Genomic DNA, 247,637 nt, shown 5'->3' with positions numbered 1-247,637 from the left:
AAATAAAAAAAGATAAATATTTAGGAACAGAAATAGTATAAAAAAAGACAAATATATTTTATGCTTTAAAAAAAATTAAAGTAAGCAATTTTATATATTTTTTAATCAAAACTATATTAAATTGATCCTAAAATTTAGGATATATTTTTATATATTTTGTATACTTATATATATATATATTAATATGAAGTATTGATTTTTATCAACATTTCGTTAATTATAATTTTATATAAATGAATTTTGCCTTGTCGTTCAAGTGATTTATTGTATTGTGTGCAGACTGCCACATCAATTTTGTTCTTGCAAGGAATGTGACACTCTAACCACTAACACTAAATATGACTTCTGCGTTCTAATAGAAAACTGCCATTAGGTTAAAATTCAACTATAAACTAGATTTCAAATCATATCATTTTACGAATTGTAATCCATGAAAAAGAAAAAGAATAAAATTTATGATGTCGTTTGAAATGATGAAATAAAGAATCTATGGATTTTCAAAATCTGTGATTTTGCATATTAAGATATAGTCTTAATGATAAATACATATATGACATGACAATAAATCCGAGTTCGAATCTATTATCCAAAACTAAAAAAAAATATTCATTGTGAAATCAGTGAGATTTCACATTTATATCATTGGTTCAAAAGTATAATTTATAGATTTGAAAGTATTTTTGAAATAAATGAAAACAATAGAATTCAGAAAATTCCACCACTTCTCTTTTCCAAAACGATAGGTTTAAGATTAAAAAAAAAAAAAAATATTAGAGTCTATTAATTTCACGGATTGTAGTTTATTTTTTCTCGGCCAAACAAAAGAATCTTATAAATCCATACAATTACTTAAAGTGAAGTTTATTATATATTCTATCGTTCAAATTTCATCAATTCAAATTACCTCTATATTTATAATTCAAAAATTACTTAAAATGAAGTTAATTTACATAAAAATATAAAAAATATATATAAGAAGGATTTTTTTTTTTTTTTTTTTTTTAAGAAAAGCATATGATTGATAGGTAGGAAAAATTACCAAATATATATAATTAAGCAGGTAAGTTAATTTTTTGTTTGTTTATTTGGTTTTTAAGTGAATCCTCTCACTTTTTCTCACAAAAGGTGCTATAATATATTAATTTGACCAATGCATCAACTTAATTTTGATAATTAATTACATAGATTTAACTATATTGAGTTAATAATATAATAATTAATTAATTAATTAAAATTATTTGAATTTATATGTTCCCTTTGCTTTCTTTATAATTTTTTCAAGTGAAAGCAATAAGTTAGTTTTGAGAGCTTTTTCTCTTTTGTGGTAAATAATATCTTTTCTTGCTTTCTTCAGAATTTTGTCCAAAGAAAGCAACTTGCTTTTGAGAATGAATTTTCAAGCAACAACAAAAACAAAGAGAGGTAGAACATATATAATAACAAGAGGACACAGAAGAACACAGTCTTGGATTATTATTAGCATTTGAAAAAGAAAAAAAATGAGAAACATGGGAAGTATGGGAAGTAGTGGAAGGCTATCAATGGATGAGAATAGTAATAATGAAGAAGAAGAGGCTTCAAGGTTTGCCATTTCCACATTTCAAGCCAGAGAAGAAGAGATTGAGAGGAAGAAAATGGAGGTTAGAGAGAAAGTTGAACTTCAATTAGGTCGTGCTGAAGAAGAAACAAGACGATTGACTCAAATTTGGGAAGTAAGTAATTCAATAATTAATGGAAATAGCAAATTTTACATTTTTCCAATTTTTATTTGATAAATTTGTACTTCTTATTTTTTATGTTAACAATTCCGAACTTATTACACAAAAAAATGTTTAAAATGAGAGATTATTAGGATTTGAATTCTTAACACCTCTGTTTAAGCAGTGAGCAATGCTCGATTTCTGACTGAAAATTAAACCAAATCAACTCATTTTGATCGGATTCAGATAATTGTTTTAAAATTTTGATTACTGATTGGTTTGGATATAGAAAACCGTTTAGTTTTTTATTTTGGTTCGGTTACTACATATAACTAACTAAATTTATTTTTAAACTCAAAATAACTAGTTTGATTTGAAATGCACATTCAATATTCAAAACAAATTGATTTAATTAGGTTCGAATCAATTTTTATAACATTAAGTTCTATTTCGATAGAACAAAACCGAGTTAATTCGGTTGAGTTCAATTAACCTAATGCTCACCCTAGCTGTATTGTGCAATAAATCTAAATTATTGGATTAATAGGGTATTAAATAATAAGAAAATCTAACTCGATTAGTGTGATTTTTATGATTAGGAGCTTGAAGTGATGTGCGATCCAATGAGAAAAGAAGTTGCAATGGTACGAAAAAAGATTGATTTGGCTAATCGAGAGTTGAAACCATTAGGACAGAGCTGCCAGAAAAAGGTGAGCTATGCATGTTTTTTGGAACTCAGAATAATTTTTATTTTTATATAAATATAATTAATCTTATGTTTATGTTTGATGATAGGAGAAAGAATATAAAGAAGCACTGGAAGCTTTCAATGAAAAGAACAAAGAGAAAACTCAGCTAGTTACTACATTAATGGAGGTATGTATGTATGTAATTACAAATGCTTTGTATTTTCTTAATTTTCTCTGTAAAGAAAGAAAGAAAGAAAGCTTCATTTGCATTTTCACTATTTGTTTGATCAGCTGCTGACTGAAAGTGAAAGAATGAGGATGAAGAAACTGGAGGAACTCAGCAAGAATGTAGAATCCATCTCTTAAGTTTCATTTTCACTATTCTTGTAGTTTTCTTTTCTCCATTATTAAGAATTTCTTGTATTCTTGCTATTAGGCTTCTGATGTATTAATATTAAGCATTGTTGTGCACTTTTGCTTTATAAGCATAATAATAAAGCTGTGCTTGAACTTTTTAACTCAAACGTTAATTTCATGATTTTTTTAAGGCCCAATGACTAACATTGGGCTAGTCCTCTTCTTTGAATAACATTCGTTAAATTAATGATAATCTTTGTGGTAGAGAAGATTCGAATTTGAGACCTTTCGCTTTTTATGTCTTCTACGAGAACTAAAAAGACCAATTAAATCACACATGATTGGCTTCCATAGACCCATTTGCTAGGGCCATAATTATACTAATAAATAAATTAAATTATAGTAAGCTCAAGTGATAAACTTGAGTACAACTAACCACTTTTGTAAGGTGAAGAGTTTAACGTGCAGAAAACATTTGTACGGGAGGAATTACAAATCCGGAAATAAAATCAGTTTTGCAATAAAAAAGATGTATAAAATATTTATGTTAGAAAAAATTTAATTAATAAATAAATAGACGAAAATATCCTTAACGGATTTCTTTATACATAATTAACTATTCTTTTTCCATTGAAGATTCTTTCTATATTTTCAACTTCTTTATTTTTATTAAAATAAAACCTTTAAACTTTTTTCTTTTTTTTTTTGTTAAAATTAGGCCCTATTGTTAGGGACTTAAATTGCCATTTATTTTCAGTCAATTTACTTAAACTAAATAAAAGTTCAAGGGCTCAATGTCCACAAATAAAAATTTAAGAGCTTAATGAATAAAAATCGATAATGAGAAAAAAAAAGAAAAAAGATAAATTCAGTTGCTTAAGTTAGAGATGACCACAATTCGATTTTAAACTAAAATTGAATTGAAATCAAACCGGTCACAACCAGCACTAAATCGCAGTCAATGGCTTCTAAATCAAAACCATACTAAATCGAAACCCCAACTTATTTTTTGTTTTATTATAGTTTTTTAACTGAATTTTAAAATTTTTTATTAAATTGGTTTGGTGTTTTTCAATAGTAATATTTATTATTATTATTTATTCAAACTACAAACCTTTAAAAAAAAATTAAGCTTGAAAAAAATTATCTAAGTTTGGTTCTAAACCAGAATAAAACTGAAACTAGAGATTCCAAATCCGTCTTAAAAAGCATCAAAAAGCGGTTCCTTTTTGTGGTTCCACTTTTCTTATGATTGGAACCGGCAGGTTTAATACCAAAACCAGTGGTTCTGGGAATCGTGTTCACTCCTAGCTTAAGTATGCATTTTGCCAAAAATAATAACAAAGTTGCCCTGAGGCAGCTGAATATTTCTCACCTTGAGGCAATCTAGATACATAAGTAGTGTTGTCTTTCAAACACAATGCCATTACAGCATTGACAAATGTACATCTGAATACTGAAATAGTGAAAATAGTCAATAGAGGCTGTACTAAACAATGACTAAATAAAAACAGATCCGAAATGGTACATGTAAAAATCAAAGCATCCCCTTGTCAATATGCATCAGAATCTGTTTAAGGAAGATTTACGAAAAGGTCACTCTGATCAGATGCAAAGTTGCAAACTCAAATGGCAATTTTGCTCATATAAAAGGAGACTGCCAAATTGTTCATCAATCAGATGGCAGCTGTTTGTACTCTTCCAGGAGCTTCGGGATGTCATCCATTCGTAGCTGAAACTCAATCTCGACATGTTAGAGGTGAAACCAATTGATTTAAAAAAGCATGCTGAAAGTGAATGAAGCGTTAAGATAACAAGTTGATGAGAGCAAAGTTGCAATATTCAGACATAGCTCAGAAAGGGCCTCATGGTTCTTGAAGTCCGAACTTACCATTATTGCGACATAAACAAAAAAGAGAGGAACTTTTTCTACTATCAACACCATTCAAGAGAGAGAGAGAGAGATTTTCCAGTACTAACATCATCTAGAGGATACTATTTTAATTGTCCTAAACTTTTATCGACAAACATATTTGATCAATTGTAGGCACACATACCCTTCCCTCATAATGTCTAGAACAAAGATGGCAGGTAAAAAGTAATTCACTTTTCGCTATAAGGTTATGTTTCGTATACCGTAATGTAATGGCATATGATAACATCATCTTACTTTCCATCATACCATACCAAACACAGCCTAAGAGAATAGAGAAGATTCAGATTTTTTAACCTCAAAACTTATATAGCAGCTTTTAAATGTAAGGTATGTCCGAATCTTTCAAAATTTTCCATTATAGCTAAAAGAAACAAACAAGAATACCTGAGAAGCATTTTTCATGTGATAAAACTGATAAGCATATTTCCCAGGAAAACCAGATTCCATTGAATGCAAATCAGCTCCGCCTTTTGCTCTGTTTAACAGTCCACACAAACCCAAACAAAGGAGGATCATGACAATAATAAAAGATAATTGAACAAGATTATCTTAAAAATGAATGACTCAACTAGGAGAAACATGTTTCTAAACTGATATAATACCAAATTGATCCTGATTATCACATTTAATGCTCTCAGGATTACCAAAAGAAAGAACTATTGCATTTCTGCAAAATCACTCTAGTTTTTTGTTTTCAAGGTCGTAACCTCAGTCTAAAATCCATACTTCAGCTCCATGGAATTTCAGCATTACCTTTTCAAGCAGTCAGCATCATAAAATAAAACTAGGTCGTCTTCTATACCTCAGATCATCTCATTAAAAAGCTGTCAATTGTCACAAACACTATGCTGTTTTGTTCATGGGAACTGCAAGATTTCATTAAGTTTCAAATCAAATGAAAACTTAATGTACTGCTCCGTTCTCTATGAGATATCCAAGTATCAACAAGGAAGTCCTTTGATGTGTATTTTTCTTCAATGATCAAAGAACTCCACAATTTCATTCAGATCAAGAAAAACAGAAAAGATAGAAATTTGAGCATGATGGAGCCCCAAGATAATCTGGGTCTGACAGTAGCTGGCATCCAAAAATGAAGTTGGCGCTAATCCTAGAAACAACTACTGCTTTTGCGGTTATAAATTGCAACGAGTGAGTTTTCCTTACAAATGATAGCGAGCAATTAGTCGTTGATAGTCGCGAAGCAAGGGTCCAAGCTCCTTTAATTGTATAGAACTGGGTGTAGACTTCCTCCAGTGATCACGAAGTGCCAGAGTTTTCTTTTTTTTTTTTTTTTTAATTTTAACCACAGAGATTATAGTCAGTAAAGTATACACAACAAAAGATACATCATTAAGAAAAGCAAAATTGGATGACTGTGCAAAACCTGTTCATTGCTAGAGACTCTATCACCCATAAATCCTGAAGCAAGCTCAAGAAGTTCTGCATCCTCGAACTCATCTACAATTTGAAGCCCAGAACTTGAGAGTGAAACTGAAATTTCTGATCTCTTTTGTAATTCAGCAATAGCAGATTCCTCCCTTTGGCTTTCCTGGGAAAGAGATGCTGTGTCATTCAAATATCTTATAGGAAAAAGCCAAAAAGGTAAATTACTGTGATCGATATACAATATAACAAAAAATCTGAAGTATCCATTAAAAAGAATCAAACGCTTAAACAAAATTTTCTATGTTCACAACATCGCATGACTCGTCCCATTTGATGGAATTTGCATGCGGAAGGTTATTTGATAAAATGTATTTTCCCACATAAAAGATAGCACGAAGTTCAATCAAGGTACACTCTCTTCCAGTATATGCATCATAGTTTTGGCAAAAAATTGATATAAAAATATGTTTGTCAAAATACGGACCAATGTCAGTTTTATTAAGCACAAGGAGATAGTAGAGAGCTCCTTGACCAATTGGGTAGTTAGAAATGGTGTTGAGAGGACTGAAGTTGCCTTGATACCTTAAATGCAGATTGGACACCTTCCTTGGCCATGCCCAAATCCTTACTTTGAGGAAGAATTTCCTGTGGAGATGCAGCCAACCGCTTTGTAATAGGGTCTCCTAGAAAACAGCAAAATGTGGAAACAACATACAGCATGTTAATTAACACATGAAAGATCTGACTTGGCATTCTGCAACAGAAGAATCGATGCAGTATGCTTTTATGCAAATCTGAAATCTGATAGATAACTGGAAATCTCATTTTGAGTCTGTTTACTGACATAAGTGAAAGGTGGTCCAGTTAATGAGGCTTCCTGCATTAAAGCCCTGAGATCAGATGCAAATATATTTATACATGTTTGTCTCAGTGGTTTGAAACCGCGGACTTCATTTCACAACGAAAGCCTTAGCATTAAACCAAGACTTATTCTTAGTTGAATAATGGAATTTGGAAGAAACAATCAGATTTCAAAAGGGATGAATAATTGGAACATCCCTTTTTTTTACCATAGTTTTGGGCTTTTTAGATACACAATAACAACTTGCAACTTCTCTAGCTGAATGATAAGTTGGAATTGGAAAATTTTGTCGAGTAAAGTGGCACGACAAACTTTGTGTAAGATAATTCATTAATTTGAGTAATTCCCAAGTGGAAAAAACCACTCAAAGATAAGCAAAATCTAGTACCTTCTGGAACCAACCACCATAGATCACCAAATGTCAACTTCCCATCAAAACCACCAAATAAAAGATATCGTGAACCAATACAGGTCATTGTGTGGTATGCTCGAGCAGGAGGGGGATCACCGCTGGTAGGTAATCGTTTCCACTGTGCGGACACTTTAAAAATTAAACCAATTGTTAGGATAAGAAAACTCAAATTGGAAAAAAAGTTTTATAATGTGTTGGAAGATGGTTATAATCTAGTAGTGCAACCAGCATACTGGTGCTATTTAACAGTATCTGCCAGCAGTAGCATGCAAGTCCTTTCAATAGATGCTACAAAGATTGACCCCCTTGATATTTTAAACTGTCTTTTATGTTTTTAGTGAATAGAAATGACAAAAAAGTTGAAGCTAGATACTCTAAAGCATAGGAAAATTGTTTAGCTCTTATATATTTATTTATATTTACATTTATATGCAGCCTTTGCTTTATTGTAGTTAAACTGCATTCCAATTCCACATCATACTTGCAGCAGAGAGCAGAAATCACTGATGGTGTCTTAAGTAATAAGATAATTCAGGAAGACTACATTGAGCCCCCTAAAGCATAACAAGGATTCAGGTAGTCCTTTTTCTCTAATATTCTTAATGAGACTATATTAATCTATTTGTTCTTTCAACCCAACAGCAAATCAAGCATGCAGTCATTCAGAGATATATGGATAATTGATTTGAACGGCATTCACTTGTTATCCTGAGATGTGAAAAAAGGAAAAATAATATACCATAGTAAAAATAAAACTTATCTTAAAGGTCCAAAATACTTGGCTAATATATAAAAGAATATTATTACTGGATCAAAATATTTGTTTTAAAAAATGTGAATGAATTATGAATTATAGTAGCCATTATTTCAGCATGCAATACGAAGAAAATTCCTAAAGAGACAAAGAGCGAATGGAAACTTGATAACTAGGATGTGAAAGCTGAATTAACTTTTAGAAGTAAATGTATATTGATAGTGTTCAGCTGCCCTCTTCCCTTCTTATTTTGGTGGAAACCATCTTCCTTTATATGGCTTTAAACTTCGAGTGAAATTAAATTACAGTATTGATTTAGCAAGGGCAGGGTCATACAGAAAATTATCAACATAACCTTTCCATAATGATAAAGGCATCATTTCCTAAACACATTAGTTAAGTGATCCAATAAGTGATTTGAGAAGTAAATACCCCTGTCTAAAACAGTGCAGTCATTGTAATAAATGTCATATCGACTCAACCAGCCACCAGTGGCATGCCCACCAAACAGCAAGAGCTGAAAAAATAGAAACTCTTGTAGTCAGCAGCACTACTTATTATCAACAAGAAAATGGGGTCACTGACCCCCCAAAAAAATGAAAGATGTTAATACAAATATTAACTATGGCCAATTCTTCTCTTTATATCAATCATATACACCTAGTTCCACATTGCTGCCAAGGCACCTCGAATGCTGTCGTGGAGTATATATATATATATAATATATAGAAAGGGATCGATACATAGCACGAGAGAGGGAGTGGAAATATTTCTTTCATTTCCTTTTGAAAATTGTTTTTAAAGCTAAACAGGTGCTTTAATAATGATTATTAATATTATAATTATAACAAAATAAAATGTCATAAAACGCAGTTAATGTCAACTCTAAATGCTTTGGCACTTGCCTCTTTTGGCCATTGATAGCAATACTGAAGGAGGTGATACTGTGGGAAAAAGGACAAAAATTACAGCAACAATGGATATTACTATTAACAAGCATCATTATTAAGTATTGATTCACAGATAACTGAAATTCTCTTATCAGAAAGTAACTGTCATGCTTAGAAGGAATCTAGTCCTGGGAAAGCATATTTTTGAAGCTTGTATAAGTATAGGTTTTAAATCAAAAAACTTCTCCTTTAAGTTTAGGTTTTAAATCCACCAAATTCTCTTCCTTCTCCTATGAGAATCAGGACATCCAAATAAGAGCAGCAGAAATGCTTCCTGAATTATTCTAGGCACAAACAGTTGTCACATAGTAACAACATATCAGTATACTGAGGCAGAAGTGTAACTATTTTCAGGAAAAAAATAATAATAAAGGAAAATAATTGAGGAGCCAGAGATGTCATTACATAGTGCCCTCCAGATGTTACAGTGTGGCCACAACGAGGAGAAGGAGCTTGACCAGGAAGCTTCAACTGGGTCCATCCAGGTGTTTCATTCTCTTCCTTCCACAACAAAGAGAAAACACAAACTCAACTTAGTTTAAGTTAAGAAGCACTCGCTATGATTGTACTTTTAAGATCTTCAACAAGTATACACACATGAAAAGAAAAATATAATCAACACATCCACTCATATTAAGGATTGTTATTCATTTGAAATATTTAATACTATTTCCCAAAAATAGAAGGGATCACTAATGTTCATGGAATTCCATTCCCAGAGCTATGCATGAAAAAAGACCAGTGGCTTATTGTGATATTCATTAAAAGATGTCCATTCAGTAATCACCATCACAATAATGGATGCCTAATTTTGATGGTCAAACACGTGAACAGCAGGCATGCACCTCAGTATCTAGTAAAATTAATAATAGTGGATCTCCAATCATTTTGAACTGCAAATCTTTGTTGTTTAACCAGCACTTCAATTTCTGTAAGTCCATCAATTAGTTAATATCTTATTATTACATTCTAAAACTAAAGATGGGATTACTCTAGGCTATCAAATATATAATTCCAGATGCATATTACACCTCATAAGAAAATAAACAGCATCACCAAATAGCATAATTCAGCACGAAAAAAGATATTCCTGATGTTTTGCCAGTGAGCCACTCCAGTGTCAAGTAGTCCAAGAAAAAAAATGCTACAGGAAAAACATTGTAATGGTTCTCTTAACTAATTCTTTTCTCTTTAAGTATTCTTGTAATCTATTCATGTGACAATACGCCATCCAACAGATATATGCCCTACTACCTACTTGTGCTGTGACTATTCACACAAAAGCAATTGACTTCAATTGACCAAACACAGCAACACGGAGCCATTCGATTTTAAAAGGACATAAAATCCAAACTTAACCCGGATTTAATTCAAACTAATTGGGTCTGACCACATTAGTGCCATCCTTTATTCTGCCTTATCTGGGGCATATTTCATATTAGTGGTTTAGGAATGAAATGATATCCAATCTAACAGCTCCAACCAATCATTCAAGGGATGGTCAAAATCAACCAATATCAACAGATTTTCCATTTATTAAATCATACCATCTTCATCATTGGGAATCTACTCTGACGTGCCTACTATGGAAAAGACAACAATGTATCTCTCGAACATGTCATGCATCCACCGTAGTATAATGGAAATAACACAACAAATAATTTGATCAGAGAGAGAAGAAGATTTGTAAAGCATACTGAAAAACAAAGCTATAATGTGCATCCAACACTAGAAGCCATATTTTATAACTGGAAGCATAGAACATATCAAAATCATTAAGCAATGATGCTGAAAGGGATTGACCATCAACCTTCTTCAATAAGACCCTTCAGAGCCCACAAATCAGCCATGATTGGCCCACCACCACCTGCCAAAGTTCAGAAAATAATTCTGCTAGTTAAGCATTGCTTAAAGTGCAAACTCTCAGATATTACTCAAATGGTAAATGAATAGAAACATTATTAAGCTATACAGTCGGCAACACCAACATCAAGTTGACACCAAATAAAGTAATTGTATTGTTAATTTTGTCAGTTTTGTGGAGATAGCTACATGCAAAATGACTAACTTGAATGCTAATCCTCATATAAATGTATGATAATTCTCCTTTTATTGTTAACCAAATACATATAACACAGGACATATCTGGACAGAGAAAGAAAAAACAAAAAATAATGCAATTAATGATCACACACCATCATGGTAGATCTCTCTTATTACGTGTTTGTTTATATCAACCTCTACGTGCACATTAGTTCTCTCATATTGTGTTTTGTATTATGACCTATGCTTGTCAGTATTTGATAAGGGAATAGCTCAAGAGACGATAATCCAGCAAAATGCCAGTATTTTCAGCAGATGCAATAAGCGATTAGTAATTCAAAGTAATTTGGGATGAACTGCAATAGATCTATTTTGGCACCACAGATGAGAGTTAGACTACTAAGAAAGAATTCGGGGACAAAATTGTAGTTCCTATGTGTAAAACTTCTGGACTATACCTCTACCACCATAGACAAGCAACCGTCTCTCAACCATGGTTGCTGTATGGCCACATCTAGGTGGAGGCAGTACTCCAGTAACTGACAGCTCTGTCCACTCAAGGGATACTGTTCAAAGAAATACAACCTGTTACTGATGCAACTATCACTTGAATAAAAAAAAAAAAAATTCTGAAAATAAGAAGTCCCTTCAGATAACATGGCCAAAAAAAATGTAAAAATGGGTTACTTGTGTCCAAGACATAAACATCTGACAGCCACTTCTTGCCATCCCACCCACCATACCTGCATTAAAATAAATGTCCATGACTAAATTATACTGGATTAAACTCTGGGTATGATAGTAATATGAACAATGTAATTAGAATAAAACCCACATAACAATTTTCCGGTTTCCAATTGATGAGGCTGCAGCAAAATCCCTTGGTGAAGGCAAATCACCGAAGCTGGTTAGCTCTGACCATTGCCATATATCTGAAGCATACATATTCTCATTTAGTCCCCAACAAGTTTGGGAAAAAGAAGTTTAATTGAGCATTCTGGAAATATATTCAACTTTATTTTCCGAGTACATAGGTGTAGACATGCACATAACACACACAGACTGATAAATACAAAGACACCTCTATACATGCACATGGAGGAATTAGTGGAAAGAGAGAGGCAGAAAACGAGTGTGTGAGAGAGCGAGAGGATGGGGCAATTATTAATAAAAGAACCAAAAATATTGAAGAAATATGTCTTACCAGTATCCAGAACCCAAAAGTCACCCATCCTGCAGATCCAACTCAATCATAAAAAAAATGTCTACAGAGATTTTGTAATAGTAGAGCATTAATACATGAGATTTTCCAAACCTTTTGCTGCTGGACCTTCCACCAAAGATGAACATGTGACAATCAATTGAAACAGCAACATGAAATGCTCGTGGGCTGGGGCCCACTTGTCCATCAGAGCCACTTCCACTGCAGTCTGGCTGAAACCACAACCTATTCTCTGGAACAACAGCAAACCTATTATTGAGAATTTATAGACAAATTTTGGATGCTAGCAGTTGTGTTCTCTATCTTTCTTCACACACACACAACCCCAAATATCTTGGGAAAATATTGTGTCTGAGCAGTTTGCTTTCCTGATCCCTATACATATACAATATATCTAAATCTAATTACCTAAGTGTGCATTTGCATATTAGCACAACCTCTAATATGATTCCCTCTAGATTTTTAAGATAACATATCCAATTAATCCAGCTATATGTAACAAGTTTCATTCGACCTAAATATGTCGCATCTATTTTTTATTTTCAATGCAATCCATTTCACAATAGCAACTGTCTAGTTTTTCCTATAAGTTGCAACTGGTGTTGCACTGCAATTGTGAAGAAACAAGCATATCAGATATTAGCAGCAGAAGCAGTTGTCACAAAGATCTTGTTTTACCTTCTATACTATATTTACATTCTTAAACAAGACAATGCTGCATTTATATTTTCAACAACTTCATATGCATTTTTTGTTAGCATTTTAGACATGGCTAACAAAATCTATAGATTTTTAAAAATTGGTAGCATTTACATAAACCAAATAACTTTATTTACCAAATTGATTATTTAATAGAACAGGAAATAAAGCACTAAACTTTTCACAATTCAACACTCACTCACCAATCAAAGAATTTCCTTAAATTACTGAATCATCAATTATGCATTGCTTTGCACCCTCAAAGTACACAATCAATGAATTCAATTACTTGAATTAAGAATTTCTATCCAGTATCAACTCAACAATCACAAAGGCATAAAATAAAACAAAGAAAACTAAAAAACAATACCCATATCATATACTACAATGTCGCTTAGAAATTTCTTGTCGATCAGGCCACCGAAGAAGACCACCTTGGACTTTCCGACAACAACGGCGGTGTGACCACTGCCAAATCAAACAAAACCCAAATAAATAAACAATTAAATGAATATATAAATATATACATATGCATAAATATATAACCTGCGAGGTCGGGGAGGAGTTCCGCTGAAATCAGCGGGAGAAGCTTGAACCCAGTAATGCATATTTCTGACGTCTCGAATCGCAATTGGCTCTGTTAAGAGTTGCGGTTTTCTTTTTCTAAAGTGAAGAAGCTTTCTCTGTGGACTTGACCGTTAAGTAGAGACTTACAGGGCAGAGGAAGGAAGGAGAACGATCGAGTTCGATTTGTTTGAATCAACTCGAGTTGAGTTAACTCTGCTCTGAACTCGACTTGAGTTGAAGTCCAAATCGATAGGAGCCAAATAGATGATTATTGATTTTGGTTTTTAGTTTACGGTCTGGCAGTTACAATTGACAACGGACTATTTATTTATTCAATTAAAATAGGAAAAAAATATATTGAACCATAATTAAATTAATACACAAAAATTTTTTTTATTTTCAAAAATTAATTATGAGATTTTTAATTTATAATTTCATTAATATGTTGGTTCTTTCGTCTTAACTTCTTTTAACTGTCAAATAATTGAGAATTTGATATTTAAATTATAATCAAGCTAAGTATAAGATCATTAATTTATATCCATTAATACTTTAGTTATTCCCTTATAATTTCCGTTAATATTCCGGTTCTCTTTTTGGATAAAAGAACTAAGGTGTTAGTAAAATCATAATTCACAGATCTCATAATTAGTTTTTAATAATTAATTTTCTTATATATTAATTTGACTATAATTCAGAGACCGATTTTGCATTAAAAAACATATCCAAACCCAATCTCATTTATAAATAAGATACCAAACTCAATTCAGATCCGAACTCATTCTAAATTTAATCACCATTATCTATTTATATTAAAACTCATTTAACACTAAACTGTTATTTTATTTTTTATATTTCTTGGAATTAAAAATAAGTAAAAATTACGATCTCTATATTGATTTGATAAAAAAAATTAAATATCTATGATATTATTAGAGTACTAATCAAAAGATAGTAGGTATTGAGTACCAAATTCTTGAATCCGATATACAAATAAATAAAAAAAATATCTGAACACGTCTCAAACTTGTTTATCGATAATCTGAAATTGTCTCATTGATGGTAAAGTCAAGTTCCTCAAATAAACTAAATCATTTGTCAACCTTAATCGACTGTAATGAGACAATTCTTTTTGTTCTAATAATTTTTTTTCCCTACTAACAATGATCGAGGAATGAGAGAAAGGAAACATAATAATTGCCATAGTCCAATAAAGATACTATGGTACTGAACAGTTAAAAAAGAAAAAAAAAATTATACCCATTAAAAAAGTTGGAACAAAGATTCATATTTCTAACTCAAATAGGTAGCTCAGTAGCAAAGGACACTTGTAGAATTGATCATCCACGATGCAAACTCCCGTTGGGCAACCCCTTTGCCTCCGAGAGCGAGCGAAAATTAATCATGTTTATCGTCGGCCGCTAAAACGAACACAAGCCTGAAAACTTCGTGCAAGTATAAAAAAAATTCATATTTCTAAATTCTGATTAAGGTAAGATCAGTATAGAAATTAACTAATCATGCTAATTTATGACTTTTCAATTGGATTACATTGTTTTTTTATAACCTCATTTATTAGCTATCAATTGATGAAATTGTGATTATCTTAGTTAATTTCAGATTCAAAATCGAGCAACAGATTTTGAACAGCCCTGTCCTAATACCTGGTTTCCATTCTCAATTACATATCATTTCACTTGTTTTATGAATGATAAATTGTTAAAGCTGCCTAATTTGCACTTGCTGTTGTGTTTTTGTTCCAAGACAAGTAGTTTGGATCTCCCAAAGGCCTGCACATTGCAAAAAAGAAAAATATATTTCAAATATTAAAAATTACTATTGTGATTAGCTTTTTATATTAATACATCATTTCTGTTTAAAGATGCGAAATATGCAATGTGTTTCCTAACTCAAATTATACCATGCCTAAGTCATAAATTTAACTCTCAATTTTGATCGATTTTCCTTTTCGCCCTCTGATTTCTGTTGGGTTAGTCATAACCTGCACTTTCACGGTCATAACTATGTCCATTGTCAAAATAAAATGTGAAAGTGTAGAATTATGATTGAACCCCATACAGTTATTTCATTTTGAATATCATATAGTTATTTCATTTTGAATAGGAATATAGTTATTATTGAAATGTATGAAAATGCATAGTCATGGTAGATTCTCCATAAATTCAGGTAACTACGAGAATAAGAGTCGAAAGTGTCAAATTTATGCACTGGGCCATTATGCCTGTGAGTCGACAGTTCTTCTCAGCATCTTCAATATCAAATGAGAAATAGTCTCAAAGATTAGTGACCCTCGGTTTCGTTTAATTTAAATACATATGTACTAAAAGGAAGCATTTTTTTTCTTCTATAAAACCATCTTCTGAAACACAAATAGCAATACCTGCATATAGAAAAACTAAAAAAAAGAAAAGAAGACTTGGAACCATCACTTACCTTGGCTTGAAAACGTAAATAAGTATGAAGCCTATTGCAAGGAGCAAGTTTAATCCACCAATACACAGATATGCAATGCCAAGAAAATCATTTTTTCCTCCAATCCAAGTAGTTGTCGAAAGGACTAGCGTCTTTTTGCCCCCATAACCATAAGAATTATAGTTATTTTGTATTTGCACTTCAATTTCATCATTTGCTTGAAGGTCTGCTTCTATCTTTCCATACAGTTTTCGAAAAGTGGGCAATGCTGCCGTACGCATCCAAACTATAAGATCTTCTTGTTCACTTAACTGTTTAATGCAAAACCAACATATCAAAATAAAAGAAAACCAAATCCCAATTCCATATGTTCTAATTTAGGTTCCAGCTAATTACAGCATGACTTGGAACCTTCTTTTTTTTCCTCGGCTGAAATGGTTGGAACCAACCAGTTTCAACTCCAAATTTCAGAACCAGGACCAGCTAGAAACCAGCCAGTTCCGGTCAAGACCAATACGAGGCCATGCCTAATTCTAAAGAATGTAAATAGATATTTACCGGTATGCTTGAATTCAAGGTTCCACCTCCGATTAAGTCACCAGTCTGAAAATTTTTAGGATAGACATCAGAACCAAATTTATGTTCTTTGTCACTTTTCCAGGCAATGTCTTTTTTATTAACATCCAAGGCCTTGTTTGCAACTTTAAATACATATGTATCATTAAATAAACTCCAAGCAACAAGGCCACAAGGCACTATTGGCTTCCCATTCTCTATATCTTCAGGGCTACATGCGCTCACTACATTTTCGCTATTCTTGCTTTGCAATTGTTTGTCACTTCTGCTCCTTACATATCTGGAACCAACATCAAAACAAGTTCACAAACAAGATTCAACTGTTATAAGCTCGTTTTTATATAAAAATGATTGACACGATCGCTCTTATCAAAAACATCCTTAAAATAACCAAAGAATGTACAGGATTTGGTTATTATAAGCTCGACTTTATATAAAACGAGCATGTAAGAGCTAATAAGGTTAAACTTACAGTATCTTCAACTGAATGTATATTGCACTTACCGGCGATGATTTTGGTAGAAATTATCAAGTTGATAATATATATAAACAGGATTTTTCATTTGCTTGGGCACCTGAAAAATGCAAATTAATTTAAAATATTTACTATTATACCTGAAATTAATTAGTAATAATGAAAAAAAATGAGGAATATTAGACTAACAGTTAATTTTCTAGTACAAGTTTTGTCTGCTTTGCTGTTCTGAATATATTCAAGTGGGGTATTGCTAAAACTACCAGGAACGCAGTCTTTGTCATAGCGATCAACAATCTCCACCACCTGTATGCATATATATTAATTAATATTAAGGAAATAAAATATGCATATTAATTAATTAATTAATTATTAACATAATTAAGCAATTGTTAAGAGAATTTAGAAATCAGATTACACTTTGGGAAGCAAACAAGGAGGCAAGGCCGAGAGGGAGGAACACAACACCAAAAATGGTGAAAGATGCAATCACCTGAAAAACTCGAAACGACATTAGTCTCGTACCTTTTTTATACTCGTAGGGAAATAAAATAACAATAATAATAATAAATTTTTAGAAATTTGAGTATAATAAATAATACCAATCCTGGAGTTAGAATGGGTTTGCAGGCAGAAAGCTCTTGTTGTGTAAATCTTGAATCTGCAAGCAATAATTACGAAAAACTTGTTTTTCTTATTAATTAACAAATAAAATAAGTAAATAGAAAAAGAATTAACATTGAAAATTATAAGAAAAAGAAAGAAAGAACCTGACATTTGGGTTTCTCAGAGTTTTTCTTGGCGGAAGAAGTTGATGGATCATCTACTCCGTCGGAGCTCTTTGCTCCTCTCATTCTAATATCAATCGCAACAGTGTCTGGCATCAATAGAGATTATATATAATTTTAAAAAAATATATGTAATGATATATGATTAAATGAAAATAATTTCTGGGTAAATCTGCTTAAAAGAGAAGATCATCCAGATGTGATTCATCCTTTCTTTCATTATAATTGGCTTCTGATTTTCCATTTTAGTTATTACCTTTTTTATGATTTTTTTTTTTTTTTTGAGAATAATTACCTTTTTATGATTTTGTTTTGTTTGGTAGAGTAGAAAATGGTTGAAAATGGACAAATGTCATTTAGAAGGAAGAGGAAAGCAAGAGGAAAATATGAATCATTAACTAAAATGGTTATTTTAGTTATGAAATTGGTAATATAGGAGGATAATTTGTTTTCTCTTTTTAGGAAAAAAATATTATTTGGTTTGTAACTGTTTATTAGTTTGGAGGCAGCTTTTATTTTTATTATTGGATAAAATTAGAAAATAGAAAAATACCTCCATCCATAAAAAAGTTTTCATAACCGTTAGATTTAACTAATTTTTATATAAACCATTGGATTTTATTGTAATAAAAATACTTGCTACTTGTAAGTTAGATTAATATTAACAACGAAGTTAGGTCAACAATATATTAACAACATCATTATTTTTATTTTATTTTTATTATTAAATGCAAAATTAATTTTATGATAAGAAAGTTTTAAATTCAATATTCTAAAAGAGTATTAAAAAAAAAAAAAACACATTGATTACATGAGCTTAATTAACTATTTTGTAACTTAGACTCTCACTTAACATACTATTAGGTACATAGATAATTTATTTTATGATTTTCTTTCTTTATTTGAATTATTTTTTTTTAACTTTTCCTTTACTTTGATTTCTAACATCATAACATATTTCAACAACTAGATAATGCGATTAAAATTATTAAAAATAAATTTAATTTAAAAAATTAATAAAATAAATAACTTATAGAGAAAAAAAGATTTGTATGAATTAAAATAAATGACGTTGCCAAGAAACTATTAAAAATCATGATATGTAACTTTTTTTTCCTAAGTACATAAAAGCTAATAGGTCACAGTAGGCAGGAGCAGTGTGCAAATAATACACCAAAGAACTCGCTGAAACAAAAATATAGCTAATATTGCACACCAGACGAGGCGCAAGGACCCCGTGATCAGCCTTTTCCCAATTTAAATCATGATTGGAAATTAAGCGCAAGAAAAACTATAACATAGTTGGAACTGAAAGAAGAATCCAATTCCGTAAAATTGATCATTATAATTCCTTTACAAATGGATGCTTCAAAAGCTGAGTAGCAGTGGGACGATCTTTGGGATCAACTTGCAGGCATTGTAGGATGAAGTCCTTTGAATCAGCACTGAGATTTTCAGGAATTGGAGGCAGCATTCCTTTCGCAATTGTAAACATTGCTTGTTGGGACTCCAAATCAGGGTATGGACGGTGACGAGTTAACATCTCCAACACAGTGCAGCCAAGGCTCCATATATCAGCTTGAACGCCATATCCTTTTTTTGAATCAATAACCTCAGGAGCCATCCACCAAGGAGTCCCCCAGCTTGACTTAATAAGAGTGCTGGATTCTATTACCCTTGCCAATCCAAAATCTGCAAGTTTTACCCATCCACAAACATCGACCAATATATTGGCACATTTAATGTCCCTGTGAATTATGTGTTGCCCATGGAGATAACTTACACCGTGCAAAATCTGTCTTGTGTAAGCTGAGACTTGGGAATCTTTAAGTTCATACTTCTGATAGAGCTTCTCAAGGGAGCCTTTACTAAGCTCAAGAAAAATGTAGAGGGTTGAGTCGATCCTTTGGGCATTGTAGTATTGGACTATATTGTCATGCCTTAATCGACTTAGTAAAGCAATCTCCTTCTCAACTTTTGTAAGGGAGCCTTCACTTAAAAACTGAATTTCCTTCATGGCAAAAAAGAATCCATCAGCAGCAAATCCTTCATATACTGATCCAAATGATCCACGTCCTAGAAGAGGACCCTTCTGTGAACTTTCAATATTAAGTTTCTCTATAGGCATCTGCGTTTATATATCACTTCAGTATCAGTTCCTTAAGAAAAAAAATACAATTCCTATTCATATTCAGAAAAGTCTTGTTTGGCATTTGAAACAGAATAAGATAAGCAATCAAATGGAGTTCAATGTAGTCAACCACAGAATTCCTTGTTTGAATCAATCTTCAAGCAATTTCTGGAAGTAAGTAATAAAATAAAAGAAATGTAATCATCAGTATAATGCAATAAGGTATAGAGTGAAATTATAGTAAGAAATGTTTAGTGTCATAAATAAAAATATTACAAGAATACAATGACCGTGCTTTTAGTTTTTTTAATAGAGTACATAAGGAACAATGAACCAATCATGGTGCGCATTGGCATTAGCAGTAGCATTGTAGAAAATAATGCCAGCTGTGGCAAAATAAGAGTAATATTAACATTGGCATTTGTAGTGGTCTGTTGGAAGTATCATGCAATGGTCATTATATGGCAGAAATATAGCAGTGAAGATAGCATCTTTCATGGCAATGATGCCAGCAATTGAAATAGCAGTGGTGACGACAACAGTGGAAGTGGGGATAGGGCTCATGGTAAAAAGGTCTAAGAGCAAGTAATACTGAAGAATAAATTACTAGTCATTTATGTAAAGTTGGTGTATAATAGTAAAATATTACCTAAGGCAGCTTATGGTTGAATGTGATGCAACCATGTTACATTTGGTTTTCTTTTCTTATACAAAAGTACGAGATTTCCAACATTTTATTAAGTTGCACCAAACTTAGCCTAAGTTTCATATGTGAAATTGATCAAGTATGATAAAGATTAACTACAATGGACTTGGAAGGTAATTTTTCTTAAGTTTATTATACTAGAATTTTGCCTTTCGAACTTCTAAAAGAATTTACTTTTTGCTGTTATGTTTCATTTATATAGACATATACCGAAATACAACAATTAAAAAAAAGAATCACATAGAGGGATAGATGTCCTCATTTTAACTTTCCTTTGTAAAGAACAAATATGAACACTGTGATAATAGCCCTTCAATTATCTTTAGTCAAATTTCCGAAATAATTTGATTATTGTAATGCCACTCATCATTTTGTTTCCTATCTAATCACCATTATAACACAAATGTAAGGGCATGATGCTGCAATCATTCATGACATATCGCAACTTAGAATGGAAACTACATAATACAATTGAAAATGTAAATTTGTAGTTACTCACCCAGTTGAGGATCATTTGCCTTGCAATTGAAGGCTGTGGAAGCATCTGCTCTAGGTGGGCTTGGTGCAGCTCTAAATCAAAAGCGTCTTGGACCTGCTCATCAGATTCCCCATCCTCCTCCACCTTATCAGATTCCAGGTCCTCCTTGTGGGCTTGGTGCAGCTCTACGTCATAAGAGGACAGATCCTCCTCCGCCTCATAAGAGGACAGGCTCTCCTCCGCCCCATAAGAGGACAGGCTCTTCTCCACCTCATAAGAGGACAGGCTCTTCTCTGTCTCAAAAGACAACAGGCTCTCCGCCTCATCAGAGGACAAGCTCTCCTCCGCCTCATCATAACTGTAAACCTCCTTCAAGTCATCAAATTCCAAATCTTCATCCATCTCATCACATTCCTGTACCTGCTCAATCTCGTAGCATTCAAAGAAGTAATGGTACATTTGTTCAGTAATAACTGGGTACTGGCATTGTAGTAGCATACTAACCTACAGTCTATTTTCTGAAAATCAAGAGAGTCAAAACCCTATTTTTTGAAACCCCAGCCAAAACCAAGAGAAGTCAAACATGCTATCCTGACAAATCAAAACCCTAGCATTGCCATAATGGTTTAACTTCTAACTTGCATACCTATGAGCAATAAACAAAAAAATACAGGGCATCCTCCCTAAAACAAGCGAACAAGAAAAACTCAATAACAAGTCAGGAAGAGACCCAAATGCAAAGAAAAAGCACTAGCAAGGGGGAAGAACATGTCTAAATTCAAAAGTCTGCACTCTATATATAAGACAACAACATAATCAAGTCAGACATCAAAGAAAATGAAGAGCAAGCAAATACATAAACTCAATATGTACCGTGATGCTCTTTGAACATTTTTCTCAAGACTAAGCCAGAGTCTCAAAGGCTGTTTTCCCTATAAATTTAGGCAAATTTCAACATTATTCTCTGACATATATGACCTTTTCCAAATGCACTTTTTTAAGACTAAACAACAAGAACTAATACATTATAATATGTTGCTGAGACCTTCTCTCTCTTTTCAGTTATGTATTGCTTTTATATTTTCCAATTAGATATACAAATTAATGAGAATACATTTTCAGAATACAAAAAGGAATGAGAAAGTCCATTCTTAGAATATTTCAAACCTTAATGTTGCTCTCTTTTCAGATATGTGTTGTTTTACTATTTTTCTATTAGAATATACAAACAAATGAGAATACATTTTCAGAATATAAAAAGGAATATGGAAGTCCATTCTTAGAAATTTTCAAACCTTAATGTTGCTTCTTCTCTCCCAACAAATGACTCAGCAAAAATTCTATCCATGTCATCTTCCCCTCCATAGAAATCCCATTTCAGAAATGCATTACTCAGAATTTTAGAATTAAAAATGTTTTCTTTTTCGTAAAGTCAACTAGCATTCAGTAGATATAGCCTATTAAAAACTTATGCAGAACATATTTTATAGCAAATTGCAATTATATTATTACTAATGTTATATATAAGAAACAAATTGAACAATAAAAGGAAATATCATAGTAAAGCTACAACGAATAAATTTCAGCTTAAAATTTCTCCCGCATTATAAATTTAAACAACTAAAAAATCAAATCAATCAAATATAAAGCAAAAATTGAAGCTGAAAAAGGAAAATAATCCCAATTCATCGTTAAGAAGGAGTTGGCGGTTGTTATGGTCAAAGAAGAGTTTGGATTGGAGGAAATTGAGCTTATCGTGAGAACATAAGCAGCCAATTGTTAACAGGTTTTAGAGCTAAGGCTCTGGTTAGCCCTTTGTTCACTCCTGTTACCATTACTGTATTACCGTCGGATTTTGCTCCCCCGCCTCCCGCTGCTGTTTCAACCACCACCGCAAACGACGCCGCTGCCGTCTTCGCCATCGTCTCCACTGCAGACTAACTGTGAAATGTGAATGAAAGTAGTTGCGCGCGTTGCGGTTTGGGGATCTTAGTTCAAGCTTTAAACGTGGCCCAATAGCAAAATATCCTAAAACTTGAGAATTCTCATTTTTTATTATTTTTTCTATACTTTAAAATAAAACTTAAACAGTAATTACACCATACTTATTAAACTGGAATTCACCCGGAAGATCCTTCCAGAGAACCAACCGCCTCAAAATCGAATCGGTCTTATTTTTAAATTATTTAAGTGAACCGGATTAAATTGATTGACCGGATAAATCCGATTGACTCGAAATGATTTTTTTTTTATATTTTTTATTATATTATAATTATTTAATTAATATATATTATTAATATTTTAACAATCCACTAATTAAACTATTGATCGACCGGTTAAATCAATGATTTATCCACTCAATTCCTTTATTGGAGCGACTTAATCTAATAACAATGTGTTACACCCGTAATTAAAATTAGAAGAAAATATAATGCAATAATAACAATATATAAAATTTACGGGATTGGATTAATCAATTTATAATTTTTTAATATTTTTATTAAAAATTTAATATATGTGAATATATATTTTTAAATGGTATATTATAAATTTTTAGAAATTATATTATATTTCATTGTATTTTTCAATTCATAATTAATTTAAAAATATTAAAAGTACTAATAAACGTGGCCCAACAGCAAAATATCCTAAAATTTGAGACTTGTTATTTCTTATTATTTTTACTATACTTTAAAATAAATCTTAAACATATTACGCCATAGTTATTACACTCGATCCAACGGGTCAATCCAAAGAACCAATTAGTCTCAAAAATGAATCGATTTTATTGTAAAACTATTTGAGGAAGTAAACCGAATTAAATTAGTTGATTTACACAGGCTAGATAACTTAACCCAGTTATGTTGATATTTTTAATAATTTTTATTATATTAGAATTATTTAATTAATTATTAATATTTTTATGATCTACTAATTGAACCGTAGATCCATTGATTAAATCAATGATTCATCTGTCTAATTCTTTAGCTGGATCAATATTTGGGCTAGATTTAATAACACTATACTACACTCATGATTAAAATTAGAAGAAGAAAATAGAATGCAATAATAAGAATATATAAAATTTGTAGTATTTGATTAATTAATTTATAATGTTTAACCTTTTATGAAAAATCTAATATACGTGACTATATATCCTTAAATGTTAGATTATAAATTTTTAAAATTATATTATATTTCACTATATTTTTCAATTCATAATTAATTTAAAAAATATGAATATTTCACTTTACAAGGATTTAGTTTTTTTTTTTAGAGGATAATTTAATTTTTGTGCGTGAGCAAATTTTAGTTATTAAATAGCACCTACAAATATTTGTAAATTAAATATTTCAATTTTCACAGTAAATGTAATTTTTTTACTTTAATTTGATATGTAGCATATCTCTATTTTTTAAAATATTTATGTAAATTAATTTTAATTTATAAAATAATGTAAAATCTTCAAATAAACAAGAAACAAATATGGAAAACTTTTTTTAAGAATTTCAAAATTTGATATGGAAAAAAATTATATTTTTCTCAAATATATAATGTCATTAAATATTTAATATAATACATGATATTTTAAAAGGAAAAACATTATAAATTTGTTTTTCTACTGATCACAATTAATAAGTTTTTAGATTTTAAGTTCAAATACTCTATAATAATAGATTTCAAGTTCAAATACTCTATAATCAATAAGTTTTTATGAATTTGTAAGTATATTCAAATAAAAAGTTATCGTAGCTGTAATTTAGCCTCTAATACCATTCCAAATATTTGTCTAATCAAATTATCATTTTAGGTTTCGAATTTTTAAATTCATTTTCTTATCCGGTAAATTTTATTGAAAATATAAATGAAAATCTTGGCAATTACTAACTATACCTTGGTCAAAAGGCTAAACCATTACACAATTTGCTATTTCACAATATTTTAGATTATAAAATGACAGATGTTAGCATTCTAACACAATTTAGCACAATTGTATGAGAAAATAAATTTGTTTTATATTTTCAGATAATCTTTTTATCAACATAATATCTATAAAACATATATTATCTTTAGCATTTAATATACTAATATAAAAAAATTTTAAATTCATTTGATCGAGTCAGTTGTATAATCAATGGTAAATTTCAAAATTTTAAAATATTCAAAAGTCAGTTTAATTTTAAATTTTGAGCAAATTATAAACAAAATATTATTAATTTTAGATTAAAATTATAAATTAAGATAAAATCAATAAAGTTAAAAATTAAGAATAAAATCACAAAATGTAAAATTGTTTTGGACCTTTTGATTTTATCATTTATTAATTAATTGAATCATTAGTTTGATAATTTGATAGTTTATCAAATTCATAAATTAGAAAATCTAATGAAGTCTTTTGAAATTTAAGGACAAAATTTTTAAATCTAAATAAATCACTTATTTATCAATAAAACTTAAAAAAAAAAAATAAAAAGTTCATAATAAGAATAAAACTGTAATACGCAAAAATGTTTTGGTGTCTTTTGTAAATTCAACAAGAATATAATAATATCAGACAAGGATGTCCCAGAGACTGGATGCCGATGGGCCATCTCCATGGTTGTTCAGATGGTCTCAAAAAAGGAGAAGCTTCCTTTTCTCATTCCCAAAAGACCCAAAAGATCTATCATCTTTCTCATTATTCAGTGAAGTAAAAAAGTCCCCATTTTCTGTTCAATTCAATGGTGCAGTTCTCTTTCTCTGAATAAGGTAGGCCCCGTTTATTCTTCTCCTTTGCTTTTCATTTCTTGTATTACATATCTTTTTGTGTAAATCACACTAATGGTTTTTTTTTTTTTTTTTTTTTTTTTTTTTTTAAATTTTGTATAGCTCTTTGTTTGGTACTCTTAAATGTTTTTAATTTGAGGTTAATTCTATATCTCCTTTCTGTTATAGGAACTGGCTTTCCAACTTCGACCTTTCTTGTGTGTCTTTTGGTTTTAGTTGTATCTTCCAAAAATATGAATAATTCTGATCAAGAGAAGCAAGATCAGAGGTAAAAACCCATCTTGGTATTCCTTTTCTTGTTTGGTATTTGTGTAGTCGGGTTTGGTTTTGAATGTTTTTAGTAGTTTTGGCTCGTGGGTTTGTTTTATTTGCTTTTTTCTTCTTTTAAACTTATTTTGTTGTTTTTAGGGATTCTATGTTTGGTGAGTGTTTGAAATGATATTTGGCTGCTTCTGCTTTATTTCTGAATAAGTTTGTGGATAATTTAAGAGCAACTTTGAGAAATGTTCATTTATGGTATACTTACAGGGGCATAGTTTTAGATTATTAGCTTATATATGATTTGATTGCTGAGAGAAGTGTAGAATCGTAAAATGGAGTTAACTCTAGCTTTTTAGATTTTTTTAGTCAATTGTACGGTAAGTCAACCAAGCCTCATTCTTCTACTTGGCTCAATTGTGAGGAAAGCATTTTTCACTTTTTGCAGTACAATGGCAACTGACTTTTTATGTTTTTTCAACTGAAGTGAAAATTATAGTATGTACATGATCCATCACTAATATCTCATAGATCATCTCCCAAATGATAACTTGGAATTGATAGTTGTGAAATTTGTTAACTGGGACTTTGTATGAATTTGCTTCTTAGAAGCTAGTCAATTCAGTAGTTCGCTCCTCTTACTAAATGTATATAGTTCTTTGCATTTATTTATTTATTAGAATCTGTGTCACCAGCACTGGTTGCTGAAAGCTTTTCTTGGTCCTAATTTCCGATGGAGCTTGGGAGGAATGTCTATAATATTTGGTACATAAAGTTTATGAAAGCCCTCAGAAATATTTCTTGTTGAAAAAAAAAAAAGTGAGGGCTAGATGTTTTAGCATTGTAGTCACATAGAAAGTTTTAAGACTGAATAGGTTTCAGTTGAAATTGAAGGAGGATTGGTATACACTTAAATTGATTTTTATGATTTATCGTAGATTTTTCATTTTCAGGACTAATTCTGGCATGGAAGATTCCACTGCAATGACTATTGAATTCCTTCGAGCACGGCTGTTGTCTGAAAGGTCTGTGTCAAAAAGTGCAAGACAAAGAGCTGATGAACTGGCACAAAGGGTACGCTCTATTATGGATTTTAAACAAGGAGTTTATATCTATGTTTAAACAAATGTCTGTCTCCTCCTTTCTTGTACTGCTATAATGTTGTTTTTTAAATCTGAATCAGGTAGCAGAGTTGGAGGAACAACTAAGGTATGTGTCTCTTCAAAGAATGAAGGCTGAGAAGGCAACAGCAGATGTTCTTGCTATTCTGGAGGGTAACGGGATTAGTGACATTTCTGAGACGTTTGATTCGAGCTCTGATCAAGATATTCCACGTGAATCCAAATTGGGTAATATGTCCTGCAAAGAAGAAGAGGATTCAGTCAATTCGAAAGTGAGAAACAATGAGTCAGAAGAACTTTCAGGTTCTGATTTTGATTTTTCTTCTGCACCTGGTAGAAGCTTGTCTTGGAAAGGTCGCAAGGATAGCCCATGTTCTCTTGAGAAATACAAGGATCCATCTGTGAGAAGACGGAGTAGTTTTGCATCTGTTGGTTCTTCTCCAAAACGCCGCACAGGCAAGTCATGCCGCCAAATAAGACGCAAAGAACCTAGGTTTGTTCATCTTACCTTGTCCACTTCATGTTTAATTTAACCAATACTTGAACCACACTGTTTTTTTTTTTTGTTATTTTCCTATGCATTTTCAATCCAAGGAAAGTATCTAATAATAGGATGCTACTCCTGTATTCTATCATTGTAATCTGTACATTTATCTGCATTTTAAAATTTATGCTACAGCCTTCAATGTGAGACAGCCTTAACTTGCCACTTTTGGAGGTTTCTTTAATGCTTACCTTATATGATCCTAACATTTATATTTGACATGCATTTATATGACCATAACATTTAACACTTCTTGGAAGTCAAATCGTGCATCCAATACCATCTTCTCCAATAAAAGAATGAAAAAATGAAACTTGTAATAGTTATAGAGTTAGATTTCCAATTTTTGGGGAGGGAAAACAAACCTTTTTTTTTTTATCATGTGAGACCATATTCTATTGCTACCTCCGTTACCACAAGAATTGAAAGCTTTTTTTTTTTTTAAATTTTTTCCAGATATGTAGCTGAGGATTTCAAAGCCAGCCCAGTCAAGGTTGATACTCTTGAAGATGAAGTCGTCACTCCTTCAGAAGAATTTTTAAATGGTTCTGATGTTAAGCGTGGGAGCTTGGAAAGTGTTGTTAAAAGGGGCGAACAAATATTTCATGGCGGTTGCTTCAGAAGCAAACGAAATGCAAGTAGTAATGATCTTGATTATAATGTGTATGGAGGAGACAGAGAGATGGAAAAAGCCCTTGAACATCAGGCACAACTGATTGGCCAATATGAAGCAATGGAAAAGGCTCAAAGAGAATGGGAAGAAAAATTCAGAGAAAATAACAGTAGTACGCCGGTATGGTTGATAAAACCTGATAACATGGAAACCATTAAATTTTTCGCAGAGAAAAAGTTGACAGCATACTGCATGTACACATGTTGAAGTAGTGTTTTCTTTTCCTTTTTTCAAACCATTTTTCTTCTAACCTTGAGATCAAATATGAATTATGGTTTCACTGATTAAGATGCATTGCAGGAATTTACTTAAAAAAAAAAAAATGAAAAACAGACGTGCATGCATGGATAATGGGGGCTTGAGGGAAGCAATTGAGATTCATTTTTTTCCAATTTCTTTCCTTTTTGTCATAGTTATTTCTTTGGATTCCTCCTTTGATGGAAGATTAAATGCCTATAAACTTCCAATGCCTTTTGGCTTTTTTTTTTTTTCTCTTTCTGTCTTTTCTTTTTTATTTATAAGTTTAGATAAATTCTCTATGGTTGCTTTTAAGTTTCTAACTCCTTGCACATCACTATAGGCTTCAGAAATTCTTGGATGTTCATATTGACATGAACTCCAGTGATTCATTGTGAACTCCTCATAATTTCGAATACCTTAATTTGAGCTTTATAACAAATCCATCTTGCCATCAACTACTTAGGAATTTGTTTTGTCAGATCACATATAGCTTTGGCAAGTCAACATATGTGCCCAAATGTAGTGAGTTGCATAAATGTGCGACTGACTACCTGACAGTCTTAAGTTTCTGCTGTTCCTTCCTATCCCTTCTCTCTCTATCTCCGTGTGTGTGTATCTCTCTCTCAAACATATACAGGCGGAAATTGCACTTTGTGTTTATTACTTAGAGATCTTTATTAAGTAATTATACTTTTCCTAATTACCATAAAACAATGTCATCCAATTTGAAATCCTGGATTACACAAGCATAGGCTGTATTGTTTAGAGCACACAATTGGCAATATTGACACTCCATTCTCATTCTTATTTCTCAAGAAAAAGGTGAAAAAAGCCCATTTTGCAGTGTCAAAAGAATATCTAGTATGGAATCTGAAACTTTGTTATCACAGTGAATCTTATATATATTTGAAGAAATTATCTCAGTGAATTTTAAATAAACTAATCTTGCTAAATACCCCCTTCTGTCCTAGCCAAGTTGTGAGAAACATTGGGAGTGCATCCATGTAGTTTGGTTGTGGTTGACAAGTTCAGAGAGTTAATACTTAAAGTTAGATGTAGCTTGAAATCTCAATTACCATCTTTTCGATATGCATTATCCTAGCATAAGGTTTTGTTTGCGAACTTGAAATCTAGGAAAAGGGATGCATGGAAAAGTGTTTGCATATTGCATAATGCGTATCAAAAGATGGTAATTTTTAAAGTTAGATGTAGAATGCATGGATGGGTGTATGATGCATGATTGAAAATGGTGAGGGGAATTTTCATAGAAAAGTTGGTGGATGGCGCCAAAGGTGGCTGGAGCATCCTTTTTGTGGCACCTAGCTGTGGTGGCACTATCAAGGGCTCAAGAGTGTAATACTTCAGGTAGACTGCCTTCCAAGCCCTTATCAGGAAAATCCAAAAAGAATCTGTACTTCCTAACGGTGATCTTTAATTGGAAATTGAAGGTCATTATGCCCTGATGATTGAGTTGAAACTTGAAAGTGAAGCTATAGGAAGAGCAATATGTCAGTGATTCACTGTCCGATAGGCTATAAGTACTAGCTAAGATAATTGTGTATTGAGTGTTAGTATGCTCTCTATAGTTTAATAATGAGTCTACTCCCGTGGCAATCAATAGACTCAAGTCAGTCCAGTAGGAGCAGTTTGAGGGCAAAAGCTAAGTGCCAGGGTTCATCATTTGATAGGTTCCTTAGAGGAGTAAGAAGGGATGCATGCAGGGGTGGATCTATGTGTTACAAGCAGAGCAATAACCCACCTTTTGTTTGGATTTTTTTTTCCTTTAGCAAAAGGAAGGTTCGAACCTAGGCCAACTGTAATTATTTTTATTGTTCCTTTAAACGTCTTGCCGCCTTTAAATATGCGTTTAATCTTCCTTTAACAAATTTTTATATTAGTTTGCCCCCTTTATAAATCCTATCTCCACCCCTGTATGCATTGATAGGAACCATTCCAAGTATAAGGTGCATTGGCTGTGATCAACAGTCTGATAAGGATCATAACAGATGATTCTTGCCAAGGAATTGGCCGGGACAACTATCTTTCTATTCTGTTGTCATAACTTGCCAACATTACTTAAAAGGTCTATTCACGCTAGACCTCTCTTAGGTTGAGATCATTTTTATTTGTTCATTAAAAAATGAAAAGTGTCTTGTGTTTTCCTTTCAGTGTTTGAAAATAAAAGCATTTCAATATGACATGTTTGTTCTAAATAACGCTTTAGGAATCATTTGAAATATCTCAAGAACCTAAATAAATGAGAAACATTAGCACAAGGCAGTAGCATGTGCTAGTACATGCTAAGTTGGACAGAAAAAGAGTGAAGATTGTTAGCGCATGTGCTGATTTTTGCATGAAACTGGTGAAAGAAAGAAGATTGTTACATTTCCAGATCTAAGAGGGTAATTCCAAGTCTGTATGTAGATTTCAGTATAAGAAATAGAATTAACGGTTTTGGACAACAACTGAACCTTAATGCCACTTGGAATATATCTCTATGTGTATGCATGTGTGTGTGCTTATGCATATGCTTGTGATCGTAAAACAGTAAGAAGAGTAGATGGGTGCCCCTGTTCTTGTGGATGTAAATCCTTTTTTTTTTTTTTTTTGTTGTAAAGGCTTGGCATGTTTATTCATTATCCAAAATATAGACCAAATTGCATGGTAGATACTTGTCTAAAGGCATTAATCTCCTGTTATCCGTCTTGTTGCATAATGAATGTGGCACTTGGGACATAATTGAGGCCTGGATGCATGAGGTGCTTGTGTTTATTGGCATAAGCATCACTTTAAAAGTAAAAGTTATTCTGAAATGGTACGAACAAGGAATAATCATCATTTTCTTTACATATATTGGTCAATGCTAAATTTCACTTGTTTTTACTTATTAGGAAGCATACAACTTTGTAGATTGACCCTGTACAAAATAATAGTTTATAACCTTATTTCTCATATGAGATCTTGTCCTATTATATCCTAATGTTCTCATGTTTTGGATCATAATTATTCAGGATTCATGTGATCCTGGGAACCGGTCAGATATCACTGAGGAAAGATATGAGGTCAAGGCACCAGCCACATACCCTGCCGTGACAATTGCCTCCCAAACTCATGTGGTGAGCTCAGAAGTTGAAGATTTGTCCAATATTCGGCCTAATGGCTTCTTACCATCCTCACATGTTGATGTGGAAAGAGAAAGCAGTAACACGGCTGTTTCCAAATCCTCAAGTCAAGACTTTGCTTTCCCAATGGCCAAGGGAAAGCAAAATCAAGAGAGCACTGGCAACAACTATCTTGCACCATCACATGTCCCTGATCATGATTCAGTTTCAAATGGTTCACACAATTCCCCTGGGAGCCAAACTGTGCCTGGCATTCCATCAAATCTAAATAACGGATTCAGCGGTAGAAAAACTTCTGGAAACCAAAATGAACTTTATGCATTGGTGCCACACAAAGCATCTGATGGATTGGGTGGCGTGCTGGAGGCACTTAAAGAAGCAAAGCAGTCACTACAACAGAGGATTGACAAATTGCCATTAGCAGCCACATCTGTTGGAAAATCTGTTGAAGCCTCTTTTCCCTCTCCTGGAGATAAAGTGCAGATTCCTGTTGGATGTATTGGACTTTTCAGATTACCTACTGATTTTTCAGTTGAAGCTAATGCACGAGCTGACGTCCTGAATTCAAGTGCTCAATTAAGTTTGGGAAACTATTATCCAGATGCACGTGTTACAGCAGCTGCCAGTAATCAATTTATCTCAAGCCCATACTTCGAGAGTCGATCTAACATGTCAACTGAGGATCAATTTCTTGCCAGCCAATATGTTAGGAGTGGCTCAAGAATCCCCACACAGAAGCCTTATTTTGATCCTTACTTGGATACAGGTTTACCGTCTTCAAGTAGATACACTTATCCCAGTTATCCCATCAATACCTCCTATCCTGACTTGATGCCTCGGATGCCCACAAGAGAAGCATTCTCACCATCACTTCCAGGTAGAATTGCTGGCATGCCTTCTGCAAATCAATTCCCTTTCATTGATGATAATATTAAACCAAACATGTATAGATAATAGCTTATCATTTTCTGTAGGTTTTCTGAAGTTATTAGGTTTACCGGGGTTTCAGAAATAGTGATTTTGTATTGTAACAGTAGATGTCCTGACCCTTGATATATGTATGTAGTTGTATCATTTTTATGGGGTGAATTTTTTGTTGGGAGATGAGATTCGTAAAGAGATTGATCATACCTGAGTTTCGTTTTCTCATCAATGCGTCTTGTTTCTTCCATATATTCATAAAGAAACACACTATTATAGCCATGAAGGATGTTTTTCTTTCCTCCAGTATATCGTGCTCATGTGGCTGTAGATATTGAGTTCTGAGGACAGTCATTACTTCATTTCTCAGCAAAATGATGAAAATAGAACTCTGAAATGTTTTGAGATTGTTATGTTATTGCTTGACATTCGTTCTATTTGAAGTTTCTTTGTTACAGAACCCAGGTGAAGAAGCTATTCCCATGAGGATTATGCATGTGGGTTCTGATCTATTTGGACGTATATGATTATATCCTAAATGGTCAAATGCATAGATTTATCCACGACGTTTATCGCCCGATTTGTCTCGTGACACCCGTAAGTTTTCTGCCAAAATGAAATAATTTTGTGAGGGCTTAATCACGATCCTGCGCTTTTACATTTTATCTTAACGAGAGACATAATTATTACTGAGATGTGAAAGTGTATGATCGTAATAGGCCTCTACAAACTGGAGGTGTTTCAGAGCAAATCGCATAAATATGAGGCAAATTTATGCATTAGACTTATCCTAAACCAAAACGTGTATGATGCTTGAAAAGATCTAGACAACCCACAAGTCAAGCACATAATGTTTGCTTTTTTTTTTTTAAAATAATTCTAGTACTATTAAATTAGAGCTTTAAGATATCTACGGATTATGATTTAATCGACAACACAAGCTGAGTATATGAGAAGAGTTCTCGGGTTTGACCATTAAACACGCTTGCAGGGAGAGGCGAACAGCCATAATTGTGACTAAGCTCCGAGCCGGATTTAATCAGTCTCTAATAATAGGGTTCGGATACCGATGATTTAAAAAAAAAAAATCAAAGCTTTAAGATAAGAGTTTACAGAATCAAAACGTATTGGTTTAAAATTTTAATTAAAATAGTTTAGGGTTGAATGATGGTTATACACTGAATTTGCCCCTTTTCCAATAATGATTGGACCGAATACTGGTCTCATTGCTGATAAAAATAAGTAAATAAAGACTTGTAGCTTTCCCTAATACAACATTAAGGAAACTTCTCTCTCTTGAAATGTCATTTGCTTGTTAATGACCAATTCTTCAAGGAATAGAAAAATGATCCTAAGAGATAAGATTTGCTACATCTTGATATGGGTATATTCATACATCAAGTTAATAATTCAGCAACGCGTAGGTGAATCAAAATGACTAGGTCTTATAAAGGAAGCAGATTCCCTGGTTTTTTTTTTTTTTGACCCTTGAACAAGTTTACCTACCTTCTCTATATAAATCTTAATATAATTGACCAAAATACAGCAATTTTCCATTTGTCTCACTTCATTGCACAATCAAGAATCATAAATCAGCAAACCAAAAAGAAGGCTCAAAATCGGGAAATCAAGATCACAATCAACAAATCAAGAAGAAAGAGTTAAAGAATCAGAAACCAAGAAGGAAAAAAAAAATTTCAAGAATCAAGAGAACAAGAAGCAGGAATTCAAGAATAATGTCCAAGAAGAATCTTGAATATATCCACTCTCATATTCCGGAAGGATATCCAAGAATCGATAAAACATATGATGATATAACATTGTTGAAACATGGAAATCGAGGAAAAGAAGAAGCAAAGTCATCGGTTGATGAAAGATTAGTGATGTTGCTAGAGTTTTTCAGACAACTATATATTCGAAAAAGGGAAGTGTTCAAGAAAATATTTCCAGAGTCTCAGGATGAGTTTATGGAGATGTTGAAGAAGTTTGATTTTAAGTTTTCCTTTGAAAGGTCAGAAAGCACAACTTTGAAAAGAAGCTCGAGTGTTGGCTCCAAAAGAACACGTTCTGTTAATGTTGATGGAGATGAATTGCCTTTGAGACTTGAAAGGTTTAAGGTTCGCACAGTAGTTACCGGCGGTGGTGCCCCTGGTGGTGATCAGGGGGAAACCAACTCTGGTGGCGGTGCCGGTGGTGGTGCTTCCAAATCAAAATAAATCAAGGTTAAAAACCGAAGGATTTATTAATTAGCTAAGCCTATTGATGTTTAGTGATATTAACTTTCAAGTCCCTATTTTTTTTTTAAATCAAATTATTTTGTTAAAAGAAATTACTTCATTGTTTTTTTTTTTTTTTTTTTTTTTTTTTTTGAGTGAGACTTGATTGCTAATATTGTTAAGAGGTTTTATTAATTTATTATTAGAAAATGAAAAACAAAACAATTTTTTTTTTCAAATGGAGAATTTTCTTTTTGTTGTTTAATTTGTTATCTCATTCAATATAAATAACAACATTTTATGTTTGAATCTCATATTAATGTGAAAGGGAATGTTTTAATCCATGGAATGTAAAATCCGTAGATATTGAAATTAATAGAATTTTTACACTCCATGATTTAGTTAAAAAATATAATCCATAAATTTGAAAGATATTTTTGGAATAAAATTAATTAATTGAAATTATTTTATCATAAAAAAATAATGGAATTATAAAGTCTCACCTTCAAAGTGACTTTCTTCGTAAAAATGCATCATTCATTAATGTACTGATGTTCAAAACATATTAAGAAAAAAAAAAAGAAAATTATAATAAACCAGAGAATTATTTATCTTGAAAAAAAAAATTTATAAACCATCAAAATAAGGTATTCTTGTCATGTTCAATTAAAGTTTTCTCGGTAAAGTTAGCAACATAAGTGCGCTATGGACCGATCTAGGTTGAAGGTTTATTCTTACAAATTGAGCACTTCCACCTTAAACAAATACTTGAAAACAAAAGGAAAAATTAATAAACTCTTTGATATATTTATTTGGATTTTAACATTTAATAAAATATAATTAACAAATAAATCAATTCAAATAAAATAATATAATATTCACTTTGAATAAATAATTAAATGGATAAATTATTTATAATAATGCGTTATTAAATAGGAGTATATTAAAAAAAAAATATATTGTTATTCTTAGAAGTATACCCCATAGTTTATAATAAACTGAAACAAAAAGCAAAAGATCAAGATAGTTTATTTCCTGTTTGGTAACAATTTGTAGTTAAATTTTTATGAAACGTTAAATATTTTAATTTTTAATGTTTAGTTTTTAATTAAAATTTTAATATAGTCGTCGTTTTTTTCCTTGAATTCAACTAATTATACAATTAATATTATTTTTTGTCATTTTAATTTAAATAACTAAACATCTATTCTCACTGAACAGGTTAATTTAAATTGTTATAAAGCTAAAACTAAAACAACTAATATTGCTGACCAAACACTAATTTATTTGAACTAATTGCTAGGATTATTTATACTTTTCTTGTACTTTATATAATTTTTGAGTGAATTCCGTTTTAGAAATTCAAAGATACAAATACGGAAAAGATAATTAAGAAAAAGAACATTTCCATTTATTTGTTTTTATGTGATTATTAAAATACTTTTTAATTTATAATTTTACATTTTAAAAAAACTAAAGTTTTAATATAAAAGAAATTTATTAAACAAAATACATGTATTATAATTTTTATTGGTTAAGTATTTTAGATATTGATTTATTAGAATAGTTTAATAAACTATACAAATTTTATACTAATAATTATAATTAATAAGTTTTTAAAATTATTAAGTGTGTTTTATATATAATATTTGTGGAATGTCGATATTATTATTAATAATTTCCGCCTCCGCCGGTTTCCCGCTGTTGCCTCTCCACTCACGGAGGCTGCAAGACTAAGGACTGTTTCTCTCGCCATTGGTTAGTGTCGCTCTGCTTCCGTACATTCAAGCTCCCCTGTAATCAGGTTAGTTTCTCTCAGTTTGTTCAAAACTTGATCCTGCTTTCGAATTCTTAATTCAGTTTAAATATCGAGTTGCTTTTGCTTTCCACTGTATCGTCGACTTCTGATTCAATCTTCTTGGTCTTTTAGGTTTACTATTATGTTGAGAAGTTTAGGATTTGTGGAGGCCAGTGCGGTGAGTTACAATTTTCAAAAGACAAAAGTTAGCCCCTTTTAGTTCCAAGTCAAGGCACCTTAACAACACAATAAGCCGAGTGGTAAGAACTAATTTCTTCATTAACTTTCCATTTTTTAACTAATCATTTGCCTTTACTTCATTCTATTATGTTGCCTTGCGAACATTCTGTTTATTTAACTTTAATCAACTATCAGAAAGCAGCTGCATACGCAATTATCCTTTGTTAATGGCAATTGAATTAAGAATACTTTTTGCTTTTTTTTTTTCATAGCTGATTGCATGATTGATTAATTAATTACATATATGTGAACTAATGCCATATCTTATTGCTTTGAAATTTGAGTTGATTATGTTGTTTTGAGGGATTAGTTTAGTTGAGCATAGCTTTTCAATAGAAAGAAGATAATGTTTTAGAACTGAGATTGCTTTCTTAAATTTTCTTAAAGGTTTCAATTGAAGTGCTTAATAAAAGTGAAATCTTTACAACATTAGGAACAATTCTATGCTCAATTTGTTGAAGGTGATAACTTCCTTCAGTATTGTTTGGGATTTGTTAGACCATGAAAGTACGAAATGTTTTAAAATTTTAAAATTAAATATGAGTTACATTCTCTATTCCTGCCCATGAGTTGTATATTGGCAGCCAATGATGAATTAGAGTTGATTAAAAATCTAAATAGATTTATGATTTTTGTAGTTAACCTATCCCACACGATATAATCAGTATCAGACTAAATGTGATATTACTACCAATCTCATTTGCAAGGTAGATTCATCACCTGGTATGGCACATGGGAATCTCCTGCAAATTAGCTTTCATGACTAAAAATGGATGAGTTCTTACATTTTTTTGACTTATTTGAAATTTAGCTTATAAATTCAACATAATACAAGTACTTAGAGGAAAATATAGATACTAATAATACTAAGATAATCAAACTTTGAACTCTTCATTATATTCAAAACAGGAAGTTGAATCTGAGATCGTTAAGTGAAATTGTTTACTACTCTGGCAATGTCAGTTTTTCTGTTCTTTAGTTCACCATTTTTCATCAATCTGCCATAATTGACATCAAGAAATTCACAGCGGCAACATACAATATTGATTAACCAGCATTGTTGCACCCAGTGTGTAGGTACATGCTTTCACTCCTTCACCCAATTGGCAGGTATGTGCTCTCTTCATTTTCTTTTTCCTCTTTCTTGGCTATACTCATCTTGACGTGTCTGAGCCTTAGTACCTATATGAGAATCAAGCTCTTTATTGCTATACTGAACATTGCTCTGTGATACCATGATTTCTTCAAACATTTACTTGCTAAGTACCCCCTTCTCCTAAGTTCATATATATGCCAATATTGTCTTGCAAATGGGTCACAAATTTATAGACTTGACCAAGAATATCAATTTTTTTCATCAGTTTAACATCACTTTGAGAACTTTAAAATAAATGCTTTTAGCAAGCACCTTTTGCTTGTAATATTTTTACTGTATTAGGGCCATAAATCCTTATCCTATCTTTTTTATGCTTGAACTTGCTAATTGTTCAATGGGTATCTGATCGTGTGAGCTTCAATAATTATGTTGCTACTTAGATTGGTGCAGACCTGCAAAGGACAAAATGTTCTCAAACTTTTTCCATCACTTCAAGCCCATTGCCTATGCTTTTCGTCGGCCAAAGATTCTTGGGAAGTTACATCTGATGGTTTTGAAAGTGAGAAGAAAGATGTTGATTTGGATCTTCTTTTCCGATCATGCAACAAACTTCCCCATGTTAAGTGTCTTCACACCCTTCTTGTGGTGTCAGGGAGAGTTGAAAATATATTCATCTCTGCAAAACTCGTTAATCTTTATGCCTATCTTGGTGAATTGTCATTATCCTATCGCACCTTTGATCAGATTTCAAAGAAAAATGTCTACACCTGGAATTCCATGATATCTGCTTATGTTCGCCATGGCCTTTTCCAAGAAGCTTTGTGTTGTTTCTATCAGTTCTTTTGGACATCTGGTCTTCAGCCTGATTTTTACACTTTTCCTCCTGTAATTAAAGCTTGCCGAACTCTACTGGATGGGAAGAAGGTACATTGCTCAATCCTAAAGATGGGCTTTGAGTGGGATGTTTTTGTAGCTTCCTCCTTGATACATATGTATTCACGGTTTGGGTTGGTAGGTGCTGCTCGAGAATTGTTTGATGAAATGCCAATTCGTGATAGTGGTTCATGGAATGCAATGATTTCTGGGTATTGTCAGAATGGGAATCCTGCAGAGGCATTAGATGTTGCAGGTGAGATGAGATTGGAAGGGGTAGCTGTGGATCCTGTTACAGTTGCAAGTATTCTTCCTGTTTGTGCACAACTAAGTGACATTTTAAGTGGGAAGTTGATCCATTTGTTGGTTATAAAATGTGGATTAGAATGTGAGCTGTTTGTGTCTAATGCATTGATTAACATGTATGCCAAATTTGGTTGCTTGGGGCAAGCACAGAAACTTTTTGATCAAATGGTCACAAGAGATACTGTGTCATGGAACTCAATAATTGCTGCGTATGAGCAAAATCATGATGTGGTTACTGCACGTTTATTCTTTGACAAGATGCAGAAGGCTGCAGCCAGACCTGATATATTGACCCTTGTTAGTTTGGCTTCAATTGTTGCTCAATTGAATGATCACCGAAACAGCAGGTCTATCCATGGATTTATCACAAGGGCAGGCTGGCTTTTTGAAGATAATGTCATTGGTAATGCAGTTATTGACATGTATGCTAAATTGGGTGTTACAGATTCTGCCCGTAAAGTCTTTGAAAGACTTCCCATTAAAGATGTGATTTCATGGAACACTTTAATCACTGGTTATGCTCAAAATGGTCTTGCAAGTGAGGCAGTTGAAGTATATCACATGATGGAAGAATGCAAAGAGATAATTCCAAACCAAGGGACTTGGGTTAGTATTCTACCGGCCTATTCTCATTTAGGAGCCTTGCAACAAGGCATGAAAATTCATGGGCGGGTTATTAAAAATTCTCTATACTTGGATGTTTTTGTTGGAACCTGCCTCGTTGACATGTATGGAAAATGTGGAAAATTAGATGATGCAATGTCATTATTCTACGAAGTGCCTAGAAAAGATTCAATCCCCTGGAATACCATAATATCTTGTCATGGGGTTCACGGGCATGGTGAGAAAGCTCTCGAACTCTTTAGGGAAATGATAGCTGAGGGGGTAACACCTGATCATGTAACATTTGTATCTTTGTTATCAGCTTGCAGCCATTCAGGTCTGGTTAGTGATGGTCAACAATGCTTTCACATGATGCAGGAAATATATGGGATTAAGCCTGATGTGAAGCACTATGGCTGCATGGTCGATTTATATGGTAGGGCCGGTTATCTAGATAAGGCATATGAGTTTATAAAAAATATGCCGATTCAGCCTGATGCTTCAATGTGGGGTGCTCTTATTAGTGCTTGCCGAATTCATGGGAATATGGAGTTGGGACAATATGCTTCAGATCAGTTGTTTGAAGTTGATTCAGAGAATGTTGGCTACTATGTTCTATTGTCAAACATTTATGCTACTGTAGGGAAATGGGAGGGAGCAAATAAGGTGAGATCATTGGCTAGGGGCAGGGGATTGAGGAAGACTCCTGGGTGGAGCTCTATTGAAATGAACAATATGGTTGATGTCTTCTATACTGGAAATAAAACTCATCCAAAATACGAGGAGATACATAGAGAGTTGAGGGATTTAACTGAAAAAATGAAGACTCTCGGTTATGTTCCAGACTTCAGCTTTGTGTTGCAAGATGTTGAGGATGATGAGAAGGAGCAAATTCTCATGGGCCATAGTGAAAGATTGGCTATAGCATTCGGAATCATCAGCACCCCTCCTAAAAGTACTATTAGAATCTTCAAAAATTTACGAGTTTGTGGTGATTGCCATACTACAACTAAATTTATAGCTAGAATTACAGAGAGGGAGATTATAGTTAGAGATTCAAACCGTTTCCATCATTTCAAGAATGGAATTTGCTCTTGTGGAGACTACTGGTGATATAGATTATGATCTAATTATTTAAAGATGTGAAACTTGGCGAATGAATTTCATTTAAGTTCTGCTTTTATAATGACGTCTGCATCTTGAGGGTGCCGCAGTACAGACTGAGCCTCTCCAAAAGGAATAATCACTGGAAAGGTACCCATTTTTAACATTTGAAAGGCAAATTCTGTTTTACCGGTTTACAGAACTAGTATAAACCTCTAACCTTCAGTGAATTGATAAATTTTTTATTGTGCCAGTAGTTGAAATTTTTGTTGTTGCATTTTGGTGTATGCATATTCTATTATATTTTTGTAAGCCTTTCATAAAGAGAAAACAAAATATAGATCTTTTTTCTTCTTTTTATTCTACTGACTTTAAACAGCAAAGCACAGAGACAGAGACTTCCTTCAGCTACTAATTAACAACTGGCTTCCAGCTCTGCAAGAATATCACCGGGGCCATTTGCTTATCTGGATCAAGATACCAACCACATTAGTCCCAGAAGACATGTCAACCTGATGTGGCAGGAGAAAAGAAAACCATTATTTTGAGCTTAAGTTTTCATTAATCTTTGCAATGACCAACCTCCTGTTTCTCCTGTTAACCCAGCTAGCTGGTCATATTCATATACCAGAAATCAAGATTTAGGCACAACTTGCTGCCCCGGTTGCCTGCATTGTACAGGCTATTATAAGGAAGATGCCTTGTTCATTACCCTATTTGTTCACATAAGATAGCTGAAAACTAGCTTGAACTGTTGGCATATGATCCTCTTGTTGCTCCAGTTTGATGATTGGAACTATTTTGAAATCATTGCTGATTCTTGAAAATTAAGGATTCAATTTTTTTTAAACGAAACTATTAAAATTGTATACGCGAGACATTCTTAAGTTTATTCATTTTGTTTCATTCTTATATAAGTAATCCAAGAAACATTTCATTAAAATATATTAATATTTTCTAAAAAAATTATTTAGATCTTAATTTTACTTTCTAATTAGTTTTTGTTTCTTGGACTTGCATCCTCTTTTAGCCTATTGTTATTCAAATAAGAAAAAACATCACTAAACAAAGAGTTTGACAAGCGAATAGCATCTCTACACAAATTTTACTTATAAAATCAGGATGGATTCATCGCTTACCTACATATCAGGTGCATAAAATACGTAGTTGGTAAATAGAATTTTATTTTAAATTAATTCTCAAATCTAATATTTTAGATTTTAATGTATAAAAATGTATTTTCAAGGAATGCACTATGTACACGTATAGTATGTTTGAAGTTTATTCGTTAGCAAAAAAGAATAGTATAAAACTTATTCCCGCAAAATACTAATTTGAGCAAAATTTTACTTAAGTATCATATATTTCAAGGAATTAAAATTCAAATAAATCCTATAAAATCATATGGGATGATTTAAATGAATTTGGTAAAATCAATAAAAAGTTATTTGTTTGAAACATATATCTCATCTTACCAAATCTAGCTTACATTGTTAGTAATCATTATTATGAAACATTAATACATTTTTTCATATTTCACAAATAAATAAAATAAAATAAAATAAAATCTCTGAGTTTCAAATATTATTATTAAATTAAATTCTATTTATTCTAAATAAATTATATTTTTTAGATCCATTACACAAAACAGGGAGTAAATTTCAAAATAATAATAAGAATTAAGGTTGAGCAAAGTTGAGTAAAAATTGAACAAATTGATTGAATAAATGTACTTGATTTAGTCTTTTATATAATGGATCTATTTTAATTTTTTATAGAAAGAATCTAAGTTTTTTCAGTAATTTTTATTAAATCCAAAAATCAGTTTAAATTTAATTAAAAAATAACTAAAACCAATCAAACCAAAGTACACATTGAATCAATTCAATAAAACTTGGTTTATTATACACTATTCAATTTGTTTAGATTTATTTCTTAAAAAACTTCTATTTATTTAGCAAGTGAGACCATAAATGAATCATGACCGATTTTCAATTCATGTGCAACAACTCACGAGCAGTTTAGCTCATTTATAATTTTATGGGTCAGTATTTTTTCTATTCATTAGGAAGTCTAACGGGTCGAAATAATCTCAACTCATTGAATTGGTGAAAACTCATGTTCGAAAGAACTCAAATTCGAAACCTCTCATCTCTCACACATGAATGAGAGGACCAATCAGACCATATCTAGTTGTCATGTGTTAGTACTAATTTAATTTAATTGGATCAAACTAATTAAATTATCAGCCCGTACAAAAATGTATTTTGAATTCTTTTTCCATCCAAAGAAAAAATTTAAAACCCACAAAAATAAAAATAGCAATATATATGTAAGGTAATACAGCACAGCATTAGCAATTACCAAGTTTTAATAATTAAAAAAAAAAAAGAATGGACCCCACCACACCAACCCCACCTAAAACCTATTTTAACGAGGTCCCTACCTTTTTCATAATCAAATACTCAGCTTACGATTTGCCAACGGATCAAAGTGTTCAAAACCGCTTCAAATACAAATTCCCTCCAGAGTCCCGCCTCCTAAAAACCACTGCTTTATAAACACCACAGCCTCAATTTTCAACTAAGGCGGCGGTTTCCAATGTCGAATTCCCATCCGCCGGACCTGCCTCCAAAATCGAAACTCCGGCAGCTTTCCGAGCAGCGGTGGTCATGTTCACTGGATATTGAGAAGGATACAAACAACCACAACCACGTCTCAATTTCAGACCAAATTGATGGTGTTCCAATCTCCAATTCCCAACTGCAGCCACCACAGCTGCGGTTCCGGCGGCTCTTCAAGCAGCGGTCGTGGTCGCCAGACACCGAGAAGGAGGAGGTGTGGCTTCGGCGAAAATCCAATTCCCGTATGTGCAACAAGGGTAGTCTTACAGACGAAGATCTTGAGGAGCTAAAAGCGAGCTTTGAATTAGGATTCGGATTCAAACCTGACTCGCCTGATTTGGATCCAAAATTGTCTGATGCTTTACCTGCTTTGAGGTTTTATTGTGCTGTTAATAAGGAGTATACTAATAGTTTATTGAGATCGTCGTCTTCCTCCTCAATTTTGTCTGACAGTGATAGTTCAAGTACTTGTAGCTCCTCCATTCTTGATTCAGGTATGATTTCAAGAGTTTTTAGCCGTTGGATTGGATTATTGGAAAAAAAAAAATTTTTTTGATAGAACCGGTGTTATTTGTTTTTGATAGGTGATGATTCGGAGACGGTGAAGATGAAATTGAAACAGTGGGCTCGAGTCGTTGCTTATTCAGTGCGGCAGGTTTCAGGGAAACCCAATTAATTCTTTAAGGATTTGAAATGTTTTTTTTGATAAAATTTAAGGATTTGAAATTTAGAGTAATATGTAATGTAATTTAATTTTTTTATTAATTGTTAATATAAATTATCTATATTGTTAGTCATCTTTTTCAGTATATTATTTATTTATTTATAAATTTTTTATTAATTGTTAATATAAGTTATCTATATTGTTAGTCATATTTTTTCAGTGTATTTATTCTCCCATCTCTTTCTATTCTTCGTCTTCCTCTTCCTCCTCTCTTTTTTCATCGTCAACTCTCTTGTCTACAATTCTTAATCATAACCATCACTCTTAATTATGAAATTTTATAATAAGATTTAATAACCTAATTACAAATGGAAGAGAGAGATTGAATTGAAGTGGGAGAGTAAAAGAAGCAAAAATGGAGGTATCTTGGGTAGTGTAGCAATTACAGATTGGATGCGACTGGACAGGATCAAACAGAAGCCAAGTACCCTCCCTCCTTCCCTTTCCTTCCCTTCCCTTCCCTTCCCTTCGCTGCCAAAAAGAGAAGAAAATGGATACCGAAAATAAACAACACTACTTATCACTGTTGCCTCTATCAGCACTCATCTCTCTCTTTGATCTTGGATTTCTCCAGTAATTTTTTATTGTGGAGAAAGAGAATCGAGCTGCGATATATCAAAAGCTGTATGTTAATCCCATTCTCTGTTTATTTGTATTATTTTCGCGTGTCTGTTCGTATATCAAATGTCACTCTTTTGTTTTGCATATTTTATGTCATATTCATTCATCCATAGTACAACTTCTTTCATTTTAGCTTGCTTATATTGTAAAGCAGCATCAGGAAAATCTAGACATTTGAATTCTTCAGCTTTGTTAGTATAAAGGAGCCAAATCTAAAGTCTTTTTGCTAGAAAAAAATTCACTAGTGGATTTGTAATAGTTTTTTGTCCATGGCAAGTTTGGTATATCTCCTTTAACAAAAGCATTTTTGGAGGCAGCAAGAATAACTTGCGGGTTCTTTTCTTATGTATCAAATCTGCATTTTTATTTACAGTTACATAATGTGTGTGCGCGGGGAAATGAATGGGGCAAATTGAGATTGTGGAAAAATGTGCCGAATTAATAAAAATATTATTTAAGATTTTAATTTTTTTGGTTAAAAATAAAGGTAATTTGATTTTAATTGTTCACATTAGTTTTCTATGTAAATTTAAATCTTATTGGATAAAATAAGATATTATATTATATAATATATAAAGTATATATTAAATATGGTAAGAATATAATACCCTGAATTTTTATTTTCAAAACTTTTGAATTTTTAATAAATCAAAAATCTGAATTTGTGATGGTATGGGCCATAAGTATCAAGTAATTTCAATCTGGGCCTAAATTGTGAGTTGGTCTCAAGCCCAAAATATATTATCGGAATTACCGGATTGAGAACCTTTAGATATTTTCAAGAATGAATATGGAGCCTTAACTATTAATGTATTTTAAATATGTAAATGTGAATGTGGTTACTATATGACTTAATTATCTTAAAAATCGAATATCATGATTATTAATATTAATATTGAGTAAATCGAAGAAATGTTATAAAATCTAATTAAATTAGTAAAAAATAAATCAAACCGGATCTGTAAACCAGATAAAAATCCTGCAAACCTAATAAAAATCGAGCTAAATCGTTGTGTTGGACCAAACCGGCTCGAATCGAACCGGAATGGCCCAGAACTCTCTACACCCATCTTCTCCTCTCTTTTTCTCTCTTCCTCTCTTCTTCTTCGCGCAAGCAAGGAGTAGCGCCGCTCCTCCTCCCTCTCCTCGTTTCGGGCCACCGCTCAACGAAAGCTAGGTGGCGGTCGGCTCGTCTGGTGCTGGTGGTCATGTCTCCAGCCTCCTCTCGCGCGAAAGGAGCTTCAATGGGAGCGAAACGGAGTTGTTCTCCTTGACAGCTCGTGCTCACCAAACTCCAGCGATCCACGCCATTTCCAGCTGCTTCAAGGCGAGGGACATGCTTTGATCGACTCCTCTCTTCCCAACGAGTCTCTTTCTTCCATCAGTTTCGGCGACAAAGCTTGCTTGAGGAAAACGCCATGAAAGGAGGTGGCGAAGCCACTGTCAGGGCCATTTCCGGCGAAACAAGGCTTAACCAGTCCAAATTGATCACGAATCCGGAGTCCCCATGAGATTTCGAGTATTTTGTTATATATGTTGTAAAATTCTGGGCAAAAGTTGCTTTTCCGGCCACCGTGAACGGCGGCGACGGCAGCGGTCCGGCGACCGGCCAACGATTCTCCGGCCAGGCACCAAAAGGCGAAATCTTCCTTTTCTCGTGTAGGCTGTGGATTCGTCATCCGATTTTTGATCGGTACACTCTAAGATTCAATTCGCCATTTTCGAATAAATCCCAAAATAATGAATTAATGAATTAATTGAATATTTAAGTAAATTAAATAGAGCATTGTTAAATCTAATGCATGAATATCAGTTACAAGTTTTAAGAAAAATAAATAGGAGGTATTATAATTTATGGTGTGGACAGGTAATTAATGATATTATGGAAATATGCTTGTTGGTTAATATAAAGGAAAATTTAATTGGTATTATTATTATTTTTAGTATTAGTATTATTATTATTATTAATATTATCCTCGTGCTAAAATACTACGTAATGAATAGTATCAGCATTAATATCATTATTCTTAATGATTATTATTATTAATAGAATTAGAAAATTTAGTTAAAAGGTATAAATTAAAATAAATAAATACATAAGAAAACTATATTTATAGATAACTATACAGTTTAGTTTGATATGTGAGTAAAGCGACTAGTAATCAAAACTAATAATTAAGGGAAGATACATTTCTCGAATAGACCTCTTATATAGAATTTTCTTATTTCTTTAGATGTTTATAAAGTCCCGAAAGGTGAAGACAAATGCTGGAAGCGTACAATAATAAAGATAGTCCTTTCAAGGACAACAAAAAACTGTGAGTAGTGTTAGATAACTAGTATCATCCGCCTGCATTCATGCATTCACGGCTAAATGTTATCATGCATTATTTTGTTGAATTATCATACTGTGATGCACTATTTGTTGATATTAAAAATTGTTTGATTATTTGTGTTGTGACTATACTGTGCTTTGTTTGTGCGGAATTGGGATGAAGTGAGTCACCATGGGTTTGTGAGACCATTACCGTTATATGGATCCTGATTCTGATTACTGTTACCGTTATATACTGTTACTGTTATATGGATCCTGATTATGATTACCGTTAGCCGGGTAAATGGGAGATCGGCGCCCCCGTGTGCACCTACCGTTGCCGTTACCGTTAAACACAGAGTAGCCTCTTTGGGCGCACCTGATAATCTAGATTTGATCGTAGTCCGCAGGGTGGCCTTTTGTTGTGAGCGCCTGATGATCTAGATTTGATGGAGACGACCGGGTTGCCTCCTGTTGGTATAAAAAAAAAAAGAGACTGGAAAAACAATGAGAGGACTGGTCATGTGAGGATTAGACTGGTCGGCCAGAATGGGGGATTGGCTCCCTGGTGCATATGTGAGTGGATGAGCCATGTAGGAGGACGGCTCATCGGGTTTCAGTGACTCCACTGACTAATTTCCACGTGATATGATTATATGAAGGTGATAATAATTGTGATTGCTGTTGTATTGCCATTTGTGACAAACTGTATAATCATATAATTAATCGGTGACCAAATAAAAAAAAATATTTTAGCATCTGTGTGATTGTGTGGGGTGAGAGGGTTATCTAACCCTACTCATTGAGTTTAGCGCTCACCCCTGCCTACTATTTTTTTTAGGTAATAGAAAAAAAGAAAAGCCCTATGGAGTTGACGCATTATTGATAGAAGATTGATATTAATTGAAATATCATTGTAAATGTAAATGCAGGGTTCCACAATTGTATTCCAAATGAATTGTAAATGAATAAATAGAGTAACAGATACACACTATATAGACTGTACTTTGGATATATTTGTGAAATAAGTTATTGGGCCTGAATCCACAATTGTGAATAGAATGCGAGTCTTAAGTAATACAGGCTTACTACGGGCTTCGGGGGGCTTTAAGCCCACCCAGATTCTAGTGCCGGTCCGGCCCATGGAAACGGGTCGTGACATATACCGACTATAGATATTTTACTATCAAATAATTATTGCTTGATTTCTATTTTTTTTTTTTTTTTAAAAAAAATTGATTGACTGATTTTTTTATTCTTTTTAAGAGTTTGTATTCTAAACTCATAAAATGAGAATTACAAAAGAAAAAGCTTAGTGTGGGTCCTTTCCAAGTTTTGCAACACATTAATTGCCTTTCATCTCCATCAAAAGGTAAAATGAAAAAGGAAATACAAAGCATTAAGTAGCCCACAAATGGAATTCCATTGGCATATTTTTTTCCACATGAATAATTTTATATGAACAACCACCGAACTTCATGGAACAAAACAACCTTTACTTTTTATTAAATTAAATTTTTTGAAAATTCTAGTTTAAAAATTTAACATTAAATTTAGAGTTATGAAATTTAGTAAAAGAAATGTAATAAAAAGACAAAATGAGTCATTAAAATGTCTTCTTTTTCCTATAGCAAATTTTCAGAAGGTCCATCATTGCTTCATTTTCCTCCTCCGCTTATTATTATTATTATTTTTTTAGAAGATTATTATTAATCTTGTAATGCACAATATTAATTATTCAAATATTGACAACTTAATCTTTTTTTTTAAAAAAAAATGAAAAAGACATATACCATGATTTTTAAATTATTGATCGTTAAAATACAATGAATGATACAATAGCGAAAAGAAAAATTAGATTTTTTAGTTTTTGTGTTGAATATGTTAAATTAAAGAAGATTAAGAAAGAAAGAGGAAAGAATTATGAGAAGAATCGGATGATATTATTAACTTGACACAGCATAGCTATTTATATAGCTTTACAGAACTGAAATGCAGAAAATTAGTTAACAGAAACACCAAAAATCAGGAAGATGTTAACAAACAAAACAAATCAAGTATCCCAAACAAATAGGGATTTATTTGACTGAAATAAAGACTAACAATTCCTCCCTTAAACTGAATGCTTTAAGCAATCAGTTTATAATTGATTCCTTTGAACATATGCCCAATAAAGCTCGCAACTTCAAAAAGGCATCCAGTTTGAGAGCCTTGGTCATGATATCAGCCAGTCGTTCTTGTGAAGCACAGTACACCAATTCAACAGTGTCAGCTTTAGTAGCTCTCGCAGAAAATGAAACCGAACATCTATATGCTTGCTTCGTCCATGCATAACTGGATTTTTTGAAAGCTTAATGGCAGAATTATTGTCGCAACGAATCATAACTGACTTGTCTTGCTTAGGATCCAGCTTCTTCAAAATTCTTATCAACCATGCAGCTTGGCATGCACATGAAGCAGCTGAAATAAATTCCGCCTCTGTAGTGGATAAACTAACTACTGACTGTTTTTTCGAACACCAAGACACTGCTCCTGAGCTAAAAGAAAAACATAGCCTGAAGTGCTCTTCCTATCCTCCAAATCTCCGGCATAATCACTGTCTGCATAAGCAACCAGCTCATTATCTCCTCCCTTCTTGTAGAAAATCCCCAAATCTGTAGTTCCCTTCAGATATCTAAGCACCCTTTTTGCAGCCTGTAAATGAAGTTGAGTGGGACTATCCATGTATCTACTTATAAGACTTACAGCAAACATCATATCCGGCCGAATTGCGGTGAGATACAGAAGACTACCTGTAACGCCCCATTTTTCTGTGTCTGAAATAGTAAGTTACCGGTCTGTGAATAGTACCATCGGTCCGGAAGTCGATATTATTTTGGTCCGAAAAAAATTATTATGTATGTTTAATATTTTCTTTAATATTTTCTTTAATTCTTGATACCATAAATCCTTTACTTAAGACATTTTATCATCATAAATACTTTGGTTCTTTCAAATAAACTTAGAACTAAGAACATAAATAATTTAATTCTTTCAAATCATAAATTCATTACTTGAACATTATACCAATACATATACTCTTTATTTTTCATACCATGTACTGAAATATCATGCTTTGAAAATTCATTTGATAACATAATCAATAATTTCCAAAGTAAGGTTTACTAAAATAATATGATCTCATTCGTTTCATTGTATTACAGATATTTTCCATAGGGCTCGCATACACTTAGGAGAAAGAGAAGCAGATAAGTTTTCATAACTTATTCATAATGGCCTTAGGTCGCCAACCTTTTCATAACATATAGAGCGTGTCCGCCCTAACAGAACAGAAGACACCCACGTGTCTAGCATATGATCATAGCTTCTTATCAGAATGGCATCAAATGCCGAGCATGCTCATCAGACAGAATAAAAACCAACAGCATCTCCCTTGTCCTCACCATTTGCTTTCATTTTATTAGCAATGGTAAGAGTTCGGGCAATAAATTCATTCACAGTTTCTCCAGTCTTCATGTGAAGAAGTTCAAACTCTTTTCGAAGAGCTTGCAGCTGTGCACGCTTAACACGAGTTGTTCCGTGATATTTCTGCTTCAGAGAGTCTCATATGTCTTTTGCTGTATCCTTTTTGAGGATTGTCTCCAGGACTGACCGATCCAATGCTTGAAACAGAAAATTCTTCGCTTTCAAGTCTTTCAATTTCTGATCTTCAAAGCTTTTCTTTTGCGCGTCTGTCAAAGATACTCCTTCTGCTGCTACAGGTACTCCATCTTTTACCAAGTGCTAATACTCTTTTGAGCGCAAGAAATTTTCCATGAGCATCGCACAATGATCATAATGCCCATCAAATTTGGGTATTGCTGGTTGAACAAAAGAAGATTCAGTTGTCATATTTGAATCACAAAAAAGAAGAAAGACACTTATAGAAGACTGCTACTTCTAACCTCCTAAGGGCTCTGATACCAAATGTTAAATTAAAGAAGATTAAGAAAGAAAGAGGAAAGAATTATGAGAAGAATCTGATGATATTATTAACTTGATACAGCATAGCTATTTATATAGCTTTACAGAACTGAAATGCAGAAAATTAATTAACAGAAACACCAAAAATCTGGAAGATGTTAACAAACAAAACAAATCAAGTATCCCAAACAGATAGGGATTTATTTGACTGAAATAAAGACTAACAAAATAATTGTTGATTTTTCAGAGGGACTTATATTTAAAAATATGGATGATATGGATTATATTACATTTCATTACACTATAGTTAAAATAATCTACAAATAAAAAAAAAATTCAGTTGTTTATATTTATTGTGTCATTCGTATTCTAGGCATATTATAATTTTCATATACTTTTTTTTATTAGTAAATTTTCAGTTTTATTTATAAAAAAAAACCGCAATTACTTAGATTTGAGAGTCCTTATTCCCTTTTAAATTTTAGAAAGGAAGTAATTAAAAAGGGGTAAGAAAGGAATTATCAAATGCATTGTTACCTAAGAAGTAACGGTGAAGAAGGTGTACGTGGACAAATCACATCTTTGTAGACATGGCCATATTACGGTTCCGGGAACCGGAACCGTCGGTTCGAACCGGTCCGGAACCGATAAGAACCGGAACCGGGCCGAACCGAAACCGGAACCGGAAAATTCCGGTTCGGTTCCGGTTCCAGAAAATTAGGAACCAGAACCGGCGGTTCCAGAGAACCGGTCGGAACCGGACTGGAATCGCCGGTTCTCCAGCCGGTTCGAACCGGCGGTTCTAGCCGCTCTCCACAACTGCGAAGGCCATGTTTGACCCGCTGAGCTCTGCAACGCGAGCTTGCAACTCTTGTGAGGCCTCAATCATGCAGGCCCTGCTAAAAGAGTGACTTGCTAGAATACAGCTGTCACCAACATCCCATGCACATATATATACACTATAATATTTGTGTGTTTTTGAAGGTAATGTTATATTATTTTATATTTATTAATATATTATTATTATTAAGAAACTGTCAGTTTTGTGTTTTTTTTTTTTTAATTTAAGTTCAAGCCTTTTTTTTTTTTTAAATTATGTTAAAACTTTTTTAAACAAAAAATAAATTCAGTTGAAGAATTTTTTTTTTAAAAATAATTATGTTCAAGTCTTTAAAAAAATAAATTTAATTGAAGTATTTTTTAATTTTTAGGTGTATTTTTTTTACAAATAACATTCACAAATTTATTAAATTTTTTAAACCGGTCTTCAAAATTTAAAATTTAAAATTATGCGATTCGCCGGAAAACCGATCGGAACCGTCGGTTCCGTAACCGGAACCGGAACCGGACCTTTTCGGTTCGGTTCCGGTTCCAGTTTTTCTGGAACCGGAACCGCCGGTTCCGGAACCGTGGCCAAGCCTACATCTTTGTGAATGCAATCCGAAGGAAAAACAATCACTATCCAGAAATTAATTTGAATGACAAATGATATTAAGAAGTTCAACAGAAATATTCTGATTAGGGTAAATCTAACGTGGCCTTGACGGTGACGTATTGTGATGCGACCCCACCAATCATATTTGTAAGTTTTTGGCCCAACCAAGAATTCAAACTATGTTTTTTAATCTTTTTTATTTTTTTATTTATTATTTTAAATAATAACTGCTTAATTTCAATGATTTATTTACACAAATTGCCATTTTCTTATTTGTTAAAAGTAACGATCGTCAATCATTTCAAAATCACTTCAGTAATTACGACCTCAGCTGGACACCTCATTCTTAGTTTTCTTTGAATGAGATGTGTTCTTTTTTTATTAATTTTCTACAGTAAAATAAATTTATTTTAGTAAAAACTATGTATCTTAATAATTTAAAAAAAAAAAAGGATTTTAATTAATTAATTAGTCCTAATAAATAAGCAATTAAAAAACGACCATCAATCATTTCAAAATCACTTCATTGATTAAGACCTGAGCTGGACACTTTGTGAATCGTGATTAAACTCTCTACCATTTACTAATAAATAAGCAATTTTAAAAAATTACATGATATGGAAATATGAAATTCCACTTTTTGATATGCAATTACTCTTTTCTCATTTTATTTATTTATTTTTAATTTTTTGATGGAGGAGAACATCAAAAAAAAAAAAAAATCAGTTAATTTGCTTCAATTGCAGTAAAATTTATGTCACTAGATAGCCAACACACTCGTTTGGTCATTATAATAAGTGGGGTCTCTTTCTTCTTCTTTTTTGATAAAAAAAAAAAAAAAAAAAAAAAAACAAATCATGATATTTAAATTTCAGCCAGAATTAAAAAGAAAACAAAAGGTTGGAACAAAGCATGAATAATTTTATATGACCAAGTCCAACCGCCGAACTTATGGAACAAAGCATTAATTAGCCCACAAGTAAAAGAAATGTAATAAAAAGACAAAATTTCTCTGTATATAGCCGATACAATCACCCCATATTCTCATCACAAACCCTTCCCTTGTTTTCTTCTGCTCTTAACTATCGAGAAGCAACAATGCGTTCATCAACTACAAAACTGCTCACCCTCAATGCCATTAAAATGTCAATCTTGATCTTGCTCCTCATTTTTATCTTCAACTCTAATCAGATGGTAACTGGGAGAACTCTGCATCACAGTAATAAGCAAACACTTGCTGCTAATGAGAAGAAGGTGGTGGCCGTTCCAGACAAAGCAACACCACAAAATTCTGCGCCCAACCCATGCACTTATCTTCCTGTAACAGATCCTAAAAATTGTGGAAAGCATTAGAATCTTAATTACAGCAAGTCATCAACTTCACATGAATATTCTGCGGGTACTTGTATAATTATTGTTATTAGATTATGTTTTATTTTGAGAAGTTATTTCAAATAAAATCTCATGTTCTATATATTTTATGAAAGTTCAACAAAATTCCAATAATAATAGACCTCACGCCCAAGCATGAATATATGGAGCCTGAAGTTTATAGGCAAACACATTTGCAGGCGGTGGTCGGTGCAGCATATAAAAAGAGGGGCCAATTGACCCCTCTTTTTTTTTTTTTTTTTTTTTTTTTAATAAATATATGCATATTTGTCTAAATTAATACTTATTCTTATCTCCAAATCTCATCTGACTAAGACTTGTAAAACTAGAACCTAGCTATGTTCCTCCTCCTCTAACACCAGGGCTTAAGTGCAATACAACAGAAAACAATGCTTCAAATAATCTATGGTATGGTTTTTAATATATATTTCTTTTTATTTATATCAAAGTGGTGTTTAGTACCACAAAATAAAACTAAATACTTTTTTTTTTTTCTAATGTTGAATAATATATGTATTAAAAATTGTCATTTATCAATTGTCACTTCAAATAAATTTAATTATTAGGTATTGGAAATTTTAATTTTAAGTACCCAAATGTGTTGAAAATCTACTTAAGATAGTTACGTATCTTAATTTTTTGCTTTGAAAGTGAGATGAAAAGTTTAAAATGCTATTGTCAAAAAACTTTTCGTATCTTCAACCACCAAGAAAAGTCCTCGTACTTTCCTTTTCTAATGATGGTTTGTGATCTTATCCTAACGAAATGATGCTTATTGTGTTAATAATGACTTTGGTTTTCCTTTATTTATTAAGAATACTAATAAAAAAATATAAAAATTTTAACACTTAATTGAAATGTGAAATAGTTAAAATCTCAGTCGTAAGTGTTTTTATGACCCAACAATGTATTTAGGTTCAATTTTTTTTTTAGTTTAATTTCAATTAAACTGATGAAATAGAAAATTAGACTTTTATTTTTTATAAAAATTAAACTAAAATATAATTAATAGGAGATTAAATTGAAATATTTTGATTTGATTCTGTTTGATTTAGTTAATTTGATAACCGAAGTAACTTATCTTAAATAATATATTAGTTAGTTAGTTTTGCATCTCTCTTTCTCTGCCAAGTAACATAGTTTTAGCAATTTCAATTCAGTTGGGTGAAATCAAATTTTTTGTATAAAAAATTAAAATTAAAGTAATTGAAAATTATAAAATTGATTAATCAAATTGAATCGAAAATTTGAAAAATTAAAGTTGACTCATCGTTTAAAGAGAGATTATTCGTAATGTAGCTTAGAATAATATTTCTATAATTTATCTTCCAATAAATCAAAAAGGAAAAAGATTAATATAAAAATTTTAAATCCTTCTAAAATTTAAAAGAGAAATTGCCTAGTAATTTAAGTATGATTGCCAAAGTGATTATAAATTGTTTTAGTCAGTATTTAACATTTAGTCTATAAATAAATATTTTTAATTAAATATAGTAAATATAAATGTTAGAACAATAATTTAAAATTCAATACTTAACTCTTAAAAATAATTCAAATAATAATGTAAAAATGTACATCATCGGAAGAATTTTAAATAAATACTATCTCAATTCTAAGCCTGAAAACGCATGCACAAATTAAAAAAAAAAACTCTTAATTAATGTTGGTCTAATTGATATGAGAACTCTGAGATTTCAGATTCGAGACTTCTCTGTCACAAGAGTTTTTTGTAATTTAGTGAGCAAAGGAGAATTATTTTATTGTTTAGTCTATTATATTCTTTTGGCCCAGGTGCTAGTTTGGTTGGCTTTTCACTTCTGTGGAGAATAGGAGATTTCGAATTTAAGTTCTCTCGACTACAGTTTTTTATCTATTTTGTGATTCAATTTCGGCCCATAAAGACCTCAAATGAATTAAAAATAATAATAAAAAAACTCTTAAAAATTGTAAAGTTTATAATTCAAATATTTAATTATTTGATTGCTAATATATTTAGTTATTGACTACTAAATACCAAATCCTTGCATTAAAAAATAATGTTGGATGTTAAAATAAAAAAAAAAAAAGTTTTATAAAACACAGCCCATTTGGATCCCTCGTAGTCTATATAGTCAAAAGTTCATAACACAAAAACACTGCATTTAACTCCCTTTAATCACCCTTAAATCTCGCATCTTAATCACTCCGTCCCTTCCCTAGATTTCCTCATTTGTTTCTCTCTCCTCTGTCCAAACAAAATGAGCTCTTACTCTTCTTCTTTCACTCTTTGCCTCTGCTACTGCTTTCCTAATCGTCCCCATGATCACCACTAGCTTCAATCTCTACATCACAATTTTCTTCCTCTTTCTTGCATTGTTTTCTTTATGGGTTTCTTAAAAAATGAAACACCTAAACACCTAATTTGCACATGCAAATGCTGTTTATATTCTTTTCTTCAAAACCCATTTGAGAATGACGGATTTTTGTTTGTTTTAAGCTTTTTATAGTCCTGGTAATTGTATAAGTTGATAAAAATTGACTTATAGGACTGGACAGAGTTCTTGAATTTGTGGGGTCTTTTATGTTTGCTGTTTGTATAGTTATAGTAGCAGTGGTAGTGGAAACATATAGAGGAGAAAAATGATAGGGTCAGGGATAAATTTGGTGATGACTGTTATAGGATTTGCTGTTAGTACTATGTTTATAGTATTTGTGTGCAACCGTTTAATTTGCGCTCGGATTCAGTTAAACGCATCAAGACGCTCATTTCCTATTACTTCCAGATCTGATCTTAGCATTGTAAGCCTTTCGTTCCCATTCAATGCTTAATTCATTTTGCTTTTCTCTCTTTTCTGTTTTTTTTTCTTTTAAATTTTAAATTTTTGTCCTTTCTTTCTTCTGGGTTTGTGTGGCTTACATATTCAAGTAACTGTTTTTGTATGCCATAACTTACACTTTACAGGTCTATGTATGGTAATTGAAATTGGGTTCTTAGGATTTTCGATTTTCTGTTTATTTGGGTGGAATTCTGAATTGAGTAATTATTTGGGTAGACTGGGCTTGGATTTTGCTTCTAAAGTTATTGTGGTACTTCTTTTAATTGATTTTTTTTTTCTGAAGTCATTATGCTTCTTATTTTATTCTCTCTAACAGCTTTGGAAATGAAATAGGAAGGAAAATAGACATCTCAGCTTCCAAGATTCCCATTCCTTATTATTTCCAGATAAAGTATAATTTAGTAATTTTAAAATTTATTTTCTTATTTTCTAAAATTAGATTCCTAGATTAAATTCCTATTGTTCAAATATAAAATTATTGTAAAACAAACAGCAAGATAGAATCTATTCCAGCAATTATATTCTGTTCCATTTTTAGAGCAAACCAAGTAGAATTTTTCGTTTATTTTCAGTTATTAGTTTCATATAGTATTTGGTTTCAAATTTGGAATTCTATTATTTACTGCCATATAAAGCTATCTAGAACATGCTAAATGATGAAATTTCCCAGACTTAAACATCGTTTTTCCAAAAAATTTTTAAATGTATTGAAATTAGAAGCTTGACTAGTGTTCTCAACATCTGTGCTACAGCTGGAACGAGGATCACATGGCCTTGAGCCTGTAATTGTTGCAAACTTTCCAACGAAGAAGTACAATGATGAACTTTTCTTGGCATCAGAAGATGCACAGTATGTTCTTTTTCACCCAGTTTATATTTCTGTTTGATGCTTTAGACTCTGGATCATATGCTGTGAACTTCACGGACAGATTTAGGTTCTCTTGATATTCTTATAAATGCCCAAAATTTGCGATGTCTCTTACAAATTGATGCTTTTTGCCTTTTTGTTTCTTTTGGTGATGTCTATTGATAAGGGATTGTTTTGAACTGAACAACAGAGATAGTAAGTATTTCATTTTTGAAATATTGTGCATTTTTCAAACAGGCATTAGCTTAAGTTGTCAGTGTTTCGTATGCTCACACCCAGGTAATGGTGTTGGATACATGTGCATCTTACAGGTTAGTTACAATTTTATCATGTCAAGTTCTTTTTGGTTGGTGTTTAGAACACTAAAATTGTGCCATCTAAGTGGTACCCTTGTTTGATGTTTCGAACTTGAAATGTTATCTTAATATAGCACATTTGTATTTGGTAACTGGCAATGTATATATTGCAGCTGAATTTGACCTGTTCTTTTGGTCAAATATCCCATTGATCTTGTGCAAGAAAATATGAATTAATTATACTGTTGAGGCCATGTCTACTAATTCAGGATGCCTTAGAAAGGATTTATACTGGTCTCGTTGCTTCTATATTTTGTTTTCTTTATTCGTGATATTAAAAAGACAACCTATAAAACTGCTTGCCAAAAGCATCTGAAATTGGATAACCATGACAGATAACATAAGAGTTCTCTAACAAAATATGTCCTTGTTGTATTTATGTTTATATCATGTGTAAAGATTACAATAGAGCCTGCAAGCAAAACTTGAGGTTTGAAGTGTGCCTATAAATTACTGTCTGAACATGATGAACACACATTTGAAATTGCTTGGTACCTAGCACATGGATTGAATTATTGGCATTTTATTATAATAAGAATTAGTTCCCTTCAGATTATTTAGACTGAAATTGCTAGAGTTTTTCAGACAACTATATATTCGAAAAAGGGAAGTGTTCAAGAAAATATTTCCAGAGTCACGTGATGAGTTTATGGAGATGTCGAATAAATTTGGTTTTAAGTTTTCCTTTGAAAGGTCAGAAAGCACAACTTTGAAAAGAAGCTCGAGTGTTGGCTCGAAAAGAACACGTTCTGTTAATGTAGATGGAGATGAATTGCCTTTGAGACTTGAAAGGTTTAAGGTTCGCACAGTAGTTACCGGCGGTGGTGCCCCTGGTGGTGATAAGGGTGATTCCAAGTCTGGTGGCGGCGCCGGTGGTGGTGCTTCCAAATCAAAATAAAACATGGTTAAAAACCGAAGGATTTATTAATTAGCCAAACTCATTGATGTTTAGTGATATTAACTTTCAAGTTGCTAATTTTTTGTTTTAAATCAAATTATTTTGTTAAAAGAAATGACTTCATTGTTTGTTTTTTTTTTTTTTGAGTGGGACTTGATTGCTAATATTGTTAAGAGGTTTTAGTAATTTATTATTAGAAAATGAAAAAAAAAACAATTTATTTTTTTCAAATGGAGAATTTTCTTTTTGTTGTTTAATTTGTTATCTCATTCAATATAAATAACAACATTTTATGTTTGAATCTCATATTAATGTGAAGGGGAATGTTTTAATCCATGGAATGTAATATCCGTAGATATTGAAATTAATAGAATTTTTACACTCCATGATTTAGTTAAAAAATATAATCCATAAATTTGAAAGATATTTTTGGAATAAAATTAATTGATTGAAATTATTTTATCATAAAAAAATAATGGAATTATAAAGTCTCCCCTTCAAGGTGACTTTCTTCGTAAAAATGCATTTTTTATTAATGTACCGATATTCAAAACATACTAAAAAAAGAAAAAAAAATTATAATAAACCAGAGAATTATTTATCATGAGAAAAATTAATTTATAAACTATTAAAATAAGGTACTCTTGTCAGTTGAATTAAAAGTTTTCTCGGTAAAGTTATCGACGGTAAAATTAGCGACGTAAGTGGGCTATGGATAGGTCTAGGTTGAAAGTTTATTCTTACAAATTGAATACTTCCATCTCAAACAAATACTTAAAACAAAAAGAACGATAAATAAACTCTTTGATATATTTATTTGGATTTTAAGGTTCAATAAAATATAATAAACAAACAAATCAATCCAAATAAATCTTCGATCAAATATAATATAAAATTCACTTTGAATAAATAATTAAATGGATAAACTATTTATAATAATGCGTTATTAAATAGGAGTATATATATAAAAAAAAATTTATATTGTTATTCTTAGAAGAATAGCCTATAATTTACAATAAACTGAAATAAAAAGCAGAAGATCGAGATAGTTTATGCCCTGTTCGGTAACGTTTTTGAGCTAGCTTTTTATGAAATTTTAAATATTCTAACTTCTAACGTTTAGTTTTTAATTAAAATTTTTAATTATTATAGTCATTTTTTTTTTGAATTTAGGTAATTATACAATTAATATTATTTTTTATCATTTTAAGTTAAACAACTAAACATACATCTATTCTTACCGAACGCTTCTAATTTAAATCGTTACAAAGCTAAAAACCAAAACAGCCAATATTACCGGCCAGACACTAATTTGTTTGAACTAATTGCTAGGATTTTTTATACTTTTCTTGCACTTTATATAATTTTTGAGTGAATTCCGGTTTAGAAATTCAAAGATACAAATACGGAACAGATAATTAAGAAAAGAACATTTTCATTTATTTCTTTTTATGTGATTATTAAAATACTTTTTAATTTAGAATTTTACATTTTAAAAAAACTAAAGTTTTAATATAAAAGGAATTTATTAAACAAAATACATGCATTATAATTTTTATTGGTTAAGTATTTTAGATATTGATTTATTAGAATAGTTTAATAACCCCTAAAAAATTTATACTAATAATTATAATTAATAAGTTTTTAAAATTATGAAGTGTATTTTTATATATAAATATTTGTGGAACGTCGATATTATTACTCATAATTTCCGCCTCCGCCGGTTTCCCGCTGTTGCCTCTCCAATCACCGAGGCTGCAAGACTAAGGACTGTTTATCTCGCCATTGGTTTATGTTTCACTCTGCTTCCGTACATTCAAGCTCCCCTGTAATCAGGATTAATTTCTCTCAGTTTGTTCAAAACTTGATCCTGCTTTCGAATTCTTATTTCAGTTTAAATATCGAGTTGCTTTTGCTTTCCTCTGTCTCGTCGACTTCTGATTCAATCTTCTCGGTCTTGTAGGTTTACTATTATGTTGAGAAGTTTAGGATTTGTGGAGGCCAGTGCGGTGAGTTGCAATTTTCAAAAGACAAAAGTTAGACCCTTTTAGTTCCAAGTCAAGGCATCTTAACAACACAATAAGCCGAGTGGTAAGAACTAATTTTTTCATTAACTTTCCATTTTTTAACTAATCATTTGCCTTTACTTCATTTTATTATGTTGCCTTGCGAACATTCTGTTTATTGAACTTTAATCAACTATCAGAAAGCAGCTGCATACGCAATTATCCTTTGTTAATGGCAATTGAATTAAGAATACTTTTTGCTTTTTTTTTTTTCGTAGCTGATTGCATGATTGATTAATTAATTACATATATGTGAACTAATGCCATATCTTATTGCTTTGAAATTTGAGTTGATTATGTTGTTTTGAGGGATTAGTTCAGTTGAGCATAGCTTTTCAATAGAAAGAAGATTATGTTTTAGAACAGAGATTCCTTTCTTAAATTTTCTTAAAGGTTTCAATTGAAGTGCTTAATAAAAGTGAAATCTTTACAACATTAGGAACAATTCTATGCTCAATTTGTTGAAGGTGATAACTTCCTTTAGTATTGTTTGGAATTTGTTAGACCATGAAAGCACGAAATGTTTTAAAATTTTAAAATTAAATATGAGTTACATTCTCTATTCCTGCCCATGAGTTGTATATTGGCAGCCAATGATGAATTAGAGTTGATTAAAAATCTTAATAGATTTATGATTTTTGTAGTTAACCTATCCCACACGATATAATCAGTATCAGACTAAATGTGATATTACTACCAATCTTGTTTGCAAGGTAGATTCATCACCTGGTATGGCATATGGGAATCTCCTGCAAATTAGCTTTCATGACTAAAAATGGATGAGTTCTTACATTTTTTTGACTCATTTGACATTTAGCTTATAAATTCAACATAATGCAAGTACTTAAGAGAAAAATATGGATACTAATAATAATAAGATAATCAAACTTTGAACTCTTCATTATATTCAAAACAGGAAGTTAAATCTGAGATCGTTAAGTGAAATTGTTTACTACTCTGGCAATGTCAGTTTTTCTGTTCTTTAGTTCACTATTTTTCATAAACCTGTCATAATTGACATCAAGAAATTCACAGTGGCAACATACAATATCGATTAACCAGCATTGTTGTACCCAGTGTGTAGGTACATGCTTTCACTCCTTCACCCAATTGGCAGGTATGTGCTCTCTTCATTTTCTTTTTCCTCTTTCTTGGCTATACTCATCTTGACGTGTCTGAGCCTTAGAGAATCAAGTTCTTTTTTGCTATACTGAACATTGCTCTTTGATACCCTGATTTCTTCAAACATTTACTTGCTAAGTACCCCCTTCTCCTAAGTTCATATATATGCCAATATTATCTTGCAAATGGGTCACAAATTTATAGACTTGACCAAGAATATCAATTTTTTCATCAGTTTAATAAATGCTTTTAGCAAGCACCTTTTGCTTGTAATATTTTTACTGTATTAGTGCCATGAATCCTTTTCCTATCTTTTGTTGTTCAATGGGTATCTGATCGTGTGACCTTCAATAATTATTTTGCTACTTAGATTGGTGCAGACCTGCAAAGGACAAAATGTTCTCAAACTTTTTCCATCACTTCAAGCTTTTCTTCAGCCAAAGATTCTTGGGAAGTTACATCTGCTGGTTTTGAAAGTGAGAAGAAATATGTTGATTTGGATCTTCTTTTCCGATCATGCAACAAAATTCCCCATGTTAAGTGTCTTCACACTCTTCTCGTGGTGTCAGGGAGAGTTGAAAATATATTCATCTCTGCAAAACTCGTTAATCTTTAAGCCTATCTTGGTGAATTGTCATTATCCTATCGCACCTTCGATCAGATTCCAAAGAAAAATGTCTACACCTGGAATTCTATGACATCTGCTTATGTTCGCCGTGGCCTTTTCCAAGAAGCTTTGTGTTGTTTCTATCAGTTCTTGTTGACATCTGGTCTTCAGCCTGATTTTTACACTTTTCCTCCTGTAATTAAAGCTTGCCGAACTTCTTTCACTTTAGCTTGCTTATATTGTAGAGCAGCATTAGGAAAATCTAGACATTTGAATTCTTCAGCTTTGTTAGTATAAAGGAGCCAAATGTAAAGTCTTTTTGCTAGAAAAAATTCACTAGTGGATTTGTAATAGTTTTTTTGTCCATGCCAAGTTTGGTATATCTCCTTTAACAAAAGCATTTTTGGAGGCAGCAATAGTCTGGGCTAAATCCAAGTGTAAAGTAAACGGAGGGAAGCAGTTTTGTTTTCCTTTTAACTTGTGTAAATATTGCATAGCCCAGCCTAAATTGGGCCTGGTCTTATCCAAATTGGGCCATGAAAACCGCAGTTACATAAAGTATGTGTGCGGGGAAATGAATGGGGCAAATTGAGATTGTCGAAAAATGTGCCGAATTAGGATTTTAATTTTATTGGTTAAAAATAAAGATAATTTGATTTTAATTATTCATATTAATTTTCAATGTAAATTTAAATCTTATTGGATAAAATAAGATATTATATTATATAATATATAAAGTATATATTAAATATGGTAAGAATATAATATTTTTAAAAAAATTTTAATTTTATTGGTTAAACAATACATTTTTATTATCCATTTGTTTATTTTGTTTTGTTTATTTTAATTTTATTTTGTTTATTATCTATTTGCTGATCTCTTGTGTTGTGAAATTTAATATTAATTGTGTCGTCTTATGTTAGAAGGAATGACCATTGTTTGACAAACAAAAAATGTTTGTTATTGCATTGAATATTTCAACAATTCCATTTATTTATAATTATATATGCTAAATTATAAAATTGAAAAAAATAATTTAAACATTCCTAAGAGGTTTCCTAATTATTAAGTTTTAACATGTTAAATTTATGAATGCTTCATCGCATAAAAATGAAAAATTTCATAAAAGTTACCTTCAACATAATTTGCCTTGATTTGAGAAATCTGAATTCATCCCTAAAATTTTAGAGGACTTCTTTTTTTAGAAAAAGAATTACAATATCAAATTTATATATATAAAAAAAAAGAAAATTGAATGGGTTATTGAGCAAATCTGAATCATATAATTCAAAACATAATCATTTTGAAAACATTTTCTTACGTGATATTTTATTCTCATTTTATATTATATTGTTTATTTAACATATTTTTATTTTGAATATATTTATTTATTGTATTGCTTTTACACTTTTAAATAACTTATTTTGAAAATTAATTCATTTTTAGTTGATTTGTGTTTTATTTCCTTAATTCGTCTACACCCAATGGAACAATGATAAGAAAATAAATTTTTCAATATGAATATTGCATTAGTGACAGAATTGTTCTTCATAATGAAAAATTTATTGGTAAAAAAATTACATATTTTTAGTGTTTTTTAAACTAATGCAACAATAAAAATTTATAATTTCAATTGACAAAATATGGAAGCTAATATTGATTTTTCATATCTTAGTAATATAAATAATCTATGATATTATATTATACATAAAAAACTAAATTAAATAAATTTAAATTATTATAAAAAAAATTTACATTGCTTAATAAGTAATTTTATTTAAAAAAAAAAAGTGAATTGTCAAATTATAATAATGTTTATAAATTTATTCTTTTATTAACAAGTCATCAAGGCCTTTTGATTTACACTAAATTACCTTAACTTAAGTAGTCTTCGAAAAGTCCATTTATTTTTTCCGCATTAGCTTTTAAAGATATACCGACCAATCATATCCAGAAATTAATTTTTAATGACAAATGATATTAAGAAGTTCAACGGAAATATTATGATTAGTGTAAATATAATGTGGCCTTGACGGTGACGTATTGTGATGCCACCCCACCAATCATATCTTTAAGCTTTTGGCCCAACCAAGAATTCAAACTATGTTTTTAATTTCAATGATTTATTTTCACAAATTGCCATTTTCTTATTTGTTAAAGGTAACGATCGTCAATCATTTCAAAATCACTTCAGTAATTAAGACCTCAGCTGGACACCTGATTCTTAGTTTTCTTTGAATGAGATGTGTTCTTTTTTTATCAATTTTCTACAGTAAAATAAATTTATTTTAGTAAAAACTATGTATCTTAATAATTTAAAAAAAAAGGATTTTAATTAATTAATTAGTCACTTGTGAATTGTGATTAAACTCTCTACCATTTACTAATAAATAAGCAATTTTAAAAAATTACATGATATGGAAATATGAAATTCAATTTAATTCCTAATCCACATATATATATATATATATATATATATATATATATATATATATATATATATATATATATATATATATATATATATATGAAAATCAGTCAAGAAAAAGCCTAGTGTGGGTCCTTTCCATGTTTTGCAACACGTTAAGGGAAAATTATTATTTCGTCCCTGATATTTGTCATAATTATTGAAGTTGTCACGCCCCGACTCTAATCATCAGAGGAATTGTCCGCTTTGGATCAAGTCAAATCCCCTATACAAGATTGGCAAGACCCGCACGGTTTTGTCCCGCAGGTGAAATGAGAAACTTCCCAGAAGATCTGTGACATCTTGACCCGGCAAAGCAATCCTAAAAGGGTGGGTAGAGTGAAGCTCCTGGCTAGCTTCTAGGATGGCAAGCTAGCTAAGATAGTGGAATGCGGGACACAGGAATGAATCGAATCATATATCGAAAATGGGGAAACTAATCATTAGAGGTGCTTTTTGATGAAATGGCTGGAGAGTTGGAAGAATTCTAGGGTTAAGCGTGCTCGCTTAACGGAAATTTTAGGATGGGTGACCTCCTGGGAAGTTTTTCATTTTACCTGAGGGACAAAATCGTGCGGGTCTTGCCAATCTTGTATGGGGGATTTGGCTTGATCCAAAGCGGACAATTCCTCTAGTGATTAAAGTCGGGGCGTGACATAAGTAGTCCCCGAAATTTATACATATATTTATAATACCCCTGAGGTTTGCTACCGTCATATTAATTGGTCCTTCCGTCAAACCGTTAATTTTGAGAGGAAAAGACGAAATTATCCTTTGAAAAAATAATTATTTCGTCCCTGAGATTTGCCATAATTATTAAGTAGTCCCCGACATTTATACAAATATTTATAACGTCCCTAAGGTTTACTTCCGTCATATTAATTGGTCCTTCCATAAAAAAAAAAAAAAAAAAAAAAAAACACTTTTTCTGTGAATTTTGAGTGGAAAAGACGAAATTATCTTTTACAAGTTTTCATTGACATTATTACTAATATCTTTCCTCTAAAATACCTAAAACTCACATTTTGACCATCTTCCTCAACCCAACGCGGTCTTCATTGCCACCACTGTGTCAATGAAAACTATTATTTCCATAATCAGATCACCACCAAAAACTTTTTAAGTGTGACAAAGTTTTTTCATAAAAAGAATGTGTAAGTGAAAAAAATAGTTTGCGAGGAAATTAAGATCGTAATAAAAACTTTTTATCACGTTTTATAAATAGTGGCAAATATTTTTATCAAACCTTCTAGAGTGCAACAATTTTTTCGTACTAAAAATATTTAAGTAATAAAAATAATTTATCAAGAAATTAAAATCATGATGAAATTTTTTTATCACATTTTGAAAATGCGAGAAGTGCAGTGACAAAATTTTAATCATTCATTTTTAGAATCAAACTTTTTAGGTTTCTTAAAATGACAAAAAAATATTTTCGTCAACAATTAAAAAAGAGTGACAATAATTATTTTATAACAAATTTGTTTAGGTAATAATTAATAAATTTAATTTATTCACATATATATATATATATATATATATATATATATAATCATTTCACATTTAACAAATAAGTACAAATTTTGTACAAAAGTTATCATCATGGCTGTTGACACACAATAATAAAGTTATCGTCATGGACTTTGCGGTAGGTCGGGGTACTACGTGGCCAGGAGGTTGTTGAGGGGGAGGATGTGTAATATCCTCAATTTTGTAATTCTTTCTATTTTAGCTTTTTCGATGAATTCGGTTATCCGAATAAAAGGAAAACTTAAAATAATGGGAAACACTATAGATTGAGGATATTAATATTAATTAAATGAAACATTAATTGATCTTTACAAATCCATGTGAAAGCTTAAAGGAAATCAAAAATGAGTTGAAAAATGAATGACTTCTCGGTAAAGCACGATTTTACCTGAAAAGCCTGAAAAACGGTAATTTCCGTACGATTTTTACCAAGTGGAGTTTAGAATATTAAATACACTTGGTTTATACCTAATAGGACTAAAGTAAAATGATTAAAAAGATTAGAGTGCCAAAGGATGAAGGGAAAACAAAAGGGAGGATTATAGTGCAATTTGCATTTAAAGGACATGGAAGGAATTTTTAATAAAGTTTATTATATAATTTTATTGAAGAAGAGGAAAGAACCACGACACTTCACTCATTGTTGCAGGCCAAACCATTCAAGAAGAGAGGAGGAGGGTTTTGAGTCAAAACCAAGCAAAAAGAAGGTGAAAATCAAAGAATTTTCAAGTAATTCTTAAGAAAATGTTAGTTATTTTCACTTCCTCCTTCATTTCTATGGATTACTTTTTGAATTCCATGAACTTTGAAGTGAGGTGCTTGTTTGTGTAATCTGATTTGGTGAAGATGAAGTGATGAGAAGTGATTTAAGGTGATTTAAGATGATTGAAAGTAGTTATGCATGAATTCAAAGTCTAAGTTGCATAAGTCACCAAGATGGATGATTTTGAGTTTGGTTTTGATATTCTATGAACTATGGACTCTGCTATATCTTATATTATGATGTTATTTCAGTACTAGAAGAGTTGGATTGCATGAATTTGTGCTGGAAGTGAGTTGAGAATGCTTAAATAAACTTATCATTGTTGGACATGTTACAGTTATGCTGCCTGACATTCAGCTTCTGTTATTGACCTATTTGACTAAGCAAATGAACTCCAAAATTTATGAAATTTGATATGGAGATAGGCTGAGATGTTGGGTAGGTCGTGTTAAAATTTAAAGGCCATTGGATAAAAGGAAATGGAGTTATAAGTAAATCACTGCAGGCTGCTCAGCATGAGAAAAACTGAACTTCAGATTCATGTAAATTATGATTGTATGAATTTGAAAATTTATAGTCTATTAAAGTAATTAATTTCTATTATGTATCTAAGATTTGAACAGGACTCCAATATGTAATTAAATCATCCATGGACTTATGGGTTATGGAACCATTTTATTTTATGTTTTTTTTTTTATAATATGTTTAAGAAATTATATTGAGATTAATATCTACCAAAAGAAGTTATATATATTTAATAACTAAATTATTTTGCTACAAGATATAAAAATGAAGGAATTAAAAGGATTAAGTCCCTTGTAGTATACTTAGTAAGCATTTATAAGAATTAAGTGCTTATTAATTATATTACGGGCGACATGCCATGTCTTACAGTAGGGTAAGGTGTGACAGGATGCATGAGGTAGTAGGTGGATGGTGAGGTAGGATGTGGGGTTTAGATGCTTCCCCTAAAGATAAAGATTTTATGTGGAGGGCTCTAAAGAATGTGTTGCCTACGAAGGAGAGATTAAGGAAGAGAGGGGTGGAGGTTGACATTGGGTGTCCTTGGTGTGGGGAGGAAGAGGATATTAATCATGTAGTAGTGTTATGTAGTAAGGCTAAGGGAGTTTGGAGGCAAGGGGGGTATGAAGTAGGTGATATAAATATTTCTTTTACTAACTGCTTTTTGCAGGTACTTGCTAATGGTGATAAACTAAATTCCCAAAAGTTTTTGGTGTATGCTAGATATATTTGGATGACAAGAAATAATGCTCTTTGGAACAATATAAGAGACACATGCTACACTATATTCTTGAAGGCAAAAGAATACATGATTAGTTGGGAACATACAAAGTCGGCGCTAAGGAGCACGGCTAGTGCATCCTCAAATACAAGTTGACAGAGGCTTGCAATATTTCCACCCGGACGTCTTAGCAACAGTGGAGACCAATCATGGCAAGCTTTTGTTGATGGTTCTATTTTTGAGCAAGAAGGCATGCAGGGCTTTGGAGCGGTGATAGAGTCAGAGGAAGGCATTTTTATTCGAGCAGTTTCAGGCCACTTTACAGGAGGTACGGACCCTTTTATTGCGGAGGCTCTAGCTTTTCACAGTTTTTTATTATTTCTCAAGCAAAATTATGTTGAGCGTGGAGATAGTATTTTCATGGACTCGCAGGTTTTATTTTTTGCTTTGAGCTCCTCTATTTTATTCAAATCGGATGTGAGGAGTATTATTTCTGATTGTAAGAACTTATTTTTAGAACTCCCTTTGGTTTCGTGTAAATAGATTCATAAGAAAGCGAACTTAAAGGCTCATACCCTATCTCGAGCTTCTATTTACTTTGTTCATCTACATATTTGGAATTATATTCCTCATTGTTTATTCAAACTTTATAATAACGAACGAAAAGCTAAGAGTTTTAGTCTTTAAAAAAAAAAAAAAAAAACTGAAAAGTCTCGCACTTTCCTTTTCTAATGATGGTTTGTGATCTTATCCTAAAGAAAATGATGCTTATAAAATTTGGTACAAAAGTTATCATCATGGCTGTGGACACACAATAATATAGCATAAGGCCGGTTTTAGGATATTAAGAGATTTTTAAAATTAAGTTATCCTTGTCACTCTCAAGGAAGTGGGTGGGAATGGACTTTAACTATAACCTAGAACCTGGCTATGTTCCTCCTTTAACAACAGGGCTTAAGCACAATACAACACGAGAATGCTTAAAATAATCTATGGGTTTTCATATATATTTCTTTTTATATCAAAGTGGTGTTTAGTACCACAAAATAAAACTAAATAATTTTTTTTTTCTAATGTTGAATAATATATGTATTAAAAATTGTAATTTATCAATTATCACTTCAAATAAATTTAATTATTAGGTATTGAAAATTTTAATTTTAAGTACCTATATGTGTTGACAATCTACTTAAGATAGTTACATATTTTCCAAGCTGAAAAATAAATATTTAATAATAATAAAGTTTCAATTCATAAATGGGTCAAGTAATTTAATTTAGAAGAGAAATTTCAATAGTGTATGTATATATGGTTTTGTAATAAAATGAATTTTTATTTTTAATTTGTTTAAGTATATTAGCGTTGTGATATTATATACATAGTAATATAATAAAAAAAATCATATAGATTAGTTGTATTTATTACCTAAAAAATAATCAGTTTTAATTAATAATGTTTTTTATGTATTAGAATATTTTATATAATAATAATACATATAAGATTATGATTTGATTTAATTTAGTCCTATAAATAATTGACAATCCTATATATATATAAAATTGAATATAAAAAATATTCTCTTGAAATTTTATTTTCAAAATATCTTCTTTTTTTTTTTTTATAAAAACACAATATCACTTGTGAATGACATTAGCATATGAGCCAACTTGATTTAAAATATACAACTATAATTTAAATTTAACTTGAAATCACTTTATGAGTTGACTAGAGCTATTTTTAGTAGCATTTAACTGTACAATCTTAAAATGAATGTATTGCTTATGATTGCTATCTCTTGGTTTCATCAATAATTCTTTTTATTTATTTATTATGTTCAGATGAATAATAAGAACCGATAGTTGAATTACTGAAAACGGACCGTAAAAACGGACACAGGGCCTGAACACATTCGTGGAGCTATCAGAAAAAAAATAGTTCAATTACTAAAAATATAATATCAATATGCATGAAATCTATCAATCGTTGGATCACGTGCACATGGGAACTCATGTGCACACAATAATTTCTGTTCCCATATTCATTTAGAAGGTGTTTAGGTGTGGCTGGGCATGGTTTCATTTTGAACCAAAATCAAACTGGATACTAGAAATGGTTTGAATCAGACCAGTTAGAACCAGTTGAGAAAGATTCCTAGATTTTGAATTGGTTCCAGAAAATTTCGGCTTGAAAAACCATTGAGCCATAATTGACTAGAAAACCTAACCGGTAGAATCTGCTGGATTTTGGGAGGACCAGCTGGACTGGTTGGAGTTGAAACCGAAATTAAAATCGGAAGAACCAATTCGTTTCGAACTGGTGGATGGGCCTAATAATAATGCATGTGTTCGTGTAATTGTTAGTCATCTTTGATAATGGAACCCTGCAAGGTTTATTAACTGCTCAAAACAGTTTGAACACGTGGAAGCATCTAATGGACAAAGTACATGTGTTTCTTTCTTTCAAAAAAGAGTTGAACTACATAACTCTCTCTCTCCCCTCATTAAAATTAAGAAAATCATTCAACAATCTCAATTCTATATATATATAAATTACTTCTATTTGCTTTACCCATCTACGTATCTGGAATTATATTCCTCAATTGTTTATTCAAGATTTATGATAATGAATGAAAAACTATGAGTTTTACTCTTTCAAAAAAAAAAAAAAACTGAAAAATCTCGTATTTTCCTTTTCTAAGGATGGTTTGTGATCTTATCCTAAAGAAAATGATGCTTATTGTCTTAATAATGACTTTGGTTTTCCTTTATTTATTAAGAATATTAATAAAAAAAATATAAAAATTTTAACACTTAATTGAGATGTGAAATAGTTGAAATTCCAGTGGTAAGTGCGTTTACGATCTAACAATGGATTCATGTTCAAATCTTTTTTTTTTTTTTTTTAGTTTAGTTTCAATTAAACTGATGAAATAGAAAATTGAACTTTTATTTTTTATAAAAATTAAATTAAAATATAATTAATAGGAGATCAAACTAAAATATTTTGATTTGATTCGGTTGGATTTAGTTAATTTGGTAATCTAGAAATTTCAATGAATTATTAAATATTTATTGGTTGAATTTGCTTACCGATGTAACTTACCATAAATAATATATTAGTTAGTTTGTTTTGCATCTTTCTTTCTCTGCCAAGTAACATAGTTTTAGCAATTTCAATTCAGTTGGGTGAAATCAAATTTTTTGTATAAAAAATTAAAATTAAAGTAATTAAAAATTATAAAATTGATTAATCAAATTGAATCGAAAAGTTGAAAAATTAAAGTTGACTCATCGTTTAAAGGGAGATTTTTCATTATGTAGCTTAGAATAATATTTCTATAATTTATCTTCCAATAAATCAAAAAGGAAAAAACTAATATAAGAAATATAAATCCTTGTAAAATTTAAAAGAGAAATTGTCTAGTAATCTAAGTATGAGTGCCAAAGTGATTATAAATTGTTTTAGTCAGTATTTAACATTTAGTCTGTCAATAAATATTTTTAATTAAATATAGTAAATAAAAAGGTTAGAACAATAACTTAAAATTAAATACTTAACTCTTAAAAATAATTCAATAATAATGTAAAAATGTACATCATCGAAAGAATTTGAAATAAATACTATCTCAATTCTAAGCATGAAAACACATGCACAAATTTAAAAAAAAAAAAAAACTCATAATTAATGTTGGTCTAATTTATATTGGAACTCTGAGATTTCAGATTCGAGATTTCTCCGTTACAAGAGTTTTTCATAATTTGGTGAGCAAAGGTGAAAAGTATTTTGTTGTTTAGCCTACCATATTCTTTTGGCCCAGGTGGTAATTTGGTTGGCCTTTTTATTTATATGGAGAATAAAAAATCTCGAATTTTAATAATCTCGTAGATGTGTTCACCTGTTTCGTAAGCCAATTTCAACCTATAAGAGGTAAAAGATGGAGGACGAATAAGCAAGAGATTTGAAAGTGTTGATTTCGATTTGAAAGAGGCACCTTGATAAATGAGAGGCCATGAAGAAATATTTGACTGTTTTAGATTGTGGATTCGCCCAACTTGTATGGGGCCCTAATAAATAGAACTCACTCTCTAGGGTTTGTTGGAATGGGACGCGCGAGTCTTTTTTTTTTTTTTTTTTTTTTGTTAAAAAAGGTAACAAATGAGCATATTATATTTTCAGCCCAAATTCAAGGGGCATTTTGTCAAAAAAGTTCGAATGGTGACCTAATTTTGTTTTTGAAATTTAATCCAATTGTCCACTCCCAGCTTCATGTAGTTCATTCTGTTGACATATTTATAATTTTAAATAATAAGTTAAGAAACGCCGCCGCTTGCGGTGCAGCAGCCATACTTCATTCTGAACTCCTACTCTATCTTCTTTTTTTTTTATATATATATATATATAGTGGACTACTATTTTGTTGCATGATGTACACAAAATTAAAAATAAAATTATAAAAAACAAAAATTCATTTTTTAGGTAAACCAATAGTACTAATCATTTGCATTGAACATTATACACAAAATTAATTAATGCGAACAAAATATTGTAATGATCAAGTGCAAGTCATAAATTATATGGAGGCATGGTCCTTCCTTGTCCATACATTCCAACCCATTTATGTATGGGGTGAAAATTCCATATCACAAATTATAATACAGTCTTTGAAATCCTCCCTAACATGTTAGCATGTGCCACTGTATCCAATATTAAATTAAATAACATTAAGTAAACATTATTTTATTATTAAAATAATATATTACAGATAATTTTTATTAGTATTAAATTTTTATTTAAAAAAATATATAAATCTTATTTAATATTTTAATTTTATTGGTTAAAATAAAGGTAATTAATTTTAATTGTTCATATTAATTTTCTATGTAAATTTAAATCTTATTGGATAAAATAAGATATTATATTATATAATATATAAAGTATATATTAAATATGGTAAGAATATAATATTTTATTTAAAAATTTTAATTTTATTGGTTAAAAAATAAAGATAATATATTTTTATTGGTTATATTAACTTTCTATTTAAATTTAAATTTTATTGGATAAACTAAAGAATTATATTATATATTAAATAACGTATCTATTAAATATAATAAAAATATAATATTTTAAAAAAATTTAATCTTATTTTGTAATGTAATTTAATTTTGATTGGTTATATTATACTATTTAAGGTACATATTAAATGTGGTTAAAATATAATATATTTAATTATTATTTTTAATAAAATTTTAATTTGATTGATTATAATTATTTGTGTGATTTATTTTGCAAAGAATAAACATAATTTATTATTATTTATCAAGGAATATATATAAGATTTATTTTTCAATATGAATATTGCATTAGTAACAAAATTGTTCTTCATAATGAAAAATTTATTGGTAAAAAAATTACATATTTTTAGTGTTTAAACTAATGCAACAATAAAAATTTATAATTTCAATTGACAAAATATGGAAGCTAATATTGATTTTTCATATCTTAGTAATATAAATAATCTATGATATTATATTATACATAAAAAATTAAATTAATTAAATTTAAATTATTATAAAAAAATTTACATTGCTTAAGTCGTCAAGACCTTTTGATTTACACTAAATTACCTTAACTTAAGTAGCCTACGAGGAGTCCATTTATTCTTTAACTTAAGATTTACACTGAAGATGGAGGATGAATAAGCAAGAGATTTATTCTTTAACTTAAGTAGGACTCACTCTCTTGGGTTTGTTGGAATGGGACGCGCCCTCCCAAGGAAGAAAGAAAATGTGCATTTTGTGCCTTTTTTGCCCAAGTGATGGGTCTTTTTTTTTTTGGTAAAAAATGGGTATATTATATTTTCAGCCCGAATTCAAGGGGCATTTTGGAACTTCTTTCATTTATTTAAGATGACCAAACTCTTTCATCTAGATCAACTTGCGTTGGGACGAATACATCATTTAATTCATGAATTTTGACAAATAAAATTTTGTGACACTTTGAACTATAAAATCGATTTTGTGGCATTCTGAACTTCATTTTTTGTAATAATTTCACACATTCTTATATTAAAAATAGTAAATTTTAAGGTTTTTTACTTTTATATGTAAAATATTGATTTGATATGTGGTTAATATAACTTTTGCAACAATAATTTTACATGTTTTAAGTTTTCAATAAGTGTTTAATCGATGTAATTTTATTAGTTAAAATATTCAATAGGTCAAAATAAAAGTTGAGGGCGCCATAAAATTTTGTTGTGAAAAGTATATGGGTGAATTTATGTATTCGGTCACTTGCATTGGTATTATCTCCGGTTACATAATGTGTGTGTGAGGAAATGAATAGGGCAAATTGAGATTGTCGAAAAATGTGCCGAATTAATAAAAATATTATTTAATATTTTAATTTTATTGGTTAAAAATAAAGGTAATTAATTTTAATTGTTCATATTAATTTTCTATATAAATTTAAATCTTATTGGATAAAATAAGATATTATATTATATAATAAATAAAGTATATATTAAATATGGTAAGAATATAATATTTTTTAAAAAATTTTAATTTTATTGGTTAAAAAATAAAGATAATATATTTTTATTGGTTATATTAACTTTCTATTTAAATTTAAATTTTATTGGATAAAATAAAGAATTATATTATATATTAAATAACGTATATATTAAATATAATAAAAATATAATATTTTTAAAAAATTTAATCTTATTTTTTAATGTAATTTAATTTTGATTGGTTATATTATACTATTTAAGGTACATGTTAAATGTGATAAAAATATAATATATTTAATTATTATTTTTAATAAAATTTTAATTTGATTGGTTATAATTATTTGTGTAATTTATTTTGCAAAGAATAAACATAATTTATTATTATTTATCAAGGAATATATATAAGATTTGTTTATTTGACATGAAATGAAAATAAAACTCATTAGAAACATATATAATATATAAAAATATGGTATAACATATTATACTAACAAACCATATAACACGTCGAAAGGAATTTTTTTTTTCTCAAAAAAAGCAATTATAAAATTAACTATATACTCATAGACTTTAGCAAAAAGTAAAAAAGAAAAAATCAAAATTATAAACATAATATAAATTCAAAACATAAATTAAGTCAAATTAATCCTCTTGAAAACATTTTCTTACGTGATATTTTATTCTCATATTATATTATATTATTTATTTAACATATTTTATTTTCAATATTTATTTATTGTATTGCTTTTACACTTTTAAATAACTTATTTTGAAAATTAATTCATTTTTAGTTGATTTGTGTTTTATTTCCTTAATTCGTCTACACCCAATGGAACAATGATAAGAAAATAAAATTTTCAATATATATTGCATTAGTAACAGAATTGTTCTTCATAATGAAAAATTTATTGGTACAAAAATTACATATTTTTAGTGTTTTTTAAACTAATGCAGCAATAAAAATTTATAATTTCAATTGACAAAATATGGAAGCTAATATTGATTTCTCATATCTTAGTAATATAAATAATCTATGATATTATATTATACATAAAAAAAATTACATTGCTTAATAAATAATTTTATTTTTTAAAAAAACTTAATTTTCAAATTATAATAATGTTTACAAATTTATTCTTTTCTTAACAAATCATCAAGGCCTTTTGATTTACACTAAATTATCTTAACTTAAGTAGCCTTCGAGGAGTACATTTATTCTTTCCGCATTAGCTTTTAATGGTATACCGACCGTAGGTATTTTACTATCAAATAATTATTGCTTGATTTCTATTTTTTTTTTTAAAAAAAAAAAAATTGATTGACTGATTTTTTTATTCTTTTTAAGAGTTTGTATTCTAAACTCAGAAAATGAGAATTACAAAAGAAAAAGCTTAGTGTGGGTCCTTTCCAAGTTTTGCAACACTTAATTGCCATTCATCTCCATCAAAAGGAAAAAAGAAATAGAAAGCATTAAGTGGCATTCCATTAGCATTCCATTCCATTGGCATTCCATTGAAATAGAACAAAACAACTTCTACTTTTATTAAATTAAATTTTTGAAAATTCCAGTTTAAAAATTTAGAGTTATGAAATTTAGTAAAAGAAATGTAATAAAAAGACAAAATGAGTCATTAAAATGTCTTTCTTTTTTATATCTTCTTTTTACCTCTATATAGCCGATACAATCACCCTATACTCTCATCACAAACCCTTCCATTGTTTTCCTCTGCTCTTAACTATCGAGAAGCAACAATGCGTTCATCAACTACAAAACTGCTCAGCCTCAATGCCATTAAAATGTCAATCTTGATCTTGCTCCTCATTTTTATCCTCAACTCTAATCACATGGTAACTGCGACAACTCTGCATCACAGTAATAAGCAAACACTTGCTGCTAATGAGAAGAAGGCGGTGGCCGTTCCAGACAAAGCAACGCCACAAAATTCTGCACCCAACCCATGCACTTACCTTCCTGTAACAGATCCTAAAAAGTGTGGAAAGCATTAGAATCTTAATTACAGCAAGTCATCAACTTCACATGGATATTCTGCGGGTACTTGAATAATTATTGTTATTAGATTATGTTTTATTTTGAGAAGTTATTCAAATAAAATCTCGTGTTGTATATATTTTATAAAAGTTCAACAAAATTCCAACAATAATGGACCTCAGGCCCAAGCATGAATATATGGAGCCTGAAGTTTGTAGGCAAACACATTTGCAGGCGGTGGTGGGTGCAGCATATAAAAAGAGGGGCCAATTGAAGTTTATAGGCCCAAGCATGAATCTATGGATTGATTCTGTTGGATTAGTTAATTTGGTAACCGATGTAACTTAGCATAAATAATGTATTAGTTAGTTTGTTTTGCATCTCTCTTTCTCTGCCAAGTAACATAGTTTTAGCAATTTCAATTCAGTTGGGTGAAATCAAATTTTTTGTATAAAAAATTAAAATTAAAGTAATTGAAAATTATAAAATTGATTACCTGTCCAAACAAAATGAGCTCTTACTCTTCTTCTTTCACTCTTTGCCTCTGCTACTGCTTTCCTAATCGTCCCCATGATCACCACTAGCTTCAATCTCTACATCACAATTTTCTTCCTCTTTCTTGCATTGTTTTCTTTATGGGTTTCTTAAAAAATGAAACACCTAAACACCTAATTTGCACATGCAAATGCTGTTTATATTCTTTTCTTCAAAACCCATCTGAGAATGACGGATTTTTGTTTGTTTTAAGCTTTTTATAGTCCTGGTAATTGTATAAGTTGATAAAAATTGACTTATAGGACTGGACAGAGTTCTTGAATTTGTGGGGTCTTTTATGTTTGCTGTTTGTATAGTTATAGTAGCAGTGGCAGTGGAAACATATAGAGGAGAAAAATGATAGGGTCAGGGATAAATTTGGTGATGACTGTTATAGGATTTGCTGTTAGTACTATGTTTATAGTATTTGTGTGCACCCGTTTAATTTGTGCTCGGATTCAGTTAAACGCATCAAGACGCTCATTTCCTATTACTTCCAGATCTGATCTTAGCATTGTAAGCATTTCTTTCCCATTCAATGCTCAATTCATTTTGCTTTTCTCTCTTTTCTGGTTTTTTTTTTTTTTAAATTTTAAATTTTTCTCCTTTCTTTCTCCTGGGTTCGTGTGGCTTACATATTCAAGTAACTGTTTTTGTATGCCATAACTTACACTTTACAGTTCTATGTATGGTAATTGAAATTGGGTTCTTAGGATTTTCGATTTTCTGTTTATTTGTGTGGAATTCTGAATTGAGTAATTATTTGGGTAGACTGGGCTTGGATTTTGCTTCTAAAGTTATTATGGTACTTCTTTTAATTGAATTTTTTTTTTTCTGAAGTCATTATGCTTCTTATTTTATTCTCTCTAACAGCTTTGGAAATGAAATAGGAAGGAAAATAGACATCTGATCTTCCAAGATTCCCATTCCTTATTATTTCCAGATAAAGTATAATTTAGTAATCTTAAAATTTATTTTCTTATTTTCTAAAATTAGATTCCTAGATTAAATTCCTATTGTTCAAATATAAAATTATTGTAAAACAAACAGCAAGATAGAATCTATTCCAGCAATTATATTCTGTTCCATTTTTAGAGCAAACCAAGTAGAATTTTTCGTTTATTTTCAGTTATTAGTTTCATATAGTATTTGGTTTCAAATTTGGAATTCTATTGTTTACTGCCATATAAAGCTATCTTGAACATGCTAAATGATGAAATTTCCCAGACTTAAACATCGTTTTTCCAAAAAATTTTTAAATGTATTGAAATTAGAAGCTTAACTAGTGTTCTCAACATCTGTGCTACAGCTGGAACGAGGATCACATGGGCTTGAGCCTGTGATTGTTGCAAACTTTCCAACTAAGAAGTACAATGATGAACTTTTCTTGGCATCAGAAGATGCACAGTATGTTCTTTTTCACCCAGTTTATATTTCTGTTTGATGCTTTATAATCTGGATCATATGCTGTGAACTTCGTGGACAGATTTGGGTTCTCTTGAAATTCTTATAAATGCCCAAAATTTGCGATGTCTCTTACAAGTTGATGCTTTTTGCCTTTTTGTTTCTTTTGGTGATGTCTATTGATAAGGGATTGTTTTGAACTGAACAACAGAGATAGTAACTATTTCATTTTTGAAATATTGTGCATTTTTCAAACAAGCATTAGCTTAAGTTGCCAGTGTTTCGTATGCTCACACCCAGGTAATGGTGTTGGATGCATGTGCATCTTACAGGTTAGTTCCAATTTTATCATGTCAAGTTCTTTTTGGTTGGTGTTTAGAACGCTAAAATGAGAGGTACCTTGATAAATGAGAGGCCACGAAGAAATATTTGACTGTTTTAGATTGTGGATTCGCCCAACTTGTATTTGGGCCCTAATAGATAGAACTCACTCTCTTGGGTTTGTTAGGAATGGGACGCGCCCTGACCAAGGAAGAAAATGTGCATTTTGAACCTTTTAAGATGACCAAACTCTTTCATCTGGATCAACTTGCGTTGGCACGAATTCATCATTTAATCCATTAACTTTGACGAATAAAACTTTATAACACCTTAAACTATAAAATTGACTTTGTAGTACTCGAAAACTTCACTTTTTGTACTAATTTCACATATTTTTATATTAAAAACAGTAAATTTTAATGTTTTTAACTTTTATATATAAAATATTGATTTGATAAGTAATTAATACAACTTTTGGAAAAATAATTTTTCTTGCTTTTAAGTTTTCAATAAGTGTTTAATCGATGTAATTTTATAAGTTAAAGTGTTTAACGGATCAAAATAATAGTCGAGAATACTATAAAATTTTTTTTGTGAAAAATACACGAGGAATTTAAATATTCAATCACTTGCATTGGTATTATCTACAGTTACATAATGTGTGTGTGTGTGTGGAGAAATGAATGGGGCAAATTGAGATTGTCGAAAAATGTGCTGAATTAATAAAAATTTTATTTAGGATTTTAATTTTATTGGTTAAAAATAAAGGTAATTTGATTTTAATTGCTCATATTAATTTTCTATATAAATTTAAATTTTATGGATAGAATAAGATATTACATTATATAATATATAAGTATGTATTAAATATGGTAAGAGTATAATATTTTTAAAAAATTTTGATTTTATTGGTTAAAAAATAAAGATAATATATTTTATTGGTTAGATTAACTATCTATTTAAATTTAAATTTTATTGGATAGACTAAAGAATTATATTACATATTAAATAATTTATATATTAAATATAATAAAAATATAATATTTTTAAAAGTTTCAATTTTATTTTATAATGTAATTTAATTTTGATTGGTTATATTATACTATTTAAGGTACATATTAAATATGAAAAAAATATAATATATTTAATTAATATTATTATTAATAAAAATTTAATTTGATCGGTTATAATTATTTGTGTAATTTATTTTGTAAAGAATAAACATAATTTATTATTATTATTTATCAAGGATTATACATAAGATTTATTTATTTAATATGAAACGAAAATAAAACTCACTAGAAATATATATAATGTATAAAATTATGTCATAACATATTATACTAGCAAACCATATAACACGTTGAAAGAAATCTTTTTCTCAAAAAAAGCAATTATAAAATTAATTTTATACTCATATACTTTAACAAAAATTAAAAAAGAAAAAAACAATATCGTAATACAATATAAATTCAAAACATAAAGTAAGTCAAATTAATCCTGGTTTTGAAAAAATTTTCTTGCGTGATATTTTATTCTCATTTTATATTATATTATTTATTTAACATATTTTATTTTCAATATTTATTTACTTTATTGCTTTTACACTTTTAAGTAACTTATTTTGAAAATTAATTCTTTTTTAGTTGATTTGTGTTTTATTTCCTTAATTCTTCTACACCCTAATGAAACAATGATAAGAAAATACATTTCTCACTTTGAATATTGCATTAGTAACAGAACTGTTCTTCATAATGAAAAATTCATTGGTACAAAATTACATATTTTTAGTGTTTTTTAAACTAAATGCAATAATAAAAATTTATAATTTCAATTACAAAATATGGAAGCTAATATTGATTTCTCATATGTTAGTAATATAAATAATCTATGATATTATATTATACACAAGAAAAAATTAAATTAATTAAATTTAAATTATTATAAAAAAATTTACATTGCTTAATAAATAATTGTGTTTTAAAAAAAACATAGTTGTCAAATCATAATAATGTTTATAAATTTATTCTTTCGTTAACAAGTCATCGAGGCGTTTTGATTTACGTCAAAGTGCCATAACTTTTTTTTTCTTTTATTTTTAACTCAAATAGCCTTCGTGAGCTTTTAAAGATATACGACCATAGGTATTTAACTATCAAATAATTATTGATTGATTTCTTTTTTTTTTTTTTAAAATTTGATTGATTGATTGTTTTTTTTTTATCCTTTTTAAGAGTTTGTATTCCAAACTCATAAAATCAGAATTAAAAAAAAACTTAACGTTCATCCTTTCTAAATTTGTATTCTAAACATTAACTTAACATCTAATAGTTAATTCAAACACTAAATATTACAAAAAAAATAGCGTGTAATATTTTGACCGATTTAAAAAGTTGTTATCCAACATATACATAACATTAATATTTCTTTCACTAAAAAAAATAAGGACATGATGATTTGTCACTCTCATGGCAGTGGGTGGGCAGTGGACTTTGCTTTGCTTTGCTTTCAACTACCACCAACACATTTTATTTTACAATAAAATAAACTCAAGCATTAGCACTTTATGTTGTTTAATATTCTGATATAAACTCTTAAGTCTTAACAAAATAAATTAATCTTATCTCCAAATCTCATCTGACTAAGACTTGTAAAAATAGAACCTAGCTATGTTCCTCCTTCCTCTAACACCAGGGCTTAAGTGCAATACAACAGAAAACAATGCTTAAAATAATCTATGGTATGGGTTTTAATATATATTTCTTTTTATTTATATCAAAGTGATGTTTAGTACCACAAAATAAAAATAAATAATATTTTTTTTCTAATGTTGAATAATATATGTATTAAAAATTGTAATTTATCAGTTATCACTTCAAATAAATTTAATTATTAGGTATTGAAAATTTTAATTTTAAGTACCCAAATGTGTTGACAATATACTTAAGATAGTTACATATTTTCCAAGCTAAAAAATAAATATTTAATAATAATAGAGTTTCAATTCATAAATGGGTCAAGTAATTTAATTAGAAGATAAATTTCAATATATGGTTTTGTAATAAAATGAATTTTTATTATTAATTTGTTTAAGTATATTAGCGTTGTGATATTATATACATAGTAACATAATAAAAAAAAAATCATATAGATTAGTTGTATTTATTACCTAAAAAATTATAAGTTTTAATTAATAATGTTTTTTATGTATTAGAATATTTTATATAATAATAATATATATAAGATTATGATTTAATTTAATTTAATCCTATAATTAATTGACAATCCTCTATATATATATATAATTGAATATAAAAAATATTCTCCTGAAATTTTATTTTCAAAATATCTATTTTTTTTTTGTAAAAACATGGTATCACTTGGGACTGACATTAGCATATGAGCCAACTTGATTTAAAATCTACAATTATAATTTAAATTTAACTTGAAATCACTTTATGAGTTGACTAGGGATTTATTGTAGCTATTTTTAGTAGCGTTTAGATGTTAGCTATTTTAATAGTTTTTCATAAAACGTAAAATCTAAACATTACATGAATTCACCTTTTATAATACGGTATCTTAACCTCTAAAGTTAGTTTAAATGCTTTGTCATCGAACACTATAAAAAATTACATTTAACCGATTAAAACATTAAAAGCTACTTAAAAAAAACTTTTAGTAATCCGTTTGCAATTTAAAGCAATTTAACTAGAATCCATTTAAAAAAAAAAAAAAAAAGAAAGAATATGACTAAGAACTATTCAAACACGAAATATCATGAGCCTAAAGTGATCTGATCCGAACTTGACCCATCCATAGGCCACTTGTCCAAAAATAAAGAAAATGATTCAATTGTGAAATTGAGAATCTGCTTTTTTGCTAGTGAGATATTATTATGTTTGGAACTTGAGAGACAAATTAAGATATTTTGAGCCATTTCTCAACTCGTGATTTTGATTTATTCATAGTAAAAGGGTAAACAAAATATCTCAAACTATTATTTTCCATTTTAATTTTTTGCTTTGAAAGTGAGATGGAGAGTTTAAAATGCTATTGTCAAAAAACTTTTCATATCTTCAACCACCAAGCAAATAATACTTTACTCGAATTCAAGTTTGAAAAACCAAGCTCAAAACCGATTTGGATTTGAAAAGTTAAGCTCAAGTTCAGATAGTTACAAAAAATCATTTACATGCTCGAATTAGAGTTCGAGCTTAACTGATCAAGCTTATCGAAAGGTTTATTTTTTAAAATTAAGTTTCAAGCAGCTCATGATCGATTTATCTTGTTTATCTTTATGTTTTTAAGTGAAATTTAAAATATCTGAGACTTATATATAATATCGAAAATAACTTCATATGTGCCAAAACAATAATAAAAATAACCCTTTTATCAAATAATTAAAATAAGGGTAATTATATCTAGAAATTAGCATATTGCATCTTTGAGGCTATTAAAAAACTTGTTTAAAATATTAGAGTCTCTCAAACAAAAATTTTGTAAAATCTTTTAGAGATCATAATTTTTTTTTTCAATGAAGTAATAATTTACAATAATATGTATATTTAAAATTTTTACTTACTTCCTGCCACTTGACCACTTGCTAGGTAAGACAGCGAAAGGCAAAAAATGGATTGAAAAAAAATATAAAAATGACTGATTCTTCCCTTAAAAAAAGGAAAAGTCTCATACTTTCATTTTCTAATGATGGTTTGTGATCTTATCCTAAAGAAAATGATGCTTATTGTCTTAATAATGACTTTGGTTTTCCTTTATTTATTAAGAATATTAATAAAAAAATATAAAAATTTTAACACTTAATTGAAACGTGAAATAGTTAAAATTTCAGTGGTAGGTGCGTTTTATAACCTGATAATAGATCTATGTTTGAATCTCTCTCCTATAGTTTAATTTCAATTAAATTGATGAAATAGAAAATTGAACTTTATTTTTTATAAAAATTAAATTAAAATATAATTAATAGGAGATCAAATTGAAATATTTTGATTTTGATTCGATTCGATTTAATTAATTTGGTAACCGAACTGTGGAAACTTCAATGAATTATTAAATATTTATTGGTTGAATTTGGTAACCGATGTAACTTAGCATAAATAATATATTAGTTAGTTAGTTTTGCATCTCTCTTTCTCTGCCAAGTAACATAGTTTTAGCAAATTTCAATTCAGTTGGGTGAAATCAAATTTTTTGTATAAAAAATTAAAATTAAAGTAATTGAAAATTATAAAATTGATTAATCAAATTGAATCGAAAATTTGAAAAATTAAATTTAATCGGCTCGGTTTTATATTTTAATTAAAATTGATATATGCACATCCCTCTCAATGATAATTTTTTTTTATTTCTATAATTTATCTTCCAATAAATCAAAAAGGAAAAAATTAATATAAGAAATATAAATCCTTGTAAAATTTAAAAGAGAAATTGTCTAGTAATTTAAGTATGAGTGCCAAAGTGATTATAAATTGTTTTAGTCAGTATTTCACATTTAGTCTATAAATAAATATTTTTAATTAAATACAGTAAATATAAAGGTTAGAACAACAATTTAAAATTCAATACTTAACTCTTAAAAATAATTCAATAATAATGTAAAAATGTACATCATCGGAAGAATTTTAACTAAATACTATCTCAATTCTAAGCATGAAAACACATTCACAAATTTAAAAAAAAAAAAAAATCCTAATTAATGTTGGTCTAATTTATATGGGAACTTTGAGATTTCATATTCAAGACTTCTCTGTCACGAGAGTTTTTTATAATTTGGTGAGCAAAAGAGAAAATTATTTTGTTGTTTAGCTTTCAATATTCTTTTGGTCCAGGTACTAGTTTGGTTGATCTTCTCATTTATGTGGAGAGTATGGAATTTCGAGTTTGAATCCTCTCAACCACAGTTGTTTTCACCCGTTTCGCAAGCCAAATTTGGCCCAGGCCTCCAATGAATTAAAAAAAAAAAAACTCTTAAAAATTGTAAAGTTTATAATTAAAATATTCAATTTATTTGATTGCTAATATATTTAGTTATTGATTACTAAATACCAAATGCTTGCATTAAAAAATAATGTTGGATGTTATAAAAAAAAAAAAAAATTTTTAAAAAACACGACCCATTTGGATCCCTCATAGTGAGGGCATTCGCATCAGTCTATATAGTCAAAAGTTCAAAACACAAAAACACTGCATTTAACTCCCTTTAATCACCCTTAAATCTCGCATCTTAATCACTCCGTCCCTTCCCTAGATTTCCTCATCCATTTCTCTCTCCTCTGTCCAAACAAAATGAGCTCTTACTCTTCTTCTTTCACTCTTTGCCTCTGCTACTGCTTTCCTAATCGTCCCCATGATCACCACTAGCTTCAATCTCTACATCACAATTTTCTTCCTCTTTCTTGCATTGTTTTCTTTATGGGTTTCTTAAAAAATGAAACACCTAAACACCTAATTTGCACATGCAAATGCTGTTTATATTCTTTTCTTCAAAACCCATTTGAGAATAACGGATTTTTGTTTGTTTTAAGCTTTTTATAGTCCTGGTAATTATATAAGTTGATAAAAATTGAATTATAGGACTGGACAAAGTTCTTGAATTTGTGGGGTCTTTTATGTTTACTGTTTGTATAGTTATAGTACCAGTGGCAGTGGAAACATATAGAGGAGAAAAATGATAGGGTCAGGGATAAATTTGGTGATGACTGTTATAGGATTTGCTGTTAGTACTATGTTTATAGTATTTGTGTGCACCCGTTTAATTTGCGCTCGGATTCAGTTAAACGCATCAAGACGCTCATTTCCTATTACATCCAGATCTGATCTTAGCATTGTAAGCGTTTCTTTCCCATTCAATGCACAATTCACTTTGCTTTTCTCTCTTTTCTGTTTTTTTTTTTTTCTTTAAATTTTAAAATTTTCTCCTTTCTTTCTTCGGGGTTCGTGTGACTTACACATATTCAAGTAACTGTTTTTGTATGCCATAACTTACACTTTACAGTTCTATGTATGGTAATTGAAATTGGGTTCTTAGGATTTTCGATTTTCTGTTTATTTGGGTGGAATTCTGAATCGAGTAATTATTTGGGTAGACTCGGCTTGGATTTTGATTCTAAAGTTATTATGGTACTTCTTTTAATTGAATTTTTTTTTCTGAAGTCATTATGCTTCTTATTTTATTCTCTCAAACAGCTTTGGAAATGAAATAGGAAGGATAATAGACATCTCATCTTCCAAGATTCCCATTCCTTATTTTTTCCAGATAAAGTATAATTTAGTAATCTTAAAATTTATTTTCTTATTTTCTAAAATTAGATTCCTAGATTAAATTCCTATTGTTCAAATATAAAATTATTGTAAAACAAACAGCAAGATAGAATCTATTCCAGCAATTATATTCTGTTCCATTTTTAGAGCAAACCAAGTAGAATTTTTTGTTTATTTTCAGTTATTAGTTTCATATAGTATTTGGTTTCAAATTTGGAAATCTATTATTAACTGCCATATAAAGCTATCTAGAACATGCTAAATGATGAAATTTCCCAGACTTAAACATCGTTTTTCCAACAAAATTTTAAATGTATTTGAAATTAGAAGCTTAACTAGTGTTCTCAACATCTGTGCTACAGCTGGAACGAGGATCACATGGGCTTGAGCCTGTAATTGTTGCAAACTTTCCAACGAAGAAGTACAATGATGAACTTTTCTTGGCATCAGAAGATGCACAGTATGTTCTTTTTCACCCAGTTTATATTTCTGTTTGATGCTTTATACTCTGGATCATATGCTGTGAACTTTGTGGACAGATTTGGGTTCTCTTGATATTCTTATAAATGCCCAAAATTTGCAATGTCTCTTACAAGTTGATGCTTTTTGCCTTTTTGTTTCTTTTGGTGATGTCTATTGATAAGGGATTGTTTTTAACTGAACAACAAAGATATTAACTATTTCATTTTTGAAATATTGTGCATTTTTCAAGCAAGCATTAGCTTAAGTTGTCAGTGTTTTGTATGCTCACACCCAGGTAACGGTGTTGGATACATGTGCATCTTACAGGTTAGTTGCAATTTTATCATGTCAAGTTCTTTTTGGTTGGTGTTTAGAACACTAAAATTGTGCCATCTAAGTGGCACCCCTTGTTTGATGTTTCTAACTTGAAATGTTATCTTAATATTGTACATTTGTATTTGGCAACTGGCAATCTATATATTGCAGCTGAATTTGACCTTTTCTTTTGGTCAAATATCCCATTGATCTTGTGCAAGAAAATATGAATTAATTGTACTGTTCTGGGGCTATGTCTACTAATTCAGAATGCCTTAGAAAGGATTTATACTGATTTTGTTTTCTTTATTCGTGATATTAAAAAGACAACCTATAAAACTGCTTCCCAAAAAGCATCTGAAATTGGATAACCATAACAGATAACATAAGAGTTCTCTAACAAGATATGTCCTTGTTGTATTTATGTTTATATTATGTGTAATGATTACAATAGAGCCTGCAAGCAAAACTTGAGGTTTGAAGTGTGCCTATAAATTACTGTCTGAACATGATGAACACACCTTTGAAATTGATTGGTACCTAGCACATGGATTGAATTATTGGCATTTTATTATAATAAAGAATTAGTTCCCTTAGATTATTTAGACTGAAATTACTTATTGTAAGTTTCATCAAAGAACTGCATCCTGCTAAAATTTGCTATGCTTACTTCAAGTCATTGATATTGTAAAATCTCTGTTAGCAACAAACTTGTTGGAAATGCTTTGCATTTATATTATTTTGCAATTTCTCAAATTCTTGCTATAAAGCAGTGAGTTACTGCATACGTGGCAGATGCACAGTTTGCCTTGCTGAATACCACTGTGAGGACAACTTGCGGATTCTCCCCTATTGTGGGCACTCCTTCCATGTTACTTGCATAGACATTTGGTTACAGCAGCATTCCACTTGTCCTATTTGTCGAATATCATTGCGTGAAATTCCCGAGAAAAAGCATATGATGCAACCCTTGTTCAGCTCAGCTATTCGTGCTCCGTATGGCACAGAGTCCTTTGATGCCCACTCGTACAACTGCTTGTTGACGGCACATGGGCTTTCGTCAAGAACCCATGATAACCTAGTCAATGACTCCATTCAAGAGAGTCATTGTGTGTCCGAGGGCCATGAAGCCGAAGCTGGAGAAAATTTATCCTCCATAACAGAGGGTAATGAGATCATAAAAAGCTCGGGAAACAAGCATGTAGAGAGCCCCTCCAACCCATAAATCTTCAGGCGTCAAAGTCAAAACCGAAATCTGGAGCCTGCATTCATTGTCACTTTCAAATTTACAGAGTTCAAATACTCATATTATGAAGTTCAAAAGGTTGGTACTGAAATATTTCCATGAAGTTTATTTCTCTTCACTGTAAATATTACATATGTGATTTAATTTTTACTCTTTGCCTTGCAACAGTAGCTGGTTTGTGGGCAGTTTTGTTAGTTAGTTTCGGTTGTAAAACTAGAATCATTTCTAAAATGTTTGAATGAGGTAATAATTCTTTCTGCTCTCTTTCTTTCCATGTGCACTATCCAATCAACATCAACAGTTGGATTGCATAATCTTTTTTCTTTTTCTTTTAATGGGTTCCTGAAATGATGCAACTGAGGTAGTGGGGTTGGAAATGTGATGTGCTGTATATTATAGATCTCTGGTTTCTGTTGTATTATAGCGAATGTGTAGATTCCTTATAAAGGCCAAAATTTCAGATTCCACTGTGGTTGGGCTGATCTTGCTTTTGAGTGGAGGTACACTCCTTTGGCCTTTTTTGTCCTCTCACGTATCATTATTCTATTCCTAATACAAATGTTAGAGTTTAACAATAGAAATTTATTGGTGTTGAGTACGGATTTATTTGGCTTAATCATTAAAAAAAAGCCTTAACTTTTGAGATGTTTTTCACATTTGGCCAATTCTCTTCATTTTGTCAATTAATATCATGAATTTATTTTTTATTGTCAATTCTAGCCTTCGTAAAAAATTTCGATTGGGTGCAATCAAGTGATGCATATTCAGGAGCAAAAAAAACCTACTGACCGTCGAGTTCATTAGTTGGAAAGTCATACTAGTCGAGTTCATTAGTTGGAAAGTCATACTAGATTCTTTCAAGCTTGGTAGGAGTTGAAGGAAATTGTCAACTTAAAGATTCTAAAAATAATGATGGACGGTCATGTGGATATAAGTTGACATGTTTATGGGTCAATTAAAAGTCAATAAGCGATAAATTAATGGACTCTGGGCAACAAATTAACGGATTCTGGACAAAAGCTATAATTGACATAGAAAAATAAGAAGTAATGGATAAAATTAAAAATATTGACCCAATCTATTAAGAATGTCAAAGTTTGGACTTTTTTATGATTTATTTTATAAAGCTTTGTTTTTTCGATTCATAGCATTTGTTTTTTGCTAAAAAATGTTAGATGAGGCATCATCATAGTTTTTCTTTTTTATTTCTTTTATTATTTGCTAATTTCATTTTCTTTTAATTTAGATATTAATTAAGTTGAAATTAATTATATGAATTAATTTTTTTAATTAACTAAATTAATAATGTTTATATTTCAAATAGTGAAATTTTTTATTTTTTTGATAATTATGAGATTAATAATTAAAATCTCAAGATTGTTTTCCCAATGCTCCAGAAATTTAGGTTTTCAAATTTCCATTGTTTTTTTTCTCTATTTCTATTCACTTTGAGAAAATCAGATAATAAGTCAAAAGTATTTTCTTTATCTCAACTATGTATTATTAAATAAATTATAAAATTTCTAACAACATTGAAATTCAATTATTAAATAAATAAGGAAGACTTTGGCATCCAAATGAATAATGTTATTTGAATTTCTAAAAATAATAATAATAAAGTTGCACATTCCATGCAGCGTGGATATAATATAGAAAAACTCAGAAAATATTTTAGTTTCCTTCTATAGTCATGAAACGTAAAATATAATATCAGAATAATTAAAAACATATTGTACCAACTAAAATAACTTAATTTAATTTTCATATATTATTCAATTTTTATTAAAAAATTCTTCTAATAATCATTGAAGAATAGAATACATCACATGGCTTAAAGAAAAGATAGAAGTGTTGCTTAGATTAGATATTTTGGATAAAGGGAGGAGATCATCATTTATCATTCTTTTTAGTGATATTTATCTGAAGGAAATCATTACTCTTTTGAGAACAAAGCTTTTCTCAATTTTCAACTTTCCATTATATGATACTTCTTTGTCTAATATTAAAAAAAAAAAAAAAAAAAAAAAAAAATCCAAAGATTTTTATTTGATAAGTCGTAATGAATGTAATGTTATCAAATGAATCTTTATAACCAGTTTAGTCAGTCACAATGAAATATAATCAAATACATATTTCATATTTTAAAATAAAAAGAATAAATTAATTTTTCCTTTATTCACTTATATTTCAGCTCTCTCCCTCTGAATCTAAATCATTATAATTTTTATTTTTATATCAAATATAACAGTTTTGATAATAAAAGGAAAATTTATTTTTCATTTGGATTAATATAAAACTACTTAATATGTTAGTGTAATTAAAAATACCACACTAAATTACTTCCATATTAAAAAAAAAAAAAAAAAGGGTTGAATGGACTATAAAACAGTTGACCATTTTTGTGAAAAAAATGAGGATGAAAGTGATTTTTTGGCAAAAAAAAAATAATAAATTTGAAAAAAAAAAAATCCACAGTAGTATGAGCCTTGCATGATGCTATGAAAAGAAATAGATAAACCGAGGACAAGCAAGATTTTGCAAATACAACATAAGGAAAAAGCACTTGGCTGTCAAGGTAAAGAGATAACAATAGAAAGTTATAATTATTATTTGGAACATTAGTAATGTAGTGCAAAAGACATTCTATTTGGATGCTACATTTGGAATCAACAGTCTCAATCCTATATTCCCTTTAACATGATGTGAATGCAAGAATTTGTTCCCTAAAATGGAATCTATAAGGTGATGTAATAAATAATCAATAGCTAAAACATGCTCATTGGTTGGATAGCTGCAAAACTGTGATAACTGCAACACTTACTTTGCACTCAGTAGAGTCTTCTAGTGCGGTTTTGGAACATAACCATCGACAGCAAAATTCCGTGTTGCAGAAGGAATAGCTAAGCGGATTCCATCAAGTTCAGGTTTCGCGATTACCTGACAACCCAATCGAGAACTGCAAAACCCAAAAACAAAATCAATCTCGGTTTTTAACCCAAAAGAAATCCTTTGTTGTGTGTTTATGCTCAAGGAACTCACGTTTCGGTGAGACCAAAGGCCAAATCCAACATGTCATTCTCCTCGTCAGTTGGGTCTTCTAATTTATTGTAGTATTCCAAATCCTATCATAAGATTCATGTAGTTAAATCCCTTCTTTAAGTTTAACATTATAATGGAATCACTGCATAAGGAGACTTTTAGTTGCATACCATAACGATCACATGACATGTTGAACAAGCAAGCGAGGCTTCACATGCTCCTGATGACATCAAAACTATCATATTAAAACTAAAAGGAAATTGCCATTGTAGAAATTTACAATCTATTTTCTGCTTTTATAATTGATGAAGACAAAAGGAACTAGGGGAGATGAATCGCTGTTGCAAATTAAAGAAAACAGAATATTCCATGACTATGATAACTATCCATGAGTGGCCAAACTGCAATCACTGGACTTCAGTAAAAGCATTGCCATCCAATAAAACTTGCTTACAGATAATACAAGTTATAATCAACTCAGCGGTGGACAATAATAAACTAAAGCTGCAACATATAGTTCTTGCCTTCAAGTTCTATATCATTTTCATGAGCAGCTTCTAACATAGACATTCCTATTGGAACCTTGATGTGCTTTTCCTCTCCATCCTTATCCACAAAGGTTACAGATATCCTGCAAATATCGCCTAAATGAGAAGAAATAACGGCAAGATCTACTTGCAGATCTAAAAATAAAAAGATGATTGTTGTGGCTTGTTTCACCAAGGATGATGGTTAGTTCTATTCTTCAATTGCAAACGAGTGCAAACAATTAAATGTTTATCCATATTGCCATGACATAAGAATTATGTAGAATAGACATGAGACTCCATGATGGAAAAAATAATGGAAGAATGAATTCACTAATACTTGAAAGAACTAACATCACCAATTTAGCAAGTAGCTGCATATTCTTCTGCACATGATGACTTCACTTTGGAAGTCTAAATGCTATATGCCACAGTTGAATATGCAGATCCTAATTGTCCACTTAATTTAACTCTCCAGTACTTTGGAAACCAAGTAATAAGTCATAAATTATGAATTTGATGAGTTTCTTTGACTATATAATACAGACATGTCTCTGAAAATTAAGAGAGGCATCTAGCTTTGACTTTAGATAGGTCATGGAAACTCCTCAAAATGTAGAAACAGAAAACATGACTGTAAATGTTTGTTTCCAAAACTGCTATATTAATTCTACCCGAGTCAAGATTAAATATATTCAATCGCAGAATAGCAGTAAATCATAATAAATTTATATATTTTCTTATAATTCTTAAGTCTATTATTGGGAGAAGATAAATAGTTCAATCTCATACAACAAAAGTGTTCAGTGTATGATGATGCATCAAATCCCAATTAAATACAAAATACAACTGCGAATACAACAATACGCTAGAAGTTAATTATCTATAATTTACAACCAAGCAAATTATTTCAGACAAAATAAGACAATGCAGAACTATTATTTGTAGTTCATCCAGCAAGCCAGCCTAAAAGTTCTTGGAGAATGATTGATCTTATTCGAGGTAGTAGAGAGAATGATTGACCTTATTCGAGGTAGTAGAGACTCACCAGCCAAGTGAATGAGAAACATATGAGCAATCAGTGGATTCTTGGTGAGTCCAGGAGAATCTTTGGAAATTACTATTCTAAGTCCTCAGAATTTACTTAAGACAGTATCTAATGATATCAGAGTTTCTGTTGTCATCTGAGTTTTCCTTCCAAAAATTATAGAAGTATAAGCTCATGCATTCACCATATTTACCACGATGTCGGGACAGAATAACCAAATTTCAGTGAACACTAACCAACGAGATTACTGCTCACGAGGATATAGGTTCTCTCAAAATCTAACTTAGACTTTAAAAGAATATAGCTACTTAAACTTTTTAATGATATTTATGTCATTCTGAAAGGGTGTCATTATTAGCTTTTCACCCTTGAGATATAGAAAGGCATACATTTATCTAGCATCATAAAATGCCACATGTTATCAATTCAAAAGAGCTTACTTTTCCTCGCTTTCATCCACAATATCAGTACTAGAAGTTGTCGTAGAAAACAGATGATGCTTCTGAATTAAGGTACCTTGGAACACCTTAGTCACTGGATGCAATTCAAACTGTTCCCAAAGCAAGAACCAATTAATATATATAAATTAGAACAATGGGGCAAATAGAAATTTATTTTCAGATAAAAATAGGTCTTCTAACTATAAACCACTCAAGATTCCTAACCAGATTTATAATGCATGATTTCATATGTTTAATCAAGTGATCCTAGTTTATGCAGATGCCAGGATCCTGCCTCAGGTGGTGAAATGGTGGAGCAAAGTTCAAAGGCCTAGTGTTCTTCAAATCTCATCAAGCAACCATGGGCTTAAAATTCATATCAAGTCTACAGCATTTACAATAATGAGAACTCATACATCTTCTCTAAATACCGCTTTTCTTCAATATTTTATTTATGCATCTCTTCAGTTTAATTTTTGCAATACCGGCAAACTTACTTTTTCTAACTAGGTTCCCAGCTCAACGGATGCCTTTCAGTCCCATGTCCAACGATTCATAGACTCAGAATTTTTCTAATAAATTGCAAACATAATGCTGAACTGCCACATGTTTCAGAAAGAAATTTAGAGAAATAGTTACTCAGTTTGCATAGGTATTTAATTACCAGGGATATTTTTGGTTTTTGACTTTGCAAGAGAAGGGGTTCATTTTACAATACCTACCTAAGTATTTTTATAGCTCTTCTAGCACCAAGTTGTTTAGATTATTGAAATATGAAGTTGAGTTTAGAAATTGTTTCCTTCAGTTTGTTTTCATTTTCCGGTCCCTTTCTAACCATATTTGCACATTAAAATGTCAACACAAATGGGTAAATTATCAAATCTAACCGGTTCCTTGCTGAAGATAATTGCTGGAAAACCACTTTTCTCGTGATGTATATTCTATTCAATATTTATCACCATAAATTAACTAATCGACTATTACACCAAATAGGCAATATGACAAAAAGATGATTACACCAATCCCCTGGAGCTCAAACAGTATTTGGAGGTAAGGGTTGTTGCAGGTAATCAAGACAAATCCTCAACAGATCTAACATTAAGCTTTTGCATGGAATCTTTCTCAGGTTAGGCATTTAACAGCCAATCATTCATGTATCACAAGAAACAAGCATCCAGGTGAACCACTATAAATTTCTTCAACAAAAAGAAATAGCTATGACAGCTAATATCAAACTAATTTTTTTTGGGAACTGATATCTATCTGATCTGAAAAACTAGATATCAATAATACTGATCATAGTTATCTAAATATTACTCACTAACTTGTATGAGTTGCCATACAACCAACTTACAGATGAAGCAGGACAAAGGAAATGATAGAGCGCCAACAGTCTGTTCATTGAGAAAAAAAAGAAACAATAAATGCAGATTCTATAGCACATACCTGAGGTCGCCAATATTGACTATAAGTTGCTTCTACAAATCCTGTTCTACACAAGGATGTACACATACCTGTGCAAAAATGATGCAATTTGACAATGTCAGTTAGAGAAATTATGAATTTTTCTGCTATATTGTTTCTTTAATTGAGCTTCCTTCTGAATGAGTGAATATATCAGATATACATATTCCTAAACTATCCAACAGCTACAGCTTCCAAATTATAAACCCAGATGGGAAATGTGAAAAATACCTCTAGAGAGATGTTTAACTATCCCAACTCCAATTCTTGAGATTCTAGAAAGTAACATGGCTGTACCACCTCAATGACTCCTATATTCCAGAAAAAACAAAGGGAATTACAGAAAGCGCATATTACATCTTGAAAATAGCAATCAAAGTTCAACGACAAAAAAATATATAAAAAAAGAAAAAAAAAACACAAATCTCCTGAACTAATGAACAAACTGTGAGAACTAGAAAACAGCCAAAAGCACATTGAGGATGGATTAATAACATTCCAGTTTATAAAACCAAATGTCCTAAAAATTACAAAACATTAAAAAAGAAAAAAGCAAAAAGGGGAATAAAACCCAAAAGCTAGTTCAAATTAGTAATGTTTGACGCAACCAAAGATGGATCAGAAATGAGAATTCAATAAAGAAAAAGAATAGCTCAAGGATAAACCTTTTATTATTGTTCAGATTCATTAAATCATCATTATAAGGTTTTGAAGAGGTTTCTTTATATGAATGTGTCAAAGTTTCAAATTTGAGCAGAAACCAATGAAGCATCGAATCTCATTGGGAAAGGCAAATATTAACATCAAAACCTTCTCCATGATACACATCAAAAGTTTCCTTTTTTATTAAGGCAACATCCTCGAGCTGGGGACGATCTAACCAAAGTCATGAAACAGTACTTCTATGAATGATAGAGCAAAAGATTGGCTAAATAGAGTTGATTTCCTAATTACTCGTACCACAGAGATCATTCACTACTTATAATTTCAAATTAGATAACTCAATACTATGTAAGATCATTAGGGTTCAGCTATGGAGAGGTCATAATCAAAGCATTCTTCATTTTATCTTCAACATAACATTATTTTGCATTACAACTTCAAAACCTATTCTTTAATGTTACAATGAATATACCAAACCCAGCAAATTCATAACCACAATAACAGAATCATAAAACAGAAATGTTGCAAGAAACCCTTTTCAAGTTTCAACCAAGACTAATAAAATCAAAACAAATGGATAAACCTCTTTACAAAATCTCAAAAATCAATGTGATTACAAAACTAAGGGAAAAGGATAAAGACACTATGATGTTTAACAGAAAGAAGAACAAGAAATTGCACCTGTTCTGGGTGAAGCAGTTGCCCAAACCAAAGAGAACAGCCAAAAACTAAAATGCCACCTGATTTAGGAAATTAGGTTAACGAAAAGGATGAAGCCCAGCTTGCTGATGGTGAACGCGTTTCCGTTTCGTTTCTTTTCTTTCGTCGCCTGCAGGGACTTATTTTGTTTTTTCTTTTCTTTTGTCGTTCGGCTTCATTTGGGTGCTGTAATTATTATTCGGGTGGGTTTGGTAAATTGTAGGGGTTAAATTGAGTAATTTGCAACTATTAATGGAGCAAGAAAAGGCAATGCAAAAGTTTTAGGAGTGAAATTAAAATAAATAAAAAAAAGAAGGCACAAGATTAGTGTTATAAATTATAATATAAAATTTAGAAATAACTACTTGAAATAAATTAAATATAATTTCACTTTAAAATTAGGTGGCTAACAACCTTTATTTTATTTTATTTTTTCAAAAAGACTTATAAAGTAAATTAAGATTTATTTTTTATTTTTAAATTCAAATTTTAAATTGAATTTATATATACTGTTATAATAAACATACAAAAATAAAATATTTCAAAATATATTCGAATAAAGTTAGATATTTCGACCAAAAAAATAACATTTATCCTTTATTTTACAAAAATTGCATAATTATTTTTTTAATTAATTATAATATGATGTCATAAACCAATTTTAATTAATTGTAATTGCTTTTCAATTTTTTCACATACAGCGAAAGCCTTACAGTTGTATGAAGAAAAAAAAAAAAAAAAAAAAAGAAATTCACTCTTAGAAAGGTTTTTCTAAATGTCACTTTGGGCGCTAGTGTAGAAGTATGGTACTGATCAAGAATAAAATCTACCATATAATTTCTTATCAAGACAGATACTTCCTTAATAAAATAGTAATATATAAACTTCACTTTTTTAATTATAGAATAAAATCAAACCTAATTAAATAACAATGCAATTTAATTATTTAAAAGGATATTAAATTATTTAAGGTCATGTTCGGCAATTTTAGCTGTTTTAATAATTGTTATATGTTTTACTAACGGTTAACTGTTTATAGAGCGATTTAGAATTAAAGTGTTCGGTAAAATAACTGTTCGATTACCTATGTAATATAAAACGACAAAAAACATTAAAGTGAAGAACAAAATAAAGATAAATAATGAGTATATGAATCATAAAAAATTTATAAAACACTCAACGTTAATAAAGATAACGTTTCATGAAATACTACTTTAAATTCTAAACGTAATGATAGATATTATATCACCGAATGCTATAATTAATTAAAATAATATTTTAATCCAATTAAAATACAACATACTACCCGAAACACGGCTGCCAAACAGTGTCTAAGAAGACTCAGGAAGCACAAGTTTGTTTGTGATCCTATTAAGAAGTTGATAATTTATAATTGGAAAAGATGATCATAACCACACTAAATAATTGAAAACTAAATATGGATGCTGAAAGTTTAATAGCTGTCTTGGTAGGTGTGGATGGTCCAATTTTAGCTTAACTATCTTAATTATTGTGTATAGAATAGGGCAAGCAAAGGTCTATACATTTCCAAGACAACTAAAGTCCTCATCAAGGAGATAGAAATTTTATTACACCTAAAGTCATTGAGCAAAGGACTATATATTTCTACGTATATATTTAATTTTGAAAAGGACTTTAGCTGCATGCTAACTATTTGATAGATACTCCAAGCCACTCAACCATATAATAGACTTTTGATTATCATTGAATGCTATAGCATCAACTATATATATATATAATATAAGTAGCATAGAGATTTTTTTTTTTTGTCAAATTTTCTCAATCACTGTTTTCACCGCTATAACGAGCTATATAACGAGTTTATGAGAGAGTTATTCCATATTGTATAACTGATAAAAAGACTAAGTAAACGGTCGATTAGATGCAAATGGTTAAAAACCATGGTTATAAAATATAAATTGAAAATTTTTTAAACAATTCGGACCAAAATTTACATTTGAATTGCACGAACTAAATTCAACAAGTTAATTTGGTATGTTTTTGTCGGTTTTTGCTATTTCAGTTTGGTTTTAAACCCAATCGATAAATTTTTGTGTAATCGACTCGAATCGAACAATAAATTCGATTCAAACTCAACCTTTTTTGGACACCTGACCGAATTGAACCAAAATAAATCGGTTCAATTTTCAATTCGGTCTATAGTTTTGCTCACCCTTAACTGATAGTATTATTCCAATTTATTAAATCTCCTAATAAATAAATTTTATATATACGACAAAAAGGTAAATTACAAATTACAGTAACATTCATTTAAAATGTTTTATTTTCATTCCAAAAGAGTATCATTATCAATAATAGAAAACAATTCACATTATATGGCATATATAGAAAATTATTTGTGTTACCATAATTGACCTTTCAAGCATTTTTAAGTCCTGGGCTTGATCTTAGCTCTAAGATTATTCTTCATAACCACAGTAAATTCCAATTTACCAGTGAAATCAATCTTTTCATCTGGTGGATAAGCACTCCATTCAAATTCTTGAACCATTCTTGCAATCATTAAATGTAAATGCACCGTTGCTAACCCTAAACCAGGGCATATTCTTCTTCCTACACCAAACGGTGTCATTTTGACACCGGTGACTCCGGTTATATCTGCCTGCTCTTTTCCTGAAGAAAATCGATCCGGATTGAATTTTTCAGGGTTAGACCAAATTCTTGGATCCTCCCCTATAGCAGTAGAAAAAATCTCTACATTTGCATCAATTGGAATATCATACCCTCCTAAAGTTGTAGCTTCAGTGACTGCATGAGTTAATAAAAAAAATGTTGGAGGGTGTTTACGTAATAATTCTTTTACTACTGCTTGTAGATACTCCATTTTCTCTACATCTGTCTCAGTAACCTTTTTATCCCCCACTACTTCTTTTATTTCATTGTACAACTTATTTTGAACATCAGGATTGTCAATAAGTTGTGCAATGCCCCATTCCACCGCAGTAGCCGTCGTGTCGGTCCCGCCATTGAGGAACTCCGAGCAAAGGGTCACCAGTTCTTGGTCCGACGGTGAGGATTTTCTCCCTTCGATTTTTAGGCCAAAAAGGGTATCTAAATATGAGAAAGAAATTGCTTTTGGATCTGATTTAGGGTTTTCTAAAGCTTTTCGACGTTTTTGGATCAATGGAACCATGAATTCAACTTGTTCTTTTCTAACTTGGGATACCCTTTTTCTTTGTTTAGAGAAAAAAGGGCTTAAAATGGGAAGAAAATCATCAATTCTTGGATCAAGAACAATCAAGACTGATTTCATTATTTGATCCATCTTGATAATTGTTTCTTCATCCATTTCAAGACCAAAACACATAGCTAAAAGAATACAAAAAACAGCAAACCTTGCATTTCTTAGCACCCAAACAACTCCGTTATTACTTTCTGCTTCATTTCTAAGCCGATCGATAAATTTATCCATCGCATCATCTCTTACATGGCGAAACTCCTTAATCCTACTTGAACTAAGCATATTTTGCACCATATTCCGCCTTAAAGACCGCCATACAGGGCCGTAAAGGGCGGCGTTGACGGTGAACTTGTTACAGCTAAAAATAGCTCTTGTAGGGTTTTCACGTGGCCTAGTAGCGAAAAGAGGACCTCTTTCGATAAGTGCTTCATGTACTAATTTAGCATCACTTAGAATTATAAGCGTTCTTGTTCCCATCTTTAAAGTAAAGATCGGACCATATTTTGGAAGTAACTCTTCTATATACTGAAAAAAGGGTTTACCTGAACGAGCAACTTGAAAAAGATTGCCAACAATAGGCCAACCGGTTGGCCCTGGAGGAAGATTTAGATTCTTGGATTTAGATTTGCAATAAAACAAGAAAGCAAAGCAAGAAATGAAAAAAGCAAGAATGGTAAAGAAAAGGCTGTTGTAAGAGGAAAGAGAAAAGGTAGAAGAGATAACAGCCATTGTTTTGTTTTTGTGTGAGAAAGGAAAGAGAAGGTGTTTGATGGAGTAGATGATGAATGTAGAATGGGTATAAGAATGGGAAGAGCATGAAATTGTAGGTGGAGGTTTTAATTAATAAATAATCATGATGGTCTCTTACTGCCTATTTTATTACACTAATACTCAAAGGAAAAAGAAGTCTGATGCCAAAAATTGAATACTCAAAGGAAAATTGCTAAAAGCCAATTAACATTAGTTTAATGATATTAAAATCATTTTTAAGGTTGAGAGCTTTGGTATGCTTTTGGGTTAAATTGTAGTTAGATATTGAAGAGTATATTATGAAACATTTGAAGAAATAAAATTGAATGAAATGTTAATATAAAACGACCGAAAGTCATATTTGGAATGGTTAACTGCTAATTTTACCTAACAAGATCAAATTACTGAGTTTTTTTTTTTTTTATTTTCAGAAAAAAAAAAGTATATAGTGCCAAATATTACCAATAAATCAAAGGCAATATATATAAAAAGGAACTGAAATAACAAAAAAAAGTAGGATAAGGTAGCTTTCATGTGATGAGGTGTTAGTATGGTTATGTTTAATGCTTGCAACTACTCACATGTGAAACTGAAGGAAAAGCGTACTTAATATCAAAAAGATGAGCACTTGAAAATTTGGGTAGAAGAGAAGAAACAAATCAAGTTACGTTGGAAAGTTTTTGTGGTTCACAAATTACTGGAGAAAAAGAAAACTAAACTCTCTCCCATATGCATGTGCTGTGCTTCTCTATCTGTCTCCCCCGTTCCCTCTCCCTCTGCCTCTGTATATGTACGTAGTCAATAGAGCCTGCAGGTGTATTCATCAATACTCGTAAATCATACAAACCGATTCAAAATTGTAAATCATTAAAACCGTACTTATAGGTTCAGTTGGTTTAAATATCCTTCATAATTCGATTTGATTCGATTTAAATTTTTTATATGACTATTGATTTGGTTTCTACAAATCCTCCAGATCAATTCATGAAGACCCTTGCCAAACAGTGTTTTTATCCTCTTTGATGATTATTTGAAACAAGAAATTTTTATACAATCCATAGATTATTCAGAATTCTATATCTAAAATCCCTCAAACCAAACATAACTATAATCACTTTGAGTCCAACTTAAATAGTCTCGTTAGCAGGTAAAGATGGGTCCATTTAAGAAAAATTGATGTGCTAAAATTTAATTCAATTAAAAGAAATAAATTGGATTATTCCAACTTAATTTTACTTTTTAACCATCTTTATTTATTTTAAAAATAACTACTTTGAGAGACCATATATAAATTATAATAATAATAATATTTATATAATAAATCCAGTCTAATAAAATTAATACTCTTGATTATGAAGTTAAAAGTAACATGATTTTTAATAATGTCAACATGTACCGGTTTGCTTGACAGTTGGCATTTCAAGTCGGTATATTTGACGGCCGACGAGCATTTGATTCGGTTTAAATCAAATTATTAATTTAAATTTAACAAATTGATAATTTTTATGATATAAATTAATACGTAGAACTGATATCGAATTGATTTGAATCAATTCGAACTGATATAAAATTTTTTTCTGCTAGAAATGAAATAGAACCAATTTTGTAAAATTTAGAATTAATGAAATTTAATTATATCTAACTTTATTTATGGATTGGAGAGGACACCCTAAGTAAGAATTGCAATCAACAAAATGTTGTAACATTAATTAGACCTGCCATGTGTGAGTGGCTAGTAAAATTATTGAGATGATGGATGTTTGAATTGATATTATTTTGTATGTTGGCTAGAGAATAGATTATATAAATTTTTAAAAATAAATATAAATTAAAATCAATCAACAGTATAATAGGTTTTTCGAGGCTAAAAAATTATATAAATTTTATTTTAAAAATAAAAATATGAAATTGCATATCGAAAATTATAATAACAATTATATATGTTGATGGGATATCAAAATTAATAACTCAATTAGAAGCACCCTCTACTAAATAGGCTTGCACATGCAGCTATTACATGGGTGGTTTTGGGCCCTGGCCCAACTGTGGATTTTCACACTATTTAGTACCACATCGAAAATTTTTTTTTGTATATATATATATATGTATATATACACGCACTCTCAAATTTGGTTATGATTGTAATTTTTTCTTTTTTATGGGGAAAATATATTGATTTGTCTTTAAGTTGTAGCTCTAATAAATTATTTGATATCTAATTCGAAATACGTTATTTTAATAGTTAAAAGATGAAATAAATAATAATTGAATGGTAATTATAAGTATTTTACATTTAAAATAATAGCTAATTGGGGTGATCATATGGTCGGTTTGATTGAACATCAAACTAACTGAGATCTAAAAGGATAAATTAAATTTCTAAAATTAAACTAAAGCTATCGTGAGAATCAATTTGGATTGAACTGAAACCGGCTTGGTTTGATCTGTTTTTTCGATGTCTCGAAAATATGCGACACCTGAAAGATCACGATTAATCCAAGTTAAATTTTTAACTGTCTAAAAAAACTCATATAATTAAAAAAAACTTGAAGTCGAGATCTCCCTTTCATTACATTAGAGAAAATATCAATTAATTCATTTTTGAAGAGAAAAATAATTTTATATTAAGCCCACAACATAATATTTTATTTAACTCATATGATTGTCTCTAGCATTATATATCTACCACTTCTTCTCACATAGCTAGCAATGATATAAATACAAATATAAATCACCATCACAGTAAATTAAACTCTCTAGAAAGTAAACAAACTTTGAACTTGTCAAGAAAAATACAAATAAATTGAAATTTTTGGTCCATACTTGAAATAAAAATCTGTTCTAGCGATAATTAATTAATGTCTGTCTGACAAAATTAACTGTTTTTATAATTATTAATTGTTTTAATAGCTTGTAACTGTTTAAGTAATTTTTCAGAAAACGCTAAAAGTTAAATGTTACATAAAAACGTTATCTTATCTTCTAAAAACTAAATCAAATGCTATATTATCAAATACTATAAAAAATAACATTTAGCGTTTTGACCAATCAAAACGTTAAAAATTATTTAAAAAATTATCATCCAACATATATTTTAATATACCATATTAAAAAGATTTGGTATAGATTTGATTTTTACCCTTACCTATATACCTTGTACAAGATGCAGGCATATACAAGGTATAGATATGATAATTAATCGCTTCAGATTTTACCTTTCCCTTCTTGGCTCCGTACAGGGTAAAAATGTTTTATCACAAGACAAAACCTGCAAAACTACTTTGTCGAACAAAAATTAATAGTCTCCAAAGAGAAAGAAAGAGGGAGATACTACAATTCCAATTCATTATTACCTAAAGATAATATTAAAAAGATTACTACTAAATTCATAGCTTATTTCATGAGATTTCGGACTTTAAATTTTGGCAATCTGATCATTCTTTTCAATGCTTCCATGTGATAATAATGATAATTTTTCTTTATTTTCAATCATAATATGATGCTCTACAAATAATATTAATATTTCTAATTATATTAAGCCAATACGAATATTTAAAATCAGTTAAAAAGAAAATTTTAAATGAGAGTACCTAATACTCAAAATGAAAAAAAAAAATGAAAAATAGAACTAGATAAAAACTAATTAATTGCATCAAATACATAATTATGTTTTGAACCAAGGTACAAGTACATATATATCCCTCTATTAATCACATTGTACCCCTTAACCAATATAACCATGAAAGGGCATTTTATGACCATAATAAAAACTTCTCAGTAGTCAGTTTTTTCTAATTACACCAAATAAATAAACAAACCAATTAATCTCCACCCCCAATTGTCACACACTGCAATATATAAATAATTTTACCTTCTCAACAAGTTAAATCTACACTACACACCTAATTATTATAGAGGCAATATATATAACTTCGACTCACCGAAATCATCTCCAGAACTGTAAGATTGCTTGCAAGTTCGAACTCTAATCAGAATAGTTATTGAAGTTGCTGATTCTTCTTGCCCCACAAGTGCTCTCCTGAAAGCAGCTGATGCTTCCATGCATTTGGCTATTAACCACATAAGAACTTGATGAAGGTAAGTTCAAGCTTTCAAGTTTATCTATTTCTTGACCATTATTATTATAAGGATCAAGTTGCTGAAAATAATTGTTGGGTCTCAAATCTTCTTTTCTCTTCTTATTACACTCTGCTGTTGTCATGTTGAAGTAGATGTTCATGTTCTCCCATTTCTCTTTAATCTCTTCCACATCCCTATCGTACCCCAGACTGCCCATTTTTGATGCTATTTCTTCCCATAAAAATTCTTCTGAATACCCACTACTACTTTCTTGAAATCTTGCTTCCATGGCTGTTCTTATTTGTATTAAACTACAAATCTCTGGGTCACTCCATCTTCCAAAATTGATCTCATCAATATCAATCTTTTTTGCATTTCTTTGGTCTTTGTTTTTGTAATGGGTTTGAGTTACTCTTACTATTTGCTCAACTGATGATGAAAGTCCAAGTCGTTCACAATTATCTGCATATTTCTTCAATTCTTCCATTAAAGCAACATCTCTAGCTTCAATACGAGCCCTTTCTTTAGCCCAATATTCATGTATTTGATCTAAACGCGCCATTTCTTGCTTAGCCCATTCTTCTTCTCTACAAATTCTTTCTTTCTCTCTATCTTCAATAGTCTTCAGCATTCTTTCCATCCAAGCTTCTTGTTTTTCCAACAACTTCCCCATTTGTAAGTCTACAAAATCTTTAACTTTCCCTTTCCAACCCTTCTTTAACCGGCCTTTTGGTTTTCCAATCTTTCGGTTCATCATATCATAAGCAATCGCAGAAAGATCATCGTCATTGTTGTCTGAAGATGAAGTTTCGAATTCAGATGTGTTGGATAAGCTTAGGCTTTCACTGTTCTTGTTTTCTTGAAACGATAAGGATCGTTCTTTATTTTCTGGGTTAATGGGTGTTGGATAAAGAAAAGAAGTTCTATTAGTGTCATTAACCAAATGGGTTTCTGATGAAGAAGCTAACTGATTACTTGTTTCTCCATAAAGAGCTTCAAGTTGGCGAAAGAACCTATAATGCTTCCCATCCTGTCTTCCTGCTTTACCTTCCTTTGTTTTCTTGTAGTATTTGTATAAATTCTCAAATTTTTCTCTACATTTCTTGCCACTTCTTTGATAACCATGTTCCTCAGCCATGATCCTGTGTTAAAACAAAACATGCATAATTATTAATTAATATAAGAATTTAGTAAAATAAGATGACTCAGTAGGGTAATAATTTAATAAATATAAGTTGACAAGCTAGCCAACATTCCATAATAATAACTGATTTATTAATATTATATATTATAATTCTAATGTTGCTTTTCTTGATTAAAATATTCAAAAACATGATTGATCATTAGCTCTTCTGAGAATCATTGTTTCTTTTAATTATTAGTCTTGATTAATTAAGTCAATAATGTCCAGGTGAGAGGTGATTATATACATTAAGAGATACACAATTATATAAATTGGAATATAATTTCATCATCCAAAACCAGTAAAAGAGTTCTAATAGAAAGCTATATATGGGATTTTCCATGTTCGTACAACAAGAGCAATAAATCATCACAAGAAGCAAGGAAAAGGAAATCACCTGAATCACTCAGTTATGTTAACTCAATTGTGTTGCTTTAGCATTATCAAGAATCAAATTCAACAAAAAAAACTGATACAAAGATTGCAGCTTTAAAGAAAATTTGAAATTGCTAGAAGCTGGGAGGAAACCCAAAAACCCATTTATATGTTTTGTACAGTTAACAAAACAAAAATTAGGGTTTCCTAATCTATCAGAACCAAAATGCAAGAAAAACAATAAAACAAAGAAAAAACACAAATGGGTATATAAATATATATGTTAGTGCAATTTATTTTCAAAAAAAATAATAAAAAAGTTAGTATACCTAGAAACCTCATCCCATAAAGGACCTTTTTGATTAGCTTCTTTGAATCTTGAATCAAGCCTAGATCTGATCTCAAGAAGAGTAAGAGTCTCTTGTCTTGGCCATCTACTATTATTTCCCACATCATTTCCATTATTAATCCACCCATTCTCCATTTCCACTCCAAAAAATGTACTATTACTACTAGTAGTAGTAGCGTTGTTAAAATAATGGTCTTGACCAAGCTTGACCAAGCCACTATTAGCAGAAACCATAACTTCAGCTGCCATAATGGAGTCATGAAAGTGATGATGATTGTGAGTCTGTTGAGGTGCAAGATTTCTACTTGTTTGAACAAAGAATGGCTCTGTAACTTGTGGGAGACCAGAAAAATGAGTTCTTCCGGTAGCCAGAAGTTGCCGGAGATCCGGCAGGCCGTACTGGTGGTCACCCATATATTGTAAGTAGGTATTGAAAGCAAAGAAATGGAAGGAAGAAAGAGAGGAGGAGAGAGTCAAGATTGTCTTTTTCAGAGGAGAAAGATTATATCTATGGGACAAATATGGAACTTTATTCCAAAGGAGACAGGATCCGAGTCTACCGCAACTTTCATCACTCTTTCATCAATACTTCAATTCAATTCTCTTGTCTCTCTCTCTCTCTCAAAGAAAGAGAGTGAGAGAGACAGAGAGAGAGAGAGAAAGGGCACAAACCACATACGTAATATAAGGTCCAATAAGAGAGAGACAAATACATGAAGATGATAATCCAATGCTCTCTTGTACAGTTACTGAATTTTTTTTTTCTTTTTTAACCTTTTTAGTTTTGACTAACTCGTTGTTTTCCTTTTTCCTCCTTGACTTGAGATTACTGCGCCTGGTTTAACCGTTTGTGATAGCTGGTATTTAGTAATTTGGCTGACATTTAATTGATAAATAAATGTTTATATTAAAATAATTGTGATAATATAAAAAGATGTAATTATTTTCGTAAAATATATATGCCAGCTGAATATGTTTAGTTCAACTATTTGTGATGATCGATGGAGAGTAAGTTGATTATTGATAATTAATTGTTTTAGTAATTATTAATTATTTTATTAACGTTTAATCAAATGTTTAAGTGAATAATATTTCATTATTTACCATTTCAATATCTAAACGCGGAAAATATGAAGAATGTAGTTAGGATCTATTTGTAATATTAACTGTTATAATGAATGTTAATTATTTTAATAGTTATAAGTTGATTTATTAGTGATTAATTAGTTATTTATACAGCGATTTAAAGCGAAAGTATTCAGTTTTTTGACTAAATGTTATTTTAAAAGTTATTATCGAATAGAGTATTGTTATCGATTACTATTTAAATATAAAATAACTATAAATAGTAGAACTATTTTTATAAGTTATCATTTATTATATATATATATATATATATTTTTTTTAAAGCATGTTATATAGATAAAAAAATTTTAATAATGTTTAATTTAAATAAGTATAAATAAAACGATCATATAAAAACATTAATACAAAAAAAAATATTAATGATTTCTTTATACGATGAACATAGTATAAGTATAATATATAAATGCAAAATCATCTAGCAACTTATAGATGAATCAAAAACATTCTGATTATATTTTCCTATAATAATATTATAAAAATTATATTTTCCTCTAATAATATTATAAAAATTATATTTTCCTATAATAATATTATCTAATGAAATGAAATTCTGACTGAATCGTATTTTTATTAATAAGATTAATCTTATTATTGAATGTTAAGTATTAACTATTTTATTTTCTACAGATAAAAACATTAGATGTCGATCGCACAATGCATCCTTACTAAAAGTTTTTGAGGATCATGTTTTAAATGCAAATTATAATGTGATTGCACAAATACATAAATTAATGAATTATATAAAAATATATATTCGATATATAAATATACATACAAAGTAAATGAAGAAATGTTAAAAATAAATAAATAAACCGTAAAAATTAAATAAATATTTTATTAAATGACAGTGAAACGTGTCTAATAGGAATTTTTTGAAAATTATTCCTAATTTATCTTTTTTTTTCAATATATGGTCAAAATATTTTTATTTCAACAGCAACTTTTATTTTAATTTGTTTAAGATGGGATCATGAACCTGAGCTAGATGGATTCAAAATCCGGATCTAAGTAAGTCATTCTTACCGATGTAAACTTATTGTCAAATGGTCGGGAGCTTATTAGGTTTTTTTTTTTTAAATGTAATAATAATAAAATCTTTATTATATCTGTTAAAAAAAGAAAAAAAATTATTATCAAATAAAGGTAAATCTCACTCTCACCATGTAAATATGTCAAATCTGATATTATTTAAATAACCCAAAACCAATCTAGTTTGAAGTAGGAAAGGTCTCTTCAAAAAAAAAAAAAAAAAAGTAGGAAAGGAATGAAAGGAATGGACGACCTGTTCTATTTCTGATTGCTTAGGACAGACGTTATATATATAATATGTATTATACCGTTGCGTGAGTGAAGTGAGCGTAGGCAGGAATGGATATAGCTGCAGCTACTCTTGTTTTCTCATTTTTATAGTTTTTGTTCTTATAAACATGTAATATATTTTCTTTTTGCAACTATATAGCCACCTTTCATACATCAATCCATAAGAATTTAATAAATTCATTCATATAAATAAGCAATTTGTTCGTTAAATCTATCTTTTTATTTATTTATTTAGTTGCTTTTTTCTTAAATTATCCGATATTCAAAATATAAATAATTTTATAATATAAATGAACGCAACTAGTGTATCTTCTTAGTAAAGGATTTCTTCGCCAAATAATTTGATAAGTCAATGATTTTATTTATATTTCAGATACGGTTAACTAACATGTTAATATATGTTGAACGAAATGGTAGTTATTGCGATTTTCATATCACAAACAAAAAAAGAAAATAAATTTAGAAAATTGGATAAAAAAAGTTTATATTTTTTATTTGACACAGTTATTGCTCTCTTCTGAATATTTACAGGAACTTTATAGACAGAATTAAAATTCCAGACCTGTAATTAATGGGTTTTAACGGTAACATACATTTAAGTTTTACAAACAGTGTAAAACACTTTTCTTTATATGTTCTTTTCCCTCTGTTTTACCTAACCATAAGTAAAAAACAAAAGAACACATACATGTAAAGACTGAAGACTGAAGTGTCTGTTTTCACTTTTTCACTAGTACAATAATTTTAATTATTCTTCTTATTTTAACAGTTTCACCACATTTAATAAATCAGTTTTTAACTAACCAAATATAATTTATTACACTGGTTCAATCATATGAACCAAATTTATTGCATTTGTAAATAAATTTTTATGTTTTGGATTTATAAATAAATTTCATAATGTTTTATAAAGTGTTTAGTCTTTTGTTGGTTGAAATTATAATTGCCTTCTTTTATAAATATTTTATTTTTTACTTTTTACTGTTGGTGATATGATGAGTAATGATGGATTAGAAGGCGTTGAGTATTATAAAATTTCAGTTAAAAATTAATCAATTTTAAAATTGAAATAATTGTTAAATTTATATTTCCTTTGTTTTAAAAATATTTTTCACTTTTTTTAAGTTTTAAAAAATACATGTCTATATCTACAAAATAAAAAATATATATTAAAAATTAATCTTTCCATTTTACCTGTTATTAATTATTCAACGTGAAAGTAGAAATTATATATGGCGCAAAAAAAAAAACAAACACATATAGATATAAAAAAAATTACAAAAATGTGATTTCATATAGCATTTGTTATATTTTAAATAATAATTAAAAAAAATCTTCCATCCAATGTTCATAATCTAGGCTATTAGCTTAAAGAAAAAGGAGAATTGTGGAAAAAAAAAAAAAAAAAAAAAAGAGATTAATAAGCTAATTTTGACTTGAGGAAGAAACCAGCAAACGACAAAGGATTTGTAGTTTTATCTTGAGGCAAAATTAACTATTATTTAAGGAGTTACCAAACACCAAAATTTGAAAAAGAGAAAAGAAATACTCAGAAAAAAAAAACTTTCTCCATTTCAAAATATAAATTTAAGTTTTTTTTTACAGAGGTTAAGGGATGAACTAATTTTTCTAAATTATATAAAAAAAATCAAGAGTAATTAATTTGATCAAATTATTTTTTATATTAAAATTTATAGTAACTTGTGAAAATAATTATTATATCTCAAATTATTTATATTTAGAACAGATGGATTAGGTGGATAAAGTGAATTTTATAAATCCATCAGATTTCAAACAATTGCTGTTTTGACGAGCAGTCTATAAATTTAATATGTATTATTGAGAGATGATTTTCGAGATGGGATGAGAAAACACACATTTGAAGGCTCAGGGGCTTCATTTCTATTAATTCCTAGAATTGAAGAAATCAAGAATATAAATCATATGTAGTGAAATTTTACTATGTGTTTTTAACTTAGAAAATTATAATAGCAAGTGAATTAATAATATCTCATGAGCAAATCTTAAAAGCTATGGCCAATAAGAATGTGAGATTGTAATTTGACTTGTGTGTTGATAATTATAATATATAATTAAAATAATGATTAAAGTTAATTGAAAATGATTTAGCTAAGTGGGGAGAGAGAGAGAGAGAGAGAGAGAGAGAGTCTACAAAGGGAAGGTGGGGTTTGTCTTTGCCTAAAAGGGCATGTGGGTCCCCATATTACAGCTGTAAATCACTGCGTATCACATGAAACGGACAAGAAATCGTACGGTGCAAAGATGAGTGGGGATAGGGGCCCAGAGTTGGAAAATGGACGGTGTGATGTGATTGGGGATTATGATTCTCCGAGAGAAGAAAAAAGGGGCCCCCCTTTTGCAATGCATCATTAGATAATATCTGTTTCCTTTTTGTCCCCTTCGGTTTTCCGGTATTTCATCGGACGGCTCATGTTGATTTGAAAATTACATGAGAACATCATGCTAATTTTGGGATGACAAGTTATATTCATTTTGTAAGAATAGATCCAAATTGGACTGGATAAGACCTCTAATCGTACGAACGAGAGACAAACAGCAGTCCACCGGAGCATATGAGCCGTTGAACATAGTTACTACTACTTACCACTACTACTTACCACTATCTACCAATTCTATGTATACATGATCCGAGAAATGACAATCAAACTGACCGCATAGCGCAGTGGATTAGCGCGTTTGACTTCGGATCAAAAGGTCGTGGGTTCGACTCCCACTGTGGTCGATTATGTAATTTTATTATATTTTAATTTTCTTTTTTTAATTATTTTTAAAAGTATTTACTTTATATTTTTAAATTAATTGTGATATGTGATATAAAGCATTGTTTTTATTTTTATTTTTACTAAATGTAGTGTTTACAATAAATTTATATTTACTTCATTTTACAAGAAAATGAAATTTATAAAAAAAATGTTTGTAAATCAATTATATATATATATATATATATATATATATAAAGGAGAGCAATAGATCCTTCTTTTTTTCTCTATTCCCTTTGGAAAGTCTTTCACAACGAGGAGAAGATAGAATCTACTAGGATATCAATGCATTTTTTTAGATTGATCTCTCTTAAAATTTTTAAATAAAATTTTATTTTATTTTATTATATATTAGCTATAAAAAAATTGCTTGTTGAAGCCACAAATGCATATAATTACACACAGCGCAGTCGATTAGCGTTTTTGACTCACTGTGGTCGGTTTTTTGAATATATTATTTTAGCACCTTTTTAATTTTTTTATTTATTTTTAAAAGTATTTACTTTATCATTTTAAATTAATTATGGTATTTTAAACTAATTGTGATGTGTGATTCACACTTTATTTTTACTAAATATAGTGTTTACAATAAATTTATATTCACATCATTTTACAAGCAAATGAATTTATAAAAAAAAAAACTGTTTGTAATGGAATTTTATGTAATTGATAGAATTCATTATATATTAATGGATGGCCAAATATATAGATTGTCCCTTGAAATTTAATAAATTAACCCTATGCCACTTTTAATTTTACAGAGATCAATTATGCACCTGAAATAAAAAATTTTGCACCAAGTAAACACCTTCTATACATTCCCACACTGATACATGTGTGTATTACAAAGAAGCTGAATAGGATAAGTAAATGAAAATGGAAACTAATTTCATTTACACCTCAGTAATTTTAAAAATAAAAAATAACCCACCAAACTCCATCCAAAAGCACCTGTGTGTGTATTTTTTTCATTTACACCTCAGCAATTTTAAAAATAAAAAATAATCCACCAAACTCCATCCAGAAGCACTTGTGTGTGTTTTTATTTACACCTCAACAATTTTGAAAATAAAAAATAACCCACCGAACGCCATCCAAAAGCATCTCTCTCTCTCTGTGTATATGGTGTGTGTGCGCGTGTGAAAACAACAATCCTATTAAGCAAAAACAAAGCATCTCCATTTATAATACAAAATAGAGAGAAATAACGATGACATTCGAAAATCCTACTTGTTCTTGATGTCAGCGGCCATGGCTCGACATTCGTAGCGTTTTTTGCACCCGTCTCCATGAATGGAATGCCTATTTCATCTGCAAATGCCTTTTGAAACACTGATGAATAGTAAGAATCAATTTTTAAAAGTTGAAATAAAACCAAAATAGAAAAACCAATTATCACCATATATCTATTCACGTTTGAAAATAATGAATAAATACTAAATAACCCCAAAACAGCATATTTTTGGTATTTGGAAACAAGTTAAAAAATGATTGCAATTAACATATGGTTTGAAATTGAAAAATAAAAAATAAAAATCTTCAAAAAAAAAAAAAAAAAAAAAAGAGAATAGATAATAGAACATGGGATAAAAGTAAAAGTAACCCTTAGAGCATGAAATTGAAAAAAAAATAAAAATCTTTCAAATTCAATAACCCTTAAAGATTTGGCTAAGAAAATTGCACACGGCAAAAGAAATATGATTTGGGGAGAAAAAAAAAAAAAACTCATTAGAGCATGATACAAGAGTGCAAGATTGTGAACTACCAGTAGTGCAACGTAGCAAGAAACAGAGTGATAAGTTTAAGTTGCAGCAAGTACCAATCACAGAATTATATAAACAATAAAGATGATAAAATTGAGGGTGAGAGAGTAAAAGAAAGGAAGAGAAAGGTGAATCAGAAGAACAGTGTTTAGCCGTAAAAGAATGAGAAAATATAAAAGACCTGAAATGCCTACAAGTTGATATGAGATTCAAGAATCATTTTAGGGGCAATAAAGACGATACATGATCAAGTAGCTCTTCCAGTAGTCTGCTCTATATCCTAAGATTCATCTCCGGCGATCGAGTAGCTCATCCAATTGTTGGAGATTGAAGACTATTTGAAATCAAAGCATGGTCTATTTGAAAACCCAAAAACGATTTTATATGGAACCAGGGGAATCACGACGTTGATCACATCTGCAGGTCCAGCTTCTCGGTGGTTCAGGAGAGGCGATGTGCCCAACAGGCGAGTATTCAGCGGCGTCAGGCCTTGCCTGTTGCAATGCGCCATTGTCCTTCGTGGGGTGTTGTTCAGTCCTCTGGATAGCAATGTTTTATCGATGGTGCAACCTTCCTTTCGATGCGTAGGGTTTGGTGTCATTTTTGAAGATGAGAAGGGTGCTTTCGCCATAAGCTTTTCTGGTTTTTTTGTTTCATTTTCAGATCCTCTTGTGGTAGAAGCAATGGCGTTAAGAAAGTGCTCGTTATGGCTTCAAGAGCATATGCATACTCCAGGGATAATTTTACGGATTGTCAAGCTGTTCTTTTTGCTTTAAATTCTTCTATTCAGGATATTTCAGAATTTAGTTTAATTATTGATAATTGTAGGTCCTTATTAGCATCTAGATTGGATTGATGGGAAGTAACACAAAATAACTTCACAACAAAAACTTTCCCACTTGAATGAATCTATTAGGAGTAACAATGAGTAATAAATTCAAGTAACACAAGCTGTCCCAAATCATACACAATTAAAAATAACATTTACCACACGAACACAAATGTTTTTACGTGAAAAACTCCTCCGGTGTGAAGGATAAAAACCACTCCTCCGGTCCAAGAAAATAAAGTTCACTATCACAAATATTGTCTTACAAATTACAGCAAGCTACAACCACAAAAAATGTAACTATATCACAAACAAATGTGTAGCAACACAATGGAGTGATCACAGAACACAACTGTTGTTCTCAATACATTTAAAAATGTTCTACTCATCCAAAAATTAAACTGATCAGCCAGAATCAAGAAGAATTGATGTTAGGAACATGCTCACTAAAAATCAGCTCAATCCGACAAAGAATGACTGCTGAAACGCTGAAGAAGATGAAGCTATGCAGAGTTGGAAGCAGAACAGGACAACTTCGGTTTCAGAGCCAGAACTCAATCTCTGAACCACCAAATCAAAATCCCTGCGATGAGAATCAAGAATAGAGAGTAAAGAACAACATATCCAAAAATCACAAAGATCTAACGGTTGGAACTCCGGGAATCTCCAGAACACGATGGATGGTGCTGGATGGGGCTGTGCAGAAAAAACCCTCTCCTCTCCTCTTCTTTTCTATTTTTCTCACACAGTTTTAGATGATTGTGTCGATCACATAGCAGCCAAAAAATATGATAGATATGGCTGTTAGTTGAGGGGCAAACTTGTAAAACAATGATTAATTTAATGGACTTCAAAATATGGGTTTTTACCACATAGGAAGGTAACCCAAATCCAACATGGATGTGATTGTTAGATGGATAAGGAGGCAAGCCAATGTAGGTGCTCATACACTAGCTAGAGCATCTTACACCTATGCTCGCTTCTAAGAGTCGATCCCACACTATTTATTACCCTTTTATTCTTAATACAAGAGTGGCTTTTTTGCTTCAAACAAAAGTAGAGAGCCGGATGGTTTGAAGGTTTTGATTGTGAAACATGTGTACAAATTATAAAATATTACAAAGAAAAATCAAAACTAAATCTTTTTTATTTTTAAAGTTTTCCATGTGTAAATAAAATTGGGTCTCATTTCCATTGACTTATCCTACCCATTTGCTTTACAACACACAAGCCATTGTCAGAACGGAAAGGTGTCAGCTTAGTGCAAAATTTTTTACTTCAGCATCATAATTGATTTTAGAAAAGTTGGGGATATGGTAAGGTTAATTTGTTAAAATTTAGGAGATAATGTATGTATTTTGACCATTATTGAATGGATCTATATTATAAAGAGGAAATTTAATTGATCTCTCTTTTTCTCTCAATTCTCTTCGATGTGAATTTATTTTTTTCCGATCTCTTTTAAAATTTAAAATAAACTCTCTTACTATATTTTATTATATGTTGGCTATGAAATAATTTCTTTCTTTGATCGCCAATGTGTATAATTATAAATATAACTTTACTAATCTATACTAAAAAATTCGTCAGTTTTAATAGTTTGTAATTCTTGAAACTTAGAATTTATTTAGAAATTTTGATAATTTTAGCAGAATTCCATCTAAATCTAATAAAATTTGTAAAATAAAAAATATAAAATTTCAAAATTTGTCTTATATCAAAAATAAAAATTATATTTGTAAATGAATTTCGTAAATTTTTATAGAATTTATTTATATAAAATAAAATCTTAAGTTTTTTTAATATATATATATATATATATATATAAAAGAAGTTTTATTTTTATTCAAACAATTAACAAAAGATATAAAACTAGCACTTTTAATTAACCAAGAAAGAACTCAATGAGCTGTTCCGGCGAGTTAGAAACTCGAATTTTCCCTATTCGAAAGAACAGACTATTGGCATTAATATCCCAAAACAAAAAATGTTAGGGTTCAAATTTCTCTCACCGCCACCGCTGCCGTCAATCGCTTCACTTCCAACACCTAATCTCGCTTTCATTTCCTTTCTTCCTCGAACCCATTTCAAAATCCCTAAAACGCAGTCAAGATTTCTCTTCTTTGCCCAAACCAACAACAATTCCCCAGAACCAAAGCTGCAAGAAAAAGAAAAGCTTAATGGGTTTACTGATAACGGCGGCGGAGGAAGCAACGGTGGCGGCGATGATCCGAAGAAAGATCGAAGTCCATTGCTTAATATCAAATGGGTTGAGCTTCTATTGGACCCAGATCCTGATAACATCATAGCCGTTGGATTGACTGGGTTGCTGACATGGGCAAGCGTTCAAGTGCTCTGGCAATTGTTTATTGTTTCTGTATCCATTCTTGTTGCTGCTCTAAAATACTCTTTTATTGCTGCTTTGCTTCTTTTCATTCTCATTACACTTCTTTAGAATAATCTAATCTCTTGTTTTGATTGATTGGTGCAAATTTTGTAATTTCGTTATTTATAATTCTAGCTGTTATTATAAAAAACAAATTCATACAAATTTATTTTATTTGCAAATGAATTTATTTTAAATGTATTACAGTAATTTGGTTCAACTATAACTAATTCCATATAATAGAAATTTAAGTAAACGATCATTTATACTTATAAAAAAGATATTTTGATACATTATAATACCTTAGTCTTTAAAGGAATATTTGCTGTAAACTAGCGTAAAAAGGAAAGGTAAGATTGTTGTTCACTGGAAATTAGCGTGCCTAAAAAAATTTGGTGGAAGAAAATATTCTGACTTGATGTAAATGTACAGGGCTAAAATTGAGATTGTACTACTAACATCCTCGTTGGTATTTCTATTTTACCATGGAGACAAATAGTATAGTAGAAATGTTAATTAGCTATTAAAAATTACTGTATCATAAATTTTACATAAATGGAAGAAGTAACCCTTCCAAGGCATAATCAAAATTGCTAGTTGATTTTGTTTCTTTGGCAAAGTTGTAGAAGCCATTACATCTAAAGGTAAAGCCAAAAACCAAACTGAGGAGCATTATACATTTATACTAGTAGAAACCCTTGCAAAATTGAACAAAATGTCACTAACATAAGCTTCGCAAAAGTATTTTGATTTTCTAAATTCTGAATCTCCTGGATCGGCAACATACTCTCCATGAAGTCTTCTCTATTTCTTGTTAATTACCCTGAGGAAAAGAAGTCTGCTAAGCATCTCTTATTTTCTCATGTACAGAGGAGAAAAAAGTAATTGCACAACTAATATAAAACTACCATGAATATTATCTGGGAAAGCTCCAGATGCTTAATCTTGATCAAATTTGATCCTTTTAGGAGCAGGCTGCATATCACCCACCTGCAAAACCACAAAAAATGGGAAATACATTTTGATTACTCATAAGACACAGAACAAAAGTCAAGGCAAATGCAAATCACAATTTCTTTTATGATACAATGAGCGAATAAAACAAATTGGCCTGAAACTGAATGAACACACACCAAATCACAAACACATATAAACCATTTAAACAATGCAGTGATATCAACTATCAAGAACAGATAGAATTACTGTAGTTATTGGAGTATCAGGCTAAATAATACAAAATGATTACAAATAATTTCAAGTGATCTTCATGGGGTTAGGAATGCCCCAAAAGGACACTGCAATTTTGTTGTATCAGTCCCAAAGGTGCACCCGTTTCTTATGCAACCACCCCATATTTTTGCAATTCAATGAACTTGTGAATTTTACAACTACATTGGTTCTAGATCCTGATTGCAGTAACATGTACGTGAAACCCAACTTACATAGTTGCATTTATTCCTCCTATAACTAGCATTTTTTTACTCATGCTTGAGTATTAAGTTGACAAAAACATAAAGAGAATTCTTACAATTTGTGGGCACTCGTAATCAAGACCAGCAGCCTCTATCCTCTTTTTCCGCTTCTGATCTCGCTTCATAATCTTCTCTACCAACTTCTTGTGCTCATCAAGTGTTCTATCCTGAGCAGCCATATAGCAGAATGGAATATTTATCAAGTTAAAAAAAATAAAATAAAATAAAACAAAGAAAGTCTTGTTCTCCCTAATCTGCCAGAATTATCGCTTATAAACAACATTTGGTACCTTGTTCTGCCTTTTCTGTTCAATTTGAACTCGGGCCAATGGTTTGTACCGATAATTAAAACCTTTCCACCTATGTAGAAGAGGAGGGGGAGACAGGAGAAAAATAATGGTAAGCGATCTATAGAGAATGTCGGAACCACAATGGTTAAGCTATAGGGGTGGCAAATCAAGTTAGTGGTCTTATTTGTGTCGCATTGAGGTATACCCATAACACAAATAGGATCAGCACAAACAGTATATGGTAAATTTAATGTGTTAAAAATCTAAACAAGAACATGATCCACTCATTAACAGGTAACATGACACTACAAATAATACCTTTAACATTCATTACCAAACAAGCCTCAAAGATTTGTTTAATATCCTTCCATAACATTTTTCTTTTTACTTCTAAAAAATGGATATTATTCTCCTTTTATAGAGGAGAGAACACTCTACTTATTTACTTAAAATCAATGTGGGATTTCATCACTTTCTCTATTAAGTGTGTAATTAATGGTTTAATGGTTTAATGGGTCAACTTGCAACATCATGACACGACATAATTATTTTCATATCAACTCAGGTCGACAAGATGACATAAACACATTAAACCTAAACCAATCCTGCTAATTTCATTGTGGGTTAGGGTTACATTATCATGTTGTGTTCAATATTGCCACCCATGGTAAGCAAACTATGAAGTGTGATCAAAATGAATTACATCTGCTTTAGTTTCTATTTAGATTTAATGATTTCCATGTAATTACATAACCTCGAAAGTTTATATTAAGCATTTCACTAAACCACATTGGACATTTTAAAGATCTTTCACCTTGATGTATCAAGAATTTAACAATGAAAAACACATTACTATTAAGCCCAAAAACTTATTGAAGTAAAAAAAAAATATCATTCTAAGCAGCCCCTCCTTTTGTTTGTTAAGGAGCAGAACAATATTGGGCTAAACATCAACAAGAATTGTTTTGAACACTTCGGTATGTAAAAATAAAGAAATTGATGTCACACGGAACATAAAATACTCACAATTGTGGATGAACATGCTCTGAAGGGATAAGATGGACTTGCAGAAGATGCTCAAACAACAAATAATTATGCATACAATCAGCAACAACTTCTGCCACCTGCAATTAGCAAAAAGTTATAGTGAGATGAAACGAAAAATGACATACTGTGATTTGATATCAAAGTCCACAACATTGAATTGTACCTCAGGATCCTGAAATTCGATGAATCCGTAATGCTTTGACTTTCCGGTCTGCGAAACAAAATAAAAAATTTGATACAACAATTAATACCTTCAAAAGACATTGAAAACACAATTGGCTTCATAAAGAACAAACAGCAGTATTTTTAGCATATTATTATAAGAATCCTTCATGCTATCAAGTGGGGATTGATCTAATTAGATAATGAGAGACCTAGGTCTGTCAGCTAAGAATCAATTTTTCCTACTTTGAAATATTCTGGTTATATAGGAGCCTTGTATATTTTGTAATAGTTGACAAGGTCATCACCATACTAAATGGTCAATATCTAAGTAGCCAGATTTTAAAAGGATCCATTATTGTTTCCAAGAAACAAAAGTAAATTTATTAGTTGAAATCCATATATACATTACAAATAGACTTGTAATGTATATAAAACCCAGAAAAAGCAAGGAAACATGATAAAATTCTTAATATGCAAGCCATATACTGACTGCATTAGGCCCTTATATGTAACAATGCATCACAGTGCAAAGGTAATTCTCGAGGAAAATGCATGAAGCTCCACTGCAATGCAAAGTAGCCTCATCAACAATTAGCCCATAAGAGGGAATATAATATGAATAAAGATGATGATGGTGATAATGAATTTTTGGTAGGATCTTAATATCAAGCGATAATTTCTCGGTTCTCATAAGTAGTGTAACGCAGTTATATTTGTACAGCTGTTATGTGATATTAGCTCTGTCTTTTGCAGTATTATGATGAGATTACAACTAAATTATTTTAACTTCTTTGTTCATGATTATAGTCTGCAATTTCTAACCAAAAAGTATACAAGTCCAGGAAAAAGTTGATGTATCACTCTCTTTTTGATTACAACAATACAACCATTTCATTTTCTGAGACCCAAAGATTCATCAACCAAACAAGAAAAGACCCAGGACATGCATTAGGAAACCCCGAAAATTCTACGAACCTCCATCTAATAGCACCCACGAAAACAACAAGCAATTATATATATGCAATTGTATATTCTAGGTGTCTGTGTAGTTATGCAATTTTTTACATACAAATTCAAAACCATTGATACAAGTTCATGAGACGAACCTTTTTATTTCTTGCAATTCTCAATCTCTTGATTGTGCCAAATTGGGAAAAATAAGCTGAAGCACAAAACTAATCAGTTCAACCAAAGAACACAATAAAGGCAACAACTTTATAAGCACTAATCTTTCTAACATTATATATATATGAATGTCCAAAAGCATACCTTGCATTTCTTTCTCATAGAAACCATGTGGAATCCGACCAATATACAAAACAGTAGCAGTATTTTTCTGCTCCTTTTGTTCTGGTATCTTGCGTCCAGCTCCACCTTCTAAGGGCTGAAAAACAAAAATAAATAAAAAGAAACAGCTAAATTAAACAAATAAAAAAATAAAACAAAAAGGAAATTTAAATGCAAAATCTAACAAAAACCTACCAAGAAATCAGCTGTATCTTTTCCTTTAGATAATTTAGACGCAGAAGCTTTCTGTAAGTTCTTCTTCAGCACTTTCTTTGCCTTTGCCCCCATCTCTCTATGTTAATACATATAGCAGCATTCGGTTACCGAGAAAATAATGTAACAGAAACTATAATATGAAATTTAAGTTTTTTCTTTTACTAGTTACCTAAAAACAGGAAGGGAAGCAAAGACCTGAGAACCTGTAGATAACTGAGTCGTACTGATTGGCTGCCGAGAAACCGAAAAGAAAGAATAAAAGAGGAAATCAGAGAACGTTTGCTTAGGATTTTAGGGTTTGGAATAAAAACCGAAAACCCTCACAAAGAGGCGTGGGCTGAGATTGTGGACTGGGTTTTACTTTAGTATTTGGGCTGAGTATAGAGCAGACAGTTTCGCTTTATGGTCTTAGTGGATTTGGGCCCCCTTAATTCAATTTTATTTCTTTTTAAAGTTGACCTTTTAGATAGATTTTTAATAGCAACTTGGATCCATTTTCAACTGAGTCATTGAATGCAAATGGGCAATATGTTTCAACTGAAAGAAAATTAAATCACTAGTCCTCTTTATTATCAAATAAAAAATGGTTAAATTGACCATTTGATAAAAAATTCCTATTAAAGTTGATCCAAAAATTTAATTTTTCATGTATGGTACGTCTCCAATAAATTTCGAAGCAAATTAAGCATTATTCCTTTTTTCCATAAAAATACCCTCTAGGTATAATTTATTCTCATCTAGATAAAATCTAGTTGTAAGCAGATGAATTATTTTTTGAATTTTAAACTCTTGTTATAATAATATAATATAATATACTTCAACTCTTCACTTGCATTAACATTTTTAATCACTCAAATCAAAATTTGTGATTTTTTATTACCTAAAGGTCTGGAGTTTGAACATCAAGTATGATGTCCTTTTAACACTTGTGAGGGAGCGCTTTTCTCCCCTTTGTAAGTCTGCCTAGCGCGGATCCGGATTAGTCAGGCCAATGAGCTTCGAACTCGGGTGGTTAAAAAAAAAAAAACCATAATCAGGCCTGCCTTTGTTGAATTGTTATTGAAGCAAGCTAATTAAATGGTTAAACGTCCTAGTAATCAACATCATTCAAAAATCAAAACTTACCTGCCTTTGTTGAATTGTGAAATGGATGTCTTAATTAGCTGATTAAAATCCAAAACTGATGTTTTAAGTTTTAACTCAAACGTTGAGTTCCTACTAAAACAATAAAAGGAACTTGAACAATACACTTGTTGAAACTATATACAGAAAGTAGCTGTACCTCTCCATTTCTTGGTTCAGAAGTATTGCAGTGAATCAAAAGAATGACACAACACATCGAACAAGTATTATGGTTATTTCAGTTTAAACAGTGAGGCGCAAATAGCTTTCCAATAGATAAACCTTTTCAATTAGAAATGCAATAGAGCCTAAACAAGAGGATAAAGATTGCAGCATGTCAATCACAAAGCATAATGACATGTAATAAATAATAGATAGATATCCCTTTTACAAAAGGTCTTGTTTATTTATCCATAAGTAGCAATTCAAGCAATTGATTACATTTACATTTAGCAAATGATGTCTGCAAAACGAGGAGTTCGTTGGGACAAGATTAGTCTCGTTGATGAAAAAGAGTATGGAGACATCACTGTGCAATGAACCATGCACAATATGCACTGCTGATTTTGAGGATACAAAGAAAAATCAAGCCAAGTAAACAACTATTGATCATCCTAAATTGATAAAGCATCCCATTATATAACATTAACACTTGGAGATCTAAATTCTGAAATAACGATCAATGGTTGCATCTAAGAAGTTCCTCCATCATCGATTATTTTCTTCAAAAACAGACAATGGACTAGACAATGTAAGGTACAACATTGTTCAGACTGGATTACTGAAACTAAGGGATACGAATGTTAAATTTGGACGTTTGTAGCAGCATTTGGATCGCAGCTAAGGGCATAAGACAAAATAAGAGCATCAGAGGAAACTAGGAGATTCAGAAGAACAAGGAGAAAAAGGGAAATAAGCAAAGGTTTGAACTTTGGAAGTGAAATGCAAGGTACCGAGTAAGTGAGCAAATATGTAGGAATCGCTTGAGGGTAAGAAAGGAACATAGAACCCAAAAGGACTTAGTTTCTAAATTTTTTCTGTTAATCAATATTGAAAGCATGGAATTGCAGAACTATACTGCATGTGGCTTAGCTAACATTTTGCAGAGCCACAAGCATAACACAAAACAGACCCAAGTATAATTCTTCCCCTCAAAAAGTTGCATAACAAGCTCCACTAATTAGCACAAAGCCATCTATCAATACCTTTAGTTCATAATGTAAACACTAAAAACAACAATAAGCAAGTATCAACAAAATTTGCACAAGTAAAGAAATAAAACTAGCACTAGATTTAAGCTAGCATCAACTAATTTCTAAATTCATTCAAAGCAAGCAAATTTCTAATTAGAAAAAACAATAGAGTTTCAATAATACAAGTTAACATCAAAGCTAGTACCCTACTCAGTAAAACATTATATAGTATCTCAAACTTTTAAAAGCTGCATTTTGTTCGAAAATGCAATAGCAATCCAATCAGGCTGGGAAGCTGACCATTGCAACTGATTGATTTCAGAAGTTGCAGAGTACATAGACATGGGATCAATCCCATTAGGCCCAGCCACAGTAGGCAAGTCCCAAATGAGTGCCTGTGCATCATCCCCAACAGAGCAAATATGCCGACAGCTCTGTGGAGCCCAAGCAATAGCATTAACACTCGCTCTATGCCTTTCTAACTCTGCAACAGGCATAGTTGGTGATCTAATATCCAAGATCACAACTTTATTACTATCCATCAAAATGGTTGCCATATACCTCAAATCCTGCTTGTTCCAAGCCAATCTAAGCAGAGGTGTATCTGGTTGTGGACTTTCATAAATGATTGTAGAGTGTTCCTTATCTCTCAAATCAAAAATTCTAACAGACCCATCTGCAGAAACCGACGCAAAAACCCTTGCTTCGCCCCAAGCAATGTCGTATACCTCTTTATCATGAGCAATAAGCTGCGTTTCAACAGCTCCTCTTTCAATATCCCAAATAGTACAGGTCGTATCAATACTACAAGTCCCAATTCTCTTAGGCTCAATCTCATTCCAATCAAAAGAAGTCAACGGAGCACAAAATTCACTAGTCTTACTATTATTAAGAACAGAAACAGGTTCAACGGAACTTTCCCGAACTTCCCAGAGTCGGAGATAGTCACCTGACGAGGCAAGGAGATCCGACGTCTTACGGAGAGAGGAAGCGGCAGCGGGATGGAACATAAGTTTAGTCGGAGGGTAAGGGTGGTCGAGGGAAATAGTAGGGCTAGTCTTGAAAGATAGGGTTTCGGTGTCGAAAGAAATAACGTCGACTCGGTTGTTGTAGTCTTCGATGAAACTTCCAACAGCAATACGGTGGTGGTTGGCGACGGAGCGGGAAGGAGAAGAGGAGAAAGCCATGGCGTAAATAGGGTAAAGGGATTCATAGGTAATGGAATTGTAATCGGATCTGAGGTGAGATTCTTGAGTAGAGTTCTCCATATTTGGGAAGAGGAAAATGTGAATTTCTTGGAATCGAAAGGGAAGGGACTGTTTGGTTTTGAAGGGAAAGGAGCGGAAAGTCAATACAAGGAGGAGGGAAAATTCAACGGGAAAGAATTTACCTTCCAGGTAGTTGGCGGTCAATGGAAACTAGCTGTTTACTGACACACAGAAAGCCGAAGGAGCAGCGGTTTTCACTCTCCGCCTTGTGGCCTTGGAAGAAGAAGTTGCCAATTGAATTGCTCCTTTAAATAAATTTTATTATTTATTATTATTATTAAAAATTATTAGAAATTGTATCATTTTCATATGACGAGAGTACGCTACGGTTCCTCCTTGCCAATTTTTTCATTTTAAAAAAATAAAATATTAAAGCAGCATTTTTGTTATTTTGTTATTTTTGATCAATTTTTTCGAACCATCAATTTTTTAATTTAATTATCTCATCTTCGTTCTAAATAATGACTCCTTTTTTTTTTTAATACTCATTCTCGTCCCATTTTATTTGTTTATTATTCTTTTTTTGAATGTCTCAAAATATTTATAAAGTTTTTAAATTTAGTCATATAAATAATTATTTTTCTTATAATAACTTTTATAATTGTTCATTGAATGAAAGATTTTTAAAATCAAAATAACTTTTGTTAACTAAATTTTTAATATGCGTGTTTTATCAAATCATGCAAACAAAATGAAACGGTGTGAGTAATTAATAACCTCATAACAAGTTTATTACGTTAATAATAATAAAACTCTTTCAAGTTTTTTTTTGTTCTAATAATTAATAATGCAAACAATAAGTTTATTGCGTTAATGATTTTTTGTTTCAATAATTAATAACCCTAGAATGATTGGCATTCCTCATTTATTCGACTTAATTGACCCTACATCTCTTTTGCTTCACAACATGTTTTTTTTTTTTTTTTTTTTTTAACTCTCTCATTTGCATATTACTTTTTATTTTTTAATTTGTAGGAAAATTTTAACTAATAATTAATATTTTGGTAACAGAAAATACAGGTAAAGAAAAGAGAACATATAAATTTATATCAAGTATTGTATTATTTTTTTAATTTTATTTATTCATTTTTATGATCTGTTATGACTCTTTTTAATTTATCAATAAATAATTGTTTGTACATCTAGCAAATTGATGTAGTTTTTATAAAAAAAATCATTAATATTAAAAAATGAAATCACAATAAAATACCACTAAAATAATTTATCCCAAAAGCAAATGAACATATGAAACGACACTTCACATTTTGGCAGGAGATTCAGAAAGGACAAGTAGAATCTTGTGAGAAGACAAACAGATCAGGAGAAAAACAATTTTGGAAAACGATATTTAAAATATAATTTTACACGGAAAACGGCATTCTATAGAGGGGACGCACATGGCTAAAAGTCTCTGTACATCATAGCAGATACTTAAAAAAGGATGCGATAGGTAGGGTGAATAGTGAAATCAACAGCACTCTGTTTTATTTCTGGGAAAATGAAATAAAATCTCTGATAGTGTGCAGAGACCGTTAAAAGAAATCAATTTAGTTAATGGTGTGCCTAGATTCTTCAGGAAACCAATTAAACTAGATGTTAGCCATGTCCATGCCAAAAGAGAAAATATAAGAAAGATGCTTTAATTTAGGACCTATTCATACAAAGATGGGGCACCTGAAAGATAAACCAGATGAGCATCGAATAGATGGCACATTTTATAGCATTAGATATTTCATTGTTCTTCCACTTACATAGATTTGTCATCGAACATGTCTATTAACCGCTTGTGAAATGGGAGTTCTGATCAATTTCTGTAAAGTTTCTGCAATATTTGAAAACGATGGACGTTTTGATGGCTCACTGCAGTAAAAATCAATCTCAAAGTTAGAATATATGAGATAAGAAGAATGATTCATCAAATTTGTACACTATACATGCATCAATCAGTGGCTTATCGTGGACAGTTTTTGTGAAATACCGTCCCGCGTCACTATGAAGAGAAGGGATTCATCAAATTTTGATAGTTCATGAAAGAACTATAAATGCACACTTACGAAGTCAAGCAGGCATCAATTAGCGTAGCCACTGAAGAATTTATGTTTTTTGGAATTTCAAGCCTTTGACCCTTGAAACCAACAGCTGCAATAACCTGGAATAAGGTATAATGTAAACCATTCAGCTCCATCTTATCATTAAATTATCCAAGAATATCAGAATACACCATAAATATACTCATTTTGTGTAATTTACACACCATTTTGGTTTATTTTTTCATTCTTCCCTTCTGTTTTGAGAGTATGTATCAGGTTCTAATTCCTTTGAGGCAGTTCCATCCTTTTATCAGCAACCAGTACACCTTATCAACATAATCTACTTGATTCGATATTACCTTAGCTCTTCAGCCATAATGAATGCACTTAAACAAGTTTTGACTGGCTAACAAGTAGCTCAGTTTATATGTAACCCTAAGAGCAACCATCAAAAAATGTCTAGACTCTAGTGTAGGGTTATCCTGCCAATTTTATCACAATTCACTCCAGCAAAATTTTATTAAACAAAGAAGCAAGGATTGGTAGATCAGAACTTTTTCTTTTAAGCTCCCTAGAACTTTTCCTTTTTACTCCCTCCATTCTCTTTACTATTATCTACCTCCTTGTCAATTCCGTTCCACAGAACTGAATCAAACAACGATAGTTCATTTGGAACTTAAACATTATTATCTTAAAGTATCAGAATAATGTAGCAAAACGAGCATCTTGCTCTGTTACTACTCTAGGACCACCCAGTCAAAGTCAGTTACAGTGTTCGTATCTAGTAACTACTGGTCAAACATTCCTTAATAAGGAATAATCAATAACCATTACGGCTTATTCTTTTTCCTAGATTTTATTTCTGAGACAACAATCTTTATATTACTTCCTTCAAAAAGATTCTACCTTTCATTTCTGTCAAATTTATAAACAATATTGAACAACACAACCAATTCCAGATGTTTTTACTTGCATACAACATGGTAATAGATAAAAAACCTGAGATTGATTTAAAGTTCTCCAAGGCTGTTGAAGGGTCATGAGTTCCCACAAGATTACACCAAAGCTGTAAACATCAGACTTTTCATTTGATGACTCATTACGGAGTACTTCTGGTGCCATCCATTCAGGCTAAAGAAAAAGAACAGGCACTGGATGTTTTAGTGTTACTTTTATAACAAAAATTTAGAGAAATATGGCACATATAAACTTGGTAGCTTTAAAGTAGAACTTACAGTCCCAGCTGCGGTCTTCGATGAAAGATACGTATTTGCTTTTGAACGAGAAAGACCAAAATCACAAACCTGGATAATCATACACAAGCCCTGTAAGTTCACTATCTTTTCTTTTGTTTGTTAGTAAGGTGGTATCATGGGTTAGCTGTTATCCATCATACTGAGTCCACCTAAGACCATAATTAGCAGCATCCATATCCTTGTTACATAGAAAAAATCCCAGGCCAAACGATCCTAAAGTGTTTGAGATCTTTTCCTCTTTTGCAATAAAATAATCCCAACCCTTAAAATTGGCTATAAAATTTTATTATTTTACATATATGATTTGCTAACTATGGTAAAGAACTATGTCATTACCCTTCAAATATGAGTATTGGTTATTTTCCAAAAAAATCTTTCATTGTCTCTTTGTATTACTTCATATTGCAAAAACGTATTGGTACATACAAAATTCATAGATAGGTAGAGATTATGAAAAATGAAATAATACAGCACAAAATGATATAATAGTATTGGTAAAAGAATTGGTGACAAAAAGCATTTTCCTTCAAGGATGACTACAATACCATTCTATCTTGAAAAATTTTTATCCATTACTATTAGCCTCTCTACTGCCAACTATAACAACCTGTAAGTACTGCTATTCTTGGTGAACAAGGAGAAAAAAACTTCATGGATAGTCTATGAAGAAAGAATGAAGTTATGGATCATTTGTCAAATAAAGAACATCAAAACATTAACATCATATCTTTGTTATTGAAATCTGATTTGCTGTTTAAAATAATAATTTTGATGTCATTTATTAATTACTAAATAATGTGGGTCCATAAATAAAATCAAAACTTGGCTTGTTATGAGATATTAAAGAAATTTTAAGACTATTTGTATTCTTTTAATTTGTAACATATAAACCATTAGAAATTTTAAGATCTCTGATAAAGTTTTCCATTTTTCAAAATATTAAAGAAAATACTATTTTAACAAAAATGATTTTACTATTTCTATAATTAATGTATGTGATGATAAGGCTAGCATGTGCTGCACATGCAAGGTGTATGTGTATGATAGATTGCAACAAAGGAGAACAAGTTTCTAATACCAACCTTTACAGTGTATCTACTATCCACTAAGAGATTTAGAGACTTTAAATCGCGATGAACAATGGGAGGTTTCAGCTGATGAAGATAGTTCATACCCTTTGCCTGTTCAAAGCAGTACACAACTCCTTAACCAAGAAATGTAAAATGTCCAACATGATAAGTATAATAAGGTTTTCAATGTTTTCCTAGCAATTATTCATATGTGATTCCATTTGCTTCTAACAGAAATATAAGCAGCAAGAAATAAATGCAAACCACATCATATGCCATATTAAGGCGACGCTTCTCATCCAGCATCAATCCAGCATTGGGCATATGCAAAAGTTTATGCAAACTACCCCTGCAGTCCAAACCATATTATTCCCCTTCAGTCCATAAATTAGATGCATTCTTCTTAAGATAAAAGGATGTAAGCAAAAGTTTCTCTCAAACCATCACTTGGAATTTTAATACCTTGATAGATATTCTGTAACTATAGACAAGTGAGGAGGCTGAGTAACAGCACCCATAAAGAGAACAATGTTTGGATGCCGCAATCGTTTCATTGTTGCAACCTGATAAACAAATTGATGCAGTCAAAATCAACCGAAAAATAATAATAAGTGAACTATAGATACTCAATGTTTGCACTAAAAAGAAAGAGATGAAACTTCATCCATTTTGCAATGCCATTCCAACTTTAGTAAGTACAAATTTTTATGTGTACCTCACGCAAAAATTCATTGAAGCGCTCTGCATGGTAATCTTGCTCAATGAGAATTTTTACAGCAACATCCTGACATTGACATGCTCAGTTCTAAAGGATATGACACTAAAATGAAGGTGCAGAATTAAATATCCATTTCAAGTGGAAACAAAATAAAGGGAGATCAAGATGCTTACTGAACCACGCCAATCAGCACGATGGACAGTTCCGAAGGAACCTGAGAAACATTATTCAACTTCTTTCATATATACTCTTAAGAAATGCACAAACTAAAATTAAAGATCATGCGTTGAGAGAATTTGTATTATCAGTTGTTAAATCCTTGAAATTTCAAAAAAAGAAGATACCTTCTCCAATTTTCTCTTTCAAATCCAGTTCACTCCATGGGATCTCCAAATCTTCCTCTTCAAGATGGAGTTCACTACTTGATTTACTTATTATTAACTGATTTGCTTCCACGAACAATTGATTATTTGATGCATCAGGCTTCAGATTGGAGAAGAGAGAACTTGAATATGTATCCATATGCCCAGGTGGTAGGAGTGGACTCAGGGGAATTGGGCCTTTCATCAGGCTATTTGAGTCACTAACTGAGTTTACAACATAGAGATCCTTGCTATGGTTAATGTTTCCAGCAACTCTTTTAAGCAGAGGTGCTGCAGCTTCATGATTGTTGCCAGAAATGGGTAGAGGGTTCCTCTTGTCTTTATTCAATGTTTGGTTAAGTTTGTCATCTAGATCAATAGCAGTGTCTGTAATCATGAAAATTGGAACTTTTGACTGTCTGTAATAAATCATCAGATTATATGCCAGTTAATCTTGCAACATTAAATACCACATAGCAGCATGACTCACAAATAGCATTTTCTATGACGCATCAGATGTATCATGGGCGCGGGTACAAGACAGCTTATACATTGAACATACAGCCAGTGTATTTTCCCTTTTGTTTTCTGTCTAACTATAACCACTTGTCTAAATATTACTACAACAAGACAAGGTCCAATAACCATGGAGCAATTATTTTTCTTTTGGTTTACCATGAGATGTAAGTCCTTCAGAGCAAAAAAAATATTCAACAGTATTGATGGCTCTACTAATACAAGCATAAAACCAGATAATTACTGCACAATTTGTAGGTAAAAGACAACTTCTCTGGACCTAAAGCAATAACCAAAAATGGGTTCACTGTCCAGTAATGAATCAGTGGGACATGGAAAGATAGTATAGTAGAGGAAGATAATATTCATATTTCAAGAGGATGATAGGAATGTGATTATGGGCCCAGGGCCCTATTTGGTATATTCTAGAAGAAACAAACACACTGAAGGCAGCAAGTTTGCGAATCAAGAAAGAAGGGCACGTCAGCAAAATTAGTTATGCCTCTGATGCATATAGGCAGTATGATTTTGGTGAGAGAGGGCATCTTTTTGTGAGCTGTGTATTGTGCAGAATCAAGAAAGATGCCCTATCTCACCAAAATCATACTGCCTATATGCATCAGAGGCATAACTAATTTTGTTGACGTGCCCTTCTTTCTTGATTCTCAAACTTGCTTTCTTCAGTGTGTTTGTTTCTTCTAGAATATACCAAATAGGGCCTTGGGCCCATAATCACATTCCTATCAGAGGTGGTGGTGGCAAACAAACGTCAAAGCCATCAGCGATTCATATGGAAATATTACAGGGGGTATATGTGCAAAATAACGAGGATCACCTGAAGGAATATCCTCGAATGCAAGATTAAGTGACTGACAATCAAAGAAAAAGAGTCTGGCCAATGTCCTTAAATCCTCAGCTGTTTGGACAGCTTTAAAACTTGGATGAGATAACGGCGAAGAGACTAAGATCGAAGAAGCACAACTGATTGAGGAATCAGGCTGGCTTAACATTCCTGGCTTTCCAAATAAATCAACCAAGTATTCCCTGGAAATATATGTAGATTAATTCAGACATCTACCACTCCAACAGCCAGCCAAGTTGAAAAATGCAGAGTGATAGAAGTACCTAAAAGTGTAAGTACTATAGCAAATGCCAAGTAAAATAGATTTAGGCGTTCAGCCTAGGCCACTGGCAATTTTGAAGAATTGATAAAATGAAGGCACATATTCATTATTCACATATCCTCTTACAGCAGCAATAATTCATGTAACCTTGCTTGCTAACTTTTGTAGAATTCACGTATATTAACTATAAAGTAAAGGTAGCACGTGAACTTTTGAAAAGAAATCATTACACCACTAGGACAAACTTAGCAAAAAAATATGTAACTAAATAGTGGTTGATTGATGGTCATTGCATGGGTCATGTGTCCATTCTAATTCTGAAATTAGTTGCTGGTAAAACTTAACATGAATTCCAGGAATGTCAGCTTCATCACTCTTTGCTTCCATGCAGTTTGAGAATATGCAGAAAGCAGTGTCCCTTCGATATGAAAGCAAGAATATCCACCCATAGCATAGGAGATGCTAAATTGGATGATAAAAGATGATAAATTTGTTGTTTTTCCAAGAAAGGTAAATAGAAGTGAATAAGAATCCAGTAGATTCTTGTCCAGGCACAAATTGATAACCAATTCAATGAATTAGACTTTGATGATGAGGAGATGCTAGAGATTAGTTCCAAGGTACCGCAACAAAGTCTGAAGTTGTTAGATCTTTTATATAACTATGGCTTATTAATTATGTCATAAACATATATGGTATTCCAAGTCCATATCATATAGATGGAAATTGCAACTACCGTGCCCCTAGCTCATTCTTGCTACTGAACCTTCAATCCATATGCTGAAGAAACTAATTCACTATCTGTACTCTGGCTCCATATATGACCAATTGCCTATTGTGTAAGTAAAATTAGGTTTAATTTCTAAGAAGAAAAGAATCCCACAGAAATGAACTCATTTTTTCTTACTTTACAACTGGGAGAAACCCTCAGTAAGAATATCTAGCTTGGATTCTCTATATGCACCCACCATGTTCCTTCTAAATCAAATAAGTACCATTCAAATATTCTCTTTTTTCTAATTTTTTATTATCAGTCACCAATTTTAGCAAAAAGCTTAACAGACAACCATGACATGATTCATAAAATAGTTTGATGTACTTTATCATTGGTAGTCCTTGATGATCAAGTCTAATCCAATATATAAAATTGTGATATTATCATGTATGGTGCATCTTCAAGTTCATTTCCACCCCAACAGAAAAATAATCAAGTGGTCTTTCTATCTTCATTTGGTTAGTATATTTTTTTCCTCAATATTGTAATAGCACATTTAAGCCAAGCCACATTATACAATAATTAACTTTGAGGCCCGTTGTTAAAATTAATGTGTTTTTTTCCCCTCTTCATGCATCAGTTTGCCCAATTTTATTTCACTATAGGCTTTTATTTTAGTCTCACATCCTTCGTTAGTTATTGCTGTTCATTATCCTTTTTGCATTTACTCTCACAGCTATCTCAGTTTTCTTTGACCCACTATAAAGTTCTCAAAATTTTTCATTTCCTCATAACCTCGCATGTTCGAAAGCTCTTGCTATTCCAAATAACATACACCTTTGATGTAGTAAGCCATAAATACATATTGAACACTGCAATGCATACCTCTCATTACCAACCTGCACGAGACAAGAAGCAGTGACATCTCTTCTACAATATTTGCATCCTTTGGCAATTCTACAAGGTAAGTTAATTGAGTCTGCCAACACCTACAAAATTTACAAGTCAAGGCAAGTCTCGCCCTGTAAGCCTTTTCATTACACATTTTTAAGAGAGAGAAACAAATGCATATCCAATGTTGGAATAGGTAAGTGCAGAATTTAGCCCAAAAACTCCACCTCCCATCGAAATTACAAGTTGTAGCACGCAGCAGTAGCATGACATGAAAAAATAGCAGAATACATTGAAAAACAAATAAGCGGTGGTATTTACTTTAAACAGTAGGGCGCGATGGACACATAGGCCAAGAGGTAAGCTTCCAATTGGAAGCACGACAGATCCTAAACGGTTTTTTAGAACTTCATTGCATTCCTTCCAGCATATTCCAAAAGTTTCTTCTTCAGTAGAGGTTACACCTCTGCAGGGAAGAACTATTAACACGTGAAAATTCATGACAAAAGTTTGAAATTGCTAGCAAGTGGAAACTCACCCCATGCGACTGCAGACAAGATTGGCAAGCTTATCAATCACATCTTTTGTACTTATCCAGCAACTAGAAAGGCTAATAACTTTATTTTGTAGTTCCTTCAGACTAGGATCTCTGAATCTGTCAATCAACACCACTTTTATTGACAAATCAGCACAAGGATCAAGAGCCTTTAAGGATTCAAGTGATGGGACCAGGCCCGTGTCTCGTTGATCTGTACTTATAGTCCATGCATAAGGATCCACTCCATGAATTAAATAAAACCCATCTGGGATTCTGTCAAAGTAAGATAGACAGCCATTTACCTGGTGGACATGCAAACCAGAGGGAAATATAAACAGTATGTATATGTAACAAACAAAGTACGCATCACAATAATAATTATCCAAATAATCAATTCATTTGCAAAACTATAAGGAAAAAAAAAAAATTCAATCATACCTCAAGGTTATGGAAAATTTTTTTTTTTTTTCCGTGTCGAATAAAACATTTAAAATTTCAATCATGGAACAGCTTTTCCATGAAATAATTATTGTTCGTTCAAAACTGAAACTAAGCAAAACAACTATTCTATTCCTGACCGATTCCATGAATAAAACAGAACGTTAGCACAAAATACTGATAGAAATGTAAAGTCTCTAAAGTTTTGAATAAACCAAAGCCACACTAGGCCACCGCCAAATGTCTTACGACTGCAAACAATTAAAAATTATATAAAATAATATATTAACTTAAATCAGTGTCCAAGTAAATAAAATAATACAAGCTAAGCTAAAATATCTACAGAGAAGCCAATAATGAAATCAAATAAAATCCATCACATACCCAAAATCGATGAGAAACAGCTTCAGCAGAATTAGAAAAAGAAGCGATTCCTCCTCTTAGATGATCATCGGGTTTGAAATCCAAAAAATTTGAATCATTCGCTAATGCAGCCTGCGATGACAGCCTTAAAGCCAACGCTTGCTGCAACAGGTAGTTCTCTTCCGTCTGCTGCGCCCAGCTATTAAACGATGCCGTTTTAGCCGTTCCGGCAGTCGTTTCACGGTACCAGTGACCGTACTCCATTAGGGAAAAAGACTTCCGGCTACGGAATCAAATGAAGATAAAAAGAAATAAATTAAATCATATCTTTTATAATTCTGGTTTCTTGAGAGCGATTAGTGGACCAGAGAATCTTTTCTACTGGTAAACTTCAAAGGAAAAACATGGAAGAAGAGAAAAAAAGAGAAGAGGAGGAAATTCTTTTTTTAGTATATATTTTTTATTTTTTTTCAGCTTGTGGAAGTTAGATGGCCCACCACGAATGTTATTGGATTTCGCTACATTCAGTGAACCGAGATAGGAATGTGATTGAGTATGGTTGTGTATAAAGTTGTTAAATCACATAGACGTCTATGATTGGTCCCTTTAAATGGAGTGCTCACGTGTCATCTTCTGGTAAGTACATCATTACAGAATTGCAGGTGAAAACAGACAATAGTTGACATGGATGTGACAAGGTGTTGTTTCTGGTTGTCAAATCTAAGAGGTAACAACTAGGATGGACACACGTTAGGTTCGAATTGGAATGACAGCCAAAATAGTAATGGATCAAAATCGAACGAAACGGCGGCGCATAGCATAGGAAATTTAAATTCCATGTTAACGTTTAAAAGAAAAAAGAAATCGAGATTTGATCCTACTCGAACCGGTAAATTTTTTAAATCAATATATTTTTTAAACACTTGACTTGACAATACATTTCTTAATTTGAAAAAAAAAAAATAAAACCATTTTAACTTATTTCATTTTTTAATTTTTATTATCAGACATAAGAGATTAATACAAATCGAGTAATAATTTATATATCTATATGAAAATTGAAATAAAAAATATTTAACGGATTTTTTCTGTTCAGTATTCTATTTTTTATATATATATAAATTTTTAATTTTTAATTTTTTTATATTTTAAAAAAAATATTAAGGTACTTTTTGCTTTTCTCTTTCTTTTTCATAATTTATCTCTCTATGGCTCTTTATTTATCTTTCAAATTTATGGGTCTTTTTGCTTTTGATGGAAAACTTCTGTTTGATAAGTGTTTTTAAGTAGAATTTTCTATTTTCTTCTGTGGGTGTATAGTAATTTTTCAGAACGAAAAGAAGCAAGGGCTTTCTGTTCAGTAATTAAAAATTTGGGATTTTCCATGTTGGTGTTGTTACTGCAATCGTCCTAATATAGCTTATAATCCTTTTCTCTTAACCTTAACTTCCCAATTAAAATAGACACTCAAAGTTACAATCAGTTTGTTTATAATTATCATGTCTGTTTTTCTTTTTTTGTGTGTTATTTTTGGACTCTGGTCCAACAATTAATGGTTGGACCTTCTTCAGGATAAGGAAGCATCCCTTCTGATCAGCAGAGATTGATTTTTCCTGGCAAGCAATTGGAAGATTGCCGAACTGTTGCTGATTATAACATTCAGAAGGAATCAACACTTCACCTGGTTCTGAGGCTTAGAGGAGGAACTAAGATCAAAGTAAGGACTCTCACTGGGGAAGAGCATCATCATAACGTCTTCAAAATTAAAAAAAGACACATTAATTACATTCAGTCACCATCCACAACTTCTATATATTAAGACACATCAGTCACCATTTACAATGATTGCTTTAATTTATTTGCCACGTCTGAAAAATTGGAAGTTAAAAAACTTTCTCCAATATTGTTGTCAGTTTAGTCCGTAGTCTGATGTGCCAAAAAAAAAAAAAAGACACACAATGTCATTGTCTATTTAGTTTGTGAGTCTGATGTGTCGAAAAAAAAAAAAAGAGACACTCAATTACGTTGTCTGTGAGTCTGATGTGTCGAAAAAAAAAAGACACTATTCATCACACTCTTTGTTTTTAGAGTGTCTGTTGGACAACATTACTAGGGATGACAATTTAACCCGAACCAGCAAGTATCGGATTCGATCAGTTCCGATTTTAGTGGGTTCGGATAGTGAATAAACGGGTTCAAATAGTATTTTTACTATACGTAGGGATTCGGATCAAGTTCAAGGATGCGGGTACCAGTTGCCTATTACCTATTTAATAAATATTCAAAAAAATATTTAAAATAATTATTTTTTAAATAAAAAATTATATATACACACATTTTAAATTATAATTAACTCTATAATTATTTAATATTTATATTACATTTTTTATTAAGCCAAAATAAATAAGTTTATAATTTTTCTTATTTTTATTTTAAAAAAATTAAAATAAAAAATATTTTTAATGCTAAACGGATTAAACAGGTTGGAATTTTTAAACAGGTAATTATAATTAGGTTTAAGATGGGTATGGGTAGTAAATATAAATTTTTAAATGGATTTGGAACGGGTTCAGATACCTAATTTGTAATCGGGTTCAAGTAGTTCATTTTAAATAGATATCCGACCCATTGTCATCCCTAAGCGTGACTCAACTTTTTATTCTTTTTATTCATTTTTTTCTTATTTTTTATTTTTCTTTATGCATTCTCTTTTATTTACGCACAAACTTTTTATTGTGGTGAAACTGATTTCTTTTTCATGCATTGAAGAGTCGTTTTTAAAATATAATATTTACAAATATACATTTAATTACATCGCCATCCATAACTTCTATTTACTAAGATACATCGCTCACAATCTACAGTTGACTAGGATTGAACAGGAGATGCTCTTTGCTGGCTATTTATGAAATACATGCACATAAAATTGCTTGCTGAAAGTAAAGTCTTGTTTGGATTCTCCAATTAGCTATATATACTATATCAAGAAATATACGTGGTATAATTAATAAACTGAACAGTCTGTACTAATCATGTTAAAGAGTTGACAATAGCATCACCAAAATGAAATTAATATTTAAAACTTTGCTATTTTTGGAAAATGTATCTAAAAATTATTTTTTTAATTTTTGGAACACTTAAAAAAATAGTCAATAGAAAATATTTTCCTTATCAAAAGAAAAATTAAATCATTTTAAAGGAAAAGACTTAATTTAAAAAAAATAATTTATTATAATCTTATAAATGTATGTTTATTAACCCATCAACCATCATATAGTTATCATTATCAATTATCACCAATCGACATCCACTGCTAACTGGTACATACCACAATTTATTTTTTTATGCATTTTTTATTTTTCAAAACTAAATTTTAATATTGCAATGTGCAACTAGTCAATAAAAAATAATTGTTTGAAAAACGTTTTCCTTATATTTTTTAAAATATACCATTTTGAAAGCAAAATCTTAATTAATTAATTAATTGGACTAGAAGATTTTGACATATACCAAAATAATATTTTCCACTATATAATTACTCTCATGAATTTTCTTCTATTTCTTTCTTCTTCTTAGTCTCCTAAATTTTGAGAAGGAAGAAGATGAGGCTTGTTTGTGAAATTTTGGATGGATTAAAGCCAGCAATATTAATGGTGGTTGTTCATATTGCATATAGTGGAGCTAATATATTGTATAAATTGGCTGCAAATGAAGGATTGAATTTGAGGATCATCATTGCCTACCGTTGGATTTTTTCATCTGCTCTTATAGTTCCTCTAGCTCTTATTCTCAACAGGTTTGTTTCCTGTTTATTTGTTCAATATGTATCATACTATGATGTTCCATGCAAAATAGAAACCGATTAGTTCCGAAGCATGTTAGGTAAAATTAACTATTTCAGTAATTGTTCAGTAATTATCAATTGTTTAATTAATATTTCATCAAACCTTGAAAAAAGTAACGTTCTACAATTTGCTTCCTCAAATCCTAAACCCTAATATAAATACTATGTTATCGAATAATATAAATAATAAAAATAGTGTTTTAATCTTAGTCAAAACGCTAAACTCTAAATGAGAAGTTCTTTCCGAACAAAACCCTAATAATTTAGATCGATTATTTTCAAATTCTAGTAATTTATGGAGTTTTTGACATGTTTTATACAGGAAGAGCAGACCCAAACTGACATGGCTGGTGATTTTCCAGGCTTTCCTTTGTGGATTATTTGGGTGAGATGAACTATATATATATATATATATATATATATATATATATATATATATATATATATATATATATATATATATATATATATATATATATATATATATAATTTACATGATCAACTTTTAGTTTAATTTTAAACACTTATTAAATAGTTGAAAAATGTAAAAATTATTGTTAAAAAATTTATTAACCACATATCAAATCAATATTTTGAATATAAAAATCAAAAAAAAAAAAAAAAAATCTTGCTAATGCAGAGAAATGTATATTGCTACCAGAATTTATAACATTAGGGGCACAATAAATTTCTCGTAAAATTTAAAATGCCACAAGACTTTACATAAAGTAAAAGAATGAAGTTAAATATTTTACGTTTTAATCACTAAATTTTGAATCCAATCAAATAGGAAAAGATATTGGAAATTAATATAAACCAAAAAATTAAAAATTCTATATAATAAGGATATTGAATAAGATGCTAAAAAATAAACCTCACAAAGCATGAAAATGTCTTTTCTTTTGTTTCAACTTTCACCTATACTTGTAGCACTAACACTTGTACTATAGAGGACTAGCAAGCCAGAATATGTATGTGGAAAGCATTGCCTTAACATCAGCAACATTTGTTGCTGCCATGTCCAATCTCCTTCCTGCTACAACATTGATATTGGCTCTCACTTTTAGGTAATATATATATATATTCTTATTTCAATTAAAACTCAAAATCAAACATTTTGTTGATTAATTGCTTAATTAATCTCTAAACCTTGGTCATATTGTTGTCACCAATTTTCCTTCAGATTGGAAAATTTGGAGCTAAAAACTAGAATAGGGCAGGCCAAGTTGATAGGAACATTAGTAGGAACAGGAGGGGCAATGGTGCTCTCTTTTTATAAAGGTCCAAGAATCAACCTTTGGTCAACAAATGTTCACCTTTCAAAGCACATTGAGCATCAAAATAGTCATACTTCTTCTGGCAATCATATTCTGGGCTCCTCTTTGGCATTGGGCAGTTGCATCTCTTATGCGTTGTGGTTGATAGTTCAGGTTTGCCTTTTTAAGTCATCAAAAACTAAAATTGGAATTAGATTACTTCTATCACTTCAGATGATAAACTCCAATGGAGAAATATGCTAAATTTGCAGTTCAAGCTCCAATATCACTAATCCCTAACATATCCATATCACTCTGTATTTTTTTTTTTTTTTCCAATCTGTAAAGGAAACCAATTTGTATTGTTTTCAATGGCAGACTAGGATGAGTAAGAGATACCCGTGTTATTACTCCAGCGCAGCTCTAATGTCCATGATGGCATCATTTCAGTGTGTCATTTTATCCCTTTGCATGGAAAGGAAATGGAGCCAATGGAAGTTGGGATGGAATCTCATGCTCCTTACAGTTGCTTATACGGTATGTCAATTCCTAATGCCTGTAAAATTCAGTTATGTCAGCAATTACATTATATGTCTAAATAGTTGCATAATATGTCTAAATAGTTGCATAATATGTCTAATAATTCAGTAGAATTCAGTCATGCATCTTACAACATGCAGAATCATGTTTACATTAAATTCAAATGCTTGGACTGACAACGCAACCGCCGAAATACTCTCTTCAACACATGATCTTTATCATAGTTTTATAAACTTGCTTGATAGTTGCTCATGTTACTGGACCTGGTTCCCTAGGGGATTGTGATCGCTGGACTTGTGGTGATCCTCATAGCTTGGTGCGTGCAAATGAGAGGGCCAGTGTTTGTGGCTAATTTTAACCCTCTCTCGCTTCTGCTCACGGCCATCATGGGATATTTGATGCTAGAAGAAAAGCTGCACCTAGGAAGGTATAATTGTTCATATTTTTTTCCCACAGTTACTAACTTATGGCACTAGATTCACCAAATAATCAAAGCTGAAGATAACAGATAATTCTAAGTGGATCTCTATTCATATCCATTTTGTGCACTTTCTTGCTCATGGCAGCATATTAGGGGCAGGGCTGATTGTGTGTGGATTATATATGGTGCTTTGGGGTAAGGGCAGGGAGATGAAGGAAAGATCTCAACTAGTGACAACAAAAAGTTCCCCTAAATCTGAAGTAGTTGCGGTTGTTACTGATGGTGATCAGCCAACATTAAATACTTTTTCAAATGAAGACCCATTGCCAAAGGAGCAGCGTGACCAAAATAAATTGGAGGAGAGTGAAAAACACAATAAAAATACTAACTTATAGCCTCAACATGCCGGATTTTGTCATTTATAAGAAATGCTGAAGTATATAGCGAGTGGCTGAGAGTCACTTCATTTAGTTTGGTCTCTAAGATAGATTGCTAGAATAAATCAACATCATGAAATTGCATCAGAGGTCTAAGATGTAAGCAAGTATTGCTAAAGTCCTATTCAATTCAAACAAGTTCTTTGAGCTAGCCTAGAATCCTAAATTCAATTTCTGCAGGAAAGAAAGGACACACACACACACACACACACACACACACACACACACAAGAAAAAGAAAAGCTATAAAAATATGTAGTCAAACCATACAGTGCATTTTACCTAATGCAGAGATGATCTAACAGAATTATAAAACGTGTAAGCTCAGTTGCTAAAAGATGGGTCTTCTTCGTAATGATAAAGAGGACTTCATAACTCACAAACCAGGCAGAAGCAATTTCTGGCCTCGTTAACCACCAAAGACCACATACAGGCAACCACTCTTTGTCCTTCATATTGATCAACTACGGAACCTGAAAGCCAATGGCTTTGGATAATAACTTCAAAATATAATTCATCAACCACCATAGACCACTATAGTTTCCTTATGGAATCCAAATATTTTCCTGAAATTACCTCCTTTAACTTCTCAAGAAAAATATTTTGGCCATCACTGACTAAAGACAACACGGGCGCCATTTTGGCAACAAGAACAAAATTTTCTCCATTTCCAACATCAATTTCATACAATTCACTAAAAATCTCTAGGAATTTATTTATTACCGTATCGTAGAATGATCTACTTGGAGGAATCACATTTATAATAAGAATTCCATAGTCAGAAAGAATAGATCTCGCAGCTGAAAGAATATGCCTCTGAATAAACTCCAATGGGGGAGAACTTATACCGCTCCGAACATCACAGCAATCCAAATCAACCATAATTACATCAAACTTAGCACCAAAACCAGTTGCACGTTTATAATCTTCCCTAACCTTATCAGAAACCAAATTTGAAGAAGTACCAGGACTAGCAAGTTTCTCTAAAAACTCTATTGCATCTCCAACAAAAACTTGAGTTTCCCAATCTTCCAATCCAAAATATTGCCCTGCCACCCTCAAAACCTCCTCATCCATTTCCACACCAAAAACTTCAAAACCCAATTGGGTTCTCAAACAACTGAGCAAAGCACCACCCCCAACTCCTAAACACAAAGCCTTAGGCTTAAACCCATTTAGAATCCTATCCTCAATAGGAGAACTAACCAAGGATAGACCAGCTACCATTGGTATCAAATATGGATGCACCAAAACTCCAATATCAGGCCTAAATTCCACTTCGCCACCAATTTTTATACAATCCAAAGCAAAACCTGTCTTAGGCACGATTGGGATCTCTGTTTGAATCAAGTTTGGCATCCTTTTAAACCTCAGTCTCCTCCTAAACTCTCGTTTTCTATTATTATCATCTAATTCACTGCCACTGTCAATCTCAACATCTTCGACAAGCATTTCACCAACCGAAACCCCAACACATTTTTCTAAAACCCCACTAGAAATCAAATTATCTTCATAATCTAAGACAGGTATGTCAAAATTCCTATTTTGAACAGAAACTTTAGGAGATAAAGCAATAAGGAGTGATTTTGAGCTATTTGCAAGGGTTTCGGCAAACTGCGTATCACTATCTTTCTTGTGGTAAATAAAGAGAGAATTAGGAGCATTGGCAGTGTTTTTGCCAATCAATATGAGGCGTGAGAATCCAGGAGAGGAAAGGAGAAGCTGGAGATGACCGGACTCGGTGGAAAAAATCCAATCAGATTCGCGACCTTGAGGGACAAAAAGAGCGGCGACTCGGGGTGACTCAGTTGGTTCAATAGGTGAATCGAGAACGGCAATTCGAAGGAGTTGGGTGGGAAGAGTTGGGTGGGGGATAGTGAAGGAGATGAAACGAGAGGGAAAGATGGTTTCGAAGGTTGAACTGTCAAGTGCCATGGTGCTTGTTTTTCGTTTTTCTTCTTGCCTTAGCGACTAATTGAACATTGGGTTATTAAAAAAAAATAAATACTATTTATTTATTACGAGTTATATAAATCTATTAAATTTTTTTAAAAATTAATAGTTCAAATATTTTAATTCCATCAACTTAAATAGTTCAAATTGTCCTTCTTTAAAATATTTAAATGGCTCGATTTTATTTGAACTGAGATAGAGCTCAAATAACTTAAATAATAAACGGAGTACTTAATTTAAATATTATAATATTCAATATATAAAATTTATATAATGTAAATATATATTATAATTGTTATTTAAATATTAATTTTCTGATTCAAACCCAACTCCAATTTATTTAAATTCAATCAAGTTTAATTTTAATATTGAATAAATAAATTTTAAATGGTAATCGAATTGAATTAAATCTAAGTTTAAATCTTTTTGATTTAAATCTTTCAAGCATTCAGTCGAGGTGAATTCAAAAATTTTCAATGAAGTTTCAGCACTTGAGTTAAGTTTTACCTCGGCATTAAAGGTTGTACATGATTGAGATTCAAAATTGTAAGTTCATTTTCAATATTATTAAAATAATACACCTATTGATGTCAAAGCAGAGATTGACCTTTCCCAGTAAAAAGTATGATAATTCATTTAAATAATTTACATATAACTCAAAAATATTAATTAAAAACATTATGTTACATAATCTTATTAATTTTCTCAAATATTAAAATAAGTAATAAATCATAGTATACCCAATTGCTCGAGGCTTAGCCTGAAAAAAATTCATCCGATAAGCTTAGCGGACGGATTCGATCTGCTTATCAAGCTTATTTAATAAATAAGTTGAGTTCTAACTCGAAAATGTAAAGGGGTTTTTTTTTCTAATTATAAATTTTAAAAGAGTCTACCTCGAGCTTAATGTTCAAATACAGGATCATAGCACCATTCCATATACAGTATGGGAAAGAAACCAATAACACTCCTCTATTGTACAACCAAGAATCAACGCAAAAGGAAATTTATTACCAGCACCAAAAAAACTACAAACATTTTGAACTTCAAGCAAAACTATTAGCAGTCAAATGATTATTCGAATAATGGGCTATCGGCCCTTGCTAATTTAATGTGAACTATACTCCCTTTGCTATTCCTTTTCTTGCAAAATAAAGAATATGACTAATACTAAATTAATTCATTGTAACAGTATTTAAACCTCATTTCTGGTTATCGCATTACAAAAATGGATTTATGTCTCACCTCTTCTTGTTTTTCTTCCTTCCCTTTACTTGTTTCTCTAAACTTTTAATCCTCTGACTAATTACTGAAGATGAAGATATTCTTTGATCCGAAATCATCTTGGATGATGATTCAACAGGTGATGAAGTAGCAACCTGCTGTTTTGCCGCCAGGGCTTGTTTGATTGCTGAAGAAAGACTGAAGGAAGACTGTGAAGCAGTGCCAGCTGGAGGAACAGGTATTTTAGGAATACCCAAGGTCTTCTTTACCCCAGGAACTTTAAGCACTACGAGTAATAATTGAACAATTACATGTGTTAGTGATAAACTCAAAAGTGTAACTTTGACAATTCAACAATTAGGCATTTAACTTTGATAGTCCAAGAGATGAAGAGAATGAAAAGCCAATAACTTATTGACAATAAAATTCTCACATTCCTAGAAATGCAATTGCAAACTTTGATCGCTCATAAACTAGAAATTGTGAGGACTCACCTAGGCCGTAAAACAGCGAGAATAAGTTGGAAGTGATCCAATAACAAAATATAGCCTGCAAAAATGTGGAAGTGGACTGAATTACTGACCTACATTCCAAGTGGGTATATAAAAGTTTATATGAAGCTACTCTATTACTCTTTTTTGTTAGATCCAATGATATTTCAATGATAAACAATAAACAACTGAAAGTAGAAACAGAAGGTTTCAGGAAGGAGAAGAGAGGTGGAAGGATGACCTAAATTTAAGTTCCCTTATGAATTCTCTCACATTTCATATTCTAAGCACTAGAGTGAAAATTTTCCAACATATTCAGTAGGAGAAGGGTAAAATTTTACATGGAAGGGAGCATTTGGTATTGCAAAGTGATAAGCTTTCTATATGAATAATTCAAAGGAAGCAGACATTGTGATTCAGTGAGATAACAGGGAAGATTTTAAACCTTAAACACACAAGTGATTGCAAGATTACCTTGGGGAAACTCATGGTAAGCGGAATTGAAACAGCAGCCAGGACCCTAGATACATTTTTCATCGTGCCAGCAGCAGGATTTCCTTCCATGCCTTCTTGCATGTTGCACTGAGAGAATGGATACAAGTAGTCGATAAAACAATTGACTCACAAAGTGGCACAGGAATAACATTGAGCAAAACAAGAAGACTATAATGAATTCAAACCAGAAAGAAGTAAACTCTTGTCCAGTTTGACTTGATTCGACAAAACAAGGGCCTACCTCCACAGTTATCCAGAAAGTTAAGGCTGTCAAAATTGGAAAGATGTATAGACTATCTGGAGTTGTTAAATCAACAAACCAAAATGCTCCACCAGTTTTAAAGGAAGGCACTTTTTCTACCATGTTTGAAATCTGAAAAAGTAAATCATCATAGAGGAATTTAAATGTCAAGCTCAATCTAATATTTTAATACCAATATTTCTTAGTTTGAAGCAAATATTCAATATGACAATCTATAAGAAAAAGACATCTTACCGCCAGGAAAAAAGAGATAAAGACAGGACCTTGAATAAAGAGCCCCTTCAGTGGAGTAAAAGGACTCACACCATATCTGCAATTTGCAAATCAAAATGAGCTAAAAATTCTCGAATCAAAAAGCCGCACAAATGGTGACAAACCTAGGATTACAGACTTTATTAACTATTAACAATCACAATTATAATCCTTGTTATTAACATATTACTTTAAAAGGCACAAATGACCCTCTAGAAAAGTTGAAAACCCATTGGACTTGGTTTTGTCCTATAAAATTTCTCGATGAGAGTTTTCATCGTCAAGCCAAGCACAAATTCATTCATGAAATATGACTACACTACTGTGTATATGCATCTCTATACGAATCAAGTTTATCTAAAATTAAGGAAGTAGCAAAGATATTGCTTCACAAATATCTTATATAAACCTTGCATGTAAAGTAAATAATTACTTAAAGAGTAAAAATTCTATCTGAATGAAGCAAGCTCCAACAGAGAAATCTAATCTAATAATCTACTTTAATTTGCAAGTAATGATTAATCAAACACTATGCCTTAAATCAACTAAGCTCACTAGTAAAGCTTAAATTAGTACCGGTTCTGAAATCATTAAATCAATTTTTATTTCATAATGTACGCTTCTTGTTTTAAGAATTGTCTTCATTCTGAAACACCAGTTGAAACCAACAAACTCCTATTAAATGGATTTAATTCCCAAAAGGATATGGCATTTTATTAAAACACTAATAAGACTTAAATTTTATACAACTCAAATCTACCAGCACTTGAAGATTTTAGCACGCATTGAACATGAACAGGAAATAATTGAAGTTACAAAAATGGATCAAACTTAATTGCAATTGATTTCCTTTAAAAGTAGAAGGAAACATTGCTTACTCATTGAAGAGCAACTTCATTTGTTTTTGGCCTTCTGCCACCGTAGCAGGGTCCATACCCTGAGAGAGAGAGAGAGAGAGAGAGAGAGAGATAGAATTGACATGATTAAAAGAAGCATTTCCCAAAAACATTTTTTCAGATACCATTTTATGCAAGAACTTCAAGGTGAACAGAGGTCAATAGCACATAGTTAACAATGTACAAGCAAAATTTCATAGATTGTATTCTCTATTTAAAGAATGATGATCCCAATTCAGAAATATTATGAGATAAACAACCACCAGATTATAAAATTTCCAAGCTTCACATGATAGGGTTGATCTGTGAGAAGCTATCTCAAGTTGTACTCAAGTGCCCAGGAAAAACCCTACCAAAGTCATTATATCTATGCATCTTAGTGTGCATATGTATGTTTACCAATCTAAAATGGACTGCTGAAGAAAACAAGAAAAGTAAAACAAAAGGTTCAAAAACCCACATCCAAACAAGGAGAAAAGATGTCTAGTTCCAGTAAACATGAATCAAAGATATGTCTAGGACTTCAAACATTTATAAGATGATAAGATAATCAGAGAAGAAGCAAATAACATACTTTATCTTGCATCTGTTGCTTAATCTCCTCCAAGCGTGGCCTCATCAGCTGCAGAACATACACAATTGCTTAAATATAAGGGGCAGAGGAAAAGCAACAATTTTGTGAAGCAATTAAGATCATATGCTGGCAAGAACTGAAGCGCATAATAATGAGAGTACACTGGCTGCAATTCATATTGTGCTTATCTGCACACTAGTATACTAATCACAGCATGGTAAATTTCACATCTCTGACACCACTAGAGCAAACAATTATTAAACTAAAGTCAAAAGATAGAAAAACAGGATGAATATATTTTCCCACCAAGAAAGATGTAAGTAAAAACAAAAAGGAAAAGTTTATATATCTCAAGTTTACCAGATCAGAATAGAAAAACAATATAAAAAGACAAATAAAATATAAAAATAATCAAAATAAAGAAGCAGCAAGCATCAAATTAATTAGCCAAAATCACGGGCCATAAAAATATAAGTTTCAAATAAACAACAAAGTTATTACTCTTTGTAAGGGAATAAAGTTGTCCGTAAATACCAGTCAACAATGTTAACTGAATGAGGCAGAGGAAAAAGGCAAATGCAGCAGCAAGTAAAGCAACATACAGTTAGTTTCGATGTAGCTTTTAGTTGATTTATCAGAAGTGGAACTGTTGCCCCTCGAATCAAAAGAGTAGTTAAAATTATTGAAGCCCACCTGAAAGAAGTAAAGAGGAAAGAAAACAATATCGTATTATAACATATATCACACATCACTAAAAAATTTGAGGTAGTGTGATCCAAGAAATAATGAATTACACATATTGTCTTCAAAATGCTCAAAAAGTTAAAGCAAACAGTGTACAGCACCTTCATAATCACCACACGACGAGCAGATGCACAAAATGGTAATGTTTCCCTTATTTAAACCATTGTCATACATGAAACAGATGGGAATTTTGAGGCAGATTGAGTGGAACTAAACTGAGTAATTCTTCTTAGTTTTAGTTATTGAAGACATCTATACCAAAAAGTTCAAAGATTTCTAACGGTTCATGCAATTAGCAGTTATTAGCTCAACATTACTTAATAATTAATTTGAAATCTGTACAAGTAAATATCAGAAACAGATACTTACCAATTAAAACCAGTAAAAGAATGCACATTATCAATAACATGCTGAAGGATTGCAACAGGGAAAAAAGAATCAGCAGCAGCAACTGCAACTTCATTCACTGCAGGGTTGGCCACAGCTTGAACAGTGGTGTCTGTAAGAACATCAGCAACATCACTCATCAGCTCAAGTTTCTCTGACCCTTCACCAATTGTCGTTGACATATACCGGAGAAACGATGCCCCAATGCTTGGTGAGAGAGAAAACTCAGAGCATCTTCTTCTTTCTTGAGAGAAACCACTGTATTTGGATGAATTATTGATAAACCCACTTGCAAATCCCCTCTGCTGCAATGAACTACTACTCATCCCTCTCAGAGGCAATGGACCTTCATCAATGGAGTTGCGTTTGCGATCATCATCATGATGAAGAATATAACTAAACGAAAATTGACATTGTCGTCTGACAAGATTTGCTCTAGTAGAGAGGCTACGTATGTAAGCCGCCATGTAATATAATTCCTCTAATAACAAAGACAAGTGTATAACAATATTAGAAATTGAAAGATTCAAACATCAATCAAATTGCACAAGTTCAAAATCATTTGACAATATTGCGAATAAACTTTGAAGTCAGTTAGTGAAATTATGAATTTTTTTCTGTTATATTGTTTCTTTAATTCAGGTTCCTTCTGAATCAGTGAATATATCAGATATACATATTCCTAAACTATCCAACAGCTACAGCTTCCAAATTATAAACCCAGATGGGAAATGTGAAAAATACCTCTAGAGAGATGTTTAACTATCCCAACTCCAATTCTTGAGATTCTAGAAAATAACATAGTAATTAAAGGCGCAACGCACACTGAGGCGCAAAGGGCTGCTGGAGCCTAGGTGCTAGCCTCCAGGCGAAGGCGCGCGCCTGAGTGAAGAGAGGCGCAAAAAATAAAAGAATAAAATACATAAATCTGAAAATATATTTAAGATATCAATCCAAAAAAAAAAAAAAAAAAAAAAAAAAAAAAAAAAAAAAAAAAAAAAGTAGAAAACATGGAAAGAAACACACGTAAATCAGAAAAAAAATGGCAACATGACAAGTTATATTTTACGATGTTAAAGTTAAGACACAAAAGCATATAATCAAAAAAATGAAAAAAAAAGAAAAGAAATAGAAAGCAAATATAGGAAGAAAAATTGAAACAGTTATATCTGGATGGAATGGGGCTAAAGACTAGATTGTAAGAGGTGAGTGCTAGACGAAGGAGTGGAGGTTGGATCACATAGCACATCACTGGTTTTTGTGCTGCATTTTATTTCTTTTATATTTATTTATGTTGTGGAAGCTGATGTTGGCTAGATAGCTTTATATTGAAAAAAACCCTAGGTGACTTGTTCTGGAAAACAAAATATAGAAAGGCGCCCGTTTCTCGAGCCTTAGGCACAAAAAAGGCGCACGCCTCTACCCAAACGCGATAGCCTGAGTGAAGTCGCCCGCCTCAGGACTGTTGAGGCACGCCTTTTAATAACTATGGGAACTAAAATGATTGTACCACCTCAATGGCTCCTATATTCCAGAAAAAACAAAGGGAATGACAGGAAGCACATATTACATCTTGAAAATAGCATTCAAATTTCAACGACAAAAAATATATGTAAAAAAGAAAAAAAACACAAATTTCCTGAACTCTAATGAACAAACTGTGAGAACTAAAAAACAACCAAAAGCACATTGAGGATGGATTAATAACATTCCAGTTTATAAAACCATATAGCTATCAGCTCAATGTATGCTAGATTAAGTTGCAGCTTAATAATCTCATAGCAATAGTCAAGATCCCACTACTGGCACTTGCGAAATTACAAAACATTAAAAAAAAAAAAAAAAAAAAAAAAGCAAAAAGGGGAGTAAAACCCAAAAGCTAGTTCAAATTAGTAATGTTTGACGCCACCAAAGATGGAGCAGAAGTGATAATTCAATAAAGAAAAAGAATAGCTGAAGGATAAACCTTTTATTATTATTTAGATTCAATAAATCATCAATACAAGGTTTTGAAGAGGTTTCTTTATATGAATGTGTCAAAGTTTCAAATTTGAGCAGAAACCAACGAAGCATCAAATCTCATTGGGAAAGGCAAACCTTCTCCATGATACACATCAAAAGTTTCCTTTTTTAAGGCAAAATGGTCGAGCTCAGGACGATCGTAACCAATGTCATTAACCAGTACTTCTATGAATGATAGAGCAAAAGATTGGCTAAATAGAGTTGATTTCCTAATTACTCGTACCACAGAGATCCTGCACTGCTTATAATTTCAAATTAGATAACTCAATACTATGTGAGATCATTAGGGTTCAGCTATGGAGAGGTCATAATCAAAGCATTCTTCATTTTATCTTCAACGTAACATTATTTGGCATTACAACTTCAAAACCTATTCTTTAATGTTATAATGAATATACCAAGCCCAGCAAATTCATAACCACAACAACAGAATCATAAAACAGAACTGTTGCAAGAAACCCTTTTCATGTTTCAACCAAGACTGATAAAAAAAAAAAAGGATAAACCTCTATTCAAAATCTCAAAAATCAATCTGATTACAAAACTAAGGGAAAAGGATAAAGACACTATGATGTTTAACAGAAAGAAGAACAAGAAATTGCACCTGTTCTGGGTGAAGCAGTTGCCCAAACCAAAGAGAACAGCCAAAAACTAAAATGATACCTGATTTAGGAAATTAGGTTAACGAAAGGGATGAAGCCCAGGCTGCTGATGGTGAACGCGTTTCCGTTTCGTTTCTTTTCTTTCGTCGCCTGCAGGGACTTATTTTATTTTTTCTTTTCTTTTGTCGTTCGGCTTCATTTGGGTGCCAAAGAAGGATCTAAACCCTTCGCAGAAGAAGGGATAAAAAAATTCTATATAGAAAAAAGGATAAAAAAACTTCATACATGAGAACGGATAAAAAAATTTTAATTAAGGAGACAAAGCAATAATAAAAAAAAATAAATTTATTAAAAGAAAATAGAGTTAAGTTTATTAAAAATGAATAAAAAATTAGGAGCGAGAAAAAAAAAAAAAGAAAAGTAAAGGCTATCGCTTATTAACAAACACAGAGCCAATCGAATTCTAACATATTAAATAAAATTAAAGAGAAAAACCCTAAACTAGCCCGTTTTAGAATTTTTTTTCGTTATTGTACTTAATTGCATATTATATTCAATCGAATTTTAATATTTAATAAATTAATTAACTTTACGATAGAAAGCATGAATTTTTTATTTTATGCAATGACAATGTTTTTGTTATTGTAGTTAGAAAATGATACTTTAGCATAAAATCAATTATAAAACCAATAATTAGAATCATTGATCATCAATCACTCATGCTATTTAGCTTGTTTATCTAGCACCTCTTTAGTAAGTTCGTTGAAAATTTTGAGCTTGAAATATAAATTATTTATTATAATATAAGAAGCACCATTTAATATAATAAGCTACTAATGATTCGTTAGTGACTTACATTGAGCGGATATCCAGTAAATGAAAAATAGGCATTAATTATTATAATTTAATTATAACGATTTATTTTCATTTTTCAATAAATTCTCATCACTTATATTTATTTTATATATGATATTTTTATGATTTTTATGTTTTAATTGGATCATAAAGTGAATTTTGAATTTTCTAGCTATATAATTGTTAATAATGCTTACATCTTTCAAAATTTTAATTATAAATAATAATGATACTTGGCAGTTATATTTTATTAATCATAACGTTATCGAGTATCCTTTACTTATAATAATTTTTATTTTTTCAATATTTGCAATGGATAACGATGATAATAAAATCAAATTTACAAACTAACAGTGATAATAAAATTGATAGTAATAACAAAAAATAAATTATATTCTCTGATTTGTTTAATGAGAGTTTTTGAGATGAAGAATATGAGAATTGTTTTTTGAATTAAGCGTTTAACCTTTTATATAGTGGGAAGAAAGGTAGGGTTACCAAAATATCCCCTCAATTGAGGGTTTTTAGGGATACGGGATAAACAGTTACCGGATATGATTTTATTAATTAGATTTATAGTTTGCATTTTGAACATTATATCATATTTATTATATTTTATTATCAGGAGTCCCCAAAAAAGGTTTGGTCATTTATGTCCAAGTGTGTTTGTTTATTGCAAATTGTTTGTATATGTATCAACTTAAGTCCGTTTGTTAAAGAGCTTTTTTGGAGCTCGACCAGGACTGCTTAAGTCCGTATGTCATGGAGTTTTTTGGAGCTTGGCCAAGACTACTTAAGTCCGTACATCAGAGAAATTATTTTAAAGCTCGGCCAGGACTACTTAAGTTTGTAAGTCAGAAGCTTGGCCAATATTGCTTAAGTACGTGCGTCAGAGAGCTTGTTTTGAAGTTCGGCTAGAACTGCTTAAGTCCGTAAGTCAGAGAGATTGTTTTGAAGCTCGGCCAGGATTGCTTAAGTCCTTGCGTTAGAGAGCTTGTTTTGAAGCTCCGCCTGGACTGCTTAAGTTTGTACGTCAAGGAGCTTTTGAAGCTCGTCTAGGATTGCTTAAGTCCATATGTCATGGAGCTTTTTGGAGCTCAGCCATGACTGCTTTAGTCCGTGCATCAGGGAGCTTATTTTAAAGCTCGGCCAGTGCTGCTTAAGTCCTCACATCAGGGAGCTTGTTTTGAATCTCGTGTTAGGACTACTTAAGTCTGTGCATCGGGGAGCTTGTTCTGGAGCTCGGCCATGACTGCTTAAGTCCGGTGATCAAAGTAAGATAAAGGATTTTTTTATATAAACCTCAAGAAAAACTTACCATATATAGTCATTTCTACACCCTAGATCGGTAGACCCTTTCGATTTCCCCTAATACTACTCTAGTTCGCCTTTTTGCAAAATACGTTCTAACTCTCTTTTAAGTTGCCAGCAAGCTTCAATGTCATGCCCAATGTCTCTATAGAACTTACAATATCGGCTCCTGTCTCTATATTCGGTGGTATCTTCTTTCAATTTCTTGGGAAAGGTTTTATGTACTTTATTACCTTGCACTGATATCCATGCTAATATCTCACCACTTGATTTATTGAGGGCTGGGTGAACTCCTTTTCTTTAGTGAACTTGATCTCTTTGTGATAATGGGCTTTGATTGGGTAGCTTGTTTTTGGGTGTGTGATGGGCGACCTTCCCCTTGTTGGAGATGAGTATCGACTTCCACTATATCTATCATTTCGGGTTGAGCTTTTTTGCCATGCGAGGTAGGCTTTATCAAGCTTTGTGTACTTATGAGCTCTGGCCATTAGTCCTGCAAAAGATAGAGGAAGGTAAATTTTTATACTTTCAAAAAGTTTTTTATACTTACAGGTCTTTGCCATGGCGTTGATGGCGACTTCTCATTCAAGTTCTCCATCTGCATTGCAAATCTTTGAAACTTTACTATGTATTGCCTAAGTGATTCTCTTTCTTCTTGCTTCAGGTCAATAAGGTCGGAGGAGATTTCCCTTAGAGGGATGCTAGTGATGAAACGAGCTTTGAATAATGTCGATATTGAGAAAAGGATTGGATGGAACCAGTCTTTAGTGTCTGATACCACTATTGGGTGGCACCTTTAAGTGTAACTGGGAAGACCTTGCACATGAAGTTTTTTGAACTGGTCTGCAAATATGTAAGTGTTCAGAATGTAGCTAAGTTATTGTGGTGATCGATACTGCCATCATAAGTTTGGAAGATCACCATCTTGAACTTCGGTAGGAAACCCGAGCTTAATATGTTCAGAGATAAGGGTGAATCATCTCTGAGTCCGAAACTTCCAATCTCTCCGTGCTTCTTACATTCTCTAAAAATTTCTTTAACAATATTGCAAAGATCGGTGTTGTTCGCTACAGATTGGGCGAGCTCCCTACTGTCATGCATATAAGAGCTTCAAACTCGTCCTCCGGTAGCTCAGTTAGAGGTTCGTCCTGGAAAGACATATGGTTCTTTTGTCTCTCAGATCTATTAGAGAGACTTGGGTGCTGCTGATCATTATCAACATGTCTGCCTTTGCTGTTCGGGAATTAATGTTCATTCTCCTACTAAGGTTTGGCTAACAAGTGCCCAAGTACAGAGGTGAACTGCTCATAAGCTCGAGTTAGGGCGGCTGCCACTTGAGGATTGGTCATCAGAGGAAGTGGCATTGACACTTGATTATTAGGTCTCTCTTGAGCCGTTGGACATGGTAGATAAAAGGTTTTTTTCAGGTCTGAAAGAATTATGAGGTGTGTTCCACACTCACCGCACCATTTGATAATAAAAAAAATAAATTATATTCTCTGATTTATTTAATGAGAGTTTTTGAGATGAAGAATATGAGAATTGTCTTTTGGATTAAGCATTTATGATTTAACCTTTAATTAGAGTTTTTGAGATGAAGAATATGAGAATTGTCTTTTGGATTAAGCATTTATGATTTAACCTTTTATATAGTGAGAAGAAATATCTCCACTGCCAACCACCAAAATATCTCATCAATTGAGGATTTTTAGGGATAGAATTATTAGATATGATTTTATTAATTAGATTTATACTGTGTATTTTGAATATTATATCATATTTGTTATATTTTATTATCAGATAGCAACATAATCTTATTAATTACTCATTCCGTCTCATTTTATTTGCGTGGTTTGATGAAAATACATATTAAGAATTTAGTCAGTAAAAGTTATTTTGCCCTTTTTTACCCTTAATAACTCGTTAAGATAATAAAAGCGCTTCATTCAATGAACAATTATAAAGGTTATTATAGAAAAAATAATTATTTACATGCCTAAATTGAGAAACTTCGCAAAAATTTTGGGATATCCAAAAAATGAATAACAAGCAAACAAAATGAGACAAAGGGGTACATAATAATAACAATAACAATAAAAATAATAGTAACAAAGTAGTTACGTAAAGCTTTTGAGTGCATTTTTAATTTTTTAACAAAATAGATTTAAATACATTTAAAAAAAAGATTTAAAGGGCGTTGGTTCAACCGATTTATGCAGCTATGCTTTAGAGCTTTTATGTATTTGTCATTTTAATTATATATTTCTCATTTTTTTTTCATTTTTATAAGATTTATATTCAAAAATTATTATTGTCATTGTTATTATTACTATTATTTTCTCTATTTATATAAATCTAATGTCATTTTATTTATCCAAAATATACAAGCATATATTTTTATCTCGGTTCAAATTCAAATTTTTTTTCTCTATCTCTTCTCTATTTAGTATTATTTTTATATTTATTATTATTATCTCTATCTATATAAATTTAATGTCATTTGGCATTAGTTATTTATTATAATATTTGGGTATTATATTTTATTCAACATAATAATCAATAGTTAATGTAATATTGAAGTTTTAAAATTAAGTTGTAAAATATTTTTAATTATTTCATCTGAAATTTTGGATTATTAGAAAATTTATTATTAACTAGAACAATTTTAGAACAATTTTTAATGATTTAATAAGAGAGGTTTGATGATTAGAACAATTTTTCACATTGCGAACCAAAACAAAGAAAAATAAATTTAAGAAAAAAAATAAATTTTCAACAAACAAATAATTAAAACTAAAAACTATTTCATGTTTCTAATAAATAAAAAACTCAAAACAAACAAACGTAACAAAAAGAGCTAAACAATTAACACCTACTAAAATACGATTAATTTTATTGAAAAAGAACTTAGAATTTGATTGAGTATATTATCAACCCCAAACGCTATGAATAACAAAAATAATACTTTAACCCTAATCAAAACATTGAAGATGGCCTAAACTTTACTACAAGTAAATTACGTTAATCAAAGTACAATTGCCATTAAAAAAAAAATTGAAATTAATTATTAACTCATCTAATCATTTATTTACTGCCCACGTGTTTATACTAGAACTCCGTTGCACCAAAATCCTGTTGCACCCTCTTTTACGAAAGCAAAGTTCAAAATGGGAAAGAGAGGGAGGGGGAAGGGAGAAAGGCGGCAAATATAGTCAGAAAATAAATAAATAAATAAAAAGCAGGAGAGGTCTGGCTATTTCTGAAAACCTCCTTTTTGGGCAACAATAATAGCACAAAATCTATAAAAAAATCCCATAAACTCTCTATTTATTAGTGTTATTATACATGTATAAGCACAAAAGAGAGTCAATCTGTTCTTCTCTATTCCTGCATATATACAAGGTAATGGACTCGGGTACTTTTGCAATTTTTCTACTTAGTTGCTGTTTTGTCGAATACAGTATATTCTAAAACCCCTTATTTCACTTCTTCCCGTGCTTTGATTATGTTTTCTTCTTGTTGTTGTTGTTGTTGTTTTTTTTTTTTTTTTTTTTTTTTTTTGTGTGGTTGTTTGGTTGCCTAGAAAATGAGGAAATGCAGACAAGAGATAGTATATTTCGGTTAAAAGATAACCTCACTACATAGTAGCCAAACTGTGTGGCTCAGAAATCTTTGTTTATTGATTGTAATTCTTTCTTGGATAATGGAAAATTTAGGGTTCCTTGGGGTTCATGTATTATTTCCATATCTGGATTAATTGAAATGATGTCTCCGTTTTGTTAGATTTACAAAGTATTTATATTCGAGTTCTTGTTTTTTTTTATGAAGCTATAATAATATTTTTCTTAGGAGTTGAAGAGAGAATTTAGCTAGGTCTGGTTGACTGTTGATTGGTTGATGCAAATTTGTTGAATTTGTTTGATGAAGAAATTTGATGGCCTGTTGCATTGAATCGCTTATTGTATTTTGCTTAAGATATAAAATGTGATTGTGATTAGGTTTTATTAGAGTATAGGCTGGTCACGGTTTAGTTTCTCACTCTTTCAATTTTTGCATACCTATGTGATCATGGCTAGAATTTGTTTGTTCTGATAACTTTCCCAGCAATCTACTCTACCATTTTGATTGCATGTTAATGAGAACAACTAGAAAGAAAAGAATGAAATTAACGCTGTAGAGAATAAGTATTGATTTGGTTGCTTATCGTCCTTTTTTTTTTTTGGGTATCAATACATCTCTAAAGTTTCCGATGAATTTCACGAGATTTGTGCACTCGTGAAAATACTCTTTCATGCACTTGGATGCATAAGTTCAAATATAACTAAGGACTTAGAATTGCATTTTTCTATAATAAAATTTTGTTCTCTCTTTTTTGTTTCTTTATCTTTTTGGTTCTATTGTCAAGTCCTTGAACATCCAAAGCTTTCTATCTGGTGGATCAAGCAGTTCGTCATCGATGCAATAACACCAAGAGATTTATATAACTGGCGATATTGAATCGATTGTGATATTTGTGGTGCCAACCATAATGACTTTGTTTTATTTCACTTGCTCCGTTAAAAACAAAATCATAAGCTTTTGATTATGAATGCAAGCAGATCGAGCAAGTGTAGTGAATAAGTTATAAGTGCATTCTAGAATTGCAATATTGCTTCATTAGCATAATAAATTTTTTTTTGCTTATAGCTAAAGCCGATGTTGCGATGGACTTAAAACTGCCAGTACTTGACGAATAAGTTACTATATAATGGTGTTTTAAATTATGGATTTATTATAACTCATAAGACATTGCATAGTAAACATTATCATATCCCCCACAAACATCAGTGGTTCATTACATAATTGTATATGGTCATCACGTATTAGTTTTTAGTGTTGCAGTTTCTCCCAAAATATGGTCCATTCTTCAAGCATTTTTCTCCTAACTTAATTAATTACCATATGTATACAATTCTGTTTTCTTTATTAATAAACTTTCCATATTTATGTTAAGGGATCTTTACTTGTTAGCTGAATTCTATGAAGCATCCATTAATAGTAAATTAACAATAATGTCGTCATAAAAAAGGGTTTTTAACCAACCAGATTGGCTGGTTGGTTCACCTATAGATAATTGCAGGTAGAGGTAATGGGTTTAATGTTTGGATCCTTCTCCCGAGTCTAAAACAAATGCTATTACCTTGGATAAAGATAAAAAGTCATTGGATGCATTAGTACTATATCCTTTAAGTCAAATACTGCAAATATGAACATAAGTTGCAAGTTGAAGGTCCAAAATAAAATTTCATGTTTGTTATGGCTGCGGCTGAAACATATTGCTCATAAGGTGATTTAACTGTGGTTCTAGTTTCTTTTTCTCATGGAGATTAACATTGATGTACCATCCAAACTAGTAGTTTCTTTGACATCCCCTAGTGTTTGTCATACACCTTTCATTACAATGCCATTGATAGCTAAAGGATAAACTTATTTAAAGAATCATCAAATAATGTAAATTATTGTTTTGATGTATGCTTTAGTCAACAATTTTATGTATTTATTTGTATCATAAATATTACAGTCAAATATTGCAAAAATGAGCATAAGTTGCAAGTTAATGGTCCAAAGTAAACACTACATGCTTGTGATGGTTGCGGCTGAAACATATTGCTCGTAAGTGATTTAAAACCATGATTCTAGTTTCTTTTTCTCATGGAGATTAATGACGCACCATCCAAACCAATAGTTTCTTTGGTTTCTCCTAGCGTTTAACATACACCTTTCAATATATTACCATTGATAGCTAAGGATGAATTAACATCAAATCCTAAAAATTATCTTTTTGATGTAAGTGTTAATTGACAATTTTACGTTTTTGTTATTTGTATCTTAAATATTACCATCGTTGGGTTTGGGATAACTTGCTTAAAATAGGTATTTGAATTTCAAGATATTTATTATTAGTAGTAGTTTTTGATTGTTTTCCATACTTGACAAGGCATGTGCCTATGTCTCTTCTCAAGGAGTGTTTCTAGTATCCATTTCCATTTTTCACTTAAAATTGTATAAAAGCAATCTTGAAGTTGTTTTTACTTAACTGAGTTGCAGTTGCCTACATAGTTCATTTTCTTTTATTCAATTTAATTTAGTTCTACATCTACCAAAATATTGATGACTACAGATCAAAATGTCTTTATCACTGGAATCTCATCAAGCATATCTAATTCTTAACTTTAGGCTTTCAACAAACTTTGAAGTCTTTACTTTAATGATTGATAACTAGGTAAAAGGACCAAATTTTTACACCAAATATATATTATGGTGGACCTGTATCTTATTTTGACTTGAGAGCTCTTGATTTTTTTAGATTTCATTTACCAATGTGTGCATGTATCAACCAAAAAAGAAAATCACATGAAGGGCCTTTATTTATTCATTGGCTTAATGAGAAAAATTCTCATCAACTGTGAAGCAACTGTAATATAGTAATTTAATTTCTTATACACATGTATGTGATATATTACACTTCTTTTTTATCATTTTAAGAAATCAAGGTAGATTTTTTGCTTTTGATACATACATTCGTGCTTTTATGTCATTCTTCATAGCTTAAGGCTGCACAAGGTTGGGAAATATTTTCAAAGTTCAGGCACTTGATTTCTTATGGACAAAGAATCATCCTAAATTTCTTCGTTTCACAACCCTACAAACACATATCATTCATTTGAATGTTTTGTAATTTACATGTCTGTCACGGAAAAGTTTTCAATTGATTGGATGTTAAATTAATTTTCTATATAAGAAAACTAAAAACTAGGGGTTATTTTCATGACAGGGAAGAAGAAGTGCGGAGATTAGTTCGAGTGGAGGAAAAAAGATAATGAACTTAAAATCTCTCCTGTGTGTATCCGTTGTTTTGGGTGGTTACAGTTATTTGATGCTAGATTAAAATAGTCTTTTCATGTATGTGTGCAACAAGTGTATGCGTACTTGTGAAGGTGGTACGCAGTTGTGTTCTAGTTATGCTGCATAGAAAGTTTTTATATGGGCACTTATATTGTGCCTTTTTATTTTTATCAAAGTGCCTGTTCTTATCATCCTCTTTCTCTCTTGGAATGAATTATGATAATATCTTTCATAATGTGGCATCCATTAAAACAAACTAAATAAACATGTTCTATATTTCTATATTCAGAGCTTATATTAAAGCTTATTATGTTAAATCTGATTAAGGCAGTGTAGTGTTACTGTTTTTTATAACGTGGAAGATATCAAAAAGGATAACCACTGGTATCTAGTTTGTGCACTTTTGTTTTGTTTCCTTTTTTTTTTTTCTCTCTCTTTTTGCTGCTATGTTTATGTTGTTGCATTTCTCAATTGTGCACTAATTCATGTTACAATGGTAATCTCTTGTCAATGAAGTTATAGATTTTTGTTGATAATTTGTTGCTTTGGGGAAAAATCATAGAGTTTCATTGCTAAAGATGTTTGATTTTATGATAGTAAGACAATGAGGTCCTCTTAGCTTCACTACATGATATTTTTATTCAAGAGAAGTCATTCAACAAAGTGAAAAATCACTTTTGGGAGTATGCTGCTTGAACTATTATTTAGTGATGCCAGTGTTTGCCCCATCCACATTGACAACCGATGTCCTTTTTTTCTGTGTACTACATCAGCTTTACTCAAGGCACACTTAAAGAGATAATTTCCATTGACAAATTTCATGTATGTCGCTCATGAAGATACTTTCTAGAATCAAGCAAAATGCAGTGTGCAAATCAAAATTATGTTTATGATAGTTAACTTTGTTTTATTTTTCTCTATCACTTCATAGTTAGTATTACTCTTTTCGGTTCATTTCTTAACTGAGTAATGTTATGAACTATATTCAGCTTGCAAAAGCATTACCCTCAGCAACAAGGTTATGAGGTGGGAGTAGTGATGGAGCAAAATTGAACTAAAAGACAGAAAAGGAGATCTGTGTATCTGTGGTCAAACTGCTTCTCTAAGTAAGTATATGATGTACTTTTTTGGTCTTGACTCTTGACTTCCGTTACTATTTTATCTTCCTTAATAATTTTAGGGGTGGTGGTACATTGCTATTTTGATCTCTGCAGTCTCCACTATGGAAATTTCTGCCATGAATTGTTGTTTGTAGGGGACTTTGCATCTAAAATCTTGTGACATCTGTGTCCAGTAACGCTTGCATGTTTATTTACTGACTATTGTAAATGGTCATGCACTTTAGCGGAGATCATACAACTGACCATTTAATAATCATTCACATTTATTTAAATAAATATTCAACTGTTGCTAAATCGACCAGAACCCCACCCCCCCAACCCAAAAATGTTATTGGATTTTGGAAATGGAATAGCATGTAAAGATGTATGGTTTGCTTGTAGGTGCTTGTCTGAAATTCATGGCTTATATTTGCTAAATGAAAAAAACTCCCATACAGGATTTGAGAGTTGTCCTCTAGAGTCACTTTTGAGTCCATTATATATGAACGTTGGCCAGTTCTTTCTGCTTCTGAAACCATTCCTTTAATAAATGACATAGGCAGATTCAATTGTTATTTATTTGTTTTTAACCATGTACCGATATAGATAACAAGAATGATATTCTCTCTCACTCTCTCTCTTCTTATTTGAAAAATGAATTTTTTTTTTTTTTTTTTTTTTTTGTTGGGGGGCAGGGGGCGGGGCGTGGGGGTTTGACATTGTCTAGTTCAGAAAATTGCTCTGTTTTGAGCATGAATTGAAATAATCATCATAAATCCATTTATCAAATACATCCCACTTGTTGTCATATCTTACAATTTAACTTGAAAATTTCTCCATGCCGAGTTCAGAGTTTTTCATGTGGAGGAAAAAAAAAATTGAATGTACAACAATATGTCAGTTAATTATCCCTCTTCACTAATTCACCTACCTTTTGCTGGTTAGAACTCTTGCTATTAACCATCTCTGCATCATGGCCTGCTCATCATTGTCTTGGATTCCTCATCCTCATTCTACTTGCTGGATAGTGCAGTCTGGCTATAAGAGGCCGGGGTGCTCTTGTCTTTTGTTCAAATCCTCTCACACAAACAAATCCTGCATATAAAATTTCATTCAGCGACAAAGTGAAGCATGTCGAAACTTGCAAACCATTCTACTCTAACAACAGACAACAATCTTCCCAACATAGCACCACTGATATTTGGGGATCTTACTAGGTCCAAGGCTTAAGTAGTAACGGCAAAAGATTAATGGCTTCAAATACTTGTCTCAATCTTAATTTTGAGTGTTGTGCAGTCAATCATTTTGGCTCATAAACAGTTTGCATATTATTAACTGTTTTATTGCTCTTAGTTGCCATTGATATTCAATTTTTCAACCTGTTTGGCCAGTCCTTGAGATCAAGTTCAATTATCTTTGATTCTTATTGATTGGATGCATAGATGATAACATGTCTAAAGAATTCATTAAGGTGTTCCTATTTTATCACTTTGACTTTTCAGTAGTTCTTAAGCATGTTAATTTAGTTTTGTTAGTTCAGTTGTCTGATGAATTTGTTTTGGTTTCCATGAGGTTTTAATAGCTGAAGAATAAAAAAATATCTCGATGACAAAAGATTTGATCCTGGAGGCATGAAGTTATACATACTTACATGTGTGTAATTGTGCCTGCTATCACATGAAATTTTTATAGTTAAAACATTCGGCTTTTTTATCTACATTTTTACATCTTGTGAGTTGACTGTTAAATATTTTGCTTGTATGAGATCAGTCTATTGGTTACAGAATTTGCTATTCATATATTTCATAAAAATTTGCGAACTACTTCAAATCTAAAATATTTTGTTTTAAATTAAATTGGTCAGTCCATTAGTTTGGAAATTAGGAAGAAGCATACGCCTTTTCTATACAACAATTCACATTTTGCAAATGTTAAAAAAAGACTTATTGTGCCTTGAACTAGTCATCATCAGTCGTTTCATAATGGCCTTGATGTTTTATGAATGTTGCTCAGTTCAACTGAATTTTAATCCGAGCTCAATATGTTGTTTGAAAATTACAACTTATGTTACAACCCGAGCTGAAATTTTTTTCTTAATCTTTACTATTTTGATCGTCAGTGATGCAGTTACTTTACTACACAACATAAAGGTACATGATGCATGTGGCATTCCCATTTTACATTAATTTAACTACTTTTTCGCACTCAATCTTAGTATCTTTGACCTTGCTTACATATGTCGTTTAAAATTTTATCATTTTTATGTCATATATTCAACTCAGCATTCTGTTGTTGCAACAAAGCAGTTACAGCCCTATTCTTCTCCCTTATAGTTTTCTCCTTTACACTTTATTTGGGAGGAAGGAAAATGTATATTGACTATAATATTAACTAGATACATTAGTCAGTATAAGGGATCGCAACTTTACGTAAATCTGGTTAAAATTAAATTACATTTCCTTTCCATTTTCCTCCCTCCTAGGCATGACCATGGTTCCATGTCAAATCGAAATCGAATCGGTCAAAATTGGCACTAAACCATTGTCAACTATTTTTGGTTTCAAACCATAACCGAAATTACGCGTTTAAGATTCGGTTCTGGCTCTTCATTTTTTGAAACTAGAACCGGCATTTTTAGTTTTTTTTCGATTTTAAACCGACAGCTCTGGTTTCAAACTCTGAAAAACTCGTCCTTCACAAAATTTTCAATTTTGCTTTTCTGTTTTATTATAATTTTCAAAGTAACTTTTTAAAGAATTTTTATTAAATTGGTTTGGTTTTTTTCAATAATAATATTTAATGCTTATTGTTTATTATTGCTTTTTTTGAGATATATTATCTAATTTTGGTTTAAAATCGAATAAAACCAAAACCGGCGGTTTCAAACCCGTTTTAGGAACCACCTAAAAGCAGTTTCGGTTTTACCCTTTTCATAATTAGAACTATCATTTTTAAAACTGGAACTGGCGGTTTTAGAACCGTAGTCATGCCTACTCTCTCCTGAACAAAGAGCAAATTTAATGCTTATTCTAGGATCATAATTCCTATCAATAAAATTGGTCTATTTCACTAGGTGATCTACTATGATGAATATCTATTTCAATCTCATAATTAGTCTCCAGCCTAATTTAGCCACCAATGTAATCAGTTGCAAATAACATGGACTAATATCATGACTGTGTCTGTACCTATCACTTTGGTCAATGGCTGGTAAAATAAAGAAGGCATAAGTTTCAAAAGTTAAACCAAATGTTTAATGCAAAACAACTATAAATGGAAGTTGCTAATTCAGTCCCCAGGAACTAGTTATAACTCCTTTTATTTCATTGACAGTATTAGTGTATATATGTTAGGATTTTTAGTGTCCATCATATATTGTTCACTTTATCTGTAATAGTTTTATGGCTTTTATTACTTTTCCAATGTTTTTCTGTTATTTACTTTGTAGGAAAATAGTTCCATAGATCATCTAAATTGGTCCTTTCTAACTCACTGTTATATTAATTTTGCCCTCAGTTAGCCAACAGTTCATAATGTGAATTATTTGCTTGATATTTTATAATTTTGTCCAACATTAACTGAAATGTTGCCATTGTTTATGAATCAGTCTATATCCATTTAAGGTGTTTTAATTTTATGTTTGAAATTTAACTGAAAAATTTAGTCAGTTGATCTAAATCCATGTAGACACTTCACAGTTCACACAAAGACTGTTTGATCTGAGCGCATACCAAGTTTGGTCGTTCTTATATCTCTTTGACTTCCAGTACTTTATGCTTACAAATAAAATTGGATTTCTGTTTTTGATGGATTAAATACGTTGTCTTAAATTCTCTATCCAACTCATGTCGAATGAATTTGTTGAAATCTCTTCTCCATGTCCAGTATTTCGGCAGTAATCTGTATATTCCTCATAAACTTAAAATCTTTGCCCTTTTAACTTGGCCTCCTTGTAAATATTTTATCCCTTACTTTTCTCGGGTTACAATATACTTGCTGTAAGTTTTTGACTTAGTCTCCTTTGCTAACTTCTTAAATTATCTTTGACTTCAATTGTTCGATACAGCTTTTATAGTCTTAGATTTGTCTTGAAAATAAAAAAAAACATAAAAAAAAAGAAAAAGATACTGAATTGTCTGAATTTTAGGTTGTCTGTTTATTTGCAATGAGGTGACCTTGACATAGTTATGATGAGAAAATTTGCACACATTCACTTAGTTTAGAAGCCATTACAGTAAAATTGCAGCATTTCTCCTTTCTTTTGGTTCCTACATAAGTGGGGTCTTAAAAAGTGAAAATGTCTTCATTAATTTGGTAGATTGCGACATAAAAATTGCAGTGATCTATGTTTATTTTTCAAAAGAAAAAGTAAAATGTTTTATAAGAATGAAAGTATTAACTCACTGGTGGTTGTTATAATATCAAGAATAATGGATATTCTTATAAGATTCTGTAGTTGAACTAAGCCAAGAGTAAATCCTACATGTTTAGCTCAATCTTACGAACTTAAAAAACTCAAATATATATATATATATATATATATATATATAGACACACACACACACACACACATATAAACGTATAACCATGGGAGAAGTTACCCTGTGGATCTTTCTGTGCTAAATAATATTGCTGTGCTAATCTTTTTGCTTTTCTACTAGAATCCCAAAACCAGCATCTTTCGTGTTATGAGTATGTTACAGTTTCTCTTTGTCCAATTTTGTTGATTTTTTCTTTGTAAAATTTACTCATAGATATTTATTCAAGATTTAAGTTCATCTTTTATTGATACAATACATAATTCTGTTTTATTCTCTTATTGGTTGTCATTTAGTCTTTTACCTTGTGCATGACATTAGAGGGTCACAATTAATGAAGTCGTATGGAAAATTCTCCTATTGAGTTTACCCAATTTCATTATCTACAATGAGGGCAATGATATTTGCACTTGTAAATAATATTTTGTAGGGAAAAAATTGCCTAAGTATCTGCTAACCATTCTCTGAGTGGTATTTCCTTCTATAAAGCTCTACAACTCTTAACTAAAAGATCCATCTATTTACAATAGACCCTGTATTACGATAAAGTTCTGGTAGTCATGTAATTAAATGGGAAGAATTTTGTAATATCCATATAGTATCATGGTGGGGTCTAATAATTTTTGCTAAAAATGTTATCTTTTATGAACACCTATAAAATTTTTAAAAAAATTGATTGAATTTTAAATTGTTAGCTTTTTGACATATATCATCCAAAATATAGGAATATCTAGATGCCGGAATTATTTGTTATTTCTATGAGCATATGTTCTGCATGATACTATTTGTTTATTTTTTTCAAATAACATAGTATTGGAAGTTAAGGATAGCATTGCATACCTTTCCAAAAGCAGTACTGAATTCCTTCTGTTGAAAGCCCTAATAGAAATAATTGTCTTGTGAGATAGCTTTTACCTTTTTGACATAATTGGAATGATGATTTTCAAAAGATCATAAGCTAATGTTTTTATTACCTTTAAATATTGTTGATACAGAGGTTCCAAAGTACACTAATCGTCTTGGCAAATTCCATATCCATGCTCTTGGAACATTAATTGGGTTGAGGCTCGATTCATGATCTGCAAATACCTGCATGGCAATACAAACATCAATCTATAAAATGCGTGGCTTCAAGTTCTGGTCCACAGAAGATGGTAATGGAATCAATTAAGAATCTCCCTATTCCTAGTTTATATTTGGTGGTATGATGCGGTCTGTTTTTCCAAATATGCTTTTATACTCCAAAATGAGAATTTTTCCTTTTTAGTGAACTATCAATATTTTTACCTAAAAGTGAGTGATATAGCGGCATCACCTCCTGCACTCGGGCCTACTATATATATATATATATATATATGTATATAATTCTAATTGGAATGATGGGTTGCAGGTCAAATTGTTGGCCAAACTTTGTATTGAGTTATCATGATTGCAGGGCTGTCAGAGCCACAAGGTACCATCCTTTTAAGGTGGCAGGTTCAATGGGTGACCAATTCCCCAAAATATATTCTTGGCAATGGAAAATCTTGTTACACCATTGAACAAGATGTTGTTGGACCTTATAGGGAGGGCCTTGAGAATATGCTACTCTTAAATTTAGTTGGAAGGCAGTTAGCAAGCCAATCTACAAAAGAGCTGGCTTAATGCGTGATGTATGTGGAACCTGCTTTTCTCTGTTCAATTAGTCATATTGCATGCCAATAACTGTTTGATACTGAGAGCTCATATAACGTTTTGCGTTCACTCATAAGTTGCTTTAATACTCATTGGTTGTCTACTTTTGGAAATGGTAGATTGAGCACAAAATGTCAATGGTAATTACCTCATTCACTTGAAAGTATGTGCCATTCAGTGGAAAGCTTCCCCGCATTGCTGTTCTACATGGTATCTGCATGTGAAGTTCAGTATGCAAATATAGTAGTCATTTTTTCTCAGTTTTGCTTCAAGGTTATTGTCTATTTTGCACTGAGCTAGATTTACATACCAGAAGTGTTCCTCTGACTGTTTGTGAATTAGCTTCTCTGACACTATTGCATGAAAAGCATGTCTCATCATTGCATAATTTATTTGATTCCTGGGACTGACAATGTGTATCTGGTGGCTGAATTGAATTTGCAGTTTCACCTAGTAATCAAATATCAGTTAGCAATTATACAAGATGGTGAGGACATTCTTTATGCAAGGTTGGAGCATGCACTAGACTTGTCATTGATCCATGATAAATTTCAGGTTCATATGTTGCTATATCATGTTAACGTACCCTAGAAATGACATTAAAGATTAGAACACTATTTGCTAAACATGCCATGGTAACCTATCATCTGTTTTTGCTTGCATGCAGACCATTTGTCTAGCTCTATTTGGGTCACTCTTGCTAGCATATTACATGTGCTATTCACCTGGTGTCCATATTGCCAGAAGGTATGGACTGGGATCGTCACGCTCTCTTTTATCCATCTGCAAATTTTGCAACTCACCATTAAAAGAAAGTGATTGAAGGAGAATTGAGGATGTCAAATGATAAAGGGGAAACTAACCCCTTTCAAGAGAGGATGTGAATCTGGAAGTTCATACCTGCATCACAAGAGATATGTTAGAGTGCATGATTCAGGACTTGTCCTTTCCAGCATGGTTTAATTTGAAACTTTTTACCATTTTTTCCCTAGTAAGCAATTTGAGAATATTGCTACTAGGTGATATGTATGTAAAGTTGATCGTATGATTGTGATGAGTTGTGCAAACTATCTGACTTGACTCTCTCAAGCTGTATGCAGTCATTCTTTTGTGATTGCTTATTTAGATAAGGGAAGACTTTCACTTACACTTGGTGTTCTGTCCGTAGCTGACTGATATTCTTCAATTTGGGAGTGGGAATGGAGGCAGCCTCTGGATTCAAAGCAACTAAAGCCTTAGACATGTCACACTCTTGGAGTTCCATGTTTGCTTGCATGTAATTCTGTACGTTCACAGCCAATTCTTCCAGGTTGAGGTTTATTGTTGGTATTTCATCAGGATCCTCATAGAATATGTCCTCTATATCACTTTCTATTACTTCTGTGTGTTCTTGTTCAGGTGTTGCTGGCTCCTCAATAATAGGTACACAGCTAACAATATCAGGCTCTCCTCTTTTGAGCGAGTTTTCCTCTGGTGGAGGTAATGGCATGGGATCAATTACTATGCCAGGGCTTCTCTCTGTTGCTATGGGAACAGTTGAAGTCACTATACTTTTCTCTTCTGGGCCAGGCAGTGCAAGCCTCGCGCTGTATCAGAGGTCACTATTTCAGCTTCATTCTTTAAGTCATGCTTTTTGTACATGATGTGTAAAGTTGTAAGTTGAGTTGCTTTGGTAATTTTTTTAAATAAAAAATTGGTCCCTTTTTGGAGACAAGGATACCAAAATTTATTTTTTCTATCATTACCCCTATGCTGTCCAGAATCATAAAGATTCCACTGACCTGTAAAAAGGGGGCCTAATCCTTGGGGATGGGGTAATACATCTAAGAAATTATTCCATCGAATGTATTCGCCCCTGGAACCAGGATTAGCGACATGGACTAAATGTCCTGTCTTTGAAGTCTTTGTTTCCAAACCTCATGCCTGATCTTATGATTTCCTGAACATCCTTTTCCTAAGGTGAAATAGAACTGTGCTCCCAATATGCATCTTAGTAGAAGGTATCCAACTTTTTGGCATTATATGTTTAAAAGAAATTATCTGCCCTGTTATCTGAGATTTTCACAATTCCTATTTGTGCATATTAGTTTCATAATATAACAATTATTGTTACCTTCCCTTAACCCTTATATTACTGCATGATCAGAGAACCATTTGATGTTGCTACTCTAATTCACTAGCCAGCGTCTGATTTGTTTACCAGGCTAAAAAATTTTTTGGAAATAAATGGTGGTTTGTTCAATTCTGCAAATATGAGTTTCAAATAATTGAAACTTCACTTTCTGCTTTATCAGAATTTCAAAGTTTATGATGATCAGTCTATTAATGTTTCTTTGATAGGTAAATAGTGACAAAACAAACAAAGACAGGTAAGTATACCTTGCAAAAGCACTAGCGAAGTGTCTGCATTCTGCTCGCATTGGACATGCATTGCAATTTGGCTTACTTTTTGTACAAAATACCTGCATAAATGTTGAAGCTTGTAGGTGTTTATGTGTTTTCTAAGACGATCAAACAACAAAAATTGTTGCACGAATGTGGTAGCAAAAGTTAAACTCTTTTAAATATACCTTGCCAAATGTGATCATCTGGTAATGCAATTCATACCTGTAATCCCATTAAATAGAAAAATATCAGCAAGACCTATCACTGAATGAAATAGCAGTTTAACCTACATGAATTTTTAATTAGGAATACTGTTCTCTATGAACAAACGACTTCAATGAAAATTGTGGTTACAATGTTCGTTGATCAAGTTTGCACAGTCTTGGCCAGAGGTACTTTTGAATTGACTCTAGTATTGGGTACCTAGAAAGAGAATCCGGTTAGATTTTTATATCAATGGAAAAATTTAAAGCCAGTTGGCTGTAGATAAGTACTTACATTTCTAGCAGGTGTAATTGAAGTGACTCTGGTAGTGGTTGAAGAGGGACCCATCCTAATCGAACTGCTATCCGTCCAACATTTGTGTCAACCTTTATGAAATGTAAATGAATTATGTTGGTTGTAAGATTTTACAGCCTCATGTAAGTTGCTTTCCGTCTGCAATTCGCATATGTAACTTACCGGAAATGCAAGATGATGAAGAGTTAAGAGCCGCACACACTCAACACTTTTCAACCCCAATCCCCTCATACTTAGCAGATAATCCCTGCAGAATAACATTATTTCTGATCTTAGAATATGAATTATGAAGATTCAACGCATTATTTTCTATTCTTATTGGCTAATGTCATGCTATATATAATTTTGTTAAAATAAATGCAGTAGCTTTGACATTTTCAGAAGGGACTCTAATATTAGATGGCTTACTTTGCTTTGTCAGGTGGAACATCTCTTAACCATTCTAGATCAATGCTACCATGTTCCCGGACCAGTCGGTTTAGGAATTCCTGCAGTATTTTGCAACTGTTAACATCTTGGTGGATAGTTGGACTTGTTTGGTGATATTGGATGCTTAAGATGCCACTTGAAGCATAATCTGTGTTATTTCGGATTGAATTTAATTATTTACCTGGATTCGCTCTGCTAGCATGTTGTTCATCCCTCTTTCTTTAATAGCATCAGCTATCTGGTTAACACTAGCACATCTCAGTGCTTCATAGTCCAGGGAGTCCATTGTATCTTGGCTTCTTTCTTTTCTTTCACCATTTGCTAGTGCCTGCTTCCTTAAATTGTCCCAGTCAACTGCATCCTTTTTCTGACTCTGAGCCTTTTCTTTTCTTGTTTTTAAAGAATTTATACTTGAATTTACTTTGCTAGTAAAATGTACTTGCTCCAAATTTGATTCAACAATTTTCTTTTCTGAGTGTCCTTGCTTATCTGCCAACGTAATTCTTTCTTCAACATCAAAAACTTTTCCTGTGAGCTCAGGGGCATTTGAGACAGGCTGATTGTAACTACTCTGCCTGTTAGATTGTGAAGCAGCGAGATATGCTGGCTTGGCAATTGATTGGCTGTCCGATTGGAAGGTCTTGTTCACCTCATGTGGTTGACTGCCATCGCAAGGTCCAGGATTACCTTGCTCACACATCATTTGCTTGCTTAAGAAAGCATGTGGGTCCACTATTGGAGTTTCTTGGTGCATTGCTGAGCTATAGTGTTGTGCTGTGGGTTTGGCTGCATTCTCTGCCCCTTGTGCTACCTTTTTGCTTGTGTTGCTTGCATACTTTTCCTTGCTGATTCTGGAGGCACTTGAGGGCCAAGAAGATATGCTTTCCTCACCACACAATTCTAAACTTTCTACTTCTAACATCTCAGATTGTGCAGTTGAGTACAGCGGATAGTTACTGGGAGGAACCACTGGTATTTGCATATGAGGATTATTGTAATTGAGTTGCTGATTAACACTAGAAGTGCCTTTTATGCTGTAATCTAATCTTTCCAATCTTGGCCAGTCATGCCTATTTTCTGTAGCTTCTGGTTGCTTATGTCCATGTTTGGATGCCTCATGAAACAGTGACCTCCCACTGACATGACTATAGAACTCTTCAAACAAGGTTGTGTTCTCTACTTGTGGAGAATTTGTTGAAGATGTTCTGAGATTCTTGCTATGTTTGCATCCATTTGCAGGATCTTCTGCTTCTGAGTTGGAGCCTGAATACGATCTAACACCATTGTTTTGGACGACTGAGGAATCAAAAGAATCTTGTGATGACAGGGCTTCTTCTTCCGGGCTGTGACTATGTGCCTCTACTATGCTGGTTCTTTCTGTCCATGATGTCATGCATTCTCTCTGATGTTCTTTTGATTCATACAATGCAATAGAGATCTGATTGTACAAATGATTACATGATGAATTCTCATGCCATTTAATCGTGCCATTTGGGTTTGATGTGCTGACATCTGGTTCTTCAACCAGTATTCTTGTTCCATCCCTCTTATGATTTCTGTTTCTGGTTGACTTGAGCGGAAATTTTGCTGCTAGAGACATGAAGGCAGAACTGCATAATAGGCAAATAATTGAAGAGATTATTTAGGTTATGCATCAATAATACCATTCAGCTCTTGCCAATCTAGTTTGAAACTAAGACAAATCCTTGGATTTACCTTGAAAGATGGTCTGAAACGTTTTGTGTAAGGAAGACTCCTATCACTGAATCAACAACTGACCCCTTCCATTTTGAAAAGCGCCTATCTCCTGCAAAGGGTTATTGCATTCGCAAAGGAAGGTAAGTTTACTGATATCCAAATTCAGTTTTGGAACTAGTATGACAGAATAAGATTCTTTTTCTAACTGTGGACTGTTGGTCATAACTATTTGAAAAAAGTTCCACCTAGATTCATCAGTGAAAATCCCAAGTCAATGGTATAAAATAATATAAAATCCAATTTCCTTTGGACATGTGTTTAGGTACATTATCACTGGAATGAAGGTGCTCCAAGTTCTTAGGATATTTTTTAACTCATATTCTACCTTGTACCAGATGCATTCTTGCAATGAATGAATCGGCTCGTCCACGAAAAACTCTTCTCTCTTCGTCCCACCATCGTTGTTTGTCCTCATCTGTTTCTTCGAGGCCTTCACTTCCTTCTTTCCACATCAACAGTTTCCATACTCTCTCTGTCTCTGGGTCAAGGTCTACTTTAGGCCTTGGCTTGCGCTTCTTGATAAATTCAAACCCTTGATATGGAACTAGTGTTCCGTCTCCTTTGTATAGCACGAGTGCATTTTGCTCCTTACCCTTCATTTTTTCATTGAGACTGAGACGCTCCATTCGATAAATAATTTCTTCAATTGTGGCTGGGAATTTCTGCTTAGCTGGTCGTCCTGCATGAGAAATCAAAAGTGTTGCTTTTCAATAGCAGTTACTAGAATATTTTGGTATCTAGCCTTTTGATTGTACTGATTCGATAAAGATATCTTGAAATCAACATACCTTTTCTTCTTGCAGGTGATTGTAGACCTTTCAAGATGTCTGCTTGTTCTTGCAACATCTTACATTTTCCAGATGCAACAGATATGGATTGATTGGGTCCCACTTCCTGCTTTCTTGACACATCAACATTGCGTTGAGGGGCTGTTTTGGGTGGAGTTAGTGGGGGCATGTTGTAATTCTCAATTGAGGCAAGGGAGGAAAGGCCTTGGACCTTGGTGGATTTGTTGCTCTCTTCAACTCTCTCTGTGCATGAATTTTGTCCAGTCAATAAATTCTGCATTGATAAATCCAATCTAGAAGCCATCAGATGTCTGTACCAATCAACAGCTGCTTTGGACCCATTATTTTCTTTTCCTTTCATATAATTGCTTCCAAAGTGTGAGTTCAATATTTCACTATTCCTTTGTGAGGTGGAAGCAATTGATGGGACATCATTGCTGCTCATGGTTGACCTTGAATGGTTAATAGCTGCAACAGAGGCTGGCAAGCTATTTGTGTTTGTGTAGATTCTATTTTCAATCTTCTTTTTCTTGCGAGTCTCTGAATAAACTGCACTGGACATGTGGTTATATTGGCAATAATCAGTACGAGGCATCTCTTGACGCAATAATTTGCAGGGTGTATTGGCAGTGCAGTGGCTTGTCTGCTCAACATGACAATAGCCTCTCTTGGACCCTCTACCTTCAGTAGAATGAGGTGAGATCTCTGAAGTTGATAGAGGGGTATTCTGAGGCATCATTTGTCTAGAATTCTCGAGGCTTCTGCAATTAATTCTTGATGGAGAGGCAACTTGGAAAATTCCTGAAGCACGGATATGTTGCTGCGTTCTGATATCTTTATCTCTAACATCGGCATATATATTATTCATTTGCACACCTTCTGTTGAAGCTAATTGTATTGCAGCTCCTATGCTGTCTGAAATCGATATATAACTGGGTCCTGGATCTCTTCTGGTTGAAATTGTGATGTCATTATTTGGCAATTCATTCATGGGGGTGAAGTTACTTGTTGCCCTTGATTGTCGGTTTTTCAACAGCAGCTCACTCTGTTGGCTATTCTGCAATTCTGACTTAGTTCTGCATATTGATTCTGCAACTTGAAAATCTGTTCTCAAATTGTAAGTCTCTTTTTCCTTATTCTCTATCACCTGCTGAGCAATGGAATTGTTCTCCCTTTCCTCTCTGGTACTTTCAGAGCTGTCGAAGTTCAATGCTCTTCTACATGAAGGTGCTGCAGTTTTAGAACTAGGATATGTAGCCTTACCAATGCAATCTGCATTTTGAGATTCTGGTTCTCTCAGGCTCTTCTTGCGCACATATTTCCTCTTTTCCTTTGGTTTCTCCATTGGATCAGTAGTTTCTCCAATAGAATCTGGTTGTTGATTAGCTGATTCATGCTGGGTCTTCTTCCGCACATACTTCCTTTTTTCACTTGCTGTCTTCTTGGGATCAGCTATTTTTCTGGTTGCAGCTTTGGGTGTCCTGGTTGGTTTTCCTTCTACTACTACTTTAGGCCTATGCTTTCTTCTTTTTGGTGGTTTCTGCTGTGGTGTTTGGTTCAGGTCAATAACTTGGTCACTTCCTTTGCTGCAATCTTTTGGCTCTTCAAATGGTGCAGAAATGACAGCAGAAAACGAGTCCCCAATGTTATGCAAAAGTTCATTAGAATTTTTCTCGTTTGGAAAACCATCTATGGATACAACTAAATCATGTTGTCCGAGTCTTTCTTCACTTGTGCTTTTTTCCTGTGGGAAATTTACAGTTGTGCAGAGCTGGTTCCTCAACTTATTGGTCTGTTCTGGTGTGACTGGTTCAAGTTGAAATGAATTGTGAACACTTGATGATGCATAAGCTTCTGTACTTTGCACCGAATTGAGGTCATAGTTCTTATTGCAAGGAATGGGAAATCCATCTGTAATAAAGAGCATATTTGAGATAATTTACCCATTTTTTCTTGAGGATATGTTAAGGGATGACAATTTTTTTCCCTTGAGGTGCAGTGAAATGGACATAAATTACAATCTTGCAGTCTGTTCTGTCTCACTAATGGACTTGTAGCAGACAATTTTTTGGCAACAAACAATAAAATAACAGTTACTTAACATACTGAGGTCGAATTAAATTGCTAAATTTTCCTTCCTTTGTTATTATTAGCTAAGATTATGAATGCTAGGTGAATTATCTAGGATCAAATGCAGTAAATTCAAGATAAATCGAACTAATATTCTACGTTCTATTAATTTTTCTATAACCTGAGCATCAAGTGATTCACTAATTTTATCATTGATGATAAAGTAATATTCTTCAAAAAAAAAAAAAAAAAAAAAAAGATAGAATCACTTACATTGAGGCATCTGATATAAGCTATTATGACCGGTGAACATGTTTGAACTCGAGCAGTGAGTTTGGTTTACATATTTTGTCTGGCTAGAGCTATTAAAATGGGAATGTAAATTTGGAATGAAAGGCCTTTCTGCCGTCATGCTCATGCTTCTATTTAAGCTTCTATTTGCACCGGGAAGAGGTGCTGCAGCCGCCAGAAGATCTGTTAAAGAACAACTAGCATCCCAATTTGCACTTTCACTTCTCAGTGCCTGTGTATAAGACCCTGCAATTTGATTTATCATTCTATTCCTCTGTACCAAATTCCCATTGCTACCAAATTGGCCTAAATGTTGAGCTGCTCTGCTATAATCTGATACTTGCTGTATATATCCACTGGGAAATCCAGCCAGTTCTTGCAAATTCCCCCTGCCCAGTTGGCTCCCATGTCTTTCCATTGGCATCGAATTAGATCTTGTTGTAAGAATTGGCTTTTCTGGAGTTATTGGCACCCAAGAATTCACATACTTGAATTCTTTATCTTGTGGGATATGAATTCCCTCTCCTAAATTGATCCTCGAATCCATTCAACCAATCTTTCTTTCTTTCTTTCTTTCTTCTTCTTCTTTTTCTTTTTTTTTTTTTTTTTTTTTTTTTGTTCAAATTTCCACTGAATTGCCAAAATTTTCAAGATTTAAGCAAACCTCTGTCTTTTTCTCTATCTTCTCCTACCCCATTGCCTGAAACCATCCTGCCAAAAACCCAATACATATTTTCTTAGTCAAAAACCAAACTATTACCTAATAAAGCAAACTACCAAATCAAAAAGAAAAGGGTAAAATTAAAATTAAAGGGAAAATGAGGGAGAAAGAAAAACTCAGGTTGGAAAGTACAAGAAAACATCCAAATGATAAATGCAGGGATATTATTTTCCAGATATTTCTCAACGACTAATTAAAACAGACAGCTAGCTAATATTATTTACTGATATTGAAACATGTAGTTAATTGAAAACAAAAGAAGAAAAAAAAAAAAAGAAGAAGAAGAAAGCATTACAGAACAAGATTGGCTGAATCAGCATAAATTGATTGAATTTTAATCAGTTTTAAATTATTATGTAAACCCATTAAAAACTATATACCAAAACACTCCAAAAGAATCTTTCTTTTGATTGCAAAGAAGAAACGTAACCACTGTTTTTGGTTACCCATTTGAAAAATAAGACAGAAAATTAAAAGAAATGGTAAAATAACATGTTCATCTACACCAGAGCTCACCGATCTGTCACTGTGTCAGCTCAGCCTTCTTAAACGAGTCAATGCCGGAAAAACCCAGTCTGTCTATATGTTAAACAAGCGAGGAAAGAGAGGGATAGAAGGTAGAGAAAGAGAGAGAGAGAGAGAGGAGAAGAAACCAAACAGTGATTATATATATATTGTATATTATATATTTTTTCACTAAAATGCATGCACTGCTTTGGGCACCCTCTTTATGTTTTATACACTGGGCACTTTGGGCCCCACCTTATTGCATCTCACTTTCTGTTTTAAAATTTTCTACATTCCTTCCCGCCATTCTTTAATATATGACGTGACATTATTTTATTTATTACTCTCTCTGTTTATAAATATAAATTTTAAAAATATAAAATCATATAGTTTGTTAATATATTATTTCTTTTTTCTTATTTAAATATTAATATATTTTTTTTTGTCTCATTTTAATTATCATCTAAAATAGTATATAAGAATTTTAAAAAATTAAGTGATAATTAAAAGTGAAATAGGAAAAATATAATTTAATTTTTCAATATAGCTGATATGGAATGCCATTTATAGAACCAGTAATTTGCTGGTCCAAAAATTAACACGTTGCTAATTCCTAACTCAGATTAGAATAATAATCAAATTGAGGGTTTCTTAACCTCTCTTTATATATATATATATATAAATTCCCTTTCACCTTTTTGTAAAGTTGTGTATCTTGTAGGTTACCATTTGCCAGTTGCCCCTTCTCTAATCAAAATTAACTTTCCATGAATGACAACTTATGTAGAAAAAATTGAAAACCGAACTATATTTAATTACTTTCTATTTTGTTTTGGTTATTCAGTTTTCGGCTTCGATTTTTCATTTTTTATGTTTTCAATTTTCAATTTTTGAATTTGTTATTATAAAACAACTAGTAAAATTGAACTGTTTGATTGAACTAATCAGTTTAATTCGGTTTCCGAATTTACTTTGGTGCGGCTCGATTTCAAAAAAAAATATTAATTTTGATTTTCAGTTCTTTTGTGGTTTGGTCTAATTAAGAGAGATAGAGCTGATGACAACGACTAACTGCAAATATCTATATTTATTTATATGTATAACATGCATTATTCCATACTCAATTTATAATATATTCAAATTGAAGGTTTCTTATACCTCTTTCTATATGTATTTAGATTTGTTTTGACCCATTTATAGGTTGTTTATCTTGTAGGTTACCATTTCCCAAATGAAATTAAGTCAAAAATAACTTGCCAAATAAAATTAAAATTACAAGTACAATATCTGTTTCTATTTAAATCAATTATCATATAAGTATAGCAAATGTTTAGATGTGACTTAATCATACAATAATGAAATTATTTGCTTTTATAGTTAAGAAAATAATTGAATAATGCCAATTTAAAAAAAAATGGTTGTAATAGATTAAATTTTCCTTTTATCAATTTTTTAAAGTTGTCTTAAAATAATTTTTAAATAGCTTTTAGCTTTTTCATTGAACTCTATTTTTTTAAAGTATTCGATAATATAGCGTTGGACTAGCTTGTAGAGGTTACAGTAATATTTTATAAAAGGTAAACACTTGTGATGTTTAGCTATTAATATTTTATAAAAAACTACTCAAACAGCTAAACGCTACTAAAATAATTAATAACTAATTTTACAAAACCGGTGCTTAGTATTCACTGTATCTTTAATTAAAGGAGAAAAGCAATCATCAATATCTTTATAAAAATAGTAATTTAATGAAGATAACAAGTGCTAAGAGTAAAGTTTTAAAAAATAATTAATACTTAATTTTTTAAAATGACAAATGAGATGAACACAGAAACTTATAAATTGAGACTTAGAGTGAAACAGAGAAAATATAAATTAATATGAAATGTCTTTTATACAATAACTAATTATTTTTCTTTATTACATAAATAATTTTTAATTCCTTTTATATAATATTGAAATTGAAGGTTTCTTATATAGCTTTCCATATAAATCTAAATTCCTTTTTACTCATTTGTAATCGGTAGCTTTTCTTGTAGGTTACCATTTGCCAGGGTGCTATTTTCCAAATAAAAATTATTCCTATACATGAAAATTTATTATGTTCAATGCACCCTCCTTGTCTCTTCAAAAATTAAAATTAAGTACACAATATATTTCTATTTAAATACTATATTATTATTATTATATAAATAAAGTATATAATATTCAAATATTTTATATATGCAAACTGACACTGAAATTCCATTTCTGTGTAATTAACCCTTAATTATTAATTATCAAAAAAATTAATTATTCAGTCAAAAAAAACTATTAATTAACTCTTTAATCACTGTCAGGGTTATTTTGGTATTTTTCTTCATTGTCATAGTACTAAACGTGATATACCGGCCTTGCCTGTAACGCGTGTTTTGGAATTTTATGCATGACCTAAACACGTGACTGACTTGTACTGGAAAAAGTCTAGCCTAGCCCTAGGGGACTTTCTTTGTCTTGTAGTTTGTGCCAAAACTATCTAAGAGGTGCCCAGATTATCAAAAGAGGTGAACATACTAATATAATTTATTTATTTATTTTTAAATTAATAATAAAACCCATGATTGTCAAAACTGAAGTGCCCCCTGTCAACCTTGCATGAAATTCACGTATTTGCTTTATCTTCCATGCACGTTGAAAAATTTATCTGCTCGATCATTGAATTACTAATTTAAATAATTATATTTTATTTATAATGCATTCATGCAATAAAGCGTGGTCTTGTTTTTTTCTGCAACTACGTGCTTGAACATAATATTTATGGGTCTAAGGCGGCCATGGCCCTCCAAACTTTTAGAATATTATTTTATCACATGGAAAGTTACAAACACGATATATTATATTTTTTATGAAAATTTTTTTAATTTACTTTTAAAAGATCTATCTATGGCTTCATTTATTTTTACTACAAGTAAATAAAATAAAGTTTTTTTATTCACTATAATACACGTTTGCATTGTAAGGTATAATTTAGTAATAAGTATATATACAGCTTGACAATAGATTCAATTTTAAATTTTCGTTCTCCAATATTAAAAAACACACATGTGTGTATATATATATATATATATGAAAATAATTTTATCCAATTGAAATTTTCAAAATTATTGCAATTTTGTCTCTTTTCTTTTTAATAGGAAATATTTCACTGGGTTTTTCAAAAGACAAGAATTTTAAACTCTAATTTTTTTATATGGCTAATTAAATTGAGTAGTAATGTTGAAATTAACGGCCCAAAAATGAATCAACAATGATATGATTTAATATGTATATTTGAATCTTATAATTTATTTATAGTTTATAAGATTACAATACTAATATTTTATTCTATGAAATATACGTGTCTTTTCTAAAAAATATGTATGAATAAAAAACTATTTCAATCGATGCATAATTTATACGTGGCACAATTTTATTAATTATGAAATTTTAAGTACTTGCATATCATATGAGTGCAAGGTAATAATATGTCTATAATTTTTTAGATTGATTAACAAGTTATTGTTGTCATCTCTTTATAGTTAGTTCTAAAAATTATTTATTCATTTTTCAAGAGAAAAATTATAATAATACCTTTTTTTAATCTTATTTTGAATGTTTTTGTCATAATATTGTCTGCATAAAAAATTTAAGAATAAAAATATGTTTTTTTTTTCCTGTCTTGCTAATTTGCTATTCAAATTTTGAATATTATTTATTTATTTAATTAATTTGCAACTTTATTAATTTAATTACTTTAATTTTATTAATTCAATATTATTTTATTAAAACACTCAAATGAAAACTAGATTGGATCAAGAGAAAATATATCACGAAGGAATAAAGAAGGGACATGATCCCGCTCCTGAAAACTAAACCCAGAATCAACCGCACTCTTACAGGATAATGGGCAACTCGATTTGTTGATCTCTTAGCGAAAACAACAGAGCCATGATAAATCTCATTCAAAATATCCTTACAATCACAACTAAACCAAGATAAAACTTTCAAAAAATTTGAATCTTGAAAAAAGTGATCAGAAATAGGAAGCCTTTCATATAAAAAATTGTTTTATTTACAATTAAGGTATAACATTGAATTTGCGTAGTAGAAAGATAATTAGTGAGAAGAAGTCATAATTATTAGTATTTAATAACCAATTAAGGAAAGTAAAGTTTATTTGTTGGCATAAGATTTTAAAGTAGAATTCTTTACTTCCTTATGGGGTTGAAAACTACATAATGATAGTTGGAATCTATACGTTATTCAAGAATATAGATTTTGTTTCCTAATTATTTAAGGATATATTTCTCTATTTAAAAATCACAAAATGCCTACTTTAGTATATAGGCCAAAAGGTCAAAGGTGCACCAAGTAAAAAATAAGCTCTACAAGCGATCTCCTATTGCATATATTATACTCTATCAATTCGGTCAGCTATTTCAAATGAGATTGTGTTTTTTTTTTTATATTTTTGCGAAGCGGTTTATTATTAGACTTTTTATACAAAAATGTAAAAACATATTGATTTATATCTCATATTTGTATAGAGTTTCCACTTAATAAAATTTCTAGTTTGATTTCTTTTCAAAAAAAAAAAAAAAATCTAATCCTTCATTTGTAGACGTGTTTTTATGTTCGAATTAAAAAATATATTTTTAATAAAACTATTGAAATTCCAATATTAAAGAATTGAAAAACCTGTCAATCAGACGTGGTCTGATTGTTATTCTCACTTATGTGAGGAGTAAAAGATATCAAGTGTTCTCTTTTTTTAATTCATTTAAGGCTTTTATAGGTCAAAATTAAACTGCAAGCTACGTAACAAGGGGTAACCTTCTCTTTAACTCATCAAATTCATGAAAACAAATATGATCGAAAAGACTTGAACTCAAAACCTCACACTTTTTACAAAAATGAGAAAACCAATCAGATCACCACCTCATTGGCATGTTACCCTTTCTCTCTATTGGAGTGATTTGTAATAAATAAATAAGTACCATTCAGTTGAAAATGACAAAATTTTTTGAACAATAAAATGAATTATTTTTAAATTAATTTATGTTTTTATAATATAAATATATTTTTTACTATAAATACCTTCGTATTCTTTTAGATATGGAATCATTATCGTTTTAAGATTGATTATTATATCTTTTTATGAATTTTTTTTATAGATCAAACCTTCAATTTTTTAGAAATCATTCACCATCTTAAGTGCGCAACATTCTCTATTATAAAATATAAATTGTTTAATTTTTATACTATAAAAGAAAAAGTCTATTGAAGAAGATAAAGTCGATTTTGGACTGCGAAAGCCCAAGTACGGAATTGGGGAAGAACAGAATAAGGGGGCCGGCCATTAAAAATGTGTGTGGTTCAACCGTTCCTTTGTACCCTTTTTAATAGAAAAAAAAGAAAAAGAAAAAGACATTTTAGGTTAGATTGGAATGGGGTAGGTTTAAGTGCAGACTATTGGAAGGTGGTGGTTGTCTTATAGACGATACAAGAGTAGCTAGCCACAAATCACATTATTACTTTGTTCGACAATAATCTTTTAAATAGTTTTTGACGTTTTGACTTGTTAAAATGTTAAACGCTAAACGTTATTTAAAAAGTTATTTAGTGACGTAACATTTGGACTAGTTTTTAGAGATTATTGTAATATCTTGTGAAAAGTTAATTCATGTAAAGTTTAGTTTTAGCATTTCATGAAAAACTACTCAAACAGCTAACAGCTAAACGTTATTAAAAAAACTAATAACGATTAAAACAGTTAATTTTGTCAAATGGACCATGTAAGAACTGAAGGTAAGCCAAGAAAAATAATCTTTTTAAATTTAATGAATTGACTTCGAGCTTAAGATTGAACCTATAAACGTATTATATTTTTTTAAAAAATATATTTTTTGATTTTTAGTATTTCTTTTCTACAAAAATCAAAACATACATTAAATAAAATCTCATTAGGATTTTGATAATTAGCACTTTTGATGATGTTTGGTTTATAAAAAATTATTTTTCTAGCAAAGTAGAATTCCAAAAATAATATTATAAGGAAGTTGAATTATCAATAGAAGTTTTTCAATTATGACAATAAATGTCATTCTAAAATTTAAAATGTCTTATTTTTTTTTTTTATTGAGATCTAATTTTCTCACCATTTGAATCAGAAAAAAAAAAAAAAAAAAAAAACTTTCTCGTGGGATTGTAGCGATACACAAAAATTTAATTTTCTTTAAAAAATATTAACCAAACAGCGAAATTTAACTTTTTCAATATATTCTTCTGCGAGGTTCCAACAATCAAATGCCTCCTCTTCAAGATTAAGAAGCAAATCTCAATCATTGAAATGATAATTGTAGTTTAATGATTGAATAGATGTTTGCTTTTAAGGTTGCCTCAAAGTTGTGTGTGTGCGCATGTATATGCAAAGAGAGCAAAGCAAATTATAAGGGGAAAAGTTTCCAACTTTTCATGAACCAAACAAAACTCCATTTAAACAACCTCTTTTTAGGACTAGGACCAGACCTTAATGCCTTTATAATTATTTGTAGGATCCAATTGTACAAATTTGTAAATGAGTTTGTTGAAAATCAAAAATTACTAAAAAGTAAAATTTTTTGAATAAAGTAGCTTTTTTATTATTTGTATAATGTATTATTTATTTTTATAAAGTAATTATTACACATTTAAAATTTTAGTTAAACAAAAGATAAAATATTAAACATAGTAATATAAATATATTTAAAATTATAAACTTTTTTATATTTTTAAATGTGATAAAAAAATTATATTAAAAATAATAAATAGTGATGGTTACCGATAATTGATGGTGGTAATCTTGACTAGGAATGGTGATTGATGATTAACATTCAGATATACGTGTTTTTACATGTTTTTAGTCCTTGTAACACATCAGTCACATTTCTAAAAAAATTTTTAGAAGTTATTTTCTTTAAAGTAATTTAATTTTTTTTTATTAATAAATAAATTGTCAAGTATATTCTTTTTTTAAAAAAAAATATTAATAATATTAAGTCAATATGGTTCAAATTTGACCAAAACAATAAAAATTAAAACATCGAAATTTTTCAAAATGCAAATTTAACAGAATCAAACCAATTCTATTCAGTTTGTTAGATTTTAGCTATTTTTAGGAGATTTAAATTTATTTTTAAACTATGCCAAAACTGAAATTTTTTTATTTTATTTATTAAAATTAAAATTAATCTGAATCAGTTTAGTTCTATAATTAAGTTTATGACTTACATAATATCATATGATTAAAGAAATAAATGAAATAAGCCGAACTTAAACCTGTCAAGCTCAAGGCTCGACTTAATAGAAATTTAACTTGACTGAAAACTTAATGAGCCTGTAAATTTTAAACTCAAACTTGAATTCAAATTTAATTAGAGACTCGAATTCAATTTAAAAAATTTCAAATTCGAGTTCGTTTTAAAACTCAAAGCTCGAGTAAAAATAAAAAATATTATATATATATATAAATATTAAAACTCAATAAGTTTCAATAAATTTTGAAACTGAATATAATTAAGCTTGAATTTAAATTCAAACGCCATCTTGATTTGAATTGAAACGTGATAGACAAAACAAAAGGCAAATGAGAGCCACATGACTACGTTGATGATGTTTATCTTAAAATGACAGGTCTTTCACTATCATAGGTTGCAGTTTGTGAGTTCGTCTAGACTTCCACAGCTCTAAGAAGAACGAGTTGTTATTGTGAGTCCACGTGTTCCACCCAAACAACCGCATATTTTTACACGGTGGTAGTTGATGATTCTCCTAATTGAATTAGTAATTACGTGAAGCAACGTTTTCTTTCTTTCGTATTTCTAAAATTTTATTAATATAATTTATTTATAAATAAGTTTCTTTATTTATGAAAATCACATGCTACCAAATATGCTTTGTAACCATTTCCATTGCTTTCTAATAAGAACGAAACACAAGTTAGATTTCAAAAAACGTATTTATTTAAGTAGAAAAAAAAATTTTATGCTATATAATTCGAAAGAGATTAGTATTTTTTAATATCTAAAAAAAAAAAAATCAAGAGAAAAATTTTTAAAAATTTAGAAAAAAATTTTACAAAAATATTTGGTAACTTAGGACCTAATATTAATTATACATCTTTGGATAATAATTCTCATATCATATTAAATAGCTTAGGACCTTATTGTAATTTTGAACTTTAAATTTGGCAAAAAGACAAAAGTAGAAATCAAACAACAAACAATTTGGTGACGACACCTTCACCTACCCACAATAAGGAATAGAAAGAAATTAAAGCAATTGGCAAATTTGGCCAATCATATCAATATGGTCGCACAAAACAATGATGCATCTTTCTTCAGTTACATACCAGCGCAAAGTCCGGTATGATTCCTAAATTAATTATCATAAATTTATATTTATAAATATAGTTTTAAAAATTTTGACATAATAATATAATATAATATTACCTAATAAAATTTTATGCATGATAATTTATATTTATTAAATTTATCCATAATAATTTTAACTAATAGATAGCATTATGGATATTAATTATGTAAAAAAATCATAATATTACCTCTATTTCATAATACTTGTTACATTTGGAATTTCACGTATCTTAAAAAATATTAAATTTGTCTAAATTACAATAAATTATTGAGTAAATTGACTATATTACCCTTAATTCAATACTATTTATGTAAGAAAATCATTATATTAAAGTAATAATTATTGGTCATGTACATAAGGTAAATATAGAAAAAATACCCTTTCGTCCCTTTTTTTTTTGCTAAGATTTTTAAATTTGTATATGTAAAAAATTATTTTTTTTCATGATAACCTTTATGATTATTCATTAAAAATGTAATTAAAAAAGAAATAGAGAGACTGAGTGGGGAAAATACTGTTATAGCAACAGTGTTTTCCCATGCCTTAATACTTTTTAACTTTTTTTACTATTCATTCTTTTCAATTTCTCAAATCTTATCATTAAATGGTATAATTTTCAAATATATTCTTAACTGCCTTTCATAAATTTCTCATGAATCTTTTTATTTTTAACATAAACAAATTTATTGGAATTAAAAAAAAATAAAAAATAGTCAATGTGAAACTGCAGTTATTTAAGAGCTTCAAAATAATTTTTTTTCTTATTTTAATAATAATTATTATATATATAATTCAACAAAATCAGAAAATTAGCAATCAAAATTTTATACTAATAAGATATATAAATATAATGAATAAAAAAATAATTGAGAGAACCAATTATTAAAAAATAATAAAATAATAATTTTGATCAATTTCAGTAAAAAAGAAAAATGAAAAGGACGGAGAAGTAGATCGAAATCGAAACTGTGAGAACCAATTTCAATCTCAATTTTCAACCTTGCCAATTAGAAACTACTATAGCCCATGATTAAACTGAATTTACCGGTTTAGTGAACCGGCCACCTCCAAATCAGGTCACCACGGTTTAAATATAAAAATAAGAGGTCAATCTAAGATTCTCTTGTCTCATATCCCACTGTTTTATTGGTCGAACGAAGCGGCTGCATTAAGCATCATCATCCTTCATTCTACGCTATCGTCGCTCCCTGTCAACAAAAGCCACTCCAGATTTCCATGTGCACGTAACCCTACAAACACGTGAGATGATGGATTTATCAAACCGCATTTTGATTAACGTATTAATAATTATTTTATTTTTAAATAAATAATTAAAATGTAAAATATAAAATATTTTGTAGTCCATTTAACTTATAATTACAAATAAAAAGTCAATTATTTTGATTATTATTTTACTTTTAATTGCTTAAGTGCTGAACTATAGTTTTTTTAATGCTCTTTGAATTTATTTTCTATTTCTTTCTTATTTATTTATTTGAAAACGTAACGAATATATATATAAAAGGATATGATTATTACGTTTAAATTTGTAAATTTTGATAATATTATATATCTTTCACATTAATAATAATTATCTAAGCATTCTCTCAACCTTCCGTCATACCAAGTTAAATGCTAAAAATCCATTCCTAATAATAAAAAAAAGATAATACTATCGTCTATCTTTCAAATATAAAATTATCTTTCAAATGTAAAATTAAATCCTTTGGTCATAGGAAGTCAAATTCTAGAAAATTCATTTTTAATACATAAAACAATAATATGAACTAACACGATACAAAAAGTCCACTTATTCCTTTGATTGAATCATTGTAATTTTCAAAGTTTTTTTATGTGTAAAATATTAATTTAATATGTAGCTAGTATAATTTTTAGAATAATAATTTTCACATTTTTCAATTAATCTTGCAAGTTAAAAAGCTAAATAAAATGATTTTGTAAGTTGAAAAGCTTAATAAAATGATTTGTAAATTGAAGTGTTTAATAAATATAATTTGAAGCGCTTGATGAATAAAATAAAAATTGAGAGTGTCACGGGATTAAACAATAAAGTTTATGGGTGAATTTATATATTTAGCGATGTAAAAATATCTAATCTTTGACTAAATTATTGATTTACATATTAACTGTCAAATTAAGTAAGAAAAAAAACAAAAAAATTAGGTAAAACTTTGAAGAAAATTTTCAATTTTTTTAGGCCATGGTCCTCCGATTCCCTAATGAAGGTCTGTCTTTATCTTATATACTCCTTACATTCCATTTTATTTGCATGGTTGGACAAAATATGCATATTAGAAATTTAGTTGATAAAAATATTTTGTCCTTTTTTATTTTTTAATTCATTAAGATATTAATAAAAGTCATCTATTTAATAAATAATCATAAATATCATTATAGGAGAAATAATTATTTAAATATATAAATTTAAAAACCTTATAAATATTTTAAGAAATTTAAAAGAAAAATAACAAGCAAACAAACAAAATGGAGGCGGAGGAAGCATAATTTCAAAACAAAAATATCTCGTGAGTGATAATAATATCAAACTAACTTTTAAAACCTAATATTTCTTGTGAGGATGCATGCTATATTAGGGTATTTTGCATTTTCCTTTTTCGAATAACGATGTTAATAAATATATTTGCATAATTAAGCAATTAATTAACTTAATTAATTTCCTGGTAGAAAATTAGAAAAAAATAAAATAACTTGAAATGGAAAGCTCTGATTGGAGACTCTCTCGACTCATTCAAATGGCAGTGGCAGCTGCCCCAGCTTTCTCGTGGACCCCACACAACATTTCTCTTCCCTAAAATGGTTCGCCGTCTAACTCTACGCTAACTTTCTGATATTTTTCCATTTTCTAATGCGCTCTGCTTTGTACCTTCGCAAAAAAAAGCATTCAGCTTTTTCAGCTATGGCTTATGGTGCGTAGTTTAAGAAAGGCCATAACTTGCCAGCGCAAGATAGCATCAACCATCACTGATATGCTTGGTGTACTTTGTGCGCGCTCTAAGCCTTGGATCCTCAACTCTCACTCCTTTTCTGTTGCTCATTTTAATCGCTGCTTGCAAGCTCCTTTACATATCGCTGATTTCTCCATCTCCAATCGCCAGCGCCACCACTCTACTGCCCATAGAATTGGCGGTTCCAATGGAGGTACCGCCTACATATGGCACCTGATCCGGCCGTCAGGGTTTAAGAGGAAAAATAGTAATGTCAAGAGACTGTTGGCTGAACCGAGAGGCGAAGGATCATGGAATGTTGCCTGGGATGCAAGGCCGGCCAGATGGCTACATCGGCCTGACTCAGCTTGGTTGTTGTTTGGAGTTCGCGGATGGCTTGCGCCAATTGGAATTGGGACGGACGTTAATAACGAGAGCGTGGTGGTTGCTGAAGATAACAGTAACGGTAGTGATGATACTAATTCGAATGGGATTGATTTCAATCGTGACAGTTCTGCTAATTTCAAGGTTACAGGTGAGTTTAATCAATTATCTCTCAAAATTCTACTCATTAATTTTTGGACTTGCGATTATTTCATTAAACTATGAAATATAATCATTTGATTTTTTTTTTAATACAAAAAAATTCTGATAATTTTTTAAAAAATTGAAAATTGGATTTTCGGGTGTTTGATGATATTACCAATGAGAATATATAATTCCCGAAACTTTCAAAAATTGGCTTTTTTTTTTTTTTTTTAAATTTAATTCCTGAGATGGACTATCTATCTGATTGCAATTTACAAACTCTACAAATTTCATGTTAATGTTGATGATGTTACTGCCACAGAATTATATTAAAAATTTAAATTTGTTTGTTTTCTGTTTTTAATGGATTTAACTTTCAGGAATCCTTTGAATTTTCAATTACCAAAGTAAACAGTGTTTTTTATTAAATCATTTCGTTTTTAGTATTGAAATATTTTCTGATAAATTTTCTAATTACTTTTAGTTAGTCCTCCAAATAAAGAATATCCAGCAAAAACTCCATAAACTAGCAGGTAAAGAAATGCCCTTATATCAGTCTGGAAGGAAATCATGAAAGATAAATAGAAAGAAAAAGATATACCATATTCAAGAATTCTGTAGCTTAATTTCTAAGAAATATAAGATTTTCTCATTTTTGAATAAGAAACTGTAATTAAGATTTTCTCAATTTTGAGTTTGATTCTAATATGTTTGATGATGTCAATTGCAGAGAATCTATAATTCCCAAAATTGAAAGATTTTCTCATTTTTGAATTTGATTTTAATGTTTTATGATGTCATTTACAGAGAATCTATAATTTCCGAAATTTCAACTTCTATTTTGCGGAGATACGTTAGTATTTTTTAATAGCAATGATTTTTTTTTTTTCCAATTACAAAATTTATGATATAGATTGGAGTGACTTTAGATGTTTGGAATTGAAGTTTCATGGATTTCACATTTGACCAATCCAAACAATCTCGATTGGAATCCACTTTCTTACATGGTGTGCCCTTATATGGTTCAATAATAAATAGATGGGATGGATGCATAATTTTTTGGATGTATAGAATCTAAGAAGAAGGTGGTGCAGGAGTACTGGCTGATGGGAGATGTCTATTTAGAGCAATAGCTCACGGGGCATGTTTGAGAAGTGGAGAAGAAGCCCCTGATGAAAATCGCCAGAGAGAACTTGCTGATGAACTAAGAGCTCAAGTGAGTTTTAATGCTGATTGGAAATTCCACTTTTGCACTTTATGTATGAAAGGTCTTGTGCCGTTGCTAATTACATGGACTTTATAGGTGGTAGATGAGCTTTTAAAGAGGCGGGAAGAATCCGAATGGTAAGCTTTGCACTTTTGGAATTTGCAAGCTCTCTGTCAATTGCTAACACATAGTTGCTTCAAATGATCCTTATTTCATTTTTTTTTCCCTCTGGTTATGAAATCAATTTAGGTTTATAGAAGGCGATTTTGATGCATATGTCGAGAGAATCCAACAACCTTATGCATGGGGTGGAGAACCTGAGCTGTTGATGGCTTCTCATGTTTTGAAGTTAGTTTTAAACTTTTCCTTCTTATTTTGATATGCTTATATTGCCATAACATGAATATAGAGCAGTTTATACCTATTCTTGTAGCCAAGCCTTTATATAATCTTTAGATGGCTCCTCACTTATATTTTTATCTGATTGTATTTTATGTTCACCACTATGGAGCCAAAGTTAAATGCCTCAAGTTTCAGGACTTGAATTAAATTTGCTGTGTTCTAGAATTTGAACTTTGCAATAGAATTCTGTTATTCCAATGAAATAATGTCAAAACAAATATATTCTGTCATTCTAATCAATTTTTCAAAAATGCTGTGATCCTGGTAATTGGACTTGCCTGCTATGCTTGAATTCTTTTTGATTTACTTCTGACTTCAACAATTGACAAGTCTTGTCACTCAATGTCTCAGGACTATGGTATCAGTCTTCATGATCGATAGGACATCAGGTAATTTGGTAAACATAGCAAATTACGGTGAAGAGTATCGGAAAGACCAAGTGAATCCCATTAACGTGCTGTTTCATGGATATGGTCATTACGACATATTGGAGACCTCAGAACAAAATTATCAGAAACTGAACATCTAGAAATTGGGTGTGGTTCATAGAATAATTTCACCCCTGTTGATCAGTCAAAATAATGCTACAGGGAGTTTCAGTTTTTTTCATGCTGTTAGATTTTCAGCTAAACTAGATTCTATCACAAGTTACAAAGGAGTTGGTGCAGCAACTCTCAAGCAAATAGGCTTTGCTAAAGTTTTGTAGGTTTCAGGATTTCTTTTACAAGTTTTAAATTCAGCCTATACATCAAGTTAGTAAATTTATATCTTGGTGTTTTAAATTTCTTTCCTTTACAATGAGCTAAAGTTCTTTCTATATTGTTTTTTTTCCCAATCAATAATTTTTTCCGATGCCTGTCTTATCAAAATTGCGTCTTTGTTTCACCTTTGGTCTGCCATCAACTATACTTTTTTACATATTGTAGAATTGATAGCATGTGATATACTGGTCAATGTTCATATGTTAAATAAAAATGGAGGGTATACTAGGATTTGGCAAGATTGCATATACTTGATTGTTCTCAGTTTCTGCTAATACCATTATGGTCTGAGATTTGAGTTTTTGTGTTAACATTTGCAAATTATTTGACCTTTCTCTGGAGATTCTATTTGGATACTGTAATTGGTAAACATTCAATATTGACAGATTATTTCATAATCAAAATGGTCAGGTTTGGTATTACTGTTTCTAGCTTACTTTGCCTTTCTCAGAATAAAAGTATCTGTTGAAAGTCTCTCTCTCTCTCTGTCTTTTCCTCTTCTGCAGATGTTTCTACTATACCCATTCTCATTCTTTTCCATAAACTTGGAGCAAGGCAAGCTCCAAAATTCCTATAATTAGACTATATTGGGTGACAGCTTTTGAACTAGCTTTTATTAATTATAGCGTTATAACTTTAGTTTTTGAATACTCAAAACGTTAGTTTTTAATCAATTTTTTTGACAATTAGACCCATATGTTCTTTTTTATTATTTTATTATGTATAGCTAATTATTAATTGTCATGCATGTTTGATGTGGGAATGCTCAAAATTTAAATTTCTAATTTCTTCAATTAGTTAAAAGACAAATATTCAAAATTTCAAGTTTTGCAAAAGAACAGCAACAAAAAGATAGGGAGAGAGCAAGTAATGTATAGTATTTTTCATATCAATTTAAGCAACATTTTCACATTTCATTTATATTACCAAAAAAAAAAAAAAAAAAAAAAAATCCAATTCCCTATATCCTAACAATACATTTTAAAACTATGTCTTCACCCTTTCCTTTCATGCCAACCCCATATACTATTGCTACACAATAGGTACAATAATTTTCAGTTTATCAACTAATAAACAGAAATTCCCTTATGTTCAATACTAAAGAATGAACAGCATTTACTTTTTGTAACAAATAAAAAATTATAAAAAGAAAAAAAAAAAAAAAAAAAAGAGGAAGCCTTCAAAGGACCATTATGATAAATTTTTTTGACAAATAATAAATATTTGAGAAACAAATTTTGGCCAGGAGTACTTTTTTTTTTTCTTTTTGTTTTTTGGCTAAGAGTTGGGGACAAAGGTTCCAACATAGCCAATTCCTGCAACAAAGAAGGCAATAGATTGTAGGAAGAGGTATATGAAGTAGCTGTTCTTTCCAAAGGCAAAATCATAGCACCCACAGAAGAAGAGATAGGCTCCAACACCAAGCTCTAGCAAATGGATTCTGTATATATTCCAAAAATTAAATAAGCCAATGTCAACTCCATATTCTAAAAGCTTGTAATAATATAGGGAAACATAAATATTTTTAAAAATAAAGTTAGAACTATATATACAAATTTTCAAAATGAAAAATTTTACCCTAATTTTGAAAATTTATTACCCATTTGGTTAATGTTAAATTCAATTATTTTTTGCAATTGATGAGAGATGAATGGATTTTTATATGTTAGGTGAGTTTTTGATGAGTGACTGGAAAAAAATGAAGAATATAATAGGTCATATTTTTTTCATTTTAATTTTTACTAAATGGGTTCATTTCTAACTAATTTTTGAAAATAATAGTAAAGTAATCTATTTGAAAAAGAATTGCTATAATAAGCCTTTTTCTTTTAATTTAAAATTTACGAAATGGGTTTATTTCCAATTAATTTACAAAAAATAGTATAAATTAATTCATTTAAAAGATTTGTGAACAATTATAAATTTAAAACGCCAACAAGTTAATGAACTTACCTTTCTCCAATCCTAATACGAGGCTTCTTTGGAGCTTTGGCACTACCTTTACTCTTAAGAGCATCTCCTAGTTTTTCAGTGACAACCCATTCATTCACTCTCCCTGCCTCCACCAAACCTATAAATGTTGCCTTCGTCCGGTGTAGAGACATCACATTCTCAAATAAAACCCAGAAAATCAGCAAATGTAACGATCTGCAAAATTATAAAAGTATTAAAAACTAACTAGAGATGATCTTTTGGTTGAGAATTTCTCGATAAAAGAAATCTAAAAATTTAATATTAGGCACCTTGGAGTTCCAACAGCATTAAGGAGAGTGATAGTTGAAGGAATATAAACAGATCCCCACTTGGGAACTTGTACTTCAGGAACCAAAACAGTTGCAGGAAGAACAACACAATAGAATAGAAATGTGACAATATGAGCTACGATCTTTCGAACAAAGAAGAAACTGTAGATCACATACAGCTTCTTCCATAATGATACTTTCTGCATTAAATAGTACATAAGAGATTTTATAAATAGAGACCTCATAATTAATATCCAAGCGAAGAAAGAAAAGAAAGGAGTACATACCTTATTTCTTACTATCTCCATTGCCATTTTCTTGAACAGATTTGCAGGGCCACAAGACCATCTATGCTGCTGGTATCGGTATGCTTTGAATGTACTTGGTAATTCATTTTTTACCTAATACATATAAGAAAGTTAAAAACACAACCTTTGCATTGATTTTAATAGCACAATTAGGAGTATAAATTGCTTGTTCAAATTAGTCATGATAACAAATTAAGAACTTAAGGTCTGCGCTTATTTAGATTTTTTCAATAGAGTATCATCGTATCCTTTTTGGTTGCGAGCTCGTCTGAGCAAAGTGTGCTTCCAAGGATCTAATTTGTGTTCTCACTCTTCCGAGATAAAAGTTTCTTACCACATCAACTAACACTTTCATTTAAATTGCAGGCTTTGACCCTAGAAATATCTATACCTTAAGATCAGCAATATAAACGAATTTCCATCCTTTAAGACTAGCCCGGACAGCTAAATCCATATCTTCCACCGTTGTTCGATCCTTCCATCCACCAGCTTCATTTAAAGCTGAAATTCTCCATACACCGGCAGTTCCTACATATATAAAAAAATTTCTAACAATGCAATAAAATTTAAGAGAGAAATTGAAATTGATTATATGTTAGGTAAGAGAGACATTAATCTAACCATTGAAACCAAAGAAAGCATAAGTTGAAGAGCCCACTTCTTGCTCGACTTTGAAATGATAATCTAATGACATTTCTTGCATTCTTGTCATTAAGCATTCATCAGCATTCACTGCAAATTAATCCACAGCAAGAACAAGTTAAAAAAGAGTTTCAATTAACAAAAACGTGAAGAAATTATAGTCATTAGTTAACGGGTCTGCTCGGCTAATAGATTAGCTGTTAGCTGATAGCTGTTAATATAGCAGTTTAAATTAGAAATGTTCGGTAAAAAAGAGATTACCAAACTTCCAACGAGCTTGAACAAGACCAATTTGTGGGTTATGGAGAAGAAAAGGAATGGCACGCCAAAGGAAGTCAGGCTCAGGCTGGAAGTCAGCATCAAAAATGGCGACATAGTCACATTGTTTTACGTAACTGTGTTTCATTCCCTCTTTAAGAGCTCCTGCTTTATACCCATTTCTATTGTCCCTAATTTCATACTTTATGTTTATGCCTTTGCTTGCCCGTCTCTGGCATTCCATTTCCACCAAGCTCTGTAAATACCAAATTAATTTACCTTTATTATTATTTTGCTAAAAAAAAAAAAAAAAAATGAAGAAGAAGAAGTAGGTTTAGGTATGTATACCTTGATAGCTGGGTCTGTTGAATCATCAAGCACCTGGATTATGATCCGATCAGATGGCCATGAAAGCCCACATGCAGCTCCAATGGACAATTGATAAACCTGCATATATATAATTTTATTTTCTTCAACTTACATTGTTTTCCTTTTCTTTTGAAAATAACTTAATTTTAGCATTTGCAAATCTGTTAGTTGCTTTTTTTTTTTTTTTAAATGATAATCTCTTATTTATTTTAATCAAATTGAAAATATGAATTTAGAGTTTATTTGGTATTAAGTTAATTTAAACCTCTTTTAAAAGAAATATAATATGTTACTTCGGAACTTACTTTCTTCAATTTTGCATACTGCTTCAGAAATTTTTTTAAGCATAATAAGTAAAAAACATCAAATCTATACTGAAAATAATTTAATGATTAATATTTTTCCCAAAAATTAATAATTTCTAATAATTAAATTTTCAATGTGCTTTTCTCATCATCAATTATTCAAATAGTAATCAAACTTTAACGTAGTGCCTAAAATAAATGTTTGTCCATATATAATTAACGGATGGAAAATAAATAATAATAGTATTGATATGAAGTATAATTAATAATTATAATTCTAATCTAATGCTTGTAAGTACATGAATATTTTAGATGTAAACATAAATTTATATTTCACTTAGGAAACTTTTAAAAGAAATACCTCTTTTTCATTGTACATTGGAATTTGCACCAAAACCATAGGATAAGAAGAATTGCCAAGCTCAATATCATCCTTCATAGGCTCCCATTTATACCTCTTGCTTGGTTTCCTCCCAAGCAATTTTACAAAAGCAATCACAACACCCATATACACTCTTTCAATGAATAGCATTATTGACATGGCTAAGCACATTGTCACCAATAATTTCAAAACCGGCACAAGAATTGGCGCTTTCAATACTTGCCATACCAAATTAAGCTGACTCGTAATATCATCTTGACCGCTTTGAAATGTACTCGGAAAAATAGTTGTAGAAGATAGACCATCCATTACACTTAACAAAATTAGACAAAAAGAAAAAAAAAAAAAAAAAAGGGAAAAAATATCAGTAATATGTGACAATATGGGTGCTGGATTGATATATATGTATATATATAAAGAAAATATACCCTTTGCGAAAAGAACACGAATAGCTTGTTTGTGCTAATGATATTTGATTTTTGCTTTCGAGTTACGTTAAGGCAATGTGTAGGAGAGCGAGAGTGGTGTAGCTGGCTTATGGTGTCAGTGACTTGATTATAGAAGCTGTGGTTACTCCATTGCTGAGCAGACCCACATTATATATTTGCATGTGATCGCAAAAAGTGAACTGGAAATCAAGATTTCAGATCTTAATTTATAAAGAGAAGCAAGAAAAACCCTCTTCTTTTCTTTAAAAAAAGAGAGTGTATTTGTATACTTTCTTCTTCTTTGATAGTATTATTTAAAGAATAGAGGTTTTGGGTTTTAAACCTTCATGTGGTGCTTGTATCTATATATATACATATTAAAGAAGAATGGCTTTATATGGCTTAGTCAAAAAGGATAAAGACTGCTCATCTAAATTAATATAATTAATTAATTAATTAATTAATTAATTAAACAAAAATATTTCTTGCAAATTAAAGAATAATATGGTGACATATAAACTGAGAGTTGTCGTTAGCCACATGTGTTACTTAAGATAGTATCCATTTACACTGAAGCATGTACATTCATTTCTCTCCTATACTCAGCTATTAATTTTAAAAAATCATCATTCTTTGTTACCATAGATGCTCTATTTTTGTATGGCTGTGTTCGGCAAGAGAGTTTGAAATAGTATTTAATGTTTTGATTGGGTTAAAATACTGTTTTAATTAATTATTGTGTTCGATAATACATTAATGTTATTTACAAGTGATGGGTTAATTTTGGAATTGGAATTTGAAAGAAAGGTTGCTTGGGGTTTGAGAATACAATGATTTGAAGATGAATACATTATGTGATCTGTCTTTTGATGTGTATCAATGCATCTCATCCAAGCATTCATGTGACCATCCTCAACTTCTCCCATGAGGAAAATGTCTCCCAAAATAATTATTAAATATTTTTATTATTATAATTAAATATTTTATTTTATATATATATACACCCATGTAGGAATTATAAGTTAGAGCTCAAACTCAAACTCATATCAAAATTAGTATTTTAAATGTTCATATTTTCAAGGGTTAAAACACTCAACTTATAAAAACAACGTCCAAAATATTATATAAAACTTACCCTTGAAATAAATGAATTCCACTTTTGTGAAATTCATTTATAAATGAAAAATAAAAATTAAATTTACGAATTTAATTTTATAGATTTAAATATAACTAAATTAAATTTAAAGAAAAGAAGAATTTCTAAATAAATTTTATAAACTTAAACAACTCTTCTAGCCTTCTAAAATTATTATGTGTTAAGAATCTCACATCGACTAAATAACCAATCCATAAAGCGCATATAAGGGTGGCAAGCAATGACCTTTTTTTTTTTTTTATTTAAAAAAAGGTAGTATGATTAACAAACTAAATTTAGGTTAGAAAGTTAATACCAAAAGATTTTAATCATGTATGCAAGAATTCTCAATGAGATGATTATTAATTGACCACTTCATTATAGCCCATCCTATCGTAATTGAAAATCTTAATGAATTTAATCACTAATCACTTAACTAATATTCCACATTAATTAGTATTTCATTTCATTTTAATCATTTCATTTCATTCCACATGAGATGATGCAACCTAAAATTTGAATCGTAATCTATAGAATTTAAGTTTGGTGTGGATTAATTAAAATACACACAATTTCAAATATCAAAATTAATATAATTTTTGGCGTAATTGTTACTTTTTTTTTGGATCAATTAAGCTCGATTTTAAATAAATCAAAATTAATTTTCTATCTTTAATAATTAAAATACAAACACAAAATACAAAAATTATTTAGATATATGAAACTAATTAAAAAATGAAGAGTTACATAATTCTCTTGATACTGTAAAAATAATTTTTTTTTATTACAAAAAATATATTTCTATAACTTAATTTAATTCTTTTGATTGTTTTCATTGAGTTAACTAAAAGGTTTGAGTTGTTTTGATCAAAAAACTGTTTTGTTAATGGAAATAAATATTAAAAACTATTTAATTTATAAAAAATGAGTAAGAAATTAATTAGGTTAAATTTCTAGAACTAACTATTTTTTGTTTTTCATTTGTAATCAGGTGGTAGGCTTATAGAGGTAGCCAATGGGCAATGGATAAGGTCAGACCAAATGAGGTTGGATCATTTGGGAAATTAAGTTTGAATATGTAATTTTTTTTTTTTTTTTGGAATTTATAAAAAACAAAAATAATTTGTAATATATGCAACAAAAAGGAGGTTTTAGCTTTTAAATAACTCCCAATCAATTGATGAGAAATTCTTTAATTAATTCAAAAAATTCAAATTTAAAACCTCGGATTTTTCACATTTTAAAATATGTGAGAAACAATTAAATTGCTTCTAATATTTAAATATTTAAATTTGATGGAATAAGGTATAGAGGAAAATCATCGCTCTTGGAAATACAAACTAAATTGGATTTTATTAATTGGAAAACGCATTTGCCAAAATTTTTTTCTTTTTGAGAAAAATCAAACTAGAATTTCATTAAATTGTATACAGATATGAGATACAAATCAATTCGATTGTATAATTTTGTATAAGAAGTCTAATACTAAATCACTTATATAAATAATAAAAAAACATAATTTTGATTTGAAGTATCTGATCGAACGGACTTGCTCCACTTGGTGGCTATTCATGGCCACTGGTCGAGTCCATGGCTTTTCTATAAGTCCCATTTGATTACCTTCAAATTTTTTTCTTCTATTGGAGAGGAGATATACACTTCTTTCTAAATAACTATCCAAATAATAAAAGACCTAAACAAAATCACCATATTGGTGATAACAATAACTCAGAACTAGATCTGAGGATAAAATTCCAATATATGGATAACAATACATTCTAATATATGGGTGGCAATAACTCATATCTGTTTACAAATCTGAGAATTATTTGCAAAAAAACCAAACAAAAAAAAAAATGGACGACCACCGGTAGTCGACATGGAAGAAAAGGAGAGAGGTTTTAGATTTTCTAAGAAAGAGGGAGAGAGAGAGGGGCATTTGCAAAAATTTATCTCATCATTAGGAAAAAAAAATCTTTAAAAGGAGTGCTCAAAAATAAAAATGCTATTAACCTTTTAAACTCTAATATTAAGTGATATTAACCTTTTAACAGCCGAAGGGATTGGATAAGCTTATATTCTTGAAAATAATGATGATTACTAGTTAATCACTAACAATTAAGAATAATAATAACTAGTCATCAGTGACATGTCATTGCTTTCTTAATTGAAACAAGCCATAGCTCACGGCACTCGCGATCTAGACAATTTTTGAGGTGAATATGTAATAAATTATGATAAAAATTTTCTTTTGAATTTTAAAAGGGGTTAATTGAGAAAAATGCATATCTAAAGGGAATTTATATATATATAGATCCGCGCCTCGGCCCTATCATTTTATGGGTTATGCAAATAACTTTTATATAAACTTACCAAATTGTTGAAAATTCTTATAATTATAAAATTTTAGATTAATCAAACTGCACATAATTAGCACTTTTCAAATTCAATTAAAATTTGTTAGTGACCCAAAAACATTTTTGAAATGTTAATTTGTATCTTGAATTATAATAATATCAATTAATGAGAAGAGATGACCTAAATATTATCTCATGAAAGAAAAAAGTGGTTAGACCATAGAATTAATTAATAACCAAATAATTGATCAAATGATGTTAATTTCTATGATGACCACACAAATGAGAATTGATGTTTTATTTGATTGTACCAATAAAAACTCCTTAACTTTGTTCTTAATATCTATGATTGCATTGGACAAAGAAAGTTCATAGAAAAGGAAAAGCAAGAGAAAAAAAAAAAAATAATGGGTCAATCATAACAGTTTGTGGGTACTAAAATCTACTACAACAAATATTGGAATTAACTTAATTTCATTTTATTTTTATTTTTAAAAATAGTAATAAATATTAATATATTCAAATGTTAATACATATTAATTATGCTATTAAATATTTATGATAGTACTAATTAAAGAAAAAATTTTGATTTCTAGAGTTTATGCAAGAAGTGGTATTTCTGCTAGTTCTTATTAGTATTAAATTGTTACCTTTTAGCACTCTATAGAATGTAGATTATATTATTAAGAGTAATATATTTTTTCTTATTGTATGTAGAAATTAGAAGTTTTTTCTTATAATTAACTAATTAGTCATAGCAAGCCAAGTTGATTTTCAATTAATGGGAGCCATTTTATGTTCCCTAAAATATTTTTTTTATTCACTTTTATTTATCGTTTAAAATTTTTATACGGTGATTAAGAAAATAATTAAATCAGCTAAATTGTAAACAATATACTTTTAAATTTAACTAAATTATATTTTATTTCACCTTTTTTCAAAAGATATTTTATTTCACCTAATTACTCGAATTCTAACAATTCTCTCTACATTAATTTATCATCAAAATGAAGAGAAAGAGAGGTGATCGAATAAGTTTTTTTTTTTTTTTTTAAGATAATACATTAGGATTTTATTAAAAAACTTCAAATCAATATAAATATTATAAGGAGGACATGATCATTCTCCTGAAAACTAGACATAGAACAAAAGTTATTATAACTAAAATAATTAATGTTTGTTGATCTAACAAGAAATCATAATCAAAATTAGAAAGTGAACTTGAAAAAAATAGATAGATCTTCAAAAGTGGTTGGTTTAATAAACTCTCTAAATCTTCTATACATGGTTTAATTATCCATGAATTAATTACTTATGATAAACGCAGAGGATTAATCATTAAATTTAATAAAGGAACATGCTGCACTATCAGGCTCTAAAAGACAAAGATCATCGTATAGTTGAAACATTCTCCATAAATTGCATACAAGTCCAAATAAAACTAAACAAATACAAAAATAAAATAAAACAAACACTCCACATAAAATGGAGAGATTACAAACTCCATGCAAGATGGAGATAAAATATAAAACAATTGTAGAAACATAAATAACATACATCTATGCCAAAATAGACATAGATATGTAATTTATTAATAAAAAAAATATAAAAACTTGCAACAAAACTAGAAATATGAGGAGGGATGATAGGTGTTATTTTTATAGTATTTTTAATATAGTTTTTATTAGGATTTTTAGTATTTTTAATTATTCTAATTAGATTTTATTTAGTTTTATTTATGTTTTTCGATAAAGTTTTATTGAATCATATTTCACTTGATCTTGAGGAATTTTGTAGGATTTTTATAGGAAATCAGTCAAAAATACAATAGAGGACCAATTGTCAAAGACTTCCAGCAAGTAGCAGACCTAGGGCATGCTACCCAGCAGCCCCGTGCTACTCTGCAGAGTTTAACTTGGGCTGAGATTTCATATTAAGCTTGTGCTGCCTACATGAATTTATATGAAGATATTATGAGACGTACCTTATTAAAGCTGGAGTCTTATTTAGACACTGAGAGAGTCCTAATTGCGAAATACAAAACATAAATAGTTTCATATCTGCAAAAAATTTCTTCATCAATAAAGATTTACTTTCCTAAACAAATACGAAGATATATCAGACAATCTATATAAAGAGAGAGACTATCCATTCATAGGGGATCCATTCATTGTATATTATCTCTGGTTCTATTATTTTCTTTATATAGTTTTCTCTCTCTTTAATACTTCAAACACTCAAGATTGGTATCAAGATTTAAGGAAGCCGCTCAAGCCAATCATTGACTAGTTTTTATTTTTAAACTCTCTTTTTGTTTATTATTCTTTATGGGATTATTTACAAATTTAATTGAGTTTCATTTGTTCACTATGTCAAACTAAATCTCTTTACTAGGGATATAATATAGCTTACTTCAACTTCAGTTTATAATATTAGATTTGATTTTCTTTAATCAAGTAAAGTTTATTATTGATCTTAATGCTTCTAGACAGAGTTTCTCCCATGGATTGATTTATTTCATTAATCACTGTCGAGAGAAAGGTTTTTGATATGAATAGGATAATAAATTTCATGGGAATAATAACTTGATGTGAGAGCTAGATGGTTTAACTCGTGAGAGTTTTTCATAAAATTAAAGTTCTTAATTTATGAATTCTTAATAATCACAAAAACTTAATGATTTAATTTATATTTGATTGTGCCATTGGGAGATGGGTAATTGAATTGGGTTAAAATAGCTAATAAAACATCAAGAGAGCTTAATAGCGAATTTAGGGTTATTTCGCCTTCTTGAATAATTAAAATTGATTATCAAACTAATAGGATAAACTAGATAGAATTAAGTGAAGTCAAAATCTCTAGTAACTTTTAACCATTGATTTCTTTTCAACAACTTGTTATTTGATCTCATTCTTATTGTTTTTACTTTAACTCTTTTATTTTCAAATACATTCTCTTATTGTCATTTAAATAATAATATGTTAACACAATTTTGCTACTTGGTATATAATTTTCGTGAGACGATACTTTACTCACTCTTTATTACTTGTTTGGTATTTCGTACACTTGCAAAAAAGTTTGTCAAGAGACTGTCACAAGAGACAAGAATCAGCCCTCTCCATATCTACGTGCTTGGTTTGTGTTTCAGTGGAGAAAATGGAAGAAAATAATGGTGAATGGGAGAAAAGAGAGAGAGAGGAGCGCCATAGAATAAATTATTTAAAATTGCATAAAGTTGATTACTTTATAAATTTAAATAAATGAAATTTTTAATTAATGGTTAATAAAAAATGAAAGGAGAGAATGTTGAACTGAACTGTTGAAGGAAATCTTTATTATTAGAAAATGAGTATTTTTAACTCCTAATCCAGATTTAATTAATGATTGTAAGGCTTTATTATAGGAGCTTCGTTTTTGTTAATTTCGTTTTTATATAAAAAAAATCAGTAAATTAAATTGCTCATATGTTTTATTTGAGTGTCGGATTCTTTGACGAGATAAAATAGAGGCAGGTCCTTAATTTATCCCGGTTGATGTTCTATATCATGATTTAAGCAATTTATAAAGTTAATATTTTTGTTTAAAAAAAAGTTCAAATCAAGATATGAATTATTTATACAATAAAAAATATTTATATAATATGTAAAAATTAATTTGTGATAAGTGTAGCGTTACATATTAATTTTAAACTCTATATTTAATTCAATTCTTTAATTTATGTAACACTTTTGATTGGGACTAAAATATTTGTAAGACACTGTTGCGATTCAAGCAAACTTCAATTACAATATTTTAAATGCATTGCATATTACATTAGGTGTCTATTTTAGAGCAATTCAATCTAGAGTCTATTCGATAAAATTAGTTATTTTGATAGTTGTTAGCTATTAATAGCGTTTCATAAAACGTTAAAAGTTAAATATTACATGAGTTAATTTTTTATAAAATAATATCTTAACCTTTAAAAATTAATTCAAACGTTATATTATCAAACACTGTAAAATATAACATCAGTCAATACACTAAAAGCTAGTCAAAAATTATTGACGAACATAGACTGAAAGGGGTAGATAAGGAAGATGTTGAAACCTCAAGCAAGCGACCGTCAAAGAAAATATGAATGGAACTTTACGTGGTGATTGCAAATGTAATTGGTTGGTAATTAAGTCTAAAAGAAGAGTGATGAATGGAATTGATAGATGTAATGTCTGAGTCAAAGGAAGGAAGGAAGGAAGGAAAGGAGATGAATAGTCACTGAACCACCATTTCATCAACCATTCCTCATCTTTTTAATTTAGTCTTTGGTTGGATGGAACATCATTTTTGGTTATTGGACATAAGACCCCACCATTCAGCATTGTCCACCAACCATCATATACAGAGATGCATTAATTTTTGGTCAAAAAACTTTTGTGCCAAGACTGCAAATATGATTTGAGTTACCAAATGCCTAGTCATCATCATTCTTTTTTTTTTTTTTTTCTTTTTTAATTTAGTACAACTTTTCTAGAATGAGTTATCAAAAATTCATTGATTGGGTATTATTAATTATTATTATTATTATTATTATTATTAAGAATAACATTAGATACTGTAAAGTTTATAATTATAATACATGTATATTTAGAAAGGCTGTGATTATATAATAATATTAGAAATGTTTATTACAATTTTATTTGTATATCATGGTTTTTTTTTTTTTTTAAGAATAGTGTATTTGTTTTTCATGTATGCTGAAATTACATGTTAAATTATAAAATTTAATTTCATTTATGTAATTTATTAATATAAGTTATTATGCCATTGAATATTGCTTTATTAATTATAGTGACATAATGTTACATAGTAAAAATACATTTTTCGTTTGGAATTTGGATATTGAATCTTAATGTGTTAAATTTTTTTTTTTTTTAAAGTTCTTAGACGAATTATTAAGAAATGCTTAATTAACTTAGGCTAAAGATAGTTCAATAAATTTAACCCATCAGTTGGAAAATTTATAACTATTTCTTTTTACCATATGGCTATCATAGTCTAGAGATATTTTTGAATTTTCATATTTTGATGAAGACGTTTTAAAATAGCTCGATCAAAAGAGAAGTAAATAATTTAGTCACTGAATCAAATAATATTAGATAGACAACAAAATAACAATTGAAGGTTAGAACAGATTAAGAGATCAATGTCCAATTATATTCCATTATGCAACCTTCCCCCAAGTCATTCAACCTTAAATTACATTCCATCATTTTGCAATTGGGGCAAAGTACAATGCAAATTCTGAAAACTTGAGAAACACAAATAAATGATAAAGCAAGTAGAAAGATAGGAATACACACCCAACAGTGAACAGTCAATCTTTCTAACATGCTTCCTGATATGATATCCACCCAGAGAAATGAAAAATGACTGCTAAGTATTTTCAATCCCAACATCCATAATTTTCATTACCAACAATCACAGATTCTAGTTCAGTAGCTCACTATCCCAACTGTCGAAAAAAAGCATGACTCCCATTGCAGAGAAAACTCAACATCATCTGGTGTTGAGAAGATTTGAACTGAAAGTTTCAATTATCTGTTTCTGGCGTAGAAATCTCAGGCTATTGGAACAATGAGACCGAAACTGCAGTTAAAAAATTAGAATAACGAATAGGAAGAAACTTGAATTTCATGATTCTGACATGGATGTCTCAAGATTTCAATGTCCTAAGTGCTTCAGGCACGGGCTGCCCACATTGCTCAAGAATTTCAATCAGTGGTCCAGCAAGCATTGCATCTTCTTCAGTCAATAAGCTATGCAAAATTCCATGGATAGTGTACCGAGCCATTCTTGTGAGAATTTGTATATAATTGTCAATGGAGAGAACAAAATTTGGTAAAATTACAATCTCATAGACGCCTAAGTCAGACGTATCGATGTCCTGTGTATTTATCACAGAGACTGTAGGTTTCATTCTGCAATCCAAATCCGGGCTGAAAAATAGATAGAGAATAATGAGTTAAATAATAGAATATTTAATGTTGCGACATGCAAAGTAGCTTGCAGTAAAAGAGTTGCAGCTTAAGTCCCATGAGTTCAAAGTCAACAAGACCACACTAGATGATGACTTTGATCAATCTATGCAACACAAAATATTGTGGAAGATATCAGGTTGTATATACTGACCTGCTATCGACATCTGAAATATCATCATTCGATCCAGTTGAGACAGAATAACCATTTATTTCTAGGGCCTTAACTAAATCAGCAGACTTGCAATCTTTTCCAACTACATATAGCACCCTTAAATGTTGGGAGCATTGTTGATTATCATAAGCGCCACGCAAAACTTGGATGCTCTGTAAAAATTGTTGTTATCAATATTTTTTAAGGGAAGTGCTAGTTCAACAAAAAGTCGATGGACATCACATGGTTTTATTAACCAAATATAAGGGAGGAGGGAAAAGAAAGAATGAAATCTCATCAACACTAGTGCTGCTAGGATTTAATATTAACAAAAAAAGCCAAGAAGCTGTGCACTCAACAAGACAGATAGGAGTACTACAAACTATAAACATACGATTGTGACATAAATTTTTGAGATAATTCTCTCTTGCTTCCAACACCTGGAGACAAGCAGATAACATTTTCCATGACTGGCAATTATGATGAGAAGGGTGTGTTCTAAAATAAAATGGAACAAAAGAAAGAATCTGGAGAGATTTGTTGACATAGCATAACCACTTCCTTTTTTCAATTTCAACATGTTTCAAGGTTAAAGAAGAATTTCATCCATTACACTGTGGCAATTCCAAACCATGCTAGCTAAGAAATCTATATTTGCCTGAACAAGCTTAGTTCACCTAAAGTTCTATTATCAATGTGTATCATCATATGCAGTATACATGCTTTATTTGCTTGTCAGCCAAGTGATCAATATCCCTTGATCGCAAAGTTTTTCTTTATATGTCACAAGCAAGGACAAAGATATTTATGTTATGCAGTCCAATATCTCTTTATCACTTATCAGAAAAATATATCAAAACAACAAAAAGGAAGAGGGAGCAAAACCAAACTTTCCCACACTTATCTAAGAATCGAGGGAACAACCAAGCATTTTGACTAATTTATGTGATTGAATGAAAACAGTATTTCGCTTGACACATTTTTATTACATGCACAACCATTTCGTAAATAACTTGGTCTTTATGTTATTCTAACTTCAACATAAATCTGAATTTAGTTTATGTTCTTCTAACAAAATATGCCCTAATGTTTTCCTTAATTACAAAAATCCTCCATTTACAATTTTAGATACAAAATTATGAATTTGTTACCACATTTTAATCCCTGATTATTTAAATTAGATGGCACATTTCTCCATAAAATTTTAAAACAACAATCCCTCAAAATCTTGTATATTTCAACAATGGTAGTATAGGGATTGAAAATCCTAAATTCTGAACAGAAGGGACCAAAATATACATCAAGGCAAACCACAAGTTTCTTTAAAACACCCTAATCAGGTTGAATCAATCAATATTATAATATTTTTACATATCATCATAATCTCTCCACATGCAATTTATGATTCATCTTCTTATTCCTATTATTATTAATAACATGAACAGAGAAAACTAAATATGCCTCATGCATTGAGACTAACACCAAGCCTCAAGTATCGATTGAAGCACAACAAGATTACAGTTTTCTATCACAAGACAAAGTATCAAAAATAGGACGTAGTAAATATGGAATAAGACAGAACCAATGAGTATCCATGTTGTAAGAATTGAAAAACAAATGCAACATTATATATAGAATTTAGTAGCATACATTAAAATCCACACAGAGAATTGAACATGAAAAGTAGGCATCTAGATATTGCATTTACATACCTTTGAAAGTTTTTCTTCTTCAGAAGAGCACACATTAATGTTTTGGACAATGCATGCACTCTGACTGCAAATGGAATCATTAAGACACAATCTATGAATTGATCCCGTAAGAATATTTTGCAGAGCTGGAACACAAGCACTGCTAAAGAAATTGTTGAAAACCACGGTATTAGGATTTCCAGAAATACATTGCCTAATGGAATTTAAGATCCCAAGGGAACCATCTTGATAAAGAGAATCCAGTCCATCAACAACCTATCCATGCATAAAATAAATAAATCCAGATGAGATAATTGATCACATAACATACTATTAATGACAGTTCTGCAACCCAGAATATTGATGAAACCAACATAACCAAATACCATATCATTATCATCTTTGAACTTAAAAAACAGAACATATATTGAAGAGAACAACAGAGAAACATTTTCCAAATATTGAAAAACTTGTTAAAACCTCCACAAACACACATTTATTATTCTATCAATCACTGATAGTCAGCATGAATGATTATTACCACTAATCAACACCACCACAAGTTACCTGCCACTGTTGGCCACCACACCAACACAAGTAACAGGCAACTGCCACAACTTATCATTTCTATGCATCTTTTCTCATATTTAGCAATAACTTCTAAAATATAAAATTTTAATAAATCAAAAATATTTTCACAGGCTTATAAATTAAAAGTTCTAATATTTTTTGAACTATTAATATTGCAACCAAATGACAAAAAATGAATTGTTTGAAAAATATTTTCCAAGTAGAACATTTTCCTCAAAATATTTTCCAAATGCAAGTTTTTTTCCAAAAAAAAAAAAAAATGAAGCCTTAATCGCTTTATGTCCATCCATTGTAAAAGAAATTCAAAAAAAAAAAGGGTTTAATACTCACCCAGAAGCAAAAACCAACAATGCGTAAAGGAAAAAATTGAGATTATTTAACTATCATCATTATTTCCTTCTAAACTTTACAAGTGACTCCTTTTGCAAACTATCTATGAAGTGAGCAGGAAAGAGAAAGTATCTCAGATAAAGTACTAATGAAAATTTCTAATATATTTTCAGCTGATGTATTACCAAAAAGGAGACCCTGGATATATCAATGGCCTTCAAAGAAACAAGCTCCAAAAGTCTCTCAGGTGTGGACACAAGGAACTCAGGTTCACAACTCTTCAAGCTATATAAGAGGGGAAAACCATTTAGCGAGAGAAGGAAAATGATGAACTTCAATTGTTAAGAAAAGCAAATATGCATATACAGTTAATAGACATGATCAATGACTGAATGCGAAATGAATATGTAAATATATCATAAGCAAAGCAAGGATAGTTAGCAGGAAACTAAACAAAAATATACAATTGTGCATATGTAACCTGCACAAGCACAACTGCACAAGGCTCCAAGCATGCCCAAGCATGCACACACAAGAAATCAATCAGTCTGTAACAAACAACTAAACTAAAGGCAAGCTTGAATTACCCACGAATCTGGTGATCCAACGAAGCACCAGGATGCAAACTCACTGTATGTATGCCAAGATCTTTCAAAGGTTTGCACACCAAACGTACCTAGCATAATTTAGAAGATAAAAAATCAGAAAACATACATCCACAGGTTAGGCATAAAAGCAAGAACATTACCACTATCTTATATTGGCTAACAAATAAATAAGAAGTCCTAAACAAGTGACTACCACTTCATGTAAATGGCATAACAATATTATACATCTATAGGACTAATATTTAGATTGAGTTCAATGTATATTGTTTTCTCTTAAGTTGTGGCTGATACAACACAATTAAAAACAGTTAAACACAAGTGGAACAACATGAGTAACATGGCAAAACACGAACTGCCAGCCTAGGTAAAATGCTCAAGCAGCGACAAGAGATAAGCAGTAATATCCAGCTTAATGTAGTTCTTCAAGGGGTTATCAGGAAATAGGCCTAATAGTCCAAACATACATCAAGTATAAATAAATGAAGTGCCACTTCATAATGGACAGGTAATGGGCAAATAGCCATTGCACAATGAAACAAAAGAAGAACCTATTAAATTCAAGGAAACTTATAAATCACTAAATCAGAAGGAAATATCCTTAAAGACATGACTAACCTTGGCAGCTTTTTCTTGGGATGGTACAAGGAATAGAAGAAATGGACTAGCAAGTGATAGTCCTTCTTTCTCTTTTCTTGCAATAGTATCAGCAGCAATAGAAATGATCCATGCAATTTGCTCAATTGTACACAAAGATCCACTTGTCTCCAGTATGTCTTGTCCCATTGAAAAACATTTCAAAAATTCAACTCCCCAAGGGTTAACAAATAGAGGCTTGTCCTCATTGTTATAGGTACCCTCATGATGTAATGCTTTCTCTATTGCATTCAAGCATAAAATAAAAAACTTTGATGGACAGTCCGAGATTTCACAGGCCTGTTGTTCATGATTATAATCTTTCCCATCCAGCTGAATCATTTTATTTCTGTTGGCGATAGCATTCTTCTTCACCAAATTATTATTGGACTTTTTCATTTCACTCCTTAAATTCATAAACTTCTCATTTTTCTGTTCTAGATTGTTCATCTCTCTATTATTCCTGCTAGGGGTTTCCTTACTCAGAGAAGCCTTCTTTCCCCGAGTTAACGTTCTCTCTTTTACTTGAGGTGGAACAATCTTTTTTTTATCCTTTACTTTAAAATCCATTTTGCCATGCTGATCATTGAAAGGATCATCTGGAGTAGGAAGACTGAAACACATTCCCTGTTTCATGACAATAACATATGAAAAAGTGAAGAGACATCAAGAAGTATAATTTACAATGTTGATAACAAAAGCTACTGAAACAAACAAAATAATAGGAGAGAAAGTTTAAACTAAAAAGATAATTAATTTCCAAATTTCCAAAGTTAATATTATTCAATAATCCAGTCAAATTGTCTGAGAAAAATAACAATCCAGTCAAATAAAATGAGCTCTAAAAGTTTGACAATTGAGTATGACCGAAAATAGCAACATATCAGAATCAAGTAAGATGAAACAATGCAGATTAAAACTCATCTCAGTTTGGACCTGTATCAATCAATAGCATCAGCAACTACAGATGACTTAGTAAAACACTAACAACCAAGACAGTGATTACACCTGTTTAAAATTTGATTATCTTAAAATTCATTTAGAAAAGCTTATGACTGAGACAGTGACACTATTACATGTCTAGTATAACAACTTGGTATCATAACAAGCTAAGCACACAATTCAAAATATTGCCAAATTGTTTATCCAAAACATGAGATAACTTTAGTTTATTTATATAGTTATGAAAATCTTTCTCCAAACTTAGTGCAAAAGTTATTTTTTGATTCCTCTGTTATAGAGAAGGTTTCATAAGAGTATCTAAAAAGAAAAATGTACTCGTTACAAATTTTTGAAAGCAACAGATCTGATACAGAAGGTATGAGTTTTTATGAAGTGGAGAAAAAGGGAAGGAATGGAGGAGAAATTGGATTTGTTTCCTTTGACAAGGAAATGCAGAAAAAAGTGAAGGGAAATTCAGATAATTGTAATTGCTTTTAAAATTGGCAAGAAAGCAAGATAAATGAGGGAATGATTACTAAGTTTAAAATTTTAATTTTGATTTTAATGTTAGTTCAGGCTTCATATCAAAAGCTAAAAAGAAAGTGTTAGAACTGTAACTTAAGATATCTTATTATGTTTTGCATCAACATTAGCTAGTTCAGGAAACTCTGCGATAGCATAATCCAACCAACAGAAAAAGAACTTTATCAAGAAAAAAAATAGAAAAAAAAAATCACTACCAAAAAGCAGAATAACAAACTAAAACTCCGATGCCGTACAGACGAAAACTAGCTTTTTTTTTTTTTTTTTTTTTTTGTTGCTAAAACACAATGGATTGTGCTAATTGCAAAATAAAAGAAGCCCACACCTTGAACTCCCAGTTTTTTTCTGTTCTCTCTTGCTAATTACAAATGACACTAGCAATGCTCGAACTACATAAGAACCGATAATGCCACCATAAGAAAATTTGACCGCGCCAAAGCAATATAATTTATATTCGTGATTTAAAAACAACAAAAACAAGTCAATCCCACATCTCAATTCATTATTGTCCAATGACTTCAAACAACATTCTAAACCAATCTTCCCTTCTCCAACAAACGAGTAAAAAAACCAAAAAAAAAAAAAAAAAACTACAGACCAAACTCCAATTATGACCAGAAAGAAAATGAAATAATCAGTGGCAGTTAAACCAAAAAACCCAGTTGTATATGTCTAGTTTACCTGGCACATTCGACGTTTACCAGAGAGCCGGCGCTTCTTGGCGGCAATAATAGAAGCAACACGAGCTGAGACATTAGAGCTGTCTCTATTCAGTTTCTTTCGTTTTGCTTTGTTCTTCTTTCTCGTCACTGCATCATCCCCTTTTCCCATTTTTGCTATATTATTTGCGTACGTGCAGAGGGATAGGCAGTTCTATTGAGATGATCAGAGCCGCAGAGGTCGGCGGTTTCCAGCATTTCGTGCTTTATGTTTATGAGTGCGCCTAAAGTGCAAAAGAGTGGCGGTGTGGAGATTTTAGAAGAAGACTGTGGGCAAAAATGGCAATTCAGAAATATAGTTTTAAAAGCTTTTAGTTATAAGAATAAGACTTGATTTGCCAAATTCCCCGGGCCTTGGACTTGAACTAAAACTACAAACTGACTAATTTTTATCCAAAAAATAAATTATTTAATATATATAAGACATAATTAAAAAAATAATTAAATATTTAATTTAAATAGAATATGATTAAAAAATAATCAAACAAAAAATAATAAATATTTTTCTAACCAAATATTTCAATATAATCAAATCTTTTTCTGATTCTATAAGTTTTGTCAAATCAAATATTTGTTAAATTAGTTTTATATCAAATACTGTAAATTTTTATAATTATTATCATATTTTAAATACTTTTTTATTTTCTAATTGTAATTTTTTAAATATTTTTTATTAGTTAAAATTATAAAAAAAGTTTCTCTTAAAAAATTAGACATTTTTTTTTATACAAATTCAAGAGGCAAATTATACAAAAAATTAATTTTTGGATAAATTGTATATTGTATTCAAGTTCAGCCGCAAATTCAATCCTTAGTTCACGTCATAAGTTTAAATATGAGGTAAAACAAATTGAGAAGGAAAATAAATTCTTTTTTCTTGGCTTATTCGAAAATAAAGAAAATATGAGAGGAATAATATTATAAAAAGAAAATAAATCACGGAATCTATACATCATTATTTTTTTAATTGAGAGAAAATTTAAAAAAATAATTAAAATAATTATTTTATTTATAACAATTTTATCTCTATTTATTATACTTTTTTTTGTAAAAAATAAAAGTTAAACTTGTAATTTTATTATTTATAAAATCTTTTTTCTCTTTATTTTTATTCCAAATATCCAAACATTAAGGGTCTATTCAACAAAATTTGTTATTTTGGTATGTGTTAGCTATTTTAACAATTATCTATTTGTCTAGTTGTTTAAAGCAAAAATGTGCGGTAAAAATAATTATTTAATTAGCTGTTGAATTTAAAATAATAAAAAAAAATATTAAAATATTGAATTATAATTTTAACTTGACTATAGAAGAGAATTCAATATAATAAAAAATAGCTGATTAAATAATGTTTATTTCTCTATCAAGATAATGTCAAATAAAGCTTTCACCTTATTTTTCTATCAAAAGAATGTCAAAACAAATGTTATAGGAGTGTAAATAAAAGGATGTATCGTTGCGGTGCCATAGCAATCAGGCTTTGGACTAACTGAGCAAGAGATTTACGCAGAGATTTATACATACAGTTGGAAACGAGGCAATTGAAATAACAAAAGAATTTTAAATTAAGAGGAGGATTATCAACAAATTTTCAATCAAAAAAAGTGAAATGATAAACGTTAGATGGGATAGAGTTTGAATAAACGCTATATTATCCATTAAAATTTGTTTTGTAAACTATCTCGCCGAACAAAATAATACACCAAAATGGTATTTCGGCGTAGTCAAAACTCTAAAAGTTCCTTTAAATGCTTTTGTCGAACAAAGCCTAAGGGTAAAAATGTTATTCCTCGAAAAAAAAAAAGTAAAAAAATGCTTTTATAATATGCATTAAAAGTATTTATTTATAAATGACCAAATGCATAAACTATGCAGTTCGGTTTTAAAATTATTGTATTGAATATGTCTGTTTTAAACAACTATATAAATAATTAATGAGCAATAACCAATAATAATATAGTAATTTAGTGTTTAATCTAGGTCGAAATACTCTTTTTTTTTTTTTTTTTTAAAGCATATTCAATGATAACGTGAATTGTGGTTGAATGTCTATAGAAGTTCAATTTTAAAAATATCTTTCTGATGTACTAAATATGAATCATGTTCCATTCTTTTCTTACTTGAGTCCACAACTTAATAGTCAACAAATCATTGTAAAACAATAAATATTTACATTGTCTAAATGTCTATACTGTCTAAGAGACCATCTAGAAATAAAAGGTGTGTTAGACAATGTCTATTTTTTTTCACATATCAGTTTGACATACCGAGTAGACATTAGCAGTGGAGAATAATAATTTTTAAAAAATCTTTTTAGTTTTTTGATGCGGCAATTAAATAAAAGCAATTCATGTTAGTATTGAAAATGCTCTTACAACTCTTTTGTTTAATTAGCCGCTAACTAAATATTAAATGAAAAATGAAGTTTCGTAATTTACCTACTCAAATAATATAAATAACAAAGATAGTAAGATAAATTATATTAATAGTCACCTAATTTCATACATAATCTTATAATTTTTGTTTTAAAAGAAGTTCACTTTCCAAAATCAATGTGATACTAAAAGTCAAATAATTCATTAAAAAAGAAAAATAGTTTCGCCTAATGCATTAATTTGTAATTAATATACACATTAACTAATTTATTTAACAAATAATACCATTTACATTAAATAAATAAGTTTAAAAAATATATAAAGAAAAAATTTTCACTTTCCCATTTTTATTTTATAGAAATTTCTTTCTTATATTTCTTCTCTTTCTTTTATTGGTAATCTTTTTTTTTTTTTTTTTGTTATATATAGTTTTTATTGTCGTATTATCATTGTCGAATTTTGGTAGGTGACCATCTATTGAAAAAAAAAAGATCTAATCGAATTTGTTTGCAAATTGAAGGATTAAATCGAATATTTACCTTAATTACCAATCAAATCAATATTTCAAAAAAAAAAAAAAAAAAAAAGAACAAGGCTTTAGTGTCTTCCTCCTCGCTGCCAGCTCAACTCTCTTGCTCTCACAAAATCTGCAAATCTTCCCTTTCTCTTTTATTGTCTCTCTCTACAATTGCACTTAAATTGAGTTCCCAAAGAAGTGAGCCACTATCTCAATTCTTTGTTTGCTTGCCGAGAAACTGCAAGAGAATCAATTCATCGATCTTGATCTATATTGGTTTACTGTTTTTTATTCTCTGTTTTTTCCCCTATAGTTAGTTCAGTGTATTTAAGCTTTTATTGACATTGCTTAGTTCACTTCCTTCTTCGTATAATTCGTGGAGGGATATATATACATACAAAGACGAAGTGTGATATTGATAGTGACATGAGATGGTACGCGCACCAGGGAAGCAGAAATCAACGAAGCTGTTGTTAGCTTGCGTTGGATTGTTAGGGTTTGGAGTTATTGCTAATTATTTGTGGGCTTCTTCTCCTCGTTTCTCCAATTGGGTTGCTGTTGATAATTCTGTTACCGAATTAATTATCCCCAGAAAGGAAGATCCAGTTCAGGATACTAAATCCCCACCTGTTAAGGTATATGCCTTTGCATTTTTCTTTAACAAGTTTTAAGAGGAAATTCTGAAAAGTGAAAAGAGTGGCTTGTTCATATCATATTTGGTATAAACAAAAAGCATCATTTAAAATTCTACATTTTTAATTCTACGGAATTAGTTATAGTTGAGCTGAATTCTACCAGAAAAATTGCAGAATGGATCGTAAACTAACAAGGTTCCTAGCTAGTTAGGCTGCGAATTTGACATGCATTCCATATGTAAAACATAACAGACCAAACATAAGACTTCATTAATGGATCAATCTTCTTTTTTATGAAATTCGATCGCTAATCAAATAAGTTCTTGTTAATTTATTTCAAACGCAATGTAATTCTGCTTCCATTAATCGCAACCAAGTTAACTAACGTAATAATGTGGTTCACTCAACTTAATTATATTGGCTTTGTTATTCTGTATATTACCAGATCATTGCTCTTAGTGTTATTACTTTTCACTCTGTATATTTGTTCATCTAATTTCTTGCAAAGATATAAATCTAATTAGGATTATGGACCCTGAAATTTTTATGATTTGGGTTTCAAGGGAATTGTGAGGGCCTTTTGATGGTAGTCGATGAGTTGATTGCAGTTGCTATGTCTTTACTTCTTATCTCAGAAAAACAATCTGATGCTTATTTGCTTTGTGTCTACATTGAACTTGTGCTAGATATTTCAGTTTATCATAATCATAGCATGTCTGAAAATGCAATTTTGTTTTAGACTTTAGAATAAACCATGAATTCATGTGATATATTAGGCAGAAGCTCACAAAGAAAAGAAGAAGAAGAATGACAATGGTGAGAAGGACGTTCCTGGAAGATTCCTATCAGCAACATTTGCTGATTTGCCTGCACCAGAATTAAAATGGGAGAAAATGGCTGCTGCACCTGTGCCGCGCCTCGATGGGGCTGCCATACAGATTAAGAATCTTTTATACGTGTTTGCTGGATATGGAACAATTGATTATGTGAGAACCTTTTCTGGTTTGTCTAGTATTGCTCTTCTTCATGGTTGATTTAATTGCTAGAGTAATTTGCTCAATGCTTCTTAATTCCATTTAAACAAAGAAGAAGAAAAGTGGTGCAGCAAAATTACCCTCATTCTAAATTAAGTTAGACAGGAAAAGAGAATATTGAAAAGAGAGGACAAAGAGACTGAAATTTCGACCAGATTAATAGAAATACTTAATAACCAAAAAATTATAAAATTGCTACACTAGCATGTGCTACATTAGCGAGAACAGTAAAACTAAAATTCTAGACTTCTATTCTTGCATCAAAAAGTTAAGAAAGAGTTCATTTTATTTACAAAAAAAAAAAAAAAAAAATATTGGGGGGTTTGTTAATAATTCAATTCTGTTTGGTGTACACCCTATGTTAATACCAAGACTTCAATTGAACATTACATTTGAAACAAATGAAAAATTAAATTTAATATTTCTTCACTTGACATGCCCTTATAATTACATTCATTGACAGTGAGAAAATGATTGTGTCTTGCTTTAAATTGGTTTAATTAATTTTGTGATTTAGGTGGTTTGGAATTCACTTTCAAGCTCAATTAGTGAGGAGAACAAAAATTTTGAGAAACTCAGGCTTGAATTAGTTGAATTTTGGATAGGTTGTGGATAAGGTGGATTGAGACTTTTATTATTCTCATTTTCAGTGTTCCAAATAAGCTCATACTAAAAGCTAGATCACAATTCGAGATTCGTTGTTTATCTGTCCATGAACTTCTTTTCTCTTGAACTCGTCTAATTTCAATTAACTGTTTCAATTATTTAAGTACATAGGAACGCGTTATTTATAAATTGTTTTGTCCAGTGGATCATATGTTGAATGATCTTTCCAGTATTAATTAGTTGATTTAATAGAATTATATTGCTGTTGTTTTCTTTTTGTTTTCCATATATCTAACAGGTGCATTCACACGTCGATATTTACAATTTTTCGGATAACACATGGGGAGGGAGATTTGATATGCCGAAAGAAATGGCACATTCACACTTGGGAATGGTGACAGATGGTAGATACATTTATGTTGTTACAGGACAATATGGTCCACAATGCAGAGGCCCTACAGCCCGTACGTTTGTTTTAGATACTGTGACAAAGCAATGGCGGGACATGCCACCCCTTCCAGTTCCTCGGTATGTGCTTGTATAAAACTAGATAGAAATGAATTATATGTTATTAATGAATAACATTGGTTGAACTAGTGAACTTCACTTGTTTGTAATTTTTTCTTTGAGAATAAATTAGCTTTACGCAAAATGTTCCTTTTTTATAGTTTAGGATTGTGTGGTCTGTTGATAATATACCTATAGGCTATAGCCTATATCCTTCATATGTCATTTTCAGTGCTCTGTAAACACATGCTCTATTTTCATTGCATTTGTTGCATATAAACAGAACTCTCGCATCTGGTTGCTTTGATTGGATGGTTTTGGGTACCGATGATTCACACAGTAGTTCACATGTAAATCCTTCCACTTTTCTTTCTTTTCTTTCTTTTGTTTGTGTGTTTTTGTGTGTGTGCGCGCGCGCTAACACGTGAGTTCGGTATTCCATGATGTTGGAAAATATGAAAGAACGGCGTTTTGAATTTCTCAAAAACGTACAGCACAAGCTTAAACATTAATATAACGAAAAGAGGCTGGAAAGGAGAGAATTCAAACTCTGACCTCAGAATTCATAAATTGCAGAAACAGAAGATAGATTGTTTTTTTTTTCTTTTTTTCTCTTCATTTTCATCACTCTCTTTTCCTCACTTCTATTGTTAGACACTTCTTTTGTTACAGCATATCCCTTATAGAGAGATGTATAGACAGAAAAGGTTATCTAGTCAATAACAACTCTTACCTAACAAGACATCTAACCTTGCTATCTTCCAATAAACAAGGACTTCGTTCCTTCTTAACTAACACAGGTTATAACAGTAAAATATCTCAGCAAAATCTCACTTCTACAATGCATGATTCTAAGATACTAACTTCAGAAATTCTATGGACAGGCCTATTTTTCAGTCATTGTTATTTTATTTTCATATGGCAGCATTTACTATCTCCCTCCCTCCCTCCCTCCTTGCACTTTTGGTTTTTCTTGATTTATTACAGTTATTTTGGTTGTTAGTAGCATTTATTGATGTCTAAATGTCTAAGATGTTGAGCTGTAACTTCTGAGACAAAAATATCTCTTGTTATTATTCGTATGATTGATTTGCAAGAGTGGTTATCCAATGTTCAAATCAAATTATACAAAAACTGATAGTAGCAGAATAATTTATTGGAAATTATATGCGGCTGAGCTGAATAAGTCCTACTTCCAAACTAATTACGGTGAGCTATATGGATCCATTTCCTCGTCAGGAAGCAAAGAATTCTGTTACGAGTTAAAATCCTAACTGGAGAATGTTGTTAGTCTGAGAATAAAGTGATTGAAAGAGATCACAAGAAAGAGAGAAATAGGAGAGCTGAGAGAATTCTGGAAGAATCCAATTTATTTCTTTTATATTTGATTATGTACAGCTTATACTTGCTTTTATATTTTGAATTAAATATTAAGAAAAGGCAACCAACAACCATAACAAGCTAATGAACATTTAATTTTAATTGACTTTTTGGTGAAGTGTTAACTATACTCTTTCTCAGGTATGCACCAGCTACTACACTATGGAGAGGTAGGCTTCATGTGATGGGTGGCAGCAAGGAAAATCGACACACTCCAGGATTGGAGCATTGGAGTCTTGCTGTAAAGGATGGCCAAGCATTAGAAAAAGAGTGGAGGACAGAGATACCAATACCCCGTGGAGGTCCTCATAGGTTTGTGGACTGAACTACATTATGAGTAAAGTCTGACTGTATCTTTCTATTGCATCAGTAAATATAGGTAGCTAATTATGCATTCTGATTTGGAACATTTGTCGATAGGTAATTATGCTTTTAGCTTATAAATATTACATTTTATCACTTCCTTTATTCTAGTATTGACTGGCCATAGTTTGGAACCTTCCCAAGGAAACAATCATGAAATAGTTTAAAATGCAATTTTGTTCGTTCTTTTTATTGTTATGATTTTTTAGACATGGTCTGCCAAACATTAAAAACATGCCTTCTTTTCTAATCCTGAAGGGGGAGGTACACACACACATTTTCTCCCTCCTTCTCTCTCTCTCCTCTTTAGAATTTGATGCATAATTATTGCATTATTGCTCACTTAAACTCTCAAAAATTACAATGTTCTTTTGTTGAGAACATATTGGTGGCATTCTAGTTAAATGCTCTTCTCCGCTCTTCTTTAACTTGTCTCTTTGTCATCCCGTGGCTTACTTCAACATTTTTGGGTTGTGTGACTTTCATATCTTGCCCACTCCTACCTGCAGCTCTTTTTAATGCTTATTATACAGTCTAGGTAGATTTTTGGGTTGATAATAGGGCTTCTTGAATTTATCCCAAATGAAAAGTCCAGGGTTCATAAATTCAATCAGATGTACATAGAATTTAACAAGTTCAGTAAGCAAAATTTGAATGTATAACTTATTGAAATTTTATATTGCCTGATTCCATGTGAATGTTTCCTATTTTGGCAAATAAAATTAGCATCTTTCAAATTTTGGTTGGTGTTGCAAAAATGTTTTATGCTTTCATTTTCTTAAAAAAATAACTTTGTGCAGGGCTTGTCTTGTGGTTAATGATAGACTTCTTGTCATTGGTGGTCAAGAAGGTGATTTTATGGCCAAACCTGGATCACCTATCTTCAAGTGCTCTCGCAGGAATGAGGTAAGCTGACTAGTATTTTTCGTTTATTTTTTGTTAGGTTTGCATCAACATTTTACAGAAATTTCTTTCTCCATTACGGTATGTGCAAACCTTCTCTTATTCTTCCCTTGTTAAGCTATTTAAGTGATTTTTCTTGGTTTTATTCATGTTTAACAGGGTGTTTCTAGTGTTTAAGCATCTAGGCTTATAAGCGTCAAATTAGCAGTGTATAGATTCTATTGGAAATGAAAAATGCTTATTTTCTTGAGGAAAATCAAGATTCCCACACATACCATTGATGGAGGTTGATAATGTAAAAGGAATCAGAGACCTCATGAAAGCTGGGGGGTGAATAAAGGAGGAGAGGAGAATGGTTTTGTACTTTTGTCATAGTTGTTATAGGCCAAGGCACACTAAGGGCAAAGGGGGTTGGAGCCTAGTTGCAAAGTGCAATCATACACCTTTGAAATGTGAGGTGCAAAAGAAATAAATTTGCTACAAAATTCAAAATTAGTATCAGACAATCATAAGAAACCAAACTAAATTCAAAATTAGTATCGTACTTCCTTCTTTTTAGGCTTAAGAAGCTTGTGTTTTTGTAGGATCTCTTTTGAAATTATTGTTGCTAGAATTACTAGAATTCATATTCCATAACAAGGCAAAGGAATAAGAGAAAAAGGATGAAGGACACGAACATTGAAATCCATATTTGAGACCCCCCAAAAAAAATTGCAAGTCACTATCTCCTTATGAGGAAGGGACAACTTATTTTAGGCTCTTAGAAATCTGTTGGGGAAGGTAAGGAGGAAATAGAAATAGGTGATCAATAGGGAAAGAAAAAAGATGAGAGAGGAAGAGTCAAATAACTTGGGGCTTTATTTATTGATTGATTTATTTATTTATAATCTTTCATCACCACTTTATTGATTTCTATGGTGTAAAATTTTTTGTGAATTATGAAAAATCTGCTTTAAATTTTCTTTTTTTAAAATACCTTTGGACTTGCATTTCGGGGATTGGGGCAAATATGCTTTTAAGATAATCAATTGTGCCTAATAGATAAGCTTCTAGCCACTCTTTGTATCAAATGTTCAATCGAGACATTTTTTTTATCTTCAACTAATTCAAGGACTTTTATTTTGATACAAATTAGCTGTCAATTGCCTTACGCTGTTGTCAAAGCAAAATTATTTTGATTATATTGATGTTGAAGGCAAACAAAATTAAATACTTCATATATTTTTATCTTTTTCCCTTCCCCAAAATGGTATTTAATGATCCAAAGAAAAAAAAAAAGGAGCTTATTTGATGGAATTCGCTATAGGTAGATGGGTCAGCTTTTGTCTTCAAATCCTCTTTCCAGTTGAGTTTTCTTCCTTTGGTCTTCTTTTCCCAGTGAAAAATTTAAATGAGGAGAAAAGACATAGGCCTTGAACATCTTGCCTAATATATGCTAGTTCACTTCAGCTTGTACTTCAGTGCTGAGTGCTGACATAGTGAAGTTACCAAGGACTAGACGTGTCAAGGTTAGGAGGTGGAATGGCACCTAGCAGACTCATTTCTGATGCTGGCCGCCTAATGGCAGACAAGATCTAGCCCACTTTTGATGCTGTCCCAATGGCAGGCAAGATGTAGTGCAGAATTCATGGAGGTGGATGTGGTGGCATTCACGGAACACACACACACACGAACAAAGAGAGCAAGCACAAAGTGAGAGGGAAAAAAAAAGCAAGACCGAAATTTCACATGGTTCAACAATGTGCCTGCATCCACAGAGTTTACCTATGTCTTTCACTATGATCCCTGTCTGAAGTCCTCCCAATTCATGGGCTGCCTGATTTAGTTATAAAGCGGTGTTGCGTTCATGTCATAGCTGTGTGAAATTTTAAAATCTCTCCCTTGTCTGATATATATGATAATTAGCCTTCTTATGGTTTCAGGTAGTATTTGATGATGTCTACATGTTGGATGATGATATGAAGTGGAAAACTTTACCTCCTATGCCAAAGCCTGATTCTCACATTGAATTTGCATGGGCGGTCGTTAATAATTCCATTGTTATTGCCGGAGGCACCACAGAGAAGCATCCTATAACTAAAAGGATGGTCCTAGTTGGGGAAGTCTTCCAGTTTAACTTGGGCACTCTGGTAAGAATTCTCTCTTTTAGAACTTACACGAATGTGTACTATTGCTATCGATATATCGTACTTGTATGTAAAACTGTTTTACATGATATGTGATAAATTAATGTGTTGCAGAAGTGGTCAGTCATCGGAAAACTTCCTTATCGAGTGAAAACTACACTAGTTGGATTTTGGAATGGATGGTTGTATTTTACCTCTGGACAACGAGACAAAGGTCCAGATGATCCGGCTCCTAGGAAGGTCATTGGAGATATGTGGAGAACAAAATTGAAATTGAACCCATAATCTGAATTATCATTATTAATATAATTCTTTGATAGTTATTCAATCCTTCCTCATTTTTTGTCTTTGTATCTGATGAAATATTTGTTGTTGTAGCATTTGTTATCTTTGTGAAATGTCTTTCTTTTTTCCAAGTAAAGGAATGAGGGGTGTATAGATTACATCTTCCCCATTTCCTTGTATAACATTCAAAATACACGCTGGAGTAACATGAAATTAGAGTTTTTCGATATATCTACTGCAGACTAAGAAAAAAAAAAAAAAACTAATTTCTTTTGTATTTTGACTGAGGGCGTGTGAACCATGCTGTGGTCCAAGGCCAACTAATGGGCAATTTGACGCTTTCTATTCAAGTTATGGCCTTTTTTCTCCCAAAAGGTTCATTTTTTTATGGGATTTTTTTTTATATTTGGGTCAAGAATTATTGGCAAAACGAGCCTTTTATTTATTTATTTATTTATTTTTAAGCAAGGAGGATCCCAAAACAGAATAGTTTTTACTGATTTGATAATGCAGAATTGAAATGAATTTATTTATGCAATAAAACGGCGACAAAGTATTTATGAAAATGAAGAAAAAATAAGTATTCAAGTACCGAGTTACTATTGATGAGGCCTAAGTAATTTATTACGCAATTTTTTTTTTTTTTATAACCAAGAGGTCTAATCTCGTCACTAAAGGTTTTTTTGGTACTCCCAGCAAATTTATTGTACAATTTTTGAATAATCTTGAGATTAGTGTTTTTATTTTTCCATATATCCATGAAGTTGCTCTCTGCTTTTGCCCATAATTTCTTTCAAAAAGGGACATGCCGGTCCAAGTTCATTAATCAATTCACAGAAAGGGAAAAATAATCAACACATAAAGATTCTTTTGCATTGATTCCAATTTCCATCCTTACAAATTGATGATCCACCAACCCTTCTATTTTCATTTCTTGAGAGAGAGGATCTCATCACAACCCTTCTTCCACATTCAGTAGATATGTCTGAAAATGGTGATAAAGAAGAAGGAGCCAACTCTTCCAAAGAACTTGATGCTGGAGCCCTGTTTGTTTTGAAATCAAGAGGTATAGCAAATATTCTTTAAAGAATCATATAAAGACTGAAATTGGAAGTTCAAATTCTGAGTTCTACTTAGAGCCTAATTGTTTAGTGTCTGGTTTGTATTTTATAGGTTCATGGGTGCATTGTGGATACCACTTGACCACATCAATTGTAGCCCCAGCACTTCTAAGTCTTCCTTATGCTTTGTCCTTGCTGGGTTGGTTTGGTGGTGTTTTGTGTCTTACACTTCGAGCTGTGGTAATTTTCTATTCCTATAACCTTCTGTCACTGGTTTTAGAGCACCATGCACAACTAGGCCAGAGGCAGCTTAGGTTTAGAGACATGGTGTATGCTATGGTGCTGCTATGGCTTGTACTCTTCCTGGAGGTCAAAGCCTCAATGTTTGTATTTCTGAAATTTTACCAAGAACTCAAATTATCTCTCTAATCTCCAGGGTGATTTTGGTTCATCTAAAGTTGAGAGTAAATTTTACCCAGAACTCAAATTATCTCTCTTGTTCTTGCCCTTGCTCATAGCGATTCTACCATGGCTGCTTCCATTTATATTGGCAATAAAACCCATTAACAAGGTATTGGTTGGGATGATAAGCGATCCCAATTTCTGTAAAAGTGAGAATACAAATTCGAATTTTAAGAAACGCACTTTGCTGGGAGACCTGAGAGGACAAAAAAATCTTTATACTCTCCTGCTCAAAGGGAACTCATTTACAATTGAATTTCATATGAAATTATTCTAAATAGTGTGTAATCAAGATTTTAATATAATATTTTTTTTTTCATAATAATCTCAAATAAAATGTTAATCAAACATTTGAAATCTAGCAGGACATTCAAATAATGCACCAGCAAAGGACTACACTTTTATGATTGATGACAAGCCTTTATTACCCACTTGGGTTCTCCTGATAACCAATGTTTGTACCCTCTTGCAAGTTGCAGCTGTTACTGCGGTGAGATTTTCTCATTGGTCTTTTGCTAGGTAAAATGACCAACCTCTCATTTTCTCCTGCGAACAAAATTTTATTTGTTGATGAGAAGAATATCAATGTGAAGATGCTAAAAGTGCATAATTACAAAAGAAAAAATTGGTCTAATTAAAAAAAAAAAGATTTGGCTGAAAATACACTTTTGTTCTCATTATTAGTGGCGTGTAAAATTATCCAACCGATACATTTCAGTTTGATCAGCCAGCTTACTTAAGGGATGTTTAATTTATCAAATTAGTTGATTTGAACATAATTCACTTTTTGGTTTGAATCAATTTCAAAGAAATTAATCGGTTGAGCTTAAAATCAAATTGATATGACAAAAACTGATTAAAACAAGCCGAACTGACCGATTTTGTTCAAATTAGTGCGGTTCAGATGCTAATGTTGGTATCTTTTGGTATTGTCATCCATATACTTAATTAATTACCATAAAATATATTATTATTTTTCATTTGATTAACATATTAGGACTTTGATTTAGAAATAAAAAGGTTCAAAAATTAAAATATCAGTGGGCCCAATTTTTAAGATGCCCAAATTTTTTAAAAATACTCTTATTTTATGAAAAAACACAGAAATTGAATCGAACTGATTTTTAACCGATAAAATTAACCGGTTTCCATCCGGTATTTACCGGTTCAAGCCGATTTTTTAAACGTTCGATTTTTCTATACAATCGGACCGGACCACAATCCAATTCTTGGTCGAACCGGCGGGTCCAGTCCTGTTTTCAAAACAATACTTATAACATTATCGATATACCAGTTTTAAAGAACTAAGGCTTTGTTGAGTATAAATGAAGTGAAATTAAATTTTAAAAAATTTTAAAAATGAGTCGTTGGGGTACGGCTTCAATAAAGGCACAATTAAACTCGTTATTTCAAGCTTGTTTAACAAAAACTCTCTTTTTTTTACTAAACATAATTTGTTTCAGGTTTACTTACAGCCAACAAATGAAGTGCTTGAGCAGAAATTTGCAGATGCAAAGGGATATCAGTTCTCGATCCGCAATATGGGGCCGAGCTTAATCTTTCGATCATTGGCCGTAATCATAGCCACCACTGTTGCTGCAATGTTTCCATTTTTTGGAGATATTAATGCAGTGATTGGAGCTTTTGGGTTCATACCTCTAGACTTCATTTTCCCAATGGTATTCTATAATGTGCTTTCAGGCCATCCAAACAGACCCTAATGTTCTGGATTAACGCATTGGTTGCTATAGCCTTTTCCATGTACATGTTTTTCTTGAATATTCATATGCCTTTTCATTCTGGGTACAATATCTTCTATTAGACAAATTTTTCGTGATGCCAATACTTATAGCTTGTTTGCTAATGTATAAATGCTATGTTGCGCAAAAAACCCCAGAAACATTTTGGAGCCGTTTTTGTAGATTGGGTAATTTGGACATGCATTTGATTAGAGGTAGAGGTAGAGTTAAGTAAGATTCGAATCCAAGATTCCTGCAAATGCAATATCAATTATAACACTCTTGTTTCAATCAGTCTCAACTTCTGTTTCTTCACTTCTTGATCTCACATGTATCTTACCACCTCTCATTGCATTGGCGAACTCTTGTATCGAACAAGAAGTGCTTCGCTCCATCTTGCCAGCGAGTATCTCAATATAGTCCAACAATCCTAAACCTGTTAGCCTATTCCTCAACATCTCGACAGTAGAAGAATATGGTGGTATTCCTTCATCAATCATCATCTCAAAATATTTACATGCCTCCTCTAGTTTACCCTTTTTCTTGCAAAAACCATGTATCATAACTGAATATGTTGATACAGAAGGATAAAATCCTCTCCCCTCCATACTCTCCCAAACTTCAGTTGCTCTATCAAATCTCCCTATTCTTATAAGCAATTTCAGCAACATGTTATAGCTATGTCGATCTGGTAAGCAATTATCTTTCACCATTCTGGATATCAGCTTGGTAGCTCTATTGACCTCACAATGCTCGCAGTGATAAGCTAGAATTGCATTATAACTCCATGCATCAGGACTACCTCCCCTATCAATTATCTCATCCAAAATTTCATAAGCCTCTTCTACCTTTTCATTCTTGCAAAGAGTCTTGATTATGCAATTATAAGTGAACACATTAGGCAAAAGACCATATCTCTTCGTTTCATCAAGCACCCTAAAAGCAGAATGAATATCATTTGACTCACAATATGCACGTATAAATATCGAATAACTACAAGCATCTGCCTCAACTCCTTTCGAACCCATTTCTCGAAACATCTTATAAGCTTCACCAACCCTTCCTCCCCTACATAAAGCCTCCAACAAACTATTATAAGCGAAGACATCAACAACACATTTTCTTTGAAGCATTTCATCGAACACCTGACATGCTAATTCCGACTCACCAACATCACCCCATCCCCTAATCAAAATGCTATAAGTTTTCGCTTTAGCCTCGTATCTATGCTTAACTCTATCAAAAAATTGCTGGGCAAGTCTTACATGCTTACGTTTGCATAGCGCATACACTAGTCGATCAAGATCATCCATTCCAGGGTTTAAACCAAACTCGACCATTCTATCAAAAGCACGAATCGCATCACCTGGTAAATTAGCTCTACTATAAGCTCTAAAAACAAGCCAAAAAATTTCTGGGGTTATTTTACAGTCTTGAAATTCTCTCATTTCCATCAAGAAATCCCATAATATAGCAAATTGCTTACTTGAACCCAATATATCCACCAAAATGTGATAGCTCTCTTTACTATGTTCAAAACCCGGAATTCTTTTTGCCCAAAGAAAGAATCTGTGGGCAGAGAATCCAAGATTCTTACAACGTTTCAATACTTGCTCTACCAAGTTTGGAGATACTTTTAACGAGTAAGTACTTAGAGAGAGCTCTAAGTCATGGTGTGGGTTTCTGTGGTCGCTGAGAATGCGAGAGATCTCATTTACAAGGTCTGGTAATGGCAGTTTGGTATTTTGCGGAGTGAGAATAGAGAAAGAGTGGAATTTGGGTCTAACTCTAAGGACAGAACGGAAGTAAGAGCAGAAGGACTTGGTTTTTGAGGCAAGTGATCCGAGTGCCATTTTCAATGGAGTGATTACCTTTTACTGTTGAATGAAAAATCAGCTTCTGAAGGATTTATAAGTAGGGCAATGGAGCCCGTTGAAGGATTACTTTGAAGGCCAATGATGGCGTAGCCAGAGTTAGACACCCATTCCCTCTGCCATTTCAACAAAAAAAAAAAAAAAAATCTGACGATTAACGGGGTTAAGAGTTTTTTGTATTTCTTTCTGTTCGGTTAAATATTTTAGAGCATCATTTTTTATTTATTTTGATTCTAAAAAAATTGATATTCTTTTGATTCATTGTGATTTTTATTAAATTCAAAGCAAATTTTAATAAGATTCGATTCTAGGTACTATTCAATTTTAGTTATTTTTTTAAAAAAATTCAATTTATTCAATTTGCATTGATTCAGTTGGAATTGAAGAAATTCAATGAAATGCTCACCACCACGGGTGTGCAAACTTGCCAACCGATCTGAAAATCGAATCGACCTCATTTCGCTCCGATCAGCTAAATTAAGAGAGGTTCAGTTGTCGATTTAAACTAAATTTATTATTTAATTCGAATTGATTTATAAAAATCTATCCGTTAAATTTAAAATCGAATCAAAATAGTAATACCGATAATTAATCAAACCAATTAGTTTGGTTCAATTCATAAGGCAATTTTAATTCAGTTCGATCTGTTGTCAAATAACTTCGGTTATTCTAAAAGTAACTAGAGCTAGGTTAAAACATAATGGATATAATTCAGATTTGGTGTTTCAATTTTAATTTGTAATTGAGTAATTTCAATTTTAGATTTTAGCTTGATCATAGAATATAATGAATTCAAATATAATTTGATCGTGGTTCAGTTCTAGAAATGAAACTTTAATTTTCAATTTGGTTCAGAAATGGACTAACCGATTGCATCTCACGGGGACTGTAAATAATAAATACACATTATTGTTGATTTTTTGCTTTTTTATGGTACCATTGGACCTAAAAAAAGCCCAATTCATGTTAAGAAGCATGCAACTGGGGGCCAACCCGAAAGCCATTAACGACAAACTTTTCCCACTCTCTTGTGAACAAGAAGGAAACTTTTCAATCTACAGAAGGAAATATTTAATTTATGATTTTGGGCTAACTTACTAACCAAAAATTGAAACACATAAGCCTTCCGTTTTAAATTTTTTCGAAGTATTATGCGTTTAGATTGCAAGAAAGATGTAGTTAATATCCCGAGGGCTGCTTCTCGTCGTATGGCAAAAATCTCTTCTCTTTTAATTAAAGGTCTTGAGTTCAATCTTTAAATATGAAGCTCATTCAAATATTCAAGAGTTAATGCTTTGCCCTTTTATGGGCATGCCCAGAGCGGACTGCCTCTCTACATTTTAATTCAAAAAATCAATTATATTTAAAGAACATTACTAGAAGGATAAAAAATAAACTACATTCAAATTAAAAACTCTAAAAAAAGTTACAAAGTGAAATTGAGATTCAACTATTATATGTTTATCAATATTTTATTCCCTTCAATTTAAGCTGTGGGATAGATTTTTGGAGTTAAAAAATCAGAAGTTCATGGATTATTTAGACCTAAAAAAAACCCTATTGAGTCTGATTGGACTAATTAAAAAGGTTCAAGCTCTAATTTGGTACTTAAGTGAAGAGATATTGAATTATACCCTCTTAAGCAATTTTTTTTTTTTTTTTGTTTGCTTATGAGAAAAATAAAACTTGCATCTCACATCAAATAATTTTTTTGAACATCAAGCTCTAATTAGTCTCGTCTAAGATTCATCATTGTTCCAAATTCATAAATATTTTGTTTACAGATGGAATTCTTGATCTTACAAAGCATGCCTTATGACTCACCGTATGACTCAAGCAGTAGCATCACTCTTTAGTAAAAAATGTAAAACTTTTTATAAATTTTTAGTCAAATAGATTCGAATCTCGTATCCCAATATTAAAAAAAAAAAAATGATAACAGCACTTCTTTTGGCAGTTCTCATAATTCTAAGGAGAAACACAAGTTTCTTAGTTGCTACAATGAAGAAAGAGTGTATGCCAGTGATGTGGAAAACAAAATATAATTGAGCTAAGCCACTGTTTGGTTCAACCTTTTTTGCTTTTTTTCTTTCTAAAAAGTAATTCAACAAATTTTTATTTTCTCTTCACATGGAAAACTAAAAATGCAACCATGACAAACTAGTCCTCAATTCTTTTGCTTTTTGTAATCTAACCAAAAATTGATCTTTGCTTTCAGATTAGCAAAAGGCAAGCAAACCCAAATGAGCCTAATTTTTTTCGGTTTGATTAGAAAATTGACACAATACATTAACAAAAATTATACAAATCGACCATCAAAAGGGTCTTATATGTATTCTCATCTTACATCGAAAAATTATTAGCTCTTTGTTACGCATATAATAAGATTTATCGATCTCTCATTTAGTCAGCAATTGTCTAAATATAAAAAATTTATGAGATTCACTTAATTCTTACCTACTAGAAAGTGTTAAGTGTATTCAATTATAACGATTCTCATGATCAGTCTTTGGACCATTTTGTTAAAAAAAAAAAATTGGACCATCAAAGAAATATATAAAGTGCAAAGTGCCTTTATTATACTTTTTCATTTTCATGTCAATAGCATCCACTTTTTCTGCTCATTGAATTCACACTGATGTTCAACTTTGATTGTGACAATAACATACTTTTATTTAAAGCTTCCAATTAATAAAGACAAATTTGGAATTTTAGGTATCCTTTGGTGTTTGTCTAAAATGTAATTAAGTTAGGTATTGAAACCATATTAAATGTTTTAAATTTGTTTTATCCCTACTTACAACAAGCTTATAAGTAAGATTTCTTCTCTTGGTTTTTATATATTTGTGTCAACATTGATGCTTCATCATCTTACCAAATTAGACTTGCTTTTTTCAAACTAATGGCATTCCACAAGATCAATTTGACTTCTTATGTGTTAAGATTTGATGAAGTTTTAAGATGTAAAAATTTTTTTAGTATAAACCACCGGTGTCCGGATTCTATTAGTATGCCGACTAATCCGGCTCGGAGCTTAGTTACAGTTAAGGCTCTTTGCTCCTCCCTGCAGGTGCGTTTAGTAGGGACCGAATCCGAGAGTTCTTCCCTCATGTCCAACATGCATTGCCAACTGAGTCACGATCCGTAGGTTTTAAGAAGTAAATTTAATATAATGTGTGAAAATATAAAATATTAAAGATTTGGAAATCTTTACTACCTAACTAAAATTTTCAAGTTAATTTAAATAAGAAATCTTGTCTTTAGACCTCCAAAGGGTTAGTCTAATGAAAACCATGCTAGACAAACTTTCGTGGTCCTCGGTTCGATTCTTGGCGGCATCCAAGCAGTTAATTAATGTGACATCCTACTGAATTGAGTAGTTGCATAGAGTCGAGTCGAGTTGGGCCGAACTAGAACCCGGTTCGAGCCATTTAAATCCAGAGTGGGGTAGAATGGGATGTGAACTAAAATAAGTAAAAGAAGTGGACTTACTTGAATGAAACAAAAAGATTAAAGTATAAGGAGTAAGACTTACTTGCACTAAAATATAAAGTTTAGGTATTAAAATGTAACATATGGAAAATATAGGTACTATTTGATAATTTTAACATACAATCAAAGAGATATTTGGAGAGTACACGACCTTAATTTCATTTTCCCTTTCTTCATCTTCGTCTTCATCTTCCTCTTCATCTCCTTCATCTTTCTCTTCGTCTCCTTCCTTTCTCCATCAATTTTCATGTGATTCAAACACTAAATTCAACCTAGAACTCTATCCAAGTAAGTAGCTTTTCTTGAATTTCATAATTTAGTGATATTTTAGATGATTTATAAGATGTTCTTATGTATAGGAGAAGTGAGCTCAAAGTTAGAAGAAAAGGAAGCTAAGAAGAAGATTTAAAGCTCTTTTGGGTGAAGGTTTGATATCTCTTTTAGTTTTTCATATTGTCTTGCATGAGCACTTGTGTAGTGTGTTGTTAATGCAAAGATATGTCGCTGAATGTTGAATTAGAGGTCTGTAAATGGTGATAAAGCATGGGATGAATTGAATGAATGAAGTAGATATTGATTTTATGTTGAACCAGGTTTGTTGGACCACTGACCAGTAACTTCACCCTGATTTTGACTCTGTTTAACGATGGAATTAGGAAGTGGTATAGAAGAGTTATTTGTTCCTCTATGTTTTAGCTGTCCATGAGTTTTTGAATCACCTAAATTGGACTTATATAAATAATGTAAAAAGCAACAGCTTGACATCATATTCAGCACACAGAATGCTTTTAGCATGAACGGATATAAGTTCAACCAGAGTGTAGCGTTTCGGCTTGATTCATTCGAGTTAACGGGTGGACCGAGAAGGGATGTTACAATTAACCTCTGTTTGGGCTTAAGTCCGTCATTGCTCATGGATCATAACTCCTTGTGTATTGAGGAATTGCTCGATCCATGTGGAGAGCAGGAATTATATTTGTCTGTATTTTCATTGAAAATTATTATTACTACACTACGTACTTAACTCCACGCAATCTGTTAATAAAAAAATTATATTTTTATTATAAACCCTTTAAATAATTGTAATGAAAACTAAACTTATAATACCACTTGATGGCAATATAAAGTAAAATGGATCAATTTGACTTCTACCTTATATCTTCAATCAATCATTTTCATAGCATTAACTCATTTCAATTAAATTAAGTTCTATGGTTGAATTTTCCTTTCAAAGTGTGCATTATCCTTCAAATATGTCCAAAACAGTTTTCAAATAACACTAAACCTTTCTTCTACTCTATACTCTATACTGATAAATTAAATTAATTACTTGACAAATTACAGAAATTAATAGAGATTAAGAGATGGGAAGTGTGGTTCCAAACTCCATGAACAAATCCACAAAAAACAAAGAAAATGGAACCATTGATGATCCTCAGATAGAACTTGATGCAGGAGCCTTATTTGTCCTTAAATCAAGAGGTTAGTAGTTAATTAATCAAAGGGTATTATTAATTATAATTAATTAATTTCTTGATATGTTGTAAAATGTGTGTGTTAACAATGTTGTAGGATCATGGTTGCACTGTGGATATCATTTGACAACATCAATTGTCGGTCCGGTTATTTTCAGTCTTCCCTTTGCTCTAGCTTTGCTGGGTTGGGTTCTTGGTGTTCTTTGCATAGCCATTGCAGGTTTAGTTACTTTCTATTCTTATAATCTCCTGTCTCTGGTTCTGGAGCACCATGCTCAACTTGGAAAGCGTCAGCTTAGATTTCGAGATATGGCCAGAGATATTTTAGGTGATTATTACTAACTTTATGCCATGATTTTTCATTCTATTGGGGTTTCTTGATTGAGTTGAGTACTGTAAATCTACTGAGATTTGCTTCAATATATATTTTTGATTCCAATTATTTTTATCGATTTTAGTCCCTATATGAAAAAAGAAATTGATTTTGAGGGATTTTGAGCGACTAAAATGTTTTATAATTTATTAGTTTAGGGACTAAAATGCAATTTCATTTAGAATCTTCAAGACTAAAGCGTGGACAAAAATTTTTGAAAAAAATACAGTACGATGCATGTGGTTTGCAAAATACAACTACTTTGTCCATGTCTTTTTAAAATATACTAATTTTCCCTATGTTTTGCTTTTGTTACACTATTAGGTCATTTTCTCCAATTTTTAAATTTTTTCCATCAACAAGAAAACACAGAGGTCAAAGAATAGAAACTAAAATATTATATAAAAAAAATTACAGTACAATCCTTATACTTTGAAAAATACAACTAATCCGTCTCTGTGTTTTTAAAAATAAAAGGGGTATTTTCATCTTTTTATAGAATACACATGCAAAAATTGGACAGAAGGACCTTATAGTTTGACGGAAGCAAACAATAAATATGTTTTAGTATATTTTCTAAAAGACATAAATAGACTAATTGTATTTCACAAACTATAGGATTGCATTGTATTTTTTTCAGAATGTTTTATAGTTTTACGATGAGTGATTGAATTGTAAGGATGCACGTGGGACTGTAGGAATCTTGACTCATTCTTTTTTAAAAAAAGTCGGTTTATAAATTTAAAAGTTCCGTCGTGCCCGTTTCACCTCTTAAATCCAAATTTTTATTTCATTTTAGTCATGGATATAATGAGTTGAGATAAACTAAGACCATGTACTTATTAGGACGAGACTGGAACCATTTTTATATGTCTTGACATTTTAGGATGGAACTGAAAATTATATCCTTTTGATTTATTTTTAGTCATTCTTAACAAGAAGACTTGAGTTCGAGCCTTGGTTGTAAAGTCCCTTTAAACACTTGGGGAGCGCTTTGCCCCCTTTGTGGGCATATCCGGCACGAATCCGAATTAATCGGGTAGTGGAATTGATTTTATGAGATTTTGAGTGACTAAAATGTTTTACTCCTCTGTCCCATTTTGTTTGTAAGATTTCTAAATTTAGATATGTAAACAATTATTTTTCCAATAATAATCTTTGTGATTATTTATTAATGAAAAATTTTTATTAATATCTTAATGATTAAGAGTAAAAAAGGGAAAAATAATTTTTGTTGGCTAAATTCTTAATATACGTGTTTTGTCAAACTATGCAAACAAATATGAAAGGGAGAGAGTATTATTTATCGGTCTAGGGACTAAAATGCAATTTCATTTAGAATTTTTGAGATTTAAAGTGTAGAAAAAATATCTATATAGTTTTACAATCAGTGATTAAATTATAAGGGTAGGTATGAGACTGTAGGAATCTTGACTCATTTAAAAAAAAAAAAGTCAGTTTATAAATTTAAAAGTACCGTCCTTACCTATTCCATCCCTTGAACCCGAATTTTTATTCCGTTTTAATAATGGATATCATGAGTTGAGACGAAATAGAATTATATACGTATTAGGACGAAACTAGAACAATTTTTATATATCTTTGATATTTTAGGATGTGACCGGAAATTATGTGCATTTGACGCATACATACCCCTATTAGCTTATTTTGGAGAACTCAGACAAGAGTAATAACTAGAAAAAACTTCACTTGGACTTCATGGGCATGCAGGACCTAGATGGGGCAAGTATTTTGTAGGTCCACTTCAATTTGCAATATGCTATGGTGCTGTTATTTCTTGCAGTCTTCTTGGAGGGCAGAGCCTTAAGGTCATTTTTTCCCTTTCTCTGTATATACCAGTAGTACTGTAATTAAGCTTTTTGATGAAGAACTTATAATATTTGTTTATATATTTAATTTTTTGCAGTTCATTTACCTTCTCTACGACTCAAATGGAGGAATGCGGCTATATCAGTTTATAATTATTTTTGGAGCTGCAATTTTATTTTTGGCACAAATGCCATCTTTCCACTCCCTAAGGCATATTAACCTTATTTCATTAGTCCTTTGTCTTGCTTATAGTGCTTGTGTCGCTGCTGGTTCTATACATATAGGTACAAGGAAATTCACAACACAAACTTTTATTTTCAGAAGTTGTATAAAAAAAATTTTCCCATTTCATGAATATTATTTTTGTTGCAGGAAATTCTAAGAATGCACCTCCTAAGGACTACTCCATTTATGGATCTCAAGAAAATCGATTTTTCGGTTCGATTAATGCCATTGCCATCATCTCTACCACATATGCAAGTGGAATTATCCCTGAAATACAGGTTTGTCTTCTACGTGTTCTGTAAGTTTGATTAGATATAGATAACTATAATTATTTTTTAAAAATTATTTTGCAGGCAACTTTAGCTCCTCCAGTAAAGGGCAAGATGTTCAAAGGCCTATGCCTTTGCTATGCTGTTATAGTGTCTACATTTTTCAGTGTTGCCATCTCTGGTTATTGGACATTTGGCAATCAAGCTTCAGGAATTATTCTTACCAATTTTGTGGGTGATAATAATACACCATTGTTGCCTGCTTGGTTCCTTCTGATGACCAACATTTTCACTCTCGTGCAACTTACTGCTATATGTGTGGTAAGTGTTTTATCTTCCTAGTTTCTACTTAATACTAAAGGAGTAAACGCAACTTTTATTATAAAAAAAATACCTCTAACAAGGCATTTTTCAACAACTGACTTTTAATTTAAGATGGTACCTCTGTTACTTATATTGTTTAGTAGCATAATATTCATACTAATATTTAGAGGTCAATGATTTGCATCATGAAATATTATCCCCCAATTAACGTTTAACTAATAAAATTAGGGGTGTGCAAAACCACCAATCAAATTGAACTAAAAAAAGATCGACCCATTTTGGTTCGGTTCGGCCAACTATTCAATAGATATTCGGTTTATCAGTTTATTTAGTTCGAGTCAATTTTATAGAAATTTGTCGGTCAATCATAAAATCAAACCGAAATGGCAAAACCGACCAAAATCAATTGAACCGTTTGGTTCATTTCAAATTGGTTCTGTTCAGATACCAATTTTGGTTTAGTTCAATCTGTCGTCAAAAAATTTTGGTTTGCATTTTTGTCCTTGACCGTTTTTTCACCTCTAAAAGAACTTATACAGTTACTATAATATTTAACAAGTATTAGAATAGTTAGTATTGCGTGATAATGCCTAAGGCTATAAAACTATGTAATTATAAACTCACACATTCATATTATTAGGCTCATACATTCAATTTACTAGTAAAGCAGAGTAAATTCCTGTTATGTTTTCATAATCTAAGACTATTCCTTTTGCAGATTTACTTGCAACCAACAAATGAATTGTTCGAAAAATGTTTCGCTAACCCGAAGAAGGATCAATTCTCAACTAGAAATATCTTGCCAAGGTTGATTTTTCGATCACTTTCAGTAATTACAGCTATAACTATAGCTGCAATGTTACCTTTCTTTGGGGACATCATGGCATTGTTTGGTGCTTTTGGATGCATTCCTTTGGACTTCATTTTGCCAATGGTGTTTTATAATGTAACTTTCAAGCCATCCAAACAAAGCCTAATTTTCTGGATCAATACACTAATAGCTGTAGTTTCTTCAATTTTGTCGGTAGTTGGAGCAGTAGCTTCAGTTAGACAGATTGTTCTTGATGCCAAGACTTACAGCTTGTTTGCTAACATGTGAACTGATGGGGATAATAGCGATAAAAGTGTACTTTATTGGGGTTAATGTCCAATTTTAAAAGATCTTCAACCTTAAAAAAAATCCAGTCTTATATGATAGAAATGGATAAATGGGCTACACAATACGGGGTAGCCTTCCTCTTGGCTAACAAAATTAGTGAAAACAACCGTGGTCGAGAGAACTCGAATTCGAGACCTCCCACTCTTTACATAAGTGAGAAGAATAACCAAACCACCACATGATTAGCTTGGGAGTCCATTGGTCAAAATTAATTTTTTGAAAAAAAAAAGTAGTGGATAAAAACAATTGTATGAGTATTAAACTTCTTTCTTCAAAGTTGGCTCTTTTTTTTTTCATCCGACGTGACAATACAGTTTTGAATTCCCTCCCCAAAACTCAAAAAAATAAAAAATAAAAAGAGACTTTATCTTCCTTTTTCAGCTTTTACCTAGTTTATTTTCCATATATGATTCATCACTTTAAATTTTACTACCTCCGTTCCATAATACTTGTAACATTTGATAAAATAATTTGTTTCAAAATAAATGTCAGGTTTGTGGTTTCAAGAAACAATAAATATTTCTTTTTCATATTTACTCTTTGTATATGAGCAATAATTATTACTTCAATTTAGTGGTTTTCTTAAAGAAGTAATATTGAAGTAAGGGTAATATAAGTCAATTTACTCAATAATTTATTATAATTTAGACAAATTTAATGGTTTATTTAAGGAACGTGAAATTTTAAATGTGAGAAGTATTATGAAACAAAGATGGTAGAAAATTAAGACAAAATTTTAGCTTACATGTTGTAAGTCATTTTTACACACATATAATTTATAACAAATTATGTTAATTGGATGTAGGATTAGAAACATACGTATTCCAAGTATGAAGGCCTAAATGAATTTCACTCCCTCCGCTCTTTTTATATGCGAAAAGTTTCCATTTTGAGTGTTCTTTTTATATAGGAAATTTTATTTAATTTGGTATTGAGAACTATGCTAATGTGAAAAGTCTAACTTACTCTTATTTTAGTCCTTTATGAAGCTTTTAGTGTGGGAGATTCTCAAAATAGTGGTAGACAAAAGTATAGATGGATATTTAATGTGAATAAATTTTGGTGCATAGATTTTTTACATCAATTTCCATTGTAAAAAGAATATGCTCGTATAGGTTATATGAGCTCGATTAAAATGAAGTTTGAATAGAAAAAGCCACAAAATTTTTAAATTGGCTGCATTGAAAGGAAATTTTATGGACTTAGCTGAAAATTTAAAAAATTATGCAATACTCAAAGTACGTTTTGAATAATCAAAAGTAGTTGGAAGGTTAAATGAACATAAATTTTCAAAATCTCACACAACTTTTCTAAATAAAGGACAAAAAAAATGAATTTCTCTCCACATGTTAGAGCACAAACTTCATTTTTACAACCGTTTGTATTCCATTTATTCCAACAAAGCATTTAAAATCTCATTGAATATTGAAACATAATGTAAGACATGAATTGATATTAGAGGAGAAATATATGGTACATCAGGGATAAATTAGGAAAAAATGATAAAAAAATTAGTTAAATTACTTTTTTAATCTTGATGAAAAATTAATTATACCTATATAAAAAGAAAAATTGGTTGTGACTATGTAAAAAGTACGGAGCGAGTATTAAAATTAAAGCATTGAAAAAGAAAAAGTCAACATAATCATGTTGGAGATTGTTCTTTGGGCCATGTAGTTTAATTAACTTTGAATTCTTGCCCTTTGGGGGCTTTAAGCACTTTTAAGTTTTTTCAGATATTTGCCAAGATATTTATGGATTATGCACATGCCTTGTCTAAAAATGAAAAGAAGAAATAAACAGTTAATTTCATTAAATTACTATAACTTTTTATATGTTTGGTAGCACAATCAAAATGCTGTCAATAGTTTTCCTTTTTTTTAAAAAAAAAAAAAAAAAAAAACTATCAATATTTGGCAATACTATTAGCATGCTGTTAAAAACTTATGCCTATTTACTTGGGAACTTAATCTTTAATTTTACCAATTGAATACTTGAATTTATAAAATTACTTTCTGACTATAAATATAAGTCGTTTAAGGTTTTTACAAAGTGTAAAATTATTTTTTGACTATAAATATAAGTCGTATAAGATTTTTACAAGGTGATTAGCAAAATAATTAATTTCTATAGATTATAAAAAAGTTTATTAATTAGATAAAATTACTCTTTATCTCACATCATTAATAATTAATATATTCAATATATATAATGGTAAAATTGAAAAAAGAAAGTTCATTAATTAATATTCACAAAATGACTCAAGAAAGTACTTATTAAATACTTTAACCTATAAATTTATTATATCAAATGCTTCAATTTATAAAATTAAATCAATTAAATATTTATTAGATAGTTGAAAAATATAAAATTATTTTAATGATGAAGGCAAGAGAAAGAACATGAAATTGTAGCTAAACTGTGAACTTACAGTTAGAGATGGAAGCGGTGAGGGTAGTTTAGGGTATCCGGCTCCAATTCGTTTAAAAAGGATGTCGATAGTTATAAATGAATTTGAGATATTTATGAATAGTGAAATTACTGTCCGTTATAGATATAAGTAGGGTAAGAGTATATATTTTTTGATACCTGTTAAACAAGTTTGGCAATGGGTACCACAAGTATCCTATCCATTATTAGTAAAAATTATATTTTAAATAAATTCATATTTGGATGGTTTAAGATTTGCCGGTACCCTGCTCAGAGTACTTTTAAAGGTTTTAGATGGATATGGATAGTAAAAATTTAAACAAGTTTAGATACAATTACCTAAATAGATATTTAAATGGATTTAAAATAAATACAGATACTAAAATTTTAAATAGATACAGATAGCTTAAAATTCCCAAGTACTCATTCCGCGTTCATTCCCAACGGGAGTGTTAGTTTTCCGACTAATAAGAGCTCTCTCTCTCTTAAAAAAAAAAAAAAAAATCCGTACCATGCATATAAGATTAAGATACACAAAAAAGCATATTAGTATATTCACATAAAATTGTATGTCATAGTCACGGGTATAATAAGTTAATACGACAACTTGGACCATGAACAGCGGGATCAAAACGACAAATGTATGCATGTACTAATCATATAATAATGTGATGTCTCATTGACGGTAAGCATATATGCTGTATGATGCCCATGCAAAAAGTGTCAATTTTACCAAACCAAACTATTTTAGTCAGCTGTAATTAAGTACACTCATCAAGCACTATATAAATTAATTACTATCTTATAAAGCAAGCATGTGCTTTATAATCCTCATACCAATTAATTGCATAATCTAATGAGTAAAACCTAATTAAAAAGATTAATCAAGATATTATTGTTTAATCCCAGTTAATAATCAACCTACTCAACTTCGATTATAAGTAAGAGATCCTAAGAAAATAAGAATAACGGAGGGTATTACTGCTATTACGACTATAATTAGAGCCGAGTAAAAATCTGTTAAATTAATTAATTCAGTTGGATTCATTTTGATTTAAAAAATATTTGATTTTAACTTCAGATAATTTTAATTTTTATTATAATTGAAAACTAAATTAAATTAAGTTTAAAAAGTAAGTTAAAATAAAAAAATTAAATCTTACTTTTTGAATATTCTGGAGGTTTAATTCACTCGTATAAAAATTTAATCGAAAATACATATTTTCACTCTTACGAGGATTGATATCACCCAATCACATCAACCAATATCTTGTTACTGTATTTTAATTTGATTTTGATCAAATTAATTTATTCGCACATCTCTAATTATATCTATCCTTAAAATGTATTTTATTATTTAAAATAATATAAATAATTATGTTAGTTTATTTAACTAGTTATAAATATATCTATCCTTAAAATGCATTTTATAATTCAAAATAAAATAAGTAATTATGTTAGTTTATATAACTAGTTATAAATATTTGTAATACGATGATATTATTATTAATAAATTAGATGTTTCTAAAAATATCTAATTGCTGGTTTATTTGTCATATTCCTAGTATTGGAGAGTTAGGCTTAGGCATGTGACACTGCATGATTCACTGATCCTCGGTTGGACCGACAATGGCCTTTTTGTCTGCTAATGGACCATCCGAATTCATTAGTCCGGCCCGTTTGCGGCGACTTGGACTCGGACCTTTTGAGGGTTAAATGTGTAAATGGACAGTTTCCGCGTGCTTGCCATTAATGATTGGGACGGATCTGAAGCCGTTGTGGCCTATTTGCAAATTGTGTCCTTGCACTTTCTTTTATTAAACTTAACACCCCAGTTCTTTGAAGAAAACTGAAGACTTGTTTTTTAATGAGTACTAAAATGATTTTCGAATTAAGTTTTACCATTAAAATATATTTTAAAATATTAATTTTTTAATTTAAAATTTTTATTCTTTTGTTGTTTAAATAGATATTTTTAATTAATTTGATTATGATTAAAATTTGAATTTAATACTTCTTAGTTTTGAGAACTATTTTAATACACATTTGATTGTAAAAAAAAAAAAAAAAAAGATCAGGAAGATTGGAAAATAAATTTGAGTAGCATTATTTGAAATATCAAAATATATAATTAATAGCTTTGTATTTTTTAAATAATAAAATTTAGAATTGGACATCAAGTTTGTATTTAATGCAAGAAATGAAAATAATTAAAAATATAGGGCTGTAAAAAAAAATAGGATAAGAAGCACTTACATATTTATAAATTTTAAATTGAAAATGATTAAGCAATGGTGGGATCTTCTTTTTATAATCTTTAATTTCACTCGTTTTCACTCTTTATTTTCTTTTCTCTCCTTGCTTTCCACCATTCGGTCCAATTCGGCCCTTTCCTTTCCCTCCTTTTCCTTCCCTTTCATTCTCTATGTGGCTCTAAAGTCCTCTCTCTCACTGCTCCTTCCTAGCTACTTCCTCTCTACCCTCAAAATACTTTTTCATCTCTCCTTTTTTTTATTTTGTTCTTCTTAATAATAATACTTATAGTCATTATTTTCTTTCCTTCCTTCTATCTTTCAGTCCATGTGATCAGTAAGTTCTCTCAGTCCTTATTTATTTCTTTTTTTCCTTCTGTTTAATGATTTTATGAGGATGTGTGACTTATTGACAATGGGATTTTAAGTTCAGAATTTTTGGGTATATTTTTTTGTTGGGTTTTGAATCTGTCATTTTAGATTTTGGAGTTTTTATCTCTCTTTTTTTTATAAATTATTGGGCACAATTTCTCTTTTTTAGTTCGTATTCCTGTGAAAGTATTTGTAATTGTAGCAGAGAAAAAATTGATAATTTTGTAAATTTTTTTATGAATTACTAAATTATTATTATGGCAGTTAATAAATCTGGAAATTGAAAAAACAAAGAACGAATTCAAAAGAAAATCTTTAGAGAGAAGTTCAATTCTGTATGAGTGATAAAGCCGTTAGAGACTCAGTTGGGATTAGTTCTGATGAAGCAATTATAGAAGATCAGGTTCTAGCTTTCTTTTTTCTCCTTGCTTTCCAAGATTCCATCTTGTAGTTATATTGAAATTTGAATTTCGTTGTAGAGATAATGGAGTTGTGAAATTAAGTGTGAGGGTTTGTTTTTCTTCTTCTTCTATTTTTTTAATTCCAATTTTGTTAGCTTTTATGAACAGAAATTATGATTTTTTAGTTTTAATTATTGGGTAAGTATGAGAATATGAGTATCTTTTGAATTTGCTTTTGTTAGAAGTTAATTCTGCAAATTCTATTTGCTATTTATTGAACTGTTTAATCGTAGTTGATTTAAAATGTTTACTGCATAATCAATTTGATTTGATCTGAGTTTATCAGTTGATTTGATTTTCTTTATTAATTTGTTTATGCAGAATTGATAGGATTAGAGAGATGGTTGCGGAGTCTTGGTTTCGTGGTCTGTGGAAGATTCCACGAAAGCATGAATCTGGTACTGAGAAAGTGGTGATTGGAGTATTGGCCTTTGAAGTTGCTAGCTTGATGTCTAAGCTAGTTCATTTATGGCAATCTTTGAGTGATAAACAAGTTTCTAGGTTAAGAGAGGAGATATCAAATTCAGTAGGTATAAAAAAGCTTATATCAGAGGATGATGATTTCATTGTCGGTTTGATTTGTGCAGAATTGATTGAAAATATGGTACATGTGGCTAAATCCGTAATCAGATTGGGGAAGAAATGTTCTGAACCCAGTCTCAAGAGTTTTGAGCATGTTTTTGATGAATTGATCAAGTTTGGTGCTGACCCATATGGGTGGGAATTTTCAGATAAGAAGATGGATAAGAAAGTTAAGAAGATGGAGCATTTCATTTCAGTCAATGCTTCTTTATATCAAGAAATGGAAATGCTTGCAGATCTGGAACAGACTGTGAAGAGAATGAAGGGTAATGATCCTGAGCCAGAAAATTTACTTGATTATCAGAAGAAGCTTGTGTGGAAGCAGCAGGAAGTGAAGAATCTAAGAGAGATATCACTTTGGAATAGAACTTATGATTATACGGTTCGCCTTTTAGTTAGATCATTGTTCACAATTTTCAGTAGAATCAATCATGCCTTTGGCTTTAATGTGATGGTTACCAGCGGGCATTCGAAAAATTTGGATTCTGATTTTATTTATCGCAGTCAGTCAGTATCTGCACTGCTGCAGTCTTCAGTTCATCCATCTGAGAGCAGTAGCATTCCTAGATTTTCTTCTGGCCCTCTTGGTGGATTTATTGCAAAATCAGGTCCCATTTCAAAACCAAAACAAACCAATAATTTCTATTCGGGTCCTCTTGGTGGTCCAACAGCAAAATCAGGCCCTCTTTCTGGAAAGAATAGGAATTTGAACTTTTTCTCAGGCCCCCTCGGAATGCCAACAACGAAGTCGGGCCCACTTGCCAGAATAACTAAAAGCAGCAAGAAGATGTGGCAGACTACTCAATCACCCTCGCTTCAGGGAAAAAAACCGCCTTCAAAACCAAATAGGTTGACTCAAGTTGGACCTTTTAAAGGGTGCATGGTAGCTACAAACAAATCACCTGTTGCTAATTGCTACTTAAGTTCAACTCTCGTTCATTCAGGAATTCTTAATGAAGCCAGGGAAAATAACACTGCCGGGCTTTCTCAAGGCACTGTGGCTCATACTGCACCATCAATTTTCAATTCCCATTTCAAGCTGTTGAAAGCTCTTCCTGACACTCTTGGTGCTGCTGCTTTGGCACTGCACTATGCAAATGTTATTAGTGTAATTGAAAAGCTAGCTGCATCTCCTCACTTAATTGGTCATGATGCGAGAGATGATTTATACAATATGTTACCTGCAAATGTAAGAACTGCAGTAAGAGCAAGGCTAAAACCATACTCTAAAAACCTGACTTCATCAGTTTATGATACTACTCTTGCAGAAGAATGGACTACGGCAATGGCAACAATACTAGAATGGCTGGCTCCACTTGCTCATAACATGATAAGATGGCAATCAGAGCGAAGTTTTGAGCAGCAGAATTTTGTTTCTAGGACAAATGTGCTCCTCGCACAGACACTTTTCTTTGCAAATCAGGAGAAGACAGAAGCAGCAATAACTGAGCTTCTGGTTGGTCTCAATTATGTTTGGAGATTCAAGAGAGAACTCAATGCAAAAGCTTTGCAGGAGTGTGCTAGCGGTAGAGTTTTCGATGAATTTTTGGAGCTTGACAAGTAACAATGTCATCGAGGCTGTGACAATAGCATTTGCCATAATGGTCCCATTTTACCCCAAAATTGACTGGATTTGAGGTTTATATATTGCAGGTTCATCATCCGTGCTTCTCAATTCTATTAAACATTGTTCATTTGCTGGGTGAAGAGATTGAAACTGTGATTTCTCTCTGGAATATCCTACACCGAAAGGCAGGTTTATGAGTTCGAGGTATAGTTTGAGCTTCCAAACTCTAGTTTTACATTTCCCTTTGTGAGTGGAGATTTTATTTCCCTCTTTTTTAGCCACTGAAAAGCAGTGGTTCCTCTGTCTTATTCCTCGTGAAGTTAGTCTAGTTTTATTAATTTAGCTGGTATTCGATGATTTGTGTATATTTATTAGCGAGATCTATCTATATTAATTGTAAATTTACCATATAAGGTTTTAAATTCAAACATGATGATTGAGCATATCCTTTCCTTTACTGTTTGTTATGGTTGCATGGTAGCAGATGCTCAAGTGTAAATCAATCAGGTTTCAGAAACAACACTCTGATCTTACCTGTATTTTTTGCTCAGGCTCCTTTTAGGTAGCTTGCTAAAGTTTCCTTTTACCTTTGCTGTTGCAATTTTAAAAAAAAAAAAAAAATTGTAAATGGATTCATGTTAGTTCATTTTAAGTGCTATAGCTGTAAATTGCTTGGTGACAACTACCAATGCCGTTGCACTTTTTTACAATTGCAATTGGTTTTAATTTCAGCAAAATTTTACTGTGCTTTTGTTTAAATTATTTGTTCATGAATTCTTAAAATTTACTGCTGAGGGTTTTTGGTATTCTACATATGCACTAATAAAAGGAGAAGGGAAGGAAGCAAGAAATTGTTATAGAACATGCTGAATCTTGATAGCTTAGCCTTGGTTTGGGATTTAGTTTGGACTTACTCTTCCAATTAGTTCTTTTTACAAAATTATTTTCCAGTGTAATGGTAAAGTTATCCCACTTTTAATCTGGGTTTAATAGGTTTGGGTCCCGAAAATAGTCTCTTTGTAAAAGCAGGAAAAGACTGCAGATATCAATCTTCTCCAGAGTCTACAAATGTGGGATGCTTCTTGTATTTTTAGATTACTAATATTGCAGTTCAAGTACAACGCAAAACAGGCACCAAGTATTTGAGCTGAAATGGGAATTAGTTATGTTGCTCTTTTGTGGGATAAGAACTGCCATTCTTGAAACTTGAGAAGTATATGCAACCTAAAAGTTGACTAAATGCAGTTTGGCTGATCTTTACATAAGCAATAGAGGGATCAAAGGAGCATTTTCTCATGATGGTGTCACTTCCAAGTTCTTTCTGAGCATTTTCTGAGCACACAGATAGCTCAGGTCAGAAACAAGCCTGGCTCCTGACATTGACACAAGAAGTGGTGGAAGAAGTCAACTTGCAAACCGTGAGATTTTTTAGGAATAAAACTGCTACTGCCTCTTATTTTGGCACCAAACAAGCCTGGAAGCATCCTCCGCTGAAATTTTCCATTTCTTTCTTTGAGAAGTTTTTACCATAAAAAAAAAAAAAAATTTGTCAAGTGGGAAAAATTAAGTATTAATAAATTTTGTATACAGATAATAATTATCTGATTGAATGGTTCGTTGTTGAATCAAAATGTCTTTTTTTTCTTAAAAAAAATATTATTTTTATATGACAATAGAACATTACGTGCAATCCATATATTGACATAAAGAATATGTTAGAAGAAATTATAATAACAAAAATTATACTAACGTTCACATTAGTCTAAGTTTAGATAATAATCTCTTACATGATATAGTTTAAACTATAATTATTTTTTATAAAGAATATGTTAGAAGAAATTATAATAAAAAAATTATACTAAAATTTTGGTTATATTCCTCTAAACCTAGGCTTCTCTCTCCCCTCTTTTTTTTTTTTTTTTCTAGATTTTATTTCTAAACCACCACGTACCTGTCTCTTTGGTCGGCGGTGGTTTCTTTTCGTCCATCTCTATCATTTTTCTTTATTTTGTTTAGTTTTCTTTTTAATAATTTTCAAATTTATGATCGTTTAGAACAAAATTTAAATTTAATCTCTCAGATTTGTAGATCTTGAGTATTTTTGCTATTTCTTAGTGGAGTTATTAATTTATTCTCTTTCATAGGGTTGTTCCTCATTATTGAAGAGTTTTTATGTGAATCTTTTATTTCTTTTGAAAGACAAATGAATTGTTGATTACTTATGGTTGAAAACTTTAGATCTTCAAATTCGGATATGTTTCTTCTACCAATAGAGCCTAATAGTGCAGTCAGTTGTAACGGGTTTTCGAACAAACAATATTCGAGACGTTATTGTAGAAGGTTTTTTTAGTCGTCCTATTTGAAAATTGACCAGGTTTTACTTGGAAGATTAACCTCTCCAAACAAAATATTTCAATTTTTTATATTTGCATTTCTTATTCGTATAGAAATATTATGATGTACTCAACTTATATTCATTATTAATGAATTATTAAGTTTTCAAAAAGAAAAAAAAATTATACTAGCATTCAAGATTTTTAAATTATTCATTAGGTCACTCATCAGGCTGAAATTATATGAGACTTTTCACTCCTCACACAAGTGAAAAGACCAATCACACTACCTGATTGGTAAGATTCTTAATTTTTTCTAAGTTTAAATAATAATCTCATACATGCTATAGTTTAAACTATAA

At 31.0% G+C, this 247,637-nt stretch overlaps 29 protein-coding genes, 3 long non-coding RNA genes, 1 other non-coding gene and 1 pseudogene across 64 annotated transcripts; 18 read left to right on the top strand and 16 right to left on the bottom strand.

Annotated features, from left to right (window-relative positions):
* The first annotated feature begins 1,434 nt into the window (after positions 1-1,434).
* Positions 1,435-2,913, top strand: LOC105648084 (uncharacterized). Its single transcript, XM_012234371.4, has 4 exons — positions 1,435-1,712; positions 2,300-2,410; positions 2,496-2,576; positions 2,681-2,913. Exons 1-4 carry the CDS (start codon positions 1,500-1,502, stop codon positions 2,753-2,755), a joined length of 480 nt encoding a protein of 159 aa, XP_012089761.1. The 5' UTR covers positions 1,435-1,499; the 3' UTR covers positions 2,756-2,913.
* A 1,168-nt stretch (positions 2,914-4,081) lies between these two features.
* LOC105648088 (Galactose oxidase/kelch repeat superfamily protein) lies at positions 4,082-13,815 on the bottom strand. The gene is made up of 16 exons (XM_012234384.4): positions 13,557-13,815; positions 13,381-13,478; positions 12,405-12,543; positions 12,294-12,322; positions 11,925-12,021; positions 11,777-11,832; positions 11,548-11,655; positions 10,857-10,913; positions 9,452-9,543; positions 8,529-8,613; positions 7,319-7,471; positions 6,651-6,751; positions 6,067-6,231; positions 5,847-5,959; positions 5,067-5,157; positions 4,082-4,478 (listed from the first exon to the last, which is right to left on the bottom strand). The coding sequence occupies exons 1-16, from the start codon at positions 13,616-13,618 to the stop codon at positions 4,419-4,421; spliced, it is 1,506 nt and encodes a 501-aa protein (XP_012089774.1). The 5' UTR covers positions 13,619-13,815; the 3' UTR covers positions 4,082-4,418.
* Positions 13,816-14,671: 856 nt separating this feature from the next.
* LOC105649563 (ALA-interacting subunit 3) lies at positions 14,672-18,257 on the bottom strand. 5 transcript variants are annotated; one of them, XR_005178123.2, is made up of 9 exons: positions 17,837-18,096; positions 17,664-17,722; positions 17,480-17,554; positions 17,251-17,367; positions 17,091-17,161; positions 16,569-16,866; positions 16,032-16,321; positions 15,242-15,367; positions 14,672-15,022 (listed from the first exon to the last, which is right to left on the bottom strand). XR_005178123.2 is itself a non-coding variant. In XM_020684272.3 (9 exons), exons 2-9 carry the CDS (start codon positions 17,913-17,915, stop codon positions 15,307-15,309), a joined length of 1,050 nt encoding a protein of 349 aa, XP_020539931.1. In that variant the 5' UTR covers positions 17,916-17,938; positions 18,145-18,257; the 3' UTR covers positions 15,080-15,306. The 5 variants fall into 5 exon arrangements, 3 of the variants coding, with proteins under 3 accessions (XP_020539931.1, XP_089578336.1, XP_020539927.1); XR_005178124.2 differs by having other exon boundaries at positions 14,672-15,015; XM_020684272.3 differs by lacking the exon at positions 14,672-15,022 and adding an exon at positions 18,145-18,257 and having other exon boundaries at positions 15,080-15,367; positions 17,837-17,938.
* Positions 18,258-18,916: 659 nt separating this feature from the next.
* On the bottom strand, positions 18,917-23,184 carry LOC105648097 (mitogen-activated protein kinase kinase kinase 1). Of its 2 annotated transcripts, none has more exons than XM_037639097.2 (3): positions 22,997-23,184; positions 21,186-21,584; positions 18,917-19,977 (listed from the first exon to the last, which is right to left on the bottom strand). In XM_037639097.2, the coding sequence occupies exons 1-3, from the start codon at positions 23,084-23,086 to the stop codon at positions 19,192-19,194; spliced, it is 1,275 nt and encodes a 424-aa protein (XP_037495025.1). In that variant the 5' UTR covers positions 23,087-23,184; the 3' UTR covers positions 18,917-19,191. The 2 variants fall into 2 exon arrangements, with proteins under 2 accessions (XP_037495025.1, XP_089579524.1); XM_089723398.1 differs by having other exon boundaries at positions 23,011-23,147.
* Positions 23,185-25,734: 2,550 nt separating this feature from the next.
* Positions 25,735-33,038, top strand: LOC105648114 (transcriptional regulator ATRX). 3 transcript variants are annotated; one of them, XM_020684777.3, is made up of 6 exons: positions 25,735-25,913; positions 26,034-26,199; positions 27,143-27,263; positions 27,373-27,803; positions 28,311-28,647; positions 31,779-33,038. In XM_020684777.3, the coding sequence occupies exons 2-6, from the start codon at positions 26,165-26,167 to the stop codon at positions 32,841-32,843; spliced, it is 1,989 nt and encodes a 662-aa protein (XP_020540436.1). In that variant the 5' UTR covers positions 25,735-25,913; positions 26,034-26,164; the 3' UTR covers positions 32,844-33,038. The 3 variants fall into 3 exon arrangements, with proteins under 3 accessions (XP_020540436.1, XP_012089806.2, XP_020540435.1); XM_020684776.3 differs by having other exon boundaries at positions 25,736-25,913; positions 26,100-26,199; XM_012234416.4 differs by lacking the exon at positions 26,034-26,199.
* Positions 33,039-34,168: 1,130 nt separating this feature from the next.
* LOC105648122 (uncharacterized) lies at positions 34,169-35,139 on the top strand. Its single transcript, XM_012234427.3, has one exon. The coding sequence runs from the start codon at positions 34,547-34,549 to the stop codon at positions 35,024-35,026; it is 480 nt and encodes a 159-aa protein (XP_012089817.1). The 5' UTR covers positions 34,169-34,546; the 3' UTR covers positions 35,027-35,139.
* A 1,554-nt stretch (positions 35,140-36,693) lies between these two features.
* EMB2758 (Tetratricopeptide repeat (TPR)-like superfamily protein) lies at positions 36,694-41,889 on the top strand. Of its 6 annotated transcripts, none has more exons than XR_002286016.3 (5): positions 36,694-36,830; positions 36,957-37,084; positions 38,135-38,174; positions 38,601-41,196; positions 41,480-41,889. XR_002286016.3 is itself a non-coding variant. In XM_037639116.2 (4 exons), the coding sequence occupies exons 3-4, from the start codon at positions 38,146-38,148 to the stop codon at positions 41,053-41,055; spliced, it is 2,484 nt and encodes an 827-aa protein (XP_037495044.1). In that variant the 5' UTR covers positions 36,694-36,830; positions 36,957-37,084; positions 38,135-38,145; the 3' UTR covers positions 41,056-41,889. The 6 variants fall into 6 exon arrangements, 3 of the variants coding, with proteins under 3 accessions (XP_037495044.1, XP_020540621.1, XP_020540618.1); XR_002286014.3 differs by having other exon boundaries at positions 41,436-41,889; XR_002286015.3 differs by having other exon boundaries at positions 41,426-41,889.
* Positions 41,890-43,526: 1,637 nt separating this feature from the next.
* On the top strand, positions 43,527-45,125 carry LOC105648143 (uncharacterized). Its single transcript, XM_012234447.4, has 2 exons — positions 43,527-44,164; positions 44,255-45,125. The coding sequence occupies exons 1-2, from the start codon at positions 43,648-43,650 to the stop codon at positions 44,344-44,346; spliced, it is 609 nt and encodes a 202-aa protein (XP_012089837.1). The 5' UTR covers positions 43,527-43,647; the 3' UTR covers positions 44,347-45,125.
* Positions 45,126-45,926: 801 nt separating this feature from the next.
* On the top strand, positions 45,927-48,323 carry LOC105648150 (uncharacterized). Its single transcript, XR_001047563.4, has 2 exons — positions 45,927-46,708; positions 47,250-48,323. It is a non-coding gene; the product is annotated as an uncharacterized LOC105648150 (long non-coding RNA).
* Positions 48,324-49,464: 1,141 nt separating this feature from the next.
* Positions 49,465-50,053, bottom strand: LOC149495841 (secreted RxLR effector protein 161-like). Its single transcript, XM_089723269.1, has 2 exons — positions 49,834-50,053; positions 49,465-49,679 (listed from the first exon to the last, which is right to left on the bottom strand). Exons 1-2 carry the CDS (start codon positions 50,051-50,053, stop codon positions 49,465-49,467), a joined length of 435 nt encoding a protein of 144 aa, XP_089579395.1.
* A 6,194-nt stretch (positions 50,054-56,247) lies between these two features.
* On the top strand, positions 56,248-59,288 carry LOC105648155 (uncharacterized). Of its 2 annotated transcripts, none has more exons than XM_089722502.1 (3): positions 56,248-56,897; positions 57,688-57,785; positions 58,745-59,288. In XM_089722502.1, exons 1-3 carry the CDS (start codon positions 56,739-56,741, stop codon positions 59,055-59,057), a joined length of 570 nt encoding a protein of 189 aa, XP_089578628.1. In that variant the 5' UTR covers positions 56,248-56,738; the 3' UTR covers positions 59,058-59,288. The 2 variants fall into 2 exon arrangements, 1 of the variants encoding a protein (XP_089578628.1); XR_016321213.1 differs by lacking the exon at positions 58,745-59,288 and adding an exon at positions 58,041-58,388 and having other exon boundaries at positions 56,250-56,897.
* Positions 59,289-60,753: 1,465 nt separating this feature from the next.
* On the top strand, positions 60,754-63,224 carry LOC110010965 (uncharacterized). Of its 2 annotated transcripts, none has more exons than XR_002286020.3 (4): positions 60,754-60,885; positions 61,021-61,148; positions 62,201-62,240; positions 62,616-63,224. It is a non-coding gene; the product is annotated as an uncharacterized LOC110010965 (long non-coding RNA). The 2 variants fall into 2 exon arrangements; XR_002286019.3 differs by having other exon boundaries at positions 60,756-60,908.
* Positions 63,225-85,813: 22,589 nt separating this feature from the next.
* Positions 85,814-89,184, top strand: LOC105648162 (RING-H2 finger protein ATL38). Its single transcript, XM_012234470.4, has 3 exons — positions 85,814-86,465; positions 87,262-87,359; positions 88,472-89,184. The coding sequence occupies exons 1-3, from the start codon at positions 86,307-86,309 to the stop codon at positions 88,899-88,901; spliced, it is 687 nt and encodes a 228-aa protein (XP_012089860.2). The 5' UTR covers positions 85,814-86,306; the 3' UTR covers positions 88,902-89,184.
* Positions 89,185-91,613: 2,429 nt separating this feature from the next.
* On the bottom strand, positions 91,614-96,924 carry LOC105648174 (adrenodoxin-like protein 2, mitochondrial). Of its 2 annotated transcripts, XM_012234489.4 has the most exons (8): positions 96,785-96,924; positions 95,672-95,751; positions 95,423-95,490; positions 93,977-94,086; positions 92,486-92,592; positions 92,132-92,181; positions 91,962-92,044; positions 91,614-91,878 (listed from the first exon to the last, which is right to left on the bottom strand). In XM_012234489.4, exons 2-8 carry the CDS (start codon positions 95,727-95,729, stop codon positions 91,764-91,766), a joined length of 591 nt encoding a protein of 196 aa, XP_012089879.1. In that variant the 5' UTR covers positions 95,730-95,751; positions 96,785-96,924; the 3' UTR covers positions 91,614-91,763. The 2 variants fall into 2 exon arrangements, with proteins under 2 accessions (XP_012089879.1, XP_089578681.1); XM_089722555.1 differs by lacking the exons at positions 95,423-95,490; positions 95,672-95,751; positions 96,785-96,924 and adding an exon at positions 95,331-95,405.
* A 2,165-nt stretch (positions 96,925-99,089) lies between these two features.
* Positions 99,090-100,847, bottom strand: LOC105648183 (cytochrome P450 77A3). Its single transcript, XM_012234498.4, has one exon. It carries the CDS (start codon positions 100,752-100,754, stop codon positions 99,213-99,215), a length of 1,542 nt encoding a protein of 513 aa, XP_012089888.1. The 5' UTR covers positions 100,755-100,847; the 3' UTR covers positions 99,090-99,212.
* Positions 100,848-103,089: 2,242 nt separating this feature from the next.
* On the bottom strand, positions 103,090-107,448 carry LOC105649578 (trihelix transcription factor PTL). 3 transcript variants are annotated; one of them, XR_002285755.3, is made up of 4 exons: positions 106,743-107,448; positions 104,717-105,997; positions 103,991-104,051; positions 103,090-103,252 (listed from the first exon to the last, which is right to left on the bottom strand). XR_002285755.3 is itself a non-coding variant. In XM_020684051.3 (3 exons), exons 1-2 carry the CDS (start codon positions 107,174-107,176, stop codon positions 104,761-104,763), a joined length of 1,671 nt encoding a protein of 556 aa, XP_020539710.1. In that variant the 5' UTR covers positions 107,177-107,448; the 3' UTR covers positions 103,842-104,051; positions 104,717-104,760. The 3 variants fall into 3 exon arrangements, 2 of the variants coding, with proteins under 2 accessions (XP_020539710.1, XP_012091660.1); XM_020684051.3 differs by lacking the exon at positions 103,090-103,252 and having other exon boundaries at positions 103,842-104,051; XM_012236270.4 differs by lacking the exons at positions 103,090-103,252; positions 103,991-104,051 and having other exon boundaries at positions 104,405-105,997; positions 106,743-107,447.
* A 4,470-nt stretch (positions 107,449-111,918) lies between these two features.
* Positions 111,919-111,992, top strand: TRNAR-UCG (transfer RNA arginine (anticodon UCG)). Its single transcript has one exon. It is a non-coding gene; the product is annotated as a tRNA-Arg (tRNA).
* A 4,487-nt stretch (positions 111,993-116,479) lies between these two features.
* On the top strand, positions 116,480-117,113 carry LOC105648190 (uncharacterized). The gene has a single exon (XM_012234504.4). It carries the CDS (start codon positions 116,609-116,611, stop codon positions 117,074-117,076), a length of 468 nt encoding a protein of 155 aa, XP_012089894.1. The 5' UTR covers positions 116,480-116,608; the 3' UTR covers positions 117,077-117,113.
* Positions 117,114-117,508: 395 nt separating this feature from the next.
* On the bottom strand, positions 117,509-121,813 carry LOC105648196 (RNA-binding (RRM/RBD/RNP motifs) family protein). Of its 3 annotated transcripts, none has more exons than XM_012234511.4 (10): positions 121,654-121,813; positions 121,464-121,560; positions 121,251-121,365; positions 121,088-121,143; positions 119,980-120,027; positions 119,796-119,893; positions 118,770-118,839; positions 118,536-118,646; positions 117,916-117,997; positions 117,509-117,830 (listed from the first exon to the last, which is right to left on the bottom strand). In XM_012234511.4, exons 2-9 carry the CDS (start codon positions 121,554-121,556, stop codon positions 117,947-117,949), a joined length of 642 nt encoding a protein of 213 aa, XP_012089901.1. In that variant the 5' UTR covers positions 121,557-121,560; positions 121,654-121,813; the 3' UTR covers positions 117,509-117,830; positions 117,916-117,946. The 3 variants fall into 3 exon arrangements, with proteins under 3 accessions (XP_012089901.1, XP_012089907.1, XP_037495041.1); XM_012234517.4 differs by having other exon boundaries at positions 121,680-121,790; XM_037639113.2 differs by having other exon boundaries at positions 121,688-121,746.
* A 2,113-nt stretch (positions 121,814-123,926) lies between these two features.
* TTG1 (Transducin/WD40 repeat-like superfamily protein) lies at positions 123,927-125,693 on the bottom strand. The gene has a single exon (XM_012234529.4). The coding sequence runs from the start codon at positions 125,065-125,067 to the stop codon at positions 124,033-124,035; it is 1,035 nt and encodes a 344-aa protein (XP_012089919.1). The 5' UTR covers positions 125,068-125,693; the 3' UTR covers positions 123,927-124,032.
* A 998-nt stretch (positions 125,694-126,691) lies between these two features.
* LOC105648218 (serine/threonine-protein kinase CTR1) lies at positions 126,692-135,518 on the bottom strand. Of its 4 annotated transcripts, XM_012234542.4 has the most exons (15): positions 135,110-135,516; positions 134,288-134,589; positions 134,071-134,215; positions 133,744-133,847; positions 131,855-132,063; positions 130,486-130,890; positions 130,315-130,355; positions 130,139-130,207; positions 129,886-129,986; positions 129,688-129,772; positions 129,436-129,534; positions 128,333-128,401; positions 128,097-128,228; positions 127,122-127,216; positions 126,692-126,927 (listed from the first exon to the last, which is right to left on the bottom strand). In XM_012234542.4, exons 1-15 carry the CDS (start codon positions 135,350-135,352, stop codon positions 126,828-126,830), a joined length of 2,199 nt encoding a protein of 732 aa, XP_012089932.1. In that variant the 5' UTR covers positions 135,353-135,516; the 3' UTR covers positions 126,692-126,827. The 4 variants fall into 4 exon arrangements, 3 of the variants coding, with proteins under 3 accessions (XP_012089932.1, XP_089579541.1, XP_089579542.1); XM_089723415.1 differs by lacking the exon at positions 134,071-134,215 and having other exon boundaries at positions 133,758-133,847; positions 135,110-135,517; XR_002285917.3 differs by lacking the exon at positions 126,692-126,927 and having other exon boundaries at positions 128,097-128,248; positions 135,110-135,518.
* A 4,226-nt stretch (positions 135,519-139,744) lies between these two features.
* Positions 139,745-143,564, bottom strand: LOC105648229 (S-adenosyl-L-methionine-dependent methyltransferases superfamily protein). 2 transcript variants are annotated; one of them, XM_012234552.4, is made up of 2 exons: positions 141,868-143,564; positions 139,745-140,744 (listed from the first exon to the last, which is right to left on the bottom strand). In XM_012234552.4, exon 1 carries the CDS (start codon positions 143,518-143,520, stop codon positions 142,120-142,122), a length of 1,401 nt encoding a protein of 466 aa, XP_012089942.1. In that variant the 5' UTR covers positions 143,521-143,564; the 3' UTR covers positions 139,745-140,744; positions 141,868-142,119. The 2 variants fall into 2 exon arrangements, with proteins under 2 accessions (XP_012089942.1, XP_020541026.1); XM_020685367.3 differs by having other exon boundaries at positions 142,309-143,564.
* On the top strand, positions 140,130-141,552 carry LOC105649588 (WAT1-related protein At1g68170). The gene is made up of 4 exons (XM_012236281.4): positions 140,130-140,362; positions 140,567-140,725; positions 141,004-141,155; positions 141,295-141,552. The coding sequence occupies exons 1-4, from the start codon at positions 140,192-140,194 to the stop codon at positions 141,542-141,544; spliced, it is 732 nt and encodes a 243-aa protein (XP_012091671.3). The 5' UTR covers positions 140,130-140,191; the 3' UTR covers positions 141,545-141,552.
* Positions 143,565-144,528: 964 nt separating the features above from the next.
* Positions 144,529-151,726, bottom strand: OXA1 (inner membrane OXA1-like protein). Of its 3 annotated transcripts, XM_037639109.2 has the most exons (11): positions 151,549-151,726; positions 149,608-149,745; positions 148,846-149,344; positions 148,335-148,425; positions 147,733-147,780; positions 147,141-147,199; positions 146,245-146,320; positions 145,990-146,121; positions 145,728-145,835; positions 145,257-145,311; positions 144,529-145,048 (listed from the first exon to the last, which is right to left on the bottom strand). In XM_037639109.2, the coding sequence occupies exons 2-11, from the start codon at positions 149,663-149,665 to the stop codon at positions 144,780-144,782; spliced, it is 1,395 nt and encodes a 464-aa protein (XP_037495037.1). In that variant the 5' UTR covers positions 149,666-149,745; positions 151,549-151,726; the 3' UTR covers positions 144,529-144,779. The 3 variants fall into 3 exon arrangements, with proteins under 3 accessions (XP_037495037.1, XP_037495039.1, XP_037495038.1); XM_037639111.2 differs by lacking the exon at positions 149,608-149,745 and having other exon boundaries at positions 151,490-151,726; XM_037639110.2 differs by lacking the exon at positions 149,608-149,745.
* Positions 151,727-156,827: 5,101 nt separating this feature from the next.
* LOC110010936 (uncharacterized) lies at positions 156,828-175,830 on the top strand. Of its 5 annotated transcripts, none has more exons than XR_002285992.3 (9): positions 156,828-157,055; positions 161,528-161,644; positions 167,172-167,330; positions 167,970-168,123; positions 168,295-168,405; positions 168,518-168,597; positions 169,019-169,447; positions 171,176-173,021; positions 173,745-175,830. It is a non-coding gene; the product is annotated as an uncharacterized LOC110010936 (long non-coding RNA). The 5 variants fall into 5 exon arrangements; XR_005178137.2 differs by lacking the exon at positions 167,970-168,123 and adding an exon at positions 167,567-167,828; XR_016321463.1 differs by lacking the exon at positions 167,970-168,123 and adding an exon at positions 160,468-160,532.
* Positions 162,366-177,512, bottom strand: DME (HhH-GPD base excision DNA repair family protein). 2 transcript variants are annotated; one of them, XM_012234578.4, is made up of 20 exons: positions 177,328-177,511; positions 176,073-176,801; positions 173,730-175,640; positions 173,267-173,620; positions 172,900-172,990; positions 171,365-172,793; positions 171,163-171,242; positions 170,917-171,001; positions 170,734-170,825; positions 170,590-170,658; positions 170,421-170,457; positions 170,230-170,312; positions 168,999-169,436; positions 168,714-168,750; positions 168,576-168,633; positions 168,161-168,300; positions 167,999-168,064; positions 167,151-167,265; positions 167,017-167,055; positions 162,366-162,733 (listed from the first exon to the last, which is right to left on the bottom strand). In XM_012234578.4, the coding sequence occupies exons 2-20, from the start codon at positions 176,635-176,637 to the stop codon at positions 162,624-162,626; spliced, it is 5,799 nt and encodes a 1,932-aa protein (XP_012089968.1). In that variant the 5' UTR covers positions 176,638-176,801; positions 177,328-177,511; the 3' UTR covers positions 162,366-162,623. The 2 variants fall into 2 exon arrangements, with proteins under 2 accessions (XP_012089968.1, XP_012089976.1); XM_012234586.4 differs by having other exon boundaries at positions 162,669-162,733; positions 167,017-167,072; positions 177,328-177,512.
* An 11,080-nt stretch (positions 177,513-188,592) lies between these two features.
* On the top strand, positions 188,593-191,668 carry LOC105648266 (uncharacterized). The gene is made up of 5 exons (XM_012234599.4): positions 188,593-189,249; positions 190,337-190,458; positions 190,546-190,586; positions 190,699-190,797; positions 191,203-191,668. Exons 1-5 carry the CDS (start codon positions 188,694-188,696, stop codon positions 191,378-191,380), a joined length of 996 nt encoding a protein of 331 aa, XP_012089989.1. The 5' UTR covers positions 188,593-188,693; the 3' UTR covers positions 191,381-191,668.
* An 804-nt stretch (positions 191,669-192,472) lies between these two features.
* Positions 192,473-196,898, bottom strand: LOC105648275 (glucomannan 4-beta-mannosyltransferase 9). Its single transcript, XM_012234612.4, has 10 exons — positions 196,548-196,898; positions 196,099-196,432; positions 195,412-195,510; positions 195,067-195,319; positions 194,785-194,895; positions 194,555-194,691; positions 194,143-194,256; positions 193,856-194,055; positions 193,566-193,760; positions 192,473-193,053 (listed from the first exon to the last, which is right to left on the bottom strand). Exons 2-10 carry the CDS (start codon positions 196,426-196,428, stop codon positions 192,891-192,893), a joined length of 1,602 nt encoding a protein of 533 aa, XP_012090002.1. The 5' UTR covers positions 196,429-196,432; positions 196,548-196,898; the 3' UTR covers positions 192,473-192,890.
* An 8,312-nt stretch (positions 196,899-205,210) lies between these two features.
* LOC105648283 (P-loop containing nucleoside triphosphate hydrolases superfamily protein) lies at positions 205,211-212,487 on the bottom strand. Its single transcript, XM_012234625.4, has 7 exons — positions 212,227-212,487; positions 210,043-210,687; positions 209,407-209,495; positions 209,005-209,104; positions 207,920-208,174; positions 206,208-206,380; positions 205,211-206,014 (listed from the first exon to the last, which is right to left on the bottom strand). The coding sequence occupies exons 1-7, from the start codon at positions 212,374-212,376 to the stop codon at positions 205,732-205,734; spliced, it is 1,695 nt and encodes a 564-aa protein (XP_012090015.1). The 5' UTR covers positions 212,377-212,487; the 3' UTR covers positions 205,211-205,731.
* A 2,750-nt stretch (positions 212,488-215,237) lies between these two features.
* Positions 215,238-223,224, top strand: LOC105648292 (kelch repeat-containing protein At3g27220). Its single transcript, XM_012234635.4, has 7 exons — positions 215,238-215,791; positions 216,568-216,777; positions 217,730-217,959; positions 219,460-219,630; positions 220,482-220,587; positions 222,507-222,713; positions 222,825-223,224. The coding sequence occupies exons 1-7, from the start codon at positions 215,588-215,590 to the stop codon at positions 222,993-222,995; spliced, it is 1,299 nt and encodes a 432-aa protein (XP_012090025.1). The 5' UTR covers positions 215,238-215,587; the 3' UTR covers positions 222,996-223,224.
* Positions 223,225-223,884: 660 nt separating this feature from the next.
* On the top strand, positions 223,885-226,389 carry LOC105649597 (GABA transporter 1-like; annotated as a pseudogene). The gene is made up of 5 exons (XR_016321379.1): positions 223,885-224,061; positions 224,169-224,482; positions 224,546-224,606; positions 224,884-225,008; positions 225,982-226,389. The product of XR_016321379.1 is annotated as a GABA transporter 1-like (transcript).
* Positions 226,390-226,484: 95 nt separating this feature from the next.
* LOC105648310 (Pentatricopeptide repeat (PPR) superfamily protein) lies at positions 226,485-228,281 on the bottom strand. The gene has a single exon (XM_012234659.4). It carries the CDS (start codon positions 228,108-228,110, stop codon positions 226,545-226,547), a length of 1,566 nt encoding a protein of 521 aa, XP_012090049.1. The 5' UTR covers positions 228,111-228,281; the 3' UTR covers positions 226,485-226,544.
* Positions 228,282-231,772: 3,491 nt separating this feature from the next.
* On the top strand, positions 231,773-237,314 carry LOC105648302 (GABA transporter 1). The gene is made up of 9 exons (XM_089723021.1): positions 231,773-231,911; positions 231,983-232,049; positions 232,968-233,105; positions 233,196-233,426; positions 235,203-235,300; positions 235,399-235,585; positions 235,674-235,804; positions 235,880-236,116; positions 236,838-237,314. The coding sequence occupies exons 3-9, from the start codon at positions 232,988-232,990 to the stop codon at positions 237,216-237,218; spliced, it is 1,383 nt and encodes a 460-aa protein (XP_089579147.1). The 5' UTR covers positions 231,773-231,911; positions 231,983-232,049; positions 232,968-232,987; the 3' UTR covers positions 237,219-237,314.
* A 4,831-nt stretch (positions 237,315-242,145) lies between these two features.
* On the top strand, positions 242,146-245,066 carry LOC105648318 (type-1 restriction enzyme mjaxp r protein (DUF668)). Its single transcript, XM_012234670.4, has 2 exons — positions 242,146-242,297; positions 243,115-245,066. The coding sequence occupies exon 2, from the start codon at positions 243,134-243,136 to the stop codon at positions 244,937-244,939; it is 1,806 nt and encodes a 601-aa protein (XP_012090060.1). The 5' UTR covers positions 242,146-242,297; positions 243,115-243,133; the 3' UTR covers positions 244,940-245,066.
* Positions 245,067-247,637: the final 2,571 nt, after the last annotated feature.

This window comes from Jatropha curcas, chromosome 6, assembly GCF_041381405.1.
Source record: "Jatropha curcas cultivar XTBG-Jc1 chromosome 6, XTBG_Jcur_1.0, whole genome shotgun sequence".
NCBI lineage: Eukaryota > Viridiplantae > Streptophyta > Magnoliopsida > Malpighiales > Euphorbiaceae > Jatropha > Jatropha curcas.
The sequence above is the reverse complement of the archived record's forward strand: the minus strand, read 5'-3'. Positions and strand labels throughout refer to the sequence as shown.

Coding starts and splice junctions, on each gene's coding strand:
- EMB2758 (XM_037639116.2), top strand. CDS start 38,146: ATGCTTTCACTCCTTCACCCAATTGGCAG. Junction 38,175..38,600: donor CTCCTTCACCCAATTGGCAG/GTATGTGCTCTC, acceptor GTTGCTACTTAG/ATTGGTGCAGACCTGCAAAG.
- LOC105648084 (XM_012234371.4), top strand. CDS start 1,500: ATGAGAAACATGGGAAGTATGGGAAGTAGTGGAAGGCTATCAATGGAT. Junction 1,713..2,299: donor GATTGACTCAAATTTGGGAA/GTAAGTAATTCA, acceptor TTTTATGATTAG/GAGCTTGAAGTGATGTGCGA. Junction 2,411..2,495: donor GACAGAGCTGCCAGAAAAAG/GTGAGCTATGCA, acceptor GTTTGATGATAG/GAGAAAGAATATAAAGAAGC.
- LOC105648114 (XM_020684777.3), top strand. CDS start 26,165: ATGAATAATTCTGATCAAGAGAAGCAAGATCAGAG. Junction 26,200..27,142: donor CAAGAGAAGCAAGATCAGAG/GTAAAAACCCAT, acceptor TTTCATTTTCAG/GACTAATTCTGGCATGGAAG. Junction 27,804..28,310: donor ATAAGACGCAAAGAACCTAG/GTTTGTTCATCT, acceptor AATTTTTTCCAG/ATATGTAGCTGAGGATTTCA.
- LOC105648275 (XM_012234612.4), bottom strand. CDS start 196,428: ATGGATGGTCTATCTTCTACAACTATTTTTCCGAGTACATTTCAAAGC. Junction 195,320..195,411: donor CAACAGACCCAGCTATCAAG/GTATACATACCT, acceptor TGGTATTTACAG/AGCTTGGTGGAAATGGAATG. Junction 194,692..194,784: donor TGCTTTCTTTGGTTTCAATG/GTTAGATTAATG, acceptor TTATATATGTAG/GAACTGCCGGTGTATGGAGA.
- TTG1 (XM_012234529.4), bottom strand. CDS start 125,067: ATGGAGAACTCTACTCAAGAATCTCACCTCAGATCCGATTACAATTCC.
- LOC105648190 (XM_012234504.4), top strand. CDS start 116,609: ATGTTAGGGTTCAAATTTCTCTCACCGCCACCGCTGCCGTCAATCGCT.
- DME (XM_012234578.4), bottom strand. CDS start 176,637: ATGGATTCGAGGATCAATTTAGGAGAGGGAATTCATATCCCACAAGAT. Junction 168,301..168,575: donor TCTGGCAATATGGACACCAG/GTGAATAGCACA, acceptor TTTGATTACTAG/GTGAAACTGCAAATTCAATT. Junction 162,734..167,016: donor TCAGTACTGCTTTTGGAAAG/GTATGCAATGCT, acceptor TTTTATATGCAG/GATTTGTTTGTGTGAGAGGA.
- LOC105648318 (XM_012234670.4), top strand. CDS start 243,134: ATGGTTGCGGAGTCTTGGTTTCGTGGTCTGTGGAAGATTCCACGAAAG.
- LOC105648122 (XM_012234427.3), top strand. CDS start 34,547: ATGTCCAAGAAGAATCTTGAATATATCCACTCTCATATTCCGGAAGGA.
- LOC105648218 (XM_012234542.4), bottom strand. CDS start 135,352: ATGGAGTACGGTCACTGGTACCGTGAAACGACTGCCGGAACGGCTAAA. Junction 134,590..135,109: donor CTGTTTCTCATCGATTTTGG/GTATGTGATGGA, acceptor CATGTCCACCAG/GTAAATGGCTGTCTATCTTA. Junction 126,928..127,121: donor ATTGATGCCTGCTTGACTTC/GTAAGTGTGCAT, acceptor TTTTTACTGCAG/TGAGCCATCAAAACGTCCAT.
- LOC105648310 (XM_012234659.4), bottom strand. CDS start 228,110: ATGGCACTCGGATCACTTGCCTCAAAAACCAAGTCCTTCTGCTCTTAC.
- LOC105648229 (XM_012234552.4), bottom strand. CDS start 143,520: ATGGCACTTGACAGTTCAACCTTCGAAACCATCTTTCCCTCTCGTTTC.
- LOC105648196 (XM_012234511.4), bottom strand. CDS start 121,556: ATGGGGGCAAAGGCAAAGAAAGTGCTGAAGAAGAACTTACAGAAAGCT. Junction 121,366..121,463: donor AAGATACAGCTGATTTCTTG/GTAGGTTTTTGT, acceptor TTTGTTTTTCAG/CCCTTAGAAGGTGGAGCTGG. Junction 118,647..118,769: donor AACAGAAAAGGCAGAACAAG/GTACCAAATGTT, acceptor ATGGCTGCTCAG/GATAGAACACTTGATGAGCA.
- LOC105648162 (XM_012234470.4), top strand. CDS start 86,307: ATGATAGGGTCAGGGATAAATTTGGTGATGACTGTTATAGGATTTGCT. Junction 86,466..87,261: donor CCAGATCTGATCTTAGCATT/GTAAGCGTTTCT, acceptor TCTGTGCTACAG/CTGGAACGAGGATCACATGG. Junction 87,360..88,471: donor TTGGCATCAGAAGATGCACA/GTATGTTCTTTT, acceptor CATACGTGGCAG/ATGCACAGTTTGCCTTGCTG.
- LOC105649588 (XM_012236281.4), top strand. CDS start 140,192: ATGGTGCTCTCTTTTTATAAAGGTCCAAGAATCAACCTTTGGTCAACA. Junction 140,363..140,566: donor CGTTGTGGTTGATAGTTCAG/GTTTGCCTTTTT, acceptor TTTCAATGGCAG/ACTAGGATGAGTAAGAGATA. Junction 140,726..141,003: donor TCCTTACAGTTGCTTATACG/GTATGTCAATTC, acceptor CTGGTTCCCTAG/GGGATTGTGATCGCTGGACT.
- LOC105648143 (XM_012234447.4), top strand. CDS start 43,648: ATGTCGAATTCCCATCCGCCGGACCTGCCTCCAAAATCGAAACTCCGG. Junction 44,165..44,254: donor CTCCTCCATTCTTGATTCAG/GTATGATTTCAA, acceptor TGTTTTTGATAG/GTGATGATTCGGAGACGGTG.
- LOC105648097 (XM_037639097.2), bottom strand. CDS start 23,086: ATGGCGAAGACGGCAGCGGCGTCGTTTGCGGTGGTGGTTGAAACAGCA. Junction 21,585..22,996: donor CCGACGGTAATACAGTAATG/GTAACAGGAGTG, acceptor GAGATTGAGCAG/GTACAGGAATGTGATGAGAT. Junction 19,978..21,185: donor GGCAAATGATCCTCAACTGG/GTGAGTAACTAC, acceptor ATATAAACGCAG/ATGCCTATAGAGAAACTTAA.
- LOC105648183 (XM_012234498.4), bottom strand. CDS start 100,754: ATGGCTGTTATCTCTTCTACCTTTTCTCTTTCCTCTTACAACAGCCTT.
- LOC105648266 (XM_012234599.4), top strand. CDS start 188,694: ATGGTGCGTAGTTTAAGAAAGGCCATAACTTGCCAGCGCAAGATAGCA. Junction 190,459..190,545: donor CTGATGAACTAAGAGCTCAA/GTGAGTTTTAAT, acceptor TGGACTTTATAG/GTGGTAGATGAGCTTTTAAA. Junction 190,587..190,698: donor AGGCGGGAAGAATCCGAATG/GTAAGCTTTGCA, acceptor AAATCAATTTAG/GTTTATAGAAGGCGATTTTG.
- LOC105648155 (XM_089722502.1), top strand. CDS start 56,739: ATGATAGGGTCAGGGATAAATTTGGTGATGACTGTTATAGGATTTGCT. Junction 56,898..57,687: donor CCAGATCTGATCTTAGCATT/GTAAGCCTTTCG, acceptor TCTGTGCTACAG/CTGGAACGAGGATCACATGG. Junction 57,786..58,744: donor TTGGCATCAGAAGATGCACA/GTATGTTCTTTT, acceptor AGAGTTTTTCAG/ACAACTATATATTCGAAAAA.
- LOC105648088 (XM_012234384.4), bottom strand. CDS start 13,618: ATGCATTACTGGGTTCAAGCTTCTCCCGCTGATTTCAGCGGAACTCCT. Junction 10,914..11,547: donor GCTTGTCTATGGTGGTAGAG/GTATAGTCCAGA, acceptor GAACTTTGGCAG/GTGGTGGTGGGCCAATCATG. Junction 7,472..8,528: donor CTGCACTGTTTTAGACAGGG/GTATTTACTTCT, acceptor TAATTTTTAAAG/TGTCCGCACAGTGGAAACGA.
- LOC105648283 (XM_012234625.4), bottom strand. CDS start 212,376: ATGGGAAAAGGGGATGATGCAGTGACGAGAAAGAAGAACAAAGCAAAA. Junction 206,381..207,919: donor AAGAAGAAAAACTTTCAAAG/GTATGTAAATGC, acceptor CAATTTTTACAG/AGCATCCAAGTTTTGCGTGG. Junction 206,015..206,207: donor ATTTCAGATGTCGATAGCAG/GTCAGTATATAC, acceptor TCTATTTTTCAG/CCCGGATTTGGATTGCAGAA.
- LOC149495841 (XM_089723269.1), bottom strand. CDS start 50,053: ATGGATAGTCCCACTCAACTTCATTTACAGGCTGCAAAAAGGGTGCTT. Junction 49,680..49,833: donor TCTTGGTGTTCGAAAAAACA/GTCAGTAGTTAG, acceptor TCTGCCATTAAG/CTTTCAAAAAATCCAGTTAT.
- LOC105649563 (XM_020684268.3), bottom strand. CDS start 17,945: ATGCCAGACACTGTTGCGATTGATATTAGAATGAGAGGAGCAAAGAGC. Junction 17,555..17,663: donor CCATTCTAACTCCAGGATTG/GTATTATTTATT, acceptor CGAGTTTTTCAG/GTGATTGCATCTTTCACCAT. Junction 17,162..17,250: donor CTTGTACTAGAAAATTAACT/GTTAGTCTAATA, acceptor TGCATTTTTCAG/GTGCCCAAGCAAATGAAAAA.
- LOC105649578 (XM_020684051.3), bottom strand. CDS start 107,176: ATGGGTGACCACCAGTACGGCCTGCCGGATCTCCGGCAACTTCTGGCT. Junction 105,998..106,742: donor TTATGGGATGAGGTTTCTAG/GTATACTAACTT, acceptor GTTTTAACACAG/GATCATGGCTGAGGAACATG.
- LOC105648302 (XM_089723021.1), top strand. CDS start 232,988: ATGGGAAGTGTGGTTCCAAACTCCATGAACAAATCCACAAAAAACAAA. Junction 235,301..235,398: donor TTGGAGGGCAGAGCCTTAAG/GTCATTTTTTCC, acceptor AATTTTTTGCAG/TTCATTTACCTTCTCTACGA. Junction 236,117..236,837: donor AACTTACTGCTATATGTGTG/GTAAGTGTTTTA, acceptor TTCCTTTTGCAG/ATTTACTTGCAACCAACAAA.
- OXA1 (XM_037639109.2), bottom strand. CDS start 149,665: ATGTTATTTTCTAGAATCTCAAGAATTGGAGTTGGGATAGTTAAACAT. Junction 148,426..148,845: donor TCTTTTACTGGTTTTAATTG/GTAAGTATCTGT, acceptor TACTTCTTTCAG/GTGGGCTTCAATAATTTTAA. Junction 145,312..145,727: donor TTACCATGAGTTTCCCCAAG/GTAATCTTGCAA, acceptor ACATTTTTGCAG/GCTATATTTTGTTATTGGAT.
- LOC105648174 (XM_012234489.4), bottom strand. CDS start 95,729: ATGTTACTTTCTAGAATCTCAAGAATTGGAGTTGGGATAGTTAAACAT. Junction 95,491..95,671: donor AGTTAAACATCTCTCTAGAG/GTATTTTTCACA, acceptor ATTTTTGCACAG/GTATGTGTACATCCTTGTGT. Junction 92,045..92,131: donor CATGTCATGTGATCGTTATG/GTATGCAACTAA, acceptor ATCTTATGATAG/GATTTGGAATACTACAATAA.
- LOC105648292 (XM_012234635.4), top strand. CDS start 215,588: ATGGTACGCGCACCAGGGAAGCAGAAATCAACGAAGCTGTTGTTAGCT. Junction 220,588..222,506: donor AGTGCTCTCGCAGGAATGAG/GTAAGCTGACTA, acceptor TTATGGTTTCAG/GTAGTATTTGATGATGTCTA. Junction 222,714..222,824: donor AGTTTAACTTGGGCACTCTG/GTAAGAATTCTC, acceptor AATGTGTTGCAG/AAGTGGTCAGTCATCGGAAA.